Here is a 277,083-nt window from a genome sequence, read left to right as displayed (position 1 = left end):
GGCTGCTGCGCACACCACAGCGCTGGCCCCGCAAAAAGCTGAAACCCTTACACGGGCTCCAGCACTTACCCATCTTGAACCCTAACCCTAGCTCCAGCCTTAACGCTGTCTCAGGCCATAGCCCAGGCTCCAGCCTTGACCCTATCTCCAGCCCTAACAATAACACCCAGCTGAACTCTGGCTGCTGCGCACACCACAGCGCCGGCCCCGCAAAAAGCTGAAACCATTAGCCGGGCTCCAGCACTTGCCCTTGCCCGAACCCTAACCCTAGCTCCAGCCTTAATGCTGTCTCAGGCCATAGCCCAGGCTCCAGCCTTGACCCTATCTCCAGCCCTAACCCTAGCTCCCAGCTGAACTCTGGCTGCTGTGCACACCACAGCGCCGGCCCCGCAAAAAGCTGAAACCATTAGCCGGGCTCCAGCACTTGCCCTTGCCCGAACCCTAACCCTAGCTCCAGCCTTAATGCTGTCTCAGGCCATAGCCCAGGCTCCAGCCTTGACCCTATCTCCAGCCCTAACCCTAGCTCCCAGCTGAACTCTGGCTGCTGTGCACACCACAGCGCCGGCCCCGCAAAAAGCTGAAACCATTAGCCGGGCTCCAGCACTTGCCCTTGCCCGAACCCTAACCCTAGCTCCAGCCTTAATGCTGTCTCAGGCCATAGCCCAGGCTCCAGCCTTGACCCTATCTCCAGCCCTAACCCTAGCTCCCAGCTGAACTCTGGCTGCTGTGCACACCACAGCGCCGGCCCCGCAAAAAGCTGAAACCATTAGCCGGGCTCCAGCACTTGCCCTTGCCCGAACCCTAACCCTAGCTCCAGCCTTAACGCTGTCTCAGGCCGTAGCCCAGGCTCCAGCCTTGACCCTATCTCCAGCCCTAACCCTAGCTCCCAGCTGAACTCTGGCTGCTGTGCACACCACAGCGCCGGCCCCGCAAAAAGCTGAAACCATTAGCCGGGCTCCAGCACTTGCCCTTGCCCGAACCCTAACCCTAGCTCCAGCCTTAATGCTGTCTCAGGCCATAGCCCAGGCTCCAGCCTTGACCCTATCTCCAGCCCTAACCCTAGCTCCCAGCTGAACTCTGGCTGCTGTGCACACCACAGCGCCGGCCCCGCAAAAAGCTGAAACCATTAGCCGGGCTCCAGCACTTGCCCTTGCCCGAACCCTAACCCTAGCTCCAGCCTTAATGCTGTCTCAGGCCATAGCCCAGGCTCCAGCCTTGACCCTATCTCCAGCCCTAACCCTAGCTCCCAGCTGAACTCTGGCTGCTGTGCACACCACAGCGCCGGCCCCGCAAAAAGCTGAAACCATTAGCCGGGCTCCAGCACTTGCCCTTGCCCGAACCCTAACCCTAGCTCCAGCCTTAATGCTGTCTCAGGCCATAGCCCAGGCTCCAGCCTTGACCCTATCTCCAGCCCTAACCCTAGCTCCCAGCTGAACTCTGGCTGCTGTGCACACCACAGCGCCGGCCCCGCAAAAAGCTGAAACCATTAGCCGGGCTCCAGCACTTGCCCTTGCCCGAACCCTAACCCTAGCTCCAGCCTTAACGCTGTCTCAGGCCATAGCCCAGGCTCCAGCCTTGACCCTATCTCCAGCCCTAACCCTAGCTCCCAGCTGAACTCTGGCTGCTGTGCACACCACAGCGCCGGCCCCGCAAAAAGCTGAAACCATTAGCCGGGCTCCAGCACTTGCCCTTGCCCGAACCCTAACCCTAGCTCCAGCCTTAACCCTACCTCCAGCCATAGCCCAGGCTCCAGCCTTGACCCTATCTCCAGCCCTAACCCTAGCTCCCAGCTGAACTCTGGCTGCTGTGCACACCACAGCGCCGGCCCCGCAAAAAGCTGAACCATTAGCCGGGCTCCAGCACTTGCCCTTGCCCGAACCCTAACCCTAGCTCCAGCCTTAATGCTGTCTCAGGCCATAGCCCAGGCTCCAGCCTTGACCCTATCTCCAGCCCTAACCCTAGCTCCCAGCTGAACTCTGGCTGCTGTGCACACCACAGCGCCGGCCCCGCAAAAAGCTGAAACCATTAGCCGGGCTCCAGCACTTGCCCTTGCCCGAACCCTAACCCTAGCTCCAGCCTTAATGCTGTCTCAGGCCGTAGCCCAGGCTCCAGCCTTGACCCTATCTCCAGCCCTAACCCTAGCTCCCAGCTGAACTCTGGCTGCTGTGCACACCACAGCGCCGGCCCCGCAAAAAGCTGAAACCATTAGCCGGGCTCCAGCACTTGCCCTTGCCCGAACCCTAACCCTAGCTCCAGCCTTAATGCTGTCTCAGGCCATAGCCCAGGCTCCAGCCTTGACCCTATCTCCAGCCCTAACCCTAGCTCCCAGCTGAACTCTGGCTGCTGTGCACACCACAGCGCCGGCCCCGCAAAAAGCTGAAACCATTAGCCGGGCTCCAGCACTTGCCCTTGCCCGAACCCTAACCCTAGCTCCAGCCTTAACCGCTGTCTCAGGCCATAGCCCAGGCTCCAGCCTTGACCCTATCTCCAGCCCTAACCCTAGCTCCCAGCTGAACTCTGGCTGCTGTGCACACCACAGCGCCGGCCCCGCAAAAAGCTGAAACCATTAGCCGGGCTCCAGCACTTGCCCTTGCCCGAACCCTAACCCTAGCTCCAGCCTTAATGCTGTCTCAGGCCATAGCCCAGGCTCCAGCCTTGACCCTATCTCCAGCCCTAACCCTAGCTCCCAGCTGAACTCTGGCTGCTGTGCACACCACAGCGCCGGCCCCGCAAAAAGCTGAAACCATTAGCCGGGCTCCAGCACTTGCCCTTGCCCGAACCCTAACCCTAGCTCCAGCCTTAATGCTGTCTCAGGCCATAGCCCAGGCTCCAGCCTTGACCCTATCTCCAGCCCTAACCCTAGCTCCCAGCTGAACTCTGGCTGCTGTGCACACCACAGCGCCGGCCCCGCAAAAAGCTGAAACCATTAGCCGGGCTCCAGCACTTGCCCTTGCCCGAACCCTAACCCTAGCTCCAGCCTTAATGCTGTCTCAGGCCATAGCCCAGGCTCCAGCCTTGACCCTATCTCCAGCCCTAACCCTAGCTCCCAGCTGAACTCTGGCTGCTGTGCACACCACAGCGCCGGCCCCGCAAAAAGCTGAAACCATTAGCCGGGCTCCAGCACTTGCCCTTGCCCGAACCCTAACCCTAGCTCCAGCCTTAACGCTGTCTCAGGCCATAGCCCAGGCTCCAGCCTTGACCCTATCTCCAGCCCTAACCCTAGCTCCCAGCTGAACTCTGGCTGCTGTGCACACCACAGCGCCGGCCCCGCAAAAAGCTGAAACCATTAGCCGGGCTCCAGCACTTGCCCTTGCCCGAACCCTAACCCTAGCTCCAGCCTTAACGCTGTCTCAGGCCATAGCCCAGGCTCCAGCCTTGACCCTATCTCCAGCCCTAACCCTAGCTCCCAGCTGAACTCTGGCTGCTGTGCACACCACAGCGCCGGCCCCCGCAAAAAGCTGAAACCATTAGCCGGGCTCCAGCACTTGCCCTTGCCCGAACCCTAACCCTAGCTCCAGCCTTAACGCTGTCTCAGGCCATAGCCCAGGCTCCAGCCTTGACCCTATCTCCAGCCCTAACCCTAGCTCCCAGCTGAACTCTGGCTGCTGTGCACACCACAGCGCCGGCCCCGCAAAAAGCTGAAACCATTAGCCGGGCTCCAGCACTTGCCCTTGCCCGAACCCTAACCCTAGCTCCAGCCTTAATGCTGTCTCAGGCCATAGCCCAGGCTCCAGCCTTGACCCTATCTCCAGCCCTAACCCTAGCTCCCAGCTGAACTCTGGCTGCTGTGCACACCACAGCGCCGGCCCCGCAAAAAGCTGAAACCATTAGCCGGGCTCCAGCACTTGCCCTTGCCCGAACCCTAACCCTAGCTCCAGCCTTAATGCTGTCTCAGGCCATAGCCCAGGCTCCAGCCTTGACCCTATCTCCAGCCCTAACCCTAGCTCCCAGCTGAACTCTGGCTGCTGTGCACACCACAGCGCCGGCCCCGCAAAAAGCTGAAACCATTAGCCGGGCTCCAGCACTTGCCCTTGCCCGAACCCTAACCCTAGCTCCAGCCTTAATGCTGTCTCAGGCCATAGCCCAGGCTCCAGCCTTGACCCTATCTCCAGCCCTAACCCTAGCTCCCAGCTGAACTCTGGCTGCTGTGCACACCACAGCGCCGGCCCCGCAAAAAGCTGAAACCATTAGCCGGGCTCCAGCACTTGCCCTTGCCCGAACCCTAACCCTAGCTCCAGCCTTAACGCTGTCTCAGGCCATAGCCCAGGCTCCAGCCTTGACCCTATCTCCAGCCCTAACCCTAGCTCCCAGCTGAACTCTGGCTGCTGTGCACACCACAGCGCCGGCCCCGCAAAAGCTGAAACCATTAGCCGGGCTCCAGCACTTGCCCTTGCCCGAACCCTAACCCTAGCTCCAGCCTTAACGCTGTCTCAGGCCATAGCCCAGGCTCCAGCCTTGACCCTATCTCCAGCCCTAACCCTAGCTCCCAGCTGAACTCTGGCTGCTGTGCACACCACAGCGCCGGCCCCGCAAAAAGCTGAAACCATTAGCCGGGCTCCAGCACTTGCCCTTGCCCGAACCCTAACCCTAGCTCCAGCCTTAACGCTGTCTCAGGCCATAGCCCAGGCTCCAGCCTTGACCCTATCTCCAGCCCTAACCCTAGCTCCCAGCTGAACTCTGGCTGCTGTGCACACCACAGCGCCGGCCCCGCAAAAAGCTGAAACCATTAGCCGGGCTCCAGCACTTGCCCTTGCCCGAACCCTAACCCTAGCTCCAGCCTTAACGCTGTCTCAGGCCATAGCCCAGGCTCCAGCCTTGACCCTATCTCCAGCCCTAACCCTAGCTCCCAGCTGAACTCTGGCTGCTGTGCACACCACAGCGCCGGCCCCGCAAAAAGCTGAAACCATTAGCCGGGCTCCAGCACTTGCCCTTGCCCGAACCCTAACCCTAGCTCCAGCCTTAACGCTGTCTCAGGCCATAGCCCAGGCTCCAGCCTTGACCCTATCTCCAGCCCTAACCCTAGCTCCCAGCTGAACTCTGGCTGCTGTGCACACCACAGCGCCGGCCCCGCAAAAAGCTGAAACCATTAGCCGGGCTCCAGCACTTGCCCTTGCCCGAACCCTAACCCTAGCTCCAGCCTTAATGCTGTCTCAGGCCATAGCCCAGGCTCCAGCCTTGACCCTATCTCCAGCCCTAACCCTAGCTCCCAGCTGAACTCTGGCTGCTGCGCACACCACAGCGCCGGCCCCGCAAAAAGCTGAAACCATTAGCCGGGCTCCAGCACTTGCCCTTGCCCGAACCCTAACCCTAGCTCCAGCCTTAAGGGCTGTCTCAGGCCATAGCCCAGGCTCCAGCCTTGACCCTATCTCCAGCCCTAACCCTAGCTCCCAGCTGAACTCTGGCTGCTGTGCACACCACAGCGCCGGCCCCGCAAAAAGCTGAAACCATTAGCCGGGCTCCAGCACTTGCCCTTGCCCGAACCCTAACCCTAGCTCCAGCCTTAAATGCTGTCTCAGGCCATAGCCCAGGCTCCAGCCTTGACCCTATCTCCAGCCCTAACCCTAGCTCCCAGCTGAACTCTGGCTGCTGTGCACACCACAGCGCCGGCCCCGCAAAAAGCTGAAACCATTAGCCGGGCTCCAGCACTTGCCCTTGCCCGAACCCTAACCCTAGCTCCAGCCTTAACGCTGTCTCAGGCCATAGCCCAGGCTCCAGCCTTGACCCTATCTCCAGCCCTAACCCTAGCTCCCAGCTGAACTCTGGCTGCTGTGCACACCACAGCGCCGGCCCCGCAAAAAGCTGAAACCATTAGCCGGGCTCCAGCACTTGCCCTTGCCCGAACCCTAACCCTAGCTCCAGCCTTAATGCTGTCTCAGGCCATAGCCCAGGCTCCAGCCTTGACCCTATCTCCAGCCCTAACCCTAGCTCCCAGCTGAACTCTGGCTGCTGTGCACACCACAGCGCCGGCCCCGCAAAAAGCTGAAACCATTAGCCGGGCTCCAGCACTTGCCCTTGCCCGAACCCTAACCCTAGCCCCAGCCTTAACTGCTGTCTCAGGCCATAGCCCAGGCTCCAGCCTTGACCCTATCTCCAGCCCTAACCCTAGCTCCCAGCTGAACTCTGGCTGCTGTGCACACCACAGCGCCGGCCCCGCAAAAAGCTGAAACCATTAGCCGGGCTCCAGCACTTGCCCTTGCCCGAACCCTAACCCTAGCTCCAGCCTTAATGCTGTCTCAGGCCGTAGCCCAGGCTCCAGCCTTGACCCTATCTCCAGCCCTAACCCTAGCTCCCAGCTGAACTCTGGCTGCTGTGCACACCACAGCGCCGGCCCCGCAAAAAGCTGAAACCATTAGCCGGGCTCCAGCACTTGCCCTTGCCCGAACCCTAACCCTAGCTCCAGCCTTAACTGCTGTCTCAGGCCATAGCCCAGGCTCCAGCCTTGACCCTATCTCCAGCCCTAACCCTAGCTCCCAGCTGAACTCTGGCTGCTGTGCACACCACAGCGCCGGCCCCGCAAAAGCTGAAACCATTAGCCGGGCTCCAGCACTTGCCCTTGCCCGAACCCTAACCCTAGCTCCAGCCTTAATGCTGTCTCAGGCCATAGCCCAGGCTCCAGCCTTGACCCTATCTCCAGCCCTAACCCTAGCTCCCAGCTGAACTCTGGCTGCTGTGCACACCACAGCGCCGGCCCCGCAAAAAGCTGAAACCATAGCCGGGCTCCAGCACTTGCCCTTGCCCGAACCCTAACCCTAGCTCCAGCCTTAATGCTGTCTCAGGCCATAGCCCAGGCTCCAGCCTTGACCCTATCTCCAGCCCTAACCCTAGCTCCCAGCTGAACTCTGGCTGCTGTGCACACCACAGCGCCGGCCCCGCAAAAAGCTGAAACCATTAGCCGGGCTCCAGCACTTGCCCTTGCCCGAACCCTAACCCTAGCTCCAGCCTTAACGCTGTCTCAGGCCATAGCCCAGGCTCCAGCCTTGACCCTATCTCCAGCCCTAACCCTAGCTCCCAGCTGAACTCTGGCTGCTGTGCACACCACAGCGCCGGCCCCCCGCAAAAGCTGAAACCATTAGCCGGGCTCCAGCACTTGCCCTTGCCCGACCCTAACCCTAGCTCCAGCCTTAACGCTGTCTCAGGCCATAGCCCAGGCTCCAGCCTTGACCCTATCTCCAGCCCTAACCCTAGCTCCCAGCTGAACTCTGGCTGCACGTGCACACCACACGCGACGCCCGCAAAAAGCGGGAAAACCATTAGCGGGCTCCAGCACTTGCCCTTCTCTAACCCTAACCCTAGCTCCAGCCTTAACCCGTCTCAGCCATAGCCCAGGCTCCAGCCTTAACCCTACCTCCAGCCCTACCTAGCTCCCATGAACCGCTGCTGCGCACACCACCGCGCGGCCCGCAACAACCGAAACTTAGCGGCTCAGCACTTACCTTGCCGAAACCCTAACCCTAGCTCAGCATAACCTATCGTCCAAGCCTTCCCAGGCTCCAGCCTTAACCCTACCTCCCAGACTCTGATCACATGCTCCCAGCCGAGCTGAATACGACAGCAGCGGCCCCGCCCAAACAGCCGAACAGCTTACCCCCACTGCCCCCTTGACCCTCTCTCCAGCCCTACCCTAATCTCTCCAGCTGAACGCTGCTGCTGTGCACACCACAGCGCCGCCCCGCAAAAGCTGAAACCATTAGCCGGGCTCCCAGCACCTTGCCCTTGCCCGAACCTAAACCCTAGCGTCCATGCCTAACGCTGTTCTCAGCCATAGCCCAGGCTCCAGCCTTGACCCTATCTCCAGCCTAACCCTAGCTCCCAGCTGAACTCCTGGCTGCTGTGCAACACCACAGCGCCGGCCCCAGCACAAGCCTGAAACCATTAGCGGGGCTCCAGACTTACCCTTCCTAACCCTAACCCTAGCTCCAGCCTTAACGCTGTCTCCAGCCATAGCCCAGGCTCCAGCCTTGACCCTACCTCCAGCCCTAACCCTAGCTCCCAGCTGAACTCCGGCTGCTGCGCACACCACAGCAGCGGCCCCGCAACAAGCCGAAACCATTAGCCGGGGCTCCAGCACTTACCCTTCTCTAACCCTAACCCTAGCTCCAGCCTTAACCCTATCTCCAGCCATAGCCCAGGCTCCAGCCTTAACCCTACCTCCAGCCCTAACCCTAGCTCCCAGCTGAACTCCGGCTGCTGCGCACACCACAGCAGCGGCCCCGCAACAAGCCGAAACCCTTAGCGGGGCTCCAGCACTTACCCTTCTCTAACCCTAACCCTAGCTCCAGCTTTAACCCTATCTCCAGCCATTGCCCAGGCTCCAGCTTAACCCTACCTCCAGCCCTAACCAAGCTCCCAGCTGAACTCCGACTGCTGCGCACACCACAGCAGCGGCCCCGCAACAAGCCGAAACCCTTAGCGGGGCTCCAGCACTTACCCTTCTCTAACCCTAACCCTAGCTCCAGCTTTAACCCTATCTCCAAGCCATTGCCCAGGCTCCAGCCTTAACCCTACCTCCAGCCCTAACCAAAGCTCCCATCTGAAATCCGACTGCTGCGCACACCACAGCAGCGGCCCCGCAACAAGCCGAAACCCTTAGCGGGCTCCAGCACTTACCCTTCTCTAACCCTAACCCTAGCTCCAGCCTTAACCCGATCTCCAGCCATTGCCCAGGCTCCAGCCTTAACCCTACCTCCAGCCCTAACCAAAGCTCCCAGCTGAACTCCGGCTGCTGCGCACACCACAGCAGCGGCCCCGCAACAAGCCGAAACCCTTAGCGGGCTCCAGCACTTACCCTTCTCTAACCCTAACCCTAGCTCCAGCTTTAACCCTATCTCCAGCCATTGCCCAGGCTCCAGCCTTAACCCTACCTCCAGCCCTAACCCTAGCTCCCAGCTGAACTCCGGCTGCTGCGCACACCACAGCAGCGGCCCCGCAACAAGCCGAAACCCTTAGCGGGGCTCCAGCACTTACCCTTCTCTAACCCTAACCCTAGCTCCAGCTTTAACCCTATCTCCAAGCCATAGCCCAGGCTCCAGCTTGAACCCTACCTCCAGCCCTAACCAAAGCTCCCATCTGAAATCCGACTGCTGCGCACACCACAGCAGCGGCCCCGCAACAAGCCGAAACCCTTAGCCGGGGCTCCAGCACTTACCCTTCTCTAACCCTAACCCTAGCTCCAGCTTTAACCCTATCTCCAGCCATTGCCCAGGCTCCAGCCTTAACCCTACCTCCAGCCCTAACCCTAGCTCCCAGCTGAACTCCGGCTGCTGCGCACACCACAGCAGCGGCCCCGCAACAAGCCGAAACCCTTAGCGGGGCTCCAGCACTTACCCTTCTCTAACCCTAACCCTAGCTCCAGCCTTAACCCGATCTCCAAGCCATAGCCCAGGCTCCAGCTTGAACCCTACCTCCAGCCCTAACCAAGCTCCCAGCTGAACTCCGGCTGCTGCGCACACCACAGCAGCGGCCCCGCAACAAGCCGAAACCCTTAGCGGGGCTCCAGCACTTACCCTTCTCTAACCCTAACCCTAGCTCCAGCCTTAACCCGATCTCCAGCCATTGCCCAGGCTCCAGCCTTAACCCTACCTCCAGCCCTAACCCTAGCTCCCAGCTGAACTCCGGCTGCTGCGCACACCACAGCAGCGGCCCCGCAACAAGCCGAAACCCTTAGCGGGGCTCCAGCACTTACCCTTCTCTAACCCTAACCCTAGCTCCAGCCTTAACCCGATCTCCAGCCATAGCCCAGGCTCCAGCCTTAACCCTACCTCCAGCCCTAACCAAAGCTCCCATCTGAAATCCGACTGCTGCGCACACCACAGCAGCGGCCCCGCAACATGCTGAAACCCTTAGCGGGGCTCCAGCACTTACCCTTCTCTAACCCTAACCCTAGCTCCAGCTTTAACCCTATCTCCAAGCCATTGCCCAGGCTCCAGCCTTGAACCCTACCTCCAGCCCTAACCAAAGCTCCCATCTGAAATCCGACTGCTGCGCACACCACAGCAGCGGCCCCGCAACAAGCCGAAACCCTTAGCGGGGCTCCAGCACTTACCCTTCTCTAACCCTAACCCTAGCTCCAGCTTTAACCCTATCTCCAGCCATTGCCCAGGCTCCAGCCTTAACCCTACCTCCAGCCCTAACCAAAGCTCCCATCTGAAATCCGACTGCTGCGCACACCACAGCAGCGGCCCCGCAACAAGCCGAAACCCTTAGCGGGGCTCCAGCACTTACCCTTCTCTAACCCTAACCCTAGCTCCAGCTTTAACCCTATCTCCAAGCCATAGCCCAGGCTCCAGCTTGAACCCTACCTCCAGCCCTAACCCTAGCTCCCATCTGAAATCCGACTGCTGCGCACACCACAGCAGCGGCCCCGCAACAAGCCGAAACCCTTAGCGGGGCTCCAGCACTTACCCTTCTCTAACCCTAACCCTAGCTCCAGCTTTAACCCTATCTCCAGCCATTGCCCAGGCTCCAGCCTTAACCCTACCTCCAGCCCTAACCCTAGCTCCCAGCTGAACTCCGGCTGCTGCGCACACCACAGCAGCGGCCCCGCAACAAGCCGAAACCCTTAGCGGGGCTCCAGCACTTACCCTTCTCTAACCCTAACCCTAGCTCCAGCTTAACCCTATCTCCAGCCATTGCCCAGGCTCCAGCTTAACCCTACCTCCAGCCCTAACCATAGCTCCCAGCTGAACTCCGGCTGCTGCGCACACCACAGCAGCGGCCCCGCAACAAGCCGAAACCCTTAGCGGGGCTCCAGCACTTACCCTTCTCTAACCCTAACCCTAGCTCCAGCTTTAACCCTATCTCCAGCCATTGCCCAGGCTCCAGCCTTAACCCTACCTCCAGCCCTAACCCTAGCTCCCAGCTGAACTCCGGCTGCTGCGCACACCACAGCAGCGGCCCCGCAACAAGCCGAAACCCTTAGCGGGGCTCCAGCACTTACCCTTCTCTAACCCTAACCCTAGCTCCAGCCTTAACCCTATCTCCAGCCATAGCCCAGGCTCCAGCCTTAACCCTACCTCCAGCCCTAACCCTAGCTCCCAGCTGAACTCCGGCTGCTGCGCACACCACAGCAGCGGCCCCGCAACAAGCCGAAACCCTTAGCGGGGCTCCAGCACTTACCCTTCTCTAACCCTAACCCTAGCTCCAGCCTTAACCCTATCTCCAAGCCATAGCCCAGGCTCCAGCTTGAACCCTACCTCCAGCCCTAACCAAAGCTCCCATCTGAAATCCGACTGCTGCGCACACCACAGCAGCGGCCCCGCAACAAGCCGAAACCCTTAGCGGGGCTCCAGCACTTACCCTTCTCTAACCCTAACCCTAGCTCCAGCTTTAACCCTATCTCCAGCCATTGCCCAGGCTCCAGCCTTAACCCTACCTCCAGCCCTAACCCTAGCTCCCAGCTGAACTCCGGCTGCTGCGCACACCACAGCAGCGGCCCCGCAACAAGCCGAAACCCTTAGCGGGGCTCCAGCACTTACCCTTCTCTAACCCTAACCCTAGCTCCAGCCTTAACCCTATCTCCAAGCCATAGCCCAGGCTCCAGCTTGAACCCTACCTCCAGCCCTAACCAAAGCTCCCATCTGAAATCCGACTGCTGCGCACACCACAGCAGCGGCCCCGCAACAAGCCGAAACCCTTAGCCGGGCTCCAGCACTTACCCTTCTCTAACCCTAACCCTAGCAAGAGCTTTAACCCTATCTCCAAGCCATAGCCCAGGCTCCAGCTTGAACCCTACCTCCAGCCCTAACCAATGCACCCAGCTGAACTCCGGCTGCTGCGCACACCACAGCAGCGGCCCCGCAACAAGCCGAGACCCTTAGCCGGGCTCCAGCACTTACCCTTCTCTAACCCTAACCCTAGCTCCAGCCTTTAACCCGATCTCCAGCCATTGCCCAGGCTCCAGCCTTAACCCTACCTCCAGCCCTAACCCTAGCTCCCAGCTGAACTCCGGCTGCTGCGCACACCACAGCAGCGGCCCAGCAACAAGCCGAAACCCTTAGCGGGGCTCCAGCACTTACACTTTTCTAACCCTAACCCTAGCTCCAGCCTTAACCCGATCTCCAGCCATTGCCCAGGCTCCAGCCTTAACCCTACCTCCAGCCCTAACCAAAGCACCCAGCTGAACTCCGGCTGCTGCGCACACCACAGCAGCGGCCCCGCAACAAGCCGAAACCCTTAGCGGGGTTCCAGCACTTACCCTTTTCTAACCCTAACCCTAGCTCCAGCTTTAACCCTATCTCCAGCCATTGCCCAGGCTCCAGCCTTAACCCTATCTCCAGCCCTAACCCTAGCTCCCAGCTGAACTCCGACTACTGCGCACACCACAGCTCCAGCCCCGCAACAAGCCAAAATCCTTAGCCCATGCTCCAGCACTTCCCCTTCTCTAACTCTAACCCTAGCTCCCAGCTGAACTCCGGCTGCTGCTCACACCACAGCGGCGGCCCCGCATGATGCCTTCACAATTTTCATCTACATTTAACATGGTATCTGTGTCTTATAACGCATTGATTAATATGTTTGCTGCTCTGAGTGACCTTTCATCACTGTGTACAGGTGGCTTTCATGCAGATCTGGCCTCTGTGGAGTTTGCATGGTCTTCCAGTGTTCATGTAGGTTTCCTCCGGGTGCCCTGGTTTCCCCCCACAGTCGAAATATCCATTTCAGGTGCATTGGTGCCTACAAATTCCCCTTTGTGTGTGACATTGTGAGAGAATAGGTGTGTGAGCGTCTTTGTTGTTGTTGCACTGGAACACTATGCAGGGTGTGCCATGCCTCTCACCTTGTGTTTCTCAGACAGGTTCAGGACCATGGCGTTGTTATACTGGACAAGTGGTTATTGATAATGGATGGATTTTTTTTATTCCGATTAGAGTCTAGGCTTTCAGAAGCACTTTTGTAATCCTCAGAATTTTTTTTGTTTAATTTCTAATAAAATATTGTATGTGTAATTGGCCGAATGTTTGCTGGTGAAAAGACCAAACACCAGATTTTCATTCAGTAGGAAACAACAGTGATCCTTCAAGGTGGAATTAGCATATATTTAGCTGTTTATGCATGTGAACATAAATACATTTCTCAGAAGTAGATTGCAATGGAAATTTTTTACCATTAGGTGTGGAAACCACAGTTCATAAAACAAGCAAAATTTCAGTGCAGAGGTGAGAGCATCTGTGGTAAAAGTTGTTCTTGCCAGAGAAGTGCTTTCAGTGGTTGAGAAGAGGGCTGCATTAATGATGAAAATTAATATTTCAGTTGGGATGAGAAGCACTTCTCTGCACCTTTATTGGTACACATGGAATTCACTTTGGAGGGAAAATACTTAAGTTAGTAAACAAATGTTCATGAAGACGTACACTGTGAAGGATACTGTTGGACATATTTCTGTTGTCTTTGCAGGAAGTCAGAGTGAGAAAACTGTGAGAAATGTAACTGTACTGAAAGGACAGTCCATCACCGTCCCATGTTTTTACCATAGATGTGATGCCTGTTCCAAACAGTTGTGCAAGGGTGAAAAAGAAGTAAATTGTCCAGTGAGAGAGATGTTTCCAGTATGTCAATCAGCGATGATCGTGCGTAGGGTGTGTTCACAGTGTCCATGAAGGACCTACAGGAGAAAGACTCTGGGATGTATACGTGTGTGCTGGACCGCAATGGACATTTCCTGTCATCTGTAAATGTATACAATATAACAGTCACTGGTAAGATGTCTTACTTATGAACTTCTCACCAGAATTTATTATTTACTGTAATGAAGTGCAGTAACATGTGTTAACGTGATTTCTAACAGGTTGTCGAGCTGACATACTGTGAGCCCCCCAAACCCTACCCCACCAAACACCCTGCCCAGAGCTTGTTTAAATGAGTTTAACATCCTCTCCTCCCTATCTGTCACTGTGTTCAGACACTCCAGGTGTGTCAGTAAAGGACAACATGATGGAAGCTGAACTGGGGCTCAGTGTCACTGTACACAGTTTTTATAGCCACAGTTACAGAAGCAGGGAGAAGAGGTGCAGGCCAGGAAATAACAGTTTTTGTGTAAAAACATTGGACACAGACACATCCCAGCAGAGAGTGACCCTAAAGGTGGACTCTGCACTTGAGGTCTTCAGTGTGACAGTGAGGGACCTGGAGCAGAAGGATACAGGCTGGTACTGGTGCTCCGTTGGAGACCTACAGTTTCCTGTTCATATTAAAGTCACTGCGAGAAGACACAGTAAGTGAAAAACTGAAAAAAAAAAAGAACAAGTTAATTGTTAGAAAAATTAGCATGTAACCAAGAGTCTGGTTATCTATTTTCACTTTACAAAGTATTTTTTTTTAATTAATTGATACATGTATTAATATTTTATTATTTCTTGCCTTTCTTTTGCTTGCTTTCTTTTTTCAGAAGGTACTTTTAAAAGAAAAGCCAAAAGGTGTTTTGATTGTCAGACAGTTGTTTGGGACTTTATCATGCTTAAGTACACTTAAATAAATGAAGACAAATACAAGTTTTCATTCATTACAGAAAATAGAGCAACAATAAAGCCGACATGCTTGACCAGAAAACAACCACTGACTCCAGTACACAGAGATATTACAGCACATTCAACTGAGGTACACAAATAGATGTTCCACACCCATGCTGCCGAGCCAACATAAAACACCTGGGGCGCGGCGCAGACTGATGCATGAAAGGTAGCGTCAGACCAGGAGCTGACGCAGAACCTTGTTCAGCCTTGTGGCTTGCGACCTCCTTGCCCATATTCTACTCCTCCATCCTCCCTGATCCCTGAGTCCTTTCCCTGTCCCATAACCCTACTCCTTAGTCCTCATACCTCCTTATGATCATCGACCTCTTGCCTGTGTACCAACCATGCCTTTTTTGGATTGTCCCTGTAATGACTTTGGCGTCTCAAAGACGCATTGCCTGTCTTGTGAGAAGTCTCTCGGATTTCCCTGAATAAAGCACAAATTCCACTCCGCACTTGGGTCCGCCACTTCCTTCTGGAACCAACCATGACAAGATGTGGTATTTTTTTGGTATTGCAATTAAAGATTCATTCTACTTCTTTATATGTATATCAGCTGTACCGCCAGTTTAAAATAATATCAGAATTTTACATTCAGTATGAAAGATGACATGCAGAATCAGAATAAATATTTCTTTTCCCCTTGTAGTACGGAAATAATTAAATCAAACCAGTAAACTGCTTAATCCAAGAGAAAAAGATCTGTCCACATTCACACTCTACACCTATGCTTTACCTTTATTTACTTTTTTGGAAGCTTAAAGTTTTAGCTCAGAAGTCTCATGTCTCTAAGTTTCCGTATTTCTGTAAAGGTTTTGATAATGCTGAAATTATTTTTGAATATGTTCAGCAGTTTCATTGATTTATACTCAATATCGGTGGTATGGTACCTCAACGGGAATGGTGCCACAGCAGGCTCTAATCCTGCTCTGTCAGTGTATAGCTCACATTTTCTCCCCACCTTCACTCCACGTGCTCTGGTTTCTGCCCACAACCTAAAGACGGGTGCTTCACTTGCATCAGTAACTCTAAATTGCTCTGTGTGTGTGTGTGTGTGTGTGTGTGTGTGTGTGTGTGTGTGTGTGTGTGTGTGTGGAGACCACCACCACCCTCACATCTATGTTGTAAGTCTATAAATTTCTAAATCTATAGTCAACATGATGATAGAAGTGTCTGCAGTACAGAAGTGCTGCACAACAAAGGCCATAGAATTTCAGACACACACATTAACAAGGTGACAGTCCACTGCACAGCAACATATCACTGCTTTTTATCAGACATCAAGCGCATCCATAAAAAAGAGGAAATGGAAAGAGGAGACTGATTTCTGCACTAAAAACTTAAACATTACAAACTTTAACACACATTTTCAGAACCGCTTGTCCCATAGGGGGTTGCAGGGAACCGGAGCCTACCTGGTAACATAGGGCGGAAGGGGAGGGGACACACCCAGAACGGGGCGCCAGTCCATCGCAAGGCACCCCAAGCGGGACTCGAACCCCAGACCTACCGGAGAGCACCACTGCACCCCCCACTAACTTAAACATTTCAAGTAAAATATAATGAAAAGTATACAAATGTTTGAAGCGGAAACTTGGACTAACTATATAGTCTAGGACTATATAATTAACTAGTGTCACAGTCAGGGATGGGAGACAGGAGGTAGAGGGTTCGGAAACAAGTGCAGGTGAGGTCATCCTGGAATCAATCCAACACAGAGAGGCAGACGAAATTGGTGGTCAGGGACAGGTGTAGGTCAATCGAGGTACAAACGTCATTTGGAGGGTAAGACAGTACTCAAAACAAGGGAAAGCAAGCAGAAGTCGAAATCCAGGTAGACACAAGAATGAGGAACTGGCTACAAGGGATGAACAGCTGAATTTGCAAGCCAAGGAGTTGCAAGATTCTGCAACCTTGTACCGGGACGGCTCTGCCTTCATCCCTGGCCTTGATCACCGTCAGGTGTAGCTGTTTGGCTTGTGGGCGTGACAGTACTCCCCCCTTAGGGGTAGCTCCAGCCGTCTACCTAGGCCGGCACGGACGCCCCCTGGGCTGAGAGCGGAGCAATCCGGATGGTCCTGGTGGAACAAGGAGATCAGGTACGAGTCGAGGATGTCGGATGCGGGAACCCAACAACGTTCCTTCGGGCCATACCCTTCCCAATCCACCAGGTATTGCACACGGCCGTGATGGCGACAGGAGTTGAGGAGCTCCTGAACTGAATACGCTGGGGCCCCATCCACCTGTACCGGCGATGGGGGCCCCCAAGTCCTGAGGGGCCTGGAGGTGGGACACTTTACACGGTTAGAGGATCGGATACATGAATGAGGGACAGACTCGGAAGGATGACAGCAGTCGTAGCCGATACGTGACTGGATTGATTTGATGGATGATCCTGTAGGGGATTTAGCTTGGGCTGAGCTTCCAGAAGGGAAGTCGCATTTTCAGATCCCTGGTGGACAACCAGACCTACTGGCCAGGGTGAATGGAGACAGGGCAACAGTGATGGTCGGCCTGTTCCTTGTACCGGCGGGTGCTTAGTTGTAGACGAGTTGTCACCGCCTGTCATGTCTCCTTCCTTGTCTGGTACCAGGTGTCGACAGTGGGAACATCGGTGCACTTGGGGTGCCAAGGGAACAGGGGAGGCTGGTAACCTAAAACACACTGAAACGGAGTGAGACCCATGGAGGTATGAGGCAGCAAATTGTGGGATTATTCAGCCCAGGGAAAAAACCGGGCCCATTTGTGTTGTTTCTGGCTGCAGTAGCTGTGCAAAACCCTGCCCAGGTCCTGATGTAATCTTTCCACTTGCCCATTGGCCTGCGGGTGGTACCCCGATTTCAGGCTTACGGATACCCCTAGTTTGCACCAGAATGCCTTCCACAGCCTGGATCTGAACTGCGGCCCTTTTGTCTGACACGATGTCCTCCAGGAGACCGTAGGGGCTAAAGACATGATGAAACAGGGTTTCAGCTGTTTCTAGGGCGGATGGGAGTTGTGGCAATGGCACCAAGCAAAAGGCTTTCGAGAATCGATCAAGGATAGTTAATCAGAATCAGAATCAGAACGAGCTTTATTGCCAAGTATGTTCACACATACAAGGAATTTGTCTTGTTGACAGAAACTTCCACAGCACAGACAGAATGACAGTGACAAGACACAGATGAGAAGATGGAATATGTGAATAAAAGATAAAAATATATAAAAATATAAAGTACCCAATATACAAAAATAGTCACTAGACATTATATGTATGTACAGGTATGTTCTATACAAATGCAAGGGAATGTGAGTAAAACATATGATGTGATAAATAGATATAATTATAAATATAAATAGCGTTGTGTATTGCACTGGTTTACTCTCTAGGGGGATTTAGCTGTTCATGAGGTAGATGGCCTGAGGAAAGAAACTTTTCTTGTGCCTGGCTGTCCTGGTGCTCAGTGCTCTGTAGCACCGACCAGATGGCAAAGGTTCGAAGAGGAAGTGGCCTGGATGTGAGGGGTCTAGAATGATTTTGCTAGCCCTTTTATTGACTCTGGACGAATGCAGTTCTTGGAGCGCTGGGGGGGTGTGCCAATGATTCTTCCAGCAGTCCGAACTATCTGCTGTAATCTTCTGATGTCTGATTTCATAGCTGAGCCGAACCAGACAGTTATAGAGGTGCAGAGGACAGACTGGATGACTGCGGAGTAGAATTGCATCAGTAGCTCCTGTGGCAGGTTGAACTTCCTCAGCTGGCGAAGGAAGTACAACCTCTGCTGGGCCTTCTTCACAATGGAGTCTATGTGGAACTCCCACTTCAGGTCCTGTGAGATGGTGGTGCCCAGGAACCTGAATGACTCCACTGTTGCCACAGTGCTGTTCATGATGGTGAGTGGGGATAATGCTGAGGTGTTTCTCCTGAAGTCCACAATCATCTCCACTGTTTTGAGCGTGTTCAGCTCCAGGTTGTTATGACTGCACCAGACAGCCGCTCTTGGACCTCCTGTCTGTAAGCAGACTCGTCACCATCCCTGATGAGGCTAATGAGTGTGGTGTCATCTGCAAACTTCAGGAGTTTGACAGAGGGGTCTTTTGCGGTGCAGTCATTGGTGTACAGGGAGAAGAGCAGTGGGGAGAGCACACACCCCTGGGGGGCGCCAGTACCGATCACGTTAAGATCACAGTATTACCTTGTGACGCGGGAAGGTCCACCACGAAATCAATAGAGATATGGGACCAAGGCCGTGCTGGGACCGGCAGGGGTACAAGCAGGCCTGCTGGTTTCTGAGTCGACAACCGGGCTTGTATGCACATATCACAGGCCTCAACATATTCTTGGATGTCCTCCCGAATGGTGGGCCACCAATACCGTCCGTAGATGATGGAGAGGGTCCGTCTGTGACCTGGGTGCTCTGCTGCAGGTGAATCATGTGCCCACTATAAAAGAGAAAGTCAGAGAGCCACAGGAATGTATGTCTTACCTGAGGGTTTGTCAGCTGGCCCGGAGTCCCTTTCTTGAGCCTTTTGAATTTCCTGTTCAAACTGCCATCAGATTGGGGCCAGCTTCATCCACTCAGGTATGATGGGTTTGGGCACTCTCGGGCTTGGGTCTTTGGCTTTGAAGTCATTTCATCTGACTTGAGGCCGCATGTTCTGGACACTTGGGTGAAGACAAGTGCTGAGTTGTCAACGGGGTTGAGTTGGATCAGATAGCAGGAAAAACTGATGGACAGACCCAGTAGGCCCAGACGTTTAATGAGGGTGCAACTGGGAACGACTGTCAGAGGACCTTGTCTGGAATGAGTTTAACTCACACCTCCGGGAGAGCTTCTCCCATGTCCTGGAGGAGGTAGGGGACATGGAGTCTGAATGGACCCTGTTCAAAACCTCCATTGTGGAAGCAGCCAGGCAAGCTTGTTGGTTCCAGCAAGGGTGGCAACCCAAGAACCCGCTGGTGGACACCAGTGGTGAGGGAAGCCATCAAGCTGAAGAAGCGGTCTTTAGGGCCTGGTTGGCTCTGGGGACTCCTGACTCAGCAGACAGGTACCAGTAGGCGAAAAAGGCAGCAGCAGCTGTAGTTGCAGAAGCAAAATCCCAGGCATGGGAGGAGTCTGGAGAGGCCATGGAAAATGACTATCAGCTGGCTTCAAAGAGGTTCTGGAGAACCATCCGACAGCTCAGAAGGGGTCAGAGGAGTTTCGCTCAGGCTGTGTTCAGCAGGGGTGGAGAAACTCTAACCTCTGATGAGGACATTGTCGGGAGGTGGAAAGAGCACTTTGAAGAACTCTTAAACCCAAGTGATATACTTCCCTTGCAGGAGTCAGGGCCTGAGGCTTTCGGGCTGTCAGAGTCCATTTCCCTGGTGGAAGGCACTGAGGTAGTTGGTAAGTGCACAGTGGCAAAGCACTGGGGGTGGATGAGATCTGCCCGGAACTGCTTAAGACCCTGGATGTTGTAGGGCTGTCATGGTTAACACACCTCTGCAGTGTTGCATGGACCTTGGGGACAGTGCCTTTGGATTGGCAAACTGGGGTGGTGGTCCGTATTTTTAAGAAAGGGGATCGGAGAATGTGTGCCAGCTTTCGGGGTATCACTGTTGGAGGTTCTATTCAGTGTGCTCTCCTCTTGGTGAAGTATCAATCACATGACCTTTGTACGTGATGTGTTCTGATGAAGCACGTATGTAAATAAATGTTCTTCTCTTCCGGTTTAAGAAAACCGATAGTGTAAGCGTGTACTTTGTTACCTCCGTTAAGTATAATTAATTTACCACTTCTCTAACGCAGAGATGGCTGCACCAACAGGTTATGGGCCCAGGAGAGAAGTTGGTAATAGACTGAGTAGACTGTGTTTCGACGGAGATGAAAAGAATTACGAACTTTGGGAGACAAAGTTTTTGGGGCACCTGTGTTTGCTGGGACTGAAAGAGACCATACTGAAAGTCCCCACACCAAGCGATAGAGAGACTGCGGATGAAGACGAGATTGATGACACTGATAAAAATGAAGAAGCCTATACGGAATTGATTCAGTTTTTGGATGATAAAAGTCTTTCCCTTGTAATGAGAGAAGCCGCAGATGACGGAAGAAAGGAGCTGCAGATACTGAGGGGCTACTTATGCAGGTAAAGGGAAGTCGCAAATTATTAACCTGTACACAGAATTAACATCCCTTCAGAAAACTGCAAATAAAAGTGTTACGGATTACATTATTCAGGCAGCTCTGAGGAATGCTGAGGAGACGCTCAGTGATGGACTGTTGATTGCAATGATTCTTAAAGGTTTGCCAGAATTGTTTAAACCATTCGCAGTTCATGTAACACAGAGTGATGAAAATATGACTTTTGCAGAATTTAAGACAAAGCTTAGACGTTTTGAAAACACTGAAAAGTATGCTAGGTCAAATGACGACAACGTTACGAAAGCAAGTGGTGCAGCTTCTGAGATAAGAGGGATAGAGAGAAACGCAGACCCTGATATTACTGTTATAGTTGCAGTCAAAAAGGACATAAAGCCCGGAGATGTCCAAATGAACGTTGTAAAAGTCAAACACAGTGGTGTAGCTATTGCAAAAGTTCAACAGACAAAGGTGCATCTTGCAGACACAAAAGAAGAGACAATGTAAAACAAGCAACAGATGAAGAGGATGCAGATAAACATGCATTTGTCTTCAAAACATGTGATTATCAACTAGACGGGCTGAAACATAAAGGGCTAATGGTTGACACGGGAGCAACATCACACATAATTACCGACATCGGAAAGTTTAAGAAATTTGACGATACGTTCCAAACGGGCAAACATTTCATTGAGCTTGCGGACAGGACAGGAGCGAGTGGCGTTGCGCTGAAGAGAGGTGACATAGAGATATGTTTGACTAACAGTGAAGGTAAGCAAGTGAACACAACGCTAAAGAAAGCACTGTACATTCCTTCATATCCACAAGACATATTCCCTGTTAAAGCAGCGACTGCCAACGGGGCTTCTGTTCATTTTCGACAAGGACATGACGAGCTCATTCACAAGGATGGCACGACATTTGAAATAAAAGAGTATAATAGACTGTACTATCTAAACACTATAGATAAGGGAGGAGATTATTGTAACGGCTGTTACGGTATTCAAACTTGGAACGAAATCCTCAGCCACTGCAACTATGATGATGTTTCCAAGTTGCCAGATATTGTGGAAGGAATGGAAATCAAAGGAAAGATTGACAAGTCCAAACTGAACTGTGAAGTCTGCACACAAGGCAAATTTGTGCAAAGCAGGAACAGAGAACCCAATGCACGTGCCAAAGTCCCACTTGAACTTGTGCACGCAGACTTGGCTGGTCCTATTGAACCAGAGGCTAAAGACGGTCACAGGTATGCACTTGTATTTATTGATGATTTCTCAGGCACAATATTTGTTTACTTCCTGAAAGCCAAAAGTGACACTGTAAAGGCTATGGAAAAATTCCTAGCAGACACTACTCCTTACGGTACTGTAAAGTGCATTAGGTCAGATAATGACACTGAATTCACAACAACAGATTTGTGGTCATTGCTAAGCAAAAATCGCATTAAACATGAGACCTCTGCACCATATTCACCCCATCAAAACGGTACTGCTGAAAGAAGTTGGCAAACATTGTTTGAAATGGCCAGATGCATGCTCATTGAGAGTAAATTACCAAAAGAGTTGTGGACTTATGCTGTGATGACTGCTGCAGTAATTCGCAACAGACGCATTAATAACAGAGTGAAGCAGACTCCATACTACATGTTGACAGGAAGAAAACCAGATCTTCCAAAGATGAGAGTTTTTGGACCAATGTGCTATGCATACAAACACGACAAAAAGAAGCTAGATTCACATTGTGAGAAGGGAATATTTGTTGAGTATGACAAGAATAGCCCTTCATACCTAGTTTATTACACAGACACTGGAAAAGTCCTTAAACACAGGCTTGCCAAATTCTTCAAGAAATGTGCTGTCGAGCAGCAAACTCAAACTGACCCACAAATACCAGATGAGGATGTTTATGGGGGAAGTTGTTTGCCATCTAAGGTAACAACAAACATCACTGAACAGAGTTCAGGGAAGTCTCAAGATAGTGGAGACGAAACAGATCGTCAAAATGATGATCAGACTGAAAATATTCAGAATAGATGCAACCCCAAAAGGAACAAGAAAGCTCCCCAATACTTATCTGACTGCGTAACTGATATTGAAGATGATGATCAGATACTTACTAATATTGACTACTGTTACAGAATGTGTAATGTACCACAAACCTTCAAGGAAGCCATGAGTTCAACCAAATCACAGGTCTGGATTAAAGCCATGGAAGAAGAGATGGATTCTCTAACAGAAAATGGAACTTTTACATTGATGGCTCTACCCGAAGGCAAACATGCAGTGGGGGGTAGATGGGTCTATGCAATCAAGAACAATGCAGATAACAGTGAAACGTATAAGGCTAGATATGTTGCTAAGGGTTATAACACACAGTTACATCCCTGTATCAACAACATTTATGCCCCAAACATAAAGCTTTCAAACTTTTCTTTCTTATACTTTGTCATTGGTTTAGTCACCACATCTGCAACCATTTCTGTTGTTGGATAGTGCTTAATTATTATTTTACCATCACTGATTGTTGATTGAATAAAGTGGTACCTAACATCAACGTGTTTACATCTTTGTCGACAAACAGGGTTTTTGGAAAGAGCAATTGCAAATTGCACCTTGGTTATCCTCAGAGATTTTTATCGGTGCATACTGACATCCACTTTCCAGTCCATTCATCAGTTGTACAAGGTACAGACTTTCTTGTGTGGTCGCAGCCAGTGTCATATATGCCGCTTCACATGTTGACAAAGCAACTGTAGGCTGCTTCTTTGACTTCCAGGAAATGAGGGGACCATTTTTGGTTAGACTGAAACAGTATCCAGTCATACTTCGTCTGTCATTTGGATCTGATGCCCAGTCAGCATCGCTGTATGCTGTAAGTTTCAGCTTCTCGTTACTCTTCTTGTACGTCAGTTCTTGGTTTAGTGTATCTTTCAAATACCTCATCACATGCTTCACTGTACACCAGTGTTGCTCATTTGGTTTTGACATAGATTGAGAAAGTTTACTGACAACCAAACTAAGATCTGGTCTAGTACATGTCATTAGATAAATCAGTCTACCTACTGCTTCACAATACTTTGTGTGGTTTACAGAGTTTCCATCACCGTTATACTCTAGCTTTTGTTCACATGGGGTCGACCTGGACTTACAATTCGACATGTTGAACCTTTCCAGTATTTGTAAGATGTACCCTTTTTGACTCATTTTTATAACTCCATCCATTTGCTCAAAATCAATGCCTAGAAAATGTTTCAATTTACCAAGGTCTTTCATCTTGAATTTAGCTGTCAGCATCCTTTTCACATCATTTAGTAACTCGTTGGTACTAGAAGCAATAATCAGATCATCAACCCAGATTATCAGCATCACTCTCTCTTTTTCAGTTTGTTTGCTGTAGACACAAGAGTCTGCAGGGTTTTGCATAAAGTCATTTTCACTCAGGTAATCATGCAGTACCTTATTCCAGTTTCTACCTCACTGTGCGGTGGTGCAGTGGGTTGGACCGGGTCCTGCTCTCTGGTGGGTCTGGGGTTTGAGTCCCGCTTGGGGTGCCTTGCGATGGACTGGCGTCCCGTCCTGGGCGTGTCCCCTCCCCCTCCGGCCTTACACTCTGTGTTGCCAGGTAGGCTCCGGTTCCCCGCAATCCTGTATGGGACAAGTGGTTCAGAAAGTGTGTGTGTTTCAGACCAGGGGGGTGCAGTGGGTTGGACTGGGTCCTGCTCTCCAGTGGGTCTGGGGTTTGAGTCCTGTTTGGGGTGTCTTGTGGTGGACTGGTGTCCTGTCCTGAGTGTGTCCCTTCCCCCTCTGGCCTTATGCCCTGTGTTGCTGGGTAGGCTCTGGTTCCCCGTGACCCCTTATGGGACAAGTGGTTCGGAAAGTGTGTCTGTTTCAGACCATACAATGACTTGTTCAGTTTACAGACAAGTTTCTCACCATTTATCTGATTTTACCTCAAAACCTTCTGGCTGTTCCACATAGATCTCACAATCAATTGGAGCATGTAAGTAAGCCGTCTTCACATCCATCTGATGTAGAACAAGGTCATACTGTGCTGCCATTTGTATCAAGACACGAACTGATGTGATATTTGCTGTCGGAGAAAAAGTTTCCTTATAGTCTCTTCCCATTACTTGACTATTATATTGTAAATAGGCCTGTAGAGAATGAGAGCAAGTGGGGGTGTTGGAGGTTCTATTCAGTGTGCTCTCCTCTTGGTGAAGTATCGATCACATGACCTTTGTACGTGATGTGTTCCGATGAAGCACGTATGTAAATAAATGTTCTTCTCTTCCGGTTTAAGAAAACCGATGGTGTAAGTGTGTACTTTGTTACCTCCGTTAAGTATAATTAATTCACCACTTCTCTAACGGAGAGATGGCTGCACCAACAATCACACTTCTCAGCCTCCCTGGGAAAGTCTATCTCGGGGTGCTGGAGAGGAGGCTCCAGCCGATAGTTGAACCTCAGATTGAAGAGGAACAATGTGGATTCTGCCCTGGCCGTGGAACAGTGGACCAGCTTTTTACCCTCTCAGATAATTGAAGGGGCATGAAAGTTTGCTAATCCAGTCTACATGTGTTTTGTGGACTTGGAGAAGGCCTATGACCGTGTTCCCCGGGAAATTCTGTGGGAGGTGCTTAGGAAGTATGGGGTACCGGGGCCACTACTGCAGGCCATTCAGTCTCTGTACACATGGAGCGAAACTTGTGTCCACATACTCGGCATTAAGTCAAGCCTGTCCAGCGTGAGTGTTGGACTCCGCTAAGGGTGTGCCTTGTCTCCACTCCTGTTTGTGGTTTTCATGGACAGGATATCAAGGTGCAGTCAAGGCCAGGAGGGCATTCTGTGTGGGAGTCAGAAGGTGACGTCTCTGCTTTTTGCAGATGATGTTCTCCTTTTGGCACCATCACATGGTTGCCTCCAACACGCACTGGAATGGTTTGCAGCCGAGTCTGAAGCGGTTGGGATGAGGATCAGCACCTCAAAATCTGAGTCCATGGTTCTCTCACAGAAAAGGATAGCATGCCCCCTTCAGGTAAGGAGAGAGAATTTGCCCCAGGTGGAGGAGTTCAAGTATCTTGGGGTCTTGTTCACGAGTGAGGGGAGAAGGGAGCGTGAGATCGGCCACAGAATGGGAACAGCGGCAGCAGTAACGCGGTCGCTGTACCTGACTGTAGTGGTGGAGGGGGAGCTGAGCCATAAGGCGAAGCTCTCCATTTACCGGTCGATCTACGTCCCTACCTTTACCTATGGTCATGAACTTTGAGTAATGACCGAAAGCATAAGATCGCAGATAAAGCTGCTGAAATGAGTTTTCTCCACAGGGTGTTGGGGCTCACTCTCCGTGACAGGGTGAGGAGTTCGGACATCCAGGAGGAACTCAGAGTAGAGCCGCTACTCCTCCACATTGAGAGGAGCCAGTTGAGGTGGTTTGGGCATCTGATAAGGATGCCCTCTGGGCCCCTCCCTTAGGAGTTATACCGGGCATGACCAACTGGGACGAGGCCCCGAGGTCGACTAAGTATAGCTGCTGTATTTCTTTAGTACATTCAACGTGGACCTATATTAGGTCTCACTACCTCCATTTCCACAAACAATTATTGCACAGAAAACTCACTTTTTTGCACTGCCACTTTTAAATTTGTTTACATTTCTATTTATTGTACCGACCTCACAATTGCACTTTATTCCAGTGTTTTCAGTTTAGTAGTTATTGTGAACAGTAATGTTGTAGTAATAGTGTATGTTGTATATGTTGTCCTCTGTGTTACACTGTGGTCCAAACGCTATTTCACTCCGATGTACGTTCTAAACATGTTGTGGAAGTGACAATAAAGAAGGCTGTGAACCATGTTCATGCTGCTCTCCAGTTTCTGAGGCTTCTTCTGTCCCCTACTGGACGTAATGGGAATTACAGCATACAGAATTACGCTTATTTATTTAGCAGACGGGGGGCTGCGGTGGCACAGTGGGTTGGACCACTGTCCTGCTTTCCGGTGGGTCTGAGGTTCGAGTCCCGCTTGGGGTGCCTTGCGATGGACTGGCGTCCCGTCCTGGGTGTGTCCCCTCCCCCTCTGGCCTTACGCCCTGTGTTGCCGGGTAGGCTCCGGTTCCCCGCGACCCCGTATGGGACAAGCGGTTCTGAAAATGTGTGTGTGTGTGTGTGTGTGTATTTAGCAGACGCTTTTGTCTGAAGTGACTTCCAATGAACTCAATGTAGTGTTATCATCCCATACCTTATTCACCAAGCTGACTTACACTGCTAGGTACACTACTTACAATGGGTCACTCATCCATACATCACTGGAGCACACTCTCTCTGTCACTCACACGCTATGGGTGAACCTGAACAGCATGTCTTTGGACTGTGTGAGGAAACCGGAGCACCAGGAGAAAAGCCACACAGACATGGGAATAACATGCAAACTCCACACAGACTGGGCAGGGTTCAAACCCATGCCCTCTCGCACCACCCAGGCACTGTGAGCCAGCAGTGTCACTCACTGTGCCACCATACTGCTGGTACCAGAATGAGGCTGATGAAACCCTTTCAAAAAGTGTGCACTTTTGCTCATCACTTTATTTCAACATAAGAGAAGTGCAAGAACACACAACATAATGATGGTCAACACCTTCCCTTATTTCACACATTGAGACCCTTTCTAAATACACTGTGTGGTGAGCAGATCACTTGGAAGACACCTCTTACTTCATTTACTGTATACTACCAGGTGTCACAGAAAGACATTTCCTTTCTGAGCTGGAAAGTAACAAACAAAACATGCAGATTATAAAAATTGATACAATTTAAAAAATGTTAGAAAGAAGTGCTGGATGCCCCTGAAAAAAAGGAATAAAATACTATAAGTAGGAGCAATTAATCTGATATAGGATAAAGACATGTACAGGTTTGAGTTTTGTCCTAATTATACATTATTCCTTGCAAAGTTACAGTATTTTACATTGAGACTTTAAATGTTTAAATATTGCTTCTTATGTCATATGAAATGAGCAGTGTTCAGGATAATCTATACCTGTATGAATGAACTTCTGCTGCGCTATTATGTGCATTGTGTGGAAGATGTTTACCTCCCTCCCCTTGAAGCTCTAGTGCAAAGAAACAGAGCAAGATGACAGAGAGATTGTAACTTCACGGAAGAGCCAGAAGAACCAGTCAGTCTCCAGAAAGCTGGTGTCTCTGACCACAATCTGTCACTCATCCTGAAGAAGTGAGTGGGGCAATAGCTTGAATGCAGTTGTCTTCCTCCTTCTAATTCTCATGTCACCAGGTAAGGCATCAGGTGTGACCCAGTAAAGAAGTGCTTTCTTGCATATTTTTAGATTATGTGCCTCCATCAAGAGAATTTTAAGAAGTCTAGGATAGATGTAACATGGTGGTACAGGTAGCACTGCTGTTATACTGCACCCCTGGACTCATTAGGTTTTGGGTGGAATGCCGCTCTGTGTGTGAATTTTGCACGTTGTTCCCTCTGGGTGCTCTGGTTTCCTCCTCAGGCCCTAAGATATGTGTTTCAAGGAAGCTAGTGCTCTGAAGTGGCCTTTGTCTGCAAGTGTGTTTGTGTGTGTGTGTGTGTGTGTGTGTGTGTGTGTGTGTGTGTGTGTGTGTGTGTGTAAGTAAATTCAAATTCTAGCTATGGGAACTGAAAATAAAGCATCACGCAAAAGATTCAAAATATTCTGATTTTATTAAAATTGTTTCACAATATGTCAAAAAACAGCACGCTTCATAGCTGAGAATGAAAATTCCATGTATTATGAATGATAACTGGATACAAGATAATAAATCCAGTTATCAAAAATATGAGAACTTTTAGCCTGAAATGCATCATAAGTACATATTTCACATGCTTCTGTGAAGAGAGCTGATAAGCTGCTTTCTTTGGAATGAAAAGAGAGTGATACGCAAATATAAATTAACTTGGCATATTTTAATGCTTTTCAGAATATATTTTTTAATAAATTTATTTACAAATTTATATCTCAGCCAGTGGAGTTTGGTTTAATTTTTTGTCAGGTTTTTGTCTTTTATTCTGTTTTGTATATTATTCTGTTTTTTATTGTGTGTTGGTAATTGGATTTACTTTGTCAGTGTGATAAAGTGATAAAAACAACTGCATTCTTGGCAGTTTTGGTAAGACTTTAAATTTGTAACATTTTTCTATTTTACCCACATTTGTTCATGAATAATGAGTACAATACACGTATCAAAATTACACATGCAGTGAGAATTAAGCACTCTATAGATATGTATAAAACTAAGATCATAATAACAAAATTCTACTCACAATCCCATTTCACACTATCAGTTAAGAAGATATATCCAGAGTTACTGCAGTATAATTAGCTTTGGCTACATGACAGTAATCTCAGTAATGTTGATAAAGTTACTAGGCATCGGCGCAGCACTCCACAGAGAGAGGGTGGAGGGGGTTTCTTATACACACCCACAGGGCAAATTATATTACATAACACTTATTAGACTTTCCAAAAATCAAGTGTAACATTTAATTATTTTTGCTTTTTTTGATTAAATTTAGCTGCAGATCTCTCCAGAAGCCTCATTGTAGTCTGATGGTATTCATATGTATCATATTCATATATAAAGTGCAGAATTTTCTACATTTCAAATTAGTTTTTCACAGCAAATATTTACCGTGTTTATCTAGTTGGGCGGCTGGCTTGTGATCTGGGGTCCCAAGAATCCTAATTAATCCATCTGCAAGCGCTGCGATGAGCTGTTGAAGAAGACGGTGCCGAATTTGTCCTTGTCTTTCATATATTCGGGGTCCTTCTAAGGAGACAGGACACACTAGTTATTATCTAGTGTTATAACCTTCATAGTGGTCCACCAGAATTTCAGGCTGGTCTTGATGGTCAAACAAGCCTGCTCTGCAGCAAAGTCATTCTCCTTTTTTCTGGAAAACTCTCAAAGGATGCGTGAGAAAAAATTTAGTCCTTCATGATGTTACTGTTGTGGGTTTACAGTCCTCACTAATGACATAAAGGTGTTTTTACCATACAGAGTGATACTTTAACCAGCCCAAGACCAGGCTTTTTCAGCAGGCTGGAATGCCTTGTTTGTTCTGCATTTTTTACTATCAACATTCTGATGTGTTGATAAAATGGTGACATCAACAGCTGGGTGAAATACAGGAACACAGCAGAACAGCAAGGGCGTAGAAACACGGTTATTCTAAGAGCAATAGTGAAGTTAGAAGAGTGCGGTAAGAAGTCGACAGCCGGGCTACGACAGGGTGGGAACAGACATTAACCTCAGAAACCGCTCAGTCAAAAGTTTGAGTACTTGGGTGTTTACACTTTTGACCGCTACTGGGGGGCTGCAACAGCTGAGGAGCAGCGTGGTAAAGAGAGTGAAAAATGAGGAACGTGTAACAGGGCTTACCATGATGTCTGTTTCTATTTCTAGCACTCTTCTCCTCATTTCCCCTTTTTTAAAGAAACAAAAAGTAAAAATCAAGTATGTTATTAAAATAAATAAAGGCTTATTGTTAACATGTATATATGTGATGATGGACGTGCCGTGAGGTCAACCCCAACTCATAGGAACCATTCATGTCGTCTCCAAGGTAAGGGGAGGGTGTTAGTGGTTTCCCAGTCCATTCGTCTGTGCATATCTAGGGGTGCAAACAGAGGGAAAAAACATGCAAAGCCCACACATCCTGAGCTGGACTTGAACCCCACACTTACCAAGCAGCTCAAGAGCTCTGAGGCACCAGCTTTACCCACCATGTGCATACAGTATATATATACACACATATATGGAAAGATATTAAATTAAATACACACACACATTGTCTAAACCGCCTGTCCCATACGGGGTCGCGGGGAACCAGAGCCTAACCCGGCAACACAGGGCATAAGGCTGGAGGGGACACACCCAGGACGGGACGCCAGTCCGTCACAAGGCACCCCAAGCGGGACTCGAACCCCAGACCCACCAGAGAGCAGGACCCAGTCCAACCCACTGTGCCCCCTAAATTAAATATATACTGTATATATGTATAAATATACATAAACATATGTATAGATATACAGTTGACCCTTGAACAAGGCAGGGGTTAGAGGCACCGACCCCCCGCGCAGTTGAAAATCCACGTATAACTTCTGACTCCCCAAAAACTTAACTACTAATGGCCTACTGTTGACCGGAAGCCCTACCGATAACATAACCAGTCGATTAATACTTTTTCTATGTTAAATGTATTATATACTAGATTTTAAAATAAAGTAAGCTAGAGAAAAGAAAATGTCATAAAGAAAATCATGAGGAAGAGAAAATAAATTTACAGTACTGTATTCATCAATCAGGGGCCGTGGTAGCACAGTGGCGCAGTGGGTTGGACCGGCTCCTGCTCTCTAGTGTATCTGGGGTTCAAGTCCCCATTGGGGTGCCTTGCAACAGACTGGCATCCTGTCCTAGGTGTGTCCCCTCCCCCTCCTGCCTTTTGCCCTGTGTTGCTGGGTTAGGCTCCGGCTCCCCGCGACCCCGAATGGGACAAGCGGTTCAGACAGTCTATACACTAATGCACCCTTGCAGCTCAAAACTATGTTGTTTAAGGGTCAACTGTATATACAGTATACGTAAAGAAAAAATATGTATATGTATACACATGCACATTCACACTTTTTCAGAAATTGCCAGCTGACAATGTGAACACTTTGTGTGGTATCATTGGGGAGAGAGAAGTATAAACTCACAAGGCTTCTGGCCCCATAGCCTCCAGGTAACCATGACAACAAGCACCAATATGCTCAGGATTCCACAGATGAGCAGGGGAGATACCCAGTCATCTTGCCTAAAACAAGGACAGAGTGTGGAGATCAGGACTGAATGCGGTCCCTGGCACATGATCGCTCTGTGTGTCACTGACCATGAACACAACTGGTTACTAAAACAACAGATAAATGTAACAAGGTGAGGGGTACTTCTGGAGTGAAACTAAAAAAGAGGAAGAAGAGGAACCTGTTGACGAAAACACAAAACCCCCCTAAAACGTACCCTGCTCCGGTGTCCAGCTGACGTGTTACGTGGCCCAGATCCAAAGCCTGCAGTGAGGTGGTCTGGAGCGCTGCAACGGACCAGGTCAATAGGGCTCACACTCCAAAATTAGGCCTCAAAACACAATTTACCTTCCAACATGATGTCGATCTCCTTCCAGAAGGAAACACTGGTGTGTTCCCTAAAAATCCCCTTCATACAAAAGATGTTGTGTCTCCTTGCTTATAATTTTGTTGAATTTTCTTATGTGCTCGTGTTCATTATGGTCAACTTCCCTTCACATTCAGCGTTAGGTTTAAAAGGACTTGCTTCTTACTCGTGGGTGTGAGCTCTGTCAGGGACCGAGGGAGCACCTCGATGTGGACCGTGGCGTGCTGGTGACCTGCAGCACAGCGATACCACCCAGTGTCCTTCTTTCCCAGGTGCAGCAGGGTCACGGTGAACGCTCTATTGTGGTCATCGCTGATCACCACAGAGTCTTCCTTCATGGTGCCGTTGACCCCCAGTGTGACACAGGTGTTCCAGTCCGCGCTGCGACACCACTTCTTCACGCTGGTCCTGTACAGGATCCAGTAGAGGATTTCATACACAGGAGGGCTGCAGACTGAGTTTTTCATTCGGCCAAATGAACCCAAAAAGACACCCAAACCTCACCTGTGTCCGTCACTGTAGAAACACTGCACACTGACACTGCCCCCCTCCTCTCCTGTCACCATCTGGTTCACCACTGACACCCCTGCAGGGAACCCAGGAGGACATTCAGAGACAATGACCAGTGTAAGATTAACACTTATTCATTTATCTGACACTTTTCTCCAAAATTACTTATAATGGTCAGCTATTTACAATTATTTTCCCCCATTTATAGAGCTGGGTAATTGTACTGGAGTAATGTAGGGTAAGTACCTTGCTCGAGGGTACTACAGGGTCCAAAGGCAGCAGCTCTAACTGCTGCACTATCACCTGCCCCAGCTAATAAAATATCTAAATATAAAGAACATATACAACAACCCAGAAACATATTTTCACATATTTAAACATTGATTTTGTTGATGATTTTCTCCCAAGCGACATAAAATTACTAACTAATATTTAGCTGATGTCTCTGTCCAAAGTGACATACAGTGTTAGATACACTGCTTTAAACTCAATACGGTCATTCACACATTTTTATAGCAAACCCTTATAATACACTCATTCGCACACACAGCCACTATGGGCAATTTACAGCCACCAGTGCACATGGAGATACATATTCACACTTTGGACCACCAGGAAGACCTCTATGCAAACACAGTGACAACATGCAAAACTCACCCACTTCTCATACGAAATCAAAATCACACATTACTGTACATAAAATCACTGTTCATTGTTTCAGTACTTACGGAAAACACCTTACAAAATGTCACGTAGTAAGTTTTCCGGTGACAAGAAACTAGATCTACATCACTATATTAACATACATCACTGTCAAAAAGTATATTCCCCTTTTCCATTTTCTGTTTTTGTGCCTTTTTGACATTAAATTCAGTCATATTGTCAATTATACTAGAAAGCCAATGGGCCCTGTTCAGGTTCCCCCAGAGTGTGTGAGTGACAGAGAGTGTGTGTGTGTGTGTGTGTGTGTGTGTGTGTTCCACTGATGTATGGATGAGTGACCCATTCTAAGTAGTGTATCTAGCAGTGTAAGTCACCTTGGTGAACAAGGTATATGGGTAGATAACACTACATAGGATTTGTTGGAAGTTGCTTTGGAGAAAAGCGTCTACTAAATAAGTAAATATGGTATACAGAGAAAAAGACATATTACAAACTGTAGTAATATCATAGTATTACAATAATAACTGAGGATGAGTTTGGGTGGATGGACAGTGCAAGATGTAATGTAACCCACTCACACAGACTGTATGTATCTGACAGCAGAGAACTTAGCTTTGGAAGGTGGTCACAGGAGCAGGAGTAAGGTCACCCACATGCTCACCATGGACTACTGAGATGTGGACTGATGCTGTGTCGTCCGCAGTCCATATCCCACCAATCTCCACCCCGCACCAGTACCAAGCTGAGTCTTCCGCTCGGAGTTCCTTCATGGTGATACTGAAGACCATCTGGGTGGGGTCATCGTGGATCTCGACCCGGCTGTCAACTGGCGTGGAGTCAGTGCGGGCCACGCTCTTGCAGAAGTCTTTGAGGTTTCCTCGGCACCAGTACTTAACGTGGTCAGCGTACTGGGGCTCATAGTGACAAGGCACAGTGACGGAATGGCCCTCCAGGATGGTGAGATCCTTCAGGGTGGACACAGCACCAAGGACACCTGGGGAACAGAAGGGACATGTATCATGTATCATGGCAGTCCTTCTTTCCATAGCATGTAGATTCAGGTTATGTCTAGTGATTCCAAAGGCCTAAAAAATTCTGATCAAAGAGTTGAAACGCTGGTGTTGGACTCTTGAACGGTACTTTGAGAACCGCTTGTCTCCATCTATTGCGAAACGGACTTCTGTTCACTCCGAGATGTACGTCACTTTGGAGAGAAGTATCTGCTAAATGGATAGATATCAAAGTAAACATGCAGCAGCATTATTTATACACACACACATTTGCTGAAGCTGCTTGTCCCAAACAGGGTCACAGTGAACTGGAGCCTAACCTGGCAACAGAGGGCATAAGACTGGAGGGGGAGGGGACACACCCAGGACAGAACGCCAGTCCATTGCAAGGCACCCCAAGCAGGACTCGAACTCCAGACCCACCAGAGAGCAGGACCTGGCCAAACCTGCTGTGCCACTGCACCCCCCTCATATTATTTAGGTATTATTTAAAACATTTATTGTTCTGCAGACATTAACCCCATCAAAAAATACATATTAAATCACCATGGTTTAAAGAATCATGTTAAAATATTCATTAAATTGGTATGTACGCAGTTTATCATATGAATAGCATTGCTATTGCCATGAATTACATATTATTGCGATGTTTTGTTCAGGATGTAACACTACAATTCTCAGTAACTATGAAGTAACAATTTAAAGCAATGTTTACACATCTGTTAGCTATTAACAAAGACCGTAACAGTTGCGTTTCATTAAACTTTGCACCAGTGCATACAAAACGAGTTTCATTAAATGTTGTATTAATCTCCTATTTAGGTAGCTATTGTTTGTGTTTTAAAAAGTCCTTTTATTGGAAAAAGGTTTTTTTAATTTAGTCAGTTTAGTTTTTTAAATTCAGATTATTTGTAAAAACACCGGGGGGGTGCGGTGATGCTGTGGGTTGGACCGGGTCCTGCTCTCCGGTGGGTCTGGGGTTCAAGTCCCGCTTGGGGTGCCTTGCGGCGGACTGGCGTTCCGTCCTGGGTGTGTCCCCTCCCCTTCTAGCCTTACGCCTTGAGTTGCCGGGTTAGGCTCCGGCTCCCCGCGACCCCGTCTGGGACAAGCGGTTCGGAAAGTGTGTGTGTAAAAACATCATCATGGCTCAGGGCATTTCTCAGAAATAACATTGTGAATTTGCAGCAACTTCTCAAACCGGAGTCTTTTTGTAGGAAAGAAGTGCTATAATTTCTGAAATGAACCCAAAAATTGAGACGTGTCTTTTTCATAAGTGCTCCTCAGCTTTGTGGATATAAGCAAACAGGACCTTTACTCAGCACACAAATCAACTCAGCATTAATTCTCTTGAACAAACATGTACATTTTTCATTTCACCTGCATTTTGCTGCACGTACAGCTCATACCTGGAAACCCGAAGACAAGGAAGAGGAGGCGGAGGAGGAAGGCAGGAGACATGTTTCTGGCTGGAACGCTGGAATGAACTCTCTAAGGAGTGTGTCTTTCACTTCTCTCTCCTCCTCACCAGCAGGATGTCCATGAATAAACATCACTTCCCCTTCATCATAAGGCAAAAAATGCGCTCTCCAGATTTAAGAAAAGTTTTAACCCATTGTGAAGCTAAATTGTGCTAATTTTGTGTTTAACTTCTCCAAGAGACCTGCACTTGAGACTTGTTTAGTCTACAGTTTTCTCCAAAGCACCTCAGCAATTTACCCATTTACACAGCGGAGCAACAACTTGCTCAAGGGCACTACAGCAGTACATGGGATTTAAACTAGCAACCTTCACACCCAAAGGGACCAACTCTAACCACAGTGCTACCTGGGCTCTTCTTTTATCCCTCTTTTTGTTTCATCTGCACACTTATTCTCAGCAACTTACACTTCAAGGCACCACATTGTACATCCACAATTCGTAACAAGGTATTTCAGCAGGACTGTCACACTTGTACTGGGAAGTCCCTCCTTTGCAAGTCTGTCACCTGTTACCCACAACAGTATCCATAAAATCAATTTGTTCATCACTATCATTATTCACACTAATTTCCTTGTTTCAGAATGTAAATCCACTGAATCACCTGTACAGATGGGTTTCGACTGGAGAAGTGAAAATTGTTTCATTGACGAAATTTGCAAATCGCAAGAAACTGCAATGTTATATGTACGCTTCACAAACACTTCAAAACTGTTTTGATGACAGCTAAGAGCTAGCTGTGTATTTTTATAATGGGACAAGAACATAGATTTTTCGTTGTATTTATATCTTGTCTGTATGTACTAATTGCACAAATTAATTTCATTGCCTAACTAGCATACATGTGCCAGGTTTTTTTAATTTCTGTTTTCCTTCAGTGAGACACACATTTGCAGCAAGGCACTTTGGGAATGTGGAGACTCCTTGTGCGTTCTCAGTCATACAGAAGATGAAAACATGGTGGTCATGACCAAACAGACCAGAATGTGTGGCAAAAACTTGTGCAGTCCCACAATAAACACAAAAAAAAAAATTAAATAAAACAAAACACATGTACTGTGCTATCAAATGCTCCCCAAAACAGAACGGCTTCACCTGTGTGAACACAGCGGTTTCCTGTGCTCTTAAATTAAGGCTCCAACTAAGCTGCTGGCAGGGCATCCAAAATATTTTTACTATTTCTAAAAAAAAGGAATTGATCGAAAGTATTCTTCCACCAATACTGTGAAACATCTCAGCTGTGAAAGAGCTCTTACCAAAAATATTTTTTCTTCAATTTTTGTGCAATTTTGAAGAATAAACAAAGTTGATGATGGAAGGCAGACTTTCTTTAAAAAAAAAAAAAAAAAAAAAAAAAAAAAAAAAAAAAAAACTTTCTAGCCAAAACACTCATCTGGACTGACTCGTAGTAAATACTGTATCATGAGCTGTGCTTTTTAAAATAAAATAAAATTTAAGAACTACAACATTGAGCCGCATTTGTTCCAAAATGTTTTAATTCCAAAGTGACTGCTCAAGTTTTTGAGAAAAATACCAAAAGAAAATTTATGTATCTATGCAAAATGTACAAATTGCCAAAACACAAACACTATAGGAATGATGAAGGAATGCCATTCCAGTCACTACAGTGCAGTTGCAATGAATCATCAGCACTGTTTCTCACAGGCACTGCAGTTGTGGAGCTGCAGTCTGCAATGCTGGTAGAGCTCCAGCACTTTGGTCTCGGTTTCTTCTCCTCTTTATCTACAGAAAGGAAACATGTACAAAGTATGTGAGAAACCATTTGTCTACAGTAACACTATTTGGACTCCTGAGATGGGAGTCAGATCAAGTTAAAAAAAAAAAAAAAAATTTTCAGGTGCATAGCTTTACTATGCTGCATATCTTTACGTAGAACTACGTGTGGGTAGTGCGAGAAATGAAACGAGGTTGTGTATGCAATCATCATTTATTGGGCGACAAATCACGGCACTCTACAGATTCAATGGAATCATACACGGCAAGAATAGGGCGATGATATGAGACGTATATGTGGTTGCTGCATCGCAAGCCGTCCAAATTTCTTACGAAGACCATATCGATGCAGGAGCCGCCGAGTGTCGCACGCTGCTCACGCTTTCGCCAAGCCAGTGTCTTGGCTGGTGTCTTCGGAATCCCAGAGGCCTCAGCTTGCTCCCTAACTGCAGCTTGTCGGTCGCGATAGTACTTTGCGTCATGTTTCTTGGGCATCTGTGAAATTTTTAATTCAATGATCCGCCTTCAGGCCCCCTACCTCGGTCTAAATTTAGGTTGTCCTGCCGGCGTGATATGCATCTGATAGCGCAGCTCTCTAGCTACGAGCTGAGGTGCTGATGTCAACGCTATGACGTTTCAAATGTGATGCTTGTTCCGTTAGATGTCGACAACTCGATAACGAGCCAAATGTGGGACATTTTCGCAACATTGCCAGCTCGCTCAGGCTGAACCGGCAGCAGCCGTTCACATCTCATTCAATGCGGTGTTCCTTCCTCTATCCAACGGTATATGCACTCTCTGTGTCTTTTCAGTTGTGAGCAGTAGTGGCGAGAGAGAGTTGCATTTTTATGTGACGGTCAAGTCCCAAGTTACCACCCCATACCTAGCAAGGTGAAAGATGTAGTTCTACGTCAAAACTTTTAGTTTTTAGCATCCATCTCTGGTTCACCACTATATGTATGTACGCATACATGTTGTATACTGCATGCTGCAGTAACCGAGTTGAATTTCCCTCTGGGATTAATAAAGCTTCACTATTTGTTCATTCGGGAGGGTGCGGTGGCACAGCGGGTTTGGCCAGATACTGCTCTCTGGTGCATTTGAGGTTCAAGTCCTGCTTGGGGCGCCTTGTGGCAGACTGGCGTCCCATCCATGGTGTGTCCCTTCCCCCTTCAGCCCTGCGTCCTGTGTTGCCAGGTTAGGCTCCGGCTCACTGCAGTGCCGCTCGGGACAAGTGGTTGTAGCCATTGTGTGTGTGTGTGTGTGTGTGTGTGTGTGTACTTGCTCATTCTTACGCTGCCAAATTGCTCCAGTAAGAATATGCTATATAAATTAGTAAATTTACTTATCTAATATTGTCATCTGGAATGAAGGCATCAGTCTAGATAAAGGTTAGTAATATTTCTGTGTATATTGGAGGGGAAAAAAAACTCATTTGCAGTGTGAATGGCAAAGTCACTAACAGATCTTAAGATTTATGGATGCAGGACTTACCAACCTCACTCCAGTGGGACACGACCATATCTCAACCAATGAAGTTGACGACCACAAGATGGAGAATCGCGTGGGCGAACAAGAAGTCTGCGAACGCTCTCTCCGGAGATAAAGACAGGAACTCACTCTTATTCTGGGGATTGATCTGGATCCGCAGACAGACTGTGGACGTAGGAGAACAGAAAGTCTCACTTGGGCTGCAGCGGTCTGGTCGGACAGTGATCTGGACTTGTGGCTCTTGGTCTTGTGTTAAACCCCACATTTATCTCTGAGCTGCAGGATGCACAAGATCACTTAATACTACTTGTAAATTCTCACACTTTAAGATATTTAGCAACTTTTTATACAGTGGAGTGTGTTCAAGACATCCATTCATCCATCCAATTGAATTTCAATAACCGCGTTTGTCCTGAGCAGCAGGCAGGGTCGTAGTCCCTCCCGGGGGGTACCATGGACGCCAGTCCATCGCAAGCAAGGTAACCCCCACACGGGGCAATTTAGACTCTCCAATCTACCTGAAGAAGTGCATGTCGGGCTGAGCCTGAGGTATTCAGAACGTGTAGCAGCAGCGCAGTCCATGATTCTTAGCCTAGCGTTCGCTCAGTGAGAAAGACTAGTAGATGCAATGACAGATCTCACCGCCCAAGACGAAGGCTCCGACGCAAGATATGAAGCCAGACAAGAAGCTGTTGAAGGGGAAGGTTCCCACCAGCACGCAGTAGAAGAACTGCAGGGCTCCGGTGAGCAGAATGTACAGGAGATACGCGTCCACCACCTTTAGTTTGGCCGGCGTGCTGCGCCTGTACTCCGCCACAAACTTACTCAACACTGAGAACACTGAACTCGACATGACTCCGTGCCCTCACACCGCGCTTACAATTAACAAAAGAATCCACTATGTAATTCGGACTCCTATCTCTCTGCGAGCTACAGACGCGCTGAACAAGACTCAAATTTGAGTGACGTGTCAATAAATCGGAAGTTCCGGGTGCAGCCGCTATATGGTCCGTCTGCACATTTTGTCAAAAAGGAAATAATGTGAAAACGTTTAAAAAAAATAAATAAATAACTGAATATCACCATATTTGGCAACACGCTGGGGAGTAAGAGTTCGTGTTCACAATTCCATAACACTGTACTTCACGTATAACAGAATTTCATGGTCTGTTAACTTTCTCCCGTAGAAACAATCGCACAATATAGGCGGAGCATTCCGTAAAATTATCTATGAATCATAAATATTCATAGTAAGACTGGCCAATAGCTCTAGAGATTTTGTATCAGCTGACGGGAAGTTGCCGGTTACCAAATCAGAAAGGGGCGTGGTAGGCTTAAAGGAAACTTTCATAACATTCGATTGTAGTCAATAGGTTCTAGTACACGTAACGTAGTGACATGTTTACTATGTTTGAGTGTGTCATTCCATGACTAGTGCTTTTTGCCTACTCTAATGGAGGACGAAACTGACATAGAGTAAGTAACATAAGTTAACATTATTAGTGACAGATGTTGCAGTCACGATCAGATTAAATGTTTTCAGTGGTTTAGTACTAAGTTAATGGCAACAACATGATGCAAAGAATGACGATAAGAAGATGAAGTATCCACTCTTTTACTTATTTTTATGTATTAACGAGTTTCCTTAAGTCTGCGATTTGTATGTTGAGTTCATGCTCTGCGGTTTTTAACGTGAGTTTAATATGAATTATTAAATGTTAATATTTGCTGCTTTGCTTGCTGTCATTCATTGAGAAAAATGGTTCAGTGAGAGAAATTCGTGCTTCCGGATTGCCGTGGCGATAAGTTCTCGCGAGTTCGGCGCTCCTCTATTTGTTTTGTTGCGCCCACGAGATAATGATCCGTGTTTTTATGAGCTGAAAATGAAAATGTGGTGTCATTCTGAGTGACGCCTGTCTGCAGTTATTTCCCAGTGGTGTGTTTGTGTGAGTTTCTCACACACACAGACACAGGTGATTTGCTGTGCAGGAGGATGTGGTCACACAATGTCCTATATTTTCTTATTTATCTTTTTATTATTTCTCATTAAATTAGCTGCTGTTAACCACAGAAATTAGGTCGTTTTGTTCTCAGACCAAACATTAGGTGAAAATATGTCTGTTATCTGCTTTCTTATACAAATATGTGGACAGTACAGTTTAAGAAGTTCTTTAAAGGTCATAAGTCCCTTTTGGGTCATCCTGTCCTCACGGTGTCCTCCTCTGTCTCAGGGCCCCATCCAGCTGGATCCGGTGGCCTTCCTGGAGACCGACGTCCGCGTCCCTCCTGAAGAGCATCGAGGCAAAGATCCTGGCCTGTGAGCTCCTGCCTTGTGTTTTTACCTCCAGAGGTTTTGTCCACGAGGACGAGAATATTGGCCAAAAACTGGACAAATATTGAGATGGTCATTAAAAGGCCAAGATGGAAAATCTAGTCATGTTCTTTAGGGAAACTGGAACTTTTGGAATTCTCTCTAAAGTAAATAATATAAAGCTACTTACACATATTTACCCATTTATATAATTAGGTAACTTTACTGGACAGAACTTATGGTAAGTACTTTACTCTAGGGTACTACTGCTTCAGGTTGGATTTGGACTTGTGACCTTTGGATCCAAAGGCAGCAGCTCTAACCACTACGCTACCAACTGCTACAGAAATGCCAGAAGTGTGTGATACCACATTAGTGTTTCACGTTATTAGGGCGGCTGTAGTACCCTAGAGCAAGGTATTTACTCCCAAGTTGCTCCAGTACAATTACGTAGCTGTGTAAATGGGTAAATAATTGTAAAGGAGCTTACCAGTGTAAGTCACTTTGAAGTGTCAGCTAAATGAATGAATGTAAATGTAATTATACAAACTCGTTTGCCATATCTCTAGGTTGTTGGTCATAAGTACTAAATAAGTTTTCTTGTTTTGACTTGCTCTCAAAATGCAGTAGATGTACCCTGCTCTTCACTCCAGTAAAATGCTGCCGTGGTGACTCGCCTTACATCTCCTTTTACCAGGTATTCAGAATGACCTCTGGGCCAGGTATGTGACCTTACCGAGCCAGGACAGGATATGGACCCTCACGGTGGCAAACAAGAACTCCCGCATGCAGTCAGTGTCAGGTAACTGTGTTACAAGTGCTACAACTCGAAAGCAAAGGGTTACAGCCATGAGCAGGGATGCTCATTCAGCCCAGTGTAAGGTGGTCCAAAAATGTTACCTAATCTTGCAGAGTTCATTTAGAGTGTCCCACAAGTCGACAATTAACTTGTGTTTTGACTCTGAGTCAACCGCGTGTTTGTGGTGGGAGGTTCACGATCAGAGGGGGTAAATCTCGCTTTTTCTTCAAAGTTTATTAAATAGCTGAATGGATGTCCCTCCATTAAGCTTCCTTCCTGACGCAATTCCAGAATAAACATTTGAAAGCCCCTGGATTGGCCTCACAAATCTTAGCTGTCCCTGGAAATGTCCTATTAACTTGTGCTGGAATAAGGTAGATTTTTTTTTTTTTTTTTTTAAATGAACTTGGACATCCCAAGATATTCAAATTATTTACATAGAAGCATTCCTGCCCCTTTTAAGTTTTAGAGGCACAGCTGAGTATTCTTTTTCTGTCTCTGTTTAAGAATATTCAGATCTGCCTACTCTTGGTGTGTTCACATGGGAAACATTTTTTGAAGTTTTAAAGTTTTCTCTCTCAAGTAAACTTAAGAAAGGAAGGATCCTCTGCAGTTAGAATTAAGTTTGAAGAATTGAAGAGCCATATGTTGTCAGTGTTTTGTTCGTGTGTGTCTTCAGGCAGTGAGAACTCCATGTTCCACAAACCATCTTTTTGTTTTCCAGGCTCTCAGACACCCCTGGTGATGGTCCATGGCTTTGGAGGTGGGGTCGGTCTTTGGATTCAAAACCTGGACTCTCTCTGTCACTCGCGCATGCTCCACGTGTTCGACCTGCTGGGCTTTGGTCGCAGCTCGCGGCCCCATTTCCCCTCGGACGCGGCCCTGGCTGAAGAGCAGTTTGTGCGCTCCATCGAAGAATGGAGGGCAACCTTGGGTGTGCAGCATATGGTCCTACTGGGCCACAGTCTGGGGGGTTACCTGGCAACATCTTATGCCATCCAGTACCCTGAGAGGTGAGATTTGCCAATAAGTTAGCCCTGATGATCACCAGTGATTGACAGGTGATGGTTCACGAGGGCCACATGGTGGTCTGAGATGTTCTTTTTTCCAGAGGAGTAACAGTTTGGGTAGTAATTTACCCCACTGATTTTGATGCATTTATTACTACGTATGAATGTGTAAAAGTGGATTTCTGCTTCTCCAAGGGTCGCTCATCTCATCCTGGTGGACCCCTGGGGATTCCCTGAGCGCCCCAAGCTTGGCAGTGAAGCCGAGACAGGGGGTCAAGGGTCAGCAGTGAAGAGGCAGGCCCCTCCCCGATGGGTGAAAGCAGTGGCATCAGTGGTGTCTCTGTTCAACCCTCTGGCAGTCATCCGAGCAGCAGGACCCTGGGGTAAGAACTGGGTGGAGGGCAGAGGGGGGCGGTGACAGGGGCCGGCTATTGCGGGTACATGGCGTACAAAACGGCAGGTGCAGAGAGGGATGAATGTGGAGTAGGTATCAGCGATGAGCGAGTAAGAATGCTGATGCACGTCATGAATTAAAACTGATTTTTTTTTTTTTCTTTCCCTGTGGCCCAATTTAGTCGGTGTCATTTCAGTTTTGCTGACGCGTGGTGTTGTAGTACAGTAGGTAAAGAGCAAAAAAATCAGTGGAGAACAATACTGATTTACAGTTATTTTCCCAGGACCAGGGCTGGTGAATAGATTCCGTCCAGATTTCAAAAGCAAGTTTGAGGACCTGTTTGATGACACCACCATGACTGAGTACATCTACCACTGTAATGCCCAGAGCCCAAGGTATATTGTGTCGAAGTTGGAACTTGGTGAAGAGTGACAGCATCCCAGTGTAATACTGATACTGTAAGTGATTGTTGTAAATGATGACAGTGGTTACATGCATTCATTTTCTATCGGTGCCCCCTAGTGGAGAAGTGGGCTTCAGGGCCATGTCCGAGTCCTTGGGCTGGGCCAAGAGACCTATGCTGCAAAGAGTTCACCTGCTGTCCCCCACCCTGCCTGTCACCCTGCTGTATGGGTCACGATCCTGGGTGGACAGCAGCTCTGGACTTCACATGGAGGATCTGAGACCCAAGAGCTATACTCACACTGTGGTGAGTGAGCTGAGCAAGCGTGTGTACGAGGGATGCTGGGTAGGGGCGCAATATGACCAAGTTTGTGGAAAGCTCTGGGAAGATTCTTCTACGGTGATGTCTGGATCTGTTCACTTAGTTTTGCAGCATCCTCTTCTTTGCTGAAACCAATGCCGGGATCCACCTGCATTAACTTTCCGTCCGGCACTTAAACGGCTCCTTACCTTTCATCATGTACCTCTTTGTTCCACTTTGTGGGCTCCGATGTTGCCTTATCCTTAGCGTTTTATTGTTCCTTTAACGGTGTAGGGTAGGGAATTTATGACCGGCCTTGGAAGAGACAGGCTGCGCTCTCATTTTTTTACACCTTATTGGACCATTTGTTTTTCCCCTCAATCTCAGTGGTGAATGAGCTCCCATCATGCAGTGGACATGAGGTCCTTTTTGCCATAAATATCTCTCTTCTTTTGGGAAGCTTGTCACTTCCTGTTCCTGGTGGAACTCTGTGCCGGGCTTTGGCTTAACCTTGACTCAAACAATAAAATATTTTACTTAATTTTATGCAAGAGTTCATGATTTCTTCCAAATTTTAAGTGGCGCAGACAGCACCAAGAGGCTAAGGAGTGTCTTAATTTTTCTCCAATTTCCTGTTTCTGTTTCAGGTCATAGATGATGCCTCTCATCATGTCTACGCTGATCAGCCACAGGAGTTCAACAGGGTGGTGCAGAATATATGTAGTTCTGTAGACTAACAGCCTGTGCATGTGAGAGAGAGATACTAAGGAGTGTTTGTGTGTGTGTCTTGGTCTGTCGGGCAGCAGAGCAGAAGTTTGTAAGGAGTCTGATTTCAGTGTTTGACCTTGAAGACCCAGAATGGGGAGACAATGCAAACATTTGAATAGTATAATACAGTGTATACATATTGAAAATGCTGTTGTAATTCCAGCAGGGAAACAATTTATGCATCTTTTGAATGCAGAACTTCGTAATTGTTTTTTAGTTTAATAAGCTTCAGATGAGGGTTGGCAAAATGCTCTCCAGCTACCATATACTGGGAACAACATAAGGGGAGTTTGATTTTTGAATTAGGCAATTTCACTGAATGAAAATATCCCAGTGTTAATGGTACCTTCCAGAAACCAGTGTCTCTGATATCGTGGTGCAGCAAATCTGACTGATTCTTTGAAGGAGGAAAAAAGCAATGCTGAAACTGTATTGCGGTGCAGCACTTGTGGTACTGTATGCAGTGTATGTCTTTTGGGATGTACTTCAACATGTACTCTGTGATTAACGGGACCAGGGGGCTCTTCTTGGGGTGCGAGTTCCTGGTGCTGTGATGTCAGGGCCATCAGTAACGCTGCTTTCATACTTCTTTTTTCTGTGTCTGATCCCATTTTACCATGTAGAAACAGTCTTCCTTTTTACTAATTGACTCCATCATGTTTCTTCATTTGTAACATGTAAAATAGGTGTATATGTAGACATTTAGTTCAGTTTACTCTCCAAGGTTCATTAACGCTGGGCAGTTGTCATGCACGGGGTATTAATCCGGATGAACGACATGACTTCCTGTTTTACATCATCCCATCATTGAAGAGAAACTCTTGACTGGGACCATCAGTGGGTCAGATTGTTAAGAGTGACCTGTACACTGTTGTATCAGTACTGTGTTTTCATACACTGCCTGTATTTTATACCTCATTGTTTCAATAAAGAACTTTAGGTGGTGCCATAAAACTGTGATTTGCCTGTTCTTAAGTAATAGTTACAGTGAGCTTGAAGTGAGCATAGTTTGTTGCCTCATTTTTGTAGTACTGCATATTGAAAAACAAATTAATGCAGTTAATTTCTGTTGGCCATTTTTAAAACTAAAATGGATGATATCAATTTGCAGTCTTCAGTATGATGTTACAGATTATTCTTCTGCCTGGTTTAACCAGATTGCTGATTAAATCACCAATGTGGATGACGCTGCACGTGGACGGGGAGTATGGGACACTACCTTTGTGATAGTGCTGTTCTTCAACACTGGTCCATACATCATAAAAAATGCAGTTTGAACGACACAAAAAACATCACATTGCTTTTATGAAAAAAAAAACTTGTGTTTTTTCAATCCCGGTGTCAAATAAATGCATGAAAAAATGTGAAAAAAATGTTAATTTGGTTCATTTTGAATTTATATCGACTTAACAATAGTTGATGTAATTGCTAGATATCAAAAATAAGTATTTGGTGGATCAGTAGAATATAAAATGTAAGAACTGTTGCATGTTGATTTATATTTATTATGAATACAGAGGACTGTACAGTGATGCCTTGTTGCGAGTTGCTTGCCTGGACCTGCGTTAAGGAGTTCCATGGGCTCCTTGGTTGCCTTTCTCACGCCATGACACACCTGCGCCAGTATCAACACGTCACATCACACCTCTCACCAGTCATCCTGATGGCACACAAGTGCCGCAGGCCCCGTTCTTATGGAAGGTGAACGTACATGGTTCACCTGTCATCCCACCGGTGATGTCACGTTATGACAGCACATGTACAGTCAGTGAGCAACTCGCCAGTCAGCAGCAGGGTGCCTGACGCTCACAGATTTCTCTACACCTTGGGGAGTGTATCAGGATTTCCCAGCAGGGAGAGTGATGAGGGTCAAGGGTCCGAATAGGGGGTTACATAAGGCTTTGCATCCAAGCATTCATTCTTTCTATGATAGAGAAAACATTGTCTCATAGTCATTTCCTTTTTAGGGACTATTTAAGGTCTGCGACTCTCCTTTTATTCTATTTTCACTGTGGCAATGTTTCTGTGGACAGGCATCCTGTCCAGAGTGTACCCTGGTGTTCTGCACTGGACAGTTTACTGTGGTAAAGCAGCACTCGGTGCTCGCTGGTAAAAATAAACATGAAATGGTAATTACCTTCAAATAAAGATGATTCAGAATTGATTTATCTCTCATTATACTATTTAAATCCCTCGAGACCTTTTTTGACAACATTCTTTCTGGGAATCAGGATACAACTGCATTTTTATCCACAAGTGTTTCTTTGAGGATTTAACTATAGCTCACCTACATTTTATTAGTATTATACATTTATTAGTATCATTATTTCTATTTTTTCTTGCTGTTTTTCTGTACTAGTTTTGCCCTTTAAACCAATCTGACACCTTAGTATTTTTTTATAATTGTTTATAATCTGTAATTATTGTACCCTGCTTATACTGTAACCATATAAATATAAAAGACTGCTGAAATGAGGTGTACAGCCATTTATTACGGTTTGTTTTGATCAAGCAATGAAATAAGTAGGCAGAAAATATTTCACTCAGTTTTCTCATCTTTTGACTAACTCCTGTACTGCAAATTTGGGACGAGGGTCAATTACACAACTCTGCTTTCACATGATTTCAGTCATGCAGCTTAATTCAATCAAGACTGATGAATGAGGAACTTGGGAATAAATACTCTAGCAAACTACTGAGCTGGGGAGTATGTATCCAGAGAAACTGGAAAAAAAACAGTGATCTTACAGTAAATTGAAATACATTTTATTCACACCACTGTAAAAAAAAAAAAACAGGATATATAGATAAATAGTACAAAATTACAAATCCATTTTCTTAAATTCGCCAGCAAAGGAGGCTGGGTTGTCCCACCTTGCTGAGGTCACACTGCACTATCCCGGTTGTCCTCCCGGTATCATTCTGGGCTGGTTACTGAAGCCTGGCAGAATGGTGCATCCAGCAAGATTTACAGCGTTTTATAGTGATGTTGAGCATCACTAAGGCCAGGAAGCTGAGAACAGACCTACCGGCTAAAGAGCTCTTCTGTCTTCATCATTGAGCTTCCCATACATTTAATGCAGAAGAGGCACACAAAAGAAAACAAAACACATGTTCAACATTCACACATTCAACCCCTTACTGCAAACTGCTCCTTCACTCTGCCCTCAGACACACACACACACACACACACACACATTTTCAGAACCGCTCGTCCCATACGGGGTCACGGGGAACCGGAGCCTACAACACAGGGCGTAAGGCCAGAGGGGGAGGGGACACACCCAGGACGGGACGCCAGTCCGGCACAAGGCACCCCAAGCGGGACTCGAACCCCAGACCCACCGGACAGCAGGACTGTGGTCCAACCCACTGCGCCACCGCACCCCCCCCCCCCAGACACACATTCTGAAATATTTTTTATGTACTGCACTAGAAATTATTTTGAATCTCACATACTCCGATGGACAGGTTTTTGAAATAGAGTACACGTATACTTTTGTTTCCTCAACAGGAGACACAGATGAGCAAATAAATAAATCGACGTCTAGTGTTGTGACAAGAGTAATTAACAATGACAAAATAAGAGCGATCATAATTTGTGCAAGTGCCAGAAATTAGGACCACCTTTACACAATTGCTAACCCACACTTACAATTATGGGGAGACACAGAAACAAAATGCCATGAAGCCCTTGATATTTTACACCAAAACTGCCCTAAATCACACATTTTGTATGTCTAATAGAAAGCATATTCATGCTGTCGGCATTGGACACGAATACTTAGGAGAATTGCTCTCTGTAAGCACTCAAGGATTCACATTCACATTCTGTTAATAAGTAAAAATATTGTACAGCTGAAACAATGAGGATGCATCACTACAGTCCCACAATGTTTACCCATACAGTATAAGCTTCACTGTCCTATGAATTAATAGATTTAGCATTAAACATTTACAAATATTTCATTGTAACAACACACAATAATAACTAACAATACAAGACATCCAATACCACAGTCTTCATAATTTCAAACTATGTCATCTGAATTCTCTTATATTTAATTCTTTTCTACAAGCACCTTTTGAAACAGATCGTGTTAAACACTTAAAATGACTAATGTATAATAACAATTATACAGTTGATAGCATGTGTGGGGGAAAGCATGAAGGCTTGTTAATGATACTCCATTGTCCTCTGTTGCAGACAGTCCTTCAGGACGTTAATACTGCCTGTAATGCGAAAAATTTGTGGAACCCCATACATACTGTACATGAAATCACAGTAATATGTCAACGCCACAGAGTCACTGGCTTTCACACACACACACACACACACACACACACACACACACACACACACACAGAGGAAGGAGAGAGAATAAGTCAAAACACATAGAGCCTAAGAGGCAGCAGGAAGCTGCCAGATGCCAAGCAGGAGCCTCACTTCTCCTTGACCAGGATGTCGGCCACACCGTGAACCTGCGTGAGCTGCCTGCAGTCAAGGGAGGCCACCAGCTTCCTGGGGCCTGGCAGCGTAGGGACAAAGTGTTCCGTCAGGGTCACACTGCAATGGCTGCCCACGTCCCTGAAGGAGAGAGATAAAGGTGAGGTGCGTCAATTTACTGGGCCACCTGCACTGTGATACCCCCCAGCAAGGGGGCACTGTCCAACATGTAGTGCATCGCCCTAGGAAATGGGCTTGGAACTGATGGGTTTTAAGTTAAAGAAAAATGGGCCAGAAAGGGACAGAGAGGGTGCTGGAAATACAGAGGCAGTAGGAAATGTAGTTTTCTTATTGGCTGGAGCTTAACATTGTAAGTCACTGTGGAGACGCACAAGCGAAATAAATAAATAGAAGGTGCTACACAAGAGAGAAAAGCGGAATGACACATGCATGAGACATGCATGACAAAGAATACTATTTAAGAGACTGGAGTTTGGAGACAGAACCCTAAATTCCAAAATTATATTGTCATTATATTACCATTATATTTTACCATATTGGAGTGCTTCAGTAATTTTAATATTTTCACTTGAACTGCCCAACTGTGTTAGTTAAGCAACTTAACAATAATGTAAAGGAGGTAGCATCACAAAGGACCGCTAACATTTTGCTACCAAAGCAAACCATAGCCAGGGTCACTGAGTCACTGGGGTACACACAGGACAAGACACACAATGAGACGGATGGGCATCGGGAAGGTGTCTCACCCCACAGCAATCTCGCGCACGTTCTGCAGCCCCAGGCCTTCCACTCGGAACAAAACGGACTTCAGTGTCCGCGGTAGCGGGTTGGTAAACGAGATTTTGGCAGCCATCTCCTTCCCAACCACAGCCTCCCCTACAGGCTGGGAAGACAAAACCCACAATTTTATCAAACGGCTCTGCAGACCTCATGTGCCATTCTCTCTTTTAGAACAATACCTCTGATTAGTTGACGTACTGAAGAAATTATGCAAATTGCTTTAGATGTACCTTTAAAAGTTATGATTGTGAAAACGGTCTTGGCTAAAATGTTAATGTCGTTCTTGTGTACTGATTTTATAGAACTGGTCTCCGTACAAGCGGACTTACCGTGATTGTGAGATCCGGAGTGCGGAGTCGGAAGTTGTGCTGCGTAGCCAGAACTTGTTGGGTCTCACTGACACGGCCCGATAGTGTCAGCATAAGTGCCGCCTGGTCTACCAGTTGGTCCTGGTACTGGTCATATGGCAGAACCCACTCAATGGTCTTTACTAGATGGGGTGGAGATGGAAGTGTTACTGTGGTACTCCCTCACCATTCCATTCCTCCATCCATCCATCTCTCTAGAAACTCAGAGTAACAAAAGAAGCCACTTTCTCACCTTCACTGGGCATGAGTTCAACTGGAAGCTTCTCCCTCTTGATGGTGCCCTTGAGAACACCCGTGTAGTACATCACTGCCACCTGGCTGTGGAGGGTGGCACGGCGCGGATGCCTGCTCTGATTGCGCAGCACGATTTTGAGCTGGGCATCGGCCCCCATGCGTGGCCCCTCACCCTCCATTACAACTTCAATTTGCACATCCTCGGCTGCAGGCGAGGAGTACGTCTCAGGCCTGGAGCCATATCGGCTGGCGGTCTCCACAGCAATGCGTTCTTCCTCTGTGTCTGATGGGAAAGAGTACAAAAAGTATGTTTGTTAGAGTTGGACTTACACAGGACAATGGTAAGTAAGACAGCACTCTGCAGCCTCTGAGTCCAAAGGCAGTAACTCTGACCACTACAGAACATCCTGCCCCTCATTTACTATAATTATAAGGAAACTTTATTCTGTGGATGCATTTGTCAAAGGTAATGGCTCTAACCACCACACTACCTCCCTTCCAATGGGTCTTTGTAATGTTTAAAAGCACTGACTCCCATCCTTGGTGTCATCTTAAGCCTTCTACTCCTCACCCTCTGGGTACTTGTAGAGGTCGGTGATGTCCATCCGTTCATCAGAGCCTACTGCCTTGGTGCTGATGCAGTGGCCCACTGCCTTCTTCTCAATGTAGATCTGGCTGAATGTGCTATCAAGATTCCTCTGCCAGTAGATCTTGTCACTGTTCACCTGGATCCCAAAAGGAGGAAACGCAACAGACATACTGGTTAAGGATATCGTACCGGATGAGGACTCATCGCGTACTCGATTATCTTGAATTGCCTCAGTAAATATCTACTGAGAAAGCGTAAAACAATCAACTAAGTAAATAAGCATCTTCTAAACAAGTGAATAAATTAACGTCTGACTGTTTGGATATAGCACTATGGTAAGGCAAACGTAAAGCCCTGAGAAGACGAGCATGTGTTGAGGAGAAAAGAGGAAAAACGGGAAGTACCTCTGCGAACACAAAGGGCGTGTCGTGCTTGAGATAGACCTGGCCAGTGCGGATAGCGTTGACAGAAGCTGGGCCGCAGCAGAAAGTGCCCTGACTGGTCTCCTGGGGGGTGGAGTCCACAGCCTGCCAGCCCCCCATGCCTGGGGGCAGATCAGGACGTGCCATCCAGCAGTCATTCCACACGTGAAAGTTCCTGCATTTGCAAAATTAGGAGACAGAAGGAGGAAATGAGACATGCACCAGGTAGGGTTCATACAGTGTAAAATCAGTGTAAAAACTAGTAGATCTGATGGTTAGGAATTATTTAACAAACATATTGCTGAACTTCTCATCCGTAATACAGAGTGATGATAAATGGGTGACTTCAGTTTAAATTTTGATAACTTCTAATCCAGCTCGTCCATTCTTCTCTCCAATAGGGAAGCACAGATAGGACTCCAGCACATGCGTGACACTGCAATAGCGAAGGACCCCTCACCAGACAGAGTCGGTGTTGAGGCGATCAAGAGGCTCCATATTCTCATCAAAATATACGTCTGTTGTCAGGGAGACATCCGTGTCGTGGGCAGACTGGAAGTTTGTCACACTGCGACAAGCGATGCCTAGACACCGTAGCACTGAGGGAAAATACAAATGCTACCATAAACTGGGGCACATTTTGTTTGCCTATCTGTCTCTGCAGTTGAGTAAGTCACTCAGTCTCTACGGTTCAGAATTAGTCACAGGACCACAATTCTGTCAATGTCCACATTAAGTCATGAATGGGCCTTTTCTGAGACACCAACTGAAACAGAAGCATTGCAAAAGAAGGAGGGTTCAAAGGATCTTTGAACAGTTTCCTGAAATTCTGCAGTTTCACACAAAAAGAACTGCATTTATACTTCTTCATTTAGCTGAGAATTTATACAGGTGGGTAATTTCACTGGAGCAATTTCAGGTAAGTACCTTGCTCAAGGGTTCTAGAGCTGGAGTTGAGCTTTAGACCCGTTCTCTTCCGGTTCCACGGTGTCTAAAATGGGCGGCCTTGATTTTTGTTAAAGCATCAGCAGGGACCCTGTGTCACTGGTTACTCCTTGTGCTGAGCTGAGATGTGCGGTCCTTTGAGTAAACAATCCCACTCAAAGGCATTCGCACATCTCACAGCCAGGTATGAGACAAGTGAGAGCAGTTATTGGCTATATTTTCAGCAACGGTGTCAAGGCTGGACTGCTTCAAAATATTAAACATGTGATGCTTGAACAGCTCCATTATAAACATAGTCACAGGCTCAGGTGTACAAAGACCAGAGTAATGAAGGCTACTTTTAAAAGATCTGCAACTGGAAAGGACACATACTGTAGATATGCATGGGCACAGACTCACACACACACAAACACATTATCTTACCCGTAGTGGTGACCCCGGAGAAGACCCAGCACTGTCCGTATTTGACAGGTGTCCCACCCTCCGCGTAGTACTTTTTCAGGATATCCACGCTACCGCTCCATGCCGTTGGTGAAGTCCCTTCTTCATAGTCGCCAGACCAGTTCCCTTCAAGGACCCCTCGGTCATCGAGAGAATTGATCTAAGATGGAGGTCATAGGATATTTTTGAATACAAAACACTGAGTCTATTCTCAATATCTTGAGAATAATGACCAGAATAATCTAGTTGCCTCCAGAGACTTTCCCTATGTCTTAGTGCTCATGTTATTTTTCCTGAAGGTACTTCCTGTGATAAGGCAACAAATATGGGTGCACCTACACACTTATGAACACCCTGAGAAAAATTTGCACCAATGAATCTGACCTCTGCAAACAGTTCAACCGAATTACATTTTATACTTAGAATGGAGACCTTGCTTACCATGGCAGATACGACCCGCACCACATTGACCGAGTCTCCAAAGCCAAATGGCTGCACTTTACTCTTCTCCAAGATAAACAGACAAGCTTGTAGGATTCCTTCACTGAACTGAGAAGGAAAAGAGGAGGGTAATCAATACTTCGTTGTCACCCTGCCCTACACTAACCAACCCGACTGAAACCAACCTGTCCAAAGTTCCAGGTGCGTACGCCAATCTGTTTCTCTGTGCCGTAGTAGATCCTTCCAGTGTCATTCAGCACATACTCCATCCTCTCGTCTTCATTGTCCATAAACACTGTGTCACCTGCAACAGACAGAATGATAATGGAAAACGCTTTTCGCGTCTTCGGGAAAAAAGCAACCTGGGCAATCTCTTGTCATCACAATCAGAGATCAAAAAAGTTTCACTCATAAAACACTAATAAGGACAGAGTAAATACACCAGAGAGAAAATTACACTTCATGATAAAAATATCTTTTCCCTAGAGAAGTAAGGAGTGAGAAGGACAGTGATAAATTGTGGAGAAAGACATACTACTCCTCATGAGGTACTGAGTTGCAGACATCAGGAAACTTCTTCCAGTACTTGTTTACTTCTGGTTTTTATTTATTTATGATTTGCTGCCATTTCGGGACACTCAGAGCACCAGATGAAAGAAGCCAAGTAAGTAAAGCACAGCAAGAGGCGGAAGAGGCTGTCCAAATGGCTAGCAGGCAGAGTTATGGGAGACTGCAGAGAGAACCAAGTAGTTCCGTGGAAAAGAATTCCACTGTGTGACATCACGGGGGGGAACGTTTGGTGCAGTGGAGTTCTGTGTGAGTCTAGAACTCCCCCAAGAAGGACAGGCCTTCTCCATAACTCTGTCTCCATCTGTTTATTTTCCCTCTGACACATGGATGCGATTATCCGAGAAGCTTTGTGAAATCAGTGGGAATGGGGCGGAGTTAACTGAGGGGGCCATGTGGGGGAAGAGGTCTGGGAGGCAGAAGGGGAATGAGGAGAGAGTGTTCATGGGAAAAGAGCACCAGTGGTAGTGATTATAAGCACTCGGAATCAGCACTGGTATTTGAGACATTCCTTATCACTCCCTGCAGAACGTTTATGAGCAGAGACCGAAGTTCTCACCGAAAAAACGGTTGCGGGAGTCAGCGCAACACAGACAAATGGGCTAACTGAGGTGAGGCAAAGTCAAGAAGAACGAGGCGACGTACTGGTTATAGCTGCTGCCGCGTATTCAAAGGTCAATGGTTTGAATCCCCCCTCCTGCTGTTGAACACTTGAGCAAGGTACTTAACCAGAACTGCTCCAATAAAAATTATCCTGCCATATAGACAGGTAAATCACAGTGTTTGGATAAGGTGATTTGGAGAAAAGTGTCAGCTAAACAAACAAATGTAAATGTAATATTTGTGGAGCAGAATTGTAACGCCAGCCAGACATTTCCAGAAGACTGCGAATTCTGCACTTGAGATCGACAGCGTACATTGAGATGAGCCACTGTTACGAGGCTGAGCTGCCCTTGGTTACTGAGTGCTGACTCACCTTCACACCATGGGTTGAACAGCATGTAGATGTCACTGGCCGGGTCATGCGTCGAGGTGGCCTCACCCTTTGCACAGCCGGTGGTCACTGTGAGCTGATAGCGCCCAATCAGAGCATTTGGTGGAGAACTGACCAACAGCTGGACTCTGTTACCGCTCTGCTCAGTGATCTGGGACTGCCAGCAGACATTTTCCAGTTCGTCCACCAGTGGGATGATGACATGCGTGCCTTTGGACACCTGAGGGAGTTTACCTAGATGAACACACAAACAGAGCTACAGTATCCACACCAGGCAGTTACTCTGCAGTGCCCACACCAGGCAACTAAAGAGGAAATGCATCACATTTCTCATCAATTTGGACACAAAGCAGACATACATCTCCTACAAGGAGAGTTGTCTTTCCCGTGGACAAGGTCCTTGTCATCACGTCTGAATTTGTATCTGTGTACTTGTAATATAAAAAGTCTATATTTGTATGTATGAACTATGTTCACCCTGTGGTGTGACATTAGGGTGATTTTGAACCCGAAAAAGCCATCTCTTATTTCCACTGTGCACTTGCACAATGAAATGACAATAAAGACACCATTAAGTGAACCAAAACAAGAGGAAAGAGATTATGAGGAAACCTTAGAGAACACCTGGAGTACAGATACCTTATAAGCCTGGGCCTTACCCTCAGCTTGAAGCACTGCCAATGTGCTCATTAAGAGTAACGCCGCCATGGCGACAGAAAGGAAAACACAGATGAAATAACCAGATTCTCTGTTTCCTTTAACATGAACAAACATGAACACTTTCTCTGAACTTGCTCTCAATGGCAGTGAGTGTCTCACAGGCAGGGAAATGAATGTGCATGAAGGAGTTGAAGAAACGCAGCAGTTGGTGTTGACCAGCGTTGGGGTATTGAACACAGCACCTACCGGAACCCCAACCCAGATCCCAGGGTAAACCACAAACAAATTCTCCAGGGAGGGCAAAGAAACCAGCTTGTGGCTACACTCACCTGTCTTGAGTTCCAGGTGCAGTTTGTCGGTGCTGTGTTTGAAAGGTCGTGAAAGCTCAAGGGCTATCTGAAACGGCTGGCCCCTCCTCACTATGAGCTCATCGTCGTGATAACAGTCGGTGTGATGCTCACGCCGGTTCACACCCGTTTTTGATTTCAAGAGGTCCACGGAGCGGACCGTCAGCGTCAGTTCTGCATGAGACGGAGTAGGAGAGAAAGACGTTAAACACAATTAATCTCAGTGGAACAGCGCAGTGAAAAGATCATTAGCGTTCACCTGCTTCAGTTGTGGTAGCGTTTGGCCAGGATCACTCTGTTCTGTTTAAGCAGAACATAAGACATAAAACACGCCAACTGCAACCATTAAAAAACATTATTTATATTTATTATTTATTATTAATTTTACATTATTATTTATACCATACGGGTGCTGGACACACTAAATTATAAGTACGGCTTACGCCAATGCTTACAGTGGTAGATGTGTTCACTGCAATAAGATCATCGCATAGCAGTGTAGCAAGAGGAAAAATGTGACCATGTAATAATTATTCATTATTGTTTTAAATAAGAGGGGGGTGTGGTGGCGCAGTGGCTTTGACCGGGTCCTGCTCTCCAGTGGGTCTGAGGTTTGAGTCCCACTTGGGGTGCCTTGCGACAGACTGGTGTCCCATCATGGGTGTGTCTCCTCCCCCTCCAGCCCTGCACCCTGTGTTGCCGGGTTAGGCTTCGGCTCGCCGTGACCCCGCTTGGGACAAGCAGTTTCAAACAATGTGTGTGTGTGTGTGTGTGTTTTAAATAATCGACTTTATTATTTATACATTTAGCAGATGCTTTTATTCAAAGCAGACTACAAAGTTAGGTTAGTATAGTATGATATAGTGATTTACTCATTCATAGAACTGGGTAATTTTTACTGTATCAGTTCAAACCTGGGACCTTAGACCTTTAACCACAACGCCACTCCAATTTCACATTGCACCATTGTCAGTGCTGTCCAGATTATGCCTTCTTGTGATTGAGCACAATTTTTGAGCAGTCAGTCTAAAACTACAACAGAGGAAAACGAAGACCAGCAGTAAGAAGGAGAGGACAGTAAAACACGGAAGTCACCTTCCAGTTTGCTGGCCTCAGCGCTCGGCTTGTCTAACATAGGGACCTCCTCCACGGGGCCCGGTTTGGTAGTGTCAGTCATGTCCAGGGACCCGCTCTGCTTGCGGCAGCAGCAGGGGCACATCTTCTGGAGCCAGCGCCAACAGCCCCCGCCCCCCGCATGCTCCTTCCCCGAGGCTTGCTTGGGAGCGTTATCGTCTCCATTTCTGGCGGAAACAGAGGGAAACCGTCCCACCGAGGAGCTGCTGAGCATCATTTCCTCTGGCATCATGGGAGAGAGCAGAAGACACGACTCAAAGTCACACAGACGTGCAAATGCATACTTTACTTGTTTAAACCGGATAAAACAGTGTACACAAAGTGCTGAGAGAGATGGTTTGTGTCCCATACACCATATTCATATTAGCCGGATACTACATACTTACTGAAATTGATGGTTCATCTCTCACACAGCAAAGCAAATCACTGTTGTTAATATGTGCAATGGTGCATCCTGCTAAGTCTCGCACCTTGCGATTCCAGGATAGGTTCCAGACCACCACGACCCCCACTTGAACAAGCAATATAGGATAGTGACTGAGCGTGAGTGTAACGCAATGAGTAAAAGGACAGCAATCAAACACATATGCAGCAAGATGGTTAATGAAGTAAATACACAGTGACTCACACCGAATCCACACTTCTTGACCTTCACTGCCCAGCTTTTCATCCTTGTACTGCACCTGTTCCTTCCTCTTCTCCCAACACCATAATTCCTCCTCCACGGCCTCCTTCGTCACTCACTCCTAGCCCTCCACACCTTCCTCCTTCATCACTCCCCGCTCCTTGGCGCTGGATCTCGTCCAGCTTCACTGCCTTGTGTTTTTGTTCGGGCTGTTCCCACCATGCACCACATTCCTGACCCTTTCTCCTCGTCACAATCCCTGAGGTTTCACCCCCTGAGGGCTATCAGCTCAGGTCAGGCTTTCGCTCAGTACAACCGCACCCCTGTCAAAAACCGCAGTCCAAGGAAAACACTCAGTAGGCCAAGAAAAAGCAACTGAGCACTGCTTCTCTGAATGCTTGTGTGCGTGTTTTCAAACATGTTTCTAATTTTTGCGATCATCAGGTGCAAATGTTCACTTCATTTGACTCGTGATAATATGCACATCCTGAGATTAAATCCTAAAGTAAACGATGTCTGTGTTGCTGTGACACACTGAAAAAATGCTTCATGTTCCAGAGCTGAGTGTCATTTGTTCTGTTTGGACTTATTGTGCAGATGTCCTGTGTTTATGGCCACTATATCATTCACGCGTATAAATTTAAACCTTCAAAGACAAGCCGTTAAATAAAATTGCCAATATGATATTGTACCTGAACTGAATGTTGGTACTTTGGTTTCATGTTCATTAGAAGCATCACGTCTAACTGAATGGATGAAGTTTTTGGTCCTCCTTAACTACAGAATATTGTTCACATGAATTAGGGATAGAGACGATGCTGAGTAGGATTGCTGTGAACAGCTGAGAAATCTGCAAGATATTTATGGTTCAGCTTAGTTTGGTTAATGGCCTAGGGGTGGTCTGGAAATTCACTTCCCAAATCTTTCTTTAAACCAACAGCTGAGTAGAGAACACAGCAAGAATTTACGCTTGACAAGGGTTACGCCCAAGGTTACGCCTTAGGGTTACGCTGGAACGGTTGAGTTTATAAAATAAAGGTATGAAACACGGGGCAGCTGTGTCACTGTTTGAGTAACTGTATGAGACACTGCCCATGTACCAAAACGTCTTTACAAACAATCCATGGGAGAGGAATGTATACCTAGAGAGTGCCCTGAGTGGCTGGAGTGTTGTCTTTACGTTGCCACAGTGACCCATCGGGGTGGGGCCGTTTCAGACATTCCCCAGAGGTCACAATGATACACTCAGAGTTCCTCAAAATTGCACAAATTCCAAAATGTGAAGCAACATTGACATCACAGAGGTGCAGTCATACTTTTGAAGGAAAAGTCAATGACTTTTGTTGGCATTAAGCCAGAATGTTGTAATACTAATCTCGGGGGGCGCAGTGGGTTGGACTGGGTCCTGCTCTCCAGTGAGTTTGGGGTTCGAGTCCCGCTTGGGGTGCCTTGCGGCGGACTGGCGTCCCGTCCTGGGTGTATCCCCTCCCCCTCTGGCCTTACGCCCTGTGTTGCCGGGTAGGCTCCAGTTCCCTGGAACAAGCGGTTCTGAAAATGTGTGTGTGTTGTAATACTACATGTCGATGATTCTAAAGGGCAGATTTCAAAAATTATCGCTTAAGCAATTTTTTTCTTTTTGTCGGTTAACAGTTTTTTTCCCCAAAACTCTTAGCTTTATATTTTGTGCTTTTAATCAGCTTTACAGAAGTAAAATGTGTCAGATACCATACACACCCAACCTGGTTCCCTCCAGAAACTTGAATCTGTAAGAAGCTGATAATAAATACCATATATTACCAACCTGTTTTTTAGAACGGAAAGTAGAAATACAATCTACGGTTTTTCTTTAGGACCCTAATATAAAAAATGTACAGATGGAGTCTTTTTTGTATGGACCCTCTGTGTATTGCTATTACAGCTATTACACATAGATAAGAGGAACCATGTGGATTAGGGTTTCAAACCAACAAAGGGTTCCAGATTTACATCACTTATGGACAATGAAGTGTTCTGTGTGCTGAAGTATTGGACACTCTTTGGAATTAAGATAAAGATTTCTCTAAAACAGTACTCAGGCATTTCAGAAAAACAAGTAGCTGTGCTACTTCACAACTATTAATAGTCTAATTTGCCAGAGGCCTTGGAGGTAGATGGAAGTAGTTATGTGAATAGAGTAGAGGAGGAGATCCCTCTGAATTTAGTGAAGTCAGTATGGACAGTAAGCTTCAATGCTGCATTCTGTAGACTATAGATACACTTAAATCGAGATTTAATTTAATGAGGATGTACAGTGGTGGTTGGGGCTCTGGCTTTGTCCACTGAAATACAAAGAGAGACTTTGTGTGCCAAAAATGACTCGGGACTTCCCGAGACTGTGATTATCATTCCATCCATCCGTTTTTGGAAACTGCGTATCCAGTTCAGGGTCATGGTGGTCCAAAGCTTATCCCGGCAAACATAGGGTGTAAAATGCGTACAGATGCTCTCATAAAATGTTCTACCCAGTGAACAACTGAATTTTTTTCTGGAAAAAAACAACTGGAACAACTGGAAAACAATTATTGCACAAAAACAACTCACTTTTTTTTGCACGACCACCTTTAAATCTGTTTACACTTCTATTTATTGCACCGACCACACCACTGCACTTTATTCCAGTGTTTTCAGTTTAGTAGTTAGTTATTATGAACTGTACTGTAGTAGTAATAGTGTATGTTGTATATCTTGTCCTCTGTGTTACACTGTGGTCCAGGAGAAACATTATTTCACTCCGATGTATGTTCTAAACGTGTGGAAGTGATAATAATGTTGACTTTCACTCTGAATTTGTCTGTTAAGTCAACTCCCTCCATCACCAGCACACGCACACATACAGAAAAGCTAGTTTGTTCTGGGTTTGTGAAATCACAAAATGTGTGACTGACATTGATACACGTGATGAAACAGAAGTGTGGCTCATTCAGCTTTGAATCGGACAGCAGTTTTTTGCTGCTCGGACTTAAAGGGAGAAAGAAGATTCCTGGTGGACTGTTACCGTTCTGTGCAGCCAAACCTCTGGGACTTGTAACAGCTGAATTTTTGACCATTCATGTCTCTAGTGTGTATGCGCTTGTATGACTTATCAGTTGTGCTCGTCACAAATGTTTTTGTTATCTCTGACTCAAAGGCATTGTGTTTTGTTGATTTCTATGTAAGATTACTGCCCTTTCTACTTTACTGCCTTACGCCATTCTTAATGCAGCGAGAACACATCCACAGATGGGTCTACTTCCCCTTCAGCTCTCCCTCTGCTCTAAGTTTATACTGGCATGTGACCACTGGGGTCACATTGTTCAACATCAGACAGCCCCCCCAGCAAGGGAAATGTGAAATATTATGCACACGCACACACACACACACACACACACACACACACACACACACACACACACACACGCATGCACGCACACACATTGTCTGAAACCGCTTGTCTCATAGGGGGTTTCGGGGTGGCAGAGCCTCACCCGGCAAAACAGGGTGTAAGGCTGGGGGGGAGGGGAAGGGGACACACCCAGGACAGGACACTAGTCCGTCACAAGGCACCCCAGGCAGGACTCGAACCCCAGACCCACCGGAGAGCAGGACCTGGTCAAACCCACTGCACCCCCAGGAAATATTATGCAAATGGACAATTTATTTTATTGCTTGTGCCCTTCCTATCACTGCAAGCACCATTGGAACTCAGAGGTTTGAAGCCAAGTGTGTGTAAAATAATCTGAGCTCTGCAGCTGATTTTATTTGCTCTTAACTTGTTTTATTAAAGACATCTTAGTAGCACTGTATTTCATATTTAGTTATAATTAATTTAAAACAAGATCAATCTAGAAATAACACCTGGCAATTAAATACATGGAGCAGTCTAGACACTATTAAAATTATTTGTCAGGGATACAGCACAGAGGCACTTGTTTAGAACAGGTTTTCATGGTATTTTACTTTGCACTCATCTGTTGTTGCAATCCCCTGCTAATCACTGTTTCATTGTTATTTTTGGCTTAAATGCCCAGAAAATGCTGGAGCCTCAAAAGCTATGACGAAATAGTGACATTTCCTTCAGGATTGTTTCAAGTGATTCCATTCCTTGCGAAACCCACATCCGTCAATAAAATACTAAACTGCAAAGGCTGAATTTGTCTCGGGGAAAAAAAAAAAAAAAACAGAGCGACGGGACTCTCGCCTTTCTGGTCACTTCAATCAATGTTCACTTCTCCACAACCATGTTAATCACGTGTCATTGGTGCAGAGCTGTGCTGAAATGCTACCTTCAAAAAAATGTCACTTTATCACATTACAGATGTGTGTGAAGCTGAACTGATGACAGATGACAGTGGCCACGTGACAATGGCCAAGCGCGCTCCTGTGCTGGGAGTGCGTGGAGACACACAGCGCACAAGCCTGACACTTCTCACTATCTCTCTATTGTTATATATACATACATATTTGCAAGAGAAACGTGCCCCGAGCCTTACACTGTAACTACCAGTTCCACAGAGAGATGACCAGTAAAACAAGGCGAAAGTTCTCTTATTTACACTGGAAGAAAAGACATCTGAAGCAGATCTGAACAGCAAAAAAAGATTAAGTAACTTACAGTGAGAGTTGTTGGCAAGTTTCCGCAGCGGAATCAATGAAGTCTAGCGCAGCGTCGACGACCGATCGGTCTTGTTCGGTCCGCTTCTCCCTTTTCCTTCCTTCGGAGGGGTGATTTATAGGAGCAGCTCACACTGGCGACCCTGGAATGTTCACACACACACACACACACACACACACACACACACACATACGTACGCACCCGCTCCCATGCACAGCACGCCCTCCCCGCGCTGCTTCACCAACCCGTTCTTTTACTAAAGCGCTTCCTTCGTCCTCAAACGAGTGTGTCGTGCGCCAGGGAGTTGTAGGGGGTGTGACGCTGACGCTCTCACTCTCACTGACTCACACACACACACACACACACACACACACACACATACACACAGTATATCTATATACACACACACACACACACAGACACTGCTGCAAAAAGGCAAGCAAGGCGTCCCGCTTATTGAGAGGCTGCCGAACCGAATCTGAAGGAGTTTCTCCGCCACCTTCTGTCTTGTTTATTTGAACACAAAGACACTCCGTGGAGTTACATTAATATCTAACTGCACGTACAAACGTCCAACCTCAAAAACTCGGACTAATGGGGGGTCCAGTCATTCCAATTTTTTTTTTTTTTTTACTTATTTACATTTACTTAGGAGACACTTTTCTCCAAAGTGACTTCTAATGAACTCTATGTAGTGTTATCAGCTCACACACCTTATTCACCAAGGTGACTTACACTGCTAGATACACTACTTACACTGGGTCACTCGTCCATACAACAGTGGAACACACTCTCTGTGTCACTCACACACTATGGGGGAACCTGAAGAGCATGTCTTTGGACTGTGGGAGGAAACCAGAGCACCCAGTGAAAACCCACACAGACACGGGGACCACATGCAAACTCCACACAGACTGAGTGGGGATCGAACTCACATCCTCTTGCACCTCCCAGGCACTGTGAAAAAACAGCAATTTAGAGCAAGTACATTACTCTAGGGTACAACAGCCTGAGGTAGGATTGAAACCTGCGACCTTTGGGACCAAAGGCAGCAATTCTAACCACTGCACTACCAGCTTTAAAAAGAAACCAGCATCTGGCCTGTTTGTTCTATAATGCTTTAATATTTGGAGCGTTCTTTCTGAGCAGGTGGAGAGCAGTGAATGATTCTGACCAGAATGAACCAGGAGAACGGTCACACTGAGGTCAAAAAGAAGACACCCTCAAAAGTAATTTTGAGGGGGAAGACTGGAGAAAAGCAGGAAGGGAGAGGGCAATGGCGCAAGCGAGGGAGGAGGGCCGGGGTAAGTGAGAGAGGAAAAGCCAGCCCACAACAAAAACAGTCAGACGGCATGCTGGGAGATTCTACACTTCGCACTGTCAGCACACCATTCACGAACCGAATGCCATCCAGCACTCGGTTGTCAACAAATGATTAGGCGAAAAACAACTGCACACGTCTGTTCTGCCGTGTTTTTGTGCATTTGTGTCACTACACCCATTCCGTGTAAATCAGCGTTGCACCGACTCTCTATCCGATTCCTGCTGTGAGCAGGCACTCTGGATTTATAGTGAACGATCCTCAGCAGTCCAATGTATTGGCTATTCCTCATTGGGGGAGACCGTGAGAAGGTGCAGCACAACAGCAGAGCTTTAAAAGGTAGGCCCCACATCCCAAGGGGTGACCGGCCCTTTTATCACATGAGTGATGTCAGTTCCTATTTGCTGAACCAGCACCCATTTTCACTTCCAATATATTTATTAATTCAAAATCCACTCACTTGAAAATTACATATAAAGCAAATGAGCACAGAGCAAACATGCCATCAATATGCAGCCACATTCTAGTGAACTGTGTTAGTAAAATCAGTTGGGAAATGAGAGTGATTAACATGTTGTACATTATTATAGGGGAGCAACTTATTGCAGCTCTCTTCATTGAGCCATTTACCAAATCTTTAACAAAACATTTGAGTTGCCCCCTCTATTTTCTTACTACAACAAACCCAAAAGCTATAGAATGCAGGTGGATTACTCTTACACATTTGGCAAGGACATGTATTTTATTACTATTTTCTACATTAGACTTTCCTTCTACAGATATATAGATGACCAAAGTGTTTTCATTTCTTCTGTTTGAAGAACTAACATTCAATCTACAAGGGAGCTGCTGTAGCGCAGCAGGTTTGTGCCTGGTCCTGCTCTCTGGCAGGTCTGGGGTTTGAGTTTTGCTTGGGGTGCCTTGCGACAGACTGGCGTCCTATCCTGGGTGAATCCCCTCCCCCTCTCCCCCTCCGGCCTTGCGCCCGGTGTTGCCAGGTTAGGCTCTGGCTCGCCACTTAGGACAAGCAGTTTCGGACAGTGTGTGTGCGTTTGAGCTGCTTAATTCTAATTAATTCTGGACATCTTTTTGGAACATTTTAGAGCTATTTGGTCACCCCTGTAATATGCTGTAACACTTTGCCCATGTATTATGCATCTTTATGTTCTTGCAGTATCTCAGGGTACCGTTTCTGTGTTTCTGTAACCCAGTGCTGTGCTGTAAATCAACAAAAACTGAAACTGCTATGTACAGACACATATGGGAGCATTTTGGTAAGCATTTTTTCCATCTTTGGCAGCTGACGTATCCCCCACTTTGATGCAGACTGCTCATTTCACCCTCTGTTATGGGCCTATTAACCGATGCTGTTATTGGGCTGCGTTGTTAAATAGGGGTTTAATTACAAAATAAATCAGCATGGCTCTTAACAACAAAAGCTAAGACAGCTACTTTTAGCTCTGAACATTATAGTGCTCTTGCTCGAATTTCTCAAAATCAACATACTTGCATAAATCTGAGATGAATAAACTGTAATGAATTTGGCATTAGAAATTCTTAATTCAGTTTTCATATTGACAATAGGTATTCTGCGTAGCATGAATCGAAAGTGGCGTATTTCCTGGAAATCAGTGGGTGTAACCTGTGCATGACCTGCTAATAGGTCAAGATAACTAAGGTTGATCATAAATTCTCTTGACAGCCTGGACTGTGGGTAGTAACACAGTTCCGTAAAAAGGATTTTGCTTGCCTTTAAAAAGTCATTGCATGTTGGAAGTTGTGCCATGTGATAAAGTACACCGATCTGCAAAAACTTTTCACTGCTTTCTCTCTGGTTCACACAACTCGGTGCGGGTTCTCTCAAACAATAGGGGTCTCGGTGTAAAAGAGGGCTTGGTTGGCTGGAGTGGCGCGTCGGGGGGTTGAGACAGATCTAGAAAGAAACTTGGCAAGAAGAACTATAAGTACGGAAATGAAAAGGAGTGACTGCGACAAAGGAGGAAGTAAGAAAAGATCTGACATTTTTTCAAAATGCGCACAGTACTGGAAGACAAATTACCAGGAGGCAGGAGAAAGGAAGAGGCACCATCAAGAGAGTCAACAGTGGATTAATTTCATTTCCACTTGGAAACCACACAGAAAGTGGTACCTCATGGGGCAGAAAGGAGGTGACAGTTTTTCACATTTTTGTTTTTCCTACCTGTTTAGAAATATCACAACTGCAACCTAGGGCAACCCATAATGTTGACAGTCATACATTCAAACCCAGACTACTGTTCTCTTTTCCTGAAGTTAGTCATGCATTCACACAGGATCTACTGTTCTCTAGGGACATTTTTTATTCCTTTACTTTAAATACGGGTTCAACAGTGGGAAATAGCAGATGAGGAAGGCAATGTTAGATCACACAGGACTCATGGAGACAGAAGAAGAAGAGAAAGTTTGCAAAGAAAGAACCTGATGTAAACAGCAGGAAGTAGTGAGGCTCACTGGGCTAATCGAGAAGGTGCAGATGCTTTGGGTCCAACGCAGAGTCACACACAACATGAGCTGTTTCTTCATTCACCACATGAATCCCCAACATTCTTCTGTGTCTCCGATCATCATATCGAACACAGAATCTAAAGACACCAACACGCCCAGAGTAAATCTCATTTACAGAGAAAGTTAGCATGTCTAATGTGAAAAAAAAGGCAACAGTTCATTCATGCTGACCTAATGTCTCCTTTGTATTGGATGCTTCAAACTCCATATTTCCAACATGCACTAACCTTGGAAAGTAAATCTCAGATTTCCCTCAAGGACCATACTAAACAATGACACTGGCCATCAGAGAGCAGTGCATGTGACTGAAACCAACAGTAAAAGCTGGTATTACAGCCAAATTGAACATGTTTGCTGTCTCAAGGTAAGGGTGATGGCTAAACGAAGACAAAAGAAATACACTTTAATCTTAGCTTCAACCAGGTAACTCAATGGATTAGTTTAATTGTTTTATTTTCATTTGAAAGCCAGGGTGTGTGCACTCCAAGGTGAGGGCAGTTCTTTATTGCCAAAGAGAGAAATAATGACTTTCAGTGGGGAACATTTTAGAGAATTAAAGAATCCATGGTTTGGTTTTGCTCTGGTTTCTCTCTACACACCCAGCTTTACTTAGATCAGGATAGATTCACAGACTGACTAGGCTTTCCAGTTTACCAGAAGCTTTGTCCCACTGTGACACAGCCCAGGATGTGATTTGGTATCCTGGGTTGTACCCTCAAAGATTTCATAATTGCATGACATCATAATGTTAACACAATACTGAATGATGTAAAGCTTTCAGCCAGTATCAAGAAAGGGGAAGCAGTGGTCTGTGACTCCAAAGAGACAAGAAGTCTGTGGGTGGGGTTCGAGGTGTACGGGCTGTTTATTACATCTAACTGACTCACTTTCATTGTGGTGTGAAGTTAACCAGGAGCAGCCTTTCTGTATCTATTCAGCTTTTTTGGGACTCTTAGGCCACAGGTAACATCAGAGTAATGAAGTCATAATGTAAACAAGCAGAGACTTGTGTGTGATTATAGGCTTCCTTATAATTACATATAAACTGAGCAGAGGTGATGGGGGGGCATGGTGGTGCAGTGGGTTGGGCCAGGTCCTGCTCTCTGGTGGGTCTGGGGTTCAAGTCCCACTTGGGGTGCCTTGTGACAGACTGGCGTCCCATCCTGGTTGTATCCCCTCCCCCCCAGCCTTACGTCCTGCATTGCTGGTTTAGGCTCCGGCTCCCTGCGACCCTGTATGGGACAAGTAGTTTCAGACGGTGTGTGATCAGAGGTGTACTTTTGACTTAGGAATGGTGCAAACCACAAAATGCAGTCAATGTGATGTTTAAGCTTTTTAGAAAAAATACATTTGTGACATCCTGTAGACTACAGCGAATAAAAGTAGGTGAATTACCTGCGTTTAATGTTACGCGATCAACAATTTCTACGGGATTTGGTGAGACCACTTGGCCACTAACACTAAAAATTGTTATTAGAAATTAAATTCAAAATCGGTCTCAGTTCTGCATTATTTAGTCTGCAAGGGCTCAAACTGCCCCTCCCAGCAAGTCTTTTCACCTAGTCTACAACCAGAAGCAAAGTTAATACTGTATTCTACAACACACACAAACACTTTTTATATAAGTCAAATTTGTCTGTGGCACTGTGGGCCACCAGTGCATTTCTGTCATCCAAATTGCCACGGCAACAGGATGCAAATGTTTCAACAGATCAGGGTGTATACGGGGAGAATTTGTACTTAACCCATTGCTCTTAAGTATAGTTATGTATGACTCCATTGTGACATTGACTGTGTCTCAGACGGGTGTGTTATGATCTGAACCATTTATGCATAACCTCAGCCAAGCCCACAAAACTGTCTTCCATAGGCCTACTATGGTTTTAAAACAACAAAGATTATTCCAAACAAACCCCTATGCTGTTCCTGTACAATTATCCAGCTCTGATGTACATAGAGTACATAAAGCTCATATCCCTTTTTGGTCCAATGTTACTGAAACACTACCTCCATTTCCTTTAAATAACAAGCAGTTAAATATCATGAAATTTAATGTTGGACTGGCACTAAGAGATAGAAAAACTTGCTGCCTAGGCTTTGGTCCCCATACAAGTGGCAGAATGAATGCGAAGCTGAGGGTTCTGCAGGACATTTGCAGAAGCTTTAATGAAAGAGGCACTTGCAAGTATCGTGGTCTCCCTACATATCCTAAAGCTGTTTGATATTTCTGCTGAAAAATGCTGTGTCCTCTTGGCCAGCCCCTTACCTGATCGTGTGTAGTGTCAGGTGTACTGTAGAAATTGGGGGGGTGGGCGTTGAGCTTCACCTTTTTCAAAAATGTCCATTAATAATTAAATCTTGAGATTGAAGAGCTTCTTAACACTCATTGGTCCATAAACAGCATCAAACTCCACATGCTGGTTAATTCAGTCTTTACTGGAGTTTGTGGCCAGATCAGGTAGCTGAAGAGTTATGACACCACCAAAATGTGATTTCCAGCACTTCAGTGTGTTTAACATGCTCATTGATAGAACATTAAAGAACTCTTACCTAGTAACATAAAGAACAATAATAATTGCATGCACACTACATTTTATACTGGGCACAAAAGTCAGACGATGACAGAAAAAAAATCAGCAAAAGAAACATCCTGTTCTGTTACAATCTGAGTAGCTCAAACGATTCTTCTCATTTTGCCTCTGAAAAATCACAAAAATAATTTCAAATTCCAAATGTAGCAATGATAGCAATGATTTCCTCTCTGACAGCTTGCATGGTACACACCAGGTGGGTCCCTGTGTTGACATGTTGAATGCCATTCATTGGTTTGAGAACACTCATGTCTTCTCCATTAGTTTCCCTCTAACAGGGTTTCCATACACAAGGTGACAGAAGACTCACACGAAGTGTATTCTGACCTCCTCGATTTTACCAATATCCAAAATCTCACAGAAAACCTGGGAATTGTTGTAGCTTTTTACATTTAAATGTAATTATTACCTGATTTTTTTTTCTACAAAGCAACTTATAATAAACTCCGCCATGGATGTCCCAAGCCCAGCAAGCCCAGGAAAGTTGGGCGTGGAGATAGCTACCCTATACCATAAAAACCTTGCCAGCTACAGAAACGCCAACAAGAAAACAATGACACCTCAGCTCTTAGGGACACCCTTGTTGGCAGCCTATGCACCAGGAGGGGTGGAAGGCATAAGAAGAACTTACAATAACTTATACAGCTGTGTAATTCTTGCAATTTTGGTATTTTCCTACTGTGAAGGCCCATGAGTGTTTCACACTCCAGACCAAGTCTGGCACTCAATAACAGGTAACCCACTATTCCGAAGAGCTTCTGCTTCTGTTGGCACACACTAGTCTTATTGTGGAAGATAGAAACACCTGTATTCTGGGTAAACTGTACCATATCCAACCAGCTAGTAGAACAATGGTTGGCACTGCTGCCTCTAGACCTGAAAGGTCCAGGTTCCTATCCCAGGTCTAGTAGCCTTGAGCAAGATACTAACCCTGCATTTACTCCAGTAAAACTATCCAGCTGTACAAATAGCTGAATAAGTTAAGTAAATAACATAAGTCACTTTGAAGAAAAGTGTCAGCCTAATCAATAAATGTATGTTTTGCACCTAATTCACTGTAGCAGTTTGACCTGAGGGTTCTACTACAAGTAACGTATAAAAAATTCATAATCGAAAATAGTCCTGCGACTGATCAATTGGTTGTCGCGGCACGATATATACAGTACTACAATGGAAATTTTCCCGCGTTTTCTGTTTTAAGCGATTGGCTTACGTATTTCCGTGACGTCTTTACGTATATACTATGCGCCGTTAGTGGGGATGACGTAGTCATTATGCGCACGACTCGGAGAAACATGTGAGTGAATAATTTTTGCTCGTGTTTTTTTTTTTTTTTTTTTTTTTTATTTTGTGTTGAAACTAATATAATTACGTTACCACGTTTGATGTCCTATGTGATAGCATATTATTGCAGGTTCAGTGTTACATGGTAGCGTGTTGGTCAAGTTCTTGCACTACAGAAACTCTGCGCATGTCAAATTAATTTGTAAATTACTTGGCCACACCAAAATGATGACAAATATTTAATTCAGACAATTTAGCTGTCAAGGATACGACTGGACGAAACGGTTGTTCATCCCTAATTTCTCTGTATAACTGAAGACAAGTTATTTATATTCATTGCTCCTTAAAATTTGTTATTCTTATTCTACAGAATGAAAACTTTATGAATGTTCTTTGAAGAAAGAAAATAAATCATATGCCCCAGGAAAGTGGCTAGAACAGTGCTAGTGACTACAATAAATCATGATGAAGGAGGGACAAAAACGACATAAAATTCAACGGAAGGAAGGTGGAAACAAGAAGAAGTCTGGCATGGGAGGAAAGGGACGAGAGGGATCAAGTCATGGGGGTGGCAAAGAGCAGGAAGGAGGTTTGAGAAAACGTCTGGATGCCATGAGTGTCGGTTACTTTCGCAGAGTGAGTGAGAGACTGGGTGAGAGTTTTGCCGAAGAAGAGGAGAAAGGTGAGATTCCAGTGGTCTCAGGGGGTGGGAGGAAGAACAATGAATGTACTAATTCCATAGTATCACTGATCAAGTTGTTTACTGAGTTGCTACAATGAAATTTACCCACCTGTATGAGTGTGTAAGAAAAAAAAAACATTGGCAGACAAATCAGCCAAATTTATGAAAAAGTGAGCTGCAGACTCAAGGAAGAGGAGTCTGAAAACAGACAAGTTAAATTGACTGGAAAATTGATTTGTCCTAATGATTTGTTTAGGGCTTCTAAACTTTATTCTTGCCTTTGTAAATAAAATGTGATTAAAAAATACACTGTGGGCAGAATACATCCCAGTTGGAGGGGAGTGTGATTGTGCAGACAGTGGGGAAACATTTACTATCTTGGCTTGGTCTCTCTCTTCAGCTATGTTTGTGGAGAATGTGCTGACAGAAGTGAAGGGGCAGGCCATTCTTGTGGCCACTGATGTGACTGGCAGTGTGACCCTACAGCGTCTGCTTCCATTGGCGAGTGTCACCCAGGTTGGAGAGATGTTGGCTGAACTTGGAGGATCCACTGGCTCGGACTTCAAGAGAGTGTCTTGTGATCAGTGTGGGGGTCATGTGATGGAGAGTGCACTCAGGCAGATGCCGAGGTGGAAAGGTGCGACACAGTCCTGAGAATTTCAAAATGGGCGGTTACTCACGTACACATTATTCATTTCAATGTGAGAGGTTCAGGACAAACCCCCAAATCCATCCATCGTTGGACCAAAAGCAGCATCCAGCCATGTCTTAGTGTGATGAAGATACTGTTAGTCTATGAAGATGTACTGCAGGTTTTCATGGCGTCCTCCACCTCAGTAGATTTTTTAAAGTGTTTGTTAGGAAAGAAAACAAAACAACCTTTTTTATGTATTGAAATTAACATTTGATTGAGTACATTAAATTCTTCGGACACCCTGGTTGACAGAGAGAGGTGAGCAACCTGAGTGGGCATTTTCACTGCTGTTAAATTCACGCTGGTTGAATGTGTTTTCATTCTGACATTTTATTGAAATTTATCCCATGGCCTGCAGTTATGGTGGTAAAAAGGTACACTGGCTGAAGGGAAGGGTACGGACAGTATACTGATTCCACGAACATTCTTCTGAAGATACATTTACAGTTTATTTTAAATCATATTTTACCATTTTATTTTCTGAAATTTGTTTTAGAGTAAAATTAACATACAATTAAAATACAAACACAATATGGGTCATTCTGGTGTTTCTAACTCGAATCTCGTGATCCACAGTGTTGGAGATGAATATGAGAAAACTTTATGTAATTAATCAGTCAGCATTCAGTTGGAGTTTATGGAGAGCACATATTTTTATTTTCACTTCTTTCAAATTAGTTTTAATCTATCTTAAAGTATTTGTAAACAACAGCCCTTATAGCATGGGTTAGGGCTTTCTGGAAAGAGGACAGTGTATTAAGAGCACTGATGCAAGAAGTGAAATACTGACATTATATCTCATTTATTGCCTCTCCCTTCACTGTCTAGAACAATCCAGGCCAGAAGGTGAGCAGGAGACAATCGCAAGTGAGGATGGTGACACAGGTGACGTGAACTGTGGGATACTAGAAGCGCAAGTTCTCTGCCTGTCCCAAGTGGTGACCGAGGAGGTGGTAGGATTCATCAGACACACACATGGATCCCACGTGGCCCGAACACTCATTCACGTGCTTGGGGGTTGCCTCGGCCCAGCCCAGTCTGACACGCGACCAGGTGCGAACAGATGCAAACCCGCATACGCATGCAAACAGGTATACATGCATTTATACTCTCACACACACCTGCGCACGCACACTCACTCGCAGCTTTCTGTACACCCAACACAAGAAGAATGCAGGAGGATCATTTCATCCTTGTCCTAACTGGTTGTGGTCACACACATGCAGCAATCAAGAAACATAGAGCATGGTTCCAAACATCTGGCATTTCAGGTGATGCATATTTTCTGATTCTGTACTATTACAGGAGGTAAAACCCGGAACGTCAGCACCTCTCTGAGCGACTTTGATGTTCCCTCATCCTTTCCTGTAGCTCTGAAAAAACTGTCCCTGGCTCTGATGGAAAATGTCAACGGTGAGTGTGACCATCAGACCATCCATACCCTCTTGACATCAGCAGTTTCTGCAACTGAGTTCAGCATCTTCCTCTCTGTTCCTGAGAACTTCCTCTGTTGTCCATACCTTTTGTCTCTGGATCTAAGGTCATGTGTAGTAATGTGCTTCCTTTTTTTATTCAAAACCAGCTACATGAACATCTTACAATGAAGATTTCCACAGAATGACTGTGGGGATTGTTATTTGATTGATCTGGCTATCCGTTTCCCACACTCAATTACTCTTTTTTGCCTCTGTGCCCCATGTCCATCTCACTGTTTCTCGTTCTCTCTCCATATCTCATTTACACACTTTCAACCCTAGTGTGTGTGACAGATATGGCAGCCACCACAGTGCTTCAGACAATGCTGACTGTATGTCACCGGAAAAGGCCCAAGCTGTGTAAGAGGCTTTTGAAAGGCATTGTGGGATACTTGACGTCCCTCAGCTCTGCACCAGGAGTCAGGTAATTGCTGCCAATATTAAACTCTTTGTTGTTTAACACCTGATGACTAAGTACATACAAACATAATGACTGTGTCAGTGGTGCGCAATCAGAATTTCTTGAGAACTGTGTTTCTTCGCCCTCGGTGTGTAACAGAGTGATTACATCAACATTTGATGTTTTGTTCTTTGCCTCAGTCCCCTTCTGGTGTTCATGAAAGACCAAGGTTCCAGCAGACTCATCGAGACGGTCTTGCAGTTGTCCCACAAGGCCTTACTCTGTAACCTTTATAAGAACCACTTTAAGGGTCAGCTAGTCAATCTAGCACTGCACCCAATCGCCAACTTCCCTGTGCAGAGGTTGATAACTGCCTCTGCCAGTTACAAACTGGTATGTCCTCTGTCATCTTTTTCCCTGAGTGGAATCATGTGTATTTGTCTCACTATACCTAAAGCAGGCTTGTATTTCATTAATGCTGATTTAGTGGTATGATTTCTGGAAAATTCTAGAAATTGTTCTAGGGCCATTATAGCCATTTGAGACTGGTGTATGGGGTGTCCCTAAATTTCACTGACAGAGATGCACCGCTTGTTGTTTTCAAACTGATTTTGCAACCCTTGTTCAGTCTTTCTGCATGTTGGTTAATGTTAGTAACTCTTTCTTTTGCCTCAGTTTCTCAAAGTGTTTGATGAACTAGAAGAAGGCTTGGAGGCCATCTTGGCTGCGGGTCACATGGGTGTGGTGGTCCAGCTGGCAGAGAGCTGTGTGCTGCAAGAGGAGCGGCAGAGAGAGATGTTGCAGTGCCTCCTAGAGGTGTGGCTGACTTGGTGCGGCTTGGCATCATACATGTGTTTGAGAAGTGTGTTTGAACCTAGTGCTTTTGTCAAAAGTTGACTCTCTTCATACTGTTGCACTGATGTATGTCTTAATTGTTCATTGAAATGCTAGATTTTGAGCCCACGAGTCAGTTTAAAAAAAAAAAAAAAAACCACATTAATTTCTGTTGTAAACACAGATGTGAGCACAGGCTTCCCTCACTTAAGTATAATTTGTTTCTGAAAATCTGCTTGTAAGGTGAATTCCCGTAGTACAAACTCATCAAGGCTTATCATCGAAAGGTTCCCTCAGCTCAGCCTGATATAAATTTTAGGGTACAAGTCCTTGTATTATTAGCAGTTGTTATGTGGGGAAATACTGAGTTTAAGTATTTGAAGTCATCTACAGACAATCCTCTTCTTACGTAAATTTGACTTGCGTAAATCCAGATTTACGAAAAAAATTCTCGGCATACACATTATTTATGAATAGCGCTTTTATTTTACACAATACATCTGAATTACGTTAAGCGCAAGTCGGCGTAGCCAGAAAAGGCAGGAAGCTGCATCTTCTCAGTTCCTGCGTGTGTTGAGCCATGAACGCATCTCTTCTCATTAGCATAGTGCTTTTTTCATATGTTTTCTACCCTTTTCATTATTCATAATGCCTGATGGTAAATGTGCGCTTGAATAAAAACGAGAACCATCTCGCAAGTGTACAGCAATTGATTTGGAGATGAAATTAAACATAAGGAAGTATGAAGGTGGACAAAGATTATCATCTATAGTACAGGAACCAGGTTTACTTGTGTCGACTGTGAGTACAATAGTGAAGGATGCTGCACGTATAAAGGACCACGTGAAAGGAACAGCTAGCATGAAAACAACAATAATAACGAAGAAACGTTAAGGTGCAATAAGTGAGATGGAAAAATTATCAATTACGCAACACCACCCTCTTGTGTGCCGGCATACTACTAGATATAAGCTAAGCACACACAGTACAGTACCGTACGCATACCGTATGCAGTAGTCTTTTTAAAATTTATTGACAAAAATTTATTGATGAGGCCTATGTCTTATTAGAGTATTTAATATGTCTGACATTTACTAGAGAATTATATTGTGTAATTTTTTTTTTTTATATATAATACCCATGTTTGCAACAAATGTGAAGGAAATGGGAAGGCTTGGCTCTGTAATGGAGGGGGAGGGGCAATGTGACGTGTAAATTTCAACCTGCGTAAGGGGTTGAAGAAGGTCTATTTGCGTAAGTCGAGGGGTGTCTGTACTTTCCTGTTTTAGTTTTGGTGTTAACTCTACATCAACATCATGAACTTTGTGGGTTTTTTTTTTTTAATTTCTTAAATGTCAAATTTCCTTGGGTTGGGATAGCACATTTGGAGCAAGTTTGAGATGAATGCAGTGTTCAGACTGAATAAGGTGCACTGTCCTTTTCCAGGCTTTCCATTGTGCAGAACCCCCTTCTCGACACGTCAGCTGCCTCCCACTCTTCCTCTCCCTGCTCACACACGAGGTGTACTATGGCGAGCAGATGCACAGTGACGCTGCAGACACAATGGTATGAGCTTCAGTCTCCTTAGCCACCAAAGACTTTCTGTAATGCTAGTCAAGTTTGTATTTAACATTTTGTGCCCAAACTGAATTGGAATCTGGACACAGTTGTGGGCCTTGTTCTCCCTGTCCAGAGACAGGCTGGCAGACCATCTATTTGAACACTTGAAATATTCTTTTACTGGACATGTCTGCTAATCTGAATTCCTTTTGGGAGACCTAATGACCAAACTGACTCAGCTACCAATTTGCTAATAATTGGGTTTCTGTTCTATAATTTATCCATGTCATGGATAAATTGGATGGCTGAGTTTGGCAGAGCGTAACTTGAGTAAACACCTGGATAAAATATAACTCTGTGGCAGGTATGCAAAATCCTTTACTTTTTGAATCATTGTCATTCGCTTTGTTTTCAGGGGTTCAGCTGAAATTTTTATGCTGTAAAACATCACTGATCTGTCTTCAGAAAGGGATATCAGGTCATGTCTTTCTCCTCTCACTAGCGCCCCCTATGGGGTATGTGTTACCATGGGTCCTGCCTCGTCCAGGCTCTGGCGAAGTGCAAGAACAATTCTTTTCTGATGAACAGCCTGCATGCACTTTCTCCTGCTAACCTCCTGACCTTGGGCACTGACCCGTCCGGTAGCCATGTGCTACAGGCCCTGCTGATTTCCGCAAGCGACAAAGGGAGGGGCAAGATTCTGAGAAAGCTGGAGGTGAGACTGTGAGGTTGAAAATGTGGGATAAAGATGATGGAGAGCTGTAAAGGATGTCAGACGGAGAGTTTCACAGTGACCGTAATTTTAACACTTGCAGTAACTAGTGCAAACACTTGCCACATGTGCTGTAGTTTTTAATCTATTAGGAACACACTTTTGATGTTACTATTGTTCCTGTTATTTTTTGTGCAATGCAGCTTACTGTGTTTGTATAGTAAGGGACTTATTTGCCATTTATATAAATGGGTAATTTTTGAAAAGTCATTCATGGCAAGTGCATTGCTCAAGTGAGACTGCTCACTAAAAATTGTGCAGGAAAGAAGGTAAAATAAGGATCTTGTCAAGGAAATGAGCTGAGAATTTCAAACGGATGGAAAGCGTCTAATAACATATGCAAAGAACCCAAAGATAGACACAGACGTGGAAGAGTAAGGAAGCTCTCCTGAAAGATTGAAGAAATGAAAAAAGTTTCACACTTAATTTGAAATGTTCAAAGGGGCAAATAGGAAAAAAAATGATTGAGTGAAGATCAAGTAGAGATGGCAAGAAACAGTGAACATCTCTACAGCCAAGATCAAGACACATTGCAGTTTTCTATGAACAAGAACCCTTGGTAACAGAGAAGTTGCTTAAGAGCGGAAAGTCCACAGGAGCAGTTCCTCTATTAGACTGCAGTCTTAAAAAAAGGAGATGTGACAGAGGCTGTAAACTGTTCCATTCATTTCCCTGATTTGACATGGACAGAGTTCACAATGACAAGATCAGTCATTGTAGACTTTGTGGACTGTATAAATGGGTTATAAATTGTTGTGGAAAGCCTGGCATTGTAAGTCTCTTTGGAAAAAAGTGTCAGATGAATGACTGTAAATGTTGTTTATTTGGCGACACTTTTCTCCGAAGCGAATTACAGCGTTAAGCTGCTTACAGTGATATACCAATCTATACAGCTGGGTAACATTTACTGGAGCAGTTTTTTAGTGCAACTACCTTGCACAAGGGTACTAATGCAGATTTGAACCTGAGTTCTCAAAGTCCAATGGCAACAACTTGAACCATAATGCCATTTGATGCCCCATTATTAGTTGATGTTTCATCACCAGTTGAGGTGACATCATCAATGCACTGAACATGAGACAAAGCTAATCCTCCTGAGGTACTGTTCTTCTCTCTCATCTCAGATACACCCCTCTCAGAACCTTCTAGTTAGTTCTGCGTGCCTGTAAAGGTGTGGTTTTTTTTTTTTTTTTTTTTTTTTTTTTTTTTTTTAAAAAAAAAACAGGCCTCGTGAATGTAGCCTTACAGATGAGGGGTCTGGGTCGTGTTGTCATCTAAGTAGTCTCTCGTCTCCTAGGGTCAGTTTGTCAAGCTGTCCTGTTCAAAGTATGGCAGTCGGGTTTTGGAGGCGGTCTGGAAGAGCGCCACTCTGGGTCAGAGGCAGGCCATGGCACAGGAACTAGGTAAGAGGGTACATTTTCCCCTAATATCCCACCATCCTAATGAGACTTTTTTTTTTTTTTTATGACCTCATGAAGTCTGGGGAAGTGGCATGGGAGGATTGTGTATTCAACAAGAGTCGGGCTTAACCACTCACCTTCCCGAAACGCTAACAGCTCCTCCTCCTTTTATCCTTGTACTTTAGGACTGTCTGGAAAAGCATGTTCACATTGTTGTCCAGTGTTCATCTGTGTGTTTTTGCTCTTGTAGAAGTTTTGCTGATGAATTTACAATCTAATATTGTCTTCTTTTCAGTGTCCAGTGAGTCTGTGCTGAGATCAGATCAGTTTGCACGGCACGTTTGGGCCAAATTCGCTCTGACCCACTTTGTGAAGAGGCGAGCCCAGTGGCAGGAGGTGCAGAACGGACAGTCCAAGAAGAGAAAAATGTTCAGTGATATTCTTGAATCATAGAGAGGCCGTACTCATGAGTCCAAAAGATTGTCATAAAAATTCCATTACAGTACAGGTTTTGATTGAACTTGGACTGTACATAGTCATATTACAAATTCCCTTGTGCTGTAGCAGTACTAGCTTCTTTTATCTGAAGATAATTCTGTTTTTTCTAAAAATTTAATAAAATATTTCTTTTTACGCACACATTAACACCAATATTTTTTGGTCAACTTCCTGTGGGATTCATACCCTTATAGACTTGGAGCACAAAATAAAATGCAGAAGTGCAAACTTTTTTTTGTCCAGGTCATCATTTGTTAACTGTTTGCTGTGTTAAATGGTTCTATGAACAGTGTAATGAGTCATGTAATTAGTATCTGGTGCATTGAAACTATCGTGTTGGTGTTTGCTTCTATTTAACAGTTGTGCGGTTTTTCAGGCTCACTCCAGCTGTTTGTATTACAAAGTATCGAGGACTTCGACCTTTTCCCAGATTATTTATTTTTAACTGCATTTTCTTTGCTCACCATTTTCTGAAAATGGTGTGTTTGCAGAGCAGCACCTGCATTTCTCCCTCCTGTCCTCAGTTGCCAACAAAACACACAGTAGAGCTAGGTATTGATAATTTACCGATAACTGAGAAACTGAGTGCACACTGGAAATGTCTTGTCCATTTCACTGTAAATGCTGACGCCAATCCTGTTTAACCAGACACTTCATGCCTATTGAATTTCCGTGGAGCCATGGCCAAATTTCAGATGAGCTCAGAGTGAGAGAGAGTTGCCAACCCAGCAGTTTGTTTACTATGGTAGCACAACAGCTGAAATGGGAGCCATGTGCACTGTGCGGACACACCCCATTAAGTGGGACTCCACTCAGAGTCCGTAGCTGGTGTCGCTCCATCTACGAAAGACGTGAAGGCATGAGGAAACCGACAGGGCTGTGAAACAGAAATACAGCTACCTCTTTGATCACCTTTAGTTTATTGTTCATTGAAAATTTCCTCACAGTTCAGTGAAGAAAAGAGTACATAGTGCTGAGATATTGACACTTTTTCTTCCTTGTGTGTGTACGTGTGTGTACATAGTGGTGTAATAATGTACAGTCTTCCCCTAACCTATGAAGGTAATGTGCTCCGGCAGAACCTTTCATAAGGTGATTTCTTATAAACTGAAGACCTATTAATTTCAATGGTAAATTTTTTAAAGAATTTCTGGGCCTTAAAATTGAATCCATTATGTTAAAATCTCACCAAATCCCATTTAATTGGATACGGTTACTTAAATAGTGAACATGAGTTATAACGCAAGGTAGTTTCCCTTCATCTCCTATTCCGTAATTCTGAAAAAAAACTCAGAAGCAAAACAAAACATACACAGTCCTCACTATTTATGTGGTATGAAAAATCAAAACAACGGCAACTAAAAGAGAACTAATGAAAGCAATGCAATTGAATTCATTCCTACTAATTAGCTGATACTATTTAAAGAGTCAAATGGGGCCTGTAATTATCAATTTGGAGCCAAGATTACTGGTATTTAACAGGTGAAACTACCAAACAAGGGATAATGGGGATTGAGATTTTAGGTCGCAGGTTTGACTCCCACCTCTGGCTGTAGTACCCCTGAGCAAGGTACTTACCCTACAATTGCTCCAGTAAAATTACCCAGCTGTTTAAAAGGGTAAATAATTGTAAGCACCTTAACATTCTAAGTCGCTTTGGAAAAAAGTGTCAGCTAAATGAATAAATGTAATTGTGATGTGGCACAAGCCAAAGTATAACTGCAAAGAATACCACATGCAGGCGCTGGTCACTGTTGCATGTGGCACCGTAGGTGTAAAATAGGTATGAATATATCCGCAATCATTCCTGTTGAACTTGAAATGCTGAAGTCAGGGTATTAAATGAAACTCCTTGTAAAATCAAACTGCAGCAATTCAAATGTTGAAAGAAATGTTTATTTCAGGTTATGACTGTAAATTAAAATCTGCTGGAAGTGTGAATTGCACAAACCAGTCAATACCAGCACTACATAATGACCATACCGTGCAGCATCTGCCCTTTGGTACAAACTTTGGAGTAGGTCAGATACCATAGTACTGTAATCCCATCACTTGCCTTCACGACTGAAAGACCTTGGCTCTGATCTCCACTTCTGCTCCAGTGCCCTCGAGCAACATACTTACACTGAATTTCTCTCTCAAATCTTACTCTGCTCTATAAGTAACTGTTTACTGTACACACCTAACATGGTGAAGCATGAGCTAAATGAACAGATGTGGAAATACTTGACCCTACGGTACCTGTTGCAAATTAAAGACAAGTTGCTGACCTTCATAAATTTTGGAATAATGATGTTTCATGAATAATAAAACACAAGTAACTCCTGGAAGCCGCAACCCAAGTATGATATATTTACGCGTCAGCAGGTTTTTATCTGCACCTGAAGAGTGGCGTCTGATCCGCTTCACTCATACGGCTTGACCGTGACCACAAGCATCCAGCCAGAACATGCTTGGATGGCATCATGTGGTATGCATGAGTGAAAGAGTGTGTGTGTATATACATATATACATATATAGTATGTGGTGATACGCATCTTCCTTCTTGTTGCTTCTGTTCCTTATTCAGGTGTGTTTCAGTGTGTGAGAGGAGTTCTTTAGGAAATTGGGCACAGTAAAAATAGAGTATAGTGAGAAAAATGTACTACAGGTCTCATTAGGCAGCTGGACCTTGTTCTGATAAACGGATGTAAACCTTTCATCGCTGGCTCAATGCTTGTGTCTCTGTTTTTCTCTATGCTGTATATGAGAAATTCAGCTATATTTGCTGTTTTTTGTCTTCCTGCTGGGAACAAACTGCTTCCCATAAAGGAAGAGAGGAAGGGATTGTCCTTCTAAATAGTTAAGTCATTCGAGAAATGCCACAAAGAGAGGCAGGGGCACGTTGTTGGTCAAATTTAGAAGAGCATTAGTTATATTGAGGATGTTATTAAAAGAATGGCTCTGCAAGATGTGTGTGGTTTCTCGAAGACCCCGTTGGTCCTCAGATGGAATTCTCCAAGCTGGTCCTCGGTGACTGTAGGAGCACCCCATGGTCTGGATGGAGGTCGCCCCACCTGGAGACATGCCTGTTCGGACAAAGATGGATGCAGCGAAAATTCTCTTTCCCCTTTCCTTCTCGCCTCTCCTTCCTCCCCATCTGTCCCCCTGCCTTTTTCCTTGTCCCACGGCACCACCACCCTGGCGTTTGTGTTCCAGGGTGGGGTCATGGTGGCGGCCGACACCCGGGCCAGCTGCTCGGGTTTGATTGCCTGCCCAGAGGTCCACAAGGTGATGCCGGTGCATTCGCATCTGGTGGCCACCGCCTCGGGAAGCGGAGCAGACTGCATGTTCTGGCAACGAGTCCTGGCCCGCGAGTGCCGCCTCTACCAGCTACGCAACCACCGCCGGCTATCAGTGGGCGGTGCTGCCAAGCTGCTCTCCCACATGCTGCATCCCTTCAAAGGCACGAAGCTCTGCGTGGCGCTCACACTCTGCGGCTGGGATGGGGATGGAGAGGAAGAAGAGGATCAGGTGGCGGGACATCAAGGAGAGGAGGAAAATGCGGGAGGAGGCCTGGACGGAATGGAGGAGCATGTGACAGATGTGTCCAGAACGAAGGGAGGTGACTCTAAGGGATGCTGGGTCTTGAACAGAACAGAGAGGAGGGTGAGGACAAGAAAGACATGGGCTGGAGGAGGAGACCAGCAGGAGGCAGGACAAGGTCAGATGGTGCTGGATGTGGATCAGATGGTGCTAAGAGAGAAGACCCAAAGACAGGACATGAGGGAAAGAGCCTCTCCAGCCTCAGGAGAGCAGGAAGATACTGAGAGCAGGACAAAGATGAGTGGCAGGGGGCCGAGGCTGTACTATGTGTGCAGCGACGGCACCTTCCTGCAGGGGGAGCTGTTCTCCGTGGGTTCAGGCTCCCCATACGCCTACGCCGTGCTGGACGGGGGGCCACGTTGGGGGCTGAGCGTGGGGGATGCCTGCGTGCTGGCCCGGGAGGCTGTGTTCAGAGCTACACATCGCGACGCCTACTCCGGAAACTGCGTAGACATCTTCCACATCAGCTCCCAGGGCTGGAGGCGCAGAGAGAGGGAGGACCTCCGGGAGGAGTATTACAGGGACCGGGAACAGAGGGGCAGAAGGCAGGTGCAGGGGGGACAGGAGCCTCACACAGGTGAGGTATAAAAGAGCGGGGGAGGGTCCTGAAATCGGCTGGAAAATTAGAGGCAGACCTGGAAAATCTATATCTGGGGTCTTAATCAGGTTTTATTACATTTCTTCACATGTGACTCCATATGCCAGTTACTAACAAAATTATGTGGTTTTTCATTACATTATTGCTGTACTGTACTAAGCACATTGCAGGGTGTGACTGAAAAACCTATTTATACGAGATGCAATAGTTAAGCTCCAGAACAGGAACTGTACCATATGCTGTGTTTTTGGCAGCATCTGCTTCATTTAAAATAATCACCTCAGTTATTTTTTTTGGAATTTGATTTACCTACACCAGGGGTGTCATAACTTGACTGGTGACAGGTGTGTGACAGCTCCAAAAGGATGTTAGTGGTAGTACATTTATTTATTTAGCAGACGCTTTTCTCCAGAACGACTTCCAATGAACTGTATGTAGTGTTATCAGCCCACACACCTTATTCACCAAGGTGATTTACACTGCTAGATACACTACTTACCATGGGTCACTCATCCATACATCAGTGGAACACACACACTCTCTCTGTCACTCACACACTAGGGGTGAACCTGAACAGCATGTCTTTGGACTGTGGGAGGAAACCAGAGCAGAGTTGTTATTACACAGTTACATTGTCTTAGTAACTTACATTACTAATTTAGCTGATGCTTTTCTCCAGTGCAACTTACAATGTTAATCTGTTTACAGATTTTACCCATTTATAGAGCTAGATAATGCTACTGGAGAAATTTAGGGTAAATACCTTGCTCAGCGGTACTACAGCCAGAGGTGAGATTCAAATGTGTGACTTTGGGATCCAAAGGCAGCAGCGCTAACCACTGCACTACCAAGTGTCCCCCAGTACATAGGGTCCTCTAGTTACGAACTCAACTGAGACTCAGAGTTGGTTTGATAATTGAAAAGTTTGCCAATCGAATGGGACTCAAAGTGGGCCAGGGGCTCATCCTCAGTTACAGTATATATTTGTATTTTATCATATTTCTAAACTCAGCTACTCATGTAATGTGCGCCAGTACAAACAGTGGTTGAGGACCAAGTGGCTGTACCGCCAAGAACTACCTGTGTCTGTCTATCTCTCGCCCTGTTGTGAAATGCACTTTTGTTTTCCCTGAGTTTTATATTGCGTCGGGGAGAAGCGCATGCCACACGAATGAATGTTAGAATGAAATAAATGTAAGGATCAGTAAGGACCCAGTAAGGATCCTGGACATCTCCGCAGGCCGGGAGGCAAGGTGTTTCGGACATGAACGTCGTGACACCACGGAATCTCTCTCTCCTACGCAGCTCATGGAGACCAGGCTGGCAAACAGGCCCATGGACACACCTGTACTGTCTCAGTCCCTGGCTGGGTACTCAAGTCCAGCTGTGAGCGAGAAAGTACCTGCAACGGAACCATCATCAGAATCTTGGTGCTGTGGTGGGACAGTGGCACAGCAAGTAATGCTGTTGTCTCACGGCGCCTGGGTGGTGTGGGAGGATCTGGGTTTGATCCCCACTCAGTCTGTGTGGAGTTTGCATGTGGTCCCCGTGTCTGCATGGGTGTCCTCTGGGTGCTCTGGTTTCCTCCCACAGTCCAAAGGCATGCTGTTCAGGTTCGCCCATAGTGTGTGAGTGAGAGAGAGAGAGAGAGAGAGTGTGTGTGTGTTCCACTGTATGGATGAGTGACCCAGAGTGTATCTAGCAGTGTAAATCACCTTGGTGAATAAGGTGTGTGGGCTGGTAACACTACATAGTTTATTGGAAGTTGTTCTGGAGAAAAGCGTGTGCTAAATAAATAAATGCAAACTGGTGCAGGACGTTGAAATGCTTATGGCAGCGCTCACTATTTGCGTCCACTCTGGTTGTCTTGCAATTTCAGTTGGTATGGAACTTGTGGCCATTAGTGCTACTCAAAAAATGTTTGTAAACGAAGAGCGTTCATTACTCTGAAGATGGAAAGTCGGGGACTGAGCTTAACTCACAATGTGCAGTTAAAAGAAAAGTTATACACGACAGCTGTTGGGGAGAACAGGTTTGGTTGCGTGTTGTTTTGATGGTTCGTCTCTCCTTCGTCACGTCTACGATGGACCCTAAGAACAGTAAACGTGCGGTTGCGCTACACGTCTGTATTCGAACGAACGGCACGAGTAACACCGCGTGTCAACGTGACATTAGTAGGAGGTTCTCCGAACCTGCAGATGGCGCTCGCCTTTGCGCGAGGCGGAAGTCTCCAGCGCTGCCGCTGTAGGCAGTAAGTAAGAGGAAGCGGAAGTAGATTATTTTGTCAACTAATTGTTAAAAAAAATGGCGCTTGCGAGCGTGCTGCAGGGTGAGTATGCAGATTTTAACAGCCACAGCGGCCGTCCGTTCTCCTTCGCCTCCGAGTCGGATGGTCTGAGTTTCTCGGTGAAAGCTTCACTGCACGGCGAGGATGCGGAGGGCCCTGAGAGGAAGATCGAGTTTCTCCATGGAACCACCACCCTGGCCTTTAAAGTGAGCGTCTCTCCCTTCTTTCTCGACTTACAGTCTAATTTTCTCCTGTCCAGATGTTGCGGCTTTTTTCTATTCCGGCCCCAGTCCGCTGTGTAGTAACGGTCCGTCCCCGTTGCCAACGACTCACTCGGTCACGGTGTGAAAATCGCGCTCTCCCGGGTTCGTCGTTGAGTAAAAAAAAAAAAAACTGCTTCTTCCCCTTTTCTCTGTCTGTGTTTACTTCACAATTCAGCCACCCATTTGTCTCTTTTGCTTTCTTACTAATTCTTCAAACAGATTTGATCCCGCAGACTGATAGTTGACTGCAATGTGAACGATATTTATTTTTGTTTGAACCACAGTCCAGGCATTTCGAGAATACATGATTAGTAATATTGTTGATAATAAGTTTTGACACTAGTTGATACTTTAATACTTAATTGACTTGCAGCCTTAATGTTAGATTTAGGAAAATTTATTTTGTATTGGGCGGTCTTGAACAACAGGTGGAGCAGTGGTTAGAGCTGCAGCCTTTTGTGCTCGAAGGACCCAGGTTCGAATTCTACCTCCAGCTGTAGTAATCCTTGAGCAGGGCACTTGCCCTGAATTGCTGCAGAAAAATTACCCAGCCATATATATCATATGAGTAAATAGTTGTAGGCAGGTTCACACCGCAAGTCACTTTGGGAAAAAGTGTCAAGTAAATGAATAAATGTGAACGTAGTAAAATTACCCAGCTGTGGTAAGTCATTGAAAATAAAGCTGGTGAAAAGAAGTGAGAAGCATTAACTGAAGGAATAAATGGGGGGGGAACTTTACAAATATTTAACCTTTTATACCTCTGGGTATTGTTATTGTATCCATTTAGATTTAATACCTTGCCCAGGGGTACTACAGCAAGAGTGGATTGAAACAAGGTACCTTTGGAATCCAAGGCAACAGCCCTAAACATTCCACTTCTTGCTCCTCCCTACATTGCTCAGAGAAACTAACTTTGGGAATATTATATGTGTGTTTATGTGTGACGACAGGTTCAAGGTCAGTTTAGATATTCTGCGACAGGGAATAAGAATTGCAGTGTTCTACAGGGAAAAGCACGGCCGTGCGTCGCATAGAAGGAAGCGAATATGATGTATGTTTCTTCTCAGTTCCAGCATGGTGTCATCGTGGCAGTGGACTCGCGCGCCACAGCAGGCTCCTACATCGCTTCACAGACAGTGAAGAAAGTGATTGAAATCAACCCGTATCTCCTGGGCACCATGGCGGGTGGCGCTGCCGACTGCAGCTTCTGGGAGCGCCTGCTGGCTCGGCAGTGCCGCATCTACGAGCTGCGCAACAAGGAGCGCATCTCAGTGGCCGCCGCCTCCAAGCTGCTGGCCAACATGGTGTACCAGTACAAGGGGATGGGCCTCAGCATGGGCACCATGATCTGTGGATGGGACAAGAGGGGCCCAGGTAAGGTGCAGGCCAACGTGGTGTATCAGGGGATCGGCCACATTATCTGCAGGTGGGCCAAGAGGCTCCCAGGTTCCTAACATTGTAATTGTTGCACTAAGCTTTAGATAAGTTAATAAGAAGAGGGACCCAAGTACTGACTATGTTACATATTACAAGGGTTGTGTTTTTCCTCTGAGAACAGCGCACTCTTGGCCACCACTGGCTGCTGACACTTATGGCCTCTTAAGGGTACAATATGCACAATTAAGGCAGATTATTTTGAAATGTTCTGTATGACTCACATGGACTAGTCTTTAGTGATGGCAAAAATTGGGTAATGTGTGTTTATTTCCCCCCCAAACATAACTCAGGGAGCCCAGTGTCCCTGTTCACTTCTTTTTTCTGTTCTCCTTTGTCAACAGCTTTCCAGGCACTTAGTGTAAATTAGGAACATCCTGCAGTAGTGTCCAGTCACAGTCCCTGTGGGTCCATAGAATGCTTTGTTCCAGCTGTGCACAGCATTTGGCTTAGATTAGTTCACCAGCCACCTGATTTAACAAATTGGATTGCTTCTCAAGCAAAGACAGATAAGTAAATGAGGTGATTCCATGCACACTTTTTCCTCCTGTAGGACAGAGCATCACTGACCTAAAGCAGGCTGTGGGTGTAGTAGCTCAATTTTCTATAAAGTGTTGGTTGCAGGTGAGACTATGATGAAAAATAGTGGCTCATTAGAAGTGTTTTATATTACATATAAAACAATGAAATAAGAACGGGCAAAGGGTTTGTTTCCTGGGCACTGTCTTCTTGTATGTCTGCACTGAAATGGCCCAAGCAGTATCATCTGACTTTATGACTCATGAAGTATGCACCACCCAGTGTAAATCTCATTTCCCTGATAATGTTCTTGTTCTTAAAACTCTCAAATGGCCTCACTTAGCTTAATGATCCTGTCAGATTTGACATTTGTATGTCAAAATGCCAAATGATCAGTTTTTCCTACATCTTTATCAATAATTAGCAGATACTTGTACTCAGATTAAAAAGTTTGTTTTTAGTAGTTATAGGAGGTTCTGTTTGGATGGAGAAAGGGGATAATTTATTTCAATGTCATTAACAGTTAATTTTAACAGTTGACATTTTGTGCAGCCAAAACCAATGACTGAATGTGGCAAAGGGGATGTTCAGCTGTTAAGTGGGTGTATTTGCTGGCACTGACCACTGGGGGGAGTCGTTGTGAAACACTTTCAGTACAGTACATCGGTGCAGTGAGACAACAATTTATCATGCATTAGATATTTACTGGCCAGGGTACAACCAGCCAATAAAGGGAAGTCATTGCTGTGGACTCCTCCTGCTGGGGGGGCGGGGTGCGGCGCTGACATGACAGAGTAGCTCGAGCCTGCACAAGTGGGTCAGGTATAAAGTGCGATACGCGATCGATGAGGGTTGTGTGCATGGCATGGTTTGGTTTCTGTAGGCAGAAGAACGAGGCTGTTTTTTGGTAACACCAGGACCGAACCGCCACAAGTGTCATGTGTGAAATGTGCTCATCAATCCAGAGTAATGGCTCAGTGACAGTTTATTTCTTACACCCCTGTGACAATTCCAGAAATCAGACCAAACACAATGTCAGATAAGGTGGGTCAATCACTCTTAAGAACGGCCTCTTTGAAGAGTACTGGGTCAGACGGGGCCATTCAGATGATAAAGTCCATGAAGAGCAAATTGAATTGTGTGCAATTAAGAGCAAAACTAATTAGGTTATCATAATATGAAGAATAATTGCACATTTTTCCCCTCCCCTGTACAGTGTGTGTGTTTTGTTAGGTTGGAAATAATAATTTTCAGGCTTAAAGTTGCGTAACTGGCCAGTAGTGCTGTCTGTCATTCTGAGTGACGGTGTGTTAATGAGTGTGTGTGTTTGTTGCTTGACCCTTTGCTGTGCCGGTAGGAAACTCAGCGAGCTGCAGTCCCCAGGGATCCTCTTGTTTAGCACAGAATGCCGTTGCGCGGTTTGTGGGGCCAAGTTAACAGACCTAATTTATTTGAGTGCCTTTGTCTTCTCTTCAGCTCATTTTTCAGAGTTTAACTGTAGTTTCACTAGGGTAAAATGTTCTGTCCCATTTTGCTTTGATCTGTTTGTAGTTTAAAACATGTATCCATCATTTTTCCTGGCAGGGTGCAGTATTGGATGTGGATTTAAGAAATGCTGTCCAAGAGTACAGATAAGGTGTGAAATCACTGAGGTGTGTTGGTGTAACACTTAGAGGACCACACCTCCAGCATACATAGCTGGTTCGGTGGCGACATTTCAAGGGATACAGCATCCTAAGGCAGTGGAATTTCGATCCTCTTTTTTTTTTTTATCGAAATATTGATGCATTTGGAGTATTGTCCCTTTTGACAGACAAGTAAACAAATCACTTGAAATTACTTCTGAAAATTTTATAGGTAGAAACCAAGATATTGTGTGTATTGTTCACACAGTCCTGTGTACTGTTCACTCTGCAATGACATTTTTCAATAATGCATAACTTGTCGTCATTCCTTTATCTCAGTAACATTCTGCCAGTGTTTCATGTGTGACTTAGACCTCGTATCCCAGGTGAGGTTTGTTCTGTTGTCCAAATAAGGACTTCAGTGAAATCAGAGGTGAGTTAGAAAGAAAATAAGCACATCTTGCAGCCTCTGGATATCATTTATTATTTAGTTGCTTAATCAGCACTTTTATCCAAAACAACCTGCAGTTTGCCTATGTATGACTGAGGATATGATACTGGGACAAATCGGGGTAAGCACCTTTCTCAGGGGTACTAAAGCTGGCACTGATTACCTTGAGTTGGTTACCTGAAGGCTACTAGTTTACATTACATTTATTTATTTATCAGACGCTTCTCTCCAGAGCGACTTCCAATGAACTCTATGTAGTGCTATCAGCCCACACACCTTATTCACCAAGGTGACTTACACTACTAGACACACTACTTACAATGGGTCACTCATCCATACATCAGTGGAACACACACTCTCTGCCACTGACACGCTATAGGTGAATCTAAACACCATGTCTTTGGACTGTGAGAGGCAATCAGAGCACCCGGAGAAAACCCACACGGACACGGGGAGAACACACAAACTCCACACAGTCTGAGTGGGATTGAACCTACGTCCTCTCATACCACCCAGACACTTGTTAGACGGCAGCACGACTTGCTGTGCTCCCTATGCTAGTTTGATTGATGCTACCTCAGCTGATTTTCATAGACACGATTCACAAGGGCTTGAACCACTGACTCGGCCCTGTCGCTTTGCTTTTTAATGGTAACATTAATATTAAAAATGTTAACATAATTTGACAGTGAAAGTAATGTAAATTGCCCTTCACACCATACACATTCTGCGATGCCTTCATCCAGCTCAGTTTGTGCTGGAAGAATTGAGGTAAAGTGCTAAAATTTCTCTCAACAAAGGTGTTAGACCTATGACCCATGAACGCTTAATTTTCGATACTTAGATGCCGAGGTGATGTTTTAGAAATGTTCATAATGGAGACTATTTATTTATACGTTTTCCTTTTTTGCTCTTAAATTGCGGAACTTTTGAGATGTCAGATTGCTCCCATTTTCCAGATGGATGGGTTGGTAAGTACAGGTCCTAATTGACATGAGAGATGCGATTTTGCTGTCTAGCTATTGTGCATTACAGAGCACTTTTAAAGAGACCTGTCAGTAATAAATGCAGCCGGAATTGCTTTTTCCCGATCCAGGGCGGACTCCCACGTAGTCGGGCTCCGCAACCGCTAGCTGATTAGGGTCTCATTGATTTCCCTTCCACACCACAATGGCTTCAGTTAAACACAGACGAGCATCAGTTGCCCCGATGTCGCTGTAATCAGCTCCGGGGCACAATTGGAAGGCTGGCGTGAGCAAGGGACCTTTTGTCTGCATGAAGACGAGGTGTGTCCGGTATTGAGGAGTGCACGCTGCCTCATGGAGCTCAAAACCACTGAGGAACCTGCTGCCGTAATTAAGAGGAGGTCATTCAAGTGACCATCCCGTTGTTGTCTGGTGCCACAGAGGAAAAGAATTTGCAGGGCCCCCCACAGCTCCTTGAGGTGAAGGTGTAATGTGGCCAATGTCATCTGCTCAGCACTCACTGAGGGTGGTAAACCCACCACAACTCTGAGTTGCAGAACATGGGTTCGTAACTGAAACTTCCTGCACGCTCTAAATATGTTCATCTAGATCTGTGTTGGGGGAGCACTGTGCAGCAAGAATTGATCAGGAGCAAGTTATTGTTCGTATTATGTGCTGGTTGTCATGCACATGTGAAGGAAGGTGAGAGTTGCTGACCTCATAAAAATTCCTGTTGAATAATGTGAATTAAATGTGTGATTTCCATACCCCTTTTCTGGGATGGATATTTTACAGGGCTGTCGATGGGTGTAATGCTATCTGGGTCAGCGGTGTCCCAGTGTCTCTCATGTCGATCTCTCCCTCAAAGTCTCTTTTGGGTGCCACCTGGGAGAAAGTTTGGAACACAAAACTGCCAGCTAAACACTAAATTATCACATCAGTCATTCTGATTTTCCCCAGCATCCTGTAGGTGCTGCAAGAAGTGACTCTTATTGTGTGCTGTTGAGTCTCAGGTGCTGCTCTTGCCTCCTTTCTGTTCTTGTGTTTACCTGGCACACAGAGCCACTGGCACACTGTGTGGAAAACATGGGGCCTCTGGATGGCAGGACATCATTGTGGCTGTGTCGGGGGCTCTAGTGCATCCCGATTTCCCAGTGACAGACATGTTTGCATCCAACATCCATTTGGCTTTTGCCATCAGCACCTTAACTGTTCAGCATTAGTCACCCTGTTTTTTTAATATGCAGCCCTGTGGTGTGATGCTGCCTCTGTTAATTCTCTTGTATTTTTGGCTGAATTGTTAAATGATTTGACAAATAGTACCTCTGTACCTCTGTTCTGTTTTGAACATACAGTGTAAATGGCAGGAGATGAATAAATGTAATGAGGGAAAATGTAAGTGTCAAATGATATAAGCAGTTTTAAAAAAAAAAAAAAAAAAAAGATAAAATAGTAATGGTAATCATGGTTATCAGCTGAGCAGTCTTGTGTTGCCATGCTGCATGTTTGCTTTGAGGGTCCTGAGAGGACACGGTTGCCCCCCCCAGCTAACTCACTGTGTTCTACCCTCCACCAATGTCCATCCACAGGGCTGTACTATGTGGACTCTGAGGGCAACCGCATCTGTGGCGACCAGTTTGCCGTGGGCTCCGGCTCCATGTATGCCTACGGTGTGCTTGACAGCGGCCTGCGACCTGACCTGACTGTGGAGGAGGCCTGTGACCTGGGCCGCCGTGCCATCTACCAGGCGACATACCGGGATGCCTACAGCGGGGGCACCGTCAACCTGTATCACGTACACAGCCAGGGCTGGGAGCGTGTGTCCCAGGATGATGTGCTGCAGCTGCACCAGCAGTTCCAGTCCAAGCAGGCCTAAGAAGTGGACTGGATTTCATAAAGGGGTGGGCTCTGTGAAGGGAGAGGGTCTGTTCCAGGAGCTGATCCAGCAGAAAAGCTGAACCATGGGGCACAAAGACACACACACACATTAACTGTTGTGGTTCAAAAGATGTTACCATTAGTTTACCCTGCTAGTGTAATGGGGGTTAAAGAGAGGGTCAGTGGATGTAAACTGCAGAACAGATAGTGGAAACTACAGTACCAAGCTACTTAAGATGCACACCACAGTTAACGGTTTCAGCTTCATTTGTCGTGTTTGATGCTCTTTTATCATTATTAATGGGGTGCAGTACTTCACTGTGCCATGCGGGACTTGGGGGTGCTGTGTTCCACTAGATGAATATGCAGTCAGACCTCTCATTGGCTCTGAGTCACTGACTCTCTTCGTTGAGTTTGTTTTTCACTGGGAACATCTTTCTTGAATAAAGCCTGGTTGTTTTGTGTTTTGACTCGCTGGGATCTCTGTTCGATGTTTATGTCTTTGCTTGTGTATTTGTTTCCTGTGATCGATTCGTTCATCTCTGCAGGAGCTGTCCTTTTCAGTTCGATTTAAGAAAAAGCCATTTGAATCATTCAGTTCCATGTGTTTATTTGCCCATATCCTCCATTTTCTCTTTTGAGTCCCCAGGCAAAAGGCAGAATCTCTTCAGATGCACCATCCACTTTGTAGTTTCCTATACCGTGTATTTATTTATTTATAGCATCTATCAAAAGTATTAAGTGCAAAATATTTTTTCTTTGCAAGTGTTTTTTTCATATATGTGATAGTGCATATAATGTTGGTAAATACATACATTTATTCGATCATCTGAGGGAAAAGCACTCTTTGGATTCAGTGGATTTATTTCAGGTTATCCCAGTAACTCGGTTGTACGTTTCATCGCATAAAAGTCAGAATTTGATTGCTTATGCCTTTGAGGAAGGAATTGGATGAGTTCTGCTGCAGCTTGCGCTCAGAAGGTCTTTACTGCAGTTGCTTTTAGGTTTTACTTATTCTGGCATCTGTGTTTTGGAGGTCACTATGGTACTTTGTGCTCACCCCCCCGCCAATATCATTCTTTTAAATACAGGCTCCATTCTGCTGCTGCCACCAGCATCAGCTGCTCTCTCAATGGGGCCTCCAGGGGCCAATTCTAGGGGTGGTCACCAAGCACAACTGGGCCATACTGAGCCACACTGCCACAGGGCTCTGAGGATGACGTGATGTTCTGCAAAGTGTTTGTCTGCAGTTCCATTTTTCGTTCCACACTTACCATCAATTTAGAATCTTTTTTTTATAGGCAAATAAATCCGCCCAACTGTTTTTGAAGCTGATCTTTTTTACATTTCACCATATCAGGATGTGGTGGTTCTGTTCTTGGTGCTGATGAAAAGTTTACATCATGCAGCAGAGCCTTTGTGATTCAGCTTCTTCAGTTTCCCAAGAACTTTGGAGTTTGGCATCTCTCCCCCTGCAGACTGACAGTTATTTTCATGGTTTTTGACAGTGCTAATTTTTTGGTCTTCAACTGCAGATGTTTGCCCTGCCTGATTGGTTTTTTTATATACCTGTTCTGTTTCTTTGTTATGATTTGTTGAATTTGATATTATTGATGTGCTGTAGTTGTGGTCTAGATTTCCCTTCAACGTCAATCACGTTCTGTTGGTTTTAGTTTTAAGTTTTACTGCAGGGTTTTAAACGTCGGGGTGGAGGTGGTGGTGGTGCATGAAACACTTACAGCCGTTTGGTTCATTACCCAAAGACAAAGCACCGCTGATATGTCGTCTCGCAGTTTATAGTGAAAATTTCTATTTACGCATCACCATCCAATGTACTCTCATAGGCGGTCATTGTCTGAAATGACAACTTCTCCACTAAGTGCTAACACATTGATTCCTGACAGTTGATCTGTTTTGAGCAATTATTTCAGGGATTGTTAACCTACCCTGTTATCTTTTATTCCCCCACCACACCTCCATTGCTCTGTTTGAATTCACTACCATACACACACCTTTGCTATTAGTGCACTTTGAGCTCTGTAACCACCCCTGAACGCTGTAAAATACTCGATCCCTCAAAAAAGAAAATGTAGGACCTCCCCACCACCACCGCTTCCCCTCTCTTGTGCAAAAACGATGCTATTGCCTTAATTCCCAGTGTGACCTTGCCTTTATTTGCTCTCTCTTTTAAGTTCCCCTCGCTCTTTGAAATTTCACTGTATTGCTTTGGCACTGCGGAAGGTAAGGAGAAGATGAAGGGAATCAGAGTACATGTGTCAGCTCTTGTTCGCGTCTCGCTACTTACTCGCTCACAACGTTTCAAGGAAACGTGCATCACACCAGTTGCCAATGCACTGCTTGGTGTCAGTTTCCACTGTCTCGTGGCACACACCTCTTGTACTGTTATTTAATAAACCTGGTGAGGGTAAATGGTACACATGTTGTGGGGACCAAAGCAGCCATTCAATGCCAGTTTCTCACGTCTCCTTACCAGAAGGAAAACTAATGCGATTTGAAGAGTGATACTAAGCTGTTTTTAAGCGGACCTCTTTATCATGGAGCATCAAAGGGAAGACCAAGGTTGAATCCTCAGCTCACAACCTAAACACTTTACCATGTGATACGGCACTTGGGCCCATGTTCAATAATCATACACACGCACACATTGTCCGAAACCGCTTGTCCCAAGTGGGGTTTTGGCAAGCCGGAGCCTAACCCAGCAATACAGGCTGCAAGGCTGGAGGGGGAGGGGACACACCTAGGATGGGACACCAGTCCATCACAAGGCATCCCAAGCAGGACCCGAACCCCAGACCCACCAGAGAGCAGGCACAGGACAAACCTGCTGTGCCACCACACCCCCTGTTCAGTAATCATACTTGCTCAAATATTTACTCTAACATGCTTGATTAATTTTTATTGTAGGGCCTATTTTTAGGTATGTACACTTTTGCCTTGGGACTGCAGATCTAAATTGACAGTAAGTTCAGAATGTTTATTGTATCATATTTCTGCTAAAAACAACCTCTGTGCTGTTGCTGTTGGGCAGATGGATGTGGAATTCTACTAAATGAAACAATGAATGAAATTGGACTAAAACCTTTTTTTTTTAAATAGATTTGGGGCTCTGGGTTTTACAGAATACTACAACTGTGGTAAACAAGTGCGATTCCGTTCAAAAAGCTCAAATTGGCATTTATGAATCTTTTCCAGTGTGGTCTGTCAGCTGAGGTGCCCTTCGAAAGGAGCAGTCCCAGACTGGATGACTCCTGTACATTTCTCACAGCTCTACTTGAACGTTTTCTTCTGAGGTTGCACAACCTGTCAGTGGACATGGGTAGGGGAGTAAGAGAGTAAATGTCTTGCCCTTGTTGGCGTGACAGGACATTGACGCTAAAGAGAAACGCTGCATGAGGCCTTTGTCCATCAGACTCCCGAGTGTGTTGTCACCTACAGGATCTAAAAGCTGCTTCCAATAGTGGGACTTCATGCTTGTCTTTGTTCGCCAGCTGGACCTTGAGGAGATTTGTGGTCACCATGCGGTTCCCTTACGGAGCACATTTTCTTCATGTAAGAGTCGCAGCTGTCAGTAATTGTGACGATCTGGTTCCACTCCACGCCACATCAGAGTAGTCGATTGCATTGTCCTTCCTCCCATCCCCCCCATCGCGTTTCTGCAAGGCTGTGCTTTTCATCTCTTTCCGTGCATGACGGTTGCCCGTTGTGCTCTGCTCCACCCTAGTGTTTCCGCCTGCTGTTTGTGAGTGTCCTCCTCCGCCTGGTTCGGCTGCCGCGGACTTGTGGTGATATGACCTGTCTCCTAGGCCGACTGCATCTGCGACCCGTTCGGCGTCCTGCGGAGGACAGGAAGGACGAGAATAATGATGACCCCCACGATCGACACAAAACCTTTTTTAAGAAACGGTAGTGAACATCCTTTTCCTTCAGCGCATTTCTTACGTTTGGCAAATGGAGGATTACGTGAAGTTGTGTTTGTTGTGTGGAGTGGAGGGTGGGGAGATAGAGCGTTCCAGTTATAATGGGCCAGGCTGATGTGCCGAGTGGGGTTTGTGTGTGTCAGTGTGTGTGGAGCTGGAGGCTGTTGGCATTCTGGGCCCAGTGCTGCATGAGCCCATCACACTGTGGGCCCGATGCTGTCAAGCATGAAGCCGGTCCCTCCTGTAGATTTCCACTCAATCTCCCGGGATGCGCTGCAGGCCGTGGTACCCACCCACCCAGCTCTGCCTGTCCGGATCAATTCCTCCTCTTCCAAACGCCAGGAGGGAGGCATTAATTAAACCCCCCTCCGCCCGACCAACACATGGAAGTTACCCAGTCCCCTCAAACCTCCATTTCAACGTTTCTCTTACGTGGGAATGAAAGGGTGAAGGCACATCTAGCTAATGATGAGCAACGTTATCACACGGGGGGGAGCTCGCTCCTTTGTTCTCGGGTCCGAGAAAATGAGCTGTTTTCTTCTTTGGGGTTAGAAGTGCAGGTTTGATCTCGAGGGAAAGGATGTGTCTCCTATAAGTATCTCCGGTGGAAGCGTCACCCGCTGCGCCCAACGTTCGCCCTCTTTTCAAACCCAGGAAGATAGAGCACTGTACAGATGGTGATGTATAAACTGTAAATGGGTTCACGGGTGGTAATGATAGCAGTAAAAGGAAAATCAATAGGACTCGTGAATAAAGATCTAGGCTATAATATCTTTAACAAGACAAGTGAAATATGATGGGAACAGCATGAATAACCTGGTTGCTCTCTGCTGGGTCTGCGTGTAGCAGAAAACACACACTGGGCCTTTTCCCACTTGTTTGCCAACTCAGTTTTTTTTTCTCTTTTGTCATCTGAAAATGTCACCCAGGTCGGGTGCTGTGTTTTCGTTTTTATTAGCGGGATGTCTTGCTGCCACTGGCCCTTCCCTGGGGGGCCTCCCTGCCACAGCAGCAGTGCCTTGGAGGGGGGTCTGCAGATGGTGTCACTCTCTTCCTCCCTCGCTCTCTCCCTATTATTCGCCCGCCATCCTCGGGGCCACGATGTTCGTCTACGGTTTCCTCCTCCACCTTCTCCTCCCTCCCCTTTCCTTACCTTTACTTCCCCTCCTTTGCTCCTCCTTCTTCCTCTCTCACCTCCCGCTTTCCTTCTTTCCCTCTTTCTCCCGGAGACGTTTCCCCTCATTGTGTTTCCGAACATGGTCCCGTTAAGTGAGTCATTTAATTTGTTCTTATTTATTTAGCTTTTTTTGCGTATCTGAAAGCGACGGCTGGAAGTGGGGTTGGGAGCTGTCGGCACTGGGTGGGCGAGTTTCACCAAAAGCTTCCTCAACGAGTGAGGTGTAGCTGCCCTGACAGTGCCGCAGAAATACAGCAAGTATATGCACAGACACACCTGTAAAATAGAGTAAATATATGCACAGACACACCTGTATAGAAACTGTAAACTTATGCAAAAACACCTGCACATAACTGCAAGCCTACACACACACACACACACCTGCACATTTTGGCCTGAAAGCATGAATGTGCACCCAGCAGGAATTGCCGGTTCTGCTCTGGAGAGGTAACACACACTCCTACATTACTTTGACACACTGTTCACACATGCCATTCTGCAGCCCCCCCCGGCTCACAGCCACACACCTCCTGTCCACATTTTGCTTGGCTGTTTTGCATGCACGCGCACACACACTCCACTTGAGCCCTGTGCTCTGCCCTCATCTGGTTTTCCTCTCACTGGTGTGTAGATATTTCTGGTGGGGCAATTTGCTTCGGGGGATGGGTGGACCGGGTGGACCAGCTGGACCCCTGCCAGGTGTTAGCAGTAGCCATCTTGGCTGCCGACAGGTTTAATGAAGGGTTAAATTGGGAGTAGTGGGGTGGGAGGGCAGCCAGATGCAGGACAAGAGCACTGTTGCCCATCACACTCTGCTGAGCAGTGCCTATATTGCTTCTGCAGCCCCCCCTCACCACGGGCCTCCTGGATGCAGCCCATGATAACGGCGCTCTCTGTCTTCGGCTCCGGGTTTGGCTGCTTTAGCCTCGCACTTCCCCTCTGCCAGCTCAGGTCTTCTCTGACACGAGCGCAATCCCGCCTGTCCAAAAGTAAAGTCTGTAGCAGCTTCTAATCCTCGTGCCGCGTCTCCCGCTCAGCCCAGCGAACCCGCACCTCATCCCTCGATCCCGGAGCTCAGGACTTCTCGGACCCGGCGTTCCAGCCTCTCTGGCCCAGAGCTGTGTGTGTCTGCCGCTCTGCGTGCCTCTCGGCGCACGGAGGAATGACAGCTCTTTCGGGTGCATGTATGCTTGTACACCCATCCACCCCACAAGGGGTCCTTGATGGATGGGTATTAGAGGAACAAGTTGATGGGGGGGCAAAAAAACACACAACACAATCTGAAACGGCTTGTCCCAAGCGGGATCGCGGCAAACCGGAGCCAAACCCAGCAACACAGGGAGAAAGGCCGGAGGAGGAGGGGACACACCCAGGATGGGACGCCAGTCCGTCGCAAGGCACCCCAAGCAGGACTCGAACCCCAGACCCACTGGAGAGCAGGACCTGATCCAATCCACTGCACCACCTCACCCCCCTCTGCAAAAGAAAAAAAATGTATCCACTCAAAAGTACAATAGATTAACCTGGCACTTAGAGAGGGGATAATAGAGGAGATGAAGAATTAGAAAGAGCGAGGCTCACGAACTAGGGATAATACAAGTGCAGAGGGGGGAGCGCAGTGTGGGGCGGACGATACGGATTGACTTAATACGTCCACCGGAGGACAAGGGAGTGCGCCAGCGACATGCAGAGAGAGATGCCGATACATTTAGAAGGATTTGGATTCCAGCACCAAGAGCGAACGAATGGTGGTGAGGGAGAAGAAGAGAGAGGACGAGAAAACGAGAGCAGATGGGTCAGCCATCTGGTGAAGGGAAAAAAGAGGGAAGTAAAGAGGGGAGTACCAGGCGCGGCGCAGAGCGTCTCGTGTGTGTGTGTGTCTGCGTCTGTTGGGGATGAGGGAATGCCTGCGAGAAGGAGCGTGTGTTTTCATCCAGGTGAACAGGCCCAGGTGAGCACAGAGGCTGCTGTGTTGTGTACGACACACCGGCCCTGCAGCACACTCCTTCACACACACACACACACACACACACACACACACACACACACACACACACACACACACACACAAAGACAAGTCACACACTTTCAAAGGTACCTACGTAACCGCACATTTTCATGCCCTTTTGAAAATGCCCATTTACACACACACACACACACACACACGCACACAGTGCATGCAGTGACTTTGCCCAGGGCTCAGGCAAGCTTTTGTTACTGACCAGTGCAGTTAACACGGTGCGATGGTGGCAGGAGAGAGCAGGAATTGGGCCAGAGAGATGGAGATGGAGGTGGAGGCGGCCTGGAAGTGTCTCGACGTGCCGCTCATGTGAGGGGGAAAAAAAAACATGACAGGTTCAGAGTTTCCACATATTAGCGAACAAACCATTCGTCGCTTTCGTTCCTTCGGCGCATCTCCCGCTCTGTTTGGATTGGAAACGCTGTTCTGGGACTAAACGTGTGTTTGAGGTCTTAGTCATTCGTGATTAAGTAAGAGCTGCGGCCAGGCACACAAGGAAGATGAAAGGCATGAACGGAAGACGATGGACAGACGGCCCGAGACTTTGGCTCATTAGCGACACGTTCGGTGTCCACATTACGCCGGCAGATCGCAGGCCCTTAAACATGAACCAGCAGTGGTTGTTAATGTTTTATAGCACCTTTGTGCCGCTGTGGACTAACTGCTTCTTGCAACTCAAAGCTGGGAAGTGTGAGTGAGACGTCTGCTTTAGCCGGGTGAGGGCAACAACGGAAGTCGTTTACATTAACGTTCGTTTATTTAGCTGACGCCATTCTCACAAGCGACTTGGAACGTTAAGGTACGTACAGTGATTTACCCGTTGATACACACACGCACATTGACTGAAACCACTTGTCCCGAGCGGGGTCACGGCAAGCAGGAGCCCAACCCGGAAACACAGGGTGTAAGGTGGGGGGGGGACACACCCAGGATGGGACGCCAGTCCGTTGCAAGGCACCCCAAGCTGGGCTTGAACCCCAGACCTGCGACCTGGTCAAACCTGCTGCGCCACCACACCCCTCCCCCTTTGATCCAACACGGTATATTTTATATTATCAATTCAGGGTAAGCACCTTGGTCAAGGGTATTAGAGCTGGAGGTGGGATGTGAGCTGCCGCCTTGCACTCAAATTACCCAGGTTCAAGACACCACCGAGCTGGTGGTCCAGCGCTTCCAACTCCTTCTGTGCATCTGAAGGACCTGGGTTTGAATCCCAACTGCTGGAACAGTACCAATGCCCATGTGGAACTGAAAAACAAGGGATAAATAAAATCACTGAAAAGTAGAAGCATTCCTCTGTGAGTGAGGGATGGAGAAGGAGAAAAAGAAAATAAACGAGTAGCAAAATGTAGATTTTAACATAGGATACACACCCCCCCGCACATATTGCTGGGGTTCGGCGAATACAGGAAGTACCTCACAGGTGTACGACTGGGAGAGCTGTGCTCATCTCACCAGCTATAGATGTTGCTATAAACCTAATGTGACACACGATAGGGATGAATGCCGCTGCAGCCATTTGCACAAACTCATAAACTGTGAGAATGAGACAACTATTGTCCCCCACCCCTCACTCACACACACACACATACACGCGCACACACATACGGCACCAGTGCATTTGTCTGTCCTTGCTCCAAATGCCAAATGTTTCTTGGAGGTGACAGCAGGATTCCTCCCGGGCAAAAGCGTCACTGTGATTTCCTACATGTGACGCTGGGGCTGCACACATGAGCTGGTGTCAGATGCTGTGTTACACTGTGTCCATTGCATGTCACACCTTACTGTGTTATGCTGTGTCAGACATTTATTTTTTTGTTTGTTTGGCTGAGACTTCAAAGCAACTTAATATTATTTTCCCATTTATATACAGCTGGGCAATTTTTACTGTATCAGTTCTGGGTAAGTACTTTGCTCAAGGGCACTACAGCAGGAGGGGGGATCTGAACCCAAAAGCAGCAGCTCTTGCATCTCTACCACCTACTGCTTCTATTTTGCCAGACTGTGCCGTGCTGTACCACACTCTGTAGTACTGTACCTTACTGTCAGACTGTACCATACTGTGTGGCACTGTACCAGACTGTACCATACTGTGTAGTACTGTACCATACTGTGTGGTACTGTACCAAACTGCACCACATTGTGTAGTATTATACTAAGGTCTGACTGTACCACACTGTGTGGTACTGTACCAGACGCTGCAAGCTTGTGACTATTGTAATTTTGTCGTTTGTGGTATTATTTATTGACCAGCTGTTTCTCTTCACCTTGCTGCAAAGCAAAGGTCTGAGAAACATTTACGTGCATCGTATGGTACCGTTACGTGTCCGAAACAACCGTCTATCGGCCAGAAATGGCAGAAACACGAGACAACGATTTCGTCTTTATGGTAACAACTGGCTTTGGGGCTCATAGCTGAGAAGTACAGGTGAGAAACACCAATTAAAAGCGAGGGCTCTGTAACCTGGATAAAGGTGATGTAAACAATCATAATCCATAAGTACGGGGCGTTCGCGAACCCCTCGCTCCAAATCAAGCGCGTAAGAGTTGGGGGGAGTGAGCGCGGGAACGTGAGGAGGGAACCGAAGACGCGCGCGGAGGAGGAGGAGGGGGGGCGAACGGCGCGCGCTCACAGCATCTCTCCTGTTCTCGTCCCACTCTGAGCGGACGCGCGGCGCGAGCGGCTCGCGGCTCCTGGCTCGCGGCTTCTTCTCGCGGCTCCCGCATTCCGCGAGGCGCGTGTCGAGGTAAGACCCGTACAGCGGGGGGACCGGGAACCGGCGGGGGTCGTCGCGCGGCTGCAGTTTCGGTGACGCGCGATTTCTGAGCTCTGGTTTGCGAAACGACGTCGGTTTTTGGAAATGTTAATGATGTGTACAAAATCTCCGGCTCGCGACGGAATCATGGATGAGGGATCGGATGTGGTGTGATGCTTGCTTGTGTGTCGGGCGCACGGCGAGCTGAACTGCTAGTCTCCGCCGTCGTCACTGTACTGGGTACACACTGGACACACACAGACAGTCAGCGCCAAGTCGGTGTACAAAGTAGTGACTGTGTGTACCGCACAGCGGGAAACTTGACACACACCTGTGCGTAACGCGCTGTTAGTAACGACCGGGCAAGTGCGTAAACTCCCGCCACTCTGTTTTGTGGTAAACGTACATCTTTACCCTTCGTTTCTGTCCGTTATTCGAGTTGAATGAATGTTGGAGCAAAAAAAAGATCAGGAATTATTTCACTTTTAGAGAACTGAGGCGGAACAGATGGCGCGCGCGTTTCGCCTCAGTCCGCGTCGCTTCTCGGGAAGCGCGCGGAGCATCGGGCGCGCTTCCGCGTGCGCGTGTGTGTGTGTGTGTGTGTGTTCCAAATGATGTGCTGCGTAGCCAGTGTTTGGTGTCAGACAAGGGAGACACTGAGTCGTTCACAAATACACACACACGCATGGTTGTTGTTTTAATCCGTTACGTTAAGTTTTTCCCCTGAAATTCTTTATCGTGTGTGTGTGTGGTGTGTGTGTCACTGAAGGAGATGGAATCTGACTGCGTGTGTGTGTCGTGTCTTTGTGCGCTGAGTGTGAAGCTGCTATATCCGCGATCCGCATTGAGAGCAATAAATATTATAATACGAAACGTCTAATTTATTTTGTGCTTAATGTGTCAATCAGTGCACCCTGGCCTGTGTGTGTGTGTTTTACGTGCGTAAAAACAAGCAAAATTGTAACACTTCCCGATTGTAGCTGGAGTGCAAAGATCAGTGTGAGCAACAAGCTAGTTATTTCAAATGTGGAGGGGGGGGTGTGTGTGTGTGTGTGTGTTTGAGAGTGTGAGTGCGTGTGATCTCTGACCAAGGCAATGCAAAGGTACCTGACATAGAGATCTGGCTTAATGGCAGTGACAGGGCAGGTGTGAGACAGACAGGAGAGGATGATGATGATGATGATGAGGAGGAGGAGGAGGGGGAGGAAGACGAGATGTCAGAGTGCCGATGTACACGTAGCCTGTGCACGCAGCGGAGAGAATGCAAGATGGAGCCATGGCTGAGTGAACATACACCTTAGCAGGTGAGCAGGAGTGTGTGCAGACACACTGACACCACTGCCTCTCTATTAACACCGCTCTTTATTAACCTGACGCCTGCGTCCAGGACGACTTAACGCTGCTGGGCTTGTACAAAGCAAGGTGCTCATTAGATCACGAACAAATGATGCCACGGTGACAGTCCAGGGTGAAATATTGTTTTGCTGCTAAACACACGATAAGCCCAGACTCATCTTTTGTTAGTCTGTTGCTGTCTGAGGATGTTCTGTCCCAGACAGAAAAGCAGCTGCATTTAATTTTAGATTTTTCTCCCTCAGAAATATTCGCTGTGTTAGAGTGCAGCAAAAGGTTAAGTGCACACTGGGTGACATCCTCAGCGGCCCCGTAAAAAGGTTAACATTGGTAAAAACATGGACATAAAAACACATAAAGAGACTATAGACTTCTGATTATAAAAGACCTCTCCTGTTCCTCTGAGGGTGAGGTGGGAGTCTACTCTACACGCTGCCAAAATCCCAAAGCTGCTGTGGGTTTGTCATATCTGGCGTGAAATAAATGAATCACTCATCACAAAAAAACTTTGTTTGCCACAAAAAACTCCTGAAAAGGTGATGTTGAGTTGTCTTTTCAATGTGAGCTTTGTTTTTTACAGCGAAGTATAATGAGGCTTGCCTGGATCTTTTGTACTACAGGTATTAGGAGGAGGAGGTGCTGTGTCAGAGATCTGGGTCTTTTAGCACAGCAGGTTGAACGTTTATTATTATTTTTTTACGCTGAGAGGGAGGCGTGGTTGTCAAGGAGACCCTCGTCTTTTAGAGGATGAACACTTGCTAGGGAGTCTGGTGGTTGAAGGAGACCTTGATGTTTTAGCACCTCATGCACCACGCTCTCTTCTGAGAGGGAGGCGGGAGAGAGAGAGATACAGAGAGAGAGCGAGATTGGGAGCGAGAGCCCTGCTAGGTCTACGAAGGAGACATGGGTCCTTTAGCACATTCTACGGGCCCGTCTTGCAGTATGGCAAGTATTGTGTGTTGTGCAATCCTTGTCTGTATTTTCTGTGTGTGTGTGTGTGTGTGTGTGTGTGTGTGTGTGTGTGTGTGTGTGTGTGTGTGTGTGTGTGTGGGCACTAATGGATGTTTGTATTCATATTTTTGGTGACACGGCCAAGGGCAGAGATTCTTAAGCATTTTTTAGTCCATGAACCTTTAAGAATCTTTTAAAAGCTAAGTACTATTCCTAGAAACATCTCTATACATAACTGTGAAGATAAATAAAAATTGCACTCTGTTTACTGTACTGAACATTGTGCTTTCTCATAGGGTAATCTCAGATTGCAATAGCATATTAATGTTTAATTTTAAACTTTTATTTAGTTTGCTTTATTTTCACAGCAATCCTGCGCTTCACAGAACCCCTGAAGCCTGTTCACAGACCACAAAGGAGACTCTAGGCCCCAGATTAAGAACCCTTGGTTTAGCGAGTGCTCGTGGCCACCCATTAGGAAAAAACCTGTCTCTTTGTAATCAGCATGTGCAAAAATATCCAGCAGGGGTTCTACACATTTTGCAGAGTTTGGGGCACAAAATAGACTTTCCTATGAAACTGAGGCAATGCTACAGCAATTATCACAAGCCCAGGGGGTTGTTTGGTTGAATCCTCCCTTGCCTGTGGACCCATCAACAATAATATTAGTGTATCATGAAGATGTAGGCAGTACATAGATGCTGAGCTTTTGCAGTCGGGTATTTTGCATTTCCACAGCCACTTAACAAATGAACACAAACAATACGTTGGCTCTAAGCGGTAACCTATAAAATGAGTATGAGAGAGGAAGACGTATGCTGGACTCTGATGATGCAGCCACTCGTGTGAGGCAAATTAGACAGTGCGGATAATCATGTGAAGTGACCGAAAAATGTCTCATTAGTGGATCACAAAAACAACAAAAACAAACTACCCAAACAAGAAAGAATATAAAGATCCATGCCAAAGCATTATAGCCAATTGCTCTTATGCTTCTAAATAAAAGAGAAACTGCTAGTATTGAAACAATGGGGAAAAAAAAGGACGTCTTCCTCTTTGGCCTGACCGCAGTGTCCTTGATTTAGAGGGACTCTGATTCATTAATCTTCAGAGGTCTTCTCCTAAGTGACAGCTGTGTAGGTTCCATTTGCACTTGAATCACTTCCTCCTCTCTGTTAGACCCCCAGCTCTGGAGTACAGTAACACTTCAGCCACATTTGTGTGCTTCACAGTGTCAAGCAGTGAGTCCAAGAAGATGACCCTTTTTTATATTCCTGTGTGAAGTTCTGCACTTTTCTGTAGGGTGATTATTCCTATTGCATACTAAGGGCATGTTAATAGGAGCACGTAGTGTAGCAGTTATGGACTTGTAACCTCAGAGAACTGAGAGTTTTATGGAGGCTGTTGAATACACTAGTTAATTAGCCAGTGGGGCAGATTGTTAATAACCATCTCTCTGTCATTCATCCATTATCAATAACCTCCTGTCTAGTGCAGGGTTTGGTGGTCCAGAGTTTATCCCAGAAGTCTGGATAGTGACATAGCACACTGTGCACAGGATGCTAGTTCTCACACACACAAATAAACTTAGTCAGTTCATCTAAAACATGTCTGGACTGTGGGAGGACCCCACATGATCATGGAAAGATTATGAAAATTCCACGCAGACTGAACTGCGTTTGAACTCATATCCAAACATAGTCAAGGAGTTTTGAGATCCCGGTGACACCCACTGCACCACCATGCAGCTCAGTAATATGTAAATAGCATTAAAAAAGTGTCTCAAACTAAAGGACTACTTATACTATCTCTAGTAACACCACACACATCACACATCATCTGAAACCACTTCTCCCATACAGGGTCACGGGGAGCCGGAGCCTAACCCAGCAACACAGGGTGCAAGGGTGGAGGGGCAGGGAACGCACCTAGGACAGGACACCAGTCCGTTGCAAGGCACCCCAAGCGGGACTCGCCACCACTGGTAACACCAGTTAGACATAATATTAGTTAATATGTTACATATATATCACCTTATCTGTCTTTCTGTTGGGGGATGTGGTGGCCGGGTCCTGCTATGTGATGGGTCTAGGGTTTGAGTCCTGCTTGGGGTGCCTTGCGGCAGACTGGCATCCTATCCTGTGTGTGTCCCCTCCTCCTACAGCCTTGCACCCTGTGCTGCTGGGTTAAGCTCCAGTTTGCTGCAACCCCAAGCAGTTTCTGGCAAGATGTGTGTGTCCCTTGTGACAGTGTTTTTATGTTCTCTGTATCTTCTTGGATTTTGTGTTTGTGTATGTGACATTCATTGATGGAGGAGTTTATAGATGACAGTCTGGTTGTCATGCTTAATTTTTTTCTTCAAGATGAACGGGGTCCATTTGAAGACCTTTTTTTTGATGAACGGGCAATAGGAGTAGGTCTCCTATTGCCTGCTGGCTGGATAATTTTGTTTTAATAGAACTTCAATTTCTTTCACATAAATGTGATGAAGAAATGGGAAATAAATCACTGGTGTTGTAATTCAGGAACTGCTGACATTGCAATTTAAATAACATCTTAGAAATGAACATATGTGCCGTGTGTGAGTGTGGGTGTTTCTGTTTGTGAATTTGGTATTAGCACTGTAACGCGGGGCAGCACAGAGTGACAGATGGGTTGTGCGTTTGATTCCCCGGTTCTTTCCTCTGCGCTTCTCAGCTCTTTCCTGTTTGTTCTCTTGGTTCATGTGGGTTTCTTCATTTTACCCGGTTAGGTGTGTTAATGGCAACTGCATTGTGTGTAATTGGCCTGCATTAGATTGGAAACCAACCTAAGGCATACCTCAGCTTGACCCTTTATTCTCGCTGGTAAATGGACATTATAAAATAAAAAACACATTTTGGGTACATGTAAAGCACCTTCCAGGAAGTGCTCTATTCTTCCTGGAAAAAAGTGTTCTTGTTTATGTTACCGGACCCCAGTCTTCCCTTGTAAAACAACTAATCCTCTTCCTTGAAGCCCTGTTCCTCACTCACCCTTCATCCATGTTTACCACGGTGAGCCGTGAGATAGAGGCTTTCCGTGTGTTACGAGTGATGCCTCCCATCTAGTATTCATTCAGATGTTTACAGGAACACCACCGCAAAGAGAGACTTAGCCTCTTCCTTTCTTGTGTAATTGGTTTCGATGCTAATTTGTTAATCTCATAATTTTCATTTGCTTGTGTTTTCCTCTGTTTGATTTCATTAAAGAGAAATGTTTTGTACTTTAGCTGGAGAAAGTGTGTCTTTGAAAGGCGCGCTCAAAATTTCCACTGCTTTTTGAAGCGTTAATCAAAAAAATCTCATTTCTACATAATTAATGATATGGCCCCAAAACGGAATAAAGGCCCCCTCCCCCCAGCCCAACAAAATGTTCAAAGCAGGAAAATATGTTTATTTTCTCATACATTGTGAGCCAGCACCCAGGAGATGGGTGATAAAATAAGGTATTTCAGCAGAAAAGAGGCTCATCAGAACAAAGAGAACAAACGCAACATTGCCATTACTACTGCCCCAAACACAGTGAATATAAAAGCTGATTTCACTACAAACAAAATGAGAAACCAGGAGGTGAGGGTGGCCGGCCTCAGTCACCACTTGCTTTTTATGTGCCACCTCCAGACGGAATGGTTGCGGTTGCTTGGACACCTTTCTGATAAGTAAACGATGCCGACCCAGGACCAAACATGAGCAGCGGCACCACTCCAATCTGTTAACTGCTCTTGGTATTTGCTGGTACTCGATTTCAGAGTGTCCCTTCGACTGGCTCTCTGTTTGAGCAAAGTGTGAATCATGGTATGGCTCACAGCATTTATTGCTCAGGCATCCTTTACGGCCCATAGCTCAGTTTTTATCATCCGACATGAAACGGTCTGTTTATCAGAAGCTATAACCTTCTCCTCACATTTGACAAATTATCTATTTGATATTTTTTTTAAGAGGTGGGATCCTTTTTAAGAGGTGAGAAATATGGAGATTCCCCTCCCCCCCCCCATTTGTTTCACTGTGACTTAATAGCCTGGTGGGTTTTGACAGCAAGGACTGTACAAAAGTGAGGAACAGGCTGGATTTCGCCATCACGTCTTTGTGGGTTTCGGTTCCTAAGTCTGATACACAACCATTGCTCCTAGTAGCAAGGTTACTTTGACCTTTTTCACCCAATTCAAAAATAAATAACAGCTAAAGTGTAACGGGGAGACTGTGAGCTGTGCAAATTCACTTGAATGTAGCTGCCAGTCAAGCGAGAAACTCATATGCGAGGGCTGCACTGTTAAGGTGAAACCCTGTCAGGGAGGGGAGGCAGTGTTTCAGCCCTGCTTGCTCAATCCCAAATATAACTTTGTGTCAAAGGATTATAGTCCAACATGGGATGAAATAATGTTTGTTGGGGGTGGGCTTTGCGCACAGCGAACTCTGCAGGATAACGAATGTGGAAGGAGGCCACTGATGATAATCCACTGCCGCTGGTGACTTTACTCTGCAAGTGGAGATATGGATCACTCTGGTTTTTGCTTGTTGCCCAACTCAAAGTCATTCTTCCACTTGCTGGGAGTCGCGCTGTCTCATTGCTGCCGTCTTTCAGTCCTCAGCACATGAACATCGCATCACTGGTGTCCCAGCCTTCCATCATGCAATACAGCACATCATTGAGGGTGCAGCAGAAAGCAGCGTAGGTGCAAGTCCATGTGTTAGGAAAAAAGAGACTTGTGCTGAAAATTGAATCTGTGTGTATGTGTTTGGGAGTAAGCAGAACAGCCAGCTGGTGCTGACTCAGTCCGTTCATAAGCCAGTCAGAACATTCCGTATCTTTGAAAAACAAACTTTGTGGTTGTGCATATATAAAGAGCTGGTGAGAGTGGTGGTGCTTGCACTGTAACAGGCAGCGTGGTGTAAACCGGCGATGGGCATTCATCTCTGAGATGCCCTTCCTTAAATCCTCCTAAAGACCCTCATCCTGTCTGATCGCTGGTGCAGATGAGGGAGTTGTGTGCAGGATAGTGGGGCTGCATTGCTGCCCTTGCCCACACACAGGTGCACATTTTAACATCTACACAAAAAAAAAAAATCCTCCGAGAGAACACGCATACGCAGCACACACACACACACACACACACACACACATTTTCAGAACTCCTGTCCCATACGGGGTCACGGAGCCCAACCCGGCAACACAGGGCGCAAGGCCGGAGGGGGAGGGGACACACCCAGGACGGGACGCCAGTCCATCGCAAGGCACCCCAAGCGAGACTCGAACCCCAGACTCACTGGAGAGCAGGACTGTGGTCCAACCCACTGCGCCACCGCACCCCCCGCATACGCAGCATTGCAGCCGTTATAACCTATAAGGGAGAATTCTGTGTCTCTTATTCTCATGAAACTGTGTATGCACACACATGTGCACACACATTGCCTCTTGGAGGCTGTCTGTATGCGTATCTGAGTGCTTGAGTTTGAGAAATGTAGCACATTTCTTGCAGTCCTTTTGGGAACACTCTATCTTATCCTTTTCTCTCACACACACACTCACGCACACAAGGAATACTATTACATCCCTCAGAGCCCTTTTGAGAGCTTCTCCGTGTTTCCAAGTTTTAGGACACTCAGTAACACACCCATAGAAAGTAATACATTAATGAGAGTCTGAATTCAGTTTGAAAGCAGAAGTCGGCGCACACGCTTGCACATTCAAAGGCACAAATGGATAAAGAGGGAGGTGTCTGGTCATGATATGTCACTCTGTGGTCTTTCTTCTCTCTAAAGGTACATTTACAGTTTTACTGCTAAAAGGGTCTGCGATTTGCGCTCATTTCTGCCAGCAGCGTTGGTACTCTGACAACATGAACCCAGTGTGTGCATCCTGGGGTGCTGGCAGCCTGGCACGAGACTTAACGGTCCGCTGGAGTCGTCACATCGACTAAGATCGGCCAGTGAACTGATTGCCATCGAAGTGTCCTGTTACTGCGTGTCCCTCTCGCAAGACCTGCACCCTGCAGCTTCCCTTCTTCTTCCTCCTGTCTCTTCCTCGCTCAGGCTTTCTCCTCTCGCCTCATTTGGCTCCAGTTCAGCTGCCCTCTCGTCTTTGTACCTCCTGCCCCCCCCCCCCCGCCTTGTGCCCCTCTCCCATTTTCCCAATTTCACCACATCTCGTGCAAATCGCCACGTTTCCCTCACCTCCTTGTCTCTCGCTCGCTTTCTCCCCATCTCTCACTTCAATTTAAATTCAAATTCAGAATCAAACCAGCTATATTAGCGTGACAAGAGTTTCTCGGTGTTGCCTAAGCCATTCACCACTGCAGTTATGTAAAATGAGGTAAAGTGAGGTAAGGGCACTCACAAATACCACCAAGCCCTTCTTCTTTCTTGTTTTCCAGTTCTGGTCGTTCTGCACTTTGGTGCCTTTCCGTGTCACTTAATCAGGCTTTCGTCTCATGCTCCTTCTTGCTCACCTGCTTCTCTCACCCAGTCCACATGAACCTTTCTCTCACTTTTTGGTTTGTCTCGTTTGCACCCTTCGCCTCGCTGTATCTTTTTCTGTGGGGGGGGGTGTTTGTGTGTGTGTGCGCGCGTGTATTTTTTCCAAGAAGTTAATATCCACCCGAAAACTCTCCCCCGCTGCAGACTCTCCATGTGAAAGGGGAGAAATTAACACTCGTTTCAGTACAGTTTGGTTGCGTGGGGGCCTGGGGTTTATTGATAACCGCTTTCACATGAAAGGGCTTAGTGGGAATGTCAATCCGAAGCCACGTCACCGAGAGAAGCACAGCTGCTCAGGCAATTAAGTTCTCAGCGTCGCAATGAAAAGGCTAATTTACAGCAAGTCTTGTGAGTTTTTACACAGTTCCATTCACACCGCACACAGCCAAACAAAGCGGAGTCATGTTTGGAAAAATAGACTGTTTCTGCTCTCGCCAAACCGGATCCATCCCTGCTGTGCGGTACCGTACCAACCCGGCCCTCTTGACTCACAACAGCCCCGTTTAGTCACCTGGAAGCGCTTGCTGCCGCTACGGGAGCGCTACCGCCGGCGCTGTGGCATCTGTGACGCGCCCAGCCCTTGGCCACCCATCCTGCGTAATCGTACACTGCTTCCTGGCTCCCCGCTGCCTCTCTGTCTCCGCCACCGCAATCCGGCGTTGCTGGGGCACCTGCGCGCCAAATTACAGATCTGCCCTTTCAAGATACCCTGCAGGGGTAATTAAAACGCCAAGGCGAATTGGTCTCATCCTGCAGTTAGCTCTCCCTGTCGTTCTAAATGCTGGGCATTAATGATTGTCAGCTGTCAGTCGCCGTGTTCCTTCTGTTGAATTTCAGTTTCTTTTCCATTGTATTATAGAGCATTATTTGTTTTATGTATTTTGGACAATTTATTCTGTCAACCCAGGGGGGGCGCGGTGGCGCAGTGGGTTGGACCAGGTCCTGCTCTTCAGTGGGTCTGGGGTTTGAGTCCCGCTTGGGGTGCCTTGTGGCGGACTGGCGTCCCGTCCTGGGTGTGTCCCCTCCCCCTCTGGCCCTACGCCCTGTGTTGCCGGGTAGGCTCCGGTTCCCCGCAGCCCCGTATGGGACGAGCGGTTCCGAAAATGTGTGTGTGTGTGTATTCTGACAACCCATAAAAAAGTTTTTAGGATCCTGACTTGGATTAAATTTCATGACCTCGTATTTTTGCTTCAAACACTGATATCCAGAATGACTGCAGGGTTGGGATTTTCAGCAGCGGTTGAAGCAACAGCAAAGTGAGAAAGGTCAAAAACAAGAAAAGAAAGGGGCGTTTCTGGGAGTGGAGTAGTGCGTAGTTCTGGCTCTTCTGATCATCAGAGGCTCTCCAGGGGAGGGCAATGGCCACTTTAAATCACACACCTGATCGATCGCGGCTGGTCGCCATGCTCTGGCGAGGTGGAGCTGGGATTTGGAGCACCGAGATGCAGTCTGGTAGACCGCAAGGAGAGGAAATCCATCACAATCAGTCGCCAAGGTGATGGTCAACTGGGGCTCTGGGCTTTGGCATCAGTGGTTGCTGGTTTGAGTGGGACAATCAGTTAAAACATCTGCGGCCTCTGGTTTCTCTGAGGGCGGTGTTGGGACGCGCTGTAACCTGGGCATGAAGCAGCTGACTAAGGCAACGACTGAAGAGAAAACACTGAACGAAAAGTCTACGTATTTAGAGTAGAGTACATCTATATATCATTTTGCCCACATATTACAGAATACATTGGACAATTTCATACGTAGGAAACATTCTGCGATATTTTATGTAACACATCATGTGGTATGTTTGACAAATATTGAAAACCTTCCTGCTTTTGACTGGGTCATTGGATGTGTGTTACATGTAAGTTTCCCTTAAGGGAGCAAAAGTATAAGGGAGGTTTTTACTGTGGGGAGAAATGGCTCCTCGACTTAAAGCCCATGGAGAGCTTTTAAAAATATTTCTATTAACTCTTTGTGTCTCTCCCTCTCCCTGTCAGTGTCAGTAACTCTCCCAGTCATTTCCCCCCCATTGCCTCTTGGAATCTTGCATTAATAATACCCATTTCATAAAACCCATATACATAGATGCAGTGACCGCTGGCCCGCTTTCAACCGAAGCTAATCTTATATAACTTTATCTCCCCTGTCCCTCTCTTTACTTGAATGTCTATCTTTCCTCCCTCCTTCCACCTCCTCTGTCCTAGAACTCCCCCCACTGTTTTCAGTGGTTACGTTTCAAATTCTCATTTAAATTGACTTTATTGGCTCGACAAAGGATGACCAATGCTGGCTTGGCCATTGGAATGAGATCACACAAGCTCACAGCCACACGGGGATGAGACTTGCAGTCCTAGTCACCCCCCCCCCCCACCTCTCCTGGCCCCCGATGTTTTTCTAGGTTCAGTTCCTGACATAAAAAGCAGAACCTCCTCTGCACCAGCTATAAACTAATAACTGTGTGATTAATTCATTAGGATAACACTCTGATCCCGAGTTCAGTCGCAAGTGTTTACTTTTTCATAGGGGTAAGCCCAGTCATGCAGTCGAGCCTCTTTTTACTGCTTTCTGGGTACGGTGATCTCCCAAGTTGAGCACTTAGGACACCTGAAGCTGATGCGGGTAATTCCATCTGTTTTGAAGATGCTTTTAAGGTTATTAAGCAAGTGACATAGTCCACGATTTCACATTTTATACATTTTATACCTTCTAGCTGGATTTTTTGCTAAAGGAATTCAGGCACTCTTCTCCTTCCGTGGACTTGCAATATTTTCGAAAGAAGAGAAACAGTTTAATCACTTGCATCATCAAGATAGATGAATGTTCTAATTGAAGGACTGACTTATTCTAATTGCCTGGTTTTCTTCCTTTGAGATATTCTGACTGTAACTGGCTACGCTGCCAGCTCACACTTAACCTACCGGCTGTCAGAGACGTTGTCATGGAAGTGTTTACCCAGGCTAGAGTCTCGACGTTGTGTCACGGTGCCCTGTAGAGAACGGGACAGGTGATTTAGCTCGCTTGTCATACAGTACCACAGGTCCATCAGTTACACAGTGTGACAGCTAAGCTGGGACTTTTTTCGTGGAGGGTTTACCTCTCCAAATTAATTTTAACATATTCCTCCCAGGCTGGGTGGAGATTAAAAATGAAAAGATCAAAAAAGAAGCCAAAGGGGCAACTATCAATCAGAAGTGAAACCCGATACATAGCGATAAGGAAACCGATAAACACGTAGAGCCAGAAAGGTACAGATAGGGAAATGGCTCAGGATGGGGAGGTGGATAAATAGATAGGTAGGCAGATAGATGGATGGATGGATGGATGGATGGATGGATGGATAAAGATAAGTTTCTCTCCCAGGTACACTTTGCTGCAGTGCTTGCAGTGGAATACTCCGAGGGCCTGGACTTCAGGCTCCGAGTCCTATAGAGTCGACATACATGTGCTATTTTTAATAGAATTAAGCCCATCTTGTTATCAGCTGGGCAGCTCACTGTGGAGTGAAGTAAGATTGAAACAGAGATTTCCAATTTGAGATTGTGTCACGCAGATCACCCCACACCGCGATAACATCACTGCCTTTATCACCAGCTCTCTCTGTCTCTCTGTCTCCCTCTGTCTCTCGCTCCCCCCCCACTCCCTCCTCCTTTACCGTCGACTCTTGCTTTGTTCCAGGTGCCAGCTCTCCCACTCTTTTCTGTTATAACACTGTTTTAATCCACACTGTTTCCCCGCGCACTCTCCCTCCAATACTTCTTACCCTCCCACTTTCTTCCCACTTCTGTTTTTTTTTTTGCATTCATTTTTCTGTTGTTTTTCCCAGCCTCTTTTTTTTGGTTAACGCTCTTCACTGTGGGTGTTTTTTTTGTTTTTTTTGTTTATTCTTTATTTTTTTGTATTTTTACCCATTCGCTCCAGTCCGCCACCTGTGCATGTGCCCAAATCTCCTCCCAGGCGCCTGTTATGTGCATCTTTCCATGTAACATATTCCCAGTATTTCTGTGAGTGTAGTGCTGCTTGACAGATCCACTGCCTTACCCTTTCCAACCCCCATACAAATAAAGGGACCCTCCGTAGTGCCCAGTTCCTCTTCTCTCCCAAGTCGGCATCTCTCAGTTTCGACATATGGTCATCCCCCAGTGTAAGGGCTGCATCACACACGGAGCTGTCCGGTTCATATTCTGTTTTGAAGATGAAATGCCTGTCATTGCGGGTGGGTCTTTTTAAATTGTTATTGCTCTAATACACTTCTGTGTTTTTTTTTTTTTTTTTTTTTTTTTAAATCGGGCCAAATCTTTAGCATAATCACTATTATGCTTCTTTGGGTTCCAGCCGTGATGTCTTTTTTGTAAATAAAAAAATGCTTTTTCTTCTGGTGTTTCCATCAAAATGTGTTGCCACTTTCACTGAGCCAGGAAAATGAGTTAATTTTGTGTGAGCAGAAGTTCAGATGAATTAATGACTTGAAAATTGCATCAGTGAAGGAGGATGCTACACTTTTTACATTATAACTGCAATTTTTATGTAACATGTTCAGTGTAGCTGTTTAATGCTTGCTCTTTAAGGTGTGTGCCCTTGTCTTTCCTGTGACTTCTGCTGGGTCTTTAATGCCTTCATTCCTAGTGGTCCTGTATCACACTACTGGTTTTGGGACCCTGCTGGGAGGGCCAGCGCTGGGCCACGGTTCAGTAAGCAGACTCTTTTGGCCTCGTTGTCTCCGGGGCCCTGAGCCGCTCTACGACTCCCTCCTCCAAGCTGGGGGCTGGTGGCCGTAGGTGGTGTCAAGCCTGGTTCTTGTGAAGAGCGTGAGTGACACTTTTTAAACCCGGCTCCTTGCTGCACGCAGAACCCGCCATGGCTGTTTTCCTCCCCTGCAAGGGAGCTGGAGAGTTTCACTCATTCGAATGCGCCTGACTGGATCTCAGTGGCCCAGGGAGAACTGGGGCATGGTCCCCAGCTGTAGATCCTCGGTGACAGGGGTCTCAGTCCCTGCAGCCGGCATTCGCAATCCTGTTCCTGCCTGACTGCTGTACATACGTTTTCATTCAACCAAAGCATTTAAGAACTTAATTTAACTAATATATGTACCTAATTTAGCACTCTGTCTCAGTACTGAGGTTGTTATTGCTTCAAAGGAAGATGGATAAACAGATCTTTGCCTGGATCGGGATTTGAAACCCCTATTCTAGAGAGTCATGTACCAATTACTGACTTTTACTCCTCTACTCACCCAGCAGAGGGAAGTATTTTAGATATTTTTTGTCTCAAATGGCAACAAACATGTTAAAATGTGGAAGCTTTCTGCTCTGTATTCATGATACACAGTGTGGTAATTCAGTGCGAATGATTTTGTGGAAATACTTCCTGCTGTGGCACACACAGACCCTGCTGTGGTACACATTATTAACGACTAACTGGACCGGTTAATCCAGGGCTAATAGGTCGCTCTAATGAGCAAAATTCACGCAGCCACAAGGAACTAATGTTAAGACCCCTGATCTTCAAGGTTTTTTCTTTTTTTACAGCCTAACTAATGATAAATGTGCCGTGTCATAACAGCGTTGTGGCAACATGATACACTGGGAATTTGAATAATGTTGCTGAAACACATACTCGGAGCTCCAGCCGTTATGTTTTTTGGATGGTTCGGCTTTGAATGATTTGTTCCCCATCTCCTGCCCCCATTCTCAGTCGTCCATCTTCATAATTTACATGGTTTGTCAGACATAAATTACCAGACTGTGCTTTACTTAGTACCCATTGTTTCTAACAGTCTTGTCATAACTTGCCTTTGCACATGTTGGTGCATTGGATTTCTTCATTTGAAATTACTATTCGATCTGTTCGATCCACAGTTGGCCTTTAACTCTTAGGGGAACTGAGCCTTGTGTAAAAGGGGCCAAGATAACTTTGTAGGTTTTTTCCCTAAAAAAAGCACCCCTAACATGTGTTGTTCATTTGAATTTAAATTAAACGGGGTGTATCCTTCCAGATTTCATTAGCAGCCACAGTTATTTCTGTCCTCCATCCTTTTGTTAGTAGTAGTGCAATCAGGGCCCCCCCACTCTCCCGCTGGATAATTGGTGATGCCAGAGAAGCAATTATTTTCAACTGTGGGGTTCATTAAAATGAGATACATTAAGAATTGGCTATTGAAAGTCCAGAATATTGGAGAGCAGTATTCTACCACTGTACCACTGTGTTTGGTGTAATGCTGTTTCGGTGTGACTTGCTGTGCTGTAGTGTGTGTGATGCAGCACTCTTCTGTCTAGGGTGCTCGGTGAGGGCTAGAGGAGCCACTCGTAGTTCACTTCCAAGGTTAATCATCTTTCTCGAAACCCTGAATGACCCAGCCTGTGTATTGAGACCCCAGGCCATTGTTTGGTGACAGAAACCGCCACCCTCATGACATGTAAACCCAGCAAGAAGAGTGTGTGTGGAGATCAAAGGGAAAGAGAGTGTCTTAGGGAGTAATTCCCCGACACATGGATCCCTCACGTTCTAAGTTCGACAAATTATATCCACTTCAGCCTGCTGTTTGTCTGAATTACAAATTCAAAGAGGGCCTCCGGGGGACCGAAGTAGCAGGGCTTTACACACACACTGCACATTGTCACTTCCACCAGCATTACACACTGATGGTCTTGTACACTATACGCAGTAGACCCAACACACGAGCAACGATTCCTACACACTCACTGCACACAGTTACCTCCCCCAAAATTCAGATTCTCTCTCTCTCACACACTCTCATACACACGCACACAGTGTATTCGATCATCCCCTCACTCTTTCTCTGAACCCCAGGCTTTCTGTCTATCTTTCCCTGTCCCTGCCTTGTCTTTCATCATTACATTCAATTCTCCTCTCTCAAATGATAATAATTATTACAGCGATGCAGATGAGGGACGACAGTGATAAGACAGCTGATGACAGCGACAAAAACGGAGACGGCATTTGCTGCTCTATTATTAGTTGGAACTGTAACGAAAGGATGTTAATAGACAAACAGAGTCCTTGGTCTGCTGACCTACTGGAGTGGTTTAGAGGGAAAGGATGTTAAAGGCTGTCTCATGTCTTCGTGGGTGAAATCCACAGGGCTGAATACAGAGCAAATTATGTAATTAATAAATTGCATATAAATGATATAATTAGACACTGCTGTAAAAATGTGACTGAATGACTGGAAAATAGACTTACGAGTCCTTAAACAAATGGCGAAAAATCCATAAATCAAATCAATTTCTCTGATGTGTGGCATTTCGAAAACATCCTCGGAAAGCCTTTATATTACACGACATAAAAAAAGCGCTGTCTCAGTCCGGGAAATGTCACAACCATCGATCAGAATTGACCAAATTCCACTTTGTCGCTCAATGTCACTTGAACTAAACCAAAATCCTTCATGTGTGGACATTGTCCAACCCTGAAAGCATCTGCACTTACTGTATGTGTGACTGTCTACTTATAAGCTGCAGAGAGCTGTACTTTAATCATTTCATCTGGAACTGCGGTTCTAGACATCTGGAGCCAATCTGTTATAATGGAGACTAGCTGGACCCGAACAATTTACATTTGCGTGAACAGTACGGGAGAAAGTTTTCTGTTAAACAATAGAATCTGACCTTCCTTAACAAGCACAAAGTTATAAAGCAAAGTCAGACTGGCATAGTTCCAAATCCTAGCAGTGACAGCCATGTTTGCACCTTAAAGGCCCCAGTTAATAAATGTTTACTCAGAGCAACATTTACAAACATTTGTGAGCAATTTATTGGTTTTCAAACAGCATTTGGCCGTGTTTGGTTTGAAAGACTGCTTTATGGCCTTCGAAGTGGGTTAGTAAAGTATGTGATGCAGTAAAGTCAGTATTTTTGAGGTATAAGTGTGGAGCTGAAATTAACAGCACCGGTATGGGTCTTTAGCAAGGGAGGCAGGCCGGCCCTTCGACAAAGCGCGACCCAAGGCCAGCCTCGGGGAGGGGGGGTGCAGTGTCAGGCCTGTGCAAAAAATTCGGCGCTGTTGCTACCTGATGGAACCAAAGCTTCGGCCGTGTTTGAGTCTGTTGAAGCAGCGCTGCCAGAACCGGGACCCGGGAAGACGAGGCTCAGACAGCAGTTCAGTGAAGGCTGTGCTTGCAGGAAACGCACATTAAAGCCCAAACACCTTGGCTTGGTCATTACCATACTGGGCGATTTCTGCTCTTTCATGAATTCCTTTAAAAACGCTTGTAGAGCCCTCTGTGCAGTGGAAAGTAGATCATGCAAAATGAATTTATAAACGAAGTTTACAAGCAGGACCTCTTTGGCTTGTGGTCCGATCAGGCATTGGGGGCTACACTGTGTGTGACACTTCCCCCGCTGAGAGTGCCTACATGCAGGGCTCTGTAAAAACATATTAAATATACAAGAAGAAAACACAAAAACGACTAATTCATGTTGGGCAGAAAGATGCTGAGTTTCCATGAATTATGCATTTCCACAAATTATTAGTAGCTGCATTTCTGGAAGCTTTTAAAATCAGATCCAAAAGATTTATTGCCATCTGAGATGTTGCAAATTCAGTACCTCAATTGCGAATGGAAAATTTGTGAAGAGAATTCTGTTGTGTTTCAGCTAATTAGCAGTAATTTGAAATGAGTACCATACGCCAGTTCAGATCATTATTGATTAATTCAAAGAAGAACAGGTTTTGTTTCGTAAACTGGCAACAAGAAACATTAGATCAGTGGTAAGGGCGATTGCGTTGGGACTTTAAAGCACAACATACTTATTTAAGTTCACCAAAACGTTAGACAAATTTTAGAGTGAGAGAGAATTCCTCAGAATAGAAATCTTAATCTAGCTACTGAAAATAATACAGTCATGGTATTCAGGTAGTCATGGAATAACAGTCATGGTGTTCAGTAGAAGATTGTCTTTTATGATTGCTGTGCCACAAGAGAGTGGTGTTCAAAACTGCACCACCAGAACCAACCAGAACCAATTTCTCTCAAGTTAATTTTCCTTCCCGGTGTTTTTGATCTGAGGAAAACTCAATTTTGGTAGCAGTACAAAGAACGCATACAGCATTCTGTAGCTTTTTACTGCTGGGGGGAGCCTTAAGTTTTAACCCTATTTGCAAACACTTTATTAATGTTGATATCCTTACTTTTGGAATAATTGTAGGTGGGTCTTTTGACTAGTGTTGTATAACACGAACATGCGGCCTGTTATCTTAAAATAAATGTGCACGTATTACATATTTAGGAGACGCTTTTGTCAAAAGCAGCTTCCAATGAACTCTATATAGTGTTATGAGCCCACACACCTTATTCACCAAGGTGACTTACACTGCTAGATACACTACTTACGATGGGTCACTTATCCATACATCAGTGGAACACACTCTCTCTGTCACTCACACACTATGGGTGAATCTGAACAACATGTCTTTGGACTGTGGGAGGAAACCAGAGCACCCAGAGGAAACCCACACAGACTGAGCGGGGATCAAACCCACATCCTCTCACATCACGCCGGCACTATGAGACAGCAGTGCTACTTGCTGTGCCACATACTACATAGCAGTGTGTCTAAAATGTGCCCTAGTCCACCTTAGAAGTGGAAGTATCCTGTAGCAATAAAAATGAGATCACAGTGACTTTGGTAGCTGGAAGAATCCCTGTCTATTGGATCCCACTGGAGCTGGATCTTGGTATAAATTTTAAATCCAGGTGTAGGTGGGGTATGTTGTAATTCCCAGAGTTCTGTAGTTAAATGATTGTTGTTGTGAACCATGTGGAACCACCAAACAGCCAGACGTGGAGCAGCATAGTACTTTTACACTGGTGTTTGGGAGTGATCAACTCCTATAAGTGTTGGGCTTTTAACATCCATGGAAAAGTGACACTGGAAAATCCAGCGCAGCATCAAAGATGAGTTTAGGTCATACTTGATCCTCACTATGTCCAGCTTCAGCTCCCCAGTCTCTACATTCTGTGAACTGGTGTTCAGGCCCAGATTCAGATGTTGGCAGCTTGGTCCTTTACTGTTTCACTTCATTTTAGCAGTTTGCAGAGGTTTGTTGAATTTATATTTTGAAGGGGGTTTAAGTTTTTGTGTTCGGTACTTTGTTTACTTTCATTTTGTTTTGCAGTTCTTGACACGAGTGACAATTCTATATAGAGTTAATTACTGTTCTGGATAAACTTGTGGAATCTGAAAAATACAATATATATTTTGATGATTTCATTTTTTTAGGACATTTTGTTTGAATGCTGCTTTCTGGTGTTTCTTAAGTTTCATGGGATGTCATTTCAAAAGGTGGATAAATGCATTATTAAAAGCATTTTTAATAAATTCACTTTGTCAGAATAAATAAAAATAAACTATTTTCACTGTAGTAGCCCGTGTGTCTGTAAAATTCCGAACTTCTTTGTTTTCAGACTTCACCGGGATCAAAGAGTCCTTTAGTTCTGAGCAGTGCCAGTAACGACCACGTTCGGTACATTTTACTGTGTTTGTACTGCCTTACTTGAGTTCACGAACATTAAGCTTAATGAGCAAACAAACTTGTGAAAGTCATAAGGTACTGGTTTACAATGTGAGTTCTAGCTACTGCACGCACGAGTGCCTCTTCTGAAACTAGCAACTTGAGTTCTGCTGCTTGTCACACGTCACCACAGAAAATGCAGCAGAACCGCGCTGTTCCAATTAGGCGCAATGAATATCTCACACACACACACACACACACACACACACACAAAATCTGAAACCACTTGTCCCATGCGGGGTCCTGGAGCCTAACCTGGCAGCACAGGGTGCAAGGCTGGAGGGAGAGGGGACACATCCAGGATGGGACACCAGTCCATCACAAGGCACCCCAAGCAGGACTCGAACCCCAGACCCACTGGAGAGCAGGACCTGGGCAAACCCCTGCACTAAATATCCCTCAGTTTATTTTCTACCAGCTGCCAAAAATAAAGGAAAAACAAAATACATTTGTGATTTTACTATCGTAATTTTCTCAGTGGTGTATGTGTTGTACTGTGATCTATACTGTTGTTGTTCACGTACGCACAGCTGTTCATGGCGGATGGGCTGTGTTTGAGCCATCGCTGCACATTTGTAACATGTTGTCTCGAACTGGGCTTATTAATCATCTAAGTTTGGTGTTCAGCTGATTTATAGTCAGAGAAACAAAGCGCTTGTGATGACCATATTGAGTCGAACGGCACACCAGTAAATGTTTATTTAATAAAACAGTTTTTTTTCTTCAGTTGTGCAAAATTGGATTGATATGGCAACGTAATTAAAGATAAAGACCTGAAAGCTAAAGAGTGCGGTTTTAAATTTGGAGCGGTAGGGCTGTTACCGCAGCACTGCTCAGGTGGAAAATCCACCCATTCCAGCTTTAAATCCTTTTGTGAAAGAGGGCCGAATAATTGCGCTAATAATGGTCATAAACAGACTTTACCTGAAAAGATTACGCCTACGAGGGGCTTGAATAAAAGATGTGTTTACCTTTAGACAGTTGCCTTTTGAGGTAACCTTTTTAAATAAACAATAGAGAATATGCAAATTTGGTGGCAGTGGGTAGCGCTGGTGCCCCATAGCAGAGGCGTTGGATGTCAGTTGGAATTGTGCTCAGTCCTGGTATTCACACAGGTGTCCTCCTACATTCCAAGTACGTGTTTTAGGTGAACTGGTGGCCCTGAATTTCCCATCGTGTTATGCATGAGTGTGTTGGTGCGGGTGTGATGGCCCTGTGATGGACTGGAAGTTTCATCGAGGGCGTACCCCACCTCTTAACTTAAGCTGCTGGGGGAGGCTGCGGCCCAAACCTAGGTAGCGCTTGACTTTCGCTGAGGCATAACACGTGAATACTTTAACATCAATAACCACACTGCGCACTCTGTAACCTCCCTAAAAAATCCACGGTAACGTCGCACGCGCTCCATTAGACCGCAAGGACAAGATCGCCTTCTGCTGTCTATTGTTGATCGGTGGGGAACCCGAAATTCAGAGCCCTATTTGTGGAGCAGAGAAAGGAGGGCAGGAGGGAAGATAGAGAACAAAGAGTTTTAATGGTTACGCTGGATGGGGGACATTCAGAGGGTGAAATTCAGAGGAAATTCAGAGGAAGGGGGAAATGATAGCTACAGACATATTTGGAGAGCGGAGAACCATGAATATTAATGAGGTAATTTTAATGTGTGTTGTTTAAGTGCTTGGGGAAAGAGCACATTATCACTTTCGCCACAGAAATCTCTGGACTGGAATAACACTCGAGAATGAAAGAAAGCATGGGGCCGGTCTTCTGGTTTGGATCGGGGAGCCAACTATATTTCAGCGTATTAATTTTCCTCGTGTGCATTATTTGATGTCACGGGGCACACTGCTTTCATGTTTCAGGCATATTTTGGATACAGTCATTTTTCTTAAGAGCCTTTTGAGCTGCAGTAAGAAGGAGGAATGGAGTCGGGGTGCGAGGGGCTGCTGAGCAGGAAGAGAGACGGGGGAATAGGCCCATTGCTGCTGTTTATTACTTGCCATCACACCTGTCTGGTTGCCGTACGGGTCATTTCCTCACCGATCCGTTCCCCGAGGCTCTTGGCCTAGCGGCGGCGGTCCGGAGCGGCAGCATTGCTCTGGCCCCGCGGGCCCGGCACCGGCCTTGACCCCCGTCAGTCACCGAGCCTCAGCCCTGACTCTTCCTACTCGATCTGGTGATTTGACAGGGTTCACAAACTCACATCCAGCAGCCCCATCTGCATGTGTCAGGAATGGAACCGCTTCTTCAACACTTTGACGGCCTGACAGTTGGAGACCTTGTTCCAGTTCTTCTCCAGCAGTAGAAAGGAAGGCAAAAGAAAAAGGAAGAAAGATGGTACATTTGAGATGAAGTGAATTAATTTTTTTCTTGATCAATAAATTGAAGCACTTCATTTCTCCTTAATCTCCACTAAGAAGCAGGATGCAATTTAAAATATAAATGAGCCATTTTGCGTCCCTTTGGTCAACATTTCAGTTTGGATCAATTAGCCATGCTAAGTGGACATTGTGGGTGTGTGCCTTCACTTTAACTCACTTTTTACTTAATTGTTCATCTGTGCATCTAAGTTATAGGTTTGATGTGAAAACTGTGAAAGTTTTAATTGTTTTTCTGGGGTGGGGGGTGGCTGAAGGAGATCGCAGTCTGTTAATTATTAAAATGGGGGCTTGAAAGTGTGGAGGATTTAGATTTTTAATTAAAGAGGAATTTGTTAGGACTAATGCGACGAGCGGGGAGGGTTTGAAAGCGACGCAATCCTGTGTAATTCTTTCCCCCCCCACTACACACTGACTTCCTCTGTTGCTCCATGTCTCTTTGTCTCTCAGGGCATTCAGGTCCGGATGCACGGAGAAGGATTAGCCCATTTCTCTGAAACCCTTTTTCCAAAACACAAGCAGGGTTAAAAAAAAGTGTTTCATCTGGTTTCTGAAGATTGAATTACAAGGGGCCAGAGGAGATTTGTGTGTGTGTGTGTGTGTGTGTGTGTGTGTGTGTGTGTGTTACACTGGACATGTCACGCACCTCATTTTTTTGCCCTCTTTCTCCCTGTTTGCCCACCATTTACCGCTGCGGTTAGACTGTCTCTTTGCTTTAGTGTCAAAGACGTATATAAAGTACTGTCATTCATCTTGGAGAGTGTACATCGCTAATGAGTAAATTTACTATGCAGACTACTGTTCTTTATGGTATGGAGAAGCCTTATTGAATAGAGCACATCAACATTAGCAATAAATTAACTAGTCGCAATCAATACTGTATGATTTGAATTATCTGTGGGGAAATATTCAGTATCAACATTCCAAATGTAGGTATTAGTGCCTTCAATGTGCAGAATAACTTATCGATATTTTACTGCTGTTGACACGTGTGCCTGTGTGTGTTTTTACTGCGGTTGAATGTGTTTTCTATGCTGAGCCTGTCAATCTGGATAAATACTATGAAAATTAGTTATAAAGATAAGAATAATGTCATGTAAATGTACCTATAAATATGGAACTTATAGAGGCAGATATGAATGTTATGCTGGGATTGTGTGTATTGCTGCCGTTTGCCTGATGGGCTGCAGGCGGGCTGCATCATGGCCACACTGATATCTTGCCCAGTCCATGGCATGCCGTGGGCATCGGGGCCATGATTCCAACAACAAACCCTCCCACCTCGCCTTATGCCCCCCACATGTCCCTCTTTCCCTCCGTCTCCCTCTCTCAGAATAGGATTACCTCTTATCTCCCTGCAATCTCTCCACTCATCCGTCTATTTTTTTAACTTGCGCTGTCTCCCCCCACATGCTCATTCTCCTTATCTTTTTATCCCTCTCCCATAATCTCTGTCTCTGTCTCTCCATCTCTCTCCGTGCATTAATGTCATTTCTTTCTTTTATCTTAATCTCTCTCTCCCCCCCCCCCCGCTCGCGCTTTCTCTCAACACAGTTGTGATGCGTCGTGGTCTACACTTGGCCAACGTGTGTATGTGTGGTAATCGCACCCCCCCACCACTACCCCCAGTACAGGACTAGTGTGGCTGATCCAGCTGGTGTTCTCTGCATGTCTCCCACATGTTCCTGCATCCCCATCACTCGTACACCTCAACACGATAAGGCAACACACTCCGGATCGGTTGCCGAGGCTGTTGGGCTGACAGTATGAGTGACAGCGGCACACTCCTCGGCATTGCACCAGGAGAGATGGCATGGGGGGAGGGGGGGATGTGAGAGATTGATGAGAGAGTGAGAGAAATAATTCTCACTTCACTCAGGGCTGGAAGATTAAGGAAGATTAGAAAGATAGAGCGAGGAAGGGAGAGATGGAGTGATAACTTTTCCTGCATGCGGGAGAAATATCTTCGAATACCTAATACCCCTAGAGGGAGCGGGAGGAGGAAAGCAAGCAAAGAGAGGGAGGGAGAATGGGAGCATTGGAGGGACATAGTGATGAAAGAAGAGAACATGTGAAATCAAGGACTCGCGAGTATCATCTGTGAACTGTGGAGCCAAATACCATCTTATTATTGGTTCCCCCAAAACCACGTGTGTGCCCATGTGTGGGTGTGTTCTGTGTATTTGCTTTTATTTGCTTTTTTTTTTTTTTTTCTTACACAGCAACCAGGCATTGAAAATCAGAGCCAGCGGCACTGTTGGGTGGCCTGCTTCCCATCACAGATGCACCCTAATAACAGCGCACTCAGACTTATGAAAGAGGGAGTGTGCCCTGGTGGCACATGGGTGAAATGCTAAAAGAGCCGCGTGTTCAATCCGCCATAAATGATTACCACATAAGCTCCTCCGAGAGGGATAGAGTACTTTATGCACAAAGAAGTTTAACACAAGTGGCCCCTTCCCTCCAGTGTCCTCTTTTTATGAATATCAGCGCTTTGGCACAGTGGCCTTTTAACCCTTCCTGGTCTCTAACCTTGGCTGCAGCAGGTTTCACCCACTCCGGCAATATTTCCAATGTCCTACTGCTGCACAGAGGGCAGTATGGTGGTGAGGGTATGTTCCTTGCTCAGTCTGTTTGGAGTTTGCATGTTCTTCCCATGTCTGTGTGGGTTTTCTCTAGGTGGTCTGGGTTCTGCCCACAGTCCGAAGAAAGGCACTCCAGGTCAATGGGTGACTCTAAATTGCCCAAAGGCCCGAACCACTGGTTAGCCAGTTCCAGTCCCAAGCCCAAGTAAAGTGATGAGGGTTGATGTCAGGAAGGGTATCTGGTTGTAAAATCTCTGCCCAACCCCACCTCCAAATGCTGCGGGACTTGGAGGTAAAACGGCCAAATCTGGGGTTGTCGTAGTATTAGCAGTAGTAGTGCAGCTGCGCCGGCCAGAGGTACAACCTCAGACCCGCTGCATAAACACATGACTCTGATATGCCATCACATGTAGGTGTACCATCATGATGTGTTTTACATTTGTTCTTATAGACTACCTGAATTATTCAGCAGACTACTTACAGACACCTACAGTTGATTCATTGGTCTGAAGTTTTTCTCCAAAGTGACTCACAATATTGGGATACTTCTCGAGACTTAATGCTATATTCTGCTCGCTTATGGCACTGTCATTTTAGTGCATAGCAACTACCCTCCCCTAACGTGATGCAAAATGTGTCAAACCACAGGCTTGTTGCTCTCTTGAGCTGGTGTGGGTTTACACTCCGGCACGATGGTGCTCAGACCCATAACTACACCCCAGGGACCAGCATCCATACCTGACAGCTCCAACCGGCTGCTACAGCCTCGCAAATCAAGGCAGACAACACGAATGGGATCATTACAAATCATCCCTTCTCCAGTAGCAAGTTGTCAAACAAATGGGCAGCAAATGTAAAGCTAGCGTCGACAGAACAAACTACGTAGCCTTCAAGCAAACCGTAATTTTTACCCATAATAATGAAACCCAGAATACCCAGAATAATGAAAGTAATTTTTTTTTTTTTTTGGTTCCTCAGTGTTTGGCCAGTTTTCAAGAACAAATTAAGACTGGCTGACGAGGATAAGTGTACATACAAGGCAGTGCTGTGCCCCTCCTGCAGATTAGGTGGCACAGCATGCACTGGAGGAATAACATAGGGAGAATGTATTTTCAAAGTGGCCTTAAATGCCAACTGCATGTCTCATGTGTGAATACAACAAGAGTGACTGCAAGGACGATTTATGACATAAACCTGGGCAATGTGCAGTGGCGCAGTGGGTTGGACCAGGTCCTGCTTTCTGGTGGGTCTGGGGTTTGAATCCTGCTTGGAGTGCCTTGCGATGGACTGGCGTCCTGTCCTGGGTGTGTCCCCACTGCCTTCCGCCCTGTGTTGCTGGGTTAGGCTCTGGTTGCCCGCGACCTCGTATGGGCGAAGCGGTTCAGACGATCCCATACCTGAGCAATGTTTGTCAGCATTTGGTCACTTTCAGTTTGACCACTGGAACAAGTGGGATTACTGTAACTAAGGGAATAAAGAGGAGAACTGTGTCCAGTGGAAACCAGCGGATTCAGTTTATGCAGCACTGTCCCATGAAAGCCCAGAAAGATGAGTTGGGACTCCTACCAGCTCTTTTAGTTCTTTGCTTCTTTAGGTCTGTGGTTTTTTTTTTTAACTCGATGGCCAGGGCCACCCGCTGCAAGTTTTTTACCCCGCAATTTAATATTAGTGTGCTGGAAGTGATGCTACCATTTCGCCCTTGAACAAAATACTTTTCTCTTAATATTCCGCTGTGAATCTGGTTGCTTGTAACACTTCGGCTCCACTCAGAACATCAGTCACACTTGTAACGTCCAGCAATTTCAAAGTCCAGCATGCGACACTGCTGTCTGGCTCTGTTAGAGTCCGTCTGTAAGCACTGAGAACACAAAGACGGCTTTTGAAATATGCACAGCATTTGTTAGCATTGTAAGTCATGCGGAGTAAGGTCATCCGTTAAGCAAATTTGTTATGATGGCATTGATAATGATGATACATCAAGATACTACAAGGGTATTGTGCTGCTCCACACAAAGCAGGCAGTGGCATGAATGCTAAAAAGCGGCATATGGCAAATGTCGTGGAAGTGATACACCAAATGTAATTAAGGAAATGACATTTGCCAGAGAGTGTTTGGCTTGCTTATAACTCTGCTTTACAGGACATTCTGATATATAACCAAATAACACAAACTCTTCCTTTGTCATAGCTTAACCAGTGAAAGGCCGAAACAAAAAAATGAACATCCTTAATACACAGTTAACACACGCATAATAACCTGGTAAAAATTTGAGTGATGCACGAGCAACTCGGGGTGGGTACCTTGCTCATGGATGCCACAGCAGGAGCGATTGAAACCTGGGACCATCTAGTGGAGGACGTCTTGTTTAATTTGACTGTACGTTCTCAATCACTTTTTTGCCTGTGAATGGAGTCTTCTTGTAAAGACTAGCCACACAACTTGATTTAAAGCGTCCTCCAGGAAAGTTGCCATTTGCACTGCGGACACGATGCTGCACACTGCCTGGTTGCGTGCGGAGCTGCGGTAATGCACATGCAAGAAGGGAGACGCACTTACCTGAATGTAATCAAGTTTAATTGAATTGGATTTAAATTGCACTGTTAAATGTCAAATGACCATGGGGCCCAGAGGGGAAATGCAAAGGTATTCTCACAGCAAAAAAACTGGGAACCCAAGGTCTTTGTGGAAAATGTTTAGATTATTAGCATTAGCAGCATGAATTCGACCTTTGGTGTATTTTGTGGGTTTTTATTCTAAGATATTTTTTCATGTCTGGCTTGGCTTTCCCACCTGCTGCATTGCCCTTCAAATACAAACAGGAAGAATGCAGAGGTTATCTCCAGTCATTTTACTCTGGTGTCAGTGAACTCAGGCCTCGGAGGACAGGGAGACACTTCTATCGCTGATCACAGGCTGGCTTTAATCAGCTAGGGTGCCGCTGCTGTCAGAGGGGGTGTCACACCTCAAAGGAGGCGTCTCTATGTACAGTATGTGTGTGAGAGAGCGGAGGGAAAACAGCAGAAGGGAGTACGGTTTCTAGCGTGTGTGTCTATGAGGCAAAGAGAATCAGGAATGGTGTGCGCTCACGTCACATGTTCACTCCCTACATCCCGTCAAGTGTGCTATGCCCCTCCATCTCTGGCCGCTTTTCGATCCCTTGAACAGAGGTCTAAAATGAAAAGTATGCAAGTTTTTGGCGTAGCTCTCATACGGTGTAATAATATGTCTCTCTCTCTCTCTCTCTCAGAGCTGTTGAATCCCTCCCAGCATTCAAGAAGGGTCTCAGACTGAATCTCATTTCAGACCCATTTCTCTCCTCATCTCTAGAAGTGCTCCATAAACTTGCATCACGTCGTCTGTCACGATCACCTTTGTATTCCCTATCAGTTCTATATGCAGACACTGCCAAAAGGAGCTGTATTGGACAAACTAACTGTGGTACGACAAGCACTTGTCTGCATCTATTTTTACGTGCTATGAAATGCGCTTTTGTTTGCTTGTACGTCGCTTTGACAAAACGTGTCTGCTAAGTGAATAAATATAAAGGAAAGAGGTTGTGTGTATTTTTTGGTGCATTTGATTGTAAGGAGGCTCTGGAATTAGACATACTCTGTGTGTGTGTGTGTGTGTGTGTGTGTGTGTGTGTGTGTGTGTGCGTGCATGCGCGCGCATGCACAGTCATCTGTTTCAGAGTGAGATCGCATTGTACTCGCGCAGTAACATCATCGGTATCTTCCCCTCGGACAGTAACACACAGGGGTACGCAGAGTTGCATAATGGTAGATAACAGCACATTATTCATTGTATACATATGTTTAACAGTCACTCATGAATTATTTAAGGCCTGTGGAAAGAAGGCCTTTTAATAGTATGCTAATGATAAAATTAGAAGTGGCGCTACAGTTGTCTGTGGGATTGTGACACAAATAACAACCGGAAAGGCAATGGCCTGTAAACCCTGTTCGTCACCTACGGAGCTGCTCCCGTTGCGACGGCAAACTGGGGATACTGGTCGGACGTGTGTTTGTGTCGCTGTGTGCTCGCGTTTCATTTCTACAACAGCGTTCTGATGGCAGCTTTCTAATCTAGACAAGACTGAGGCTATTTAAGCTGATCTTTGTTTTCTTTTATCATCCTTTTTTAAGCTGCAGATAGGAGCATTAACAATGACTTAACCTCTGGATTTATTAAGTGCCAAGTTATCAGGATTAGAGTTTATTTTTTCATAATTTTATTTGCGCTATTGTTCCCTGCAAGCTCATTCTGGATGGTGGAATGAGTGTGGAACATCAGGTGGCGTGGTGGTGAACTCCAGCTTTTGGACTCGGAGAACCCAGGTTTCAATCCCACCTTCTACTGTAGGAAGTTCCCAGCTGTATAAAATGGGGAGATCACTGTAACTGGGGTTAACGCTGCTGTCTCACAGCACCTAGGTGGTGTGAGAGGACTTGGGTTCGATCCCTGCTCAGTTTGTGTGGGCTTCGCATGTTCTCCCCGTGTCTGCGTGGGTTTCTTCCGGGTGCTCTGGTTTCCGCCCACAGTCCAAAGACATGCTGTTCAGGTTCCCCCATAGTGTGTGAGTGACAGAGAGGGCGTGTTCCACTGATGTATGGACCCATTGTAAGTAGTGTATCCAGCAGTGTAAGTCACCTTGGTGAATAAGGTGTGTGGGCTGATAACATTATCTAGCGTTCATCAGAAGTTGCTCTGAAGAAAAGTGTCTGCTAAGTACACACACACACACACACACACACACACACACACATTTTCAGAACCGCTTGTCCCATACGGGGTCGCGGGGAACCGGAGCCTACCCGGCAACACAGGGTGTAAGGCCGGAGGGGGAGGGGACACACCCAGGACGGGATGCCAGTCCGTCGCAAGGCACCCCAAGCAGGACTTAAACCCCAGACCCACCGGAAAGCAGGACCGCGGTCCAACCCACTGCGCCACCGCACCCCCCATAATAATAATAATAATAGTAGTAGTAGTAGTAGTAGTAGTAGTAGTAGTAGTAGTAGTAGTAGTAGTAGTAGTAGTAGTAGTAGCAGCATGGCCTGTAATGCCTTTCCAACAGAAGTAGTCGGGGCAGTAGAGGGCATAGTGGTTAGAAGTATTGCTTTACAAAGGAGATTCCAAGGTATTTTCCCTGCATTGCTGCAGTAAAAATTACCCTGCGTAAAGGGGTAAATCACTGTAATTTGCTCAGTGTGCAAACCTAACACTGTAAGTTGCCTGGGATAAATGTGAGCTTAATAACGTCTGCTAAGTAAATAAATATAAATGTAATTAAATGAACAGTGTAAGTCGCTTTGGAGAAAGGTGTCATCTACACAAATGCAGTGTGAAATGCTGTAACTTTTTTTATTTGAGAAAGAATATTAAAAAAAGAATCCCAAATTTAGGATGCATTAAATTTTTTTGTCCATTCCTTTGCTTTTTATCGTAATGAATGGTTCCCTAGCTACGAAACCTCCGTTTCACGAAGGGTAGACCTGCTTTGCTGGAGATCTTGTGCTGCCACCATGTTTTTCCTCTGCTCTTTGAAAACACACCCTGTCCTGCATTGATTCTTTCTGATTCAATTTTCGCTGCCGAAACCTGGAGGCTTCATTTACACTCGGTTGAAGTGGTGAAAAAAATTAAAAGGTCCTTCAATGAAACTTTGGGAGGCATTGAGGGAAAAGAGGATTGTTTTGGAGGCAAAGAGGGAGTGTGTCGGCAAGGGAGAGGCGCAGGGGATGAATGAGTGTATCGTAATTAAAATTTTCAGTCTCGTTAAGTCTGGCGACAGCCCTCAGTGCTCTGGGCTCTCAGATCGATGGCACAGATCAGCCTCTAATACTAACGAACCAAAGATCGTTTGAGTCCCAGCCAGGAAGGGAAAAATTAATTAAGATATTTATGGCTCTAATTAATCAGTTCAGTAAGAAACTTCGAATGTCTGCCGGGTTTATACAACACGACTAACTGTGGACAAAAATGCATAAGACCTGGATCTCCATCGCCAGCAGTTCGGCGTGACTGGGCAACAAGCCACACCCACAGTGTCACTGTGCCTATACACTCACTAACCTTCCTGCCCCGGTCCATTCTGATGGGCTGCATTGTCTTGTTCAGACAACCGGGCATCAAGTTCAGTGGTGAGACAGCCGCTCAGCAAGTAGCGCTGTTGCTTCACAGCATCCGGGCTGCGCATTTGGACATGGGGTTGGATTCTGCATGTTCTCCCTGTGTTCGTGTGGATTTACTCCCGGCGCTCCAGCTCCCACCCACACCCCAAAGACACCTTTCATGTTGCCTGTTGACTCTGAACTGCCCAGTATGTGCATTTCCTTGAGAGGTGGTGGAGTGGATAGTGCTGGTACCTCACAGTGGCTAAGTTGCAGGTTTGGGAGTAGCTTTGAACCCAGCTCAGGGTGTGAAGAGTTTGCACATTCTCCCCATTTTTCAATCTAAGATGTGTGGAAGAAGACAGTGGTATACCACTTTCATTATGAATTGAATTTGAATTACATTTTTTCATTTACCTGATGCTTTTCTCCAAGACCGCTTACAATGTTAAACTACTTTACAATTATTTACCCCTTCATACAGCCAGATAACTTTACTGGAGCAATTTAAGATTGTTCAAGGGTACTACAGCTAGAGGTGAGATTCAAAATTGCAACCTTTGGGTCCAAAGGCATCAGCTGTTACCTCTACACTATTGGCTGTTTTCTTGCAATGATTTTACCCATTTGTACAGGAGGGTAATTATTACTGGAGCAACGCAGGGTAAGTACTTTATTCAAGGGTACTACAGCAGATGGAGGAGGGATTTGAACCTGGGTGGAAGGCAGCAGCTCTAATCACTATGCCACCTGCCCCCACTTCCACTTGCTCTGCACTTCAGTGTTGTGCTACTGAAATTAGGGCAATGCACCTTAAACAAGGTACTCATCTAACTTGTGGTGTGCTGCTCCATGTGTGACATTACAATGTAAGAATTGAGGTGATCTTCAAGAGATGACAGGTACGGGTTTGATTTTGTGTCATGACCCCCAGACCCCCGAACCAGTGTCCCTATCAGTCAACCTCAATGTCAGAGGGCTGTCTGAATAGATTGGCTGATTGATTTATTGTTGAAAGAGTGAGGCAGCAGAAGAGCTGGATGAAGTAGGGAGGGCGGAAGGGTTACCCCCTGCCAGCAAATCCCCCCACCCCTTGGCTGAGTGGGCTGGGGCTGATGGAATGCAACTGCCTCCGAGTGAAAGGAAAAGGAAAGCGACAGTGGACTGCAACAGGAGGGCCGGGAGAAGAAAGGCATTTTGAAAAAGACGGATGACACAAGTGCTGAGCAGAGAGAGGGAAGGAGATGCAGGAGGCGAGTGGGAGAGGTGGGAAAAGCAAGGGAGAGGGAGAAAGAGAAAGGGAGGACAGGCGAGGTGGCTTTGGGAGCAGACGTGAGAGAGAGAGACAGCGAGCGAGAGCGAGAGAAGATGTCCACAGGGGGTATTCAGGCCTCCGTCATGGCTGAACGAGCCGCATTTTCTGAGAGATTCTCTTCGTCGCACCAGGGCTGCGGCACTGAACATCCCAGCACAGCATGAACTTTCCTTTGCAGCAATATACACCGAACATCTCGACAAAAAATCTCAGGTCTGTGAATACACTCGTCCACGCAGCTCATGCTGAGAGGTTCGAAAGAGTTCCACATAACATGAAGTTAAATACTGAACATATTCACTTGACTCACGCTGAGGGTAGATAGAGCTCCACGTAACATAAATTTAAATACTGGGTGTCGCTACGATGTTTTTCCTCTAGACACGGAGAAACTTGACAGCGGAGCACCAAACGTCAGCCTAGAAGGTGAACGTGTCCACAGGACCGTTCAAGCACTGCCAGGCTAGACAATTATGTTACATTTATTACGTTCACGTTTATTTTCTTAGCTGACGCTTTCCTCCACAATACTGCATTTCAGGTGATATGCACACCCTAGTTACCAAATACACACTCCATAAAGGAGCAAAAAATTTAATTTATGTTTTTAATTGAGCTTTGCATAAAGCTTACGATGCCATTTGGTACAAAGCACAGGCTCCGGGCCGTGCAGCTAGAAGAGGGCTCTTCGCTCTGAAGTCCATCGTTACTTATCATAATTATTATTTCATTTAGCTCAGACTTTTCTCCGAAGCAGCTTTCAGTGTTAAGCTACCTTCAATGTTTTATTGTACCCTTTCAGCGTACCCTTGTTCAATGTCCTCGCACAGCGGGAGGTGGGATTCAAACCCGGGCCCTTTGATTACGAGGTGGCAGCTCTGACGACTGCGGCACCGGCATAAGCTGTTAAAGCAACATGAAACAAGCACATGTGAGCACACAATGTTCAATGGCAGCAATCGGCGATGACAGACAATAGGGTCTGAACGTCCAAGGCGAGGCTGAGCGCATTTCCAACCTCCCGCCTCCACCCAAATCTACATGCCGCTGAGTCACATACCGAACATTACAGGACACCCCGACACAGCAATGATGCATCCATTGAAATGTCACAGCAGCATGCAGCACAGAAAGGCACAGCTCAAAGCTCCAAATTGCGGAGGACACACACTGTTGATGTGCGCGCAGAGCATTTTATGGGCGGGAGCCCTATTAGGCAGTGCCGCTGGGCACAGGCATGTCCACGGGACGGGGCGAGCGGCGCGCTGCACGTGCTGAGCTGTGCCCTCTCTCATCTGCTGAAGATGTCACTGAACATGACAGTACAAGAGCAACCTACACAAAGACTTACATAAAGGCGTACCATCCAGGCTCCTGTCAATGCCCTTTTCTAATCTGTGCCTGTTTCGCTTTTCACCGCCTGTCAATGAATATCTGAGGATCTGTATGTCTATCTATTTGTCCACCGTAGAGTGCAGCTCGACATTTAATTAAGGAATTACAATGGAAAAACTTTCACCAATTATCTCTGTCTATTCTCGCAGGTTATTTGGTTCTCCTTGGGAAGCTGAAGTGTGCAGCCTGGGAGAAGGAGAGAAGGGGAAGAAAAACAAAAGCAACTCAAAGAAAACGAGAGAAATGAGCCCTTAAGTCAAGAAAAGAGAATGAAGAAATCAAGAAAACAAATATTGGGTATGTGTTGTGTGTCTCACAGCACCTATCCCTCTAACTAATTTTTCTAGCTGACAACCGCTGCCAGTCATCATGCTTGTCCGACTCTTGCCCCTTGTAGTCTTCCTCTGTGTATGGGAGGGGCTTAAGGGCGGAGGCTCTGTTGCTAAGGTTGTCCGAAGGCGAGGCTTGGGAACTTTTGCCGCATTGGCTGGAGAAAAGAAACCTGCAAACCAGCAGGAGGCGAGTTTCGATAAGACAACGGTCCCACTTGTGAGGTTCAAGGACTTTGTTCCACATGATCTTGGCTCTGACACCAGGTATGTTTCTCACACAAGAACAACTCAGAGTAGCTCCGCAACGCCGGCATCCAGCAGTAAGGAGATCTGGACCCAGACTGAAAAGCTTCTTACGAAACTGGACGAGAGACCAATTTTTAGTCCTGATTTTACCGCCGCTCTGTCTGTGAGCGGTGGAACGTCCCAGAACTCGAAGGAAAGCAAGAACACCACAAAAAGTCCTAACTTCAAAGCCAAACAAGAGCGAGCTGACAAAGTGCACGCTTTATACCACAAAGTGGACCTCGCTCTCCTTTCCAACAAAACCCGACTCAAGCCCTTCATGAAATCCAGAGCGAAGGCGGATCCAGTGGTTCTCACCACCGTGGCTCAGGGACGAGCGCTCATCCTGGATTCTCAGAGAACGTCCAACTTGACTTGGGGTCATGTTCTCAAGAAACAGATTCTTGATGCGCAGCCACAAAAAGAAAGTGCCAAGGAACTAAACTATCGGAGTAAGACTCTCAAGAGCAGGAAACAGGACCCGGTCGCTCTAAATCACGGAAATTCTCTAGCAAACATCTCAGCAGACTTTTCAGCACAAGACAGAACCGTCAGTCCAGATTTCCCCGGTGTGAGCAATCAAACCTCATACACGGATTCAAGTTTAATTACAAATCTGGCCGGAAATGTAAATACTAGTAGTGTGTGGAAAAATAAACATTTTACTGTTCGCACCACACTAATGGCCCAAAGTGCGGTGACTGCGAACACTGAGAGGAACCTCTTGGTTAAAGACTTCGGTTCTGTTTTCCAAGAGGCAGAGTCCAACAGCGTCCAGACGATCACAGGGACACAGAACGATCACAGCAGAAGTACCGCGAGCAGCATTCACACAGGAAGACCAGGAACGGGACCCACTCTGGACTTCACACACAGAGCTGTTCAAGTGGACACAGGTCACATCTTGAAGCTCAGACCAGATGCGAGTCCAGATTGTGACACTAACACAGACAAGGATGAGAACAGAGTGACCGTCAAGTCTGGGCTGGGTGAAGGGGGGTTGATTTTCCAGGAGGCGGAGTCAGAGATAGAGGTGGATGAGTTGGGACAGGATGGAGAGGAGACAAAATCACGAAGGAGGCGGAGCTGGATCTGGAATCAGTTCTTCGTGATCGAGGAGTACAGTGGCCCGGAGCCTGTGCTCATCGGACGGGTAGGTGCTCTCTTTAGGCCGTTGTTTCCGTCAAAGGGTTCGAATTTCTGTCAAGAGGACCAAGGTTCTTTTCCAGCCTCTTGCTGTAGTACCCTTGAGCAAGGTACTTACCCTGAATTGCTCCAGTAAAAATTACCCTGCTGTATAAATTGATAAATCACCGTAAGCAGCTTAGCATTTTAAGATGCTTTGCACTGAAGCATCTGCCAAATAATTAAATTTAAATGAGAAAGTGGCTTCTCATGCTTCTACTACTACCTGTGCGGTCTTTTACCACAGGCTCATCGCTGTGATTGCAGAGCTTATTTCAAAGTTGGCCTGAGCTGCTCATGCACGTTCCAGAATTGACCTAAGGGAAAATATCTGTGGGACATTATTTTTAATTGGATAATTTACTCCTTCCACAGAAATAACACTAAGCGGTACTGTAAATGGAAATGAGTTTTAGTATTAATTACTGAATATCTGTAAAGAGATAAAACTAGGATTTGGGTGTTAAAGTTCAATTCTGTATTTGAAATCCTGGTTGTTTTTATCAGTGGTGCCAAGTGGGATGTAACTATGTGGACTGTTAATTCTGATACGTGTAATAAATGCATAATATGATCATTGTGACCCCAGTGGATGTATTTTGGCACTGAGGGGTCCAGTCATGGCCTAGGAGGCTTTTGCAGGTGTGGATAATGAACTGACCAGACCCCTTTTCACTTAGCAGGTAATAACCCTTTATATAAAAACATTTTATTTGTTACATTAAGTGCTGGGACACAAAGAAAAACCACAGACCCTTGCAGGACATGACTGACCACAGCCTAAATACAAGAACAACACATTTTTTTGTAATTTCAAGAATTTAAAGTAATTCTGCTCTGGGACAGCCCCTGCGTAGTTGGTAAATTTTGTGGGCAAGGTGTAAGTATAAAGCCTTCCCAAATAAGGGGGAACCTGCTTTTACATTTATTTATCTAGCAGGGACTTTTCTCCAAAGCAACTTCCAGTGAACTCTATGTAGTGTTACCAGCCCACACACCTTATTCACCACGGTGACTTACACTGCTAAATACACTACTTACAATGGGCCACTCATCCATACATCAGTGGAACACTCACACTATCTCTGTCACTCACACACACTAGGGGTGAACCTAAATGGCATGTCTTTGGACTGTGGGAGGAAACCAGAGCACCCAGAGGAAACCCACACGGACATGGGGAGAAGATGCAAACTCCACACAGACTGAGTGAGGGTCGAACCCACATCCTCTCGCACCACCCAGGCGCTGTGAAACAGCAGCGCTACTTGCTGTGCCACTACGTTGCCTTTTTTAATTAACTACAGCTTACATTTTTACTGTAACCTTGTTTTTCTTTTTTACCGAAACTCTGATAATGTGCTCTTGACCGAGGCTTTTTAGTCAAAGAAATGACATATGGTATAAATGATTGAAGTGTAAATGTGAAACCTCCAGTGGTTACATAGGGAGCTATGTGCTGACCTGTTGTTCACAGAATTCAATACTTTATAATAGAGCTCTCATGAAATATAGACAACAGGGCACCTTTGGATCATCGGCCTGTTTCAGCATAACACTCCTTTTTTCCTTAGAGTGTCAGACGGCAGGGTCAGCAAAGGGCTCGATGCTCTGGCTCCAGAAAGATTTCTCCTCTGCGCTTTTCAGCTTTGCAGTTGTGTACTTACTCAGCTGCAGAAATTACCTGGCAAGGAAGAAAAATATACACGCTGCTGGAGCACTGAGCAGCTGGCTAAATTTAAAGTGGTCCCTCTTTGTACTTCTTGGCCTGTAAATAGAGCAGTTTGCAGGCGGTAATTATGGGCCATTTTCCATTTCTTTACATTTTGACAGATTGCAGAGCGCAGGTGCTTTGGTGGCAGGTGTCCAGCTGTTCACATCAGTGACATGAAAGGCCAGATACGCTACTTTACGTAGTGACCCCATCCAAGCAAATAAACCATGGTTCCTATGACCGCGAATAGACCTCAGGTGACCAGATATTTATAATGACCCTGTAAAATTTTATTTTTTAATATGTTAAAAGAAATTGGAAAAAAAGGTTGTTTAATTGGGGGGAGTGCAGTGGGTTGGACCGGGTCCTGCTCTCTGGTGGGTCTGGGGTTCGAGTCCCGCTTGGGGTGCCTTGTGGCAGACTGGCGTTCCTTCCTGGGCGTGTCCCCTCCCCTTCCAGCCCTTTGTCCTGTGTTGCCGGGTGGGCTCCGGTTCCCCGTGACCCCGTATGGGACAAGCGGTTCAGAAAATGTGTGTGTGTGTTTAAAAATTTAAAGCAACTGTCAAGCATACAACTGTACATAAAAACACCCAACGTAAAAATATTTTCTGGAAATGCAGAATTGGAAGGAATTATTGTATTCTTCGCACAAGCCTCCTTCCTCTCAATAAGATTATTGGTAATATTTTTCCCTGGTGGTGGGATATTTGGCAAAATGAAACACAGTTTGCTACAAATACCTTTATTTCAATATTTCAAGGGATTTGCAGGCATACTATCCTAAATAGACAGCACAAAAAATTATTACAGTTTGTAAAAGAACAAAGAAAAAACCTGTTAAATCATATTGTTTTACATACAGAAAAATTATTATCGGGGAAAAATAACTAAGAAAAAAAACATTGGACTCACCGTCTGTTGGCTGACACAGTAATATAGGGGATAAAGCATAGACGTACGAACTATAGTGTTGCTGTTAATGGTTTGTTGTGTGTGTGCTGCGTTGCCAGTGCCGTAACGCAGGTGTCCCCAGGTGCTAATCCTTCAACGCTAGCCGTGAACACTGCCAGTGATTTACACCTCAAACACATCGGTGCCCCTGTGCCGAGCTCACCCCACGTCTCTCCGCAGCTCTATAAAACACTTATATATGACAATGTATCCATTTGAATTTAAAGCACAGTTATTTAATGTTTTCCCTCGCCACAGTGGAGTAAAGACTGATAGAGAATGCTGGGGAAAAAGGCGCGGCAGCTGCACGGCTCTCGTGCCAGAGGCCTTCGGTGGTGCAGGAGGCCAGCAACTGCACCGACGGGCAACTGGAGTTGCCGGCGCCCCCCCACCAATTTAAGCCACGCCCGGCGGCACGCACCCTCAAGGCTTATGGGATTCGGAGTCCAATTCCAGTCTTAGGCTCCGTGAAATAGATTGACAGGCAGGTCCAGCTTTGATGAGGTGTAGCCTCGGGGGGCACCTGGCTGTGTGTGTGATGGGAGTCTTGTGATTAGCTGGAGGTGTTGTTGACCTGAGCAGCATGGTGGCACAGCAGATAGCAGCCGTGTCTCACAGCAGCTGGGCTGTATGGGTGTAGGTTTGACTCCCACTCGTTCTGCGTGGAGTTTGCATGTTTTCCTTGTGCTTGTGTGGGTTTCCTTTCAGAGTGTAAAGACTGGTGACTATAAATTGTTTGTAGTGTGTGTAATTACCCTGTGATGGACCAACAGTCCCTTCTGGGTATACCCTGGCTAGCCTGGAGCCCTGTGTTTCTTCTGGGATAGACTCCAGACCCTTGTTTGGACAAGCAGTTAACAACAGTCAGTGACAGAATCCCTCTGGCCTCAGTTTACAGACCTTTTTAATCATCACATATGTGTTGGTTTCACCAAAACTGCCAAGAGATTAACAATAACCTCCCATTGCTGAAGCGCTGGATAGATGAGTGTAGCTGTCCAGGCTGAAGTGGCTAGCGTTGCGGGAGGTCGCTGGCTCGCATCCCAGCTGAGTTACGCCAAAGGCTGCAGAGGGCACAACGCCCGACTCTCCCGCTCTGTGCTCCACGCTGCCGAGAGGCGCCGCACCTTGCTAATGTCTCGGTGACGCATGTCAAGCTGCTTCACGCTACGCCAACTGGGTCACTCGGGTTCTGTGACGGCTTCCTTCCCTTTATTCCTGACGAAGTGTCACACTGGCACCGGAGCAGGCCTTTAAACACTTGTGCTGTCAGGTCTGCTTTCACAACAGGTGAAGACGACAGTTCCCAGCGTGGTTAACAGCCGCGCGCTTAGTTCGGTGGGGATCCGGCTGGTCTCATTAATCCGCCACGGTGCTGCATCAGCAACGCTCAGGGAAACTTCTATGTTAAGTAGTTAAGTGTAACCATGCTGAATATTGTTTACAGGTTACAGCAGTGCTTCTAAGTTCTTTATGCATGCCGATGCTTTATAAGGGCTTAAGAGGGTTACAGGTGCCAGAATATAGAACGAGATAGCATAATAACTGCATCGAAATCAATTTTAACATTCACGAAGCATGAAGGAGCCACATTTTTGGGGTCTTTTGGACCCACTTCTCTACCGGTCTCCTAACTGCCCATACACTTGCGTCACATCGTCCGTCGTAATCATCTGTCTATATCTTATCAATTCTGTCTCGAGCTAGTCATGTGATGTGAGCGGGTGAAAACTGTGGTTTTGGCCAAACCCACACCTTTGAGAAGCACGCGTCTGTATGTCTAACCCTTCCTATGAAGTGCACTTGTTTGCTCTGAGAAAGGCATTAGCGAAATGAATAAATGTAAATGACACACAGCGGGACACACTGTTTCAGTTCCAGTTCAACATCAGCAGGGTACAAGTGTCAGTCATGCTGCTCCCCTGGTACTGGTTTGTTGGGCATGCGCGTATGGAAGTGTACATAGATACACACACAGGTACACACACACGTAGAGGCAGAAAGCACACTTAAGCGTGCATGCACACACTGAGCTTCAGCAAAAAGAATTATTGGTGCTGACTGTCAAAAATGGAGAGATAGAGCGGGAGGGTGGGAGCGGTGAGGGCGACAGAGACGGGAAGATGGAGGGCTGGAGCCAGAGAGAGAGAGAGAGAGAGAGAGAGAGAGACAAAGAGACGGAGCCACGGGATGGAGAACAGAGAGGGAGACAAAGAGAGGGGACTGCAGAAAGCGGCAGGGAGAAAGGCAGCACGTGGAGAAGAAGACTGGGCCGAAGTCCAGGAGAAGCTCTTTGGGTGAGAGAGAAACGGGTGCCGCGAGGGGGACACAGGGGAGGATCGCAGCCAAAGGCAGCAGCGAAAAATTGCTGTGTGACAACAGTGTGAGGCAGCGGGTGGAAAATGGGAGGAAGGTGCCGACTGCATCCGCTGGAACTGTTATTAGTGATGATTGCAAATTTCCCAGACAGATCTGTTCACCTGGAGTACTCACTCTCCTGTCTCAGAGAAGCATTTAACAGCAGGGCCACCTCAGTAGCTAAAGAGAGTCAGAGATGGAGCCAAAGGGGGGAAGGGGGGAGGGTTTAAGATTTATGAGACAGGTGGCGTAATGGTTACAACTGCTGTCTTGCACGGGAAGGACCCAAGTTCAAATCTCACCTGCTGCTGCAATACCCTCGAGCAAGGTACCTTACTGTGTCACTTACCTTGAAGTGATACAGTAAAAATAACCAAGTATTATAAATGGAACAATCACTGTAAACAGCTTATCATTGTGAGTTATTTTCAGCTATAAATAAATTTACATTTATTAATTTAGCTGATGCTTTTCTCCAAAGTGACTTAGAGTGTTAAGCGATTTGCAGTTATCCCCCCATTAATACAGCTGGGTAATTTTACTGCAGCAATTTAGGCTCAAGGGTACAACAGCTGGAGGTGAGTTTCAAACCTGCAGCTTTTGGGTCCAAAGACAGCAGCTCTAAGCACTACGGTACCAACTGCCCCTGATGTCGGAGTAAATGTAGGATTGGACGGAAAGAGCAACTGGAGAGCCCCACCATGTAATAGAAAGATGGTTAACGTAAGCGAGATGCATGCAACACAGCTGACCCAGACAGCACCTCAGCAGGACTAAAAGGGTGGGAGGCGAGGAGGTGAAAGGGGGGAGGGGTTGGGGAGAGCAAATGAGAGGAGAGTATGGTCAAATAACATTTTATTACAAACCCCTGTGGAGAAGAAATTCAGTGTTTTTTGCTTAGTGTTTGGAGCTGGATCACGGAGCGATCCTGGGGGGGGGGGGGGGGGGGACAGAGCAGCTCCCTCTCCAGCTCCCCCTCCTAAGCTGTAGCTGTGGCTGATTCATGACTCTACATCGCTTAGTGTGAATTGGGAGCCAATAAAATCGAGTCAAGATTTACTCTGTTGTCTAAGTCCTATGTTCCTATCTCATTTGTACCAACCATTCCCCTCCCATCCCACCCCCCCTTCCAGCAGGTAATGGAAAGACCCCTGTCTAGCGCCCTCTGAAAAAGCAGGATGTGTTTATTCCTCTGAGTCCCACCACCAGGCCTTGATCAGCAAAACTTGTGCCGACGACTGATGGGGAAAAACACTATGCAGGGCTTCCATTTTACATGTATTCATTCAGCAGGGTCGTTTCTCCAAAGCGACGTAAAACCGTTTTTAACTAGTATTTAGCTGACTTCCTCATTTAAGGTGTCTTACTGTGCCATTACACTGCACTCAACTCCATACAGCTATTCCCACATTTATACAGTAGAGCTCTGAAACACTCAGACATCTCACACACACACACATATTAAGGTCAATTAAGAGTCACCCATTCACTGGAAACACACGTCTTTGCACTGTGGAGGAAACCAGAGCCCCTGGAGGAAACCCACACAAACATGGAAGAACATACAAAGTCCGTACAGACTGAACTGGATTCAATCCCGCAGCCCAGAGGCTGTGAGGCACCAGCGCTACCCCATGAGCGACGGTGCTGTCCAAGGACATGATGGTACCACTCTGTCCTCCAGTCTCCTGGGACGCACTGCAGGCGGTTTGGCCTTTTCATTGTCTGGATGCTGCTTTCCCTCTCGCTGCCCTTTAAATGCAACATCAGGCAGGCCCTGCGTCTCGAGAGCCACACCCGGGCCGCGCATTCGAGCGGCAAGAAAAATGCCACCGCATTCTTTGCTTCATATATCAGCCCATATGATAATCAAGAGGCGCAATTTACATTTCTGGGGCAGCGCGGTGGCTTCATAAATAATGCATAATAATGACATTGCATAGTAAGAGTAAATATGAAACGGTTCATCATGATAATGACTAATGGTAATAATGAATAATGAATGCTAGCGGGCCACGCTGCGGGTAGCCGAGCCTCAGGTTTTGAGCTTGTACGCTCCTATGGAATCAGATCACAAGGGCTGAGCGCCGGCAAATGCGGATTTAACCCCACGCCTGGTCCGCACACCCCAGGGAGAGACGCGTAGCTCTTAAATGCAGTCAGATCTTATTATGGGACAAAACCATGTTGCTGCGGGCAGCTGTGGCTTCCGTGTTGCACTTGTGACAGGAGAGCAGCGAGTTGAAAGCGTGCGTCCGCTTTAACATGACACATGAGTTGCCAAGTTTTTCCAGCACCGGTTGTTTATGCGAGTGGCTTGAAGTGTAAATTATAAGCTGTGTATTTCAGCTCGCACAATGGTGCCATCGAAGGCATTAAGTCATCGTGAAACAGGTTACAGATGTTGGCGAAGCAGCCTGTAGTACAGTTCCATATGTTCATTTAGCAGACGCTTCTCTGCAAAGCGACGTACAGTGATTATTAACCAGAATTTAGCCGACACCTTTATCCGAGCACCTAATGTGACACACACACTAGGGGCTATTTTGTGTCATCAGTTCTCTTAAAACACATGGCTTTGGACTGTGAGAGGAAACCAGAGCACCTGGAAAAACCCCACGTGAGAAGATGCAGGCGCCGCACGGACCGAGCTGCATTCAGACCCACCTCCAGCAGCTTTGAGGCACCAGTGCTACCTGCTGTGCCTTTGCTATACCTTTGTTTATGGCAGGGTTCGACTGGGCTTGGGCTCCTGTTAGCTTTGCATTATTTGTTCCAGCTCAGCTAACACATTAATTTCTCAGTTACTTCTGGTGCAGCAAAATTAGTGTCGTGCCATTAATAGGTTGTATGGGGTCTGTGTACCGAGTGCTCGGCACCGGTGCTGCAAAATCAGCTCGGTTTTGCGTACCGATCCATCGGTGCTGGCGGTGGCGTCTGCGGAGGTTGGGACTGTACAGGCTCCTGCGGCGGCTGAGGCTCCATCTCAGCAGAGGAAATGAGATTGATGTCTGGGAGGTTCAGCTAGTGCCAGAGGAACCGAGGGGGAGAGAAACGGTCAGAGATTCCCTGGTATGAAAACTATAATCACCTCACATATCCGTGTCTCCGGGCTTCAAACATTGCCCTTTACATGGTGGACATCTTTGTGTCTGCTTCAGCACTCTCTCTCTGCGCTCTGTCTCTCGCTCTGCTTCTCGCATTCATATTCTAAGCACTGCATTTACATGAGCAGGTAACTTGTGCAGCGAAATGTATGGAAGCATATTGTGGTACGCTGTATTCTGGGTTCAGATAGGGCGAAGAAGGACTCACAGGCAGCATTCATTGGAAAGCCAGTACATGAAGGAAATGATGCTCTTGGTCCAAGGACCCCTCTTCCTCTAGGACTTACTCCTCAAGCCAGCCTTCCCAGCCTACTTAGCCCCATTATGTTCCCTGTAAGTCCCTCCGGTGGTTGCACACTTTATTCACATTTCTCCCATAATTCAACTATTTACAGTTAACAGATTTCCCGCTCAATATAGCGAGGCACAGAAGGAACAAAACTCCAGTGTATCGCTGCATGACAATAGCAGGGACATGATAAAGAAATCTGGATCGTAAAAAGAACGGCAAATTATTGACAGCTGCTATTAAAATTGATATTACAGTTAGTATTTATTACTTACAGTATGTTGCTATGATATATTTTCTTTCGGAATGTGGCATGTATGGCCATACTCAGCTTGCTGCTCCGCAGAGCTGCAGCTTCCTCTGATATAGTCGTCATTTTTTCCATATCAGTACGGAACTGAAATGGGGAATACAATAAACAAAAATGTGGAAAAAAGATGATTCTTAAGACCAAGTGTTTGAAAGAGGAAAGGAGAAAATGTAATCCCAGTGCAACCTCTGCCAGGTTGTGTGAAAATACTTTTCCCTTTTATTTGCCCCGTCTTCTGTGGAGGCTTTTCTCAACAGATGAATTATGTAAACAATCTCTTTACTATGTGAATTTTCCTGTAGTGGAATTCTTTCACTGCAACAGAATTCTGCTTGTTTAGGATTGTGGAGCACAACAAATTGTTAAAATAGAGTTCATCTACACATGACCGGACCTTGGATGACTGGGTTCTGGAAAGAGCGGACGGTCCACTGCATCACAGCATTATTCTTTAAACACACTTTCCAGTGTTTAAAAAAGAAAGAAATGGGGGGGAAATCTGCAAAATGGGACAGAAATTCTTTAGAAATCACAGTTCTTTCAACTCACACATTGTCTGAAACCACTTATCCCAAGCGGGGTTGCGGCAAGCCAGAGCCTAAGCCAGCAACACAGCGCGCAAGGCTGGAGGGGGAGGGGACACACCCAGGATGGGACACCAGTCCATCACAGGGCAACCCAAGCAGGACTCGAACCCCAGACCTACCGGGGTGATTTACTTTCATCAAACCTTCAATAATACAGTTTTATTATAAATACAGATTTGGTAAGAAAGTGTTATAAATGCTGTGCCTTCTTCCAATGCAGCACGTCTTCTATTGTCTTATTTTGTCATATTGCGCTGTTAAATAATTGCAGCATAGTAAGCCTGTGATCATGTCATAATGATGAAAAATGAAGTATGTGATGCAGTGGAGTGATCAGTCAAACACATGGCCAGACCCTCCACTTTGTGAGGTCATGTCAGTTATGAACTGTATTTTCAAACCATGTGAATGTAGCACAATTATAAATTCACATTTTCAGCTCTGGTTTTGTCCCATGATCTGTGAGCCAGTAAGTGTGGAAATCCGTATTTCACTTATTGGTTGGATTCTGCAGTGAAAACGCACTGAAACACAGCTGTTTTCCAGGCATTTGTGGGGGGGGTCTTGTCCATCACCGTTCGCGAAGCTCAATAAAAACTGCCAGTAGCGCTGATCACCACTTTCTGGTAATTATAGCTAGAGATGGGCTCCCACGTTAGATATCGGCTCCTGGAGCATAGTGGTACCTGTTCTCCTGCGATTCGCCTCTCTTTCTCATTTCAGTTGTGTTTCAGCTTATTGCCTGTGCTTGTGTCACATACTGCTGCTCTAGGATTGAGAGCTTCCGGTAACCCTTGTTCTTTAGGAGACAACAGATGCAGCAGTTCTAACTCTCAGCTGAAGGGTGAGTCCAGGAGTCGCAGACAGTTCCTACTCTGCTGCTGATGGCTGGGTATAGATGTTAATCATCGATGGCAGCAGGTGGCGCAGTGGTTAGAACTGCACGTGTCTTGCAATCAAAGGGCCCGTGTCTGAATTCCACCTCCGGCTGCAATACCCTTGAGTAAATAAAAAGAGAAAATCTCGCACAGCTGTATAAATGGATAAATCGCTGTCAGTTGCTTTGGAGAAAAGTGTCAGGTAAATAAATAAATGCATAAATAACAAACAATGTTGGACTTCAGAGAGTTGGATTTCGCCCACTTCTGTTTGGAAAAGATTAGAAAGTGACCCGTTCTGCCAAATAGCATCATATGCATTTTTACAAGCCAATTGAACATGTAAATGAGATTTTTGTACTTTTTTGCCCCGTGTTTTCAGTAATTGCGGTTCGCAGATGCAATATTTTGGAAAGAAGACAGCGCTACGTAAGACGGTCCAGCACAGGGGTATTATTTGGACCCCCCCCCCGCAACCCCCACTGTCTCTCCCTCCATCCTATCAGATGGGCTGTTTTCCCTGTCCCTGTAAACACGGCTTTTCCGGTGCAGCAAACCTCTGCACGGGGTTCCAGAGGGTTTTATATAGAGATATATGATACGGGCCGACCCTTCACCTTGCCTTCCTCCTCCCGCTGGCTCTCGCGCCGAGGCTGCGAGCTCCGAAGCGTAGTTTTGCCAAGGTAATTTGTCCTCCTCTCTTATTTTTCTGGGTATTGTGAGGTGAGGACTTGGGGAGCCAGGAGACTGTTAGACTTTCATTATGCGGTAACTGGATCCCCGTTCCCCTTGGACACGGACCGCGTGCTCTTGCCCTGCTCGGGTCGGCGGGTTAAGCTCATGCGGCGGGGCGGTTCACCGGGTCAGATCCCGCTCCATGCGGCGTGTCGCCAAGGCACCTACACATAGCGCAGTTTCATCATGTTCTCTGGTGGCCTCCCTGTTCTGGGGCTGGAAGCCACAGCCTTCTGATGTCAGGCAGGAGATGCATGCACGCTCACAGACACACACACACACACAGAAGCCTGAAATAAGGCCTGTCGCCTTTGTCTGGATTTTCCGCTCGTACGTTCAGCAGGATGCGAGTCCCAAAATATCACCTAGCGTTTTCCTTCATTTAGGTAAAGGCACTAATACAAAATGAACTTTTTTCACCCGTGATTTATTACGTTTTGTTTCACGAAAAATGTGAGACTCGGGGTATGAGCGCGAGTCGTTTAAGTGATTTTGAGGCTGACATAAAACTTTTTTTTTTCCCCGCGCCCCATGATTTATGGTGTCGCACAAAATGTGAAATTGAGTATATGAGTGTACAGTATTCAAGTGATTTAGTGTCCGAATCAGAGTGTGAACACACTGCCGGCTCCATGGGCCTCCATATATAACCCTCCTAACCTCAACAGGCACAGTTACAACCACAGATATTGAATCACTAGATCAATAGTCTCACTTTGCTTCAGCAAAACAGTCCATTGTCTCAAACTGTTAGCTCGATAAGACTAGCTCAACATTTGGCCCACATTTTTCAGTGCTTTGGATATTTGAAATAAAAGTAAAAATATTTTTAAAATGACAGTATTTTTAAAAATGCATCTTTGGAGATTTGGGTATTCGCTTTAGAACAAGGGTTTTGTGTGTGGGGCAGAATGTGTGTTTTTGCTCCAGTGTACTGTTTACATCGGGGTAGCAGAGCCATTTCCATACCTTTTTTTTTTATTTTAAACTGAGGATCAAGTTTGTCATCCCAGCAATACAGTATTTAAAGCATTTATCTGACACTTTTCTGCAAAGCAACTCACAGTGTTAAACTACTTACAGTTATTTACCTGTTCATACAGCTGGGTAATTTTACTGGAGCAATTTAGGGTAAGTAGCTTGCTCAAGAATCCTGCAGCTGGAGGTGGGATTCGAACCTGCAACCTTGGGGTACAAAGGCAGCAACCCCATATAGTAAAAATATTTAATGTGTCTAGCTTTCCAGTTTAATTGATGGTATCACTTCTAATTGATTGTATTGGCATAGCAGGAGGGTGCAGTGGCACAGCAGGTTTGGCTGGGTCCTGCTCTCTGGTGGGCCTGGGGTTCAAGTCCTGCTTGGGCTGCCTTGTGAGGGGCTGGCATCCTGTCCTGGGTGTGTTCCCTCTCCCTCCAGCCTTGCACCCTCTGCTGCCAGGTTAGGCTCTGGCTCCCTATGACCCTGTAGGGGACAAGCAGTTCAGACAATTTAGGGAAGTACCTTGCTCAGTACACAGTAGGTGGGATTTTAACTTCTTCAAGTGGAAGGTGTCAATGCTAATCACTGTGCCACCTGTTGCTCCAGTATATTTTGTATCTTTATTTTACACACACACACACACACACACACACTTTCTGAACCGCTTGTCCCATACGGGGTCGCGGGGAACCGGAGCCTACCTGGCAACTCAGGGCGTAAGGCCGGAGGGGGAGGGGACACACCCAGGACGGGATGCCAGTCCGTCGCAAGGCACCCCAAGCGGGACTCGGACTCGAACCCCAGACCCACTGGAGAGCAGGACCCGGTCCAACCCACTGCGCCACCGCACCCCCCCATATCTTTATTTTAGTCTTAACTATTTTTTCACAAGGGTAGGAGTAGCACTGTAACACCTGGCCCATGCAGCTCTCATGATGGGATGGCAGGGAGGAGAGGGCCAGCTGGGAGGGCTGCTGCTGCCAGTGGTTCTTTGTTTTAGCCTGGTCCTGCTCAGGTAAAGGTGAGATGAAGGTCAGATTGCCAGACTCATAAACGAGTGATTCATGAAGCATCACACAGACACCCGGTACCAATGGACCTCCTCATCCGCTCCTTAAAGCACTACCGCGCTAACAGTTTGGTGGCATCATTAAAACCCTTCGTTAAAGGGCTTCGTTATGAATCAGGGTATGGGCCGCAGTGCCCTTTGGAGCGTGCTCAGTAGACCGAGGATTCCAGCAGACCCATCAAAGACGGAGAGTTGTCACAACCTCGCAATCAAGGTCACGCTTTCGCTGTCTCCCTGGCAACCTGGGCCTTCTCTTGGTCCACACACAAGCGCAGCTCCCTCTCTAAAACGGTCCTTTGCCATCTGAGACCCGCTTCAGTAATAACACTGGTGGCGCTTTATACGGAGAGATTAGTATGATGTCACGGGCAGTTGCATTATGGGAAATGTGTCGTGCTTCTTCTAAAATGGTAAAGATTTTGTTGCTTTTTAAAGATGCAATATGTGACACTGCAGGTGGTGTTGATGCAATCACAAATGTTGAATCGCAAAATCGATACTTTTGAAATTACATTCTGTGCAGTTCTACTTTCTTACTGATAAACACACACACACACACACACACACACCTTGAGAGCTTTTATTTTAAAGGGCACAATTCATACACACACTGAAGTGTCCTTTCAGATGCTGCTGTTTGCATGCTTTCCATTCCACATATTTTCATTTCTGTATGGGTACAACGCTTCTGTGGTTTTACCTTGCAGCCAAAGTAAGACCAATGTAAGAACTGATCTGCGACACAAGCGATTCGTTCAAATCCAGAGAAGAAATCTGAGCAACAGAGACACCTTTTTTTTTGCAGTGACGATGGACTTCGGTGCTCTTTGAGCCACCTGGTAGTGTAGAGATTAGAACTTCGGTCTCCTGCTCCAAGTGCACTGGTTTGAATCCCACCTCCGGCCCTGCTGTAGTACGCTTGATTGAAAAATTACTTGAGTGTATAAATACGTAAATCACTATCAGTAGCTAAACGCTGTAAGTCGCTTCGGGGAAAAGTGTCACGTCAGTGTGTTTCGGTGGGATTCGTGTCTGTTTAGTTGCCATTTTGCACCATATTTCCATCTCAGGCTCGTGAATTATCATAAATGCGTCATGCCAGCAGTACACAGAATGGCTTGATTAGTCTCGCCCTTTCTTGTTTGCGCGTCGTGGGGCCACGCTGGGGTCGGCACTAATGGATAGGCCTGGTGGCACATGAAACAGTCTTTGTCGAAATTCAGACGTGCTCTTTTATGTACACAGAAAGGCCACGGCAATCTGAGAATATCTATTTTGTACGCTGGGATAAGCCACTAAGAGGAAATAATTGGTCCAAACAGTGTTACGGGTGGACCGTTGTACTGCGGAACCCGAGGCCGTGATGTAAAGGATGTGTATGCAGTGAGGACTGCCGGATCTGCAGGTGGGTTCACCCAACGCCGGATTTGCGTGCGCAGGTCTCAATTACTGAGTTTCCGCTCACTGTTTACCTGCTCCATGGCATGTGTTTACCGCGCTCCCCCATCAGACGAGCTCATTGTTCCTGAAGAGAAGCAGAAGTTTGTTTTTCTCTCTCGCTCTCTTTCCCTCTTTCCCTCTTTCTCCTGAACCCTCGGCGCTCTGGAGCACAGCACTCATGGTATTCCAAGCGTGGCGGCGCAGGGTGGAAGCAGGGAGGACCTCCCTCCCATTGATGCCCCGCCTCTGAGCACATGTGGTAGAGCTTTCTGGCAGTGCAGTGCAGTGCAGTGCAGGAGTACGTTGTGATCAATCCCTGTTTGACTCAGGATGTGGGCTGCAGATTGTACACACCCCCCACCCCCCAGCCCAAGCAACTACCACAACAGATTGGGCCTCGGGCACCGGACACCCGCGGCTCACAGTCAGCCTGTAATGTTTCTCTCACTTTGTTGGTATGTCAAAGAAATACTATATTTGTACTGCTGCTCAGCAGTTGGATTTTTTTTTTGCTGGTAGATTTGAAAGGGCAAATTGAACCGGTGCCAGACAGGAGTGGGCTTGTTAGAGGGAGAATCAATTAGAAATTAGCATGTTTTAGAAGTGCTTCAGGGGATGCGACTCTCAAGATCCCATCACCGGTACGTTGCCCCTCAACCGAACAGACAGTACATTATATGAGCCACCCCCACCTCAACTGTATATTGGCTAAGAGCAGTGGCCCAGTCAACTTCTTCTCTTTGATGAATGTAACTAATATTCAGCTCTTGAAGGTGTAAAAATCCGTAGGTATTTTGTACAGTTGCCTGTGGTTAAATCCATAAAGTTGATCTGTAAATCTGTCGTTATGGGTATTAAAGTTGATGCTTTTATTAACCTACTGTGTATCTGACATTCCAGTATGAGGAAATGAACCCGATGTTGAATCAGTGTGTACCTGATATTTGGGTAGTGTCTCCTTAGGGCACTTTACTATATGTTTTGGATGTCTGTCATTTTTTTCCCCAAACCCATTTCCCAGTATGGCCTCTGTGGAGCTCAAATTGATAGCCAAATTCAAAAAGGGCCGTGTTGCATTGTGATGAGTTAAATGTTACTTCCCAAATATTTTAATTTCCGTGTTTCTTATAGCTGCACACGGACATGGACCGGGGTGACGGACGCACGAAGTATGTGCTACGGGGCGAGGGAGCAGGATCTGTGTTTGTGATCGACGAGAAAACCGGCAACATCCATGTCACCAAACCACTGGACCGGGAGGAGAAGGATGAGTACCGACTGATTGCCACGGCGACCGATCGGCAGACAGATCGTCCCCTGGAGCCCTCTTCCCAGTTCATCATCCGAGTGCAGGACATCAACGACAACCCGCCTGTCTTCCAGGACGGCCCCTATAGTGCCTCCGTCCCCGAGATGGCTAATATAGGTATTGTGCGGCTAGAGCGCTTGCCATCACAGGTCGTGCTGTGGTTTGTCGTGCTGTTTCCCGTCCTCATTGTTTGATTGCTGCCTTGATTGGCCCTGTTCTCGCCATCAGCCCTTTGCTGTATTTGTGAGTTTGAAGAGCAGGATCAAAGGACGCTGATGCTTTTCCATGAAATCATCCAAAAGAAAGAAAAAAAAAATGCACAGAAGGTTCAGATATACCTTCTGATATGTGTATCCATTTATCGTGCTCTCAGTCTCCATGTGAACACATCAGATTTCCCATGTTCACTCATGTTTTCCTCTTTTCTTTTCTGTGTCTTCCTGCTTGACTGGGTCTCTCCCTCTTTTCTCTTTGATGGATCAGTGAGGTTGAGGTATCATCTTCAGGCAGCACTCTCCCTCATCCACTTTCTCTACCATTGCTCCCTCACTCTCCATGACACTGTCAGTGCTTTGATGTCAAAAACAGCAACAGCTGCTCCCACAAATCCCCTCTTCCCCGAGAGCTTGTCAGCCAGTGCCCCATGGGAAGCGTAGTTCTTTTTAGAATTTCTATATTTTTTTCTAACAATTTTAATCTTTCAGATAAAGTTGATGGTCTTTGATTTGTCTGGTCGGGAGGTGGGGTGTGGATCCATGTCTGGCTCTAGTGGTCTGGGGGGTAGAAGGTAAACAGGAGTGGAAATGGGGCAGGGAAAGGGGCGCTGGGTAGTTCACCGGGACTCGAAGGGAAATTGACCGGCTGTCAGAGAACATTGATGTAAAGAAATGTACAAGAAAGATTATTAAATTATTTAGAGATCAGAAAAAGAAAAGACTACGGGGGTGCGCTGTCTACCTGATTTGTTTTTCAGTGGAAGAGTTTGTAATGACATGTTGCAAATCTTTTTTTTTTTAATTTTTAAAAGGTATAATTGCACTTCAGCAAAGACTATGTATGCCACTACTGTTTTTTAATTTTTTTTACCTTCCAGACCTGAAATTGTCTTATTGCTATAAAAATATTTTGTGGTCCTGTGCTGTCCTGGGACTTCGGTGTGCTGTAGTGGTCAGATTATCAGTGTGTATAAACTCTGCTGAGCTTTTTGTGCGCATACTGCTGTTGATCTCGTGGACATTCTGAGCACTGCAGTGTGTGTGTGCTGTGAATTTAACCTTCCCTCTTTCTGACGCACTCTCTCTCTCTCTTTCACCGTCTCTGTCTGCCAGGTACGTCTATAATCCAAGTTACTGCGACAGATGCAGACGACCCAACGTACGGGAACAGCGCCAAGCTGGTGTACACGCTGCTCCAGGGACAGCAGTACTTCTCGGTGGACCCTCAGACCGGTCAGCCTCTTAACCGACTCTGTTCGGCGTGTTTGATTTGTCTTCCGCTCAGCCTCTTCCGGGCACTCTTCCAGTCGTCCCGACACGTCTGTTTCTCTTCTCATCTCCCCCCCGTTCTTTGGAACCCCCTAGTTTCTGTTCCCTCTCCTTTTTTTTAACAGCCCCCTGAAAAATAAAATCCTCTCTCCCACTCACTTCCTCTTCTCCATCTCTCTCCATCTCTCTCTCTCTCCTTCTCTCGCTCTGTTAATTCAATTACGTTCAAGTTGCTACATCGACATGACAGGAATACATTTGTGTTGCCGAAGCAGAATTCCAGCAACTACGACAAAAGGGACAAATTATGTTTGCAGAGGAGCCCGAGCGCTGCTCAATCTCTCGGGTGTGTCTGGAAAGGCAGCTTAGTCTCTAGCTGAAGGAAGCGGTGGGCCGTGTCTCCGGGGTGACTGGCTGTCACTCAGTATCCCCTCGTTGCTGGTGCTGCCAGCTCCCCCAGGAGGAGGGCCAATTTGTCCATGTCCAGAAAGAGACACTAAACTATTTCTTTTTAAAAATTCACTTTAGCGCAGTGTTTACTTATTTAAAACCTTTTAATGTGCTTTCATTTGTATACATACCAGAATGAGATCCGTTTCGACTGGTTTTCACATTAATTTGCTTATTGATCGCTCCAGTGCTGCTGCTGGAAGCCGAAGGACCCAAATGCGGCACACCTCTGAATCGTCAGCCCTCTTTTCACCTTCTTTTGATATATAATTTGTTTCAGTGGCACAGCTGGAAGCTGAGAGCCGTGAAAACGGTCCGCCTCTGAACCGGCCGCATGCATTCGCTCTTCCCAGGTTTCTGCTCACAGCATTTGCAGCCAGAGCTGCTCTTTTATACATGAATTCCCCCCCCCAAGTTAATTTTTACTCACTGTTGAGTGTGTCTTGTCCTGATCCTTGGCCTGCTGTTGCTCTTCTACTTGTTTAGGTGAGAAGGAATCAGTGTCACTGCACTGGAGGATTCATAGTGTTTTATATGCATTACTTCAGCCGATTCTTTCCTCCAAAGAAAATGTTAATCCACTTACACTGATTTACCCATTTGTACAGCTGGGTGATTTGTACTGTATCAGTTTGGGATAAGTTCCTTGCCCGGGGGTACTACAGCACGAGGTGGGATTTGCACCCTTGTCCTTCGAGTACAAGAGCGCCGCTCTAACCACTCTGCTAGAACTACTTTGTTTTTTCACTTCTTCCCCTATTAAGTAAAGTCTCAGTCAATGACCCCATACTTCATTTCCATATAATGCAATTAGTTGAACCGATTCAAATAGAATAGTCAAATATTAATATTAATAGGCTGTCTGCGTACTTTCTTTGTAGGTTAATTAATTGCCAGTCTGCTGAGTTAATATACATTGCTGTGTCCAAATACGTAATTCTCCTGCAGAGTGCTATGCCACACTTCACTGAGGTACGGCTTGCTTTTTTTCTTGGCCCATTGTCTTTCCTTCTTCCCACCCCAGCAGCTCTGGCAGCACATTTATTTTCCCAGCAGGCTTTGCTACATCCTCTGTGCTCTGGGCACTAGTAAAGTGCAGTCATCTGCGCGGCGTGGCCATTCAGAGCCATTGTCCATCTCTTCCTCCAAGTGGCTGTGTTGGCACAGTAAATGCATTTGTTGTGCCGCCCCCCCTCCCCTCGCTCCCCCACTGTTCTCGCCCTCGATTCTCTCCCCCTCGCTGGCTTTTTAGTAACTAAATTAAAATTTTCAATTTGGTTTATTGGCATGGAAAATGACATTCTTGTCACGGAAATTGCATAACAAACAAAAGTATGTAAAAACAAATGGTAATTATGTGGGATTATGAGGAAAAATAAAAACGCCTTAATAACAACACAACAATACCCCACAAAATGAAAGCAAAAACATGTGAAGGGCAAATTTGTTTATAAAAGAGAATAATTGAATAGATTAATAAATAAAACTGCAGAGTATTCGTTTCACCTCTCAGCATTACACAAATTCAAAATGATACATATACAGTAACATTACTTACGTTTTCCTATGCAGTAGCTTTGTGTGTGTGCATGTGGTGTGTGTGTGTGTGTGTGTGTGTGTGTGTGTGTGTGTGTGTGTGTGTGTGTGTGTGTGAATGGTGTCTTTATATTTTATGTGTTCGTATCTTATGTTCGTCCATGTACTGAAACAATTTCCGTGCCACCCAGGGATCCTTCGCACGGCAGTGCCGGATATGGACCGGGAGAGTCAGGATCAGTACCTGGTGGTCTTGCAGGCTAAGGACATGGGGGGTCACCTGGGAGGCCTAACAGGAACCACCACTGTCACCGTGAAGCTGACTGACGTCAATGACAACCCGCCTCGCTTCACCCAGAGTAAGTCTCTGTTGCATGCGATACCCTTTTCACCCTCTCTGTCTCTCTCTCACACGCACAAATACACACACACACACACACACACACGGATGATTTGTTTAGAGTTTATAAAGGCATATAGTTTTGCAGGGACATTCTCACACCATCTACTTTCCGAGGTTCGATTTTCTTTGTTTTGAAATTTTTTGGCCCCTCAGCACAGCAAGAAATAAATACACACACATACACACACCTATATGCAGTGCACGGAAAAACGTAGACCAGTACGTGCACACACACACTCACGCACTGAAACTTGCACACATACTCACACCCACACCACCTGCAAGACAAACAACTTTATGTGAATTCTTAATGACACCATTTATCCTACTCAGTGCTGCCTGTGCTGCTTCCGATTGCCTCCCTTTTTTCTCGAGTGTTTACGTTGCTATCAGATTCCACCTGCCTGTTTTCTGGGCCTTTTATAAGCCGTTACCGAATTCATCCTCGTTCTCTACTGTTACGCGTGTTACTTAGCGATATTGTAAGGAAAGGAATAAAATGAGCTGCTCTAATTTCTTCATGCTTACAGCTTTAGTTCTCTTTGTCTTTGGTTCCTGTCACTGTCGTGCGGGGCGGGGAACTGCAATTGGTGTTACACAGGTGTTGGAGCTCAACACTAAACATGCCGTCGCCAATCAACAGGACAAGGACTCTGCTTTGCTTCCAATCCTCACCATTCCTTCTCAGCTTGGAGACTGTGTTGTGCTCTGCTCGCCATGCCTAATTGGCTGGAACACTGGTTTGGCTTGTGTGATCTCAGCTCGCCATGTCTGATTGACTTTGACACTGCTTTCACGTGCCATGCCTGACTGACCAGGTGACTGGCTCCATTCGCGCGTTTGACTCACCTTGGCCGATTCATAGGATACTTGCTGCATTCGCACCGGCTCGCCTCTCCTTGCCTGACTGATTTGGAGGCAGCTTCCATTCGCAGTGGTTCGACTTGCAGTGCCTGTGAAGACTAGAAGCCTGGAAACATTCATAACGTTGACTTCCAGGTACTCATCTGACACTTTTCTCTAGAGCAGCTTACAGAGTTCAACTACTTGTAGTTATTCACCCATCTATAGAGCAGGGTAATTTTTGCTGTGTCGGTTCAGTGTAAGTACCTTTCTCAAGGGCACTACAGCATTAGGTGGCGTTCAAACTTGGGACCTTCAACTGGAAGGCACTAGCTTCATCCAGTATTCCACTTGCTTCCCCTTGCCTAATGAACTCTTTCCATCCAGACCTCCTGGACTCCTAAGTGCTCACCAACTGTGTGTCTGGTTGTGCTCGACTCACCTTACCCAACAAACTGGGGGATGCTGCTTCCTCTCACAGGAGCTCACATGTTTGGGGCACCCATGGAAGATTTTGAATATTTTATAAGCTGCGAAGCACCTTATCCTACGGCGCCCACTCTCGGTTTGTGGCAGGCAGCGAGATTGATGGCTTGACGGATCGCTGTACAGGTACACTCGTCACATCAGCATCTCTTTATGCCAGTACATGATGGGGGAGTGAGATACACCAGGGTTTTGTCATAAATATTACTAATTTATTTCCTCAGGGACGAACAGGCCGATCGCGGGAGTTGGAGGAGTAATCTCGTCTGGGCTATTATCTAATTTGTCCTTTGAGTGTGAAAGAAGGGGATGACAGGAATACAGAGACAGGCAGAGACAGGATGATAAACACAATCATTCGTCCTCCAAGCAAGCAGAGGGAGAAAAGACAGGAAAGAAAAGCAGTGGTGTGTGAAGAGATAGCGATGGGGCGGCAGGTAATATTTTTTAACTGGGTTTAAGCTCGTGTATGTACAGTACATTCAAAAAGGAGTGAGCGAGAGAGACTAAATAAACACTTGCAGCTCATCAGCATTTGTTGGGCAGTCGTACATACTCACTTCTCTGACATGCACACAGCATACACATAGAGAGCTGCAGACACAGACACACAGGCTGAGCACCGGGGTCTGCAGGACTTTGACGTGACACCTGACATTATTTTTGACAGATTGAACTTCCTGTTTTCAGAATCCTTCGCTACTCTCGCCTGCTCTCCTCTCTACTCTGCAAATCCCATTTCCCCCAGCCATTCATCCCCAGCCGCCATCGCTCCATCCCTCCCTCCCTGTTGTCAGGTTACCCTAACAGACGGTGCTGTCCAATTAAACCCTCAGAGGGGAAAAAAGGTAAACGTTGTGGCCAGCAGATCTCAAAATGCTCTTTCAAAATAGACATCTTGTGACACACAGTTCTGCTTTGTCAACACAGAATATTAAATTGCTGCAGTCAGCCGGATGCCCTTCATGTTGTCTTTACATAATGCGTAGATGGGCCGCTTTCATAACATCTTTCCAAAAAAAGTTAAAATATGTAATTATTTTTGGTGACAGTGTTATTTTCCAATTTTCTTGTGAAATTAGAAAGGCTTTTGAAAAGCTTTTGAAAGCTTTGAAAGTACTTTGGTTAACACGGTTATGGGGCAGCAGGTGGCATAGTGGTTAGAGCTGCCACCTCCCACTTGAAGGACCCAGGTTTGAATCCCATGTCCTGCTGTAGTACCCTTTGTCAAGAACTTGAGTTGAATTGCTCTGGCAATAAATAACCCTGCTATATAAATCATCGGGAGTACATTATTCATTTAGCTGATACTTTTCACCAAAGCGGCTTACAGTGTTAAGCTACTTATATTATTTACCCTTTTATACAGATGGGTAATTTTTAATGGAGCAGTTTAAGGTAAGCACTGTGCTCAGGGGAGCTACAGTAGCAGGTGGGATTCAAACCTGCAAACTTTGGCTCCAAAGGCAACAGCTCTAACCAGATTACTATTGGAGGCCCCTACATAGTTTAATGTTGTCACTTTGGGGAAAAGTGTCAGCTAAATATTATAACAGCCTGCTGCATTTATTGAAGTTCTGATGGCACTGCTTGTGTCTTTATGTTTTGTGATCCATCGGTGGGAATTCTGTATGATGCTGATGTCACTCATGTGCAATGGACCCCAACTCTACAGCCGAGGGGTTTGCTTTGAGTCATAGCAAACTAACATGCTTTTGCCTTTAGTGCCGGACCTCAGGTTTCTAGCCTCAACCGCATCTGTAAGTATTTACATGCCAGGACAGTCTCGTGCATTTTTACATAAACAGTTTTTCAGTAAAAGCTTGTAGGTTTCTGGCTGGGGCTTACTGTACATGAAGAGTCTGCCACATGTCCTTTGGCTTCTTCACTCGAATTTGAATCATCTAAAGGCTAACTCATATACAGGTTTTGAACTACTGTGGATTGAACCAAATTATAGGGGCTTTCTAAGACTTTGTTTATAGCAAAAGTAGCAGTCATTACAGCATCAGCATGGAGTAACCTTCAAGGCAGCAGAGTTAAATAGTAGTCTGATGGTAATGGGAATTTATTTCTTAGGGTACATGTACATTACATTTACATTTATGTTTATTTATTTAGCAGATGCTTTTTTTCCAAAGCAACTTCCAATGAACTGTGTGTAGTGTTATCATCCCACACACCTTATTCACCAAGGTGACTTACACTGCTAGATACACTACTTACAATGGGTCACTCATCCATACATCAGCATCACTGAGAAGTGGATGGTTAGCACATGAATCCGGCTTTGGGATCAGAGTATCATTGTCTAACGCTTGTTTTGGCTGCATTGTGGAATAGTGACGAGAATAACTACACACAAACGAGTGGTTGCAGTTGCCTTGTGGTGCAGCAGTCAGGGATATGGTGTCTCTCTGAAGCTGGCGTGTGGAGGACCAGCATAATACACTAATCAGAGCTGGAGAGCAGGCCATACATTTTTGGTGAAGTGTGCATCATGCATCTGTCAAACCAGTGAATGATGCGGTTCTATCACGCATCCGTTTATTGGAAAAAGCATTTGTTTGTTTTGGATGAGGGAGGGAGCTCATTCACGGTGTTTCTGTTATGTAGCTCTGGACCATTTGCAGAAGCCCTCCCCAACAATGGCCGTGGTCACATAAATGGGTAAGTGCCCTGCCATGAATGCACGGAATTGCAGCAGGGTCTCAGTCCTCCCTCCCCATTACTTACCAGAGACCCTCAGGCTTCGACTGTAAATTACGCATAAAAAATCTGTCAGATTGCAGCAACGTGGCGGCATCAGAGCACCAGCATGCATGATTGGACTTCTGCTCCAGCATGGGACATGTGAGAGGCTCTGCGGCCCACTCCGGTGGGGGTGCTCATAATTGAGGCATCTGCCATATGAACTTGCCCCCTCATAAGAGTCCTCTGCATTGAGAGAGGGACAGCGAACCAGTGACAGTGAAAAAAGCCTCGTAATTCTGCTCAGTTAAATGCAATGCACCTGCGGAGGAGGTGTGTCTTGTATCCCCTGCAGGAAAGGGTCCTTTTCCCACAAGTCCATGGGGTGAAAATTTTAGTACATGGTGAAGTATTGTGTGTGTATCAAGCTCACAACAGCAGGATGTGGCAGCACTGTCTGGGGCACGGGGAGTCCCCTACAACGTTGATGTCACCCACGCTCTCCGGGTCCCAACTCTACAGCCGGGGTGTCTGATTTGGAACAAAGAAAATTAACCCATTTGAGTAAGGCATTTACACTGAATTACTCCAGTAAAAATTACCCAGCCGTATAAATGGGTAAAGTCACTTAGCAATGTAAGCTGCTTTGGAGAAAAATGTCAGCTAAATAAATAATGATATGCTTGAAAATGCCAGACCTTTTATCACTGCACACATTAAATGTTTGCCTTTCACTGTTGCCAGAACACTTTTAAAATGTACTTTCTATATTGTGGAGATTGAAGTGTGACGAGGTGAAGGACAAGCCACAGCCTGAGGGTTGTTTTAGTGTCAGGGATGTGGTTCATCTGCGCATGACCAGACATCAGATGACCGGATAGTGGAATGGCTGCATAGAATAGTGCATTACAATATCATTTTTAAAAATATATTTTCCGGAATTTTAAAATAGCAAAGTGGAACGCATTGTAAAAAAATCTCTTTTTTTCAATAATTCAAAGTGACGTACTTATAAAACTTTTAATAGTAGCATAAAAAAAGTTATTATAAATTCTGATTTAGTAAGGAAGTGTTGTAAGGGATGTGTGATCTTCCAGCATGGAATTATTATCATTAGTAATTTTTGTCTTGATTGTTGATTAATTGGTGAAGTGAAACCAAAAGCGTTAAAAAAATTACTTAAATATCTAGAGTGGTTTTCAAACATACAACTGTCAATAGCTAACAAAAGTATTTTTTGGAAACTGAGAATTCTCCTCTTTCTTATTACATCCATTGCTTTGAGAAAAAGTACATCATACGTGGGAATTACCGGTTGATCCCATCACCGGACCCCCTTCCTTCAATCTAGTCATGTGAGGGTGAAGTGTACATATAATATTACAGTGAATCTCTGCGTGTGTTTGCCCTCCAGAGCTACTTCATTTCCTTCCTCGTGTTTGCTCTGTCTTGTTTCCTCTTCTGCCCCACTAGGCTTGCTGGGCTACTTGTGTGCTCAGGTGTTTGGTACTAGATGCCCTGCTGTCTGTGGTCTTCTGGGCACCATGGAGCTGGATGGAGTGTGGTTCGCCTCGCCTCGTCCCCCCCCCGGCACGCCAGAAGGCCATTATATAACACCCTGACTTTAACGCTCCGGAGGCAGGAATATCCGCTTATCTCAAATTTTCCATAGAACAAGTGATTCCACAGCTACGGAAGGCATTGTCAACACATCGCAGATGGAGACAATTCTGTTTAGTCACAGCATTTCCACAAATTAAGCATCATTTTTCTGGTGCCAACAACATCCCGGGTAAATTTAGTCCTTTTCTTTCTTACCACTCATTCACTAATTCTGACAGGCTTTCGGGACATTTATGACATTTCAGAATTCGAAATAATAAGCAGTTAACAAATACTAAATGCCTTTGCTCTGTGTTTGGGAGAACAGCAGTCTGACATATAAGTCTCAGTTGAAGAAAACACATGCTCTGTGGCAGAGAGCAGTGGGAGGGAGGCCTGCTTTGGACACACTTACACTTGTACCTTGTCATCGTCAGCTGGCCAGCTGGCACCACGATGACAGCTGAAGTGAGGTGATGCCGAGCGGAGAGTTCGTAGAGCCGTGCTGAAGAGCTGGGGCGTCAAATACACTGCGGAGCTACAGGACTGATGGTGGGCGACTCTACTGGGATGAGAGGTGATGAAGCAGTGATGAAAAAGGATGGGGATTGGTCGTGCTGGGTGGGGGATTGATGTTATTTAGTTGTTCATTAATCTAGCGCTCTTTTCTCCAAAGCAACTTAGAGTGTTAAGCTACTTACAGTGATTTACCCATTTGTATAGCATGGTGATTTTAGTGGATCATTGAGGGTAAGTAAGTTTGTCAAGGCTATTACAGCAGGAGGAGGGCTTCAAATCGGAGTTCCTTGAGTGTAAGGCAGCAGCCCTAAGCAGTACGCCCCCTGCTGGCCCATGTGTGATGTAGGCGAGCAGTAACTAAACAAGTAGGACTGTGTGCAGAACAAGACAAGTCATACCATACAGTCATACCTCTATACATGGTTATTTGGGTTTCAAGAAATCCATTTTGTGACAAGTTTCATCTAATACTCCTGCTTTGGCTTACATGGCATTTCTTTGTGCTTAAGAGGACCAAATTTCTTTTCACACACCTCCTGTGAGCTGAGTGAAGTGAGACATTTACATTTATTCGTTTAGCCTTCGTAGCCATGCAGCGTTATAGAGTATTTTGGGGTAATTCATGAAGGGAAACTTCCTTGTTATGTTGCATTAAAGCTAATGTTAAGTGGTGGTGTGGTGGCACGCTGGGCCTGGGTCCTGCTCTCGGGGGGAGTTTGGGGTTTGGGGTTCGCGTCCTGCTTGGGGTACCTTGCGACAGACCGGTGTCCCTTCCTGGGTGTGTCTCCTCCCTCTCCGGCCTTATGCCCTGTGTTGCCGGGTTAGGCGCCGGCACCCTGCAACCCCGCATGGGACAAGCAGTTTCAGATGGTGTGTGTGTGTGTGTGTTAACTATGGGAGTAATTGTGTTCATGTTAATGGGATTTGGTGATATTTTAGCCTAAATGGCTGCCAGTGTTGGGGCTCTGGAATGTATAATTTTACCATTCAAATGAATGGTACTTACCTCTTGGAGATATGAGAATGTAGGTTTTTTCAGGTTTTCTTTAGTGTGTGTTTCCTTCGTAAGGTGGGGGAAGACTGTAGTTAGGTGTATTTCAGGCCAGAAATTAATTGTAACCACTATAGAAGTTTATGAAGTGGCTGTCAGTAAGTCACTTTGAGTTCAATGCAAATCTGATATATATCTAAGTACCAAACCATACAGTCAGTGGTTCTTGTCTAGTTGTGTTTGTTAAGATGATGGAAATTCGGGACAAGATGCAGATTCGGTTTTTTAGCGCTAAGGTAAAACTACTTTGTCTCATGGGAACCGAGGATGCAGGGACGGCTGGACGCAAGTGCAGGATCATTTGTCAGGAACCAAATGGTCAGGCGAGTTCTCATTGTCGAGGATGGGCGAAGAGTCGGTCGATCGGCCGTCAGAGTGGGAGCAAGGGTCCATGGACGTAGTCATGAGACAAGTCGAATGGTCAGAAGCGGGGGAACGAAGAGCGGGGATTGAGACTGAAGGAGACCAGGACACAAGTGCAAAGGGGACGGTTGTCTCAGTGAGATTCTGCAGGAGTGAAGGGGGAGGGTCTTTTAAAGGAGAGTTGTGTTCATTATCATCCGGTGCTTGATCGTGGTCAGGTGGTGTCGATTGTGGTACGGGCGTGGACGTGACACCCTACAGATTACACTGCAGTCCAGCATTTCAGACTGGCCTCATGTGGTGGGAGGGAAGAGTTTTTTACATTTCAGGCCGTATGAATAAATGTGTAATCAGCCTTGTATTGTGAGTGCACTTCTCTCACCTCGGTAATTTCATGTTGCGCTCTTTTTTTTGTTGGATTGTCGGTCTGTTCCTAATGATATTTATTTTTGTATAATGAGTGTTATAAAAAGGTGGGAAATGATGAGTTCTTTACTAAATATGATTTGGTAAGTAGTGTCAGAAAAATGCTCCTCCGTGAACCGCCACCTTATCGTGGTGGAGGGGTTTGAGTGCCTGAATGAGTCCAGGAGCTATGTTGTCTGGGGCTACATGCCCCTGGTAGGGTCTCCCATGGCAGACAGGTCCTGGATGACAGACGAGACAAAGCGCGGTTCAAAAACCCCTTATGACAAAAAAATCAAGGCGTCCGTTTACCCCGCCCGGTATGGGGTCACCGGGGCCCCACCCTGGAGCCAGGCCTGGGGGGGGGGCTCGCATGCGAGCGCCTGGTGGCCAGGTCTATGCCCACGGGGCCTGGCCGGGCTCAGCCCGAAGCCACAACGTGGAGCCGCTCTTCGGTGGGCTCACCACCTGCCGGAGAAACCATAAGGGGCCGGTGCGTTGTGATTTGGGCGGTGGTCGGGGCCGAGTGCCCGGCCGACCCAAACCTCGGGCGCCAACTCTGGTTTTTGGGACTTGGAATGTCACCTCACTGGCGGGGAAGGAGCCTGAGCTGGTGCGGGAAGTTGAGAGATACCGTCTAGATATAGTCGGGCTCACTTCCACTCACAGCTTGGGTTCTGGAACCACTCTACTCGATCGAGGGTGGACTCTCCACTATTCTGGCGTTGCCCAAGGTGAGAGGCGGCGGGCTGGTGTGGGCTTATTAATAGCCCCCCAGTTCAGCCGCCATGTGTTGGAGTCTACCCCGGTGAATGAGAGGGTCATCTCCCTACGCCTTCGGGTCAGGGAACGGTCTCTCACTGTCGTTTGTGCTTATGCGCCTAGCGGCAGTGTAGAGTACCCGGCCTTTTTAGAGTCCCTGGGGGGCGTGCTGGAAAGCGCTCCCACTGGGGACTCTGTCGTTCTACTGGGGGACTTTAACGCCCACGTGGGCAGCGACAGTGATACCTGGAGGGGCGTGATTGGGAGGAACGGCCTCCCTGATCTGAACCCGAGTGGTGAGTTGTTATTGGATTTCTGTGCTAGTCGCGGTTTATCCATAACGAACACCATGTTCATGCATAAGGGTGTCCACCAGTGCACTTGGCACCAGGACACCCTAGGTCGGAGGTCGATGATCGACTTTGTAGTCGTTTCTTCTGACCTTCGGCCATATGTCTTGGACACTCGGGTGAAGAGAGGGGCTGAGCTGTCAACTGATCACCACCTGGTGGTGAGTTGGATTCGATGGCGGGGGAAAAAGCTGGACAGACCTGGCAGGCCCAAACGCATAGTGAGGGTCTGTTGGGAACGTTTGGCGGAGGCCCCTGTCAGAGAGGTCTTCAACTCCCACCTCCGACAGAGCTTCAACCAGGTCCCGAGGGAGGTGGGGGACATTGAGTCTGAATGGACTATGTTCCGCTCCTCCATTGTCGGTGCGGCTGTTCGGAGCTGCGGCCATAAGGTCTCCGGTGCCTGTCGCGGCGGCAATCCCCGAACACGGTGGTGGACACCGGAAGTAAGGGATGCCGTCAAGCTGAAGAAGGAGTTCTATCGGGCCTGGCTGGCTCATGGGACTCCTGAAGCAGCTGACGGGTACCGACGGGCCAAACGGAGCGCGGCTCTGGCAGTCGCCGCGGCAAAAACTCGGGCTTGGGAGGAGTTCGGTGAGGCCATGGAGGAAGACTTTCGGTCGGCCTCAAAGAGATTCTGGCAAACCGTCCGGCGACTCAGAGGGGGGAAGCGGTGTTCCACGAACACTGTTTACAGTGGAAGTGGTGCGCTGCTGACCTCAGCTGAGGATGTTCTCGGGCGGTGGAAGGAGTACTTTGAGGATCTCCTCAATCCCTCCGACACGCCTTCCGTAGAGGAAGCTGAGGCTGGGGACTCGGAGGGGGACTCGTCCATTACCCTGGCTGAAGTTGCTGAGGTAGTCAAAAAACTCCTCGGTGGCAAGGCTCCGGGGGTGGATGAGATCCGCCCCGAGTTTCTCAAGTCTCTGGATGTTGTGGGGCTGTCTTGGCTGACACGCCTCTGCAGCATCGCGTGGAGTTCGGGAACGGTGCCTCTGGACTGGCAGACCGGGGTGGTGGTCCCTCTTTTTAAGAAGGGGGACCGGAGATTGTGTTCCAACTACAGGGGGATCACACTCCTTAGCCTCCCTGGGAAAGTCTATGCCAGGGTACTGGAAAGGAGAATCCGACCGATAGTCGAACCTCGGATTCAGGAGGAGCAATGCGGTTTTCGCCCTGGCCGTGGAACACTGGACCAGCTCTATACCCTCACTAGGGTGTTGGAGGGTTCGTGGGAGTTTGCCCAACCAGTCCATATGTGTTTTGTGGACCTGGAGAAGGCATTCGACCGTGTCCCTCGTGGCATCCTGTGGGGGGTGCTTCGGGATTATGGGGTTCGGGGCTCGTTGCTACGGGCTGTTCGTTCCCTGTATGACCGGAGCAGGAGCTTGGTTCGCATTGCCGGCAGTAAGTCAGACCTGTTCCCGGTGCATGTTGGACTCCGCCAGGGCTGCCCTTTGTCACCGATTCTGTTCATTATTTTTATGGACAGAATTTCTAGGCGCAGTCAGGGAACGGAGGGTGTCTGTTTTGGTGGCCGCGAGATCTCGTCTCTGCTTTTTGCGGACGATGTGGTCCTGTTGGCTTCATCAAGTCAAGACTTGCAGCGTGCACTGGGGAGGTTTGCAGCCGAGTGCGAAGCGGCGGGGATGAGAATCAGCACCTCCAAATCCGAGGCCATGGTTCTCAGTCGGAAAAAGGTGGATTGCTCCCTCCGGGTTAGGGGGGAGTTGCTCCCTCAAGTGGAGGAGTTTAAGTATCTTGGGGTCTTGTTCACGAGTGAGGGAAAAATGGAGCGGCAGGTCGACAGACGGATCGGTGCGGCGTCTGCAGTAATGCGGTCATTGTACCGGTCTGTTGTGGTGAAGAGGGAGCTGAGTCGTAAGGCGAAGCTCTCAATTTACCGGTCGATCTACGTTCCTACCCTCACCTATGGTCATGAACTCTGGATCATGACCGAAAGAATGAGATCGCGGATACAAGCGGCAGAAATGAGTTTCCTCCGCAGAGTGGCTGGGCGCACCCTTAGGGATAGGGTGAGGAGCTCAGTCACCCGGGAGGAGCTCGGAGTAGAGCCGCTGCTCCTCCGCATCGAGAGGAGCCAGTTGAGGTGGCTCGGGCATCTGTTCCGGATGCCTCCTGGACGCCTCCCTGGGGAGGTGCTCCGGGCTTGTCCCACTGGGAGGAGGCCTCGGGGCAGACCCAGGACACGTTGGAGAGACTATGTCTCCCGGCTGGCCTGGGAACGCCTTGGGGTTCCCCCAGAGGAACTGGAGGAGGTGTGCGGGGAGAGGGAGGTCTGGAGTACTCTGCTCGGACTGCTGCCCCCGCGACCCGGCCCCGGATAAAAGCGGAGGAAGATGGATGGATGGATGGATGTCAGAAAAATGCTTTCACAATAAAGGGATATTAGTTCGTTTTTATAGTTTTCTTGTTTTTTTTCATGTTGTTTTTTTTTAAGTTGTGTTTGGAATTTATTTCAAGCTCCACGTACATTGCAAGAGTCAAAGAAATTGTACAGCTTAATACATATTTATTTGACATTGTTTTTATTTGTAATTTCTTGTCAGAGATTCATAAATATTAAAGCACTTATTACAACAGTTAGGAACAGCGTTTACCAGTTGCAAATTTTTCTAGGTGAAAGTTAATAGGAAGTATATTATAATATAACAAAGTATATGATATAATCGGGGGGGGTGTGGTGGCACAGTGGTGCAGCGGGTTTGGCCTGTGCCTGCTCTCTGGTGGGTCTGGGGTTTGTGTCCCACTTGGGGTTTCCTCTGGCAGACTGGCATCCCATCCTGGGTGTGTACCTCTCTCCTCAGCCTTGCGCCCTGTGTTGCTGGGTTAGGCTCCGGCTCGCTGCAACCCCACTCTGGCTAAGCGATTTAAGTGTGTGTGTGTATATGTGTGTATGTGTGTGTGATGCAACAGTTTGATTGATTGAATTAATGAATGAATGAAGGTAGCTTTTTGTGTAATGGTTTGAGCTGTTGCCTTTGACCCCAAAGGTTGCAGGTTTGAATCCCACCTTCAGCTCTGATATCCATGAGCGAGGTACTTACCCTAAATTGCTCTAGTAAAGTCACCCAGCTGCATGAATGGGTCAGGAGCTTAAGTTGTAAGTTGCTTTGGAGAAAAGTGTCAGCCAAATGAATAAACAACCAGTTTAACCATTACATGTCTCAGATACCTGATTGAATCTGTGAAAGATCATAAATGTTCCTTAGGGTTAGGGTGTTTTTGCCAGCTGTGCAATTCAGTGTAGTTCAGATGTTTCTGGAGCCAGTAAATCATTCTTGGGAGAGAAGAAAGCTGCGAGATCTCAACACGATTGTGTGGGTATACAATCGTAACTTCACTCCAGCTGTGGACGTATGTTGTTTATTGGTTAAATACTTGTTGAATTCAAATTGATTGACGACTCACACAACTACCAATTAAATTTTGATGTTGCAATAGAGAGGAACGTTATAAAATGAATGTTATATTGATCCGTGAACACGGCGCAACTAATTGAAACGGCACAACTTTTCAGTTAGGCTGCAGTAATTATACTTCATTTTCTCGTAGTGCCAAACCCAAGTATTGGCAGTGACACAATGAACACACTGTGTAATAATGAAAACCATTTCCAAAGCAAGCGGACTCACTCCATCATGGAGAGTGGCTATATTTACTGTAGCAACCTGCACTTTCTCTCCAGTTCAGCGCTATGTGTTGTGCTTTTGCCTGCTTGGAAAAATTGCCAAGTGCTTTCCATCTGTATTGTTACTGTGCCTGTCATATGGATATAATTTCCTGTGATATTTTCATAACTGCAGTCTATGTATGATAAATGTTTTTTCATTAGTCCGCAAGAGTCGATTCACGTTTTGCATATTCATATCCCATGTTTGCTAACCATTTCTGATGAGTTTAGTTTTGGTGAAACCCCGATGAACACTAGAATGTGTGCAAGGAGGCTTGTGTACCATGGTATTACCGTCTGTTAAATACATGAGGAAGGGGATTTTTTTTCCCCATTGATACAGGGTTTCATTCATGCATATGTAAATTACCTTAATGCATATGCAATTTTATGAGTTTGACTGCAAGGACCTCAAAAATGGGTTGGGATAATAAAAATGAAGACCTAATGAGATTTATAAAAGCCTCACTTATGTTTTAGTAATTAAAGCTAAGTGTGGCATTTACGGTGGAAATTGTACGCCAGTAGGCGGGACACTTTTCCCACTAGCATTGCTATCGGCCAATTAGCACTCCCCTACATTTCACCATTTAATTACCCGGAGATTAATTTGCCAATTTCCTGTGGTCCAAAACACGGCCCTAAACACACACCCTGGAGTATTGTAATAGTTCATAATTGTTAACACTGGGATGGGTGGGGGGGTAGACAATATTGTATTATATTAAACAGCGTCATTTATGAAATTAGTTTAATAAAAATGTCTCTCACAAGTAGCGGGGAAAACGCTCTAACTTCTTTAGTTTTATTTGTTTTTCATCTTGCTTCAGTCTTGTCGTTCACTCTGATGTGGGGATATATCTTGTGCATGAGGGCTTCTTTCACGAATATACATTATTGAAGACAAGGAATCACGCAGAGAGGGAAAAGTGTGGTATTACTTTGTCTCTACAGTAGGTGAGATCAAAACGTTGTTCTGAAGTCTGGAAGGGCGACGTGATTTGAGCCGTATGTTCCCGTTAGCGAGGCCTCTTGTCCTGCGCTTCCTTTACGTTACCATCGGGTGCCCTAATTAGCTAATTGCACCGCGCTTGATTTACACAGCGTAATGGGGCGTTTGCTCAGCTAGAACACGCTTGTTAACAAACGCCACGCTGCTGCCGCTTCCTTCCGTTGTCGGCACAGCTGTGTCGGAGAATTAGAAACAAAAAGTTCTGCGTTTCTTCCAAAGACGGCCTTAGATCGTCTTTTTTCGGACACGTTTTGCTGCGTACCGTGGTGCAGGTGGGCGGGGCACATCTTCCCATCCCCTTGCTGCCGAAGAGCTTCGCTGTGTTACACACATATTAAACCCCACGGACTTTTTCCACATACGCAACAGATGCAACTGAGTCACTACATTAAATCCCTGAGTGGTAAATCATCACACTGCAATTCACCCTAATTAGTCATGCAAATTATTTCACTGCAATTACCATTAGTTCAACAGAGGAATCACCACCAGTATTATTTACGCACATTAAGCAGACCTAGTTGCCTCTGTTCTGGAGGTGCTGGAGTCCCATTAATCCTGCCCTTAAGCTAAAACACTTGCTTGTTGTACAACCAACACACCCAGTCCTTCCGTAAATAATTATGCAAGCACGACAAGAACAACATGCAAACCTTGTTGAAGGTGTAAAACTCATTTTCCCCTCTACATTTACAGTGACCCTCCCGTAAGGACAAATTTGGAACACCGCAGGTGGCACAGAAACGAAGTAGGTGTGCAGATGTACGGCAATTAGGGAAAGGTGGTCCATGAGGCCTTCGTGTTACGAATCCCGGAGTTTCAAATTTTCAGAGATAAAAACATTTTTCCCTTTATTTTTTCTTAATTTGCTTATTTTCAGGAATTTGTTGGGAGAGAATGTCACCAGCAACAGCAAATTGTTAATTCGTGAATTCCTAATTCATTATAGCTGCATATGAGGTTTTTGACAGAAAACCTATGGAAAACAAAGCAGAGGATTTTTTCTATCCTTATCAGGTTTTTATCAGCGTGACGTAGTGTTCGGATTTACAAACAAAAGTGAGTTACGAACAGACTTCTGGACTCAGTTGTGTTTCAAAGTTGGGGAGCCCATCTCTTTGTGGTGTATGGCAGCGGTGTGCGCAGTGGCCCAGTGTATGAATTGTGTTTCCTGTGCTGCCCTGCAGGTCTCCGCCCATGCCACGACAAGAGCCTCCTCTTCCTCCTGAACAAAACCCACCCCCTACAGTTCGCAACTGGATGTCAGTCGTATGTGAAACGCTCTCTGTTGCCATTAAATCCTCTCTTACACTGAGATACTGTATCTACACATCTGCTCCATTCACTGCTCTTGCACTCGAATCAGCGTCACAATGCAGTTGAGATCAACTGCAGCACGTTGACGCAGAACAGGATCCCTCATGAAACACTTTCCAGCATGGACTGAAGGGCTAAAGCTGCGTCTTCGCATCTCTTTTCAAAACTGAAATAAAAGGCTGCTCAAATCGACAACGTTTTTGCAGATCGGAAGAGTAGCGTGCGTCACTCTGATGTTGATCTGCGTTGGCATGTGATGTGGAAACAACATCGATTCAACATTTAGTGTGTTTATTCATTTATTTATGTGCGTATTTGTTCGCTTATTTATTTGTTTTCCCGGTGGACACGAGGCAGCGTTTCTGCGACTTGGTATGTTGGGGGCTGGGGGTGTTGGCCGGGGCGGCTGCGGGGTCATGCTGTGTGTGCGGAGCCTCTCCGGAGCCACTTACGCTTTGTCATGGTTCACTGAATGCTAAGGAGAAAGGAGCGTTGCATTGTGGTCTGAGAAACTTGGGGGGGGGGGATTTGTTGCACAGTTTTAACAAAACAAGCAGTGTGTTTTTTATTTATTTTTTTTTTAAAAAAAATAGCGCTGGGGCCTCACAGCTCCTGTGCGATCAGACGCAGATTTGAATGTGGCTCAGTCTGGGTGAAGTTTGCATGTTCTCCTCGTGGTCGTGTGGGTGTCCTTTGGTTGTTCCCACCATCCAAAGACAGATGAATCACTTTGACTAAATTACCAATTGTGTCTGTAAATTACGTTGCTCTGATTATTAATTATTTGTTCTATTTCGCTCTTGCCTTTTCACTAAATCAACTTAAAGTCTTATTCTCCTTCTAGCAATTTATTCATTTAGACAGCTGGTCAATTTTTACTGTACCAGTTGACTATGGGTCCTACAACAGGAGGTGAGACCGTGGGAATATTCGAACCTGGAACAGTTCATGGCTCTTTCGGCTGGAGTGCAACAGCCCTGACTACTTGTCCTGGTGGGTGGAAGACTGTTGGCAGTTAAGGGTTTCTTATATTTGGATCAACTCTTTATTCCCAGCACAAATAGCAAACTGGAACCGGTTGTGGTTCGGCACCAAACGTGAAACACGGTGTAACAATATACGGACGGCGAAGGACAAGACAGTAATAAAGTAGAAACCAATCACTTTGTGCCAAAAGTCAATAAACAACAAAAGGACTGCAGACACAAGCAGTGGTGTAAATAACGTACAGCAGTGAAACGTACAGTGGCGTGCAAAGAGGAGCACGGTTAGGAGACGGGGTAGTGTAAACGTAGAAAAGGAGGCTTTAGGTAACAGAGTGTATGGAGAGGCACATCTGCTCAGTGAATAAATGTGAATGTGAAGAGCTGATTGGTGCGCTGAGACCGCTGACAGGTTTATGACCGCAACTGGAAGCGGAAAGCGCAGTCGACCAAACAGGGCAGCCCAGCTGGCGGGTCTTCGGCAGAGTCTCGTTTATTTTCCTCCGCCGGCGCCTAAAATACGCGGCACAAAAGGCTCCCGCTCCCACCAGTGGGCTCGCTCCCTCGGCCTTAGTGACAGATGTGGCCTCGGAGCACGCTGTCATTGACAGATGTGCTGTGTTTTCATCAGGCGTGGGTGCGAAGTTACTTTCCCCTTTAGACCCCCGGGGCCGAGCGCAGCCCGTGGTTCGAATTACCGGAGCCCACGAGCTCTACCTTGGGGCCCGAGACTGCAGGCCACCTGCTTCTCCACACTCACTCTCTCACACTCTTCAGTGAGATGCTGAATATTTTAGCCGCATGTGTTGCCATGGATATGCAGTTCAAGTTAATAAATTCAGTCTTAAAAGCAGAGCTGTTTATCTTAAGGTTTGTGACTTCCACTCCTCTGTCTAATACAAGGCAGACCATAAACATGTCCCCCCATCTCCCATTTTGGACTAAAATTACAGACATCTATTTTTAAAAAGTGTATTTCTAGAAGGCACCGCGCACTGTCCGGCCGCCTCCCCCCTCCTTCAGTGTATGTAAGTGTCCCGTGTTAATTAAGTATGAACTAGATCCACGTCACCCTTTCAGTGCATGTGGGCAAAAAGGCTTTGATTTCGCACTGAATTTGGACAACGTGCTGCTGTTTTAATTCACTGCTGCACTTACAGTAATTACATTAATAAAAACAATGAAGTTATAGCAATAATTATGAATTGTATTATTATAATTATTGTAATCTTAAAACAATTAAAATACCAATAGCTGGAATTAGTCTCTTTCCATTCCATTATTTTCTATCTCCTTCTTCCTTCCTCTATTAATATTTCATCTAAAGTTCAGCCATTTCTGCTTCAATAGACAGTAAAATCACTGCAGGAGATATTGCTCTAAGACACATTTTTCCTCTTTCCCTCTCGCTCTCTCTCTCTGTCTCAGTGTCACTCTTTCTCTCTTCTTCTCCTTCACTCGCTCTCTTGTCGCTCTCCAACCCAGCCAAATTCTATACAAAATGGTTTAAGTCACAAAAAGCATGAACTTTTGCTTTGCTTTGTGCTGCAAGTGTGCCGGGGGGTGCGGTGACGCAGCGGGTTGGACTGGGTTCTGCTTTCCGGTGGGTCTGGGGTTCAAGTCCCGCTTGGGGTGCCTTGCGATGGATTGGTGTCCTGTCCTGGGTGTGTCCCCTCCCCCTCCAGCCCCTTGCCCTGTGTTGCCGGGTTAGGCTCCGGCTTCCCACGACCCCATATGGGACAAGCGGTTCAGACGATGTCTGTGGTGTATAGCAGTATATTATAGGAATTATTTGGATGCATCATGGAAATAGCAAAAACAAACTAACACCACACCCAAGCAATTTTGTTGACAAATGTAATACATGGAAAAGGGGAGATCAGAAAAAAAGTCATCCTCTGCACCGTAGTAATTGTTCTATTTTGTACTGCTATTGCTGAGAACTGGTGGCAGATCAGCATATCAGCACCGGGCAGTATGGTAACCCTGTAGCCGAACTCAGCTTCTGCCGCCCCCCCTTCCTCAGGCCTTTAAAATTTGGCTGTAGCCACTAGTATGTGTGTGTGTTTTGCCTGCGCTGTCCTCAATAATTGCTTTAATCTTCTCTGCCAGATCCTGCAGCCCATCGGTCAGCCTGTGAGAAGTGCACAGAGCTGATCTCTACTCTGTTTACTCCCTCGAAGGCCTCCCTCCCGGACACTTTGTTTTTTACTCATTTCAGGGTTAATGCAGTTGCGCGTCCAGTCAATGGCAGCACACGGGCTGTATTAAGGCTCCCTCCCAGTGTTGTGTTAATGTGTCGTGTCTGAATTATGAATCAGCCACGGAGCACAATGGTCGTCCAGATGGATGATCTCTCAGGAGTGAGTGGATGCAGATTTCATGCAGACCGTGTCCATTCAGGACAAACACTCCTCTGCCAACGCGGCTCCTTTCAGTGGCTCTCCAACCGGACAGTTTCGCCTCCGACGGAACGGAGAGCGAACGCGTGGAGATAAGGCTTGCGCTCCGCCTCCCAGGCCCTCCGTCCCACTGAGCTCCCTGCCCCTCTCCCTCACCCTCCTTGTTCTCCTGCAGAAGGCATTATTTTCACATCGTGCTGAAGGATTGGCAGTACAGCTTATCGCACCCGCTGGGCGCCCCCTTGACCCCACCCCTCACTCTCCCTGTCTCTTGCCCTTTGCGTTTCTCCGTCACATTCAGATGAGCAGCTCCGCATTGTCATTGATTACTTCTTTATCCAGCTTGTGAAGTGAATAAGAAGCAAAAGGTGAGTGTATAAGTGAACACCGAGCGCTGCACTTATAATGCTGGTAATACCATATTTCTTATATAGTATTTACATGTTATTACCTGGTGCTTTTCTCCAAAGCAACCTTAAGTTACTTATAATTATTTACCCATTTGTACAGCTGGGTAATTTTTACTGGAGCAATTCAGGGTAAGTACCTTGGATAAGGGTACTACAGCAGGAGGTAGGATTCCAGCTTGGGTCCTTGGAGTCCAAAGGCAGCAGCGCTTACCACTACACTTCCTGCTGCCCTAGATTATATATAATAGAAGCTACATTTAGTCAGTTGGGGTGTGGTGGTGCGGTGGCGCAGCGGACTTGGCTGCATCCTGCTTTCTGGTGGGTGGGGGGTTTGAGTCCTGTTTGGAGTGCCTTGTGACAGACTGGCATCCTCTCCTTGCTGTGCCCCCACCCCTCCCAGCCTTGCACCCTGTGTTGCCGGGTTAGGCTCCAGCTCACCACAACCCTGCTTGGGACAAGTGGCTTCAGCCTGTGTGTATACGTTTAGGCATACATACATTTTCTGAACCGCTTGTCCCATATGGGGTCGCGGGGAACCAGAGCTTAACCTGGCAACACAGGGCGTAAGGCTGGAGGGGGAGGGGACACACCCAGGACGGGGCGCCAGTTTGTCGCAAGGCACCCCAAGCGGAACTCGAACCCCAGACCCACTAGAGAGCAGGACCTGGTCCAACCCACTGCGCCCCCCTACATTTAGGCATATATGACATTAATATTTTGCTGCCTATCTGCCGACTTATAACCGAACCCAGTGAAGCAGCTTTTCAGGCTCAAGTCCACAGCAAAGCCCATTGAGCGGTTTACCCCACCAACCCGTGGTTGCAAATGTGTCCTCATCCACCATGTACCCTTCTGCTGTCTTCATGAATTTTGTGTGTGAGTGTGTGTCTGCGTAGAAGACGTGCTTATGGATCCAACTTGTTTAATGGCTCCGAGGCCTGTCTCCCACCGAAAGGTCAACCCACGATGCTTCTGCTCCTCCTGCTCGCCCAGGCCCCGGACGGCCGATCCGTGCCTGCCATTAGCGCAGTTGCTACAGTAAAAGGCGACCTCCCCTTAACGCCGAAAATAAACACACATATAAACACATCATTCGGTGTGCATCTAAAAGGCAGGGATCCCCGGAGGCGCAAAGTGGAAAAAAGAGATCAAGGAGGATTATGTTTTACGTATGACTTCTTATCTTGTTTGAACAACCCCAGCACGCTGCAAGCACGACTCGGAACACTCGACTGCCTTAATTGTCTAGTTTATTTGAATTATTATCTCTCGTTCCTGGGACTTACTGCCAGAGTGGGAGGTGCGCGGCTTTCATGTCACCGGACTGCGGCTCTGGGGATTCCCAGCGCCGCGCTAATAGTGTGACTGCTGCTGACGTGGCCTTCGTAAGGTCTGAGCTGGTTTGTCTAACGGTCGTCTTTCCGCCGCCGCTGCTCTGCATCAAGTGTGTGTCGGAGTGCGTCTGTTACGCGTTTGCGCGTGTCGTGTGTTTGTGTGCGTCTTCTGTTGTGTCTTCCTGTTGGTGTGAGTAGTGATCGTGTGTGTGTGTGTTTCTGACACTAGCACTTGTGTCTGAACGTACCGGTGCAACACGAGGGCGCTGCACGGTCAGTGACTGTGTTCCGACACACAGTCAGAACAGAACGAAACAGAACGGTGTGTGTATGTATGTGTGTGTGTGTGTGTGTGTGTGTGTGTGTGTGTGTGTGTGTGTATAAACCTCAGCTCTGTGCAGAGTCCAGACATAACTGCTATCATTCTGTCTCCCCGGTCGCAGGAGACAGAGCCACTCGGAGGGGGTGTGAACGTGAAGGGTTCACGGTGCCTGCCCTGTTTATCCCGGTTTATCCCTGTTTAGCCAGTCTGCTGTGACACACACCTGGAAACACTGGGGCTGGAGTCGGGGGGGAGGTTCCACACTTGGAAAGGCAAAAGCATCACGTTATGTGATTTATAACTGTCCAAGATTGCCAGTGAAGCGACAACCTGCAGTAAGAAAGGACAAGGGCTGCGCTTCTACAGACTGATAGCACAGCAACAAAGAGTCACACACTCGAAAGTCAAGGATGTCAAGGATTACCGTGCTTTAACAGTGCTGAAGTGTGGAATTACAGTTCCAGGGTACTGCGGTAAACAATGTGTATATAGGGAAAATGCCCCTTCGGAGTAAAATTAAATGAAATAAAGAAAGTACGGGAATAAAACACCCTCTTTCTTTGCCGTGAGTCAAATCGTGTTCTGACAAGGCCTTTCAAACCATGAATGTTCTCAGATTAAATTATTTGCCGCAGCAGCAAATGAAATGGTATTACAGACATTAATATTCACCGATTCAGCTTTGCCACAGCAGGCTGACAAATTCCCCGTTATTAATGCAGACTTTGAGCTGAAATCACTTATTCGTTGTGTATTTTATACGACTTCTCATAAGTGAAAGTCTCCCCGGCAGTTGGGCTTTGCTGCAGCTCCATATGAGAAGCCGTAAAAGGGTTAATAAAGTTACAACGACTCCCGCGCTCCCCCAAACGCACCCCGGCGTGTGACTCTTATTAAACCTGCGTTCTGCTGCTTTTTATTCAGCCTCTGTGGTTTTAAGGCGCCGCAGCAGTGTCTGTGAGGCCTGGTTCTCTGTGCGGATTTCACATCTCAGGTTGTGGTCTGCCTGATTCCTACGATCACAGTGGTAATTAGATCAAAACCTCTCCGGACAGATTGACAGATTGATCTGCGTGCTGCGCGTCGATTGCTTTCCTCTCTCGCTGTGCGTCTCTCTCTGTCCTTCAGTCTGTCGCTGTTTTGCTGCGGTGTCAGAGCTCAGAGTATATTTGCCTTGGTAAACCCGTATTAAACTGCCGGCCCCTAATTTTCTCCTGCCGCTCGCTGTTCCAGAATGCTCCGTCACTAATCCTCCTTTCAGCAGACCTTCCAATCAATCACGGCTCAAACTCGCCACCAGCCAGATGCCGGCGAACGAGTCGTGTTCGTAAAAAATGAGTCCGCCGTCTCTGAGATGAGGGGGGGAAGCCAAATTGAGCAGGTGTGGCTCTGAAGGCGTGCTGCACGTGGTGCTGCCCTGGAGGTGGCGCTCCGGCGCCGGGTGCGGCCATCCACTCGCAATTTTCACGTCCGTTTTCCCTTCACGAGGAGTCTGACACGCAGCACATGGCTGTCAGCCCTCTCCACACTTGCACTCACTCATTTAAAATGCCCCTCTGTCGTACTTGCGCGTCCTCTTTTTGTTCAGACGCCTTTGTCTCGCTCCATTTAGACTTAAGTGCGATGGGATTTTTATTTATTTATTTATTCATTTATTTATTTATTTATTTTCGGAGCTTTTCAGATTTACATTGACAGCGATACCAGTAATCCTGCTGCTGAACAGTCTGTTTTTCCAGCCCTTCCCTAGATGCGTGCGACTGAGTCATGTGTCTGTACATTACAACGAGTCATGAGAAGAGAACAGGAAGAGCAGGACTTTACGGGAGGTCTGCTGTGCGCAGGACTTGTGTGAATATCGGCCGTTGAGTGTGACGGATGGTGCAGTATGGACACTGTCTACTGCCTGTGTTTGGTGTGTATCGCAGTGTTGGCTATGATGGTCCCAGCAAAGAAACTACATGTAGAAGCGGCAGGGGACAGTGGAGCAGGGGTACAGACGAACAGAGGGACAGCGAGTGCGCTGGTCAGCAGCTGAATCCTTGGTGTTGGGTCCAAGGTCCACCCTGTTGCTGGTGGTGCTGTGGAAGTCAGTGGCGGGGCTTCTTGTGTAGCAGTGGGGTGGCGTCTGTATAATGTTCCCACTGAGTGGTCCCTGAGCTCAGGTTTTCATCCAGAGACGAGGACACGGCATGAGTTTGCAACACGACCACAGCTGTGTCTCTGTGGCCAAATGCATTGATGCACAGTATTTGTTACGAACGTATGATGCATTTGTTGATTTCTATATCCCCCCCTCCCTTCCCTGCGGCTCCCAGGTATGTGGTCGTTCTCAGTATCCGAGTTGGCCATCCCTGGAGCGGAGGTAGGCCGTATCTCGGCAACGGACGTCGACCTCGGGGACAACGCCAAGCTGGACTACACGATCCTGGAGGGAGAGTCAGGGGACACCTTTAACATCACCGGACGGAATCAGGAGGCTGTGATCATACTCAACAAAGTGAGGAAGAGAGAGTGTGTGTGTGTGTGTGCGTGTGTGTGTGTGTGTGTGTGTGTGTGTGTGTGTGTGTGTGTGTGTGGTCACTGTGAAAAGAAAAAAAGTGAGAAAGAATGAGAAATGTACGAGTGATATCAGAAAGAGGAGTGGTTGAGAGGCGGGACAAAGGGCTGCGTAGCGGGAAAGAGATGGAGAATGGCACTGAGAGTGAGCTGTGCGGGAGACGGAGGGGTAGAAATGTTGGTGGGATTTTATCCCAGTTGTTATAAAAAATAAATAATGCTTTATTTAGTATCAACCGTCTGCAAAGTGCAGCAGGATTCATGGGAAATGAAGGGTGTTACTACCGCACCCTTGAGAAAGACCTCAACCTGGATCGCTGCAGTAAAGATCCAGCTGTATAAATAGAAACAGTAAAAAATTTTAAGCCTTCAATTCGCTTTGGATTAATAGAAAAAGGCAGCTATGCAAATGAGTGATGGCAGAGTTTCTCTCAGTGATGGAGGTGCGTGCACACTCAGACACAGGCACACACACACACACACACACACACACAGGGCTCGTGTGCACTCGCAGTCAATCAGCCAAATGAAAAGACAGCAGGAACAGCCAGGAGAGGTGTAGCCCGGGGCACACGGCCTCAGTGCTGCCCCCTGCGGGCGTGCGCCGGCTCCCACGATGCTGCTGGGCTGTAACGTTCCGGTGTGGACCTTCAAAGGGAGGGGAGTTTTCCGGCATCACACCGGCAGGCTTCGACAGCAGCGGACAAAGACAAAAAGAGAGACTTGAAAGGCACACGGAGCAGCCAAGCTGGAGGTGGCGCTGCGGTGCTCCGAGACACATGCTGTAGGTAAACAATTACTTTGACAACGTTGCGGGTAGAATTATCATGTTCTACCTTTATGAGTATGTGAGACAATCATGTTAGTTTAAAAACTCCCAGTGTACCCCCGCTGGTGGTTCTGTGTGACACACACACACAGACACACACCCGTTGGAGTAGCGGTAGCACGTTTAACGGCCTGATGAGACCTGTCATGCCCTTTGGGGAAGCTTATCTCACAGCCTTATGGCGCAGATTGCAGTGACATCAAAAGCAGCGTGGCTGAGCATGCGAGCCCAAAATAAGCAAATAGAAAAAAGCACACACACGCGCACAGCCCCTCCGGCTGCTGAGAGAAGGACACACTTTGTCGGGGGAAGGAGAGACTCCTTCATTACAAGCTCATTTGGCAGCAGCAACGTGGATGCGGCCTGTGAGACTGGAGGGTGTGTGTGTGTGTGTGTGTATGTGTACAATTCTTCTGATGTTTGTCCAGTTGTCCTTGACAAGGGTCTGTCAGTGTGAGTGTGTGTACAGGCGCACGTTCGTTTTTACATGTACGCGTCTCTGTGTCTTCTTCTGCGTCATTGTTTGTGTGTGTGTGTGTCTGTATCCATGTGTGTGTTTATTTGTGTGTTTATCTGTCTTTAATTTTTTCTGCATCTGCGTATGTCTTTGTGAATATAGGTGTGTGTTTTTATGTGGGTGTCTTTCAGTTTGTGAGCGTTTGTCAGTCTGCACAGTTCATCCACACCTCTGCTGATGCTGGATCGGCCCCACCGTCCGCAGCACTGTTTTCTAACATATTCTCTTAATTGGTATATAACTGGCAATGTGGAGTACAGTTTGTTTAAAAAAAACCTGATTTTATACTGTATTTGAAGCAATTTACTTGCCTTAAGGGGGCGCGGTGGCGCAGTGGGTTGGACCAGGTCGGACCGGGTCCTGCTCTCTGGTGGATCTGGGGCTCAAGTCCCGCTTGGGGTGCCTTGCGACGGACTGGTGTCCCGTCCTGAGTGTGTCCCCTCCCCCTCCAGCCTTATACCCTGTGTTATTGGGTTAGGCTCTGGCTCCCTGCGACCCTGTACGGGACAAGCGGTTCAGATGGTGTTTGTGTGTGTGTGTGTGTACACTTGCCTTAAGTTACAAATATTGTATTATGAAGCTAGATTTGGTAAGAAAGTGAGAAAAACTGTCACACCCTCCTCGACACAACGAAGATCACCTGCAGCGGATCAGGGAACGACCGCATAAAAGGGCGGTCCGGAGCACACTCAAATGCGGAACCTTGTTCGGCAGTGATCATCGCTCGAGTGTGCTCCTTGACTCCTTACCTTTCCTGTTCCACCCGTCCTCAACCCTGTTCTCCCGTCTCCTTTCCCTTCTCTCTCTGGACCTCAAGGTTTCCACGAATTCCTGCTTGTCTCATGGATTATGGCTTTCGGATTTCCCCTCGGGTAACTTTTGTGCATCAGCTACCCTTGGATTGTCTTGTGACCACGGTTTTTGGAATCCCCCTTCGAACCCCGGCGCTCCGCACTTGGGTCCGACAGCTTCCTTCCGTTGTGACACCATGACAAACACTGTAGTATATAACTGAAGGAACACTGGCTACACAGGTGTCTGTTTTATTGCCTTAAACTGTCATATGTTGTCATAAGCATTTCATTTACGTGTAACAAGAGAACCATTATGCCAAAAACAGTTAAAGAAAATCTTGGATATGACGATCTGTCAATTGCATGACCAAACACCCCCCAGTTTGCCTGATCATACCAGGATGATCTGCACCTGCTTTTGTGTGTGTGTGTGTGTGTGTGTGTGTGTGTGTGTGTGTGTGTGTGTGTGTGTGTTCTGCGGCACTGCCAGTTCTCAAGTCCTCAGCCTGCTGCTCTGCCACCCTGCTGCCCTGACACCCCCCCAACCCCAGAGGTGAGAAGTGTTGAAACAAGACTTGGCTCATGGCGAGGTTGGAGGCCCTGCCAAGACAGGGTACTTTGGGGCGAGACAGTGATAAGAAAGAGCAGGAGAGACAGAGAGAGAGAGAGAGTGTGTATGTGTATTGGGGGTTTAGGAAGAGTGCATGTTTCATGACCGACTAGAAAATCTGCGAGCGAATTTCACCTGAATGAACAAACACACCTCATTTGTGCTTCATTTGCATTCAATCGACTCAACAGCATTCGCCCTAATGAACAGTCTTCCATAATTAAAAATTTAAATGTAACACAAGTTTTGCAAAGCAAACATTTCATAATGGAGAAGTGGTGGGGGGGGGGGGGGGAGAGATCTCTAAACACCTTTCCAGATGCAGAGGAAATTTTATTTTTAGCACCGAGGGTCCGGTGAGAGGGATCATTATTATAAGGAGGCGCCAGGGGCTCGGCGTTACGGGGGGCCAGAGGGCACCTCCAGCAGCCCGGCTCCGCAGAAGGGCTTCAGTCCCAAGGATTTAATATTCCAAGAATCCTTGCATGACTAATGGAAAACATGAAAGATACCGCTCCTAATGGAATTAAAATAAACACCCCATAAAATTAGCAGCAAGCCGCTTTCGCTTTCTCTGATAGTTAACGAATATGAGATGCAGTTGCGGTGGATTTATGAGCAAAATCGTGCTCTTTGTCCAGCGCATTCAGAAACCTTCAAAAGCTGCTTTTCCAGTGAACTGATCAACCAAGAAAAAGTGTTTTTAAAGGCTGACGCTACAGTCTTGGAAACAGACGTTGCCAATTAGAGCAATTCTTGTCAATGAGAACGTCCTACGAGTCTATTAGCGCTTCCGTAACCGAGGGCTGAGATTCTTGTAATAACAAAAGAAAGTGATCTTGCGGCTCTGTTTGCCGAGAACATTATGCAATTTGCACACAAACGGAAGGGAAATCTGGCACAGAAAGCCTTCGAACGGAATCCCGCTCCGCCACATAGCCAGAAAGCAGGGAAGCCGTTGTGGGGCTGTGACTCGATGCCTGATAATTGACTTGGTTTACCCGCGGCGGTAACTCCCCCCTCAGATCCAGTTTTCTCATTGGCTGCTTTGCCTCGTCTCGAAGACAACCGTCTCTGTTCGTGCAGCTCCGATTCACAGGGGTGACACCGTTGAAGAGGAAGGCCCGACGCACACGTCGCCCGGGATTTCAGCCCACCCCCACCCCCACCCTCCCATTCACACACACACCAGTCATGACTAATTGATGTACTGCAGCTTTCCAAGGTGTTTTCAATCTCGCCCTGCTCCGGGAAAAGTGGATCTCATGACAGAATTCAGTTTTCCTGAAAAATGGGAGGGGGCGGCAAGGAAGGCATGCATTAACCACTACCCCCCCTTAGGAAGGACTTTTCAATTGTGGGCCATCAAAAGCCATTATAAGTCCAGGGTAAACACTTTGCTCATGGGTACCACATTTGAACCTGTGTCCTGAAAATAGGCAGCACCTCTACCAGTTTTGCTGCCTCTTGCCCTCGGGCGTCAAGGAGAACAGCTGTATGTGTGAGGAGAGTACAGCTGGAGGAGCATTGTCCGCAACACAGGTCAAGGACCCCCGGATCTGAGCCACCTGTGGAAGGAGTGTGTCCTGTCTGGTCTGAGCGGTGTGTCCCCAGTTGGTTCTACTACAAGGATGCCCACCAGACCTAATGTCGCCACCACTGCTCTGCCCCCTGTGAAGGGCCAGGTCTCGGAGATGCTGCCACCCAGTGGAGAGGCCCTGGTAGCGCGGCCTTGTGTGATTCGTTCGGCACACGCACGCACCGTCTGAAACCGCTCGTCCCGAGCGGGGTCGCGGCGAACTGGAGCCCGCCTGACAGCACAGGGCGCAAGGCCGAAGAGGGAGGGTACACACCCTGGACGGCTACGCATTCGGCAGCCTCTCGTAAATCTATAGCGCGCAGCACTTCCTCGATTCAGGCTCTTTGCTAATTGTCTTCGCTACAACGGCATGATCTTTAGCCCGCAGGGGTTCTTAATCAATTTTGAGTTGCGCACACAAAGTCATTCATCACACCTAAAAAAAAAAAAAAAACCCTGACTGAGCATATTAAACAGAACTCGTGCGATGATGACACTATGCTACAAAGGAAAAGTGATGTGGAAACGCAGACGTCAACCTCGCTCCCCCACTCATCCCAAAGGCTCGTCACAGGGGAGGTGTTTCGTTTCGGAAGTCATCGTTATGGGAAACGGACTGGTTTCCCACATCCACCACATGTCTTCCACTGGCCGCCCGCAAGTCTCTTCACCCACAGCTGCTCACGTTCTCGCACGGCCGCTTTGCCTTGGCAACTTCACTCACATTAAACCCCTGGAACCTGTCAGCGAGGCTCGGTCAATAGCCAGCCCTCGTTTCCTTCAGTTCTTTCCTATTTTCCCTTTAAGTGTCGCAAAGCATTTTCACCTGCTTTGTGGGGCACCCTTCGGGCGAGGGAGTGTCAGGTAGGCACGTTACCCCATTAAGCTAGTCCAGCAAAGTGTGTAAAATGGAAAAGCCAGAATCAGAGTATAGAGAAGTGCACAGAAGGGGGCCATTGCTGGAAAAGCCACAGGCCTACTGGCCCATCTGAGCCCTTGGCCCCATCGAGGTGTTCTACACAACCACCAATTAGACACGCACCCGTGAGCCACAGGAAGTGCTGATTCATTAGGCAGCTCAGTCTCTCCCCAAGTGCGAACGGCTCCCTTGACATCTGGCATCGAGGACTTGTCCGTCCCGCAGTGTTTCTCAGCATGGACGCCCTTTTGGCCCTAGCAACAAGCCAAGCCCGTGTGCGGGTAGTACTCCTGGATCCTCTGCTGCAACTCGCACACAAGCATTTTTCAAACAATCTGGGCTGGAAATGTGTCCCGTGTGCACTCATCCTCATGTATTTTTCACTCTCTCCCTAAAAAGATTAATTAAGAAATTTGAATCTAATCATCCATGTTGCAGTTACGCTCAAGACATGGGGAAAAAAATACCACATTAGCCAATGAAGTAAATATGTGTGCGGTATTTTGCCGTAATTGGATAAACTGGTTCGCATAGGTCACCGTGTTCCGAAATGCTCGATTCAAACTCGTTCAAAGTTTAATTAGCGCTTTTGGGATTTTCAAAGGCTGTAGTACAATGACGTCTCTGTACGTTATGAGGAGAAGGAGAATGGAGGGAAAACCGAACATCGAGCTCAAATCCGAAGCGCAGAGGGGTCTTTTGTGCAGGACGGTGATGCTGGACAGTGCGAGTTGAGGATGATTAATACTCTTTTATGTACCAGGCTGCCGCGGCACTGGAGCAGCTCTGGGCCTCCGTCTCTCTCTGTGCGCAGCTCAGTAATTACATCGGCGCTTCGCACAGCCGGCATGCCCCGCCGCCCCGTGGACCCCCTCCCCCTTCTTTGACGGGGGCTCCGGTGGCGGACGTTGCCCGGCCAGCAGTGCAGCAGCATCTGGCTGCAACACAGGAAAGGGCGGAAAGTGCGTCATTAAAAAGGTGCTTTGTTCTGGGAGGACACAGAGCTTGAGGCATGGAGTGGAATGTCAAAACGGGGAGGCTCATGAGAATGGAGCCCCGAAGCATTTGCTGAGGGGTCGCCTGCACGTTCCTGTCGGTGCGGTGTTTGGCCAGTGATCGATCTGACAGGAACAGACATGAAGAGACGTTGCTCGTTGGGTCGAATCCACACAGCAATTCTAATTAATGTCTGCCCACGGGACCTGGAATGGACCGTTCGACCGCAGCTCCTCCCAATCAACGAAGCATGGAGCTCTCCTGCTGGGTGACGGTCAGCCAAAATGGACCACGAGCCTGAGGAGTTGTGTCTTGATGGTGTCGTGGTGAAACGTATGTGAGACAGCAGCGTTTTGAGTGGATCGCATCCTCGCAGCGTTCGGTGTTTGTCAAAATGCTAAATTGGGTCATTAAATTTGAAAAAGGGTTCGGTGAGCGACCTCCCCCCCCCCGCCGTGTTGTTATGACAAGGAGCCGCCAGCACTGAGAGATGGGCTCTCCGGTCTCCGGTTCAGTGATAATGACCACAGGCGCCTGAGGACAGTGCCTGGAACAGACAACCAGAGGAAAGAGAATGAGTTCAGAGACTCAAAAGGAGCAGTACATGGACCCTTCACATGGGCCTCAGACTGCAGCCCAACCAGGTCCTTGCGACAAAGTCCTTGTGACAACGTGTGTGCATGTGCGCCGCCACTCCATTCAGCCAGAAACACAAATTATTATTATTATTATTATTATTATTATTATTATTATTTACAGGGCCAGATTATACAAGCTAAAAAAAGTGCTCACACTGTTGCAAGACAACCAGCAGATGATCAGGATTAAACAGTGTTGCATCCAAAACAATCAACCTGGAACAGAAATCGACGAGTATTTAACAGTTCAAGATGTGGTGTTCTAAGTAATGGTTAGTACCGAGTGTCAGAGCACAGTTTGCACAGTTGGGGGAATGTAGAGGCAGTTACTAATTTATTATACTGAATTTGGACGCGGGAACCGAGGAGAGGAAAACAAAATCCCCCAGGCTGAGGAAACAGGAGGAAGACAAAGTATAAGAAATAAACGGGTTGGGCAGAGATTGTGCATTTTTGGGCAGAACAGTCTGGTCGCATTTGACTGATTGAGCAGAAGCGGTTCATTTTCAATGAAACCTGCCCACGGAGATGTGCTCTCGACCTGTCCAAATTAGCCAGGCACCCAGCATTCCTGGGGGAAGGCTGGAGTTCACCAGAGCACGAGGCTCCATTCATGCCAAATCCCGAGAGACGGGGCTGTTCGCTGCCCTCCTGCGGTGTGAAGGAAGGGAGCAGACAGGGTCAAGGAGGAGGATGGACAGGAGAGGAGCGGAATGGAGAGGACAGAGGCAGAGTGTAAAGTGCTGTGCGTTTTCCACTGTTTCCCAGGACCTTCGGTACACTGCCTTTTGCTGAGCTCACACACTCACTCACTCGCTTGCTTCTTTTCTATGGTTTTCGTGTTTCTTGGCGTTTCCATGTTTTTCCATTCACTTTGGACAGTGTATTTCATGCCCTGTAAAACTATGATTTGATTAGCGGTTCACTGTGTGTCAGTGTCAGACTTTAGGGTGTCTGGCTCATATAGCGGTGCACTCTTTTTTTTTTTAACAGCCTTATTAGTCATTAGTGAGCACTCAGTGCTTTTGGCAACACTCAAAAACACTCTCGTCTCGGAGTGTATTGTACATTCTCTGTTTTGACATGGAGGAGAGAAGATAAGTGTGGAGCTGTGCAATATCATGCATGCAGATTGTGTTTGGCAGCGGGCTCAGTTGTGTCCTGCTCTCCGGTGGGTCTGGGGTTCAAGTCCCGCTTGGGGTGCCTTGCGACGGACTGGCGTCCCGTCCTGGGTGTGTCCCTGCGCCCTGTGTTGCTCGGTTAGGCTCCGGTTTGCCGCACCCCCATTCAGGACAAGCAGCTTCAAACAATCTGTGTGTAAGCTTGTGTTTTGACTGAGGAGTGGTTATTATGGTTTGAATGTGACTGTTGTGATACAGTCATGCGGCGGACATTGGTACATCCCGTGCTTCCTACTGACAGGTGACTCATAGAGGGGGACGCTGGGACATGAACGCAGCGAACGAGCAGCCAGGCAGGATGCTCGGTCACGTTGGCTGTGAAAACCGTAGTCCAGCAGGGGGCGCGAATGAAGGGCGGCTACCCGCCTGGCGGAGCCCTGGGCGCGGGCACTGGCGTGAGCAAGGGTGAGGGAGCGAGCGAGTGAACGAAGGGGGGAGGAAGGGGGTGATGAGTGTGTGCCTGCAGTGTAAGTGACATTTCTCCTCCTCTGACAGATTGTCTCCCTCTGCCTCTAATGGGATCCTGTTAGACGGAGCTTTTCAGCCTCTTTCTCTCTGTCCGCCTGCCTCTCCCTCCCCGTCCATCTCCCTCCTGCCCCATGTGCTCTGTGTGTCTCTCTCTCCGTCCATCTCCCTCCTGCCTTGTGTGTCTTTTTCACCACCCTTTGCTCTTCCTAACTTCACATTCTGTGACAGCTTACTGGAAAAGTCCATTTTCATGCAAAGTAGTTTGAAAAATTCAATAATAAGAGTATGAAGGGGGGACGCGGTGCTGCAGCGGGTTCGACCGAGTCCTGCTCTCTAGTGGGTCTGGGGTTCAAGTCCTGCTTGGGGTGCCTTGCGACGGACTGGCGTCCCGTCCTGGGTGTGTGTGGCCCCCCCCCAGCCTTACGCCCTGTGTTGCCGGATTAGGCTCCGGTTCGTCGCAACCCTGCTTGGGATGAGTGTCTTCAGCAGCAAGAGTATGAAAGCCACCAAAAATAATGATTGTGATACAGTTAGTCTTCACATTACCAAATAAATTGGGGAATGGGGTCCAGTCTTGCAATTGATTGGCTATTCCAATATGTCATACAAGTAATATTTTTTAAATAATTTTGATTTTTATCTAATGCTTTTCTCCAAAACAGCTTACAGCAGGTTACCCATTTATACATCTGGGTAATTTTACTGGAGCAATTTAGAGTAAGTACCTTGCTCAAGGGTACTGCAGCTGGATGTAGGATTCAAACCTGTGACCTTTAGAACTAAGGGCATCAGCTCTAACCACTCTCACTACAGCTGCCTCTACTGTTAGTAATCTTCTTCTACATAAATGTTTTATTTTACCAAAACACAGCATCATATGAGAAAATAGAACAATGAAATAAGCATTTTTTCACTCAGTGTTCCCTCAACATTTTACTGTGTAGTGTTCATGACACTTCCTCACCAAATCTGCATTGGTGATGTTTTATTATTAAATGTTTATGCAAATAAATCACTTAAAATATCGAAATTAACTCTTTTTTAGCAATGCATGTTCCATTTTGCCGTTTTTGCTGTCCTTTTTTTTAGAATAAGGGAAAGTACATTTTAAAAATAAATAGCCACATACTGGACTTCCAGTGTCTGGGGTCCGGTGTCGTGCGAATGAACTGCATCGCAGCGACAGAAGAACAGTAATGACAGTGATAATCACTCAACATGAAAGGCTATAGAACGTGTATGTATTTATGGATGTCGTGAAAGTGGCCCAGAGCACATTCTCTCTGTTCTGTCCACATTCAGAATGGATTCATTCAACCTGCAGGAGACATTTCAGCCCCTTCATTCATGGACCATCTGTTTATCCCACCTCTACAGTAAACACAAAGAAACGAGGAGGAGGGAAGTAGGCAAGAGAAGCCATTTAAACCTCCCCAGGAGCACTTTGACGATCATAATCACAGAAACACTTGAAATTCTCACAGTTGAAGAATTTCTTAAATGCCTCGTTCTTGGGATGAAGAACGGTTGACAGTCTGCGCGAGCCCTAGTCTTTGGAGGGGCCTTCATCCTTCCTGTTGCTGTCCCTGTGCAAGTGATGGGACCCTGTTGCTATGTGCGGTCATGGCAGAGCTCTGCTCCACTCCACTGCGCTGCGTTGCTCCGCCCTGCTGCCCTCCCAGGATCCCAGCGTTGCGGAGAGGAGCTCCCATCGAGTTTCCTAACCTGGTTTGCTTTCATTTACCCTCTGACAGCCGGACTACAGCAGCGAGAACCTGGCGAGCGTTACCGCGGTTCATTTGGTTAGAGAACTCTAAGCCCATCTGGGTTTCTGCTCTTGGCTTTCATCCGCCTTAAATTGTAGGGTGTCTTGGAAACCTGATTTTAAATGCATCCAGTTTTAGTGCTTTTTCCTAACGGTTTATTACCGGCGGGAGCCCCCATAATTCTACGCTACATGCATTACGTGCAGTTATTGTTGCTCCCTTTCAGGATGCCTTTTGTGCAATTTTGCATGTGCAGCGTCTGCCGAATGCGTGTCCAATTTTGTATAGTTCAGTGTGCCGAGCTGAAACGCGATTTCTTTCCCCTATAGCGCATTTTGTGGGATAATACCGTCAGAGTTTTTCATTCGTTCTTCTTTGGATTGCAGGCAGCGCTGAACTCTCAGTGCATTCGCAGCCTTGCCGAGGTACCTGAGGTGCCTGCTGTCAGAGCAGCGCAGGTTCGCTGTGGGTGAGGCTGTGATTCCACTTAAGTGTCTTGATCAACAGTGTGACAGCAGAGCCCCTACTGGCTCCTTTCCGTCCCCACGTGCGTCATGCAGATGTGCCCTATCTGCACAACGCAGAAGTCTGATTATGAGTTTAAACAGCCGTGCATCGAAAGGCCGGAAACTACACGCGGTTCCAGATCCTGTTAAAAGAGACGATGAACTGACCCCGTTAACCTTCTCGCAGCAAACCTTGTTTAAAGTATTTGCTCCTGTTGTTGCCGGTTATAATAGCACATTTGTCTTCTGTGTTCAAATGTTTAATTATGTCGTACGCTTTGTTCTCCACACCGCTTTGAAGGATTATATAACCCTTCTGGCCAGATGGAGTCAATAGCTTTTTTAAATCAATAAAGCGTGCATTCATTTCTCCTTTATTTGTTTGGTGGCCATGTTTGCTCACCAGGGTGTGCATGGTGTAAATATAATCGTTTGTGTAATGATTTGGGCGAAAGCCAGTTTGCCTTTTACGGATGACATTGCGCTGGTTGGGGAAAGCCTGTGTTCTGGCCTTCATGGCGAAGCAGAGCTCTTTCCCCCGGCTCTGCTGCTCACACACACCTTGGCTGCTTCTTGGCTCTTTCTTATCTTCACTTTTATAGATTAGGAAAATAATACCCAAATTCCAGTAGTCAGGGAAAAATGAAGCCAAGCTTATACAGAGATGAATAACTTAAGCTCCTCTGCAAGTCAGGCGTGCTATTTTTGAGTCTTACTTCAGATGTTTTAAATGTAAGTTTTTCTTTTCGTTCTTCTGTCGAGATTGGGCAGTTACGGTGTTGTTATGCCCTCTCGTCCTCTCTTTATCATCAAGCTGTGTTGCTAAGCATATGGAGTCTAGATATATGTTCTATTGTATACAGTTAATAGATGGAACAGACACTGTGTAATTATATTTGCAGTACAATCCCTGTAAGAACACCTAAGGTAGTGTACACAATGTTTTTTGTAGAGCTTGTTTGCTACTGTCAAAGTTGCTGGTTGTTGTAATCTCGGTAATAATGACCCCTAGTCAGTGATCGGGGAATGTGGTGTTGCGATGGATTTGACCAGTACCTTGCTGTTTGGTGGGTATGGGGTTTGGGACCTGCTTGGGGTGTGCATCAGTTCTGTGTTTCTCCCTTTGTGTACCTCTCCCAACATACAGAAGAAGGCACTGGCAACCCACTTCTGTTCCTCCCCTGCCATGAAAACCATGCAGGTGATTGTTATGGGTCAGGTTTGACTTGATGGCATCATTGACAGCAATTGGTGATCATGGCAAACAATGATAGCGTGTTTGAGTGCCTGTTCGTTTGCAATGTTTTCATTGATTCCTTTTTTCTAATAGGGAGGTTTGCAGCGGGCTTGGCTGGGTCCCACTCTCTGGTGGGTCTGGGGTTTGAGTCCCGCTTGGGGTGCCTTGCGACAGACTGGTGTCCTGTCCTGGGTGTGTCCCCTCCCCCTCCAGCCTTATGCCCTGTGTTGCCGGGTTTGGCTCTGGCTTGCTGCAACCCTGCTTGGGATGAGCGATGTGTGTGTGTCTGTCTTTCTTTCTTAACTGTTCTGTTATGTGTAATAAAACTACAAAAAACATTGAAAAGCATGTTTTGTGAGTATGTTAGTGTACAGTACTGAATAGACACCAAGAGCTCAATGAGCACAGGCAGACAGGCACAGGCACACACACACACACACACATACAGCATTTGAGTAATTAATAAACGGAAGCTGCCTTGTTGTGTTGTGTAATGGTTACTAATGTTAACTATTTTTAAGTTATGGTGTCCGTTTTAATGGGGTTTGGTCATAAATAGGTTTCAAGTTTGGGGCTCAAAGACCTAATGATTTAGTTTTTATTGTACCCTTTGTAGAGTGACCTAATGTTCCAAAGTCTACAAGTGTACAATTCTAGGTAGCAGAGAGTACAGTAGTGTTCAGTGCTGAGATACAGCGCCCTTCTCCCTGCAGGCGGTCGACTACGAGAGCCGCAGCTCCTACTCCTTCTCTGTGGAGGTGCTGAACCCCACGGTGGACCCGCGGTTCTTGCGGCGCGGGCCCTTCAAGGACCGAGCATCAGTGCGAGTCGCGGTCCTAGATGCAGATGAGCCTCCCCGCTTCTCTCGGGCTCGATACCGGCTGGACGTGTCAGAGAACTGCCCCTCATCCTGCACCGTGGGAAGGGTCAGCGCCGTGGACCCTGACACTGGGCTCAGCAGCAATATCAGGTGTCGCTCTTTTCCAGCAATCCTTGTGGTGCTCTTAAAGGCATATTTGGGGAGAAATTTGCTGTTTCTGACAAATCATTCATGTAGCAGACAAAAATAAGTAATATGCACTACTTGCTCCAGACTTTCACAAATGCCTCATGTGTTGACAGGCTGATGTAATCCCTTCTGCCCGTGCAAGTTGTGCTCGTTTTTTTGTGCACCTGGAATGGAGTTCTCTGATATCCCAGAGAGTTTTCTTTTTTTCCCTAAAGCAAAACTACATATTCCCTCTTCTTCTTTACTTTATCTTCCCTTCCTGCCTTCTACATGTTTTCTCTAATACTTTCCATGTTTCACAGTTTTATCTTCTCCTGTTCCATATTTTTATCCATAACCTACCATGTTAAAAAAAGATGGTTGAGCCATTGGTTTATGTAAAAATCATCTCTAGTTTTTGTCGAACAAGTTAACGGATCTGTTAAAATTACTATGCTGAATCATAATCATTATGTGTAACCAAAGGGGTGAGAAACATGACAGGTGTCAGCACAAATGATGAAAATATAGCAAACTGTAAAGCATATTACTAGCAAACCTAACATGAAATACTAGGGGTTAGTAATATTTATGGAACAGTGGGTGGCTTAGTGATTAAGCTGCTGGTCTTGTGTCAGAAAAAGTATGTGTTATATGCCACATACTAAATAGGTTTAGTAAAATATAAATAACTATAAATTGGCAGTTACTGTTATTATTAACACAATTCCAAGAGATACCTGATGAGAACAGAAAATTTGGTTTAAAATATGTGCAATGGTGACATTGAGCATGGTAAAAAGAACCCCTCTGCTGTGGGGCGTCATCTCTCCCGCACATGCCAGTTGTCAGATAACCATGCCAGCTTACAAGCACCTCACAAAAATCTTGCAACAATTTACCATCTATAATAATAATGTGTGCTAAATTAAAACATTCGCAAGGGCCAAAATATGACAAAGCAAAGGAAAGCACTGCATAAAAAGTCAAAGTGATAAAATGTATAGAATTCTCTTGAAAGGCAATATTATTATGAATGACTTTGATTTGATTTACTGTTCATTTATCAAAAATGGCATTTTACAATTAATAGCTTAACAGAGAGGGCTTACTAGAGCTGCATGTAATTACAAGAATTGGCTGGTTAGGTGCTGTTCTAATAAATATTTTTATTGTTGTATATAGCACTATTAAATGCAGCTTCATAAAGCAATTTAAAGAATAAATAAAGATATATGGGTTACAAGTCAATAGCCATTTACAGCAAATACCAGCATTTAAAAAAACTGCAGCAATAAAGGAGCAACAGAATGAATCCATCATTATCCAATGCACTGGTGTAAAGTGTATTGCAGAATGCACAAAGAGAGGTACATCCTGGATGAGAAAACAGTCCATTGGAGGGCAACACAGATGCTTTGAACATGTGGAGGTGAAGCTTAGAGGGGTGCAGTGGGTTTGCCCGGGTCCTGTTCTCTGCTGAGTCTGGGGTTTGAGTCCCGCTTGGCGTGCCTTGTGATGGACTGGTGTCCTATCCTGGATGTGTGCTCTCCCCCTCCAGCCTCATGCCCTGTGTTGCTGGGTTAGGCTTTGGCTCCCTGTGACTCTGCATGGGACAAGCGGTTTCAGACAATGTGATGTTAAGCCTGGAATTAAAGACATGTAAAGCACTCATGATATTTTGGACTTTTTTTCAGTTTCATTTGTTGCATATTTAAATAATAAAGCAGGAATTCTGTATATTTGGTTAAAAAATAGGTGAACCTTTTGTGGCTCAGCATTGCATTATTTATTTTTCCCATGTAAATTAATGGTAATGAAAAGCTCTTTTTATGTGATTCCCTTTATGAGCCTATCTTCAAGAATTTATTATTCTTGTTAAGTGAAGAATGCTTGTACTACTATTATTATTGTTATTATTATTATTATTATTACATCATCATCATAATTATACTCGTATGCTTCACCTGAATTTTAGGTTCTCCATTGACCCCCAGTCAGATCCTGAGGCCCTGTTTCGGATCGCTCCTGACAGTGGGCTTATCACCACGGCGATGGAGCTGGACCGCGAGCGTGAGCAGTGGCACAACATCACCATCATTGCCACACAGCGAGGTCAGCTGCAGCATCGGTGTTTGCTCCATTGCCTCGTCAGGCTTTTCTTTCAAGGAGTGAAAGTCATTATTGCTGCTGTGCTACCCTTCTAAGTGGTGGGACTTTGCTGAGAGGAGACAGCATTAGCTCTGATATTGTGTTGCTGGAAGTTTCGCCAATTCAAATAGCAGAGCTGTAGTGTTAATAAAAGTGGGATTGTTTTGATTACCCTCTAGCTATTGTCAACAGTATTGAAAACGGATTAATTCAAAGGTTGTTGGTTGCAGCCTCTTTGTTGTGCCTATTGGCAAGGTCCTTCATATCAAGTGCTTATACAAATATTAAACTCCAGCCATTTATCATTGGCTCATGTCGACTAAACAGATTAACGCAAAGTGATGCCTTTTGTGAGAGGTCTGAGCATGACAGTTGTGTTCTGGGGATGCGCTGTGACACAGCTCTTGTCACTCCACTCAGACAGTCCCACCCAGGTGTCCAGGGTGGTGGTTGCCATAGAGACCTTGGACGTAAATGACAACGCCCCTGAGCTGGACAGGCAGTACACTACGGCACTGTGTGACTCTGCCGCCGTGGGGCAGGTCAGCAAAGTCATGCTGTTTGTGTCCCTGTCCTTCTGCGTGTGTGTGTGTGTGTGTGTGTGTGTGTGTCTGCGTTCCCTGCCTGCGTCTGTTATTTAAAAACTACATTCCTGTATTGCTGTTTTTCTTTGCCCTTTCAACTGTTATTCCCTCTCCACCTATGGCTGTGTTTGAAGTGTGGTTCCTTCACCTACACCTTTTGTGTCTATGTTTTTGTTGTGTCACTTCAGTGTCTCAGTCTTACTATCCTTTTATGGTTATTTGAACTGCATCATTCCATCTAGGTGCTTTATTTCACTTTGTGATTGCCTGTGTGTGTGTGTGTGTTCAATACATTTTCATATTGTAGGTTGTTTTTCTTATGAATCTCTATGTTGGCTATCACAATTTTTTTTGTGCTGTGTCAAGTGTACATTTTAGGGCTATAGGTACAATATTTGTTTTATGTGTTTTCTATTATAAGTTGAAAGGAGTACTGCATGGTGTTATTTTGGAGTTGCTTGTACTATCAGCCAGTGGGAGTGCCCATTTCCTTCAGTATGTACTAGTAATGGGTGTTTGTCCCTGAGGGTGTAGTTTCTGGGGACCTATAAACTGCACACCATACCACTGAGCATGCTTGCTGCAGTTGTACTGAATTCACTCTCAGTTCAGTGCAGTGTAGATATTATTTCTGCTTTATTTCAGTTTTTTGCAGAATGGTTTATTAAGCTTTAAAGTGAGTTTGCCCCCATCAACCTGACTTTCTCACTTTTTTCCCCACTCATACTCTCAGGTGGTTCAAGTGTTGCGGGCGATCGATAAAGACAAAGGAGGAAATGACACTGCTGTTCACTTTAGCATTCCTCCTGAATCCAGTGCGGCTTCCAACTTCTCTGTCCGGGAAAGCGGGGGTATGCACAATCTGTCTATCAGCTCTCCGTGTGCATGCCCATCCGTTTTATCATTCTCCTTGCATTCCATTTTTCTGCAAATTCATGGGGGGGATTGTGAGGTGATGAAAAAGAACTGCCTACAATGCAGCCACTATGCAATAACCAAACTGGCAAAAGGTATTAAAGGATGGCAATGATAACCTCAGGACAAAATAAATTGGCAGCAGACTTGGACTGGTGCCAGCTTAAGACGGACAGGATTTGAAAGAATCCCGCTGGGTGTAAAGGCCACAGAGATCAGCCATAGACTTTGGGCATTTCTCCAGGCTTGGACGCCCTGCAGAGCAGTCTGTTCCTGCCAAAACAAAAGCAAAAGTCTCTCAAAACTTATTCGACTGCTGCTCACCGAGAAGCCAGCTCAGCAGTCCTTCTGTTGGAGAGCAGACAAAGCACGGGCTCTCCAGTTTAAGGTGCAGGATCATCTCAGTGTCTATCAAAAGCACAGAGCTCTGCTTGATACTGAAGTGCCTCCATATTTCGTGGGCACTTTGTAGAGCTCTCCGTGGTGCTGAAGTGCCCCCACCCTCTCGTGGAACTGTTTCAAGGGGAACTCTCCATGGCGCTCAAATGGCCTCTTGTGGAGCTGTCCGTGGTCCTGAAGTGATCTCAGGCTTCCTAGCTGTTTGTGGAGCTAGCCATAGAGTTGAAAATGTGATCCGATAGGGGCTTTCTCCAGGCTTTTGCACTCCTGAGTTCTATCCTGACTGAATTTTAGCTGTGCAAGGGTCAGCCCTAAGGGATCAACATTATTGTTAAATTGTTTTCCACCCCTTTGCTCCCCTCTTAAACGTTCTGTTTTCTGTATTTCTACGGCTTGCCCAACTGCACCTTGAGTGAGTTAGTACATTACTGCCTTGAGTGACTTTAGATTTATTAGGTCCTTTTGGGTATTCTCAACTAATCCTTTTTACCCAGTCTTTTTCTCTTGCTCTTTCTCTCCTTTCTCAAACAATATACACTTTTTCCTCATGCAAAAGGGTCCTGACTAAAGATATCTTAAAAGACCACTACAGCAGTTTATGAAAACATAAACCTTTATTTATACAACAAGCTTATTATTCAGTTCACTTATTACTCAAAAATGGGTATTTTTTCAGGTAAAGCTGTCATTTTACATCCACAACTGCTATTTTATTCACTTCCCAGTGTGTGTCTGTAAAGCATGCAGACACTGTGCTTCTTCCATAACAAAACTAACTGCTATACATATATATATATGTATATTTATATTTACATATACATATATATATGTACTACTTCCTAATTCCTATAACATTTACAATTTCAGCCAATCACAACATTGATTATGGCCAGCCACTCAACTAAAATAGCAGCTCCCTGCTCGTACTCTAGTACCCTTGAGCAAGGTGCTTACCCTGAATTGCTCCGTAAAAATGCCCAGCTGTATAAATGGGTCAGATATGCTTTGTCGCTTTAGATGAAAATGTCAACTAAGCAACAAGTTAATAATAATGACACTGATAATAATAGTTCTCTCTCTCTCTCTCTCTCTCTCTCTCTCTCTCTCTCTCTCTCTCTCTCGGTTTCCCCCTCCTTTCTCTCTCAGGCCCCACAGCCAGCTTGGTCCTTCTGTCCCCACTCCTGCCCCTCTCTCGTTCACACTCCACCGCTGTCATGCTGCAGGTCCCTCTCATTTTGAAAGACAGTTTCTCTGGTTTGACCAGCACCGGGACGGTCACAGTGTCTGTGTGTCCTTGCCTGAGGGGTGGAGCCAAGGCCAGTGAGAAGGAGGGAAACACAGAGGGCGAGTGGGAACGGGAAACAGTGTGTCTACCCATGGCCTCCTCCTTATCTTCCCCGGGTCTCAGCACTGCCGCTCTGCTGGCCATTCTGGCCTGTGTTGCTACACTGCTGGGTAGGATGGCAGATCACCGCTTGGCCTTACTTTCTGGCTTGTGTGTATGTGTTTGTGTGTTCACAGAGTTTCCCACTTGTGCAGGCAAAGGTCTTTTGGTTTTCCAGGCCACAAAAATCATCTGAGACCCAAAGACTGGGCGCTTCCATCTCAGTGCCTAAAACCTCAGTCCCTGCACTTTGTGGCCCAGAAGTATAATAAATGTATAAAACAGCCAATAATATATATCTCATAATGCAGTTCACGGAGCTCAGGTGACCAGATTTTTGAATGACTGGACATTTGCACAGTCCACTTCATCACGCAATTTTTTTTTAAATGTAGATGTTCCAGGATTTTCAGAAAAGTGTGCAAAGTGGAGAATATCTTTTAAAAAAATCACTTTATTTCTATATTTCCAGTGATTTGCTTGCATAAAGCTTTTGATTTAAAAAGATTAATTTTATTCTAAATGTAAATTTGGTAAGGAAATGTCCTAAATTCTACGCCATTTTTAAACCAGGCATGTGTATTTTACTGTCTGATTTAGTCACTATGCCATGCCAAACCTTTACGCAGCTACTTGTGTAATGGAAATATTGAAAAAAATGATTAGGAATGTGATTAGGAATGGGGGGGCATGGTGGCGTAGCAGGTTTGGCCGGGTCCTGCTCTCTGGTGGGTCTGGGGTTCGGGTCCTGCTGGGGGTCCCTGGTGACAGACTGGTGTCCCATCCTGGGTGGCTGCCCCTCTCCCTTTGGCCCTGAACCCTGTGTTGCCGGGTTAGGCTCCGGCTTGCTGCGACCCCACTCGGGACAAGCGGTTTCAGTCAATGTGTGTGTGATAAGGAATTCTCAATATTCAGATAAACCTTTATGCAGCTGCTCGTGATCTGATGCACAATAGCTCATACGGTGGAAAGTAACAAGCTAACTGTGCTTTAGAAATATTCATCTGCATCTAAGTTTCTCTTTCTGCTAATGTAATGCACACATTGTATTTTCTATGAGATGTATGTTTCTTTGGAGAAAAGCATCTGCTAAATGAATAAATCACACACGCACACATTGGCTGAAGCCGCTTGTCCCGAGCGGGGTCGCAGCGAACTGGAGCTTAGCCTAGCAGCGCAGGGTGCAGGGCTGGAGGGTGAGGGAACACACCCAGGGCGGGACGCCAGTCCATCACAGGGCATCCAGAGCAGGACTCGAACCCCAGACCCGCCAGAGAGCAGGACCCGGCTAAGCCCGCTGCACTGCTGCGCCCTCCAAAAATGTAAATGTTACGTTGAAGTAAATAATTTTATTTAAGGAATAACAATATTTGGGGGGTGTGGTGGCGCAGTGGGTTGGACCACAGTCCTGCTTTCCAGTGGGTCTGGGGTTCGAATCCCATTTGGGGTGCCTTGTGGCGGACTGGCGTCCCGTCCTGGGTGTGTCCCCTTCCCCCTCCGGCCTTATGCCCTGTGTTACCGGGTAGGCTCCGGTTCCCCGCAACCCTGTCTGGGACAAGCGGTTCTGAAAATGCGTGTGTGTGTGTGAATAACAATATTTCTGCTATGTCAAATGTTTTTTTAAAAAAAAAACTTATGTACGTATGGTATGATTGTGTGTGTGATATAGTGCAATCATTTCCATGACAGCACCCTCCTGTTAGTCTGGATGTACCAAGATGAACTGTAAATGTAAATAAGTTTTATCTAAATGTTCTCCATTTTTCATGCTGGTTTCGCACTTTTAGTCTCTTAAGCACATTACAGTGCAAACCTGACACAACCTGACCCAGTCTGACCCAGCAGGAATACAATGTTCCTGACCCGACCCAGAACTGTCTGGTCCCAGTAGCTTTCGGTAAATTATCAGAGTTCAGCTTCAGCGTGAGTCAGTGCTGAAGTGCCCGGGGGGGAGCAGTTTGCAGGATGGATGCAGGAGCAGGCGATGCTTCCACTTGCACCATGTTTCTGGGGACCTCGCTAGAGATGCGCCCGCAAATTAATCCCGTTCTCTCCCCGTCTCCCTCACCGTTTTCAGTGCCAGGGTTCTGTTTGCTTTTGAAGACGAACAAAAAATATTTTCAGGCGTACTGCCAAAATTATAATTTCCATTTAAACGTACTAAATAATATGTAAATTTGTAGGAGGAAAAAAAATGTAAGCAGCAGATGATAGGAAATTATGGTGATCTCAAACAGACTGGACTCAAACAAGCTTTCCTCTTCGCTCTGCATGAAAACTGTTCCAGTAAGACCCCCTGCAGTGTTGTACATAAAATAAAAGACTGTACAAATCTGCGTTTGAGCGTCACATTCTCCTGTTCGTATCACTTGTGCCAAAATGGGCAAGTAGGTCAAGTAAAATGAAATAAAAATATTTGGTAACACTTTGTTGGTCCACTTCTATTAGTTTTAAAGAATAGTATTAATGTGTGCCCTTTATTAACGCTTAAATAATGATATAACTTTGGGATTGAAATCTTTCTGAGGTATGTCTCGTGAACTTACCTCCAGCAGAGAATGAGCATCATTTTTACTGGCGTGTAGTTCACGAAAGGGACGGACAGCATAAACTGTTCTGGTGTTCTTCTTCAGGGGGTGCAGTGGTGCAGTGGGTTGGACCTGGTCCTGCTCTCCAGTGGGTCTGGGGTTCGAGTCCCGCTTGGGGTGCCTTGCGACAGACTGGCGTCCTGTCCTTGGTGTGTCCCCTCCCCCTCCGGCCTTACGCCCTGTGTTGCCGGGTAGGCTCCGGTTCCCTGTGACCCCCTATGGGACAAGTGGTTCTGAAAATGTGTGTGTGTGTTCTTCTAAAATATTGCACTCTATGTACAAATACACAACATGTATGTATACTAAGAACCTTGTCCTGTTACAGTGGGAAATGGTGGAAATACACACACACACACATTGTCTGAAACCACTTGATCCCAAGCTGGGTTGCAGCAAACTGGAGCTGAACCCAGCAACACAGGGCATAAGGCTGGAGGGGGAGGGGACGCACCCAGGATAGGATGCCAGTTCATCACAAGGCACCCCAAGCAGGACTTGAATGCCAGACCCATCAGACAGCAGGACCTGGTCAAACCCACTACACTACTGCATCCCCCATAGTGGAAATAATGCAAGAATAATTTCAACTTACCAGAGTTTTTCTGTTACATTTATAGTTTGGATTCGTTCTCTTTCACTCCCTCCTTCTTTCTGTCTTTATTTCTCTTTTATCTCTTTTCTTTCTTTTTCTGTTTTGGTCCTCAGTGGGTCACATGTTGGACAATCAGACACTGTTTTTCTGGCCAAACGTTTGTCTTAATGCAAGTTTCCACTTAAAATGATCACTTTGGTTTCTGATAAAATTACGGGTTGGAAGATTTTAATATTCTGAAATACCGTATTAAAGGGAAAATCAGTCTGTTTGTAATTCAGTTGAAATCTTTCAAAGTCCTTTGTCAGTTTTTTTAATAATTAAATCATTTCTTTTTTATTCTTTATAACTTTGTAGTATTTTGCAGTTGCGGTCTATATGTGTATTTCTCTTTATATATTGAGGATTCTAGTGAAGAATTTTTCTTTATCACTTAAAAAAATAGTTTGATCTGAAAGACAACTCATAGCTACATAATCTTTCGGACGACGGACTCAGACAACGGCAATCAAATGTCATTTCCAAAACTCGTACATCTGCTGTCCCTTTGTCTTTCTGTTCTAGGAGTCACTTTGTGTGTGTGTGTGTTTCTAAGTGTGTCACTCTCTCTGTCATTTTGTCCTGTTGCAGCGGTCAGCGCTCTGTCGCTCTCACTGCGCAGGCAGAAAAGAGACTCCCTGTCGCCCCTGGAGGAGGACGACGTGAGGGAGAACATCATCACCTATGATGACGAGGGCGGCGGCGAGGCCGACACTGCGGCCTTCGACATCACAGCCCTGCAGAGCGCCCCACACAGCGCGTGCCGGGGATACCGCACGTTGGACAGCAGGAACATGTGAGTGGGAGGGATGAACTTTGAGCTCGGTGTCCTGTCTGTCACTGCATGCTGGTCAGCATGTGATAGTCGACACCGGGGTCTTGACGTCTGACTCACTCTGTCTACAGACGGTATGCCCAGCATGGCCAGGACAAGACCCGGGGATACCACTGGGTCAAGGCAGGCCTGGAACCGCAGTACCCTGGCTCAGCGGCACCGCTGTATGGCCGCCTGTGCTACAGCAGCCACACTCTGCCCGCTCTACGCCACTCTCACAGCGTGTTCGAACCTGGCCTAGCCGAGCTGGCGTATCGCTACCCCAGCGGTCACCTGGACCACTCACTGGTCATACAAAACCAGGGAGCCGTTGGAGGTCCCCTGGACCCTGGTGCTGTCTGCATGGGGCCAGTAGACCCTGCTGCGGGAAGGGGGGTGGCCGGTGGGATGGCTCCCCCTGGCGCTGACGGGAAGGAGAAGGTGGGCATGGCCGTCGCTGGGGACCAGAACCAGAATTTGGACTGGGTAAGGAGACCAGCGGCTACGTGGAACCTCGCACCTCTCAGGGCTGTCACTTCCACTCAGGCACACTTGCGCCCAGCAGCTGGTACTCAGGTTCACGCTACTTAGCGGCCTGACAGAACTAAGCAGATCACCAAGGCTAAGCAGCGCAGAGTTGGAGAGTACGATTAAGATGTGTTCATGCTGTGCCTTTTGCTGTCTCCTACTCCCCAAAACTGGTCCACACAGCGCACCGTGAGCTCGTTCTAGTGGCCAGTCCGTGTGTGCGACGTTCTTTAGTGTCTCCACCATCTATATCTCTCTGCTTCCGCATTTCTCTGTGCTCTCATTCTCACTTTCCGCTTCCTTCCATTTCTGCCCATCACTAATTTCTCTCTTGTCTGTTCTTGAATCTTTGCTTTTTATTTGCCTGTGAATGCTCTCTTTCTCCACTCCCTCGCTGTTCTCTCTCCGCTACCGTATGACAGCTTCTCTCTTTTCCTTATACCGACCGGGCAGAGTCATGACCCACATCTGAACCTAACTGACCCCACTCCTTCCCCTCCCAGCAGGTCCAAACTGAATCGCTGCCCACGGACCAGACTCTGGTTGTGACCCGTTCCGGTCGGAAGATCCCAGCTGGTCAGAAGTTTGCCGGCACCTGGGGCTGCGACTCGGCCACGCTGCCGCTTGTTGGTCGTCGGGCCGGTCAGGTTGGCCAATCCCCGCAGAGAGGCAGCACCGCTCCTCCAGATTGCACCCCGGGAGACACTTCGGTCCCCGCCCCCTCCTGCTCAGACATGAAGGAGAGCAGCGATAGCCACCCAGGCAACTTCAGCCACAGCACCGGCAGCCTCCTCCAGGGGCAGCTATCCAGGGACTATCCGGGCAGCCTGGGCAGGGGTGGGCTGGAAATGGGAAGCAGCTTCATGGTGGCCAGGCCGCCGAGGGAAGGCAGTGTGTCGGTAGCGGGGACTGCGTCTGGAATGTTTCCCGAGGGAGCGGGGTACATACCTGACTGGCGCAACGTGGCGGGTTACGTCCTGGGCAGGAGGGATATGATACCCCAGCTGTTACCCTTCCCGGAGCAGAACAGGGGTATGCTGGATCAGATGGGGTACAGAGCTGGCTGGGCCATGGGCCCAGAGTTGGGGAGAGGAGGAGGCGGCTCCCTGGCCCTCAGGGTGGGCGAGTTCCTGCGGTTGCGCTTGGCGCAGGTGACCTTCGACCCGGCACAGCCACCCTACGACTCAGTGCAGATCTACGGGCTCGAGGGGGAGGGGTCCCAGGCGGGGTCGCTGAGCTCCCTGGAAAGCGAGGAGGAGAAGGAGGCGGAGCTGGACTGGGGCGGGGCCCTGGAGGAGTGGGGGCCGCCCTTCCAGCGGCTGGCCGAGCTGTTCCGAGAAAGGGAGCGCGAGAAGGAGGAGGAAGAGCGCGACAAGGAGGAGGAGGAGCAGCAACGGGACCAAGGCAAGGAGGGCGGAGCAAAGGAGCACAAGTCTGGAAGCGGGAAGAAGGAGATGGACTGAGGAGGAGGAAAAGAAACGCACAGATGGGAGGGTGAGGGAGAGGAACAGCGGCAGCAGGGGAAGCTCTAGGACGGCTAAAGTAAAGCAGATTAATGGAAGGAGACAAACAGAAAGGTGGGGGGCAGAGAGTGGGAAATGGGGGAGTGATTGGTGTCATTTAGAGCAATAAGTCTCTGAAAGGCGATTGGTGCGCAGACAGAGGGGACGCGGAGCCCCACCGAGTCCGTTCAGCGTTACAAGGCTCCCTGTCGGCGTGTTCTTCCCTTTGTGTCGGGTCTGTCCGCACGGACACCCTCGCGGGAAGAAATACGCGTTACAGGTGGGATCATGGGCAGAGACGGTTGGGGTCACCGTGGGGCGGCGCCAGAGGTTTGGGGTGAATGTGAGCAAGTGTGAGAAGATGAATAGTGGGAGAAGCGTGAAACACACAGCGAGTGTTGCTCTCATATGTGCGGTCTACCCGGAGCGTTAATAATTCAGGTCCTCCCTGCCTCTTCGGTAAACGTTATGAAACATTTAATTTGTGAAAGGAGCGTTCTTCTTTCTCCCTCTCTTCCATGATGTTGAAAAATAAGACTGGAGCAACATCAGCAGACTAGACAGCCGCCTCTGTCAGTCCTCTTCTGGTTCGGACGAGCGGTAGCTGAAGACACGCGCAGGTGCGCACACACTCGCAGCGCAGACTGTTACGTCTTAGACTTCAATCTGTGGTAGCGGACCGGAACAAAAAAAAAAAGCATACGTGTGACAAAAAGTCAGTCTGACCTCAAGGCCCTCAGTGTCGTTGTGGAACAGCATGTGCAAAAATAAAATATTCACAGACAATATTTCCTGAAATGAGAGAATTTTCCGTCATAATCAAAGGCAGACCGCACTGTGGCTCTCATCACAACCCTCACTGCCGCAGGAAAATACGTGAACATCATAATAAAAATTAACTTATTGACGCTTTGACATTGTGGACAGTGATCAAGGGCCCTGTCTGTAATAATGTGTTACTCAAGTATCATTCGCCGTCATGATAATATTCCAGATGATCATCGTCCAGAGTGTCTGTGGCCTGTGAGGGCGCAGCGGGTCCTGTCTCAGTGGTATCATATCGTTGTCTTAGATGTGCAGGACGTTTCCGGTCAATGTAATTTCGTGATGGAGATGATTATCGAGAAATGTGTAATAGTTACAAAGTGTAAAAATGTTATGTATATACAGATGCATCGCAAATGTAAATATGTCCGATTGCCAATCTGAAAATTATTCTTTTTTTTTAATGTAAAATTAATGTTTTGTCATTGATGAAAAGTACAAGAGTAGCACTGGGATTGGACCCAGCAGGACGGTACCAGAACTGGACCACACTGTGTCTCACGCTGCTACCAGCACAGCATGAAGCTCCAGGAGCGCCGGACGGTACCCTTTACACACCTGTCGGGGGTGCGAGCGCAGAGTCGAGGAATAAAAGGCCATCCAGCTGGTTTCATTGAGAAATCGAAGAGCGTCATTGTCCCAGCGTACCGCGGTCCTGCCACCATCGCCACGGTGCGCCTTCGGACACCGGTACCCCCGCAAGAACGAGGGTGACGGACAGCGTCAGCCAGGCCAAGCGTGAGGAGGTGAACGGCTGTACTGCGCTGTGTGTTCACAGCCCTCCCCGGACCGGACTGTACTGTGACACTGAGTACAAGCTGACCAAAACCTGACCACAACCACTGTACCATCATCCGGACCATGGAACGCAGCACCTGCCCGCCTCCACCCAGTGCTGCCGGACCCCCCTCACCTCATCGAGGAGTCCCATAGCAGCGTCGCTCATAATTTACACACTTCCCCCAATTCTCCTCCCATTGTGGTTCTGAATTAAAGAGGACATGTTTGGAAGAGCACTCCCCCCCCCCCCCCCCACAGGGGTGCCTACAACATGACTCTTCGCGACAGTGACACACACTCCTGGAGAGAGTGTGTCACAGGTGGTATGGGGGTGGGGGTCGAAGAACACTAATAAAAACCCTGTCAGTTCCACTTTGTGTCCTTTGGGTCGGGGGAGTGACAAGGGTGGGGGGGGGGGGGGGGGGGCAAACACAGGTCACGGGGTGAGTGTCGCTGGACACGCCGGTGCCCCTCCCAGGCAGGTGATCATACACTCAGGTGGCTGGGGAGGGGGAGGGCTGGGCATTGGGGGTTTGCTAACCGCTCACACTGCCCTTCTGGTTCAATAAAAACGAGCGTTCAACGAGCGACACGTTTATTGACACACGGGTGCGAAGCCTCGCTTCCTGTCCGACCTCCTTCCTCCGGTCATCTTGTGCTCAGGGGTGCCGGAGTGCGTGGACGGGACTGGACGTTGTGGCTCATCGGGAAGAGCTTGCAGAAGCAAAATCTGCTTGTGTGTGTTTGTGCGTGCAATGGTTGAAGGTGTTGTGTTTGCACTCAAAACGCTGAGGTTCAAGTCCCACCTGAGTGGAACCCCTGAGCATGGTACTTACCCTGAACTGACCTAGTAAAAATTACCCATCTGTGTAAATGGGCCTTAAAATTGTAAGTCTCTCTGGGGAATAAGGTTTGCGACACCAGCGCTGGGGGGTCGTGGGCAGTGTGTGTAAGGGACCGGCGTGTGTGTGAGCGCAGACTGCTAGGGCACTTGGCACTGCACGTACACGCACCAGTCCTGGATCATGGAGGTGACATAAATACTGTGGTAAAGAAATATTGGACGGGTTACAGTAAAGGGGGGGGCAGGGAGGGGCCAAACACACACTCACAGTGACAGGGCACAGAGGGACAAGGGTGTGTGTGTGTGTGTCTGTCTCTTTTTTTTTTTCCTATTCTCTTTCTTCTCTCTCTCTCTCTCTCTCTCTCTCTCTCTCTCTCTCTCTCTCTCTCTCGCTCACTCACACACACACACACATTTCCGCTCCATTCTCCCCGCGCGCTGCACCGTTTGAAGAGACACAATTAGATCTTCATTAACGATTTTAATTAGCATGATTCCCTGCTCCGCGAGAAAGTCTTCGGAACAACAGGAAGAATGAGCGCGCGGCTGGAACGCGTGGAAAGGAGGAAATAACTTTGTGTCACGATTGGAAAAAAAGACAATTTAAACAGCTGGGGGGGCTGTAATATTATAATACGAGGACAACAAGTGGGTGACTTAAAATTAAATAAATGATCGTCTGGATACGAGCACCGCCGTCCTTCCTGCTGTACTTGGGGCTCCTTCTGGAACTAGTCCGGTCCGGTCCGGTCCGGTCCGGTCCAGTCCGGTCCAGTCCAGCAGGTTCTCGAGGTTCCGGGAGTCCCGAACTGACTGAGCCGATCTGGTGAGTAACTCAGTCTGTCACCAGTGAATCATGGTTAATAAAACAGCTCGTGTAATTAAAATATGCTATTCTTGATCATTCCTCTTTCTCGCTATAATCAATTGAAACAAAAGAGCCTGGATTCAAAGGGAGGAAAAGTTTTAAATGGTCGTAATGACGCCTCCGCTGTAGGTGGGACCACACTGCCACCGTGTGGTGGGTTTGGGGAGGTGGACTTTGCGGATGTGGTGATTCGGAAAGGATGCGGCAGCTTCTTCGCTCCTTTCCTGTTTTTAACACCAGTATTTACCCCTTTCCCCCCTAATAACAGGGGTCTTCTAGCTTAGTGGTTGGCTCCATTGTCTTTGGACCCGAAGGTTGCTGTTTTGATCCCCACCTCCATCTGTAGTACCCTTGGACAGCATACTTACGCTAATTACTCCAGTAAAATAACCTGGCTGGATCAATAGCTGTAATAATTGTAACCTTAGCATTGTCAGGTGCTTTGGAGGAAAGTTAGCTAAATGAATTAGTTTATTCATTCAGCAGATGCTTTTCTCCAAAGCAACTTCCAATGAACTCTGTGTAGTGTTATCAGCCCACACACCTTATTCACCGCGGTGACTTACACTGCTAGATACACTACTTACAATGGGTCACTCATCCATACATCAGTGGAACACACACACTCTCTCTGTCACTCACACACTAGGGGTGAACCTGAACAGCATGTCTTTGGACTGTGGGAGGAAACGGGAGCACCCAGAGGAAGCCCACAGGCATGGGGAGAACATGCAAACTCCACACAGACTGAGCGGGAATAAAATCCACATCCTCTCACACCACCCAGGCACTGTGAGACAGCAGGGCTACTTGCTGTGCCACTGAGCCACCTATAACAGAATGCAAATACAATCTCATATCTGTGTTAAAAATTCAGATTTAACTCCAGTGACATGATCAGCTCAGAGTCCCCCCTGCACCATGAGGACACCCCTTCCTGGACACTCATGGGTCTCGGCCCACTGACCATCAGCACACCCTCATCCATCTTACACTAATATTTCTATTGTAATATCTCTGTCCAGCTTGCAGTTTTGTCCCCATTATTTCTGTGCTGTTCAAGGCTGAACTCTAACTGGCAAATGTAGTGCAGTGGAGTATTTCCAGGGTACAGCAGTGTGTAAGCACAGTGTCGACTTGTTTTCCCCCATCAATAATGCCGCACACAGGCGCCCCATAGTCCTGGTCCCCACTTTCCCAGCTCATCGTTGGGTAACTGCCAGGTTTGAAGGGTCAAAACTCTTCATTTGTGTTCAGAATGAAGACCCCGGTTTATTTCATAATAATATATACCTGTCATTCTCCCGAGATACTACCATTTGAGGTGCAATCATCTGGCCTTCGTTTAATACTCCTACTTCAGCTTTCAAGGCATTTCCCTGCATTTACGAGGAGTGAATGTTGATTCCACTTTTGCAGTTAAATGGGATTTGGTGATGTTTTACCATAAACGGGGTTCAGTTTTGAGGTTCGTGAACCAATAAAAATGTTTTCCATTAAAACTGAAACTAAGTTCTCAGTTTATTAGAAATTGCTTTGGTAACTACGTATTTGTTTAAATCCCTTCTAGACCTCATGCCCTGGAGCTACCGGGGGCTCTAGTTCAAGAGTTCCAGTCTCTGCCTGCAGTCCTGATCCCCTTCTCTCTTCCTCTCGTTCTCTCCGAGAACTTTCTCTGCCCAAAATAAAGACATACATACCCAAGCAAGAGACCTTGAGTTCATGTCCAGTTGTCCCACAATCCAGTACATTTTCACAAAGTGATTACTTTGACTACATTAAAAGAATTGTCCCGTTAGCTCGTGTTCCCATAATTCAGTAATTATAGGCTACTGTTGGTCCAGCGTTCAGAGAATATTCAGAAGTCATGGGGTGCAGCCTGGAGTGGATGTCAAGTTGGCCCATTGCAGGGTAAGCATGCACACGCTTACACACTCACACAGGTTAAGACACTTTAGATCTCTCAGTTCACCTGAAACATATGTGTTTGGACTGTGTGAGGAAACCAGAGCACCGGTGTGGAAACCTGCTTAAACGTGGTTTGAACATGAATTGTCAAAGTATCAGCTTGACCATTTAAAGACTCCTGTGCTATTATTTCTAACTGTCTTGTAAAAATTTATCAAGTTTACGTTTAACACTGGCATGAACCTATAAAATATGGTAATTGTAACTGCAGCCAGATCTAATAATAGGCCTCAGCACAGTCTAAATCAGTGTAAACAGTGTCACATGTGATGGTCCTATAGTGCTGGGCCTGAAAGGTTTTGACCATTAACACAAACACACACACACACATACTTAATGGTCTTATGACAAGATGATCTAATGTAGTAACTGGGCACATATAACATGTGAGTAATGTTTGTCATTTTCAATTGTTTTTATTAGCAAGAACAGCAACGCAGATTAGAACACAAATACGAGTACATGTAGCATTCCAGAAACATATCAAAAAAACATCATCGGGGTACACATTGCAATACAAATGCACATAATGAAAAGGGATTAAAATAAACACAAATTTTAAAAAAATGTTGCTAATGATCAATGTCCTGGAATTTGTGCTGGAATCAACTACAGCGACACCTAGTGGACAAAATAGTGCAGGTTTTTTTTTTACTGGAGAAACATAAAGTACCCACCAGAGACTGGGAGAGGCACCAGAACTCTGCTGGAGTCTGCATCTACAAATAGAATAAAAACAACAAACCTAAACATCTGGCCGATAAAAACTGGAAAGGCTTAATATTTTCAACTTAAGCCCTCGTTCCACATCCATGCATGTCTGAGGGTGACCGAGGGAGAAAGTGAACGATGGGGCGGGAATACAGTGGAGGGTAATAAAGGTCTGCGGTCACAGCTCTAGGGCCATGGACACGTCCAGTGCTCGCTGTCAGCCCCGCGGCTCTCCAGCTCCTCCTTGGGAATACACCTTGGAAAATTCCTCATTCTTGGCCAATAAAGTGTTTTGGGCCCCAAGGACATGTAGAGCCACAGTTGTGAAACATGAAAGACACCTGAGCAAACACCTGAGGCTGGATACCTGTAACAAACGAAGCAGAAACATACATTCTGCACCTGTTTTAGATAGGCCTCTTGACATAATAATACCCCTTACTGTGGTGTTCAGGGACAGCTGTAAGGATGCCATGGACTGCCAGGAAAACAAACGCTTGGATCAAATGAGGCCAGAACTCTGCTTATCAGCACAAACGATGGGTGTATTTTGTGTTTTCTCCAGTAAAATAACCTGCAGTTTGGTTTTAAAGAAGTGCTACCCCTCCACCCTCCTCCTCCAGCTCCGAGTTTATGTACATTTAGGTGTTTTCTGTGCTTCGAGGTAAAAAACATTCAACTGACATCACAACTTTAATTTCTGATAATTATGCCTTTACTTTGTTTGTAAACAAAAGAGCATTTCACCAACAGATGGAGAGATAGGTGCAGTCAACGTCAGTTTAGTCTCCAGGTTTCCAGCCAGCTTCACAGCGTTGTCTGTGTTTTACTCTGTTTGAGCTCCTCCTGGATGTTGTCAAATCAGAGCAGAAAATCAGAGCAAAAAACCAAAGTGAAACAGTTGGTAGTATAGTAGTTAGAGCTCCTCCTTTTAGTCGCAAAGGTTGCAGGTTTGCTCCCCACTTCCAGCTGTAGTACTCTTCAGCAAAATAGTTGCCCGTATTGCTCTGGTAAAATTACGCACATGTGAAATAACTATAAGTACTTTAACCTTGTAAGTTGCTTTGGAGAAAAGCACCAGCTAAATAAATAATTCAATGACAGGAGCTGGATGCAGAGGCCAAGAGTGCAGTACCGCACACTGCCTCCAGGAGGCAGTATATCCCAGTCCACTTATGTTTGCCACCACTCTGTTGAGCAAGTGGTGTGATGTTGGGGCCACAGAGGGGTGGTGCAGGACCCCCCCAACACACCCGTTCCTTGCAGGCCAACAAACAGGTGAAGACCCTTCTCTTCTCGTAAGGCATCACTATTAAGGGTTTCACACTGACTTTTCGATGACCTGTGTGTATGACATCTTGCTGTCTGGTTATTCTCTTAGCCCCGTAGCAGCACAGCTGACAAATGGCATTTGCGCACTGCATTACGGAAATGCCTTAAACCAGTGCTGTGTTTTTGGAGTGAAAACAATGCTAAAAATGCATAAATACCACACATAGTGAACCAGGTGAATTAAGGTAATGGTTCGGTACAACACCAGTACACGATCATACGTATAATCCAGTTATTCCTTGGCCATCATTTATTCCTTTAAATCTTCATGACTTTGTTCAGTGATCAGATGTGGCTTTTAAATATATATCCTTACTGGACATAAGGCACACAACCCTACTTCCCATGTCTGCGTTCTGTCCCTCTACACCTCACTCTCCTCTGGTTATCTGCCCCCCCACGAAGCCCACAGCCCAGAGGTCCCTCATTTCCTCTTCACTACCATGTTTCCGGTGGACAGGGACGCGGACACACGTGCGCACCAGTGCACACAGACGGGAACATGTGAACGCACCACAGAAAAAGAAGTCTCAGCCACCCCCCACCACCACAGAGGGCACCGCGGGGCTCGACATTGCAGCCAGCTGCGCCCCCCCCATTTGCCCCCCTCCAGAGACCTTTCACAAAAGCTGCCCAAGGGAGATCGTGTGGGGGTGGGGTGCAGACGCGTCCACAGCGCCTCCCTGCCCTGCTACACGACACGCCGCAGCGACATCCGTATGGCACATGTGCTGGGAGACGGAAAGAGGGCGACAGCGGATCAGAGAGATCTTTAACCACTTTTCACAATGATCACAATAATGTGACACATGTCAGTACAGGGAATTAAATGTTACACAAAAAGGAATTTTATAAGGTAACATGGAGCCGTGGGGGAGGCACTGCACCACGAGGACCCTTTAAGGGAACATCAGCACCAGACCCTCTGTCCCCTTCAGCAGCACTTGAGAGCCAAACTGCTCATACCTCTCAGGCTGGAGTGATGGTTTCTGGGAAGATGTTACCGAGGGGTGCCATGGCATGTTTGAGTGGGAAAAGATATTTACATTTACATTTATATTTTTTTAGCAGATGCTTTTCTCCAAAGCGACTTCCAATGAACTCTATATAATGTTATCAGCCCACACACCTTATTCACCGTGGTGACTTACACTGCTAGATACATTACTTACAACGGGTCACCCATCCATACATCAGTGGAACACACTCTCTCTCTGTCACTCACACACTACAGGGGAACCTGAACAGCATGTCTTTGGACTGTAGGAGGAAGCCGATTTTTATTGTAAATAGTTGAGAATGTGGGTAAATTGTGAAAGAGTTGTTCAACTGCTGTGGGGGCTCAAAGGGAATATAAGGGGGCGAGTGTCTGTTCGGCAGTGTGGGGGAAGAAAAGCCTGAGAGGTGTGAAGCAGCCTGGGAAGCCTGGCTTGGGGTGCAGGTGCAGGTGCAGGTGCAGGTCAGGTGCAGGTCCTTGAGGAAAGGGGTCCAAGCATTATTTCCTTGTGTTGGTGCTGATATGTCTCACTGTGTGCCGCTGTTCCAACAAATGTTCACAATGAACAGTGTCTGTGCATCCTTCTTTGCCCCATTCGAACCCAGAGCACAGTGCGGTACAGAATATAACCATATGTATATACTGTACAGATATGGACATTGCTGTGACTGTTTTACCCCGTCGCTTCGTTTAAAAACGGTAACCTTAGGAGAGGTTGTGTAACCTTATGTGGATTTGTAGGGTAACTGGTTAGTAGTCCGACAGGTGACCACTAAATAACAAGCGTAGCGGTTAGGGCTGTGACCTTGTCATCTGAGGGCTTTCGGTTCGAACCCTGCCTCCTGCTGTCCAGCCCTCGAGCAAAATACATACCATCACACTCATTTCATGGGAAAGTCGCTGTGATGTTAACTAGCTAGAAGTGTAAACTCTTTCGGACAGACACAGCCTAAATAAATTTTAGCAATAACTCAAATGGAGTAGAGGTTAAATTATGGATCTCATTTATGGGGTAAATGAAGGGAAAGGGGACAGGTGCCGGCTGGTGGGAACACTGCAGACGCACGGACCCCGGCCCAAAATCGTAGTACAAGTCAGACTGGGGTCTCAGCTCTTCATTGCTGTGCAGTGATGGTGCTGTGTGCTTCACCGCCTGTGGGAACTCTGGGGGGGGGGGCTTTTACTGCTTTACATTGTCTCCAAAATGAGAGTCCATATGAGAGTTCACTTTGGGTTTTGATGTAAAGGAATGAGCTCCCTCTGTCCCTCGGAGCTGCTGAATCCCTTTCACGAAGGGTGTCAGACTCAGTTGGTTCTGGACCCCCTTTGCTCCTGATCTATCTACTCCATGAACTTACATCACATCATCTGTCACCATCACCCCTGCGTTTCCTGTCAGTTCTATATGAGCCACTGGTGCCACGCTGGATACACTGACGGCGCTTCGACGTTCACGTGTCTCCAACGGTCATTCTTTGTTGTCCAGTGTTTGCTCTGAGATGTACGTCGATTTAGAGAAAAGCTTCTGCTAAACGGATAAATGCACGGGAAATCGTCAATCAAATTGTTCGTGTAAGACTTCCGCTCACATTTTCCCCGCAAACTTTCCACGCAATTTCAACGCTCCTTCCAGCACCGACGCGATTCCCACGTGAAGAGCCCTGATTTTTTAACATTTTTTTTTTTTTCTTATAAAATACTCCCGCAACGTCTATGATCACGAAAAGAGGAAGGATGGAAGACCCCCCCCCCTCAAACATTAATTTTAACCCAGAACTGCGCCGCGAGCTCGAGCCGCGGTTTCCTGTCAGTTGCAGTGCAATAAGGGCTCACTGACTGACTCATACTTGCTTCTGTTTGTTTTATGAAAATATCGGAATCGCGTGTGCGGCGCCTCTCAACTTCTGCCCCCCATCAACCCCCCCATCCCTCTCTCTCTCTCTCTCTCTCTCTCTCTCTCTCTGTATCTCCGCTCCCTCCTCCTCTCCCTTCCTCCTCCCATGATCAGTGTGTGAGTGAGTGTGTGAGTGGAAGCCCGCGGGTGTCCGTCCTGTCGGAATGTGCGCGCTCGGGCCCCGTGCTGCAGCCGCCTTGTCCACGGCGTGAGGAAGCCGCGCGCGGGGGGGAAACCTCGAGGAAGAGGAGCGATGGCTTCCAAGGAGACCGCGGCCGCCGCCGCCTCCTCTTCCTACTTCATCAACGTGAGCAAGGAGATGACAGGTGAGGAGAGACGGGCAGCGGAGCGCAGGTACCATCAGCATCAATATCAGCATCAATATCAGCATCAGCATCAGTGGCGACCCGGTCGCTGTGCGCCGTTGCAGAGTCTGTGTGATCTGTGTATCGTGTGTGTGTGTGTGTGTGTGTGTATGTGTGTGTGTCACCCGGCTCGATGCTGAACGTCCAGCATCCCCGCCGATATGCTCCCCTTCCCCCGGAACGAGTAACACACACACACACACACGCACACACACACACACACACACCACAGCGGTGAAAGCGATACTCGTATCAGTTCCCATCCTGTGCTTTTCAGATGATCAGACGAACCCTTTTTTCTTATTTGCAGCATCTGATGAATATTGTTTTTCAGCAGAGGGATGTGTGTGTGTGTGTGTGAACTGTAGTGTGTGTTTGTTTGGTCGTTCCCTCAGAGATGAAACCCGACAGGACGGAGTCAAGGACTGTGTGGCTTGTTTATACCTGAAGGAGTCATAGTTCTGGGCTTTGGACTTGTGCAGGCGCGCGCGCACACACACACACACACACACACACTTCCTCTATACAGTGAAATGTCTACAGCTGCTGTCCTGCAAACATCAGTTACAAACACAAACACTGTCACAGTCGCACAGCAATTGTGTATTAGTCACCTGTACAGGTGACACTTGCACACGCAACGCACACAGTCCCGCACACTTAATCGCACACACAGTGAGCCGTGTCTGGGTGATAAGACGACAGATCTACAGGGGACGTCTTGTCTCGTGCTTAATTACTACAAACGGCATTATTAAGCACGCGACGTTAATTAGCTCTCCGACTCGTCCCTCCTCAGTGTGTCTCCGGCACCAGTTTCCGCGCCGTCTCTTCCTTTTCATCTGTCTCACTTTTTACCCCCAACACCCCCCTGCCGCCGGCCCTCTCCGCTTCATCCTCTCATCTCACATTTCCAACCACTTCCGTTCCCTCCACCCCTCCCCAGACTTCCTCGGCTCGCCTGTGCGGGAGTACCAGTAGGTATGAGGCCCTGACAGAGCCATCAGCACCAAGTGACGGTGTCACTCATCTGCACATAGCAGGGACTGTTCCTTAATGGACACGTGGGTCTCATCACCCCCCCTCATGAACATATGTACTTGTTCTTACTGTACTTCTGTCCTTCCCCTGCCTCTCTCCGTCCGTCCCTCCCCAGGATTGGATTGGCTTTAAGTGATTGGGTTTTGCAGAGATTAAAGTTGATTACAGCTGCATTAACTCCCTGCCTGTTCGATGCTCTTTGCCTCCATGTCTCTCTGAGTGTTTTTTTTTTTTTTTTTCCGGCCTCCAGCGCTAAGAGATCTGGTGATGCCGGAACGGGGGGGTCTTCACCGTTGACTGGAATTGAATATGACGAGTCCGTGGCTTTCCTTCTACTGGGTTTCTTTTTTTCCACCTGCTTGGTAGGGTGGACTTAGCAGTGCTTTTTAATGGTCATGTATTGTGTGTGTGTGTGTTTGCCTGGACATCCATCCTGCACCTGTTCTACTGCTGGGCGTGTTTTTGTGCAATGCAATACTGTAGGTATATTATCCTGAATCTATTTTAAAACTCTGCTTTAATATTCAAAAATATTGATTTACCTTCAATGGGGGTGCGGTGGCGCAGTGGGTTGGACCACAGTCCTACTTTCCGGTGGGTCTGGGGTTCGAGTCCTGCTTGGGGTGCCTTGCGGTGGACTGGTGTCCTGTCCTGGGTGTGTCCCCTTCCCTCTCTGGCCTTATGCCCTGTGTTGCTGGGTAGGCTCCCGTTCCCTGTGACCCTGTATGGGACAAGCGGTTCTGAAAGTGTGTGTGTGTGTGATTTAACTTCTTAACATTTCTCTTTCTATATCCGTTTATCTCTCCTCCTTTCTGCCCAACATGATCAAATGTCTCCCCCCCCCCCCATCCCGAGTTTAACTGCTGCATTATGTTTCTTTACCGTCTACGGTCACTTCTCTGTTTCAGTTTCCATTTAAACCCTGCATTTTGTGAGAGGTGCTTCTGCTGTGTGTGTTTGTATGTGTGTGTGTGTGTGTGTGTGTGTGTGTGTGTGTGTGTGTGTGTGTGTGTGAGTTGGGGTATGTGTGAGACAGAGAGGGTTGGAACGTGTGTGACGGATTAGCAGGGGACACAGGTGTCTCACCGTATGGGATTACAAGTCAGCGTGTCCGGTTAGCGTTAGTTAAGTTGTCCGTCAGTCGCTCCTTCAATCCGTTAGTCAGGCTGAACTCCGAGACGCGTTACTGGTGTGACAAGATCAGCATTTATATTGTCAAAGCGCTCGTTGGGCAACGGATATATATTTAAAGAATTTCATTAAATGAAAAAGGGAAACGCACTATGAAAACGAAAAAAATATTCATATCGATAGCACTGGAACGCGTTCATGTTTCATGAGGAACACCAGAAGGTGTTTAGTGAGGTCATGCTGTCCCACGAACAATTTCAGGAGGTTTTATTTTGAGCCGTCTGCATTTTTAGGCCACTTGTTAAGGTCTCATTTGCTTTTGTTTGCCGGATTGTCATCTGCTGTTAGTCATGTGCTTGTGACTGCCGGTCAGTTGCAGTGTGTGTTCCTCAGTCGCGCCGTCAGTGACTTTGTGGAACTTCGTCACCGGCCACCGCTGCGTCCCAATAGGTGGCATTTTCTAGGTGGCAAATGGTGCGGCTGTGTCTTGCTGGTGCCGTGCAAGCTCACCTAGCGCTGCGTTCGTGTGGTCAAGGGAACGTGAACGTGACCTTAGTTAACTTCGCACACATCATACCAGTTTTTCATTTCGTGCTGTGTTTTTCCACACTGTTGACATGAGTCCTGTGTTGTCGCTGCGCTTTCGGACATGCATTAAAATGCTTTTTTCAGACAAACTATTTTTAGAGCCTCGTTTATTTTTTGTAGCATGCTAGTGACCTCCTGTGCATGGCAGCAGGGGAAACACTGACTCACTGTGTAACTGAGCACCGACTTGATGGTTCATTTAGATGTGATTTATGCGCTTGATGCGCAATCAGTATGTGAGTTTATTGACTTACAGAATGTCAGTTAGTGAATGAATTCATCATCGAGCGACCGCGTCGCACAAAGACTGTCGTCTTATCGGCCCGACGGGCTCACGGTGAATGTGTGGCTTTATCTGTCTGTGCTTTAGATGGACTCGGTGCAGCCAACCTTGCGAAATCTCTAGGTTTTACAGTGTTAGTCGTTTCCAATGTAACCTATGTTAAAAAAAACAAAAACGGAAACAGAAAACAAGGTTGTCCGGCAGGTAGAAGGGTTAGATCTTTTGTCAACCCATCACTGACACGACTGCATATGAACACATGAATGGATCTGTGTACTTCAGCGAATCAGTCAAACTTCCGAAACACCCTCCTTGCTCACACTCTTTTTATATACTGTGTGGTTATGTATCTAGAAGTTTCTTTTTCTGAATTTGTGCTTTGTATGTGTTTTTAAGTGGTGCTTTTCTTTTTTCCACAGAGAGTGTCAGAAAGGTTATCGACAAACCATCGATCAAGCTTATACGCAGTGTCAAGCTGGACGTCAAGACTGGCAAGTCGGAGGACCGGATTTTGGTAGGGTCGTCGTCGTTCTCCATCTGCGGTCTTGACAATCAGTTCACAACCAAACTCTGCTGCTCAGTTTGTTGCCTCTTTTCAGGGTGACAATGAGAGGAAAAATTCCCGCCATTTCGTAGGTCTAATTATCTGAAATCATGATAACAGGTGGCAGAATGGGATTTCTGACCCAAGGGTCTCTGGTTTAAAGGGCCCTGCTGTTGTACTCTTGAGAAAGAGACTTAGACTAACTTGCATTCTTGAGCAGAAGAGCTGTCGCAAGAGTCAAGTGTAAAATTGTAGAGTCCATTAGACATTTTAAGTAAGCAGTAGACAACTATAGTAAACAACTGCAGTAAAGTATAGAGTAAACAACTATAAGGAGTCACTGGGGGTGTCAATGTTGTTGCCTGTCGCGTCTGCTCCAGCCGGCGAGACGTGCCGGTCGGATACTGGAGGAAACCCCCGAGGCACGGCATGCTCCTAGCCTGTAATCGAAGTGTAACCAATTACTTGGAATCACAAGCGCTAATTGCAGGATGGAAAAGTGCGGCTCTGAGGTTTTTAGTTTCAGCGCCGACCCTTGACAAAGCCTGCTGGCTAACACAGGCCTCTCCCTTTCCCTCATGCCATCTATTTCATTCGCCCATCTTCATCGCCGCTAATGTCATTGTGTTTCTCCATCTCCACCAGCCTCTGTCCTTCCCCATCAGCGTCCCCCTCCATCACCCCCCCATCCTCTCGCTTCCATTCAAGTCCATTTGCATCACTTGTGCTTCTCCCATCTTCCTAATTGGCATGATGAAGAAAACATGTGCCTTGTCTGATCTGTTGCAAAACATCTAAATAAACCATCAAATGAAGCAGCCAAATAAAGGGCTCTTGTGAAAGGCAGTTAAAGCAGCACATAAATGAAGGGATGTGACGTGAAACCCTCTCCAGTGCATAAAGCTCTTGTTCTCAATCTCCTCCGGTCTTCCCTTGGCTGCTCTTTTTCTCCTCCGCGTCTCTCGCCGTTCCTCGATTCGTGCGCTCACCGCTCTTTGTATCTGACCACTCAGATGCAGTGAGATGAGTCCAAATGGAAGGAAGCCCTTTGGGCATGCTGGTACAGTACACATAACCTTACCACATAACCCACTCCTTTCGGTCATGTCAAGCCAACACTGACCTTTGTCTCAGCGGTCAGAGGTGAATTCGGCATTCTCTAATAAGGCTGCTGAACTCAGGGCCTGCAGGGCCGCCCGTTTCGGAATAACCTCTCAGGTCAATCGCAGCTGGTAGAGGTGAGGAGACCACATCCTGATCACACGATGATGCCGGCTGCAAAATCAAGACCTCGGACAGAGTGAAAAACAGCTAAGTTAACAGAGAAAAACAGGCAGAGGTCACTAAGCCATCCCCAAATGCAAGTGCTGGTGGTGAAGCTGGCATCTTCTAAGTGCCCTTGAGCCAAGCTCCATCTGCCACCTGTGCTTGACAGGGCTGTGACAGTCCCGCCGTGTCCTGTCATCCCTAATGGACACAGAGTGCGCTCAACACAACAACATGGGGTGCCCCAGGCAGCCATGCGTCTGCATGCAAACACACACAGATAGAAACTCCATGCAGCAGCTTTTCTGCCCATCAAGCGCAGATACAGGTTTCGCATCCCTGCCGTACGTCACAGATACAGTAGCGTGAAAAAGTATTTGCTTTACGTTGAAGGAACCACAGATTTCACTTTGAATCAGAAAAATCTTCAGGGGAAGTGAGATATCAGCCTTTGAGTTGAAGCTGAAGGACAGGTGGGTCTTACAGCAAGATAAGGATCCCAAACATTCAAGGAAATCAACATCAGGATGTTGGGAAAAAAAATCGAAGATATGCAACAGCCTATTCGAAGCCCCAACCTGAATGCATTCGAGATGTTGAGGCCTGAGAGACCTGAGAAGAGCTGTTTGAACACCTGCAAACGTGAGTGAGATAAAGCAGTTCTGCGTGGACCGGGAGTGGGACGAAGCTCCTCCACAGTGATGTGACACCCTGGTTGACAGCTACAGGAAGTGTGTGGTTGCAGTCATTGCATGTAAAGGTGGCACAAACTGCTTTTATTTCACTACCATGATGCACAAATAATTTTGTTCCATGAGAAGGAAATGAGATAAAAGGGACAGCGGCATAATTTTTTCCCGCTCAGACTCCATTCACAGACTGCTGTAAATGACAAAAAGATTTGATGAATTCTGATGTTGAAAAGCCGCGAAAGCCGGAAGGGGGCAAATACTTTTATCCACGGCTCTGCACATACACGTACGCAGACAGCAGCTCTGGTTTCAGTGCCTAAGGGGGCGTCTGCATCACGAGGTGTTTAACAGAGCATCTTCTGACACAGCTGGAGAAATGCACCTCCGGTGGGAGGTCACGGGGAGAGCGTCAGGGAAAAAAGAAGTGTGGAAGGAACAAAGGATGAGGATGAGTGAGGGAGAGCAGAGCAGCCCGTGACAACAGGATGTCATATGCCATTCGATGCCCCGAATGCTTCTTCTTCCTCTTCTTTAATTATTCATTGTGTCGTGCTTCGTCTTGCGTGGGTCAGCTGCAGGCGCAGTGGCGGGGGAGCATTCCCCTCAGGCATTCGGGCTGTGACCCCAGGCGATCTGCCCCCTTTAACTCTCCTCCTCCGCTCAGGCTATCCTTGCTCTGCGGAAACCCAACAAACAACCGACCGATTTTTCCCTCACTGTCACACACACATAGACACACGCTGCTGTCTCTCTTCCTTGTCCTTTCCACTGCTCCTTCAGGGGGACGTCTCGCATTCTCTAGCACTCCACGATGTGCTTCAGGGGAATCGAACCCCATTGTCTGGATGAAGTCGGACTGATTTCTTCATCTGTGCGGCTGCAAGTTTGTTATGCCGCTGTCTGAAGTGCTGGATCTCCCCCTTCGCCCTATAAGGGGTTCGGCTCAAAACCACAATCTCTTTGCGTCCATCTGAACCCCGACTTTGATGTTTCCTCACAATTTTCTCTTATTAGTACGAATGTCTCTGTCTCACAGGGACATCTATAGTAGCACGTGTTTTACGTCTTATTTTCCTTCGCATTTTTAAGGGGAATTTCCGTGGAAAAGAGCATTTAGTTCTTTCAGTGCACTACGAGTAGGATGAAAGCTGCAATAACCATATCATACCTTTTCACCAGAGCGTGCACGCACGTAGAAACCACCTGTCCCAAGCAGGGTTGTGGGGATCTTGAGCCTAACCCGGGAACAGAGGGCGCAAGGCTGGATGGGGAGGGGACACAGCCAGGACAGGATGCCAGTCTGCTGCAAGGTACCCCAAGCGGGGCTCGAACCCCAGCCCCACCAGAGTGTGGGACCTGGCCAAGCCTGTTGCGCCACCGCACCCCCCTTTCCCCAGAGCTCATTGACTATAACTCACTGGTGCAAAACAGATTGTTTATTTATACATCATATGTTTTAATCTGTGATAAAGTATAATTCAGGCCAGTAAAAATTTTCTTTAAAAAGTACAGCCACAAGTGTAATAGGATGCATATAATTCATTAGTGCAAGAGAAATTTCTATTATTGTGTGCATTGGTTTATATAACAGTAAAGATATAACTGAAAGTTGAGGTAATATGGTTCTCCCTCTTGGTGTTTCCACACGGTTCGGCCCATGGACCCATGGAAATGGACATCACAGTTCTTCCACGGGGGGGCGCGGTGGGTCTGGGGTTCGAGTCCTGCTTGGGGTGCCTTGTGACGGACTGGCGTCCCGTCCTGGGTGTGTCCCCTCCCCCTTCAGCTTTACGCCCTGTGTTGCCAGGCTAGGCTCTGACTCCCTGTGACCCTGTATGGGACAAGCAGTTCAGATGGTGTGTGTGTGAGTTCTTCCACATAGGATACAATATGATAGGACTTTATAATACTTTATTAATCCCTGCAGGGAAATTTGCACACAGCAGCTCAACATGACGCATAGCAACACAGTGTGGTTATAACCAACAAAGACAATAAAAAATTATGAAATAGATGACAAAGTCAACATTTATAAGTTGCACACACTAGAACTACATGCCACAGTTTTCCCTACACCTCACCTCAAGACCCACGGCCATGTCTGCTTTCCACCTCAGAATCGAGGGCACCCCTTTCGGTGTGATTCAAAGATCCTGGTGCGTTTTCCAGCGCAGCCCCTCCTCTCCCTGTTCTGGTCGACCAGGGTGAGCACCATCCGTCCCCTCTGCGGTTTGCCGGGGCCTCCGTTACCAAATCTGGAGCACATTTCTCCCCGAGCAGCATTTGCACTGCCTCTCTTCAGTGGAATCAGGGCCAGCCGTGGTTTAACAGCCATTCAAAGGGGAACCTCGACGGGGGGGGGCCTTGAGCAGGTGGGGGGCTCAAGCAGGGGGGATGAGGGTGAGTCTTGTAGCAGCAGCGCTCTTTTATCTCTGCGACAGTTTCAGGAGTGGGCAGGGATCAAACCGTGCTTTCCAGCAGCTTGCTCCGGTGTCGGGGGGCAGTTTTCCCCAGAGAAGGACCAGGTATTGCCCTGGACTCCTCTCCCAGCTTCTCCTCTTTTCAATTCTTGGCATCAAGTGAAGTCCTCAACCCGGACACCTCATTGCACCACCGATTTCAACTGAGTGCGTTAAACACACCTCCCCACATGCAAACATGGTCTCCATCCCCCATCTGCTTTTTTAGGTACAACTGCCACTCATGACAGTGAGTCACACAGGTGTGTCTTAGCATGGAAAGAATTCACACCGGGTCCAGAGGTCCAGTTACGGTTGAAATCAGCATTAGAATCACCATCTGCTGTCAAGCCAGTAGGAGCCAAGAACGCGGTGGAACCTTGTTGCTGAGCTCATCTACTAGCCAGGTGTACCTAACAAAGTGGCCACTCAAATAATGGCAAACTGCACGCCTTCATTCACGTTGGGAAACAGGTGGCTTTCAGGTGGAAACGGGGGGATTCTCAGCTTGCTGTCCAGCTACCAGAGTGATGTTTGCTCACTTTGGACACGTCAGCAGCGGATCGATGTGATTCGGGGTGCAGCACTCGCTCCCCGATCCGAGCCCATCGAGTGGGAACCCGGTGAGAAGCACTGCATTATTGATAACATGTTAATAGGAACACGTTTCCTCTCCCCCTGCTTTGATAGCTGGAGCTTTGACAAGTTCCAGGACTCTTGTGGAACCTTCTCTTGTTTGCAGGGTTAGGAGCGCATTGTGTCGGTTGGACACACTTCTCCTCCAGCATTTTCCACTTGCATTTTTAACCCCTGTGTGGACGTTATAACGTAGCAGGAGACTTTTTATAAAAACGTTGTTAGGAAGCCCTCGGTTCAGGAACCACTCGGGCTACTGTGCTGTGGTGACCTTTTTCAACTGTGGCCCGGAGACGTTTGAACGAATGTTTAAATGCAGGTGACGCGTGGTATCGTGTATACCGTGGTACTATGTTTGTGTTCGGGATCTTTCTAGAGAGGGCTGGAGAGAGAAAGCGGGGAGCGAGTGTGAGAGGATGTGACACTGAGGAAATGGAAAGGGGGAGAGCTGAGCTGGAGTGGAGACCGGAGGGACGGTTTGGTGCGGAGATGTGCAGAGGGACTTCGGGGGGACACCAGTAGTACACAGAGAATAGTCAGGAGGAAAGAAGAGGGAGAAATGAAAAAAATAACAGGAAAATAAAGAGAAAAGGGAACGGGAATAAGGAACGAAAGAGAGAGATAATGTTGACTGGAGCGGGGGGTGAAAAGTGTTAATAATATCTTAAATTATGAATGAGATTAATTACTTCTGCGCTTTTCTGCAGCAGTCAGTGTGTGCGGATGTGGACCGCCGCTCCCCAGCTGTTCTTCTTTCCATTTGAACCCTCTAATAGGGCTCAGTTAACCCTGTGTGTGTGTGCGCGCGCGTGCTGTGGAGCCCGAGCGCGCGACACAGACTCGCTCTCGCTCCGCTTTTTTTTTTTTCCCGCCCTCGCCGCCTCTCTCGAAGTGAGGAGAAAATGCCGAGAGACATGTTTACCGAAAGGCTCTTCGAGGTGTCAGCGGGACCGCTGGATATTTCAGTGGGTTTTAAAATCTTCTTTAACTTTTCTTTCGCTCGGCGCGGCCAAATGAAGAGCCGTTAAAAGATTAGCGGCAAAATGAGCCGCGCTCAGCTTAGCACGAACCCAGTGCGCCGAGTCTCTCTCTCTCTCTCCCTCTGTCTCCCTCTCTCTGTCTTTTTCTCCCTCTCTGTTTCTCCGTCTCTCTCTCTGCCTGTCTGTCTGTCTCTCTTCTTCTCTCTCTCCCTCTCTCTCTCTTTCTCTCTCTCTCTCTCTCTCTCTCTCTCTCTCTCTCTCTCTCTCTCTCTCCCCCCTCACCATACTTCATCTGTCCACTAAGGGAACAACTTGTATGAGTTTTTGTAAGCACACAAATTAATTAACTAAGCAGGTGGTTAAGCGCAGGTTTACAGAGTAAACTAAAAACACAAATATTTCATAATTCTGCTCTTCATAAAAGAGAAAGGTAACACTTGCATAGTAGAAAGTCTCACAGCGCCCGGGTGGTGCGAGAGAATGTGGGTTCGATCCCCGCTCAGTCTGTGTGGAGTTTTGCATGTTCTCCCCGTGTCTGCATGGGTTTCCTCTGGGTGCTCTGGTTTCCTCTCACATTCCAAACACATGCTGTTCAGGTTCCCCATTGTGTGAGTGACAGAGAGAGTGTGTTCCACTGATGTATGGATGAGTGACCCAGTGTAAGTAGTGTATCTAGCAGTGTAAGTCGTGTAGGCTGATAACACTTCTTAGAGTTCATTGGAAGTCGTTTTGAGAAAAGCGTCTGCTAAATAAATAAATGTAGAAAATGTGCCAAATAATTAATAATAGTTGTTGTAAAGCAGACATCTGTATGTACAGCGTGTATTCGGCCTTGGACCTAGGCTTCTGGGATAGGCTCCAGACCTCCACGACTCTGACCAGGACAAGCAGTTAATGAAATGGACAGACAGACTGAGGGACGGATGGATGGACAGATGGAAGGATATTACACACCCAACAATAAGTGAAGTAGGGTGAAGAGCACAGATGTGAAATGAAGAACACAGCCAGCCAACATGCATGATTGTCACGGCTGTGACAGGGATGGTCTCTGGCCTTTACAATAAGATCATTTTAATGCTGGTGTCTCATGTGCTGGTCTCTCTTCAAGCTGCTCTCTCACTGTCTGTAGCCACTGTCTGTTGCCCTGTGCTTTTTCTGCCGTAACCATTTTGACCACATAGCAGGAGCCAGAAGGGCATCCTCATCATCTGTGTGCGGAGCTCCTCTTTGCTGTGTCCGGGGTGTGTGCCGTTCCTCCTGGGTTCCACGTCCCAGAGCCACGCAGAGAGAGGTGGCTTCTTGAGGTCCAGCCCTGTGCCTGTCGTATCACTCTTTCTGTCTCTAGTAAATATTATCGACACCAGAGACCTTCTCAGTATCCCCCCCAGTCACTTAGCACATCTATTCGTCTTTCTTTTCTTGTGACAATTCAATTAAATTCAGTTCAATAACACTTTAGTGCTATAATTCGCAATATTGCCGGCACAAATTTGGGACAGATGACATTGTTAGGAGCATTGCCACAGTCTCACAGCTCTGCTCCGACATGGACAGGCTACCAGAAGCCCCAGCCTCGTTTCTCTTCACTCACTGTTTTAAAATATTCTACTTCTTTCAGCGTTTTAGATACGAATTTTGATCACATTGGCACGATACTCTATAGGTCTTTTGGCAGATTTCCGAGACTAAAATTCAGCCTGGTATTGAGCTAAATTACGCTGACAGTAGGGATTCTGCAAGAGTACCGATGGGGGGGCTTTAATCCTCCGTCAAACTGGATCCGGCTGGGTTCTGTTCTGTACGTAGGTGTATGAGCAGGTGAGTGTGGTCCCGGGAACGGCATCCGGGATGTAAGCTGCATTCAGTTTTGATGTGATGTGAAACACGATAATAAATATGATAATAAACAGGCACATGTCGGTTGTTGGGGTTCTCTCAACTTTACACTCGTTTGTGCAAATCCCAGTCGGGCCTGGCTGGGTTTTCTAAAGGACGGGTCCACTGCTCCCTTTGTAGCTTTTACCGCATTTGAGCTGCAACTCACAGCTACACATTGTAGCAGATGACGGACTCGGACGATGGCAGTCCATCGCTGATGAGATGTTGTAATTTGGTACTGTTGATTTATACCTTATTGTTACTGTGTTGTTGCCTGTGTTTGTCTCTGTATGTCACTGTTACCCAGTGTTGCTGTGGTTATTATGATAAAAAATAAATCTTATGATACATATACGCATATACTGTATGTTTACCTGTTCTACAATATGTTTTTTTGTAAACGTACAGCATCTAACGTGCACATCTTTCTGTTCATCTGAGGTTCTTGCAACATGGAGGCTTTATTTCCTAGCTCCGAAAGTACCTTCCAAGGTAACAGCTACCTCGCTAAGTTTGACTCCACATTGTTGTTGCACAAAGAAGTATTTTCCCCACTCAAAAAGGTTTTATTGAATGTATAACAGAAAGTGTGAATGTGATTGCAGGTGGAAGTGACTTTTAACTTCCTGGAGATCCGATCGATGAGCACTCAGCCTGAGCAGAGGGTAAGATGAGTGGGTGAAGGGGTGGCGTGGCCTTGAACCGTCTCTTTCCATTTCATTTACATCTCTGAGTGAAATCCCAGGCCGTTCTGAATCCGTTGTCATTACTGGAGTCCAAGAAAAATGTTTCCTCATTGATACCAATATGTATGTGTGGTGACATGAGTAAACATGAGGAAAACACACACACACACACACTTTCAGAACCGCTTGTCCCATACGGGGTCGCGGGGAACCGGAGCCTACCCGGCAACACAGGGCCGGAGGGGGAAGGGGACACACCCAGGACAGGACGCCAGTCCGTCGCAAGGCACCCCAAGCAGGACTCGAACCCCAGACCCACCGGAAAGCAGGACTGTGGTCCAACCCACTGCGCCACCGCACCATGAGGAAAACATGAGTAAACAAACACACTTTACGTTTGACTAACATGTATCATTAATGACATAGAAGGTCACACGTATGCGGTCATTTTTCACGAAGCACGCCTTTCCTTGGATTCCTTTCCACCTGTTTAATGTTCTGCGTTTATCTGAACCAGACTCGGAACATGAATGAAAGCGCACATTTATGAAAGATTTAACCTGCTTGCGTGAGTCCAGTCACTGTGGACACATCTCACATTTAAGGTTGCATAAATTGAGGGAGTGTAGCACAATAGTGCAATGGGTAGTACTGCCACCTCACAGGACCTGTGCTGTTGGGGTACAAGCTTGAATCCGGCTCAGTTTGCGTGTTCTCTCTATGTCTGTGTAAGTGTGGTTTGGGTGCTCTGGTTTCCTCCCACAATCCAAAGACATGCAGGTCAGATGAGCTGGCAACCCTAAATTGCACATAGTGTATGTGTGTTTGTGGCTACCCTGCGATGAACTGGTGTTCTGTCTAGGGTGTACCCTGCCTCACACTCTGTGCTGACAGGATAGGCTCTGGACCACCATGGCCCTACATTAGAGAAGATGAAAGAAATGGTCTTTTGTTTATATTTACATACTGAAGTTTATGTATGTCATTGTCATCCAAGACCCCAGGTACAAACATCACAAGTGTATTTTTGGCTGGTGGAAGTGAGCGTATGATAATGTTGACACATCACCCAAGTCCAGAGGATTTGTCTTTGTTTGCATGTTTCCATAAGCAAGACATTTTCATTGGTGGGGGACGTGCAGACGGCCGCGGAGAGGGATGTGCTCAGGGTGGATCCTGAACTTTTGCTCCGAGTGCATGTTCATTTATATTTATATATTCCTTCTATGATTTTATTTCCTGTTTGGCACCCCTTTATATGTGTGACTTGTTTTCCTGCACCTTAAGGGAACATTTCACAAGGATAATAAATGCTCTAAAATAGGTGTTATGGAAGTAGCTCCATAAAACAAAAGCCTTTATTTTTTACAGTTCAGTCATCTTTAAGAAAAGGTGCCAAAACTTTCATTATACACCTTATTTCTTTGAGTTTCCCTGGAGTGTAATTAGAATGATTTATTGCGCTGTGCATCTGTGTATGTGTGCACTGCTGTGTGTATGTGCATGTAATTTAATTTCACCTAATATCATATGCATGGTTTAGTTTCATTTATGTATTAATATTTCATTCTTTCTGACTCACGCACACAACGCTGTTCAATATACGCAGGTGATCATAGAGACGGACAAGTCAACATACTGCGTTAGGCTGCAGTCACAAGACCATCTGGATCACATGGTGTCCTATATCAGCTTCGCCCTATCTCGAATCTTCAACAACTCCATGTTCGCGTGAGTCCTGGGGTCTCAGCACCGCCTCTGTTAGGCATGTAGCCATGAACATATTTCGTCACCTGTCAAGTCACCTTGCAATATCCTGTGCTGGTCTTTGTTGGACGAACTGCTGTAAATAGTGTAAAAGACACTCTGGCAGTGTGACTAAAGTAGACTGAGCCCACTTTGGAGGTGTCTCCTTATTTAAAATGTAAGCAGGAGGCAGGATGGGGCTGTTATACCGTGGAGTACCACGTATCTTCGAATCACTTTTGTTCTATGTAAGACCAGCTGTGAGTTTCTCACCCATGAATCCTTTAGAGTTCTGAAAAAAATGCGGCTGGAAATAAATGAAGATTTTCTTGACGCATGTTATCACTGATTCTCTGATGTGAAAATGATAGAAGAAGTTGCTAGAATGAAGTTACAGGTCATGCGATCGTGAGCGAACCTCACATGACCGTATCTTGACGGCCCAGTGCATTCCCTCACTCACTCTCATTGACCGCTTGTCCTTATCAGGGTTGCGGTGGTACGGAGCCTATCCCAGGATCATTGGGCACAAGGATGGGGGTTACACCCTGGACAGGACGCCTGTCCATCACAGAGTTGCAGTCCAGTGCATCACAATATTATTTTTGAAGAATTGCACAGTGGTACACAACTTGTTGAAAAATCACTTTATTTCAATATCTAAAGTGTTTTTCTTACATAAAAAATTCTCTCCCCATGTCCCTCTCTGTGTCTCAGTCCCTCCATCTGTGTGTCTCAAGGGGACCTGGCAGACGGCAACCGGAAGTTCTCCCCGAACTCTGAAACCTCCGTGGAGACTCAGAGGGCTTGCGGTGAGACTTCTAGACGGGGAGATAGGAAGCCCCATTCCGGTCTGACCTCACACTGTAACCTGCAGCAGGAGGCCTCAAAACAGACACATGCAGGAGTCCAAGAGATGGACAGAGAGAGACATAGATGCACAGAGACACAGTGGAGCAGGACAGCAAAGTACAGAGGACCTCACTGAACTACAGATGAACAGTTTTTGCCTTTTAAAGAGTCAGAAGTGTAACCGAGGCTCAAACCATCTGAGTTGTGCAATCACACACAAATGTTCAGGCACCTGATAGTGTAGTGGTTAGAGCTGCTCCCTTTGGATGCAGAGGGCACAGGTTCAAATTCCCCTGCCAGCTATAGTACCCTTGAGCAAGGTACTTACCCTAAATTGATCTGGTAGCATAACATTGTAAGTTGCTTTGGAGAAACCCATTAAATAGTAAAGTAAATTTCTGATGCAGAGGTCATGTGCTGGAGCCTTGGCACCTTCAGGAAACTAGAAGTGGTCCAGCACAGCAGATGTTTGCTAGGAGAATGTTGCTATAGAATGTGGCCTGGACATTCATAATGTGCTCAGGAAAGAGGGGTTCAGAACAGAGGTATGCTGGAGGGGGCAGAGGAAGGATGGCCTGGCTTTCTGATCAGGAATTCTGCCTCTGAGCCACTCTCTTCCTGTCTCTTTGGTCTCCTCCCCCCCCCCCCCCCCACTGCCGTTCTTTCATCTAATCCATCTCAGGCGGCTTCTCGGAGACCTACTCCGCGCTGTGCGACTACAACGGGATCGGCTGCAAGGAGGAAGTGCAGTGGGTAAGAGCTGTTGGCCGAGCGGGACGCTGAGTGTGTCCAAGTCCATCTGTCTTGCCAGGCAGTTGGCTGCCAGAGCAGCAGACACACCCTCTGTCTCACTGCAGTGTGTGTGTGTGTGTGTGTGTGTGTGTGTGTGTGTGTGTGTGTGTTCTGTAGTGCCAGGGGGTTTCTGTGTTTACCATCCCCTGTCCAGTTCCATGGCAATATACCATATTAATGTATTGAAAACCCTCTATTTGCAGTTCACTGTTAACATACTGTATTAGCCTGCCCACTTGAATGGACATATTACATTAACCCTCTCTGTTCCAGTACTATGAAAAAAATGCAGTGCAGCATATTCCCTTTTTTCACTGCACTCTCAATACACTATATCAGCTCTTTTCCAGTGTAAAGATAACGTATTGTACTCACATTCACCTTTCCTGTCTCACTTGCTTTTATTAACCGGTTTCCTGGCTAAGAGTTGGAGGGGAAACCAGAGCACTCACAAGAACCACACACATGCACAACGTGCAGACTCTGCATAGACGAAGCTGGATTCAAACCTTCACCCAAACAGCCCAGGCCGTGTGAAGTAGCCGCATTACCTGCTGTGGCATCTTTCCACTGTAGTGTATTAACTCTCAAGTGATGTATTAATGGAATGCATTAACGTGCCTACTTTCCAGTGCCAACATAATGTAACGTATTCACTTTTTTCTGCTGCATTCTCAATGTACAGTCCATCTGCCCATGAGCAGATGTTGGCTGACCGGATATTGGAATGACCTGACAGTCTAGTGTATCAAAATGTTATTTTTTAATATATTTCTGTGGGGTCCACTCACTGTCTGAGGACTGTATAAATCCGTCTTCTGCATAATGTTCAGAAGTAACAAAATTTGTTTTCTTATCATTCTTACAATCTCTTTAATAGGATGTGGACACCATCTATCATTCCCAAGACAACAGAGAGTTTAATTTGTTGGACTTTAGCCATCTGGAGAGCAGGTCAGTAAGAGAAAAAATGTAAAAATATATTTAATCACCTTTGTTAATGCCTGTGGTTTTGGAGATACACAGAGAAGTCAAATTATTGTTCTTAGCCCGATAACTATCTTTACATCATAAAACAAAATCAGGAAAGGTAATTATGCTGATGTAGCTGACACTTTTCTCTAAAACAATTTTTAATTGCTAGGGTATTTATCATCCAGCTGGACTTTTTTTTTTTTTTTATATCTAGAGGGTAAGTAACTTATTGGGGGGCACGGTGGCGCAGCAGGTTTGGCTGGGTCCTGCTCTTTAGCGGGTCTGGGGTTCGAGTCCTGCTTGAGGTGCCTTGTGACGGACGTTTGCTGTTAAATATAATAAATATCAAGCAGCCCAAGAAGTGCATCTTTAAAACAGACATAAGTAAGACCCAAAACGTACTGTCCTGAATAGAACCAATGAGGGGACTTATTTGAAATTTGCATTGCACCTGTGTGTAAGGCCTACGTGAAAGGTGTGCTACGCTTCACCTGTCAGTGTGTGTTTGGACTGGAGACTTAGAAGCGGCATCAACTTGATTCAACCGCGCCGTTTCTAACAAGGTTCTGGTTCCAGCGGTGGGGTCACAGGAGGTTCAGTCTAAGGCTGTAGTGACTATGCCCTGAATTGGGTTCATGTGGTCCACTGGGACCCCAGGAAACCTCCTTGGGGGCCTGGTACACACCACAGTCCCCTGTGAGCAATGTAAAGCGAGTCAAGTGCAGAGTTGTGGCTGTTCTTGCTCCAGCGGAGGAAGCCACGACTTCCTGTGTAGCCCACTAAGTGATAGAGCCAGACCCTAGGGCAGCTCAGTGCAAGACACATCCTTGGTGTAGTTTGGTGTCATTTCACACACAACGCTGGCGATTTTGGAGATCAAGGATCAAAGTGTGAAGCGTAACACTCTTTAGCATACAGGGGAGTGTTTGGTCACCAGTGAGTGTTGACTGAGGTGCCACCTTAGTAGCTGAAGTGAATCTGTCACAGGAAACACTTCCTGTGGATGTTACGGGCGTACCTTTCATCACTGGAGGGCGGGTCAGGTGGGGTGGGGTAGGGTGGGGTGTGGGTCTCCTGTGGGCGACGCACATCTGAAAGCACCGCCACAGCCTCACAGAACGCAGAAAATAGACGCGTTTCGGATGTTGCGTAGTCAGTCTGCAAGCGAAAGACTTCTGCAAACGTTATCTTTAGATGAGTTGAAACGTCGTTGTCCTTCTGAAGAGACTTTCTGCCGTTCTCCCCTGACTCCTTGCCTACAGCCACAAAGTCCTTTACACTCAGTCAAGACAAATCTATGCAGAGAACCTCAAAGTCTAGCTGGGACATCAAGCATATGTATAATGTCTTTGCTTTTTACCTCTTTTACTCCACGTTTACCCCGTTGCCACTAAATGTACCAGTTTGTGGAACCAGAGAGTGTGTATGGTTGGGTTCTGAGTAAAGGACCATCCAGGGTGAATGAGTATCCTCTGGATTACCTTATACATGGTCCAGTATCAACCTTCAACTGCCTTGGAGCTTGTCTGTTGTGCTGGATCACCTCATAATCCCTTTGTCTTAACGAGTGCTGGTGTGTGTGTGTGTGTGTGTGTGTATGTGTTTTTAGGGACCTGGCTGTGATTGTGGCCTCCATTGCCTATAACACTTGGTTCACGAAGCTGTACTGCAAAGACCTGCGTATAGTAACTATCCCCGTCGCAATCTTTCACACCACTGACGCACAGTGACCACCCAAGTGCTCAGCGCGTCAACTATCCCATAGCGTCACCACCTAACAACGGTATCACACATGAAACCATAAGGCCTGAGAACGGCAACCATGTCATGGTGTCAGTGTCACACTGTCGACCACGAGGCATGTAGAAACTCACAGTATCTAATCTTTTCCACGTATATTGCTGCATGAAAGTATGTGAACCTTGTTGGGATGGTCATTATTGCTCTGTAAAATATTAAACATATAAGATCTAAATCTTAAAATAAACTTAGAATTTACACCCCTCATTCGATTTAACCTACTTGGTTTCACCACTGCAGCTTGGGCCTCTCTTATTTTTGCATCTGCACTACTTGTGTGTTTCTACTACACATGATTTCCTCTAAAGCAGCACATGGAATTGGTCATTATACACCTATTGTGTCACATGAGAAAGACTGATCCTCATCAAATAGTCATTTAGTGGTAAAAATAAGGGACAGAGTTTCCACACTTTCATGCAGCACTGTATTAACACGTCACACAGTAACTTAACTCAGAGTAACTTGTAGTCTCTCACAATATCTGCTCTTTCCCACATAGTAACAACACGTCACTTGCAGTAACACACAGTAACTCGTAGTATTTAACAGTAACTCTTTTCTACACAGTAACTGCACCCTCACTGTTAAGTGCTGCTCCAGAGAGGTTGTCCACACTAGTTGTCCTTTAGCACGGTAACTCTGTGTCTTGGCAAATGATCGTTGACGCTAATTTGCCCCCTCACCAAACGATCCCCCCAGGGCTCGGAGGTGACTGAGCAGGTCCTCCACACCCTCAGCAAGTCCAGCAGCCTGGAGGAGATTACTCTAGAGAACGTGGGCCTCAAAGCGTGAGTCCCTCTCCCCCTGGCTCCTCGGCTTCCTCTCTTCTGCCGCACCTCCTTGCCGATACTGCGCTTCTTAAAGCAAAGAAAACCCCATTGTTAAAAGAAACACGCTCTCATTTCTAACATGTAACACAACTGCTGTGACCCACGTATGCATTTCTTTGATCGTAACTGTGTTTGCATGTCTGCGTGTCAATGCCTGTATGTCTTTGTGTGTGTGTGTATGCGTGTACCTTCTGGTGTGTGTGTGTGTGTGTGTGTGTGTGTGTGTGTGCGCGTGTGTGTGCCTGTACATCTGTGCGTCTCCGTCTGTGTCTCCTCCTTTGTAGGGATTTTCCTCAGAAAATGGCAGTTGCGTTGTCCGAGAATCCCGCTTCAGTCATCCACTCTCTGAACCTGGCGCACAACACCCTGGACAACCAAGGTACGACCGAGGTCTCCAGCTGAGCACCTTCATGTCACACCCGGCCTGCGTGGCCTTCTTTCCGTCTCTGCCTGTTGGTGTATGTACCGTGCAATGGCTGGGGTCAACCGCTAACCCCACTGCATGTAATGACCCCTTAATCTAAGACAGCGGTCTCTTGGTATCTCTGAATGTGTTGTGTGTGTGTGTGTGTGTGTGTGTGTGTGTGTGTGTGTGTGTGTGTGTGTGTGTGTGTGTGCATTATTCGCCATACCTCCACTTGGGACAACTGGTCTTTCTGTGTGTGGTGTCTGTTTATAGTTGCGTGTGCGTTTGTGTGTTTCTATGCGCGCGCATGTGTGTGTGAACATCTCCAATCCATTGACTTTCAGCCTGGTGTCTGTTTTCTAAAGGTGTCTCCAATCTCATCCAGCAAGTGTGTCGTCTTAGCAAAGGCCTCCGCCTTCTGAACCTCTCCAAGACGTCGCTCTCCTCCAAGGGTGTGTACCACTCGCTGCATCTCAACAGGCTCGAGTCGCCCCCCAGTGGCAGTGATGGAAGCCCTCGGCCTCCTGTCCAACAGCCCCGAATAAGTGTGCAATAAATGGCCGAGGAACTCAGCGCAGACCTTGTGTTTTATGGCGTGTTAGAGCCCAGAGGAGTTAAAGTGTTATTTTACCCAATCAGTTTGATTTATTCTTACTGCGCCGCGTTTAAATTTTCCGCAGCCCTTTACACTGTCCCTGCCCTACTTTGTGCTGTTGTTTTTTGTTGTGCTTTTTGAGTTGCACAAAGCAATTCCATCTGAAAAACTCAGACAGGTGTTAGTACTGTACACTCAGCAGTGCAAAATCACATCTTATCGCCATCTTGTGCCTGCTGGGGCCTCCGCTCCACCCACACACACACACACACACACGCACACACACACACACACACACACATCTTTTGGCTGGCCATGTGGGAGCACTTTTACACACGTGGCCCACACACTGTGTTTGGCAATGACACAGAACATTAAACACTGATGCTCTAAACACTGATCCCAATAGCTGCATAAACAGAAGGACATTAGTACTCAGACCAGCGGAAATATAAACACAGAGGGCGTCGATGTGAGCAGGGTGGCATATTTCTGACTGAGCTTCATAGCAGGTTGTGCTGACACGACAACAGTGTTTACGGGAAGATTTACATAATAATAGAAATGCATAAATTCAATGTAACTGGCTGTTATAGATACACAGACTATGCAGATGAGTAGCAAGTACTGCCAGGTGTGAGCATGTTAATGAAAGCTTAGTAAACAGCGTTACATCAGCGGTGATTATGAGGAATTTTACCCTGTTTCCACCCCCCGTCTCTCAGCATTATCCTTGTGCGTTGCCCTTCTCAACATGATCACGCTTAATCCAGTTAGCTGTGTTTTCCTGGCCAGCGCACCTTTGTGCTGCTGAGGCATGAGCCCAAAATTAAAAATAGCACTGAAACGAACATGCAGTATGACTGTTCAGACTGAAATTCGATAATGTGTCCTTTGCATGACAAATTAACTTGTGTCTCCAAAGCAGCAGACAGATGTATTTTTAAAAGTATAAAAAAGTTGAACATTGCACAGCAAAATGTCTACATAGATTAATGCTGTTTGTTTCCAGTGTATTGGTTTATTGGTATTTCTTGTTGCTTTATTAGTACGTATTACTTACACTGAGCTACATAAAGCACTATGACTAAAAACCTGAAATGTACTTGAATTTACTGAGCTGGATTTACTTTCGGCTCATCTCCAGGCAAGTGTTTTGAACAAAAATTTCAGTTTGTGCCAGAGGAAATGTGTATCATTTCTGAAATCAAACCCGAAACTGAGAACCGATACTCGTGATGCATAAATACGTGTGTATGGTCTGTGTGTATCATTAGTGTCTGTTCTGTGTTGCATATTTATTATATTCTGTAAATTTCCAAAGGGAGACACAGTGGCACAGTAGGTAAAGCCAGTGTCTCGCACTTCCTTAGGTGCTTGTTGGGTGTTCGGATGTCTCGCCCTGTGTTTGTAGCCCTCAGACAAGCATGGAAGAAGGCCCTGGCAAACCTCCTGTGTTACTCCCCTGCCTTGGAAACCCCATGTGGTCACTATGGATTAAACTTGACATGATGGCACTTCCATCTGTCCACATCCTTTATATGCCTGTTTACACATATGTACATGAATCTGTATTTGTTTCCCACCAAGCTCTACATAGTGTTATCTGTCCTGTGCGACAAACTGAGCCACTTCTGTTGAACAGAGCAGCAGAGTCATGGGCAGATCACGCAATGCAGGTGGTTCTGCTACAGCAGCTGTGTGTGCCTCACACAAACAAACAAAGGAAATAAGAAGTGACATCTCCAACTTTCAACCCCTCCCTTATCTGTCTCAGGCGTCATGTCGCTGTCCCAGGCCCTCTGCTCCAGCGATGACTACTCCAACTCTCTGCTCCACCTGGACCTGAGCAAGAACCCTGGGGTGCTTTCTGGAGAGGACGCCACGGTCAGCACACTGAACGGTCACCCCACACGGGCACAGCGCTTCTCGTCGCTTTGTGCCTCGAGCACCAACATTACCCAGATACCCTCCACACCACAAAGTAAACATCAGGGATACCTTCCACAATGCACCACAGACATTTCCCACTTAGTGTTTACCAGCAAACAGCATGCATTATTTAAGAGTGCCCTGCTTCAGAAACCACGGCAGTCGAGTAGCTTTCTGCTCAGAAGTACCCAGCATGAGTTGGAAGCTCATGACAGTCCTCTCGTTTTCTTCACCAAATGCTTCTTCCCGGAGTGAGTGTCGCGTCTCTGCACAGCTGGATATTCTCTTAATGTTTTCAAGTACTACTGTTTCGTGGTGTAGTACTACCAGCAACCATCTAAAGTGAAGTCTAGGTCTTCAATGTGCTGCTACTATCTCCAAGATGTCATACATGCTCAAAAGGCCAGTGCCAAAATGCTGAGAGGGGTTGTTACACAGTGATGGGCATGGCACAGTGTGCCGTTTAGCGTTTCAGCTCAGTTTGATCTGAGCTCCGATGATTAGTTCAAAAATACTCCTTCGCCTGTCACACACGCTGCAGACCCAGTAAGAGTCTCGGTCTTTGTTGCGTAAAATGTTCTTAGTTTTGATCTAGTTGGACTGAACTTTGATGCGAGTCTCCAGAAACTTGTTCGGTCAAGTTCCCGTGGAGTTCAAATACATATTCATCAGCGTCTGTGAAGTCTGTTTTTAATCTTGATATGGGGTTTTTTTGTGCTCGGTGCTCTAAAAAATGATCCTCTCGGTCTCGGTGCACAACGGTCTTAATGTCACGCTGCCATTTGGCTCCCTGTCAGCTTTGGCAGATGACATTTCCCTCTGGTTCTCACACTCCTTCCGGCTATGTCTCCCTTCCCCGTACACACTGGGCTCTGTGTTGCCTCCACCGACGGCCTTCCCCCATCCGCTTATGTCCCCGAAGAACCTGTACCTGTTCCTGGCCCAGCCCAACTGTCTCGTCCATTTGGACCTGTCTGGCACGGACTGCGCTGTGGACTCGGTGAGTCTGCAGGTCCTAAATCCACTGAGTGGGTGCTCCTACTTGATGTGCTGCACTGTTTCTCGCACTTGCAGTGAAATTCCTAATGGCTTCATTATAATTACTTTCATGGCTCCTCAAGTAAAATGTATGCTTTCATTTGTAGGATGAAAATTCCCCCCCCTCCCAGATGCAAATTCAACATCATCAGTTGGTGTCACAGTACAAAATTTGCTCTCTCCTTTTCTTTCCCCTTTTAGTTATTCGGAGCACTGCTCAGGGGCTGCTGCGCTGACCTGTCCTACCTGAACCTGTCCAGGAATTCCTTCTCCCACAAGTGAGTCCCAGCCGACCCCCCGGCAATCAGCTGCTGTGTCTGATTTTTGCCAAAGTTGCCTTTTTCAGGGAGAACTGGTCTCCTGGTTCCCCCCCTCACTCTTCCACTGTATTTATCCCTCACGCTATCTCCATCTCTTACCACTCAAATTTGGATGCAAATGAGCATCTTAGGCATTGCAGGGCATTGTGCAGAAAGAGCTCCTGATGCAGAGGGTTTCACACGGAACAGGGACAAGAGTCTGTTTGAGCAGATAGCAGTGAGACATGTAGGATCTCTGGACGAAAACAATTTTTGTTTGCCTCCCCCCCAGACAAACCATCATCCTCCTGCCACAAACCACACATCTTGCTTCCTTTTCTTCTCTCCGTGTCCACACCCAGTAACTCCTGGTACTGTCAGCTCCTAATGATTTCCGTGTAAAACAGTTTCATCCGAGATCCAGGCAATGGCATTACCGTTGATATCTACATAATAGTGTAAGTGGTAAATTTAATGGTAATTAGTTCTCATTAATTAGAATAATATGTGCTGGATTGTCGAAGACATACCCCCACTGGGCCCCTGAAGGCGGTGGCATCAGTCTTTCATCATGGTTTCATCTCACGCTGGAGGATCTGTCTCAGCTTGGCGTCTCTGACAGCTGCCTCTGTGCACTTTCTATTTAAAGATCAATGGTGTTCCACTTTGCTTTGTATTTGTTTGCTGTTTTCTCAGCAGTCGCAGCGGGAAGCTTTTCCTCATTCGCCGGACGAGTCTGTGGTCCCGAGGCTGACAAGCCACACGCGTTGGTCCGTGCGCAAGACCGCTCGGCGCCTGAGACAAATGCGAATGATAACACATATTTTAGTTATGGTTGGTTTTGAGTTGTTGAGCTTTAAGTGATTCAGCCTTAGTTTTAGTCATCACTGTGTTCCCAGCAAACAGAATCTGGGCAGTAACACTCTCTGGGTCTATGGCCTTTCCGTGTGACTGCCTCCCTTCTGAACCAAACTCATCTCTATATATTCAGCTAATTTATAAATGCCTCACATGTGTCCCTGAGATCTGGATCCATTTGGAGAAAATATTATTACCATTTATTTTTTATCATGTCCAGAACTCCGAGTCTCATAGTAGCACTCTTACAAACAGTCACCAGCAACTGTGGATTGGGGTTATCCGGAGACTAACGTGTCCTGCTGTTCTCTTGTCCTTGTGGATCCCTCTCATTAGGAAAATGAGAGAGACCATGCCCCTGTTCCGCCAGTTCTTCAGTTCAGCCTTCAGCCTCTCTCATGTCAGCCTTGCTGGTATAAAGCTCCCGGCGGATGCTCTGAGGTAAGCCCTTCCCGCTGAGACTCACCTCCTTCATGACATGGTGATGCGCAATTCTAGCTAGTGCAGCTTGGCTTGTGAATAGCACCACTCCTCAACCCCAAGGGGATGTTTTCTCAGTATTTATCCATCAGTTGTGTAAGAACGACCAATTCAGGACTGACCCCTCATTACTTTTAATCATGTAGAGTTAAATTTTCATTTCCTTTTACAATTTCCCACTGTGCTTTAAATAAATTTGGAGGTTCAGTAATGACTATGGTCAGTGAAATGTGACTTTCTGAATTTTTTTCAGCAAAGCCGTGGAAAGTGACCGCATTTTCAGTGCAATGCTGCCTAATCCGCACATTGCTGGATCTTTTTAATTTTAAGAAAGAGTGTATGCAGCACATGCTGTACACTGATATGAAGGAGTGCAAAATAAAACTAGTAATTATGGCTCTCTCTCTCTCTCTCTCTCTCTCGCTGTTTCCCTCGCTACCTCTTTTTGTGTCTGTCTGTTGGACATCTGATTCTGTTTTTCTTTTTGCGTTGGTCTCACATTCTCCATAGAACTCTCTTCATCGGGCTCTCTTCAAACCCTCACATTAACGATCTACATTTGGACATCAGTGGCTGTGAGGTATCACTCTTCCATCCTGATTAGTGCACATGAAGGTCCTGGGAGGGCAGAGCACTGCCGCTTTTAAAGAATGCATTTTAAGTAGCTCCTAATTTACACATGAAACACCAGGTCAGATGACTTGCAGCCCAGTTTAGGCTTTCAGTGTTGTGAGCCTGAGTTAAAATCAGAATTTCCAGCAGCCTATAAGGACCCCCTACAGCCTTGAAGGGAGTTGTTCAGCTCCAGCCTAGAGGTTTCCTGTGCACATGAGGTTGTTTTGAATGTGAGGCCTTTTGTTAGTACGAGCATTTTGCTCTTTCAACATGCAGCATGAAGCAAGTATTTACTTTACAAGGGAATATGAAATAATTTGACTGTACTTCGTGACACCTTTGCTAGGCCAGCTCCACGTATGCTTTCATTTAATTTCTATCTGTCCTCTCTCTTTCTCTTGCTATCTGCCCTTTAGCTCAGGTCATCAGGAGCAGGTGTGATAAGCGAGTTGTTTCCCAGAGTCTCCTGCATCGGCACCCTTGACATATCAGACAATGGTGAGAAATGTTATACCTGCTCCTTCCTTAGTGAGCCCTTTTTTCTGCTACACTCCAGGTTACCAGCTGTATTAAGTACTCAGCACAGTATATTGTAGGATTCTTATCGGGGCAGAAGGTCATCCCTGACCATGTCCTTGCTTTAAAGCCAATTTCAATGAGGCCTCATTTATTAGGCACTGTTTGTAAGTGTGGTTATGATGTGTATCATTTTGCATTTTTATGTTGATGTGTGTTCAACTGGCATTCTGTCCAGGGTGTACCCTGCCTCATTCCCTATACTATTGGGGTAGGATGTGGGTCATCAAAAACCTCCATTGGGCATTGCCTGTTGGATGGATGGATGGAGGGATGGATGGATGGATGGATGGATGGAATGGATGGATGGGTATGTTTTATTTTACTTTTGCAATGACTGTGTAATGAGTCAGCATTATAAAGAGTGTTTGGACTCTGCAGTGTAGTTCAGAGCAATCTTCAAAGGTCATTAAAGCTAGCAGTTGTGGTTGGTGTTTCCTTTTGTATTGCTTCCTCTGTGGTAATTTGCTGATATGTTTCATCTACAATGCACCCAGGCCTGGATGCGGACCTTCTTCCTGTTGTAACTGCACTGTCCAGACACCCGTCCCTAAAACACCTCTTGGTTGGCAAGAACTTCAATGTCAAAAGCAGGTAATTCCGATAGATAAAAAAACAGCACTAAAATGAAAAGGGGCAGATGGGTAAACAGACCGTAGCTTTTAGAGCATGCATCTGTTATGACCAAATGTGCTAATAATAACTGTATTATTATATTATATTATATTATATTATATTATATTATAACTGTACACAGTATGATAAAACTGGATATGTTCTAGATGGTAGCTGTAATGTACTCCATCCACAATTCTAAGAAAACATGTGGAAAGAATTCTTCATTATTCACATTACCATATAAATAATCACTTTTAAGCAGGCAGGAAAATATTAACTTTAGAGTCCATGGCCTCTACCGCATGGCAAGGCTGATGCTTTGTGTCTGCAGGGTGCTTGATGAGATTCTACAGAAGCTGGTCCAACTCATACAGGAGGAAGAGTGTGTGAGTGCACTGTGCTTTGCACACAGATTAACACACAAACACACACACTGCACACAAGACCAAGCTTCCCTGTGTGCAATGGATTTCTCTGTGTATGTGGATGAGTGTGTGCTCGCCTGAGTGTGTTGGGGCTCTCGGCACTGCAGCGGAGATAGCATGTTGCGCTCCCTGAATTATTCACAGGCGTTTGAAAGTGTGACACGGCAGACACGTCGGGCGCGCCGCTGACTCTGATGTGTGTGCGCCTGGCTTGGTGACTGGGGACCAGCTTCACTTTTATCTCAGCACACAATTTCTCTATCTCATGACAGGCACATTTATTAGTCCTCCTCGCTTTCCCGTGTTCCCTGCCTTCCTTCTGCTCACTCTTACTCTCTGGCCCTGCAGGGGCTCCAGTCGCTTTCTCTGGCCGAATCACGGCTGCGCTCCCGTGGCACCATGTTGGTTAATGCCCTGGGCAGCAACACCTGCCTGCGCAAGGTGGACCTCAGCGGGAATGGCCTGGAGGACATCGGGGCTAAGATGTTGAGCAAGGCACTTCAGATCAACACCACACTCAGGTGAGAGCGAAAAGGGGAGGAGCTAAGCCTCCTCAGTCAAGTCAGACAGAAAGCAAGAGGTGTAGAACACCATACTAATGCCAGAGGGGATGGGGGAGAAGTAAAACATGTTGTTCAGGTGAGAGATACAGGGGTGGAGCTAATCACTGTAGTTTGGTTGAAGAGAAAGGGGGAGCTAAAAGCCACACCCAGGTGAGGGAGAACAGGTGGGGTATACACATCTGTCAAGTGCAAAATGTAGTTAATGTTCAGTGGACGCTGTGTGTCGCTCTCCCTGCTTTTCCCACTTCGTCCTTCCCTTCCCCTCTGCTTTCAGGAGTGTAACGTGGGATCGGAACAACACGTCAGCGCTGGGGTTCCAGGATGTCGCCAGAGCCCTCGAACAGTAGGCCATCGATGCATTTGAGCCATAAACTCACCCCTTTACACAAGCATGCTAATGAGCATCGAAACGCAGAAACGCACACTCACACACGTTAGTCAGCCACAAAATACACTCTCTGGCACAGTCATAGAAATAAGTTATATAAAATGTATACACAGATGCTGATCTGCTAGAAGAAGGACATCAGAAAGGTATTACACAGATTCTAGAGATGATATACGACTATGTTAAGGCCACAAAAGGTGGGGAGTGAAAATAACTGACTCCTGGTGTATCATAAAGAGAGCGAGGCAGCAAAGATACTCATAGATCAGCACAAAGAGTCGTGTCTTCAGGGTTCCCTCTCTACAAGGTATTTAGTGGAGCCCCAATGAACCAGACATCCCAAGCTCATCTAATCAACTGCAGCAGGGAGCGCAGTGACTAGAGCTGTCACATTACCATAGAAAGAAACTGGTTTGATTCCCATCTCCTGCAGTAGTACCTTTGAGTGAGGTACACCGTATAATGGGTAAACCACTGTGAGTAGCTTACTACTGTAGGATGCTTTAGCGAATAGTTTTAACTAGATTGATATTTTAAACTACATTTGGTGAGGTCAATAAAGGACCAGCTACAATTTCACTTTAAAAATGTCAAAAAATAATTTGTTATAGGGTGATTTTAAGAATTTCAGGTAATAGTTTGCTCAACACAAATGCCAAAGGTTCATTCTGAATCATATTCTTGCATGTGATGCCTACCTGACCTTTAATAAGCTCAGTATTCAAACCTCGCATTGTAAGTTACCATAGGGAAGCGTGTCAGCTAAACAAGGAGGTTATAATAAGTTATCATATATATAATATATAGGACACACTTCTCTGACTCACAGGATTCAGTTGGTCACTGACCTTGACTGAGATACTTTAACTCCTCCCCTGAACTTCAATAAGCGTGTGAGAAGCTGGGATGGAGCAGTTGGGCCTCCTGGACATGGCAATGCTCCATGGACATGCTGTCAGTGACTATTCCTGAAACATCTCATTCACGTCTGAACAGAAATGTTGGACTGTTTTTGATTGCTGGCGATGGCAGCTGCGCTTTCAGAGCCGTTCCCAGTTGCATAGCTTTGTACTGAAACAGGAAACATGTTTCTCTGTCCAAAGATGGGCATCTCTTTCTTGTCCCAGTTCCCCAAAATCAATTTTTTTTTTTCCTCCTTCAGTAACTTCACACTTCAGTACATGCCCCTTCCAGTCAGTGATATCACCCAGGCATACCGCTGCGCCCCAGAGAAGACCGAGCAGGCACTGACGAAGGTGGGACGCCTGATCTTCAAACATGACACAACAAAAGAATTTTGAAAATTGATCTGTGCAAATGACTGTTACATCTCCTCTGTCAATGGTAGCATAAACAAAGTGAGGAGCAAAGCACTCACTTTATATCCAGTCAACACACTGCTGTCCTACGGGTGCGTGTCATCTGGCTGATTGCTGGAGTGGGATGTGTGCTGATGCTGACCTTCCATGGTTCCCGTTGCTCAGATCCAGCGGGCCCTCCTTAGAAACAACCAGACGCAGCGCTTCTCACAGCGCCAGGCTCTCCGGCTGCACCAGGGCCTGGTCACCAGTACCGCCGAGCAGGTTGTGTGGTTTTAACAAAAAGATGTCATGACATTTTTCTTTGCTTTTCAGATGCACTTTTTACATATAACTTGGATACATTACCATGTAACTGTTGGTAATATTGCTAATTGTTTATAATGCTGGGAAGTGACCAGTGTAAAAAAGGTTAAGTATGTGACCTCCAGTTCAAAAATCACATACATGACCTCACTAATAGTATCTCCCTCTCTGTCTCTCCACCTTCTCTCTGCCCTCCTGAATTGGCTCCATGCTCTACCTCTACACCTTTCTCCTTCCATTATGTCAACCTCCTCCACTGCCTCTGCCCTCTACCTGTGTCCAGGTGATGGAGCGCCTGTGTGTGCGTGTGCAGCAGCAGGTGTGTGTGCTGCGGGGGGTGAGTGATGGGGAGGAGCTACAAGCTGCCAGACAGGTGCTGAAGGAGGCTCGAAACTCTCGTGCGGTGAGACCTCAGCTTTGTCTCTATGTGTCTGCATCTGAACTATATACAGCATTAAAAAAACATTATTATTATTATGAGAATTTTGTGCATCATTTAAGAAGGTATAATAGAGAAACATTTTCCCTTTTATTTTTTTTTTGTGAGCGAAATTAACAGTGATACTTTGATCCTTTCTCTCTTTAGCTGTACCCCTCCCTGTGTGAACTTGCCCATGTGCTCTCTGTGGACGGTCCAGTCAGACAAAAACTGGACTCACTGTCCGGTGAGCTGGCTAAGGCAGCTGACAAAGAGCTCCAGGTAATAGCGTTGTTTACATTTACGTTTACGTTTATGTTGTTGCTCTAAGTATGTTTTCAGGACCTTTTATGTCTGTCTGTGATTGGCTGATTCATTTACCTGTGGACCGGTGTCTTTCCGTCCGATTAGTGTGCGTGTGAAACGGTGTCCCAGTGGCTTGTCTGTCATTTTATTTTATGCTCAATCATACGGCTGTCTTTTCCCTAGGTGATTGTAGACTCCATGGTGTCTCTGTGCCGAGAGCTGTGCCCACTGTCTTCTGCGACCGCCGAGCACCTGACCCCACCACTGTCATCCGTCTCGGAGCGTGTGTCGGTCCCTCGCTCCGCCATTCGCACCGCGTTGATGGAACGGGCTGCTCAGGACATCCACCGGGCTCTTGAGTGAGTCCCAGATTAGACAGCCTGCCTGATCGCTGTTGACTGTTCACTACATCATTAATACTGTTTTCTGTTTCTCCCCCCACTTCCTGTTGCCATGTCAATGACATTCTCTCTGTGTCTCTACCCACTTCCTGTTTATAATGTCGCTGATATCCTCTCTCTCTCTACCCACTTCCTATTTATTACTGATATCATCTCTCCTGTTTATTACTTATATCATCTGTCTCTCTACACACTTCCTGTTTATTACTGATATCATCTGTCTCCTACGCACTTCCTGTTTACTACTGATATCCCCTCTGTCTCTTTACCCACTTTCTGTTTATTACTGATATCCCCTCTGTGTCTCTACCCATTTCCTGTTCATAGTGTCGCTGATATCCTCTCTCTCTACTATTTCCTGGTTATTACTGATATCCCCTCTGTCTCTCTCCCCACTCGCTCTTTATCAGTGATATCCCCTCTGTATTTCTCCCCACTGTCTCTGCTGTGTCAATGCTGCTCTTTTTCAAAATCATGTCTATAGTTAAAATGTCCTTTCTCTCAGTAATCAATACACTTGTTTTTATTAAAGTAGAACATAAAAATATTATCTAAATCATTGCCGAACACTGTAATACAACATAAATTGTAAATTATTTTCACAACATTAGTCTTTCTAAAGGAAAACACAAAAGAAAAAACCTAAATACATAATGAGAATAAGTGTTTTAAAATTAAAATTAATATATTAAAATTAATAAAATGTGAAGAAAGCTATAATGCTATTATTTAAAGCTTCTGTCTTTGCTCAGGGAGGTGAAGCTCTCAGTCGTCTCCTATCTCACCAACTCCATTGTTGATCAGATTCTGCAGGAGCTCTACGCGACTCACAAGACCCTGGTACGAGCTCTGACCCCTGGATTCATTCTTACCTTCCGCTGTCCATCTGTGCATCCCTTCCCCGTGGCTCTCGCTGCTTCTGCTCGTCTGTGACTTGGTCCTGTTTGCAGTGTGTCTCTGTATATGTTTTTACGTTTACTGTTTGTCAGTTAACTGGCGCTTCTTCCAAGGTATCATACAATGATTATTATGTAGCATCAAGAGGGCACCTTTTCCAGGGTGAGTAACAATGGTACATACATTGCCCCAGACGCTCTATAATCACCCCATTTATAGAACAGAACAGTGTAACACACATGTGCACACACTGCAGTGCAATTTAGAGTCACCAGTTCATCTGAAATACATATCCTTGGATTGTGGGAAGAAACCAGAGCACCCACATAGACATGGGGTGAACATGCTAAGTGCACACAGAATGACGGGGACAACACCTGTCCAGTTGCACAGCCCAGGTGCTATGAGGCATCAGTGCTACCTGCTGCACCATCATCCCACCCACAATGTGAATAGTATATACTGTGCTGCTTGAAAGTGTGTAACCCCTATAGAGACGGTCCTCATAGTTATTAAGCAGGACCATATGTTTGTACGCCTGCCCACAAACCTTTATGTTTGTCTTTATCTGGTTCCATCTACATGTCACTATGTGTACAGTAGCAGTTTGTGAATTGTCTCCTTTTAGACGCGCCAGGTGTCCCAGATGAAGCGGTGGGATGACGGAGGGACGGGTAAACGTTCACACCGACACCGAGACTCCATGGACATCACTGATGAGGAGCTGGGCACCAGTATAGTGAGTGTGTGTGCGTGTGTGTGTGTGTGTCTGTGTCTGTGTCTGTGTGTCTGTGTTTAGAAAACTGTGTGTATAGGTTTCACCTGTTTGTGTACACATTTGTGTGTCCGTGTGTGTGTTAGTATGTATGCACACATTTCTGTGGTTGTGTGTGAGTGACAGAGGATGAGGCTGCTGAGAAGTGTGTGTGTGTGTTCTGCTGCTACAGATGAAACTCTGACGCGCTCTGAGATCTTCAGTTGGACTCTGGGGTGTCAATCCATTTCTTTTGATCTTCTCCAGCCCCCATGTTCTCCTGATCTCACTGTGTGTTCGGTCAGGTCTTTCATATTCTCTGTTTTGAAGGTGAACTCCTTTTCAGGGCTGGGTTTGCTATTAAATTGAATTTTATCATCTGAGATTTGAATAAGCTTAAATTTAATTTAGAATCAAAATGTGAAGCCACATTTGGTAGTGAGATATAAATGTTGGATTTCTTTAGTCCAAGAAATAAGCTACCCATAGAAAGGTTTACGTTTACTTATTTAGCGGGTGCTTTCCTTCAAAGCGACTTAAAATATTAAGCAACTTATAATTGTTTACCCACTGTACTCATTCATGTTAGGTACCTTCCTCAAGGGCACTACAGCAGGATGTGGGATTCAAAACTGGGCCCTTTGTGTGTATGACAGCAGCTCTGAGCTTTGGCTTGTGGACATACCTGTGTGCTCTTAGCCCCCTGGCAGGGGTATTTATGACATGTTGTAAATTAGAAAGCACAATAAAGAACCCTGCCCAGAGGTACAGTAGGCTGTCAAAAAACCCAAGGTAGCATTTACTATTACTTGAATAATACATTTACATTTACATTTAAATTACATTTATTAATTTAGCAGGTACTTTTCTCCAAAGCGACATACATCTCGCAGAAAAGTACAATGAGTGGATCACATCAACAACACCAGTAGTAGGATTATTATTATAATAATAGTAACATTGCTGACCCCACTGTCAGCAACAGGCTCTGTGGACAGGGTTTGGTGTTTCCCTTGGGTTCGTAGATCTAGCCGGCACTTCAGGACTGCTGTGACAATGGAGTAAATATCAGGGTATTGGCTTTGTTTGACACATTTCAGACCAATTAGCCGGAAAACTGTGTCCCTGGTCCTCCCTCATGAGCCCTGCTCCTTCCCTCACCATAGGACACAATTGCCATTAAGAAGCGGAGCTCCAGGACCCGACGCATCAGACCTGTCTCCACTAGGCTGAGTGAGTTTTTCCTGCCCCCCTGCCACCCCATCCCTGTAGAGATGGGCGCAATGGCTGTTTGCAAGTGTCGTCACTGCTCTCAGAACAGATCACTCCTGAGGAGGGTTTCAGATGGATGTGCTAAGCCACTTATCAATCCACCTAGTGGGGACCATATGTGCGCTAGAGGATAATGTGCAAGAAATGCATCAGTCAAAGAGCTACCCATGGTGCCCTTATGTTTTTAATCAGTTATAGAGATTAGGGGTGTTAAATGCCGCTCTGTGAGGCTTAAAGACTTGACAAATAATACTGTCTTCAGTCCGGGAGGGATAAAGAAGTTGCTTATTTAAGCTCAGGTAGGCGTCACATGAAAGAATATGATTCAGAATGAATCTTTTGCATTCATGGTGAGCAAACTACTACCCAAAATTCTTAAAATCTCTATATGGCCAGGTTCAGGTTTGGAAAATATGTCGTAAATACAACTTAAAGTTTATACTGGTGGTTAATAAATTGTTTTTTGAGGTTTTTAAATTGTAAATCATAGCTGGTATCATTTGGTTCTTTATTAACCTCACCAAACATATTAATTTGCATTCATTTATTTTGCTAATATTTTTCTCCAGAGCGATTTACAGTTTTAAGCACCAAACAATGATTTACGCATTTATACAACAGGGCAAGTTTTCCTGTCAGTCCCAGGTAAGTGTTTTGCTGCAGGGATTGAAATCTTAGCCGTTTGAGAGCATGGCAGTGGCTTTGACCATTACGTCACCCGCTTAACAAAGACCGTTTTACACAGAAGATTTAACAGCTTAATAGTTCGCAACCTGGGGTTTTAGTTTTACTTACAGATGAAGTCGAAAAACTATAGGCTATGGAAAAGAGTGCCTTGGCAGATTTTCTCCGGTTGCAGCTATGCGCTAAATGTAAGATGGGTATCTTGGGGACCTGTCACATCCCAGGGTGTTTGACAGCAAATCAGCACTGACAGAGACCAGGTGTGATTTGCACAGCTCAGAACTAATACAACTAGTGTTACTAAGAGGGTTTGCAAAATTACATTACAAGCGTTGAGCCCAGAAGCAACATGGTTAGCAGTTGTCAACTCTCTCTCTCTCTCTCTCTATCTCTCTCTCTCTCTCTCTCTCTCTCTCTATTTCTCTTTCTCTTCTTTCAGGTTTGGGTGATGATTCCAGCTCCTCTCCACCCTCCTCAGCTCCCCCTCACTCAGCCCCAATCTCTCACTCTGCATCTCTTGAGTGTTTGTCCGCCCTGCCTACCCATGGCGCCCCTCTGCATCATGCAACACGGGTTAGACCAAGACCACCGCGGAGGCATCGAAGAGGACCGCCACAGCCAGATACTGCAAGAGCTGTAATGTACCACTGTATTCTCTTGAACAGCAATCTAGTCGTCATCTACAGTGATGACTGTTCTACATTTTTACCCCTTTTTGTGCAATTTAGCCACAGCTAGTTCCCTGATTCTTGTCTCAGGATCATAACTTGCAAACCAGCTCAGAGGGGCTCCACACATAAGCACAACTTCAACAGTAGGTCTTCTGCTGCCTGCAAGATTCATCAAGCAATGCAATATGCTTTAAGGGCATTATTCGCTCAGTTTATCCACAGCCTCATAGGCATTGCTGCAAACTGTGCCTAGGAATGGTGGTTGAGTGAGATATAGGCCTGGAAGTTCAGTTGCAGAGGTTAAAGATTTTTTGAGGTTGATACCCACTGATCACATGGTTACCATATTAACAGTCCATCACAGACCAGGTTCTGAGGGCTACTGTAGCCCTCTTCTGACATGCCAGATTTCATATATTAACCAGGTTTATGTAGTTTCTTAATAAGCTCCTTCCTTGAAACATTCCTAAAATAGGCAGCGTTGGGAAGGATCCTAAACTGTCAGCACAGGAAATAGACAGAAACAGCACAGAAAACAAGTTTTCTAACATTCTTTACACAACTGACAAATTACAGTGCCACCTCACTGCCCTGGATTACATTCTGGACACACATGACCAGAAAGTAATTTCCTGGTTGGGTTGTAATTAGTGTGATCATGAGCAACTTGGGAACCCTTTCTCGCGGTCCCCTTCCAGGGGGTCTGCAATAGAAGGAAGGTCCAGAACAATGTACAAATTTGTAAAACAAAGAAGTTTACATAGCATACAGTATATGTTTTCTTATAGATATTGTAGCACACTGTGCTATGGGTTTGGATGGGGCGAAGAGGGACACATGAACAGTGTTCATTATGAACATTTATTGGAACATCCATATACAACAAGAGGTATAGGCGCGAACACAAGGAAATAATGCTCTTGGTCCAAGAACCCTTATTCCTTATAAGGACCTGCACCTCAAACTAGCCTTCCCAGCCTGCTTAGCACCCCTCAGGCTTACCTCCCTTTTTCAGTGGCCAACACACTCACCCCCTTATATTCCCCATTAGTTCCCACAGCGGCTGAAGACAATTCCATTTTATCCACAATTCAGCAATTTACAATAAACCCATTTTCCCGCTGAAACTCCCAGTAATAGGGTTGTTACAATATTTTCCTACACATTTAGCTGCTGAACACAGGTGCTGCCATGAACAATGAGAATGATAGGTACCCAGCATCCATCCCAACCCACGAAACATGGTCCCGTATGTGTTCTCCATGCCTCCATACCAAAAATGACTAATGTACAATTGGCACTTAAACCCAGGTTCATGTTGTAAGGGCAATTGAAATCCGAGTTTACAGTTTAGCTACTCTCCACTGAGCAAATTCCTGTTAATGCTATAGCCTATAATGTTGTAAACCTATGTAGATCCACACTGCTCTCCCACAAAGTATAATGCTATTACTGTATATCAGTTTCTACTACAGAATGCATGGAGAAAATTAGAAGCGTCCCACATCTAAGGTAATCTATAATGTCTAATGATTTCCCAGCATTTAGCATCTTACCCCAAGCCATTCTGCCAAGACACAATGTAATAACTAAAATGAATGATGTGTGGCAAAGTGCTCAGTAGTAGTGCCATAAATCATGTGACTCTGTAGGTTTCTATGATAAAGAGATACAGGTTGTGGTGGCTTTTTGAGCAACAAGAAGGGTAGATAATGCATGCACAATAATTCAGCATGATAAATTAACCTTCCAAGACTGCAGATAGGAGCAAGAAGTGATGTGGGATGAGGAGTTAAGTGAAGGCCCTTCTATGTGAAAGAGTAGAATACTGTGTTTCTGGTGGTTACTGGTTTTCTTCTGATACTGGCATTGAGAGCCAGGGTGGAGAAGCATTAGCTCTTCTGCCTGCAAGGAAAAGCCCTGGGAGTGGAAACTGGAGAGCGAGGAGGCCTGGCACATGTGCAGGAGTTGATGACATGAAGGTGTTGTGGTCTTGAATTTGTGGTATGGTTTGCCAAAGCTGATGTTTGAGACCTGATCTGAGCCTCGTGGTCTACAGCTCTGGTCCTGCCTGGAAAGGCTGAGACCTACACGGGCAGATGAGTGCAGTATGAGATGGATCATCCACTGAGGCTCTGGTAGACCGAGAGAAAGTGGTCCAGGCTGACCATGACGCTGTTTCTGTTGCTAGTTGGTTATAGGCAGTGACAGGGTTGCCCAGGGCGATGACCAGGTACCTGGCAACCTGACACAGCTAAACTGATGGCTTCTGACGACACAGCTTTGCTTTGTTTCTTTTAGTCTAAATAAGTATTTTTTTAATGAGACACAATGAAATATTTCGAAGTTGTTTTTCATGGCTCATGCAATATTCACAGGCACCAAAAAGTTTATTCCTGTAAGCAATATCTGGTTAGTAATTTATTGCCAAGTAAAACTAATTAGGGTAAGAAATAGCTTGAATCGGGCAAGTTAGGAAGAGGAAAACAAAAACAAAATTCATTTAAAGATTTGAAGTAAAAATGGGCTTTTGGCCTCACAGAGAGGAACAACATATTTACCTCACTGGCCTAAACTTTATTGTTATGATATAAAGTTTTCCTGTTCAGGTTGTTTCAAGCATTTTCTTTTGGGACCAAATTTTGTTATATTTAAAGGACTACAGTGAAAATGGTTATCAGTTATGGGAGGGTAACCTAAAGGTGGTCAAGCTCTCATAACTGAATTATATTACAAAATTATATGAATTATAAATATCTTGGGATATATTATAAATGTATTCCAAAATTATAACTGAATTATTATAGTCCAATACTCAGTTGTACAAAAGATTAAAAATTGCACGCTGCTTTGAATAAAAGAATCAACTAGGCTCTAATATGGTGTTCACACACACACACACACACACACACACACACACACACACACATTTTCAGAACCGCTCGTCCCATACGGGGTCACGGGGAACCGGAGCCTACCCGGCAACACAGGGCGTAAGGCCGGAGGGGGAGGGGACACACCCAGGACAGGACGCCAGTCCGTCGCAAGGCACCCCAAGCGGGACTCGAACCCCAGACCCACCGGACAGCAGGACCGTGGTCCAACCCACTGCGCCACCGCACCCCCTTATGGTGTTCACTTTGTGTGGAATTCCAGACAGACACACTGATCCAACAAAAACACGACACAACAGAACAGAGAGGTACCCATGATGGAGTAACATAATCAAGAACAAAAAACATTAAAAAACAAAACAAAACAAGAAAATAAACTCTAAAAAACTAGTCCTTTTAACAAAACAGGCATTTGTGTTGTGTTCAGATTACAAGTTCAAGTAGCTTTTGTGACATTCATTTCTGCATCTAGGGATACAATTCAGAAAAGAAAAACAATAGTGTAAATTAATTTGTAGGCGGAATGCTCGCAGTAATTATGTGCTGTTAACACAAAAAGGTGTGCATTTTAAACAATATACAGTACAATGAACTGATACAGTAGGTACACATATAAGGCTGGTTTGTTGTTGTCCAGTTTTCTCCTGAATCAGCCAATCCAATCTATCTATCTATCTATCTATCTATCTGTGTTATTCAAGTTTGAACTGGGTTTAAGAATGTGTGTTGGTTCTGTTCAAGTCAACCATGGCCACCATGGTGTGGTAGATTGTACAGATGGGTGGGTGACAATGTAGTCTTCCAACTTTTGACATTCCTTATGTCACCTTTTGGTAGCCTGCCACTTTCTGATGGCCTCATACTTCTTGGGACCCTTGTGCGTACCTGTGTTGAGGGGAAAAGCCCGACTTCCTTTGTCCGTTGAAAAAAGCCAATTTCAAGTTCAGTTAGAACCCTGAAAAGTAGCACGTCACCATGTCACTATGGAGGTGGAGGAGCTGGTTATGGCCATAAATGGCAAACATGACACTTAAAATCACTTGAAATGACATAGTTTCAGCAGGACAGTGTGGAAAGGAGAGACGTGAAGGAGCACGTCTGCCTTTCTTTCAGATGCTCTTGATTCAAAGTGTCCTTAAAGAGGTTGTACTTTAGGCCTCCATGATATAAGTGGTACCTGTACATCTGTACCCTCCTCTAGCGACTCCTTTATGACCCCTGAGCCTTTACTTTGTTGGACTTTGTCTCAGCCTTAAGCTGCGAAAGGATATTCAGTCTTCTTAGGACTCGTATTCATCTCCTTAGATGAGCTCAGTATAGCCTGTCTTTTACGTTCCATGAAACCATGAAATTTTTGTTCTTTTTTGTCTTTCTTTGGTAGACGTGTGTGTTAATGAGGAATGTGTTCATATGCTTGGTAGTTCAGCTAATTGTAAGAAAGCCACGGTAATTTGACTGTAATTCAGGAAATTCTGCTTGTTTTTTACCTTATTATGGAGATGCCTTTGCATTTTTAGGGTCAAACCTGTCCCCACATTTATAAATTGCAGCTATAAGCTCTTCAGTGTAGATATGAGAGCGACGTCCAGAGCTTCAGGGCGAATCGTCTGAGTGGGTTCCCTGCATCTCAGGGGCCCTGCTGTTTAAGCACTTCATTTGTGATGCTGTCAGGTCCACAAGCTTCTCCAGGCTTCACGGATTTCACTTTTTGTGCCAGTTCTTCACTCAAAGGAGAACAGAGACTGGATCAAGTGGGTTTCTGCCTTTCTGTCTTTGATTGATTATTCTGCCATTTGTACTTTTTATGTGATTAGATTGCAATTGATTTTTGGTTGAGTTTCATTGCAGAGATTTTTTAAGTGTTTTTTTCAAAATCCTCCATTTTGTATTTGTACTTTTCCTGTTATTTACCATGGAACTAGTCTTAATTAAGGGTTTTGTACTGTGGTATTTCTGTTTTTTAGTTGTATTTGTCCTTTCTGGGTATTCTGTTTTCCACTGTTTTTTTTATTTTATTTACTTACATGTTTAGCTCTGTCTGCATTTTAGATCTAGAAGGACTCAGTCCTTAGCCATTTTATTAGTTTTTTAAAATATTATTTTTATTAGCCTTATTCACTGCTGTATGGGGAATTTTGTTAGTATTTCTGACTTGTACATTTCTGCATCATTTTTAAATTGTGAACTGTTTGCGGTTAAAGTCAGTAATTGGAGGATCAGCGTGACTGAACAAAAGTGAAAAACATACATTTTATGATCTCTGGAGCCTGTCGTTTACACGCCGATCTCTCTATGTCGGTGTGTTTGTGAGGATGACTAACATTTTATTTGATGTTGTTGGAACAGAAGGGATTTAGTATCTGAATGCATCATTTCATTATAGACTCTGAAGTCCCGAGGGACGCATAGTTTTAATGACTTGTACTTCCAGACTTTTATGCTGTTCAAGGTTACATCAGTCAGGACTCTCAAGAGACGTGAACGCACAACCTTCAGGTTACAGGGCTCTGTCCTGAAGCACATTACTCTCTGCTGTCTTTGGAACAGAAGTGTGTGTCACTGGACAGGTCCCAGGAGTCGATGACTAAGTAAACTTCCATAAAGAGGCCCTCTTGTTATTTTTTTATCAATGCAGAGGGCTTCTTTATTTTTTATCAGTGCAGAGGGCTGAAAGTTAGCAAACACGCAGTGACTCTTCATTCGTAATTGTTATGTTTTTCGGTTTCTGCCTCGGTAAGTGTGCAGTGCAATCTTATTGATCCTCTGAAAACATGCAGGTCTTCATTTGTGGATTATTGTTCAATAATCATCCCGCACTCTTTGCCCAAACCTGTCATGCTCAGCTTGCATGGGGCCACATGGCTTCACCGCTCTGCTTAGAAACTTTCAGATATGTCTAATGTGTCATGGAGAGTAATGGTCCTAAATTCAACCATGTTGTAAGATTGTCCGCTGGACCTCATCACTATGTAAGTATCCCAACATTCCCAGCCAAGACAACATCATTATAGATGTTGCGATTTGGTGTTCATATCATTATGGCATATTTGTTTTGTGCGGCTTTGTATTTGCTTTCTGAGCAACATAAATGCTGCATTTATGAAAAACACAGTGTGCTTATAAGTAGGGCGTACAGTTACCGTGGAAATGAAAGAGGAAACAATAAAGGAAATTGAACAAGGTGAGAAAACTGGAATCACTCTGGCTTTTAACAGGAATCGCTCGACTACAGGGAAGAATTCTGCTCTTCCTTGTTGTGTTTGCAAAGGATGAGAACATTTATTGACAGATCTCTCTCTGTTCAGGACATCCTTTAATATGAGATTAAAGTATTTTCCCTGCTTCATCGGTGAAGAGCCTGGGAGAAGTAATCGACTCAAGTCTATCCTTTTCTTAACATATCGAACTCACAACCTGGTAGTGCAGTTCCATCCTCCTGTCAGGGTGATGGTGTGGAAATCCAAAACTTGGACGGATGCTCAGGCTGGGAGAGACAGAGTCCCAGGACTCATAGGGACATCTCAAGGTGACTCAGTAAAGCGAGAAGGGCTGTGTATTTGGACTTGTGATGGTCAGGGGTGCAGAACAGAGTGGACCAGGTCACTGCCGGTGGTCTCAGATGTTCCCCATTCAGCTCAACCACAACCAGTTGTTGGGGCACTGTAGCCTAGTGCACCATATCAGCTGCTGAGGTTTGACTGCCCTGACTCCAGCCTCCACCATAACCCCACCCCCCTCCCTCAGCCACTCCCCTCCAAGACAGGCTAGAACTGCATTCCACACGACTTTGAGAAACAGCACAGGCTCTAAGTACAGCTTTGTGAAGGAGGTGCCGCCACCAAGGGTCAGCAGCAGACAGGCTGGTAATGAGCTTCCAGTGGGTGTCTGTTCTCTCAGTGTGAGACCTCATTTTCAGATAATGAGGCTGTCTGCCTTTCTCTTTCTCCATTTCATCAGTTTTTAATTGTTCCAGCGTGTCCTCTGGAGACCGAAAATTGGCCTCCGTTCCTTGAATGGATGCAGCGCCGCTGCTGTGTATGTTTTGCGTTCTGATGGAGATAGCGGAGCGATCAATCTCTGCCCTGTCGGCTGAGCGCGGTCATGATGTATTGCTCTCTTTAATGCAGAATAGAGCTTCCTCACAACTACCTCCTGCACAGTGAAAACATCCACAGGGGGTTGCCTGGTCAGAGCCCATTCTCACCCTTTCTTGTAATTTCACGCGCAGTCCGGTTCATTGGTCCACAACCTGAGTTGGTGGTTCTCTTCAAATGGTTCACGTTGCCCTACTGTAAATTATCCCAGTGATTGCTGCCCTCCCTTAACATAATAATTCTAGGCATAACTTGTTGATATGCCTACATAGGACTGTTACAGCGTACAATAAACCTAAACTCAACCTTCCCCTGCGTTTTATGCACCTACTCGAGCGATGAGCATCGGTGCATCAAGTGGAAAGTAACAAACAAGGTTTACTTAAGAATCACATGTCTGCAGCTATGTCTCTTTCTCTTAATGAGATGCACAAATTGTCTTTTCACTGAGATGTACGTCACTTTGGAGAAAAGCGTCTGCTAAATGAAGAAATGTAAATGTAAAATGAGTTATTTAAACTCAAAATGCTGCAAAAGATGACGTTCTCTACCTTCGTTGGCATGAAAATATCTCACCTGTCACCCTGCCTTTGTTGCATGTGTCACTGTGTCTATTTGTGGTTCTTCTCTTTTTTCCTGTGTATCTTGTCATCTCATAGATTTTTTGTTTCTTGTGCTGTTGTGTTATTCGTCCCTTTTTATCTGTATGATCTTCTGATCTCGGCTTAGTCAGTGTGTCTGTCTAATGCTGAAATTATGTGCGTTTGTACAGTTTCTTGCTGAGCATTCAGCTCGCAGCAGTTCTGCTAGAGATGTTTCTTTCGGAGCAACATTAAATGTAGCTCTGTATTTTGCCTCCCCAGCACTGCACCGAGAACGGAGCCGTGACGCCCCTTGATGATGGTTTGCCCGATTTCTACACCAAACGAGTCCTCCCCGACAGGTATGTCTATCCGTCCTGCTCACAAGTGTGCACATACACACTAACAGACACATCAACATATAGAGGCTGACACAGACACTTAAGAGCGTTCACATGCGCTGTCACACGGTTAAACACATAAAATGCAGTCCGGCATGACACTGACGTGTGCAAACTGCGACACAAAATTCATAGATATGTAAGCTTTCTAATTTTTTATGACAGGAGTAGGAAAATGTTGGGAAAAAACTGAACATATGTTGCATTTGTTTAAAAAGTCATTGTACTCCCCAGCGAGTGGATCACGACATTGTTAGCGATACTTGTTACTTCCCCTGCATGGTAAAACCGAACCTCAGCTCTGAGCTTCAGCTCTGGTGTGCAGCTGTTTCTGTTAACCCACGCACAAACTGTTTTTTAATGAGCAATGATTGAGGAAGTTACAGCGGTACACAAAAATGCAAGAGTACATGTGTACTGCTCTGGTGCAGCCCCCTCTAGCATGTTCCGTTGCACTGGCTGGGCGCCACATTGCTCAGCAGCGTGTGTTCAAAACTCCAGAATTTGCTCCGGCAGGTTGCAGTAAGATTCATTTGGCACAGGCATTCATAGTGTAGTTATGAGATATCTTATGTGCACAGTGCTTCACTAGTTTTCATTTCATTGTTTTGCACATATTTCTCCAAAACGAACATTTGAACTGTTTGTATTCAGATATTTTTTAATAAAAACTGCCTCTGCCTTTTAGGGTAAGTTATCGGTGCTGTTATCCAACGATCCACATGTGTAAAGTCTGGCGTTCATCAAGTCGGCATGATATAGGTGTCATTGCAAAGGCAATACTTAATTCTGGGATTGTTATATAATTATGAATAATTAACATTATAGTACAGACTATAATGTGTGGCTGGGTCCTGCTGTCTGGTGGGTCTGGGGTTCGAGTCCTGCTTGGGGTGCCTTGTGATGGACTGGCATCCTGTCCAGAGTGTCCCCTCCAGCCTTGCTCCATGTGTTGCCGGGTTAGTCTCCGGTTCACCGCGACCCCACTCCGGACAAGCGGTTTCAGGCAGTGTGTGTGTGTGTGTGTGTGTGTGTGTGTGTGTGTGTCTACAGACTAAGATGAATGCCAAATCTGTATGGTCTGCTTTCTGAAAAGTAGTAAAACTGCATGCCTATGGTTTATTTTCTCTCTCTCCCAGTCAACTTTCAAATCTCCACCAAGCTCAGTCCCTCCGAAGAAAGAAAAGGCGCAATGTGCTGTCCATCTTCGGCTTCCGAAGGAACCGCAATTCAACCGTGTCCAATCACGGGCCAGACACTGGAGAAGGGGGCGGGCCCCTAGAAGATGAGGGTTCCAGTGTAGCAATGGCACCCAGCAAGTGCGTGACAAGCCCTGCTGCTGTTTTGTGTGCGAATATCCGATCATAGAAGTACAGTCACTTTGTCCAATACCATAATTTTCACCAGCGCACATTACACAAGGAGCTGCATATAGAATTGATGATCATGACTGATGTGTGATGCAAGTTTATGGAGCAGTTAGGCGATCGGGAGAGAAATGGATCTGAAAGAGATGTGTTTTAAGACCCAACTTGAATGTTGAAAGGGGTTCAGCAGTTCTGAGTGACAGAGGGAGCTCATTCCACCACATCAGAGCTAAATCCAAAAATCTGCATACTTTTGATTTTGGTCCTCTTGTGAATGGGATCACAGGGCAACCAGAGATGGAAGGACACAACGCTTTTACTGGTGTGTAGGGAGTGTTTTAATCACAGATTAGGCCTTTACATTTCACCTTGATAGTGCAGAAAATTACAGTTAGTAGCACAGTGTATTTCTAAATAATTAGAAAATGTGGCTGTATAAATGACTCTTTTATCCACCCAGTAGATAGTTGAGGAGCGTAATGTTCACAGAGCAGTTGTGGATCAGCAGTCAGCAAAGCATTATGGTTTAGAGGCCAGAGTTTAATCCACTAATATCCCAAATAAGGTAAAACTGTTTTATTGTTGCTCACCAGTAAGAGGAAAGTAGCAAATGTCAGCAGGTGAATGAATAAAATGGAATTTAAATGCATTGCTGTGCCCAACTGAGAAAACCATAAAATGGTTCTGTGGCAATAAAACCCTGTGTTATCATCTTGAAGCACAATATAATAGAAGAAAAATTGGGGGAAAGGCTGGAAAATAAAGAAGTGTCCAGGTTTTGAAGGTTCACCGGAGCTCTGGCCTTGGCTCTACAAAGTCCTCACAGGGAGTGAAGTAGGGAGGTGCAGACATACCATCCGGTTGGCTCAGTCTCCTCCTAAGGGCCCTGATGAGTCGAAAAAGAGATGTTGGTACCCAAGCATCTTCCCAACAAGTCTTGAATATAGCAAGAGGTTTATATTTATGTTTATTGTCATTTCACTACAGACAGGTGTACAGCAGAAATTAAATATGGTCTGATCAGGGTAAGGTGTGACATAAATCAGCGTAGTGCCACTCAACACAGCAAACGCTGTCCACACATAGAAATACAGACAAATATAATAAACAAGACTATCACAAATACAGCCTTGATAATAAACACAAAGAAGAGAAGACAATGTGAGCATAATAAAAAAAAAGTGGCAAATATGACATGTTGGAGTGATCATTTGCTGTTAAATATTCAAATTGCTCAATGAAAGAAGCTTCCAGTGCCTCAAGGAGACGGCCATGTAACTAGGAGGTTACCTGTTTAAGACCCACAAGGGTCCCTGAAGTTGTGTTCCCAAGCAGATTCCTTAACATGAATGACCTCAGTAAATATGCCATGGTCTAAACAGGTTTGGTTAACAGCCCTTGTACGCTTCCTTCGATGGGAAATGCAGTTGCGGATGGGTCGGGTGCTATCCATGGTGCTGAAGGAACCAAAACGACCACCACCACATGCCCGATCAGTGCAGATACATAACAGCCATTTACTCTGAAGCCTCTTGTTATTTATCTGCAGTGTAGTATTGATTGTCTAATGACCTCAGCCTGTCACTCATTATTTTTTAATAAAGCTTTTAAATTTCCTCTCTCCCCATAGGACTGCCACAGAAAATGTGTACACGTTTTTGCAACCCCCAGTGGATGCTGGGAAGCCAGATGCCTCTGCAAAGGTGGCTGATGGGAAGGAAGAGGGTTCAGTGACACAGCAGGTGCCACGACCCCTGCAGGGCATACTGCTCCCCGGGATGGGGGGAGGCGAACTGTCAAACCTATCCCAAAGACAGGTTCAACGAAAAATCAATTTATCAGTTCGTTCATAGGAATGTGACAGTGTTGGAAGTTCCTTACAGTGTTTTTATTCCTTAAAAGTTCTCCATTGACTGCCTGCTGGCTAATGGACTGCAGTAATAGTTCTTTCTCTTCCTGATTTCTGTTGGCTACAGAAACATCTATTGATTTAACAGTTTTGATTTGTAAATTCAGTCCATGCATCTTGCCTCCCAGAGGTGTTATAGACAAAAATCTGTTAATTAATGAGATTTATTCACCCAAGGGGGTATATAGCTGGTCTCACGGCATCCTTATTGCTCTTCAGGACCCTCTTCAAAGCTCCGCTCACATGTCTTTAACAGTGATGTACTTTTTCAGCCTACCTTGCTTCCCTTGTTTTTCCCTTCCAGAAACCTGAAGCTGAGTCAGGGGTGGACAGGTCTCCCAAGGGAAGCAGATCGACAGACCTCCAGAAAGACACGCATGACCTAGAGGAGGCAGCCGAAGACAGGCAGGCATCTCCCAGCACACAGATGGAATGTGAGACCCAGGGGTCACGCCTCCAGACTGAACGTCATGTTGAGAGCAGCATGGAGGCTCGGGCAGAGAGACCGACGGAGGCCGACAGATCATCCTCAGCAGAGCTGCAGACAGACAAACAGGCCGGATGGGTACAGGCAGACAGGATGACAGCAGAGCAGCCCAAAGAGGACCAGCATTGCCCTACTCCATCTGGGCTGAAACCAACCCCCCCTCCTCAGACCAGCAAACCCAGCTTAGCCACCATGAGGCAGAGACACCTGCAGGAGAGCTCCGGTACTGCAGCCCTTGTTTCGCCATAAAATGTTGGCAAGCGTTGTTGGATTTTCCAACTTACATTACTGACGTCACTGTCGTAATTATTTTTAAATTATTTTTATTTTTTAATTTTAGAATTAACCTTCCAATAAGTCCTTCTTTCGTTATGACCCTTCTGTCTCATTTGTTGTAATAAGTTAATGTTATATACACACACACACACACACACACACACATACATATATCTATATATATGTGTGAAGACCATATATGATCTAAACTCCTTGCTTGGCTGCCAGATTATTTCTCTGTGTTTCTGTGTCTTTATTTGCTGAGCTAATAATAATACTGAGAGGGAACAGAAACTGGGAGACTTAGTGACATGATAGCAGCAGTTGGTTCCCATTTTGACTAATAAAAATACTTTTGGTGGAGATGAGATGTGGTGCTGATGTATGTGCTAACATCTGTCCTTGGGCTTTTTTATCACGCTGCCAAATCGGAATGAACACAGGGTTTCCTGTGGTAACGCATCTGTCACTGCATTTGGCTTTATTACTTTTTTGTTTTTCTTTCTGAAGAGCCGTCCTTGGAGGAAGAGATGGGGCCCGATAAAGAGAAAGATGTCAGTAAGGATGAGAAGAAAGAAAAAAATGAAGGAGGCGAAAAAAAGGGGGAAACAGAGAGACAATTTCCAACCGTCCCTGAGAAGGTTTGTGTTTTGGTTATTATGTGTGATTTGCTGAGGTCCTTGTGCCGTTGGCATTAATCTTTTGCAGTCATTCTAGGTGAATTCAATTATGCATTTCTCGCTACAGCCTGCCAGCGTTCAGCCAATGAGCAGAAGGAGTTCAGCAGATGCCCCGCCCACTGTAGCATCTCCCAAGGAAGTGGCCAATGAGAAGAAAGTTCGGCCCTCTGTGCCGCCTCCCTCCTCCAAGCCTGTGCTTTGTTTGGGTGATATAACTTTCACTCAAGGTGACCTACTAAAAGAACTCTGCACCTTAAAAATTACAGTCACGTCATCTTCAGATGTCATGCAATTTCAATAAACTATAAAAATGAGTCTAAATAATACGGCCTGCAAAGTGTTTACATTCCATATTGCAGGAAACGCGTTACTCTCTCCCTTCAGTATCAGATAAATCATTCACAGACATTCACTGCATCCTTCTGCATGTGCAGAATTTCAATTTCTTTTTTCATATTGCTTTATAGGATGTATGGATTCACATGCGCTTTGCTGTTAGTGTCATGTATACTGTTATAACTTCTGTTCCGCTGATCATTATTTCACTGACTGTGATCATGAACAGGTGAGGAGGGGATGAGAGCACCCCCCACGAAGCCCTTGAGGAACAGGAAAGCTTTCTCTTGTGACACAGGTACGCAGCCGTACCCCACCTGTCCAAGCAATCAGCATTCCTGCCATGGCCTCCATGGTATGGTGTGTGTGTGTGTGTGTGTGTGTGTGTGTGTGTGTGTGTGTGTGTCTGTCTGTCTGTCTGTCTGTCTGTCTGTCCGTCATCTGCAAGTCTTTCTGTAACAAGCAGGTGTGTTCTGGTATGCATGTCCATCTGGCCTTTTGGATGGGTCTCACTGCTCATCTCTACCAAGTCCCCTCGTGGAATTCCCTCTCCAGTGTTTAGCCAGGAAAAGTGCGCTTGAATCCGGTTCCACTGCAGGGAAGGTCATTTGCATATGTTAATGAGCCATCTGTCAGACCCGTGTTTGTATGTGTGGCCGTTTCTCCCACGGAGGACTCCTGTTCGCCGCAATGTGTGCGCCGATGTGCGTTGGCTGCTCTTCACTCACAGGCATGGAGAGGGACTGTCCCAGCAATCCGGAGAGACCCTTGGATCGCAAGCCCCCGGTGAAGAAGCCCAGGCTGCCACAGGGCAAGAACAGGTCCCTGGACAGCCCTGGTACGGTGTGTGTGTGTGTGTGTGTGTGTGTGTGTGTGTGTGTGTGTGTGTGTGTGTGTGTGTGTGTGTGTGTGTGTGAGAGAGTGTGAGAGTGTGAGAGAGAGAGAGAGAGAGAGAGGGGTGAGAGGGGTGTACGCGCTTGTGCTCACTGCTCACTGCTCATCTCGTGCTCCAAAGAGCTGTGGCCGCAGCGGTTGCTTCACAAAGCAGAACAGAGCTGGTTAACGCATAACAATGTGCCGCTGCTGGAAAGTGGAGTAATAAGGCAAGACTCGTGTCTGTAATAACTCATATGAAAGCCCCATATTTACGCTGCTCATTTAATAGATGGGGTTATGAATACCATTTGTTTGTGAGCTGCCACCTTCTTTTAACAGCGCAAGATTAATGAGATATTATGAAGCACTAGAAGCGATTAGCTATATCGAGCAGGACACTTTCAGATGAGCTCCCCTGCGCGAAATACCAAAAAGACGCCGCTCAGCTGTACACCTACGTGACATGAATTTGAACGTAACATCTGGATATGGTGGCACGGGCCGTGAGTTCACGAGTGTAGCGCTGGTCGCGAGACGCAGTGTATCGAGTTTGTTACTAAGGAGCTTAGAATGACACGTGTGTTGTGTGTGCACCCTACACCCCCCACCCCACCCCCTCTCCCCTGACCTCCTTTCCAGGCAACGGCAATTCGGAGTCTGGCAACAGTGAAGTATCGTGACGACAGCAGAGGTCGGAGACAGTTCCCATGACAACTGCGTGATATTATTTTGCACTGGAGGGGAGATAAAAAGAGGAGAGAGAGCGGGACACCGAGGGGTTAATGTCAGCAGAGCTGCTCTCTGCTCTGCTCTGCACTGGGACAGCAGTTACCTGTTTACCGGTGTACCCCAACACTGCACTGGAGCTTTACCCATCTTAGCTGTTCACATGTCTGTCCTGGAAACATTCAAACAGTTCTTGATGCGTTCAGTGACACACACACATAGGTGAACACAAACATATAGCTACATGCACACGCACGTATACATATACGCATGTATGAATTCACATTTTTGTTTTCTTTTAAAGTACATGTTCTTTCTTCCTTTCTCTCTCACATCCACACACACCCACGCGCACACGCACACACTCCCCTACATGCTTGACCTGTGAGTACAATCAATGTTGGACCCTCTCGTGTTTCCAACTCATGTGAAAGACCGACTGGAGGTAACGGTTGGTTTCCAGTCACCAGGGGCCATCAGGAGGGGGCACAGAAGATCCTGCGTCCGTCCGTCTCGTCTTGCTGCCTCCTCAGCCCCTCGCCTTCCTGCTCTAACCACACCTGTGACATTGCTACCGTACGAACTCCTCCGCCTGTATCCTCTAGCAACTAAATATGTGTAAATACCAAAAATTTACATATTCAAGAATTTACCATGTCTGCATTGAAAAATATTTTAAGAACTGTTCTGCAATTAAATGAAATGTTTATTATTAATATTCTTCTTCTTATTATTATTATAGAGACTGAGTTTGCTTTCATACAGTATTGATAAGTTATCAGTGTTCGTATGGTTTGACATACAACTTAAACTGAGTTATTAATTGTTTAACAGAGTTGATTTCTATGTTTCATCTTTCATGGACTGAAATGTAATTTATTTTATAAAAATCTATACGAGTATGAATACGAGTGAATAAAGAGAGATTATGTTGAGAGACCGGTGAGTTATTGGCAGCGTTGGGGGATCGCTCCCGGTGTGGCTCTCACGCTTACATGATGCGAAATATTGCACGCTTCCCTGAAGTAATGAGAGTCCGGTCCGTTTTTTGGAGATACAGCATTATAGCAGAAGGACCGTAGGGTCAGGATCATCGTACCGCTGCGATGCCTTTGGGAAAAGTGGACAGAGCGCTACCATCAGCTCACAGTACTGTACACACCGGTGTGTGACACTATGTGCCGCTGCCGTCGACAATCGTGAGGTTTTCAATGCGAAAGCGAACAGTAGTGGTTTGTGCTCGTGATGATGACCACATGGTTTCGTTTTGTTTAGTTTCAGTGCCTCCAATTTTCTCTGCAGCACCTTCCATTGGTCCATTCAGCACACACTTTTCTCCCAGCAGTGATGATTAACCAGTGTTTATTGGACACTTTGATGCAAGGTGACTTACAGTGCTGGGTTCACTGCGCTAAACTCCCTGCAATCATTCACCCACCAGACATAATACACACACACACACACACACACACACACACACACACCAGGTGCAGCTAGCTACCGATTTGTCAGCTCCGATTCATGCTGTGACTCATTTGTGCCACTGTGGGACCAGCTTGTGGATTCACAGGTGATTGTCACACATATCTACCTGGCCTGACCTGACTGCTGCCGCTTCGTATCCCCACAGGGTCCCTGATGTACCCCCTCTGAGCAAAGTACTTATCCTGAAATGGCGTAAAGTCACTCTGAAAACCAGAACGAGTGTACAAGAGAGGGAATTTCTTCAACTATGTGTCCAAATTTAAGTCCGATCTGTTCTCCTCACTTCTCTTTTTCCATGCTTTCATACTAGTTTTGAGTTTTCCATACTGGATGAGGGGTTTAGGGTTACAGGTTGGGTTTGAGGTTAGAACTGAGATTAAGGTTAGGGTTAGACCTAGGGTTAGGGTTTTAAATTCTTCATCTGGGAATCTGCCGTTAACACATAGGGTTAGGGTTCTCAAGCAACCTGAGAGCAGTAAAATGTTCACCAGGTTTGTTAAGGCACCTTTGAGGAACACAAACAGGGAGAACACAGCACAGCTTTGACAACATTTTTTACAGGAGTTCTCACCATTTCCCATTCATCCACGATGGACATGGCATCACATACACACACACACAAACCGCAGTCATACTGACAGCCATCATCACGCCCCCACACTCAGGCACTGCTATTGCATACACCCACAAGTCCTATCACTGTCACTCGTTTACTTGCACTGACTGTAACTATCGAACACACACTCAATCACACACACACACGGAATCTCGCTCACACCACACCTTGCTGCGAGGCAGCTTGCTGATCATGCAGACGCAAACCTGTCTTGACAGAGCGAGCAAGATGTAAGTTCGTGCTCATTGTTCATTCCTGAAGAAAATTACCTGCAAGTCGCAGGAAGGGAAGTTCGTCAACAGCAACTTTTCATAATGCGTGCAAACCGGGCGCAGCTGCCATGGAGAAAAACAACCAGAGGCGAAGGCCTCCTGTCCTGCTCAGGTTGTAACAAATGGACGGCAGACGGACGGTGGACCGGGAGACCGAGAAAGGGATACCGGGAGACGTATTTAATGACCTGGCGCTCGGCTTCCTCTCTTAGCGCCACAGAAGTGCTGAGAGGTGTATGAGTCATGGGGCTGGGGGTGCGCATTAGTGCAGCGGTGCCGGCAAATAAATAATGGGGAAGAAAAACACCCCCATCCGCCAGCCCCTGGGTGTCAGAGAGTTATTGGTTAAGCAGCCTCCTCCTGGATTTGTCTCACTCACTGAAAAAGCAGCAGCTGCACGCAGAAGAAGATGAATGGAAGTTGTGTTTCTGCTGCTGTCATTTCCAGCTGGTGCGCAGGGTCCTGCGGAGCGGTGGCAGTTCTCAGATGCGACCACTAGGGGGCGCCGTGCACACACTTCTGGGCTGGGTCGCTCACAGTGGCACCGTTGGTGTCCAGCTCGACCTGTCGCATTATATTTATAAAGCTGGCAGTTTTCTCCAAAATGATTTACAGTATAGTAGTTTACCATTAATACAGGTGGGCCATTTTTACTGGAGTAATTCATGGTAAGAACTGTACTCAAAGGGATCAAACTGGGGCCTTTGCAGTTTAAGGCAGCAGCACTGACCTCTCGACCACCTGCTGCCCCCCATACAGCAGAGAAATAATTTTAAATTATATTTCTGTGAACACAAGAATGAGACCACACCAGTGGCTATAGCAGAATATTTGTGCGAGGTTTAAATCCTCCCTTTGTTATTGTCTGATTGCCGAGGGTAGGGGCAGTGCAATATCTATTAAGATATCTATTTGAAACTTTTAGAATATATTTTAATATATGTATAATGTAAATCAGAATGATATTAAGTACTCTAAGTTATATTCTGTTGTATATTGCAATATGCTTTATATTATCAGTATAAAACATTTTCAGGGCTGTTTATTATGTGTATTATACATTATAATTTAATATAATTATTACACACATCTTCTGAACCGCTTGTCCCATACGGGGTCTCGGGGAACCGGAGCCTACCCGGCAACGGAGGGCGTAAATAATTATTACATTTTAATATAATATACTATGCATAGTATGTATATAATTGAACTGCCTACACTTTACAACCCATGTCGGCACCCACGTCCCGTCCTGTGTCTTTATTTACTGTCTTATACTCCTGTTCTGTGTTGCACCATGATCTCTGGAGAAACGACATTTCATTCCACTGTGTACAAGCTATATAGCGGAATGACAATAAAAACAACTTGAACTTGATAATTGCATAAATATTATCTTAATTACATTATAAACACAGTTCTGAGTACAATTCTGAATTCCTTCTTTCCTTTCTCACTGTCCACTGCCCACCCTAGTCTGTCGATGTCTGTCCAGTGTCCTCCGACAATTTGCCCCTCTCTTCGCCATGTCCACCCACATTCTGCTCCGATCCCCTTTGCCCCGTGTCCACACTGATCTGTCCTTTTCCCCAGCACCTTCCTCCCCATCCACCTTGTGTCAGCTCGAACCCCTGCTGTCCTCTTTCCTCTCTTCCCCCCCGTCCCATCACCACCCCCATGTTGCTCAGCAACACCGAGATGCATGGCCTCGTCTCTGCATCACCAGTGCATCACACATACCATAACACACCAACACGCAAACCCACATACTCTCACTTACGCACAAAATACACACTCGCAGAGTGAAATACATTTAAGCAGTGACACACACTCGGAGAGGAGCACGCGGAGGCATAAAGTGAGCTGCACACACACAGATACGCCGATTATCGCTTCACTCAGTGTGGCCGTGCTGGTATGGAACGCAGATGTGTGAAAAATGTGAACATTTCGGTGTCTTGTGCCTCTAATGATCGTCTCCGTGTTACTAAGCAACACACGCCGTCTATATTGAGGACGGAAATGATAAAGATAACAAAAGCACAGTGGGGGTAGACAGAATGAGCAAAGGAACAAGACATGAAGATGTAAGCGATGTAAATGCAGCCGAGTGCTGCGGAGAGAGACGCTGCTGGGGAAGGTGATTATCTTTAGCCGCGGAGATGGCGCGTGACTCATTCCGAGACATTCGGGGAGGATCCGCTGCTGGATGTCACATCCTGCTGACACGCCTTCAGCCGGAGAGCAAGCACCTGGCCACTTGACTGCGAAAAGGCCTCGCGCGGCGGGGAACAGGTGCAGCCGTGGCTGGCTAACGAACAACCGCGCCATCTAGTGGTTCGGGGCAGAACTGCACACGCAGGAAAGTGGAAACGTCTAGCAATAAATTATTATTATTTTATTTTTTTATAGAGCGCTCTTCTCACGCAGTGACACAGAGCGCTTTAACACAGGCATACAGCAAGAAAAATTGATTGAAACAAAGAAGACAGTCAACTAATGGCTACCATAATGAAGAACTTATTATAGAGCTATAAGTATACCTACTGGCCACCGGGGAAAGGAACAAAAACTCCCAACTGAAGGTTGAGGGAGGAAAAAAAAAACCTCTGGGGGTCCACGGGTCAGTGGTAGCCCACCCCTCCTGGGCATTCTAGAACATAACAATTTGTAATCCAGTGTTTAACAAGTAATTATAATGTTGGTGAATGGCATCTTGGATCCCCGATAAATACATCAAACATCCTGTACATCTGAGTGCTTTCAGTTTGTACCACCTATGAAGCAAGGTGACTCCAGATATAGAAACAGAGCTAATAATTGAAATATTAAGTGTCACAAAAAATGTTAGCTGTCAAAATCTATTAGATATAATGTACACACTTATTTACTTCTGCAGCGAAACTTACAGTTATCGTCTATAATATTTAATATTTCTATTATTATTTCTCTCTCTGCTTTGTGGTGTCGCAGTCATTTCACGCGTGCAATAAACTGATCTTTGTCCGCTGCATCGCTATGTATGTTTCATTCGTCGTTGCTTCCTTTTCTTTTGTGCCATTTTTCTTCACCGAAAGAAGAATGCAAAGGTGTTGACGGCAGGGAGCCGTGAGGTTATTGCCTTTAATCCTACAAAGAAAGGGAAGAAAAGAAAGAAAGCAGGTGACGTTGTGCCAGGAGGATATTAAGGGTTTAGTGTCCACCTTTCAACACGGGAGGCAAACAAAAGTATCAGCTACCGTAATCCCCTTTCTCTTCATCTGCTTTATCCTTCCATATCTTTCTTTCTCTCCGTCCACTAAATCCACCCTCCATCTCCGCTCTCTCCAGGGCGGCAAAGGATCACGGGATCATGGGCCGTTGCGGCTGTTGTTGTCGTCGTCGTTGTCGTTATTATTTTTGTTTTTATTACAGCTGCTGTTGCCGTCGCCCAGTAAAAGCGATGTGTCCGATACGGCTCAGCTTACAAATTCGAGCACATCATGGGCCTGAAGTATTTCCCACAGGGGAACATAATGAACAATACACTTATTAAGTGCGCCGTCTTTTCACATTAGAGTTCGGGGGCATAAATAGAAATGAAAGCGGCGGACAGAACGGTGGCTGAAGCGAGTTTAGCCGGAGGTGTTCTGGCCACCGGACTTGGCCGGTGTGATGCTGCTCTTATGTAATCATATCCTGCCTCTATGCTGTTGTTCAGGGTCCTCTACCTAAACGGCCGTGCTGAAAAACATGTGAAGCCGTCAGATTCGCGAAACAAGGATTCGAAGGCTATTCTTACGAGCAATTCATGTTTTATCCAGCTTTCAAAGCAAAATCAGCAAGCAATTCATCCTGAATTACGCAATTCATTTTTGTTACAGGGATAATAATGATAACGACGAGGACGAGGCTGCTCTGAACTGTTGGACGGTTCATCTGATTTAGAAGTTTAGAAATAAAGCTCAGTATAATCCTGCCGTGCTGTACCCTGGGAAACATGGCCTTTGCCGGTGAACGATACCTTGTGTGGGAGAAGCTCAACGGAGAAGTCGAGGTTCTTCAGTCTCGGCACGGGTTTCTGACCGATCCGCGTAGTCAGAACATAATACACAAGTAAAGCCCATGATCTCTTATCGCATGACAACGCACAGAGGACAATCGGACCCGTGATGGTGGCACGCGCCATGACTAATACTACATTCTCAATCACACACACGCACATGTGTGCACGTAAACACGCTTACAACCTTATAAATATTCCGTTTCTTTCACCAGCTGGTGCTAACATTCAGCAGACTAACACATGCTGTCATCCTGCAGCTGCTAGACAAAACCACCAAAAACGCAAATCAATCAGTACACCGAGCTGTGTGTGTATATGTATGTATATGAGTAAATATATACTTTTTAATTGCATGTCAGTGGACGAGAACATTGACCCAGGAACGAGAGGGAGCAAACATGACCCAGGAACAGGTGGCACTGGCCAGGCTCTTGACCCTCATTATCACCAACCCTGTCCAGAATACAATCCTCTTCTTCTTTTTTATGGCTCTTTTTCCTTTTCTAACTCATCCCTCCCTTTCTTTCTGTTTTCCTCTATTACCTTTCCAGTCCTTTCTCTCTATATCCTATAATTCCAGTGTCTGCTGCCTTGATGGGTCAGCTGAGTCGTGTCCCGATCAACTACCAGTGGAAGGGACCGGCAGAGCCTTCAGTAATGCTGTTCTACGTACAAACATCTATACCAGACAAGTATAGATGTTTGTAGGTAGAACAGCATTACTGAAGGCTCTGCCGGTCCCTTCCACTGGTAGTTTACTTGTGTATTATGTATGGATGAGTGACCTAGTGTAAGTAGTGTTACCAGCCCTCACACCTTGTTCACCAAGGTGACTTACACTGCTAGATACACTACTTACACCAGGTCACTCATCCATACATCAGTGGAACACACTCTCTCTGTCACTCGTACGCTAGGGGTGAACCTCAACAGCATGTCTTTGGACTGTGGGAGGAAACCAGAGCACCCGGACTAAACAGGCACAGGGAGAAGATGCAAACTCCACACAGACTGAGTCAGGATCGAACCCACGTTCTCTCACACCACCGAGGTGCTGTGAGACAGCAGCGCTACTCGCGCCACCCCCATGAGCTCATCCCTGTGCAGCACAATGGGCTGCATCTGGAGCAAACTGTAATTGGTAATTTATTGTGTAGACTCTATTTTAAGGCATAAAGTGCTCTACGATCTACTTCTTTCCCGAAGTCCTTGATGCAGTAATTATAGTGTATGCGCACATCTTAGTGTACACTATGACAGCACAGCTGGGTGTGTGTGCTGATATCACTGTGTGTGTGTGTGTGTGTGGAGCGGTTGTCCATGTGTGTAATTTGCCCCCATCGAGATGTAATGAAGATACAGAGATTGCTGCTTAATGAGATTAGCTGTACAGGCTCATTAAATACTGCACGTTTGGCATCCATGTGCTCAACAAATTAAAAAGCGATAAAAATATTAATAGCAATACGACAGAGACACAGGGTACAGTGAGTGTAGGAGGTGATCTCTGCCCTCAGAAATGCCTCTTGTGGGCAGGAGACCATCAGTTACCAACCACACTTCTGAGGTTTCACGGTCCATGTTGGTTTCTATTACAGTCTACTTCTTAACTGGCGAGTAGATCATTTCCAATTTAAGCGAAAAAACGAGACATGAAAAAAAATTTTTTTAAAAAAGAAAAGAAAAGAAACTTCACTTTTTAAATTTTTCTTTGTGTTACTTTCAAGGAAAACCTATTGGGATGGGCCGTTAATTTGGATGTTGGCTGCACTGCCTCAATCCGCCACGAGGTGGCAACCGTGACACATAATCTCTCCAAAGCCATAATTTGAATCTGAGCGCAAACGTATTCCAACGTTCTAATAAGTAAACTTATTTAAATGTGCTAATATGCCATAATCCCCCGAATCAATGCCATAGGCTACCGTGCTGGCATGATGCACGGCCATGTGCCAGGTCTCGTGACTCCCTCGGGCACGGTGCGCATGGCGGCCCCACGGGGAGGGGAGGGTGCATCCCTCCTCCAGCCAGCAGGCACGCTGGAGGTCCCCCCTCCCCGCTGCGGCTGAAGACCCCGGATGTGCACGATCACTGCGCGAACGGCCGCACGTGCACCTGTCGAACAACTCAAGCGCAGCAGGTAAAAGGCCTGTGATTCAAGCAAACCAACGGCAGAAAGAGGCAGGGGTTGCCGTGCGAAGTATTAAGTGCCCTAGAATAGCAGAAATAATTTATAGTCATCATCATCATGTTAACATACTGCATCTAAATTACTTGAGACTAATGTCTGAAGCCCTCTCTCTTATGTAATGCATAAATTGTACTGTTCTGTTCAACAGACTGTTGCTGAGGGAGATGTACGTCGCTTTGGACAAAACCGTCTGCTAAATGAATAAATGTAAACGTAAATGGTTGAAATATGTGTAGGACGATTTATCTGTAAATCCCACATCAAAAAGTGTGTTTGAAACAGGTAATTTCGCAATGTGAAATACCGTTTGACGACAAAGGATGGCTCGTTTTCGACGTGAATTTACTTGGCCACGTCAGAGGCCACATCATTTATGCATAACAACAAGTTGTTCACGTTTCTGTGTCGCATGTGTTTTGTCAAGCAGGTAAGATCATGGTAACCGTCCAGGTAAGGCAGCGTACGCAGAAGTACGGCGCTGCTTGTTTTAAAACTCTCTCCTTACCATCCTTCAAAGTTAAATGACCGCTTTCAACGAAAACGGCGCTGACTAAAGTTTCACCCTCGCCTCAATTTCCTGTAAAGCAGGAGGAACTAATTTTTGTCTCTACGGTTGCCGGTGAAAATCCGTGGAGCTCCGACAAAGGCCGACCTGCAGCCATAAATGAAAAGAATCATAATGAAAATACGGGGGCAGCGAGAAACGATGGAAATAACAAGGGTGAGATGGCAGCGACGGGGGCGGCAATGCGGCACAATGCACGCTGGACGGTCGGAGAGGGAGGGGGCAGATAAAGATAAAGAGCGAGAGAGCGAGGCAGAGAGTGCGAGAGAGGGGGCTAATAACACAGACAGCCACGCAGAGCCACACGCGGGCTGTCCCTCTCGCTCCCGCCGTGTCTCTGTGTCGGTCCACCCGTCGGTCCACCCGTCACGCTCGGCGGAACGGTGAGGGGCCTCTCTCTCTCCGGGTGAAGGTAAGAGCGCAGCCACGGCTGGTGCTGCCAGCCTGTTGTTCTCATCCTGCCCGGGTGACCCCGGCCGCAGGACGAGAGGAATCTGCGAGCTCAGGTCGACACGCTGCTCCGCTCCGCTCCGCAGCTGCCTTCTGCGCGAGCGGTACAAACACTGCCACCCTCACGTCAGTAGAATCAGAGCTGCTTGATGAGAAGGACTACGAAAAAATATTATCGCTCTCACCTCTTCACTCAGTGCCCACAGCTTACCTTTGTTAAATATGAAGCGACTCTTTCAGCGATTAAAAAAGGTCTTACGTAGCACTGGCTTGGAACTCATGACCTGCAGGATGGCTAAAAACTTGTTTCGCAATAATATTTACTCCACGTCCTTTATGATTCCCTTACCGCCTTTGGATTTTTCTTTTCTCTCATGAAATCATAGGAGTAATATGGAAAAAGAATTACAGCAAGCAAAATGCCAGCGTGTGAAGGAGCAAGAACTCCTTTCAGAAAGGCACTTGTTTCCCTGGATTTATTGCTCCTTTTGCCCTTTGCTTTCTGCTTTTTTCCACTGTTTCGGGCAACTTAGACGCATTTTGTTCTCCAGTCTGCGTAGACCTTGGAATAAATTTGTTTCTTGGAATAAATTAGTTTCTTTGCCTTATGGCTGTGTTCAAGCGCCCTGTGGGTCACTGCATGAGATGGGCACTCTATAAAAATAATTCGAATTGAACTGAATAAATACTGCACTGAAAAGTAATGTCACCTCAGTTGATACACCTAACATTTTTACATAACGCTCATTCCCGAAACTCGACGTTACTGTACGGTGAAAAAAAAAAACAAATGTGCTCGTACGCCTCGTGCAGTTAGACTTTTTTTCATGTTCTGTCAGTTTCATTTTGTTATATAAGCCAGAAGTATTCAAAAATACCCTTTGTGAATCTTTGAAATCTTTGACATTGGAGAACAGCGCAGGTGAAAGTAAAAGTTACGAATACCACGGGATAGCATTTTGAAGTACAGTCACTTTATAATATCGTAGATACCAGGGAAATGTTTAGTGGCATTACCAGGGTAAATGCTTTCATACACGTAGGATTACGTGGGTTATAGTTTCACACTCTGCTACATATTGTAATCTCAGGAGTTTAAGTGCCTTTCTCAGAGGCTGAGCAAGAGGGCTTCTCGTGGGAATTGAACTTGTAACCTTTTTGCTTTTAAATCAAGCTCCTTAACCGTACTGTTAAAGAACATTTTTTTATGTTCAACACGCTTTTGATTCAGTGCGAATTCTTCCTTCGGGCCGAGGCCCCTGTCGATCCATTCCAAGTGCAGGACCAACCGGTCTCGTCCCATCAAAAGCGCACCGATCGCTGGAGAGTCCACATCACCGTGACTAGAGAGGACCGGTGTGTGTTAACCGAAGACTGAAAACGCTGGGAAAAGGTTATTACGAGAGACAGAAAGGCCCAAAGTTTTTGCATGAGCTTACATAAGGCCCTGGGGAATGCGAAAGCGTACTCATCACGTGAAGCGAAATCGAACTCGCGGCCGGGATGTGTGCAGATATAATGTCACGCTGAGTCTGGTTTCCTGTGGCCGGCTGCTCAGAACGAACCTAGTCGGTGACCTGTCCACCATGGTCGTTTGTTGACTTTACCCTTTAAGCCCTTCCTGGGTTCTGTTGTAACTGGAGTAACCATTGAATTTTCGAGCAAAGCCGGTGAAGTCAACGATAGCTAGCTACCTGCTGAAGAACTGTTGAGCTTTTCCTCATTTTATTCCTGTTTTTTTAGCATAATTTTTATTTCGGCACATAGCACAGAGGAAATTGAGCAAAGAAAAATATATTTGCTATTTTACTTGTGTGAAAGACAATGTAGACGTTGTGTAGCTAACTTAGGAAACACTTGCGCGGTCCAACGACAGGAACTGATGTATTTGATGTGACATTTTGATGGGATTTCTTGACACAATTCACCGTCCCTTCGGATTTTACTTGATCTGATTCTACGCCGTTTCGAATCGGTTGTGGGCGCCAAGCAGTCACACTTCATGGACCACGAATGCGATGCGAAGGATTGAAACCTTGCAGTTTTAGGCCTTTAGCTTCTCCGCTCAGTGACCGAGTTTGAGCGCCAAACTTTCTCCATCGCGTTTAACAAGGGGGACGGAGGTCGTTGGGAACCATTTAAATGAAGCAAGTGGAGCCAAGGTCACAAGTATTGTGTGGATTGGAGGCAAACAAGACACAGCGAAGGAAGGGGTCATAAGGACATTAGTTTTACTGGAGCCGTTTGGCACGATTGCGGCCGCAGGGCTGCCGTGAAGCAGCGAGTAGCGCTGGCGCTTCGTACAACCACAACTGTGGTTTTCCGGTCCGCCTCCGTGTGTGTTGAGGCTGCGGGTTCGAGTGGTAGCCTTGCTTTTCTCCCACATTCCTGGGAGTGTGTCCTGTGAATTGGTGACCCTCAACAGGCCGTGTATGCGACTGAATGCCTCCCGGATGGACTCTGTACTACCGTGACCCTCCATTGTGGATAAATAAATACCTTTTATTTATGTAGGGTCACTTTTGTGTGATAATTATCAATATAATTAATCCTGGACCTCGAATGACCGGTTTTTAGAATGACCAGATAGCCCAATACATAAAAAATACCCATTTGAAATATATAATATTTTCCAGTGTTTAAAAAAATGTAAAAAACACAAAATGTTTTTTTAAACTACTTAATTGAAATATTGCGCTTCAATTCAGTTTATAATTGAGTAGTGAAGTATTGAACAAACTGAGCGAACTACTTATCGAAAGGAACTGGAAGGAAAAGTTGTATTTTTTTCTATCTCCTTCCTCTCATCTGTAATGTTTCTCATAGAGTTTTGTGCTTAAACACCTTTTGTTTAAATATTCCAAGTGATTTGCAAGCATACAGCTGTGAAATACACAACACAAAATATGATATTAAAATTTGTGAAAAGATTTTATGTACAATAGCATTTATAACAAGATTTTCTTCATGACAGAATGATTGGAAAATCATATGACGATTCCGTGACCAGATCCGCCCCATTAGCCAGGAAGAGCTGTGATGAATTGTGAGGAATTGTGTTACAAATGATTTATTGTGACATTTGGTCGCTTTGAATTAGATTGTGCATTGATGTAATTTAGCAAAATGAACTTTGTTACATCAATGCGTGCTGTTTTATTGGCAAAGAGTGCCAAGGTCAGTGGAGAGAAATGCTTGTTTCCTCTTCTGTTGGGCCTGGTCTCTGTGCAGCACTGA

The 277,083-nt window shown here is 46.4% G+C and overlaps 9 protein-coding genes across 16 annotated transcripts; 6 read left to right on the top strand and 3 right to left on the bottom strand.

Moving 5' to 3' along the window:
- Nucleotides 1–28,646: 28,646 nt before the first annotated feature.
- pigr (polymeric immunoglobulin receptor) lies at nucleotides 28,647–35,523 on the bottom strand. Of its 4 annotated transcripts, none has more exons than XM_018758120.1 (8): nucleotides 35,391–35,523; nucleotides 33,636–33,968; nucleotides 32,306–32,387; nucleotides 31,968–32,209; nucleotides 31,652–31,721; nucleotides 31,351–31,448; nucleotides 30,035–30,078; nucleotides 28,647–29,422 (listed from the first exon to the last, which is right to left on the bottom strand). In XM_018758120.1, the coding sequence occupies exons 1-8, from the start codon at nucleotides 35,440–35,442 to the stop codon at nucleotides 29,339–29,341; spliced, it is 1,005 nt and encodes a 334-aa protein (XP_018613636.1). In that variant the 5' UTR covers nucleotides 35,443–35,523; the 3' UTR covers nucleotides 28,647–29,338. The 4 variants fall into 4 exon arrangements, with proteins under 4 accessions (XP_018613636.1, XP_018613637.1, XP_029110649.1 ...); XM_018758121.1 differs by having other exon boundaries at nucleotides 28,647–29,419; XM_029254816.1 differs by having other exon boundaries at nucleotides 29,381–30,078.
- Nucleotides 35,524–36,938: 1,415 nt separating this feature from the next.
- Nucleotides 36,939–39,841, bottom strand: LOC108937910 (dolichyl-diphosphooligosaccharide--protein glycosyltransferase subunit dad1-like). 2 transcript variants are annotated; one of them, XM_018758130.1, is made up of 3 exons: nucleotides 39,328–39,841; nucleotides 38,693–38,850; nucleotides 36,939–37,203 (listed from the first exon to the last, which is right to left on the bottom strand). In XM_018758130.1, exons 1-2 carry the CDS (start codon nucleotides 39,536–39,538, stop codon nucleotides 38,720–38,722), a joined length of 342 nt encoding a protein of 113 aa, XP_018613646.1. In that variant the 5' UTR covers nucleotides 39,539–39,841; the 3' UTR covers nucleotides 36,939–37,203; nucleotides 38,693–38,719. The 2 variants fall into 2 exon arrangements, with proteins under 2 accessions (XP_018613646.1, XP_018613645.1); XM_018758129.2 differs by having other exon boundaries at nucleotides 38,689–38,850; nucleotides 39,328–39,838.
- A 207-nt stretch (nucleotides 39,842–40,048) lies between these two features.
- Nucleotides 40,049–45,299, top strand: LOC108937822 (protein ABHD4-like). Its single transcript, XM_018757995.2, has 8 exons — nucleotides 40,049–40,161; nucleotides 40,917–41,002; nucleotides 41,694–41,798; nucleotides 42,520–42,808; nucleotides 43,001–43,188; nucleotides 43,483–43,594; nucleotides 43,722–43,908; nucleotides 44,550–45,299. The coding sequence occupies exons 1-8, from the start codon at nucleotides 40,139–40,141 to the stop codon at nucleotides 44,637–44,639; spliced, it is 1,080 nt and encodes a 359-aa protein (XP_018613511.2). The 5' UTR covers nucleotides 40,049–40,138; the 3' UTR covers nucleotides 44,640–45,299.
- A 3,199-nt stretch (nucleotides 45,300–48,498) lies between these two features.
- LOC108937939 (protein-glutamine gamma-glutamyltransferase K-like) lies at nucleotides 48,499–57,289 on the bottom strand. The gene is made up of 13 exons (XM_018758175.2): nucleotides 57,022–57,289; nucleotides 55,909–56,100; nucleotides 54,902–55,153; nucleotides 53,544–53,662; nucleotides 53,359–53,466; nucleotides 52,900–53,077; nucleotides 51,992–52,130; nucleotides 51,514–51,706; nucleotides 51,092–51,245; nucleotides 50,519–50,803; nucleotides 50,248–50,408; nucleotides 49,885–50,021; nucleotides 48,499–49,258 (listed from the first exon to the last, which is right to left on the bottom strand). The coding sequence occupies exons 1-13, from the start codon at nucleotides 57,287–57,289 to the stop codon at nucleotides 49,114–49,116; spliced, it is 2,331 nt and encodes a 776-aa protein (XP_018613691.2). The 3' UTR covers nucleotides 48,499–49,113.
- A 12,736-nt stretch (nucleotides 57,290–70,025) lies between these two features.
- nop9 (NOP9 nucleolar protein) lies at nucleotides 70,026–78,588 on the top strand. Its single transcript, XM_018757986.2, has 12 exons — nucleotides 70,026–70,068; nucleotides 70,426–70,737; nucleotides 71,138–71,374; nucleotides 72,260–72,484; nucleotides 72,737–72,844; nucleotides 73,189–73,330; nucleotides 73,507–73,699; nucleotides 73,982–74,122; nucleotides 75,587–75,706; nucleotides 76,203–76,415; nucleotides 77,770–77,875; nucleotides 78,168–78,588. Exons 2-12 carry the CDS (start codon nucleotides 70,518–70,520, stop codon nucleotides 78,323–78,325), a joined length of 1,863 nt encoding a protein of 620 aa, XP_018613502.2. The 5' UTR covers nucleotides 70,026–70,068; nucleotides 70,426–70,517; the 3' UTR covers nucleotides 78,326–78,588.
- Nucleotides 78,589–81,307: 2,719 nt separating this feature from the next.
- Nucleotides 81,308–82,543, top strand: LOC108937823 (proteasome subunit beta type-5). The gene is made up of 2 exons (XM_074559717.1): nucleotides 81,308–81,883; nucleotides 82,130–82,543. The coding sequence occupies exons 1-2, from the start codon at nucleotides 81,308–81,310 to the stop codon at nucleotides 82,541–82,543; spliced, it is 990 nt and encodes a 329-aa protein (XP_074415818.1).
- Nucleotides 82,544–84,824: 2,281 nt separating this feature from the next.
- On the top strand, nucleotides 84,825–92,631 carry psmb5 (proteasome 20S subunit beta 5). The gene is made up of 3 exons (XM_018758202.2): nucleotides 84,825–85,046; nucleotides 86,174–86,480; nucleotides 91,690–92,631. The coding sequence occupies exons 1-3, from the start codon at nucleotides 84,858–84,860 to the stop codon at nucleotides 91,974–91,976; spliced, it is 783 nt and encodes a 260-aa protein (XP_018613718.1). The 5' UTR covers nucleotides 84,825–84,857; the 3' UTR covers nucleotides 91,977–92,631.
- A 9,141-nt stretch (nucleotides 92,632–101,772) lies between these two features.
- Nucleotides 101,773–205,965, top strand: cdh24b (cadherin 24, type 2b). Of its 4 annotated transcripts, none has more exons than XM_029255205.1 (14): nucleotides 101,773–101,860; nucleotides 135,125–136,745; nucleotides 152,326–152,620; nucleotides 153,832–153,951; nucleotides 156,165–156,332; nucleotides 179,241–179,422; nucleotides 192,235–192,491; nucleotides 194,488–194,624; nucleotides 195,081–195,202; nucleotides 195,978–196,095; nucleotides 197,705–198,013; nucleotides 201,753–201,957; nucleotides 202,068–202,461; nucleotides 203,010–205,965. In XM_029255205.1, exons 2-14 carry the CDS (start codon nucleotides 135,345–135,347, stop codon nucleotides 203,964–203,966), a joined length of 4,665 nt encoding a protein of 1,554 aa, XP_029111038.1. In that variant the 5' UTR covers nucleotides 101,773–101,860; nucleotides 135,125–135,344; the 3' UTR covers nucleotides 203,967–205,965. The 4 variants fall into 4 exon arrangements, with proteins under 4 accessions (XP_029111038.1, XP_029111037.1, XP_029111039.1 ...); XM_029255204.1 differs by having other exon boundaries at nucleotides 203,007–205,965; XM_018758196.2 differs by lacking the exon at nucleotides 101,773–101,860 and adding an exon at nucleotides 129,578–129,590 and having other exon boundaries at nucleotides 203,007–205,965.
- Nucleotides 205,966–214,345: 8,380 nt separating this feature from the next.
- On the top strand, nucleotides 214,346–264,875 carry carmil3 (capping protein regulator and myosin 1 linker 3). The gene is made up of 40 exons (XM_018758199.2): nucleotides 214,346–214,550; nucleotides 218,052–218,146; nucleotides 226,532–226,582; nucleotides 226,696–226,755; nucleotides 228,386–228,507; nucleotides 229,240–229,334; nucleotides 230,057–230,127; nucleotides 231,047–231,120; nucleotides 232,751–232,826; nucleotides 233,644–233,732; nucleotides 234,059–234,153; nucleotides 234,546–234,632; nucleotides 236,553–236,662; nucleotides 237,630–237,707; nucleotides 237,947–238,023; nucleotides 239,239–239,343; nucleotides 239,893–239,962; nucleotides 240,414–240,495; nucleotides 241,071–241,167; nucleotides 241,523–241,577; nucleotides 241,965–242,137; nucleotides 242,454–242,522; nucleotides 243,730–243,823; nucleotides 244,052–244,150; nucleotides 244,476–244,595; nucleotides 244,779–244,892; nucleotides 245,100–245,275; nucleotides 246,070–246,157; nucleotides 246,843–246,953; nucleotides 248,135–248,201; nucleotides 249,364–249,560; nucleotides 257,447–257,526; nucleotides 258,705–258,884; nucleotides 260,563–260,749; nucleotides 261,146–261,551; nucleotides 262,115–262,245; nucleotides 262,352–262,511; nucleotides 262,850–262,918; nucleotides 263,351–263,458; nucleotides 264,136–264,875. Exons 1-40 carry the CDS (start codon nucleotides 214,478–214,480, stop codon nucleotides 264,174–264,176), a joined length of 4,332 nt encoding a protein of 1,443 aa, XP_018613715.2. The 5' UTR covers nucleotides 214,346–214,477; the 3' UTR covers nucleotides 264,177–264,875.
- Nucleotides 264,876–277,083: the final 12,208 nt, after the last annotated feature.

The sequence above is a fragment of the Scleropages formosus genome, chromosome 1 (assembly GCF_900964775.1).
Source record: "Scleropages formosus chromosome 1, fSclFor1.1, whole genome shotgun sequence".
NCBI lineage: Eukaryota > Metazoa > Chordata > Actinopteri > Osteoglossiformes > Osteoglossidae > Scleropages > Scleropages formosus.
The sequence above is the reverse complement of the archived record's forward strand: the minus strand, read 5'-3'. Positions and strand labels throughout refer to the sequence as shown.

Coding starts and splice junctions, on each gene's coding strand:
- pigr (XM_029254816.1), bottom strand. CDS start 35,442: ATGTCTCCTGCCTTCCTCCTCCGCCTCCTCTTCCTTGTCTTCGGGTTT. Junction 32,388..33,635: donor CCACATCTCAGTAGTCCATG/GTGAGCATGTGG, acceptor GGTTCCCTGCAG/GGGTGTCAGTGGTGAACCAG. Junction 30,079..31,350: donor GCTATGGGGCCAGAAGCCTT/GTGAGTTTATAC, acceptor TCTTTAAAAAAG/GGGAAATGAGGAGAAGAGTG.
- LOC108937822 (XM_018757995.2), top strand. CDS start 40,139: ATGGAGGACGAAACTGACATAGA. Junction 41,799..42,519: donor CCGCATGCAGTCAGTGTCAG/GTAACTGTGTTA, acceptor TTTGTTTTCCAG/GCTCTCAGACACCCCTGGTG. Junction 43,189..43,482: donor CCGAGCAGCAGGACCCTGGG/GTAAGAACTGGG, acceptor TTATTTTCCCAG/GACCAGGGCTGGTGAATAGA.
- cdh24b (XM_029255204.1), top strand. CDS start 135,345: ATGCTTGTCCGACTCTTGCCCCTTGTAGTCTTCCTCTGTGTATGGGAG. Junction 156,333..179,240: donor CCCGCCTCGCTTCACCCAGA/GTAAGTCTCTGT, acceptor TGCGGCTCCCAG/GTATGTGGTCGTTCTCAGTA. Junction 192,492..194,487: donor GGGCTCAGCAGCAATATCAG/GTGTCGCTCTTT, acceptor CCTGAATTTTAG/GTTCTCCATTGACCCCCAGT.
- psmb5 (XM_018758202.2), top strand. CDS start 84,858: ATGGCGCTTGCGAGCGTGCTGCAGGGTGAGTATGCAGATTTTAACAGC. Junction 85,047..86,173: donor CCACCACCCTGGCCTTTAAA/GTGAGCGTCTCT, acceptor GTTTCTTCTCAG/TTCCAGCATGGTGTCATCGT. Junction 86,481..91,689: donor ATGGGACAAGAGGGGCCCAG/GTAAGGTGCAGG, acceptor GTCCATCCACAG/GGCTGTACTATGTGGACTCT.
- carmil3 (XM_018758199.2), top strand. CDS start 214,478: ATGGCTTCCAAGGAGACCGCGGCCGCCGCCGCCTCCTCTTCCTACTTC. Junction 240,496..241,070: donor CCTTGACATATCAGACAATG/GTGAGAAATGTT, acceptor CAATGCACCCAG/GCCTGGATGCGGACCTTCTT. Junction 243,824..244,051: donor CCGAGCAGGCACTGACGAAG/GTGGGACGCCTG, acceptor CCCGTTGCTCAG/ATCCAGCGGGCCCTCCTTAG.
- nop9 (XM_018757986.2), top strand. CDS start 70,518: ATGATGAAGGAGGGACAAAAACGACATAAAATTCAACGGAAGGAAGGT. Junction 71,375..72,259: donor GCAGATGCCGAGGTGGAAAG/GTGCGACACAGT, acceptor TTCACTGTCTAG/AACAATCCAGGCCAGAAGGT. Junction 72,845..73,188: donor TCTGATGGAAAATGTCAACG/GTGAGTGTGACC, acceptor TTTCAACCCTAG/TGTGTGTGACAGATATGGCA.
- LOC108937823 (XM_074559717.1), top strand. CDS start 81,308: ATGGCTCTGCAAGATGTGTGTGGTTTCTCGAAGACCCCGTTGGTCCTC. Junction 81,884..82,129: donor GAGAGGAAGAAGAGGATCAG/GTGGCGGGACAT, acceptor ACCCAAAGACAG/GACATGAGGGAAAGAGCCTC.
- LOC108937910 (XM_018758130.1), bottom strand. CDS start 39,538: ATGTCGAGTTCAGTGTTCTCAGTGTTGAGTAAGTTTGTGGCGGAGTAC. Junction 38,851..39,327: donor CGGAGCCTTCGTCTTGGGCG/GTGAGATCTGTC, acceptor CTACGTCCACAG/TCTGTCTGCGGATCCAGATC.
- LOC108937939 (XM_018758175.2), bottom strand. CDS start 57,289: ATGCCAGAGGAAATGATGCTCAGCAGCTCCTCGGTGGGACGGTTTCCC. Junction 55,154..55,908: donor GCACCTGGAACTCAAGACAG/GTGAGTGTAGCC, acceptor GTGTTCATCTAG/GTAAACTCCCTCAGGTGTCC. Junction 51,246..51,513: donor CGCCCTTTGTGTTCGCAGAG/GTACTTCCCGTT, acceptor TTTGGGATCCAG/GTGAACAGTGACAAGATCTA.